The 270,308-nt window shown below is 47.6% G+C and overlaps 7 protein-coding genes and 1 pseudogene across 12 annotated transcripts; 3 read left to right on the top strand and 5 right to left on the bottom strand.

Annotated features, from left to right (window-relative positions):
- Positions 1–5,692: 5,692 nt before the first annotated feature.
- Positions 5,693–11,073, top strand: LOC128824889 (testis-specific serine/threonine-protein kinase 2-like). Its single transcript, XM_054006790.1, has one exon. The coding sequence runs from the start codon at positions 6,655–6,657 to the stop codon at positions 7,747–7,749; it is 1,095 nt and encodes a 364-aa protein (XP_053862765.1). The 5' UTR covers positions 5,693–6,654; the 3' UTR covers positions 7,750–11,073.
- Positions 11,074–11,219: 146 nt separating this feature from the next.
- On the bottom strand, positions 11,220–26,044 carry ESS2 (ess-2 splicing factor homolog). The gene is made up of 10 exons (XM_054006789.1): positions 25,714–26,044; positions 22,393–22,561; positions 20,603–20,698; positions 19,863–20,032; positions 18,326–18,443; positions 17,465–17,598; positions 17,244–17,346; positions 13,727–13,836; positions 12,715–12,830; positions 11,220–12,003 (listed from the first exon to the last, which is right to left on the bottom strand). The coding sequence occupies exons 1-10, from the start codon at positions 25,867–25,869 to the stop codon at positions 11,718–11,720; spliced, it is 1,458 nt and encodes a 485-aa protein (XP_053862764.1). The 5' UTR covers positions 25,870–26,044; the 3' UTR covers positions 11,220–11,717.
- Positions 26,045–28,970: 2,926 nt separating this feature from the next.
- On the bottom strand, positions 28,971–33,720 carry GSC2 (goosecoid homeobox 2). Its single transcript, XM_054006184.1, has 3 exons — positions 33,417–33,720; positions 29,754–30,001; positions 28,971–29,158 (listed from the first exon to the last, which is right to left on the bottom strand). The coding sequence occupies exons 1-3, from the start codon at positions 33,718–33,720 to the stop codon at positions 29,054–29,056; spliced, it is 657 nt and encodes a 218-aa protein (XP_053862159.1). The 3' UTR covers positions 28,971–29,053.
- A 12,613-nt stretch (positions 33,721–46,333) lies between these two features.
- On the top strand, positions 46,334–85,550 carry LOC128824746 (thyroid adenoma-associated protein homolog). Of its 4 annotated transcripts, none has more exons than XM_054006602.1 (31): positions 46,339–46,658; positions 48,641–48,818; positions 52,043–52,129; positions 53,080–53,107; positions 54,019–54,167; positions 54,433–54,555; positions 55,277–55,397; positions 55,928–56,076; positions 57,258–57,342; positions 57,808–57,944; positions 58,636–58,833; positions 60,024–60,735; positions 62,266–62,418; positions 63,934–64,043; positions 64,492–64,652; positions 65,739–66,007; positions 66,664–66,849; positions 67,757–67,905; positions 69,963–70,106; positions 71,094–71,198; positions 72,727–72,927; positions 74,437–74,587; positions 75,551–75,797; positions 76,194–76,430; positions 77,066–77,291; positions 77,789–77,995; positions 78,366–78,604; positions 79,534–79,716; positions 81,431–81,697; positions 83,168–83,373; positions 84,595–85,550. In XM_054006602.1, the coding sequence occupies exons 1-31, from the start codon at positions 46,534–46,536 to the stop codon at positions 84,864–84,866; spliced, it is 5,805 nt and encodes a 1,934-aa protein (XP_053862577.1). In that variant the 5' UTR covers positions 46,339–46,533; the 3' UTR covers positions 84,867–85,550. The 4 variants fall into 4 exon arrangements, with proteins under 4 accessions (XP_053862580.1, XP_053862577.1, XP_053862578.1 ...); XM_054006603.1 differs by having other exon boundaries at positions 46,340–46,658; positions 65,739–65,905; XM_054006604.1 differs by having other exon boundaries at positions 46,340–46,658; positions 62,314–62,418; positions 65,739–65,905.
- Positions 85,551–89,088: 3,538 nt separating this feature from the next.
- Positions 89,089–94,615, top strand: LOC128824699 (uncharacterized). Its single transcript, XM_054006506.1, has 3 exons — positions 89,089–89,322; positions 90,793–91,751; positions 94,340–94,615. The coding sequence occupies exons 2-3, from the start codon at positions 90,800–90,802 to the stop codon at positions 94,546–94,548; spliced, it is 1,161 nt and encodes a 386-aa protein (XP_053862481.1). The 5' UTR covers positions 89,089–89,322; positions 90,793–90,799; the 3' UTR covers positions 94,549–94,615.
- A 13,061-nt stretch (positions 94,616–107,676) lies between these two features.
- On the bottom strand, positions 107,677–144,157 carry LOC128824898 (somatomedin-B and thrombospondin type-1 domain-containing protein-like; annotated as a pseudogene).
- A 3,070-nt stretch (positions 144,158–147,227) lies between these two features.
- On the bottom strand, positions 147,228–189,679 carry SLC25A1 (solute carrier family 25 member 1). Its single transcript, XM_054006183.1, has 9 exons — positions 189,426–189,679; positions 159,233–159,340; positions 157,906–158,005; positions 156,012–156,150; positions 154,363–154,447; positions 153,584–153,688; positions 152,597–152,712; positions 151,504–151,577; positions 147,228–150,634 (listed from the first exon to the last, which is right to left on the bottom strand). The coding sequence occupies exons 1-9, from the start codon at positions 189,535–189,537 to the stop codon at positions 150,520–150,522; spliced, it is 954 nt and encodes a 317-aa protein (XP_053862158.1). The 5' UTR covers positions 189,538–189,679; the 3' UTR covers positions 147,228–150,519.
- Positions 189,680–204,231: 14,552 nt separating this feature from the next.
- On the bottom strand, positions 204,232–259,336 carry LOC128824628 (clathrin heavy chain 2). Of its 3 annotated transcripts, none has more exons than XM_054006335.1 (33): positions 259,128–259,336; positions 243,097–243,304; positions 237,274–237,539; positions 236,717–236,878; positions 235,456–235,569; positions 233,510–233,683; positions 232,151–232,348; positions 231,480–231,680; positions 231,181–231,333; positions 230,314–230,436; positions 229,293–229,430; positions 228,759–228,923; positions 227,533–227,713; positions 226,944–227,107; positions 225,883–226,008; positions 225,191–225,333; positions 223,178–223,412; positions 220,933–221,055; positions 219,439–219,584; positions 218,688–218,871; positions 217,906–218,098; positions 217,238–217,395; positions 216,905–217,069; positions 216,181–216,288; positions 215,608–215,775; positions 215,372–215,521; positions 214,723–214,854; positions 214,170–214,280; positions 213,173–213,343; positions 211,146–211,367; positions 209,554–209,574; positions 207,275–207,350; positions 204,232–205,664 (listed from the first exon to the last, which is right to left on the bottom strand). In XM_054006335.1, the coding sequence occupies exons 1-33, from the start codon at positions 259,167–259,169 to the stop codon at positions 205,549–205,551; spliced, it is 5,037 nt and encodes a 1,678-aa protein (XP_053862310.1). In that variant the 5' UTR covers positions 259,170–259,336; the 3' UTR covers positions 204,232–205,548. The 3 variants fall into 3 exon arrangements, with proteins under 3 accessions (XP_053862310.1, XP_053862309.1, XP_053862311.1); XM_054006334.1 differs by having other exon boundaries at positions 237,274–237,542; XM_054006336.1 differs by lacking the exon at positions 209,554–209,574 and having other exon boundaries at positions 237,274–237,542; positions 259,128–259,335.
- Positions 259,337–270,308: the final 10,972 nt, after the last annotated feature.

Consider the following 270,308-nt stretch of genomic DNA (forward strand, 5'->3'; position numbering starts at 1 on the left):
AGGAAGCACAGAGGGGTAAGAGAGATGTACACTCTACACTAGAGACACCATCACCTGTTTAGAGCTGTTGATAACTCAGAACTACAATAACAAAGCCCAGGAGATACACAGTCGTCACAGACCGCTGAATCAAACTAGAAAATAGGATGAGTGACTCCTTAAGCACCTATCTGCAATGTGTGGGGGGGGGGAAATTGTTTTCTGGGGGATGTCAATTTGGGAGACATAGGCTGGAGGGCTGCTTAAGGCAGAAGTAAATCATCATATATAATTTTAAAACACACAAGGTATTGTGCCCAACATGCGGTAACTGTTTTGGACCGCTTTATGACTGAGCAAGATGAATTAATCACGAAAAGAAGTTGTTGGTTGACTAGGAATGAGTGATCCTGACCTGATTACATTCAATACAGGCAAACAGAGGACAGTCCCAACCAGTAATAAATATATTTGGTGCTTCAAAATGGACAATTCCCAAATATGAGGAAAATTATGAGCAGAATTGATGGGGAGAAAAAAATTAGACTGAAAAACATGAATGAAAATGAACTTAAGAACATAAGAACAGTCATACTGGGTCATACCAAAGGTCCATCTAGTCCAGTATCCTGTCTTCCGACAGTGGCCAATGTCAGGTGCCCCAGAGGGAATGAACAGAATGGGTAATCATGAACAGGTCATCATGAACATCATAATAGCCATTGATGGACCTATCCTCCATGAACTTACCTTTTTTTAAACCCTCTTATAGTCTTGGCCTTCACAACATCCTCTGGCAAGGAGTTCCAGAGGATGAGTGTGCGTTGTGTGAAAAAATACTTCCTTTTGTTTGTTTTAAACCTATTAATTTCATTTGGTGACTCCTAGTTCTTGTGTTATGAGAAGGGGTAAATAACAGTTCCTTATTTACTTTCTCCACACCAGTCATGAGTTTATAGACCTCAATCATATCCCCCCTTAGTCATCTCTTTTCCAAGATGAAAAGTCCCAGTCTTATTAATCTCTCCTCATATGGCAGCTGTTCTATGCGCCTAATCATTTTTGTTGCCTTTTTCTGAACCTTTTCCAATTCTAATATATCTTTTTTGAAATGGGGCGACCGCCTCTGTACTCAGTATTCAAGATGTGGGTGTACCATAGTTCTACATGGAGGCAATATGATATTTTCTGTCTGATCTATCCTTTTCCAAATGATTCCCAACATTCTGTTCGCTTTTTTGACTGCTGCTGCACATTGAGTGGATGTTTTCAGAGAACTATCCACAATGACTCCAAGATCTCTCTCTTGAGTGGTAACAGTTAATTTAGACCCCATCATTTTATATGTAGAGTTGGGTTATGTTTTCCAATGTGCATTACTTTGCATTTATCAACACTGAATTTAATCTGCCATTTTGTTGCCCAGTCACCCAGTTTTGAGAGATCCTTTTGTAGCTCTTCACAGTCTGCTTTGGACTTAACTATCTTGAGTAGTTTTGTATCATCTGCAAATTCTGCCACCTCACTGTTTATCCCTTTTTCCAGATCATTTTTTAAGATGTTGATTAGGACTGTTCCCTTCCCCTGGGAGACCCCACTATTTACCTCTCGCTATTCTGAAAATTGACCATTTATTTTTACCTTTGTTTCCTATCTTTTAACCAGTTATCAATCCATGAGAGGACCTTCCCTCTGTGACAGCTTAATGGGGAGTTCTTTAAATAGGGTTTATTAGATGGCCAAAAAGCCACAATTCAACAATCAAGAAATGGGACAACTTTGGCTAAAAGCACATCCTTGTTCAGTGGCAAAGTGAAAGCAGCAATTAGAAATAAAAAAAGCAACATATAACAAATGGAAAAAAGGAGAAATAGCTATCACTATAAATCAGAAGTTATGAAGTGTAGAAAGACAGGGAGAAATCTACAGCTGGGGGCGGCGGGGCTAGAGACAGTAAGGTGTTCTTTAAGTAGATTAGGATCGGCCAGGACAGCAGCGGGTCTTCTGCCACTGCTAGGGCCCCAGGCTGGGACGCAGTGGAGTGGGAGGGCCTGCGTCCCCCCTGCCACCCAACTTGTGGGTGGCAGTCTCCCCCTCTCCCAGGCCTTTTGAGGCTTGGGGCCTACTATTGTTGCTCAGCCCTGACTGAGGGCCTGAGCTCCTAACTCAGCGTGTGTTGCCCTGCCCTGACCTAGGGCCCGGGCTTAATACTTTGTACTCGTTTGTTGCTCAGTCCTGACTGAGGGCCTGAGCTCCTGACGTAGCCGCCCTGAGCTGGGCCGGGCTTACCATGTTCTTCCGGTTACAGCAAGAGCTGCCAAGGGAGACCCCATGGGCCAGACGAATTTCCCAAGCTCACCAGTGTGTAGTGAGCCGGTGTGGCTCCCCGCCACCCCGGAGAGGGTCAAGCCCCGGCAAACTCTTATACACGGGTATATATTGAATTCCAGTCCACATGGTTTTATGGATAATAGGTCTCGTCAAACAAACCTGAGTTGATTCTTTCAGAAGATTACAAGTTTGGTTGATTCAGGCAACTGTGTACGTGTAATAGACTTGGGCTTTAATAAGGCATTTGACTTACTACCACACAGAATTCTGATTTAAAAAAATAGCATTAAACAATGAGCACACATTAAGGGGACTAAAAAGTGACTGACGGGTCTTTAATAGGGAATCATCAACAGATGGAGGGAGTTTGGAGTGGGATCCAGCAGAGGCCCAACATTAGTCAACATTTCATTAATGATCTGGAAGTCGATATAAAATCACTGTTGATCAGATTGGCAGATGCCACAAAGATTGGTGCAATGGCAAATAAAGATGAGGATAGGGCAGTCATACAGAGGGAAGTGGGCACCTTCCAACAAACGGCATTTTAATACAGCCAAATGCAAAGTTACGCATCCAGGAACAAAGAATGAAGGCCACATCCACAGAATGGAGGACTGTATCCTGGAAAGCAGCGACTCTGAGAAGGATTTAAGGAACACAGTGGACCAGCAATTCAACATGAGCTCTCAGGGGGAGACTGTGGCAAAAAGGGTTAGTGCAATCATTGGACAACTGTTTAGCGGCGCTTAGGATTTTCTGGGGGGCAGAGGGGGAGGAGTGGAGATGCGGGGCTGCCCTGCTCCTGCCCCCCCACCCAGCACTTCACACTTAGGACTTTCTGGGAGGGAGGGGCAGGAGCAGGGAAGCGCTGCGTCTCTGCTCCTCTCCCTCCCTCCCAGAAAGTCCTAAGCGCTGCCAAACAGCTCTTTGGCAGCGCTTAGGACTTTGGGGAGGGGGGGGCGGAAAGAGGGATGTGGCATGCTCTGGAGAGGAAGTGGAGCAGGGACAGGAAGAGGCGGGCCTGGAGAGGAGCGGGGACAGGAAGAGGCGGGCCTGGAACATTCCCGGCAAAATCCGAGCCTGTTCTCCAGGGAAGCTGCTGCTGCTGTGGCAAAGGTGCTTCCTAGCGTCCTTGCCTGCAGAGGGCTGTGCCTGTGTGGGGTAAGCCAGGGGCACTTCCCAACCACAGTACAGTACAGTACAATGCCTTTTGTCTGCCCCGAAAAAAATTCCTTGGAACCTAACTCCCCACATTTACATGAAATCTTATGGGACAATTGGATTCATTTAAGATTGTTTCACTTAAAGTTGCATTTTTCAGGAACATAACTACAACGTTAAGTGAGGAGTTACTGTACTGCACCCTGTGCCAGTGACCATATTTTTAAAAGGATTTTGAAAAATTGGGGAGGGTGCAGAAGAGAGCCATAAAAATTAGCTGAGGGTTGGAAAAAATGCCATACAGTGAGACACTCAAGAGCTCATTCTGGTTAGCGAAGTAAAAAGAAGATTAAGAGGTGATTTGATTTCAGAGAATAAGTACGTTCACATGAAGAACACGCCAGACACTAAAGGGTTCTTTGATCTAGCAGAGAAAGGCATAACAAAAACCCATGGCCAGAAGCTGAAGCCAGACAAATTCAAATTAGAAATAAGGCACAAATGTTTAACAGGGAGGGGGACTAAGCTCCGGAATGAATTACCAAAGAAGAGGTAGAGCCTTAATTTCTTGAGGTCTTCAAATGAAGACTGGATGCCCTCTGGAAGATACGCTTTAGCCACACATAAAAGTTATTGGGCTCAATAGAGAGGGAACTGGGTGAGATGTAACAGCGTCTGATATATTGAAGCCCAGACTAGATGATCTAAGGGTTTGGGCTGGCCTTAAAATGGATGAATCTCTATGAATTGTTAAACAGTTCATACATGAACACGACACCAACAAGTACTCATCTTGGACATTTCTAGTGATCTGAAGATATGTAATCTTAACCTTAAATAATATTCATAATCTTAACCTTTAGTGGCAGATTCACCAGTATACTCTGGCTGCTTTCTGCCACTCTGGAACAATGCAAAGCAACCAGTGTGTATGGGGCAGGTTAAACTGGGTTTACAGTTGCTCTGCATCTCCAGAGGAGCCCAAAGCAGTTGGAGTGTAGTGAGGAGTATGGCTTGGACTTTGTTTGAGCTATCCAGAATATTTTTTTCACATTTCATTCATATATTATACACTGCACGTACATTTCTAAGATATGAAACTGGAATTTTACTCTATATATCACGGACTCCTTCAAACAATAGAACTGTATCATGCACATTAGCTGTACAGAACAGCTGGTGGTTAGTTGAATGATCTTCTATGGCACAGTGGTTCCTTTTCAGAGCATTGTGAGCTGCCCAGTCTATATAATGACAATTAGACATAACACTTATTAATAACTTAGCTCAATTACAACTTCAGTTCTTCAACTGGAGCCTATGCAGGAGGTTTCAATACGTTTTTATGAGATGGACATTTTAAGAGTATGTTATTCTGTTAAGATCGTCCAGATGAAGAATGAGCTGATAAAGTACAACATTTCTTAAACAGACCATTTACTTGTAAATTCTCAGAAAAAAAAACGTATTCTGTCCAAAGAATAAGTGCTGTAATTTTGGGGCTATATTCTTCCTACATAAACTGGTTGAATCCCTGCTTTAAGGGCAAAACTCAACTTTAAGTTAAGTTTTAACCATAACCAGTGCCTCCATATATACACATATAAGTGTGTATGTTGTGTGAGACATATATAGGGCTTCTGATTTTTAGTTTTAACTGAAAAACACCCCCAATATAAAACAACAAAAAGCAGTGCTTATCCCCCAAAACACCAGAAATGGTTACTTGTACCCAAAGACTTGTCTACATGGAGCAGTAGAATGGACTTCTATGGTGTGATCTCTAGAAAACCCTAACATGTTGCATCTTACTTAGTCCATGTAGACCCTGCTGGTGTGCACTAAGGGTTCCCTAGTGCACTTCAAAATAGTACTGCAGTCATTAATATATTACTGTAATAAGTAAGGTATAAAATCGACATTATTCATTACAATACACACAAAGAGCCCCAATTTTTGGACAAAACTCAAATTGCTAAAAATAACCTCCCCAAAGTGAAATTAATAATCCCCCCCAAAAAGAAGCCCTAGATAAAAGGGTGTGGAAGCATGTACACACACACACACTTTAGCTTCTAGGGGAAAAATCTTCTTTTGTAATTGAAACATTCTGCTGTGGTGCTGGACACTCAGAACACACTTCTATTGAGCTCTGACATAAATGCCAGATATTGCAACTAATGCATCTAGTTCGGACTGTCCTCATGGAGTAAAATGCAAAAATAAACAGACACAACAAAAATGGCCATTGGTAAATTAGAGTCGATTATTAAAACTCCACATTTAAAAGCAGTGGTAGTAAGCAGAGTAAAGATTGTTTTGATTTATTAAATGTGAAAAGCGCAAAGCTTCAAGCCTTTGAATAATTACAATGTCTCCTGGCTGTGCTCTACTTATTCCAGAAGAGGTTTTAGAGTATTTTCTGAACAGGTGATTTTCCTTATTAGTTTTTATGCTACAGCAAATAGAATGTATTTTAGAAGCAATATTATAAGCATTTCCTTGTTCATTTTATCTCATGGAATAACATTTCTAAAACTAGACAAACAGATTTAAAAGAGAAAGCTGTTCCCTAATGTTGTGTGTGTATGCTGTTCTGTAGACTCCCTTTGTATTCATTTTACTTTCATAAGCCACACGAACAATTGAAACTAATTGAAACTAATCAATTCTCTTAGCCAAGCAATGATCAAAATACAGAATGGAGTAGCAGGCTAAGAAGCATATATAAATAATCAAAGCACAGGAATCAAATACTTTCCATAGCCAAAGAATGAAAAAAAAAAAAAAACACACACAAAAAACCCCACTTCAATTTTCCTCTTCTCCTCTTGTGAGAGTGAATGGAATAATCATTTTACCAGGATGTTACAGTACAAACAAGGTGATAGCTCTTGTGAATGATGTGCTGGAATGTTGCTTTGGTTCTTGGCTTCCAGTTGCTTTTCAGTAGGTCTGAAAAAAGGCATTTAACGTCAGTAACCCCTAGTAACAGCAGCTCTGCTTTGTGACATCATAGCCCCACATCATACATTAAACAATGCTGAAGATTCTACAGCATCCAACTCAAGAGAAGCAGGGCATCTCAGATGGCCACCATGGAATATATAACAACAGGCTTCTGGCATACGTGATGCACAGTCAACTTCAACTTATGCATCACTTGTTGCCTCTGGCACCATGGATGATGCTGCAGTCCTTAAAAAGAGAGGCTACATCGTGGGGGGAAATTTGGGAGAAGGGTCTTACGCTAAAGTGAAATCTGCCTACTCCGATCGACTGAAATTTGATGTAGCAGTAAAGATCATAGACCGGAAAAAAGCTCCTCGTGACTTCCTGGAAAGATTTCTCCCCAGGGAAATAGAGATTTTGGCCAAAGTGAATCACTGCTCCGTGGTCAAGACCTATGAGATTTTTGAGACATCTGATGGCAAAGTCTACATCGTGATGGAGCTGGGTACAAAAGGAGACTTACTGGAGTTCATCAAGAACAAAGGGGCTTTGGCTGAAGATGTAGCTCGCAAGATGTTTCGCCAGCTGTCTTCTGCCATCAAGTACTGCCACGATTTGGATATTGTTCACAGGGACTTGAAATGTGAGAACCTCCTTCTAGACAAAGACTTTAATATCAAACTGTCAGACTTTGGCTTTTCCAGACGACTGACTCGAGATGAAAATGGCAAAGTTATTCTCAGTAAAACCTTCTGTGGTTCTGCTGCGTATGCAGCCCCTGAAGTGTTACAGGGCATTCCCTATCAGCCTAAGATTTATGACATATGGAGTCTGGGTGTCATTTTGTATATAATGGTCTGTGGATCAATGCCATATGATGACTCAAACATTAGAAAAATGCTAAAGATTCAGAAAGAACACAGAGTGCACTTTCCCAAGTCTAAAAACTTGACAGTTGAATGCAAAGATCTTATTTACCGCATGCTGCAGCCAGATGTGGCTCGGAGGTTGCACGTAGATGAGATTTTAAATCATATTTGGATGCAGACTCCAAAATCCAGAGTTCCTTCAGCAACTTCATTTGTAAATGAGGGAGAGTGTTCTCGGAATCTTGGCAAGTTGAAGTCAGAGCACAAACAGGAAATAGAACCTGTGGGGGAATCTAAGCCAGATAGAGCAGATTACAAAACCGAGTCTAAAGCAGTGCCCAGATTGGAGGCAGTACCGGAAGCAGAGGATGCCGGTTCCGAGGAAGAGCAAGCAGAAGTTAATGACCTTACAGATGAAATGCAAAGAACAGCGATCACAAATGGCGATGACTAAAGAATAGCCACCTGCAAGAGTCGTTTGCATGGCTTCCGCGCAATTAATGAGTAAGACTATGAAGTTAGTTTTGAAAAACAAGAGCCCAGAACAGGAGAAAGTAAAGTCCATTCATAACAAGCAATTATTTTATAGCAATTCTATTAAATTTTCTTCTAACTTGGTAACCATGTTGCTGAATTGAAGGGTTAAATAAGGAGATAGATTTTCCAAGCCACCTAATAGATCTGTATGCCTCAGTGACATAAGGCCTATGGAGTACTGTCGAATGCTGAAAGAGCTGCGGTGAGTTAAGGTTTCTCATCACCATCTCATGCCCCTTTCACATCTGGGCATTAAGAGTGGCAGCTAGCCCTCTCCAAGCCAGTGCTGTTATGTGCATAGAAAAGAAATGATCACTGTTTCCTTTCATTGTCCAGTGCCGCAGTGGTGCTGGAGTTACTGGGTATGGCAATTTCTCACCTCACTAAGATTTACTAAATATTCAATGCAGCAGCATCACAACAGCAGGTTTGGCAATTTTTTGTCTCCGTTTTCTGATGCAAAGAAATGGATTTTGCTAAACCATGTCACAGTGTAAATGGAGCGCTGATATGCAATTTATTACAAGTGCTGATATGCTTACCCATAGGGAAAAGGCAAACTGCACGACTAAGACCCCTCGATTTGTCATATTCTAATAACAGGGAACTCTTATTGTTTAAAAACGCAGCAAAGGGGACGCCCTCCCCTTACAAACCATAACTCGGCCTGGAAACGTGCCTCCTGTTAGAAGTAATACCTGAGATTCCTGTAACTCTAGATTTGCCTCACTTCACCTTTGTAAATTTGACAGCAGTGTATCTAGCTAATCAATGTCTCCTGTTGTTTGTGAGAGACTCAGAGGCAGGTACTGGATTAATTCACAGAGGAGATGGAGCATTTTGAAATGTGATTGTAAAGCCATAAATTGGCTGGAGGGACTCAGGGGCAGCTGTAGAGTGTGAAACTACTTTGGATTCTTTTCTACCAGCTGCCCAACCTTCAAGTGACCGTGTCCCACTGAACTGTCCCATTTTATGAAACTTTCCAGTGTTACATTAACCATTTAGGAATAACCAGCCTTAACGTTCTTGGCAACCTGAGCAGGGAGGGAGATCCGGAACAATGTTAGCTTTTTCCTGGGCATTGCATGGGGCAAATCAGGTTCTGGTTAGCACCACGCCTGAAAGGTCAACTGCTGAGACCCCTTTCCACTAAGGAGAGATTGCAAGTAGCCCCAGTCAGGGTTACAAAAGCCACACTGGACATGGTGCTCACTGCCCTACTAGGAAATGACCATACCGCCCGCTCCCACTGGGACAGCTTTGAAACCACACCAATAAAAACTGAACTACTACTTGAGTTAACAGTAGTTTTTGCATATACTGTAAATAATTCCCTACAGTTCTACACCAATCCCTGCCCAGGGGATGCTATTACAAACATTCAGCCACCTTTGAGAAAAGCATAGCGATTGGTTAGAATACCTGAGGGAGCTAAATCTTTACTACAGTTTAGAAGCAGGGTTGGGGGAAAAGAGAGAAGTACCAGATCCCTACTAGCCCTCAGCAGCTACAAAAGTGATTGGGAGAGGGGCACAGCAGTGAGGTCCAGGTCTCACTCCCCCGACCCCCTCCCCCAGCACAGACCCTGCCTGGGGAGAAGGGGAGAGTCCTGGCAATTACTGTGAGCCGCACTCCATGGGCACTGGTTATAGGCTCTATCGATTCTCAGGTGCTAGGTGTCAAATCACCATGAAGCACCACAGCCCTCTAGCTACTGGAAGGGAGGAGTTTCCTCTTTTCCCTTTGCTGCAGCCTCCTGGTTGCTGTGAGCCACCGGGGGAGGTGTGTTTCCACTACTCCATATCCTCCTCCAGGCTGCTGAAGGAGCCAAGGAGAAGGAGGGATGAGAAGAGGTGTAGCTAGGGAACTTTCTAGGTCTTCCTTTCCCACCAATCACTCCAGCTTCCACTCCTGCTCCTCACAGCCTTCCCAAAACACCACCACCAGAGTGTTCCGAACAGCAGCAGCTGTGAAACTGACCCCCCGTCTTAATTTCATTCTGCTGCTGCAGGGCAGAGCTAGGGGCAGCACTGGCGCCATCTGCAGAGGGAGGAAGGTGAGGCATTGTTTGCATTTGGTAAGCTCTCTTCACAACAGCTCACCAGAAATATTTAGCAAGTGAAAGCTCATGTCTGCCAAAATTAACAGTTTATGCCCCTCTCCCTCACCAGAAAATGCTTCCATTCATTAAAGCAGATTTTTCTAACCCTGAATGGCAACATTAATAAAAATATTTTTCTGTAGCTTTTAGAAACATCTCCCACCCCTACTTTCACTCTCTCCTCAAGCAAACCGTGCTAATGCATCTGCTCAGCACTTGTTGCCGTGGTGGTTATCCTCTGTCAGCTTGACGCTTCTACTGCCAAGCAGAGCAAGGCAGAAAACGCAGCTCACTGAAGTGACTGACTGGGGATCAGAGACTTTCAAGCTTGTAAGGAAAGTTCTGCTTTTAAAGAGAGAGAGAGAGACACACACACACACACAGACTGGCCATTAACAACAAAAAATAGAATTTTTATACCTTGGAAAAGCCAAGTGATCTCGCCAATTCAACTACAGCCTGAGCCAATGGCCATTGAAGTCAATGAGAAGCTGACCACTGAAGTCAGTGGAAACTGGATCAGGACCATATGGAGCTGTGTTGTGGTTCCCTAAGCCACATCAGATGGTCAAGGTGGCAGCTCTATTTGCAATGATTATATTTGAGACACACAAAAAGACAGGGATGCATTCCTTGTAACCAGAGGCAGTGCGTAGCAATTTCCTAGTGCACAAGAAATTACAAAGGCTGCTGACTTTCCACTTTGACCCCCTCTACATTCTAAAAAAACAAGGCCTCTGCACTTGAAAGGTGATGCCACAGCAATAGTAAATCTCACTGTCCCAGGCTGGCCTCTCCCTCAGATGACTGCATTCAATGTCAGAGCTTTGTAAAATGCCTGTGTGCTTCAGACCAAACACTGATGACTTGTTTTTTCTGCTCAGATTCTAAGATTTCCGAAGTTCTTTATGACATCTACAACTTGCTGGGTATTTCAGATGCGCACTCACATCCCTATCTCCTGCTGTACTTCACTGCAGGGCAAAAATACTCGCCACGTTTCTGGACTCTATCGAGGAGGGCAGACTAATAGAAAATGTGTGCACTGAAGGCTGCTCCCCTGTGTCCTCAAAGGACTAATGCTCGCCATGGGGCCTGTTGGACACTGAAGAGTGCAGTTTAAATGGATGGAAAGTTAGAGAGGCTTTCTGGTATTTTGGCTCTTTTTATGTAGAACTGGGATTGGAAGAGGAAAGAATACGGAGACTTGCCTACATCTCTTCTTTACTCAGCAGAACAGCATTTCAGCGGAATGCAAGTCATAAGCAAGGAAGTTTCACACCTTGGTTCAGGCCTTAATACAAAGGCTCGCTACACTTTATAAATAGACACATCTGTACAGAAAGAGAGGCACTCAAATGCAGTCAGTAGGGTCAAGCTTTTTAAAAAACCGAGAAGAATTACAAAAAATATCCCAAACATTTCTGGCTATTTTCCAAAAGTCCACGCCCTTTTATGCTATTTCTGGAAGCGTCCTTGTCCCCTACCGATTCTGTGTAACACGTCCACATGGTACTAAGAGAAATTATACCACACTGGTAAATATTCTGCTTCCAAAACGCATGTCGCAGGCTGCTCCACTCTTGTTCTAGTAATGGCATGTCAAATGCGGGAACTATGCACTACTCAAGGGCAGAAATGGTCCCAAATCCAGCAACTGTTCGATCACATTCTAGCAGCTTTAAGCAAATGCCCCTGGCTCCTGGCAAAGTATACTGCCCTCAGCTTGCACAGAGCCCTGCACAGCCAATTATGCAGCCCCCTGCTGGTGAAGATGGTAGTTAGAAGAAATCAGATGCCTTTCGTCTTTTAGGGAGCTGCAGCAGGTTGTCTGTGATTGAAGCGGGATCTTGTGTTACTGGAGTCTCAGAGACAGTCCTAGGAGGTGGGGTGCTAGTGGGTGTGTGAGACCCTCCTGCTGGGGTCTTATATCCAGGGGTTCCTGGGTGTGCTGGAGAAGGGGTATAACTGGCTCGCAGGGCTTTGTCAGTGTATTTGCTCGCAGTCCTATTTACTAGTCGTTGCAACGCTGGTGACATAGCTGGACTCAGTCCTTTTGGAGTGAGGCTGCAATAGAAGCAGAGTAGTTTTAAAAAAAGCAAAAGGGCTTTTTAAATAAAAAGCGATGCTGTGTAGCAGAGTACACAGAGCACTGAATAGACACAGCACCTGCCAGGCCCTGCAAACTCTGACTCGCACACTCCCTTCTCCTTCCACTCCTGCATCACTTGGATCATTCAGAGCACAGCTCAGGACAGAACCTGGCCATTCTGCTCTCCTGGCAGCAATGCCTGAACTCTCCCCCCTCACTTGTGTGGTTAAACCTCAGCCCCGCTGTGTCTCTCTCTGATTAACAGCAGGAGCGCCTCATATGCGAGCAATGCTCCCTGGCCTTTTCTTTGGGTCCATTGAGTCCTCTCCGTCCCCACCACAAACAATCAAGGCCTGGAACTTCTCTGCCTTTTGTGATCAGTTGGGGCACTTACCCTCCTGGAGCAAGGGCAGTTTGGCCTGGGAGGAAAGTTCCCAAAGTAAATGCCTCTCCACCATACTGCCAACAGCCTTCTCCTAGAAACTGGGCTTATTCACATATAAAGTCTCTTCCCAGCTTGAGTGTATCCATTCTTGCATCTCAAAGCCCCTCCTTCTCCTGATCCTTGTACTCCTTCTCCTAACCCAAATGCCTTTCCTCTATGCATGCTGGTTTAACTCTCTTACTAGACAGCACTTGCTATTCTCCCCCACTGCCAGGGACAGTTTACTGTGGAGAAATCTCACTTGGCCAAGTTTTCCGTGACTCTTCTTAATGCTTCCTGTTTCTTTGCTCGGTTTTTAGCAGCCGCCTCATTGGCCATCTTGAGTCCTAACCGCTCTCTGCGCCCAGGCTCCAGGATCTGTAAATACACCAAACCAGGTAAGTCTCCAGGCTGCTAACCAGTCACATTCATAGCTGGAGTCCAACCCGTAAGGATCTACATTAAGGATGGGAGGGGAAGAGAACCCACTCTTGGCTTTGCTGCTATCTGGACAGCCAGAGGCAGTTAAAGATATAGCAGGATCTCCAAGCTGAAAATCCGTGTAACAAAAATGGTAAAACAGTAACTGCCTCCTTGGCTGAGCTGAACTCTGGCATTTCCTCCAGCTGTCTCCCCTGAACAAAATGTATCACCTCTGTTTTACCTTAGCTCTCATCCAAGCCCCAATCACTGCTAAGTTCCGTGAAAACCAACCAACTGCATTGCCCAGGTCTGACAAAACAGAGACAGAAAAGTTCCACTGCTGCTACCTCAGGAATCACATCCAAAGATCCTCACTGTCTCCAGGTAGGGAATGGGAGATGTCCTGCATCTAAGGTGAGATGCAACTAGTAGAGCCACACCACCTCCCCAAACCTCACTGGACTCAGATGTCTCAGCTGGTGGTGATGGGCCAGCAGGACGAAGCTGGAAGGAAGCCACCCAGCAGGGGAAGTTTGATTTAAGGCTCCCTATCTACTTATCGATCAAATCCCAAAAATGAGACACCCTCCTCTTCTCCAGACTCCTGGAGAACCCCAGAATATTCGACCCCCAACCTCAGGATGCCTGGGATGGACCATGAACACTAGGTAGCTCATGGCCAGGCATTTTATCCAGTTAAACTCTACCCATAGGACCTAGATAGCCAGTACCACAGCCAAATCATAACTCTTAAAATAATCAGTGTTAATCTATTAGTGACTCCTCCCCTACCCTGCCACCCCAGTCCATCCCCCCAAAAAATCTGAGTGATGAATTCTGACATGGAATACCTTAAAGGCCGGTCCAGGTGTCCTGTCCACATACGGCGTTTCTGACCCATCTACTCGTAATGGGGTGCTCTCGATCTCACCCCACGTCATAAGAGGAGAGTCATTGACACCTAGCAACAAGTTAAAAAGCGTCAGTCTGGAATGCAAGACATTTGTAGAGACTGCAACATGCAGAACGTCTGCCCTCTGCCCTAACACCGGGGCGGTCTTCTCCCCACAACAGTAAACAGAAGCTGGTTATGAAACAGCATAAATCACTGGTCACCCAATGGAACAGCCATTACTCCAGAGACAATCACACTCACTATAGGAAAGAGACACCATCCCTTTAACAATAGCTAGAGCTGCAGGGCAATTTCCCAGAGCCTGATCTGGTAGCTGACTTGTCAGGATAAACAACAGGATCTTCCACCGAGCTGATTTCTGTTGTAGAGAAGATTTACACCACGGAAAGGATCTGCCCTGAACATGCCAGCTGCAGGCTTTGCCAGGTGCTGGAAAGGACGCAAGGCTCCCCAGTCTTCAGTACGAATGATGAAAAATAAATGGTTGCAGGAAGGTCAGCATAAGATCAGTTAGCACGCAGTAAAAACAGAGCCCATTAGATTCTGATTAAGTACCAGAGAGGTCATTATACAGAATCCACGATACAGATCTATTCGAAGGGAGGGAGAGAAAGCGGTAGGGCTGAGGGAGACTGGGAGTGGGGATAATGGATTGCAAAATGAACAGGAGCTTGCAATGCACTATGGATCACAGAGACTCTGTTTGAATCAGAATGGCACAAAACCCCAGCGTGTTGTTACTGGATCTATCCTAGTACAGGGGCTGCCCTTTGGATGAGATGGTGAATCATTACCATTCTGAACTGGCCTCAGCCACTGACACACTGGCTCCAAAACAGTCCCTTCCTCCCCGTCACGCTCACAGATTTCCTTGGGTTTCTGACACCCTGCACTGGATGAAAAGAGACGGGACCAAACTCAAGCACCAATGGCAGAAAACAAAGGCTGATTCAGACAGAATGAAACAATGAATTCCTCAAAGCCTGGGCAGAGGCTAGAGAACTTCCTATCAGCCTCCACTGAGGCTGCTAAATCTCTCCTAAGGAGCTATCCAGATGGCAAACCACATCATTAATCCACCTACAACCTGCATTAGAGCCGGGCACCAAGTGCTCTGAAGAACTCTCTTACTTTGCTGAAAAGATCCCACACATTCAGGAAGGCTTCTCAACCAGCATGGATCCACTCTGCCTGCACCCATCAGCCCACCTGCATTCCCAGAGTTCAGGGCATTCACTCACCAAGAGGTTGTGGACACCCTAAAGGAGTCCCAACACAAGACTTGTGAATCTGACCCACACTGCTGCAGGCTTGTTCGTGACCCTCTTTCACAACAGTCCCGCTCCTGACCAAAACAGCCAGAGCTTCATCCAGAGACAGAATCTGCCCTTCCGCCTTCAAATACAAAGCAGTCCTACCAACACTGAAGAAACTCACCCTGGATGCTTCAGCCCTAGTCATCTTTCAGCCCGTGTCAAACCTCCCATTCCTGAGCAAGTTTACAAAGAAGCTAGCCAGAGACCAACGACTAGCTCATCTAACTGAGGTCAACGGTCTAGACCCAGCACAATCTGTCTTCACGCCAGGATACAAAACTGAAACTGCCTTTAGTGGCTCTGCTGGATGATCTCCTGCTGTCGCTGGCTAGAGGGCAGAGAGACTCCATTCTCCTCCTCCTGAACTTCTCTGCAGTGTTCAACACCGTTGACCATGAGATGCTATGATCTCACCTGAGAGGGGTGGCAGGAGTGCAAGGTAATGTGCTAAAATGGTCTCAGTCCTTCCTGGAGGAATGCACCCAAAGAGTAGTGAAGGGAAACTGCACCTCCACTACTAGACCCCTCACTTGTGGGTTCTACAAAGATCAATTCTCTCTCCAGGCCTTCTCAATATCGACATGCAGCCACTAGGTGAACTGCTCAATCGACATGGACTCAAGTGCCACTAACATGCAGAAGACTCACAGCTCTCCCTATCCTTCACATCACATGTCCACATCACTAGCACCACGACAGCCCAGTGCTTGGCTGAGATCAACTCATGGACGAAGAACAGCTGGCAGAACCTGAACAAAACACAGGTGATGCTGCTGGGCAGAGAAAGGGATTTTGAGGAGTTTGCAGCCACGGTGCAATCTCCTTTGATTGATGCAAAATTGGTCACGTCAGTCCACAGTCTAGGAAGACTCTTGGATTCCTCACTGACTCTGAACTCTCACATAGCAACAGCTGCGGGTAATGCTTTCTATCATCTCTAGTTGGTTAGGACACTCTGTACCATCCTGGCAGACGAAAACCCACCCTCAGTTATTCATGTCTTCATCACTGCTCGGCAGGACTACAGCAACGTGATATACCTGGGCATGAAACCGAAACTCCAGCTGGGACAAAACACTGCAGCACGTCTCCTCAGCAGCACAGGTTGCTGCAAGCACATCGCACCTGTCCTCCGCTCTCTACGCTGGCTTCCCATAGAATAGTCAATCAAGTTCAAGGTCTCAGACCATATCTTCAAACCGCACCATTGCCTGGGTCCAGCTGATCTAAAAGCCCGTCTAAAGCTCCAGGCCAAAGCCCATGGTGGCCAGCTTTGCTGCTCTGGCACAAGGGAACTCTGCACAACACGGGTAAAGCTTGTCGGTGCAGGAGACGGAGCCTTCTCCAGGGGTGGCCCAAGACTGTGGAATGAATTCCCTCCAGAGCCGAGGACTATCACAAACCTCCCCACTTTCCACTTCAAGTGCAAGGCGCATTCCTTTGACGTGCCTGCGCCAATATAAGCACTTAGCAACCAGTATATTATTTATTTAACCATTAAAAACTGAAGGGAAAAAAAAAAAAAAAAAAAAGACAAGACAAAAAGCCCTCCCAAAACATGACATTCCCCCACACACTTCTCCCTCTGGGAAGAGGGCGACAGAATAAACAACACGTGACAGATGTGCTTAATGCGCTACTGGAAGGCACTCAGCTCCTTTAGTGATGAGTACTGTATAAAAAAAAAAAATCTATATAGAATAGAACTGCTCGCGCGGGGAGAGAGGAGGGCAGTAAATGTCTGTGAAATGCTTTGAGATCCTTGGCTATGGGCACTAGAGGACAATCACCACCAGAAAGTTACAAGTGCCGTGCTCCCCTCAGAGTTCCCAGAAGCCTTTCCTAGGATGATTTAGTCCATTCAGCCTGAGTCCAGCGAAGCAGCATACAGCTCTCAGAGCCTCCCGAGCCCAGCATCGTTTTGGTCTTTGGACTGAGATTTAACAGAACACTAAGTTGGCATATTCTCTACCCCAGAGACCCGTTGGCTCAGCAGACATATAGAATGGAAGTCAAAGCTGCCTGATTAAAGAAGCATTGACTCCTAGGGTGGAGTGTATATCAAAAGGTCACTGGAACAGGTCAGCATTGCAAACTACTTTGCTTTTACATCAGAGCAAAACAGTCTCCTCTTACCAGGGGCAGGAGAGGGGGTGGCCACAAATCCATATCCATTCACTTTTGGAGACTCCTGGGGGATCAGCTCCTTCCCATCTGGCCCTACTTTGCCCTGTTTGTACTAGAACAGAAAAGTTGGCATCAATTAGGCGCATTCACCACGTTCAGTTCTCATAGCTCATGCACCTCTCCCAATTAAGGGTATTTCGGTCACAAGCGTGTCCTGTCTGTAAACCAACCTGGGCATTGAGGGCTGCTGCCTGCTGGAGCTGGGATTTGCTCACAGCTTGGCTGAATGGATCTCTCAGAAAGCGGGTGTTTCTATGGACAACTTCTCGAGGCTTCTTAAACACATCATCCTCATCGGGCACACCTGGAATGGCAAGCAAAGGCATCAAGGAAAGGGCTGAGGGCCCACTAACGGGCAGGCTGGCCTAAAGCCCCAAACAAACACACAATCTCAGTGGTCAGTACACAGTTCTGCAAGACGCAATGTACAGATGCAATTATATTTTGCCGTTTCCACCCATTTAAAATAAAGTTCACACTAATGCAGTTAGGTGTCCAACCTACCGCCTGAAAAACAAGGACAAATCAAGGCTATGTTAGAAAAGCAGGATACACACAAGAGTTCCCAAATTTCACATGAAGGCAATTTACCATGCATTCATAGCTGAAAAAGGCATCTAGGCCCAGCCAAGGGACCAGCAAACCCCACGTATACAGAGCTGAGTAGGACGGTAGGAGGAAAGAGGGGAACTGAAAGTGCTCATTAACAAGGCAAACCCAATAGGAAGGAGCTATGACTCCTGAAAACAAACACCCACTGCAGTGTGGGGAATGAGCGACAGGATGACAAATGGCAGCCGGGGCGAAACGACGCAGAAATGACGTGGGAAAGAATGAAACTGAGCAGATCCCCGCCTTGCAGAAGGAAAAGCTGCAAAGTGCAATCTTACCACAGTGACAGCAAGTCAGACACCCGAACAAGCGTTGGGGAAAGCAAAGCTGAAATGCAGGTGCTGTGTGGCATCCGCCCACCTGAACTAGTGCATGTTTCCAAATCTGCTGATGCCTCTGAAGGGGACAGTTTGCTTTACCTGCTGGGTAATACATCAGGGAATTCTGAGCCTTGTACTCCCAGGTCTCCACGCCAGCTTTCCCGCTCTCTAGTGCCTGCTGCTCTGCTGAGGGAAGCGCCAGATTCTCAAGTCGTCGCTGGAATCAAATTTAAAACAAAGCCTGAATTTCAGATTCTCATTTCAGACTGAAAAATCAGCTTGATAATTCATCTCCTTGTTGCTCGGCTTTTCATCTCTTACTTCTTCTGTCTTTCAGAAGAGAGCAGTTCAGAGATTGGATTTATTTGAAGAGACCAGATGCAACTGCTATACAGTATCAGAGGGGTAGCCGTGTTAGTCTGAATCTGTAAAAAGCAACAGAGGGTCCTGTGGCACCTTTGAGACTAACAGAAGTATTGGGAGCATAAACTTTCGTGGGTAAGAACCTCACTTCTTCTTGCATCTGAAGAAGTGAGGTTCTTACCCACGAAAGCTTATGCTCCCAATACTTCTGTTAGTCTCAAAGGTGCCACAGGACCCTCTGTTGCTTTTTAACTGCTATACAATAAGATATGAAGTTTAAAGGAAGAGGTACAAATATTAGCCCTGGAATGGCTTCTTGCATTTCTGTAATCGCTCTTCTGTACCCTAGGCTGACTCAATCACTGCGTTTTGAGAATGCTACTCTGGTGTCGGCCTTTTAACTTTGGTATCAGATATTTTGAGTGGACAGGATGTATATGGGGCTACAAAAAAAGTGCACATTATTTATTATAGAATCTTTGTAAACTTAAATTACACAAAGCTCTTTGAGATTAAATGCTGAGCGGTCCTCTAGAAATACTGACAGCAGAGCTCCCAGTAACAGCTTCCCTCTCCCCAAGTCCCATAAAACTTTATTAACTAGACAAGACACTTTTTCAGTGCTTCCTGTCATATTTAACACACTTCATATCAGCAACACAGAGGATTCTGAATGCCAATACTTGAAAAAGAACCGGAATCTGTCTGCCAAAGAATAAGGCATTGACAGATGAATACGAAGAACAGTTCAACAACTTGCTAAGGGATGTTGCCAAGAATTCTGACACTTGCACTTAGACAGTGCTTCACATTTTCAAAACTCTGTATAACATATATCCTCAACACCCCTGATGTATGTCAATATTCTCCCCAGGCTATAGATAGGAAAAACAGGAGCACAAAGGGGTTTAGTGAGTTGTCAAATGCTACAGCAAATTGGGGCAGAGCCAGGATTAAACTCTGGAGTTGCTAGCTCACTAGCTAGATCTCACTGCCTCACGCACACACAACTCAAAAGCAAGCAGTCAGTGTTGTGTTCTTGATGCATCAGTCTGAATAATTCAACAGTCACATCTCTAGAGACAAGGAACAATCACAATGGGTTCAAGTGGGACTCAACAATAGAAGGGAACTTAATACTCTCTCCTCTCCCTGTCAAAGGCAAGGGGAAAAACCAGAAATCATCTTTCTCCCTCATTTGGTTAAACAGAAGCCAGCCCATGTCCACAGTACTATGTTAGAAAAGCTCAGCTTTCAGGAGCCATTTCCCCACCTGGGCAAACTCCTCTTCTGCTTCGTACAGCCAAGAATGCCTGGCCTTTTCCTTCTCTTTGGCCACTTCCATGATCTGCTCAAATGAAGCATTATCTTCACTGGTGTGTTTTATTAAGAAGCTGTCCAGGCTGGGAAGAATATCCTTACTCTGTTCTTTCTCCACTTCTCCTAGAGAGATGAGGGAATAAGTCTGACGAAGGGGCTCACACTCCCCTTTCTGTAATGAGCAATGCCTGGTTATTAATCCCCCATGCAGGTATTTTCCCCCACTGGTCCACTTTTAACTTGAGCATTGATGAGGAATCTGTATCTAAAATGAAAGTACATATGAAATACAGAGTAGTAGTAGCATTGACTTGACTTACTGAAGGATCAGTGACACTTTTCAACACCCATCCCCTTTCGGATCATTCATTTATTCACATTAAAGGACAATTCAGACGTAGTTTGCTGCCAGATGACAAGTCCGTGTTCATACTTTCCTGTACATGAATAGCTGTGCTCTTACCATCTTGCTCACAGGCAGAAACCCTTTTCTTGGGAAGCAATGAAGCTCTCACATCAGAGACGGTTACTGATCCATGCAGACCCACATCCCACCCAACCTGTGATGGAGTTTCACTTAGAGCAGATATTAGACGGGGCCACTTTAGTGGAAGGTTAACACCCGATAACATGCACAGCAGTATTTACCCTCCTGCTGGAGAACCCAAATAAAGAGGATAGCCCCTTCCCTACCTTCCTCCACAGCTTTGAGCCCGATCTTGGGTTTGTTCAACAAGGAAGAGGTGCCTGGGTGCACTTCGGGTGTTTCAAATGTGGCTGGAGTAACATCTGCACCAGAGAAATAAATCCCAGCATGTTACACAAAACTGGGGAGCAGAACGTCATCATGTTACCCCTAGTGGATAAGCAAGAAGCTGCAGCCTCTTCGGGGGACCTGTCTGCCAGCTCTCATTAGTCTTAGGTGACCTAAAGATTGTGACTACGAGGGAGGAATTCTTTAACTAGAGTTAGGGAAGGGTTTAAAACGATTTCTGTGTAAATCGGTTCCAACCACTGATGAAGTTTCTGCTCAACTAGATAATTGGTCCTACTGCTGCTGGGCACCAATGGCAAGATTCCCATTTATTTGGGGGGGGGGGGGGGAGAAAGAGAGAAAGAGACTACATTCTAAGCATTCTTTATTTTATCTGAAACAATGACAAATAAAAGCAGGCAATGATTTGTGTTTCATGCCAGCCCTCACTCAGGGCAATGCCAGGGACTGCCAGTTGCAAACGGCAACACCAATACCACAGGGAGGGAACCCATTCAATGGTACACGTCCTCCACCACAAAGTCACAAGTTCCCACTAGTGCAGCAGCTGCCCCTTTGCGAGCAAACACCCCAACTCCATAGCAAGAAGTCAACCAGGGGCTGAGTTTTACTGTGGGGAAGCCTGTGAATTACCCAGCATGAGAGTTACAGGCCGACATGGGAAATAGCACCTAAAACCAGGCTGAAGGAGGGAGGGAGGGAAATTAACCCAAAAGGAGAAAGAAAAAAGAAAAAAGAAAAAACCCACACCCACACCCCCCTCACCCCCCACAAGCCCTGTAAATGGCATCCTCGCTTAATTGAAATGACAGGGACACAAACAGTTTTTGTGCAATGGATCTAAAATAAATAAACAAGTTGCACATGTATTCTGACCAGCACATATTTGTTGCCTATGAGCATCTTCACAGCAGCTTAGTGTGACTTGGTGTTTGCTGGCATACTTTGCGACTGCACATCCCTCAGTTCATTGCGTGCTGCTTCCTTGAGCGCTTACTGATGCTAAACAAGTTCTTACCTTAAAATGCTTTTAAAACGTTTTAAAGCTTGTACTAGGTTTATTTTTAAAAGCAATTCCTGATATAGAAGCCGGTATCAACCAGTACAGTGGAGGCCTACGACATGAATCTCTGATAATCAGGTCATCTATTTCCACTAGAGTGTGTTAATTAAGAGGATACCCCATTGTATTAAATAAAGCTTCATAGCAGGATTCAGAAGAGGGCTTGACATAGCAAGACTATCTGGAGTTACAATAGTAAGGATTAAAGAGACAGCCAAGAGTTTCCAAAGAAACGAAACACCTCACGTTTCAGAGCATAAGGTGACCTCTAAAAAATGGGAGTTAAGAAGTTTTCCAATGGGCCGTTTATTTTATAACCGCCCCTCTGCGTGGTTTCTTGTACCCTTCCTCTATAGCAGCTGATACCAGCTACTGTCAATACACCATTGTGTCATCCAGGCTGGTAACTCCCGTGCAATCACTACTTTTTCATAATTAGATCAGAAGGCAGCTACAAGGTTAAATTCTGTGCCTTAAATAAGTTGGGTTCCCAGTCACTCCACACCACAACAATGTACCCTGCTAGCATAAAACAGTCCATAAAAGTGAGAAAAAGACAGTAGCACTTCATAGCTTTTACTTTATGACACACAGCCACACTAATAGCCTGACCATGAAATCAGCCACTGAAGCGCCAGCCCTTACATGGTGCAGGTGACTCCCTGGACCATTTCCCCAATGAGGAGCCAAATTTGATAGCGATTTGTCTCATTTTCTCTAAGTCGCCACTTTCTTCAGCCTCCAAGTATTCCTTCTGAGCACGTAACTTCTCAACATCAGGAAAGAAATCCCTCTGAATAATTTTCTCCAAACTCTATAGTTTAAAAAAAAAAAAAAAAAAAAAAAAGAGAACAAACGATTCTAAGCATACCTGGCAAGCAAGAAAAAACAAGATCAGTTTGGGGAAGCTTTCTTGGAAGGGGATAAGGATTTAGGGTTCCATGAAAGGCCTTGATTGACTGCAATGCATGACTAATACTGAAGTCCTATTTATCCACAAGAGGTACCACAGATGCACAAACAATACCAGTGCTGGCTTCCCCGACACTGCCCCAGCAGCAGGCCCGACTATGATCTAGAGCAGTGGTTCCCAAACTTTATTTGCTGAGTCCCCCTGTGGAGATTCATGTTCCATGCATGCCCCCCTCTTTCTAAGGGGGACCAGGGGAGACAACACCCATGGGGGCCCATACTCACCTTGCAGCAGTTGGGCGGTCTTGGCTCCCAGGACCTGGCTCCCTCCCTGTCTCACTCCCACCCACAGGAGAAGCAAATGGGCTGCACTGAGGAGGCAGGGTCAGGGTGGAGCAGAAGGCTGCATTCCTTTAATCCTGTCTCTTCTGACCCCAGCCCTGTTTCCCCTGGGCAAGCTCTGTCCAGAAAGGGAAGTGGACAAGCACTGTGTCCTGGGACCACAGTCAGGAAGTGGCTCTGTCCAGCAAGAGTCAATACTTACGAGGTGCAGCCTTCAGCTCCCCGCTGGCCTCCCCAGCAGAGGAGGGTATCTGCCAGGTGATAGCTGAAGCAGTTGGCATGTGAGACAGGCAGGGAGTCTGGTCCCAGCATCTGAGACCACCCACACAGACCTCTCTCCGCCTCCCCTACCAGACAGAGCCCCTCCTGACTCCAGCCCTACAGTGCAGCCCCATCTGTTCCTCACACACCCCTGATAACCTCATCGCACACGTGTAGTGGGGTGCACAGTTGGGGAATCTCTGGTCTAGATGGATCAGCTCTAAGAGTGAGAGAGATTAATCACCATCACCCTTCAATCCTTGGCATCTTTGCTGAGTCCGCTTAAGGGTGCCAATTAGCGTTGAACATGAGGGTGGCATTGTGAAGCAGACGTCTGTTCACTAGGAAATGGATGGAACCCAACTCATTTAAAATAGGCCACTAACGATCTATCAGAGTGTATGTCTCTGCTGGGTATGTCTTTGCTGCAATCGAAGGCATGATCACAACGTGCTTTCATCTAGCTAGCACGGCTAAAAATAGCAGTAAAGATACAGTGACACGGAGTTTGGCCCTGGCTGGGCAAGCCCACCCAGAACCTCAGGTACGCGCTTGCCTTGCTAGCCCGAGCCAGGGTCCCTGCCGCCACATCTCCACTGCTGTACTAGCTAAACTAAAGCTAGTGCCTGTATGCCAATCTGCATTCACACCTACCCTTTGTTGCATCTTATCTGGCCCTGGCTAGTAGTGTAACAACCCAAGATGAAAAGGGCCACACACTGTTAACGATCCAACCTGACCCATTTGGCCCCCTCTGGCAGATTTTTCTGCCCTTTCGCAAAATGTTGTTACATATAGCACCTTTCATTTTGAAGGATCCCAAAATACTCTGCGAAAAACATTTATAAACATATACTGTACAGGTGTCACATTATACAGTGCTGAAACGCAGCCAGCTCTGGAGCAAAACCCAGCAACTGCAGAGCAGTGCACTTGCACTGTAATGTTACACTGCAATCTGGGACAGGAAACAAAGAATTATGGCCACTATAATTAAAAAGTATCAGAGGGGAGCTGTGTTAGTCTGTATCCACAAAAACAACGAGGAGTCCGGTGTAGGGTGACCAGATGTCCCGATTTTATAGGGATAGTCCCGATTTTTGGGTCTTTTTCTTATATAGGCTCCTAGTACTCCCCACCCACTGTCCTGATTTTCACATTTGCTGTCTGGTCATCCTAGTCCGGTGGCACCTTAAAGGGTGTCATAAGGAGGAGGGAGAAAATTTGTTCACTTTAGCCTCTAAGGATAGAACAAGAAGCAATGGGTTTAAACTGCAGCAAGGGAGGTCTAGGTTGGACATTAGGAAAAAGTTCCTAACTGTCAGGGTGGTTAAACACTGGAATAAATTGCCTAGGGAGGTTGTGGAATCTCCATCTCTGGAGATATTTAAGAGTAGGTTAGATAAATGTCTATCAGGGATGGTCTAGACAGTATTTGGTCCTACCATGCGGGCAGGGGACTGGACTCGATGACCTCTCGAGGTCCCTTCCAGTCCTAGAATCTATGAATTAACAGATTTATTTGGGCATAAGCTTTAGTGGGTAAAAAAAACCCCAAATAAATATGTTAGTCTATAAGGTGCCACCAGACTCCTCATTCTTTTTATAATTAAAAAGAGATTGGGGGAAAAAAATATTCCCCTTCATTTTTCCTCTTCGTTTATTGTGTATTAGACAGCACCTTGTACACCGTCAGTTTCCCCCTTCCCTGTGTGGTCAGTGTTTTCCCCAGCTGGTTGGATGGGTTCTCCACCCAGAAGCAGGGTTGATAACAGTTTTAAACACAGAACAGTGGGGCTGTATAGCCACCCACGTTGGTACAGACGGGTTGGGGTGGCTGGGGTGTCTGAAACCACTTTCCCCCTTGTTCTAACAATGTTCTGGGCAATGCTGAGTGGTCAGGGCCCCTTTTGGGGAGAGGCACAAAGTGTGGCTCCCTGGACCGTAGGTTTGAGCCACAGTGGGCGACCCGATCGGGGTAGGGGGGGCAGGGGAGATATCACTCGCTATGCCAGCCTGCCCCCCCACCCCCCATGAATAGCACAAGCTGGGGCTGCCTAGCAAGGAAAAGCAGGTAGGACCCAACTCCCACTGATCCTCGGACCCCATCTGCAGTGACCGACCACTCCCCCCTCCCCACCCCACCCCCAGACAGCCCCGGCCTCCCCCTCAGACAGCCCCCCCTTTGCCTCCCCCCCAGACAGGCCCCCTTTGCCTCCCCCCCAGACAGGCCCCCTTTGCCTCCCCCCCAGACAGGCCCCCTTTGCCTCCCCCCCAGACAGGCCCAGCCTGCCTCCTCAAACCCCCCCTCCACCCAGACAGCCCTGGCCTCCCTCCCAGACAGCCCCGGCCTCCCTCCCCACCCCCAGACAGCCCCGGCCTCCCCCTCAGACAGCCCCCCCCCCCTTAGCCTCCCCCCCAGACAGCCCCGGCCTCCCTCCCCCCGATCACCTCGATGTAGCTCTCCTCGTCCAGGATCCTCTTACGGCGCTTGGGGGGCTCCTGGGCCGCTTCCCGCAGCACAGCCACGGCGGCCCCGTCGGCCTGTAGGGGCACCAGCGCCAGGGGTGAGGCAGCGGCGGTGACGGGAGCCCCCGGCTCCTCCATGGCGCCAGGCCGAGGATCGCTGTCAGCCAGGACAAGGGGCGTCCGCGGTTTCTCAGGGCAGGAGCCGACACGGCCAGAATCGGGGAAGGGTGAGGGGGTGGCTTGACCCTTCCCAGCCACCGTCGCACCGCGCTGCTAGTCGGGACTTGTAGTTTTCTTTTAGCGCACTAGTCCCGCTTCCAGGCGCTAGCAGCGCCGCCGAGAGGAGCCTGGAAAGCCTAGCGCGGCGGGCTAACGGGAAACCACAGAGAGCGGCTAGAGCGTCCCAAAGGGAGAGCGCTCCCCCTGCCGGCAAGGAGGAAGAAGTGCGACTAAGGCGCATGCGCGTTGGGGAGGAGCGCCCGTGAGCAGGGGGCCGACGCTCCCTTGGCTTGACAGCAGCTCAGCGTTCCAGAGGGGACCTTGCCTTGGCTCTGGGTCACAGGGCAATGGGCGGGAGCGGGAGGCTTTATTTAAAGGCCTCCCGGAGACTGATACCAGACTAAGCACGATGCTGACTACAGTGATGCGCTGCCTGATTTGCAGAGTTGATTTATGGAGTCTATAGCTTCTCTACAGCGGGGCTGCAAATAGTAATCCTAGAATGCACTTATTTCTGAACACTAGAAAGCCCTTTACTGCAGTGACTGGCACACACCCGGGGGTTTCCGGCCAGAAACACACAATTGAAAGTAAACGTAACACAGTCCTATATTTATTTCTGTACTGTCCTTGTAAGTGTCAGATGGCAGGAACTACTGCACTGATGCTAAATACCCAGGCAGGGCAGAATTCAATTTGTACTTTTTTCATAATTTTGATGGAGAATTTCAATGTTTATTTTTAAACCTGTTCTCTATTTTTATCCATTTACGTTTCCACAGTTACACAAAATTATGGTTTTAGGCTATTTTATTGGGATCAATTTACATTTTCACAGCTGCAGGAAGTCTGAAGGGTCAAACAATCATTATTTATTGACAGAAGACACTGAGATATACAAAGTTAAAACTTTACAACCGTTAAAACACAAATTGTCCGCATCACATGTCAAAATATACAAAGTAAATATTTTTAAATTAAACTTAAATTCTCAGGCAGCATTTTCATTCACTTTATCCATCTGTAAATTTTGATTATTATCAATGGATATATTTTTTCATTGATTTGTATGTGTTTGGTGAAATTGACATTTACTGATAATCTAATCCTGCCAACCCTATATATATCTTTGAAAAGATAAATAATGCGTTAATGTTCAATTAGTGCTTTTCAGGTAGTTGGCTTGGGGAAAATGGTATTATTTGCCTGTATGCGTGTCCTATCCTAAAACAAGATTACAATTCCCAGCATTCAAACACTGGATATGTTATCCCCTAGCCGTGCCCCACACCCTGGCCAGCGCTCCCAACTTTCAGGGCTGCACTGTTCAGCTGCAGACCCCCAGTAGAGCACATTCTCCACCAGAATATAGATCACTCAGGATTAACTCAATACCCTGCCTTGTGTTGAAAATTCTACACTGGTGTGTGGCTCTTGGTGTCAGCCCTGCAGCACAGAAGGAAGGCAAAGGTGCTGTGGAAGTGCAAAGTGTTATTTACAGTGACAGAATCTTTGCGGACTTAAATTAGTAGCGTTACTACTTTTGTCAGGAGCATCGTGTTTGGCAGGCTTGATGCCAGGGCTCCAGTCCCAGTAACAGCTGTCTCCCCAGTACATTGATTTATGAATCTTTATTTTACTTGAAAAGAACTCCAGCAGCATTTACTGCATACACACACACACCCCATTCCCCACAATTATCATGGAGGGATCCAAGTCTGAAAATGAAAGGGAATCTGTCTGCAAGGAATAAAACATAGAATGGGGATGGAAATCAGGAACGATTCTTCAAAAGCTGGCTGGCCTTGTAGGACATGGCCAATTATCATCCTTAGAGAGACACGGTGGGTGAGGTAATATCTTGAGAGACAAGCTCTCGCCAACAGAAGTTGATCCAATAAAAGATATTACCTCACCCACCTTGTCTCTTTAATATCCTAGGACTGCCATGACTACAACACTGCAAACAGTTATCATCCTTAGCACTTACACAGCAGGTGGGGCACCACATAGACAGTTCTAGGGCTGAAACTTTCCTCTGTGTTGTTGTGAAGCCCAATGCACCACTCCAGACCCCAAAGCAAGGTCTTAGGGCGTGAGAACCAGAAAGTGAAACTGACGGATCTAGTTTAATTATCCAAGCTGAGTGAAACAAAACAAAAAAAGGAAACAACCAGCTTCTCTGGTGAAATACACCCTTCTAGCAGTAGAAACTCTAGTAGATACCCATAGCAGCAGGTGCTGCTTTTCCTCTGCAGTGCTACAGTTTAGTTTTCATTTCTCTTTTGCCATTTTGTTTGGGGTTGGCAACTGCTGTTGCCCCATTCTGGGCAACCCAACCCACACTGCAGGCAGAGCAGCTGCAGAGTGGTCCGTCATGGAAAGAGAAGATTGCTCAGTATACAAATGGCCTTGTCTGTACTAACAACCAACTGTACTACAGCCATGCGTTAGCACAGGTTAGTGGAAGATGTTAGTTTGAAAGTACTAATAGTACTTTGATGCCCCCTACTCTGTACATGAATGAATTTATTTTGAAGAATGCAAATAGAGCCTTTGTTAGTTTGTTTAAGGAATGAGTTGTGTAATTAATCAGTATCCACCTTGACCCCAAAATGCAACTGTAGACACCATCATGACACTGTAAAAACAATGTAAACCCCAGGCCATTATCCAGAATAGTCTCCGAATCTACTTTATAACAACAAAACAGGCACAGCGCTATCTGTACAGGAACAAAGACAAGTTGAGAGAAATCTTTCTCCATCATCCATACATGCATCTACAATACTAACATTGAACAAGCTCTATCCCCACCTTTGGCATTTGGCAACTTTTCAGCTTAAGCTTTTGAGGAACATGCCCTATGACTCGTTTGTTTTATTTGTCATGAGATGAACTTTTTTTGGATGAAAAAGGTAAGGACTTGAAAATACAGCACCTACCTTTACCTGCCCTTTACCTCATCGAATCAGAAGATTCCCTCACTGCTTTCCCTCTCCAGCCCCACTCCTCTTCCATCTGTCCCACCTTGCTGCAAAACCAGTGGATCAGGGCAACTGGTGCTTCTCACAATAGCCCTGTGAGACTTAGTGTCAGTCCCTTAGCAGTTCTCCTCCGAGGGTTTTTTGGTGCCTTGAAGGAGCAGAGCCGAAGCAGAAGCTCTTTTCTGATGCCTCCACTTGGCCCGTCGATTTTTAAACCAAACCTAGACATTTAATAAAAAAAATGCAACATTTATCTCTAGACTCCATGAAACGGCCCAGCCCTGAAAGCAATTGGCATTTACAACTTTGGATTTTACAGCAAGACGGGAAGTGCTAGGATTTGGCAGTACGTTCTACTCTGGTTATGAAGGCTGCTCCCGCACAGGTAACTCAGGACAAGAGCCACCTGAGGACTCCTGCCCTGGAGTTCATGTTCAGTTACTTTCAAGGTGGGCAGGTGAGACAGGAATCCCAATGGTAAACAAAAGTGTTCTGCAGAACATGAAAATGTTTGAAAGCAGGGCAGTGACTGCAGAGTTAAGCGGTGTGCGCGTGTGAGAGCGTGCGCAAGAGTGCCTGTGAGTGTGTCAGGCCATAAAAACAATGTGTGAGTGTTCTGCACACATCCATTGTGTACTGGCCTTATCCTATGGCTTACGGAATTTACAATGTGTTTTTTCAATTGCACTTTGAGGGGCTACATCTGCAGCCCCCTGAGGGGGCATAAAAACGGCTCCTGAACCAGATTCCTCTTTATTTTTTTTAGTGAACAGGGGCAAAAATTGTTTTGATCTCTGTAGTGTGGAAGAATCTCACCTCTACTCTCTCCTCCTTCAAGTGGATGCGGTTGGCCAGATGCTCTCTGGTGATGACATCTGGGTACTGGTTCTGGTTGAAAAGGGCCTCCAGGGCCTGTAGCTGATCTTCAGTGAAGATGGTCCGGTGCCGGCGGGTCCGCCTTTGGATCTGATGGAAGGTCTGCAGCTCATTCTGGCTCCCACGAAGATTCTTACATGCCCTGGCAGTGGGATGAATTAGCCTCATGGGCCAGGGGAACCTGGTGTCTAATAAAAGGAGAGTTAGAATTTACCAGTTTGATTACAGAACCAAAACAAACTAAGAAAGGCCTGTCCCCCTTCAATTCCACGTAGGCAGAAGTTGGGGCTGCTATGGACTATACTGCTATACTCAGACTCTGCTTGAGCTCCTCTGGGTGATTCATGATGAATCAGCATTGACTGGCTTTGGACAGAGCCACGTTCAGCCCCCTTGAATGAAATGAAAGCATGGCTGCCATGATGTGAGGCCTGGGGTAGGAGACAGCGATTGACTGGAATTCTCTAGGTTCCAGGAGAGGCATAGAGTTGAAGAGCAGAAGGGACCACCAGATCATTTAGTCTGACCTCCTGTATTTCACAGGCCACCAACACCTCCCAGCACCTGCACACTAAACCCAACCACTTGGAGGAAGGTATTCCAGCCCTCAGGATACTCGACGACTGTGTGCCACAGGCAGAGAACAGGAGGGACTGAGGTGCACCAGTGCCTGAGGCCTCTGCAATGGCAAGGAAATGAGATGCTCCCAGATGTCCTAGCAAGCAACCTGCACCCACAAGCTGCAGAGGAAAGTGAAAAACTCCCAATGCCCTCGCCAATCTGAACTGGGAGAAAATTCCTTCCCGAGCCCACATGTGACAATCAATTAGACCCTGAGCATGTGAGCAAGAACCAGCCAGCCGAGCACCTGAGAGACAGAATGCTTGGGGCCACCTCAGAGCCCTGGCCAGCCCCTTCCAGTGTCTCCTCTCCAGCTCTGGGACTGTCCCAGATGCTTCAGAGGAAGGAGACAAAAAGAAGAAAGAGGAAAAAGACAAAAAGGAAACGAGGGTTCCACTCGGGAAGGGTGAAGGAATTCTGGCTATGTTCTCCTGGTTTACTGCCCAGCTGCAGTATTGCCACCACAAGCATTAAAATGGCACGAGTCAGGCTCCTCAAAACCATGAGATTGGATTAAAAGCTACAAGATGGTTTAATACAATAAATCTGGGATTCTTTTTGTTTGTTTTGTGGTTTGTTAGCCTTCAGGATGCACTGGGACCACATTTTCAAGCTTTTCTCTGCAATCAGGGGGGCTAGAAACAAACTTTTCTTTTTCAAATGAAAGGGGAGATTTTCACTGAACCTCCTAATTTCAGGAGCTGGGGCTTTAAGAAAAACACCCGAAGTCATGAGAGTCAGCAGCTCTCCAGTAGGGTCCCAAGCTCCATTATAGCAGATCCACCCCTACCCTCGCCATCACACAACTCAAGGGAATATCCAAAAATCTTACAAGATTTAACGGGAAGTCTTTCTCTTTCCCACAGAATTCAGGAGGATTGTAGAGTGCTCGGAAGCAGCAGATATCTGCATCGATTAACTCTGCAGAACTCGAGTGGTATCAAAGGGGAAGGGGGAATTCCAGGAAGGGTCAGGAAAGAACACCTTCCAACCTGAGCTGGGTTTAACACTGCCACTATGGGTTCCCATTAGGACTCGGACAGCAATCTCAGCGCATACACCAGTGTCTGAGCGCTGCTGGTCGAAAGCAGGCAGCGGAGGCAGTTCCTGACCTGTTTTTCAGAGGTCTGCAGAAACTTCCCTGTGAGGCAGATGAAAAGGAAAGCAACAGGAGAAAAGGGAGCTAGCCCACAGAAAACAGTGACACTGTCAGCTTTGCTTCCCCACTGTGAAATGTTTCTGTGAAATGATGCCCTGCATCAGCTTCTATGGCTGATGCAGGGCAGTGCCTTCATTGCCAGGGGTTTCGGGTCTTTACCCCCAGAGAGCCTCATTGGAGTTTGTAAAGGCTAAGGGCCCCCTACTGCGAGGTACTGAGCACTCTCAGCTTTCACTGAGGTCACAGGGAGATGAGGGTGCTCAGAGCCCTTCAGCCAGCAGTTGAGATGTCACAGGATTGGGTCCATGGTCACAGAAGGGTAAAGGAAAGAGACATCAGACTGGACAGCCACTGTTTGCCTTTGTGGTCATGATGGATTGTGGGACTGGCTAGGTTACAGCAAGAATCCACAGGTGGCTTTGCGGTCCCTGGTAGGAAAAGACTGTGCCAAGTAATGCAGATTACACTAGCTTTTCACATCAGGACACTCATGTTGTGGTCTCAAGTGAAACGGCTTTGGTAGTCTCCATGCAATGGTCCATGGAGACTTCTCCGTAGCACAAACCAAACTCAGAATGTTATGTGAAATTCAGGGTAAGTTCTCCCATGCTCACATTCAAAGTAATGGCACGAAACTGACAGTCATGGAGAGTAATGAGGAAAAAATGCCTTTTCCTTTGGTCTGAGCTTGTATTTGCCATCAGGTCTGCAAGTCCCATTTTGGAAGATGCTTACCAGTAAAAACCAGTTTAAACCCAAATGTGGGAGACTTCATCATAACTACTTGTAACTAAGAAATCTCTGCATGTTCTTTTTTCTTTACTGTGCCAGGAATTATACAACAGCTGTTCCAGAACTAACTGATATAGAAATATAACTTTTTTTTACATATAATGAAACGAAAATGTTATCACTTAAGTCACTCCCATAATAATGAACCAAATCCTGCATACTTTACTGAAGATTTACTCACTGGCCCTTGCTTTTAGCCCAGTAAAGTGTTGAGTTCTTATACCATGCTCTTCATCTTCAAAGTGCTTTACAAATTATAACTAGTCATTTTAAAACAATGGTTACTCTGTAAAAATATAAACAATAAATTATTGCTAATAATCTAATGTCTTAAATGTATATAGCACCTTTTGTCCCAAAGCATTTGACACACTTAAACTGAGATACAAATTCCATACATGAACCACTTCATCCGCCCTGAAATGCAGCCATTCTTGGAGTGAACGACAGCAAATAGGTCCTGATTCGTCTAAGCACTTAAGCGTACTTAACTTTAAACACATGCTTAAACGCACATCAGTCCTGTACAAACCACAGGCTCAAGGAGCAATATCCAGCTATAGCAGCAATGTAGTTTGGCAGAATACAGTTACCTGAATTAGAACATCTCTACGGTTGCAACAAATGCCATAGGTTCATTGATGACTATCAGAATTCAGGGCCTTCCTTCTTTATCTTAGTGAGCAGCAGCCCGGTGCCACGTTTAAACAGTGTTGGGACGTTGATATAATACTGCCTCGGAAAGAAGTGTGCCAGCTACTGAATCACCTACCTTATATGTTGCAACACCCGCGCTGTTCCTTGGAGCCCTGCATCTGAGAACTGACCCTTCCCAACTTTGCTGAGGTTGAGGGCTAACAAAATCCCTGTGCATGATGACAGGGCTACAGGCCACAATGCAGCAATGTCACTATAGTCCCAGGTTTTGCTACTTTACAGTGTTGGTGCTCTCGTCAATGCCAGCTGCAATGCCCCCCGCCCCGCCACCTATGGGATCCACACAATGACTCATAAAACAGGAGAATACTTACCTAGCCAATTTGAAGAATCCTGCAGGGAACGGGTGCTTGCATGAGAACAGCAACAGCAGCTGCACCCAGCAGCTTCCAGTTCTTCTTCTTCCTCCTCCTCCTCCTGCAGAGAGCCAGCAGCGATGGCCTCCAGCCCACACAGCCCCTTGGGCTCACAGTCCAAGATCCCCTGGAGACAGAAGGGCACCAGAACTTGGGGACTTCTCTCTGTTGGGCTGGAGAGAATGTTCTCGATGGTGAACGAGCATTGCTTCTTGAGGCTTCTTCTGCTGAGTTCTGTGTCCAATGGGGCTTCTGAAGACATCCTGTTCCCGGAACTGTATTTGTGGCACTTGGCAGCTCACATTCAGCAGCTGAAAACAGTGGGGCTGGCTCTCTGGGAGAGACCAAACTGTGGCTCCCCAGTGAAAAGACGGCTGACACTTGGATGCTTTTTAAACCAGACCAGTGATGCCAGACAGAATTATTGTTTTGTCTTCTCCTGGGATTTTTATTTGATATATATACACATACATGCCTTTTTCCCCCCTTCTAAGCTAGCTGCTTTACAACTGAGGCCACCCTAAGTAAATATATATATATAATCCCTTTGGAAAGAAAACCGTAAACCCCCCTGCGAATAAAATAAATTCTAACTAATCTTGGCAGCTTTGTGAGGGGTTAGTGTGGATCTAAGATTTAGCTAATCCTACAGAAATGACTCCGGAAGGAAATCTGATTTCTCCATCTCGAGTGTAGATTTGAAGGTGGGTATGATCTCCATTGTGTTGGAGCCTCCGGTCCAAGGCAGGGGGAGAATAGCTGTTCTCCAGCCCAGAAATGGACCAGAGGATTAACTCCTTAAAAGAAGCAAATTATCCCTTTCTCTGGCCAAATGAAAGCTTGCCCATCAAAAGGGAACTGTCATATCATACAATATGAGCGAGGGAGGGGAGCTGAGCTGGGGGGGGAATCATTTTTAGCAGCAGTGCAGCCCTTTGCTAGGTGAGGACTCTCCGTGACTGCTGATTTATTTTCTGCTCAGACCACAGGGAAATTGTATTTTTCCCCACTGTCCAAGTAATAACAATACTACAGATACTTTGTATGTGTCTCATATGCTTCATAGGAGGATCTCTAAGCGCTTTATAAAAATTAATTAGGCTCACAACACTCCTGTGAGGTAGGCAAGTGGTATGTAAAGGGCTCAATCACCCACCATTGAGGTGCAGCCACATATGAGGTGGAACATGTCTGCTTTATCCCAGGGCATAGCCACACCACATTCGAGTTGAGAAGAAGTGAAGATGAATACTGAACTGCAGGGAGAATTTAGGGAGCTAGACACTCCAGTCACTCAAGTTGGGTCATGACACCAGAGTTAACATTCCATTCTTACAAAATCTGCCATGGAATCTTTAATGACCAGGATGTCGTCAGAGCCTTATGTCCAGTATTGTCAACCATGAGCATTCAAAAATCATGTCACAGTCCCCAAAATCATGAGATTTTACAAGTATTATGTTTTGGGTTCTTTTTTTATTTGCCTTCTTGTTTTTGAGCCGTTGGGGGGACGGTGTCACATTTTTAAGCTTTTCTCTGCAGCCTTGAGGGCTAGAAATTTTGCTTTATTAAATGAAAGCTGGGATTCTTACATGATAACTTGGCTCCAGGAACTGACGCTTTAAGAAAAATGTCAACTATCACAAGACTTGCAATACAATCATAAGAATCGGCAACAGTGTCTCATCTAAAAATAACACTGTCTGTAGCACTGTGCCTCCCAGACCATGCCAAGGCATTGGGTGAATAATAGCTAAGAGAGAAGAGTGCTACTTAATTAATTGTTTCTTGAAGGTCTCCCATCTAGGTACCATTGCAGCTTGCCCCATTTAGCTCATCAAAACTAATGGGATCAAGGCATAAGATATGGCCACAGACAATGAGCCACTCGTAGTTCTTTCCCAAAGTCTCGCTACTTTTATCAGTATCACCTGTTACACGTCAAGTGTTCTCTTTTCAGATGCTTCTGGCCCTACAGCTTGACACACGAGACCAGGGATGGGATCCTGCCTTCATTTGGCCTTTTCACATCCTGGAGTCTGTTGCAATTGGTCATGGATGGTGTCACTCTCTTCACACATCTGGAATTCGATTTGCTGCTCCATTCTGTCACATCAGCATTGGGGAGGGGATCCGGAGACTTAGTACTGTGTCAATGGTGTCAGATTAGGTCGACCCAGAGGGGTTAAGGCCCCTCTGTGGTGTGTGGTTAGCATGGGGCCTCATCACCAAACTAGGATGAGCCAAAGGGACTGGGGAACCTCAGTGTCATGTCAATGGTGCTGGAATCGTGGTACCAGATTAGGTCAACCCAGAGGTCAATTTAGTTACAGGACAGTGCTGGAACTGTTGCTGCACAGCAGATGAAGCAGATGACAGATAGAATGGTTTTATTCTGGTTTTGCTAATAGAAAACATGAATAAGCTGGAAGAGAGAGAGAGAGAGAGAGAAAAAGAGAGAGAGAAAGTTAAAGGTGCTTATCCAGTATAGGTACTTGATGTCATCAGGAGGACACCTCAGGTGGCCAGTCTGAAATCTGTCTTCTCTCATACAGATTTTTTTGGCTTTCAGGAAGTGAAGTGGTTAACAAAATCAGTCTCTTTTATCCAATTAGGAAGTTGTCCATTGGGCTGGTCACTTTCAAAAAGCTGATGTGGACCAATCAGGACGCAATTCATTCTTCTTACAAAAATCTGAAATGGCCCAACAGACAAGGCCGGCTCCAGGTACCAACTTGCCAAGCAGGTGCTTGGGGTGGCCACTCCGGAGAGGGGCGGCAGGTCCAACTATTCGGCGGCAATTCAGCGGACGGTCCCTCACTCCCGCTCGGAGTGAAGGACCTCCCGCCGAATTGTCGCCGCAGATCGCGATCGCAGCTTTTTTTTTTTTTTTTTTTTTTTTTTTTTGCGCCGCTTGGGGCGGCAAAAACCCTGGAGCCGGCCCTGCCAACAGAACATAAGTCACGATCCATAAGTCATCTTCTCACCATCCAACGAGAAAACAGGGAACCTCTTCAGATTTTTTATTTTATTGTAATTATTTTACTTCTAATTTTATGTATTTATTTATTTTTGGTAGTTGCTTACTATTCCTCAGTGTGTTTATCCCTGGAAAAATCCATAATCCTAAAGTGCAAAACATCTTGGCCACAGCAGTTTGCAGACATTTTTTAAGAGTGACACCACAGACCTTAAACCCTCTCAGATCAGGTTATGGTCAACAGCCTGTCTTCACAAGATGTTTTCCATGGTCATCTTCTGGGTGTTGTCCTTTGGTCAGCATTGCATATTTCTCTTTGCCTTTCAAGTTGCATTTTCTCTCAGCATTTTAAAGGGACAATTTACAAACGTCCGTTTTAAGGTTCACAAGGTCATGTATGCAAACCCCTTAACAATTCTTTGCAAAAGTCCACTTTAAATTCTTTTTGTTCATTATGCAGCAAAATAAAGTCACTTAAGAAATTGTTTTCTCCATCAGGATGAAACAGCTGTATAGATCTTCCACTTTCCGTTTTCTGAGTCAGTGATGCTAGTAGGATCCGTATATGAACTGTTGAGCTGTGTCTATGTAATTATACTAATCAAGCAGTTAGCCAGGCCTCTCTGATCATTAGCTCTATAACCAAGTTCCTGTGTAACTCATTACTTGGTTTCAGTGTCTCTTTATTACTGCCTTTTCCAGTACAGGTATATTTCACCTGACGTATAAAACAAATAAAAGTACACTTGATCACAAATATTCTCACTGCTTCATTCTCTCATTATTTCCTTCAAGTAAATATTAGCATAACCTCCTTTCTTCTCCTAACAGGACTCCCCATGGGAAAAATAGCACCTTGCACAAGGTTTGATTAACATTTTGATCAATTTCCTTTTACATACAACTTTGATCCACCAAAACAAAACTTGTATAAAGGCCAGTTCCTTATATTTTTTCAGGCAATGCTATATGATGTCTTCCTATTGAGTACCAATATTTCAGTTCACTGACTCAAAGCAAATTGGGTAAAGGAGAACTCCACATCTCAGATGTATTAAGAGTGGTTAATATGCTCTCTCCTGGCTGTCCTGAGACACATTTATGTGAAGGGCTGAAGAAATCCTCCCCTCACTCCTTAGATTCTCTTTTTCTCCTGTGTGGGGTGAATACATTTTCACTTACGAACACCTGAATTTCTGGGTAATTCTGTATAACAGTAATTCACATTTCTGGAGCCATATTTGTTAAAGTGCATTTACATGACTGGCATCAACTTTTCATTTTGAAATATTTTGAAGTCTCCTGAAGTGCAGGAAAGCGTTAGTGAGAGCAAGCAGCATATTGGTGCGGGGTCCATTCCTCCAGACGGAAAAGGCAGAGCAGAGCGCGCAGTACACAAACCGTTGAAAGGTGGCGCCAAATGCAGACGGAAGCACAGGGATCGCTGGAATGCGAAGCAATGCATCACAGGGCATTGGGACATGACCCAGGATGCCCCGCGACCCCCTCCGCCTTCCCACAACTCTTAGTGGCAGAAGAGGGAGAGATGCTCTGTGGGATAGCTGCCCAGAGTGTACTGCTCCGACGACTGTTGCAAGTGCTGCAAGTGTGAACACACAATTGAGCAGGCAGCTAACAGTGTGAACACACAATAGCGGTTCCCCTTTAGCGCTCTTTGAGCGGCGCTGTAACTGCCAGCACTGTAACTCTGCCAGTGTAGACGTACCCTCAGAGTGAGTTTGTACTGAATGGAGGGTTCTCCAGGAAAGAGAAGCCCACTAGCACTACCCTGGGAAATCTCTCCATGTTTGAGCCTCTTTGAGAGCCACTCCATCCACATACCTCTCTACTCTCTCTACTACCTGTCTGTCTCCTTTCTCTCATCTAGCACCGACTTTCTCTCTGAGTCTCCTCACTATCTTATCGCTGACAGAGTGAAAACCTTCTCCTCTTCCGCTCCTGATATCTGAGGAAGCCTCCCTATATCTTTCTGCCAATTGAGCCTCCCTTTCTTTTCAAATCTCACTAGAAAACACAGATCTTTTGTCTCAGGCATATAAGTATCTTTGCTCCTTTTCCTTTCTTTACCTCTTAATATCCTTCTCCCTCTGCTACTCTGTATTGGAATCATGTATTATAAGAACTCTGTTCTATAATTCTGTAAATATACTGGGATTGGAGTGAGGGGAGAATTTCATTGCTCCCTTCTGACTTGGTCGGGTTTGTAATCAACAGAAATGATCAGGGATATGGAACAGCTTCCCACTGAGGAGAGATTAAAAAGACAGGGACCGTCCAGCTTGGAAAAAGGACGACAAAGGGCAGATATGATAGAGCTCTAGAAAATCATGACTGATGTGGAGAAAGTGAATAGGGCAGTGTTATTTACCCCTTCACATAACACAAGAACCAGGGGTCACCCAATGAAATTAACAGGCAGCAGGTTTAAAATAAACATAAGGAAGTACTTCTTCACACAACACACAGTCAACCTGTGGAACTCATTGCCAGGGGATGTTGTGAAGGCCAAAACTATAACTGGATTCAAAAAAGAATTAGTTCAGTTCAGGTCCATCAATAGCTATTAGCCAAGATGGCCAAGGATGCAACCCCATGCTCTGGGTGTCCCTAAGCCTCTGACTTCTAGATGCTGGCACTGGACGACAGGTAGGGTGACCAGACAGCAAATGTGAAAAATCGGGACGGGGGTGGGGTGTAAGAGGAGCCTATATAAGAAAAAGACCCAAAAATCAGGACTGTCCCTATAAAATCAGGACATCTGGTCACCCTAACGACAGGGGATGGATCATTTGATAATTGCCCTGTTCTGTTCATTCCCTCTGAAGCACCTGGCACTGGCCACTGTCAAAAGACAAGATACTGGGCTAGATGGACCATTGGTCTGACCCAGTATGGCTGTTCTTATATTCTTACCTACTTTACACAGGATGCAAGGCAGTGGAGAATCAGGCCCACTATACGGGAGTTTATTTATTATTAGAAGTTCCCTTATACAAAACACTGAAGCATAGAACAAACATCAGGAGAATCTCGCCCAGATACTGCTCTCAGATGCACGGATGTCAATCCAGACTAAAGGCACTGAAATTGGTGTAAGTGTGAGCAGAATCTTCCCCTGTGTGGTTTTCGCTGTAATAATCATGCACCCTGAAACGGATTAATTCCTATTTCCCGTCTGTAACAAAGGGCTTCTTTCCCCAGCTTCCCCTTGCCATCCCTGCCTTTCCACCACACAGACACACGCATTTAGCCTATTAGTATCTCTGCTGATTGCTTTCTTTCATTCCCCCCATACCTTTCACTTCAGAAAATGGACTGGTAATACTTCTTTTATCAAAGAATTATGGGATTTAGCACGCAGATCTTACAAAGAGACTTTCGATAGCGGCTGGTAATCAAATCCCAATCGGCAGACACTTCTTTGCACCCTGTTACCGGCAGGGAATAAAAGGAAGGGATTATTGATGTTGTGTTTACTGAGCCTCTCCAGAGATAAGATCTCAGGGCTATTTCATAGGAGAAAAGAAAAGGAAAATAAAACAAGAAAAAAATAGACAAGGGGGAACAATGTAGATCTAGATAAAAAGAAAAGAAACGGGCTCTTATCGCTTTCTTATTGGTTAAGGAGATTCGAAAGCCATTATAGAGGATTAACAAAAAGGTTAATCTGCTTTAGCCGTTCATTTGTCAAAAGTGAATTTATAGGTTTTAAAAATCCCTCCTATGGGGAAACTAGAGAAAAATGCCCCCTTCCCTCCCCAGCCTTCTGTCAACAGCACAAGGGCTTTTGAGCCAGATTCACACAGCACGGACACCACCAGACCCTGGGCCTGATTCTGGCCTGCCTTGCACCTCGTGAAGCCATTTACACCTGTGGGAAGTGGACGTACAATGCCACCACTAGCACACCCGTGAGCAGAGAGTTCTGACTTGGTACTGTTCCTCCCCCACTTTGCACAGGTGTAGTAGCTACACAAGGTTCAGGGCAGTAGAGAATCAGGCACGTAGGGCCTGAGTCTCCACTCACTTATCCTGGGTTTACTCCGGGGTAACACCAGTGAAATTAGGGCACTTGCACTAGTATAAAACAGGTATCCGAGGGAGCTGATGTCTGCAGTTGTTGGAATTGTGCTTCCATGTTAATTTGTAAAGCAGGACAGTGGATACTGTATAACAAATGTAGCTGCAAGCTGCAGACTGGGATTTGTCTGTGGCCATCCCAGGAAGTAGCAGTCACTACCAGTTACAGCAAGATGCCATTTTCCACACAATCGTCCCAGTCGATCAGATTAAGAGCTGAGCTATCCCAACCAGCACCTACAGTCAATGGAACGACACCGATTTTCACCAGTGGTGGATCTGGCCCATTCTCTTTACCTGAATGTCAGCGGGAAAGCAGGCCAGCCAATGGAGTGAGGTCTTCAGCAGCTCACAAAGAGCACTGGTCCAGGAACTCCTGGATGACCTTCTAGGGCTCGAAGGTATCAGCTTCAAGGATCTTGTTTCCCAGAAAGCACGCTTGTTTTGTCAGGCTGGGGACTTGGCGAGCATAGGAATACTGCAGAGTTAAAAAGCACTTCTCAATGGGAGGAGAGGAGGGTCATTTGTCAGCATCCATCTAGGGAGGCAGGCTGATAGAGGCATCTAAAGAAATGGGCCTTTCAGGGAACAGTAAGTCTTAGGGGAAATGTGTCCAGTTTGCTGTATTGTTTTTAAGGCATATTTTCTCTGAAATGCTTGTGTTCTAAATAAATACTTTGCTTTAAGGAGGCCCGTCTGGTCACTGTATTAACCACTGGCATTGTTCTAGGAGGGGACAGAACCGCAGGGTGTGAGCCTAAGTCATACCTGCTGAGGTAATCACGGCTAGCACCATGGGACTGCAACCCCAGGCTCAGTCTGAGGGTGGAGAATTGCATGATTCCACCCAGAGCCAGGTGGTGGCCAAAGGCTTGAGATCTGGGAGGTGATGCACTTCATGAGACCAGGAGGGATCAGCGATGCCGTTCACCCAGGAACTGTGACAAGGACAGGATGGAGGCATGTGCCCGGCACGTCTACCACCGCCTGTGGGAACGCTGGAGGCTGGAAGGGGAGAGGAGGTAAGCTCTTGCCATGGAGAAGGAGATTTGTATATCACAACCTCCTGCAGCTGGGTCTTCATTGAGTGGGGGTTGACCGCACAGTGGGAAGAGTGGAAGGGGCCGGAGACAGAGGATCCACTGGTATCTGAGGAGGGTGCAGTCAGAGCCTTTTCCAGCAATGGAGGCATGATAGGTAAGACAACCCTGAGAGGAATGGGAGGTGCTCTGCTGCCTTCTCCAACAGCTGGACACAGACCCTATCTATTTGCTGTCCAGGAGCAGGAATTTCTTCCTCCTGGCTGCTATGGGGAAACCTTGCCTTCCCCTGTGCCTGAGACAGCACCTACAAAACTTTCCTGTTGGCTTTGCAATCTGTGGGAATAGGGGCCCCGCACTCAGAAGGGAAGGGAGAGCTTTGAAAAACATGACACACATCTCCCTGGTTCCGTGTCATTGATTACTGACCTTGTCTCTGTGAATGACACTTCCCTGCTAACTGCTCAGCCATCTTGGCACAGACCTCACCAATGTGTCAGCCAGGAGCAGAGATTTCGCTTGGCCTGCTCAACCATCTCAGCATGGATTGTGGTACCCTGGGACCCTAAAGATCATGGTGGGAACTTGCCCACCATCAATGTCACTATTGTGTTTCATTCTGTCCTCTCTGGAAGAATCTAAAGATCTTAAAAGTTCTCACATCACGGACTTTTCCAGGCCACATGGCAGATGTCCATCAACTTCTTGTGATGATCAATTAAGGTCTGGAACACCAATAATAGTACCCCGTCCTGTTAATGTATTTTTGTGCCTGACAGGGAGAACAGAATGGGAAAACTAGTTCCTTTAGTGACTCCACCGCCATATGGGAAACCCAACTATTTAAATACATTAGTGATCTCAGGAATATTGGCCACCTTGATCAGTAATCCCTGCAAAAGATCCTGCAGGTCCCACAACACCACCCGTTTTGATGGATTTCTCATCACCAAACTGGTTCCCAACTGAGCAGCAGAAATCTGAGGTGGCAGCTTCCATAGGCTTTTCCATGTTAAGGGGTATTGTCTGGATCTCGGCTTGGTGACTGTTGTCAATTACTATTCATTTTCTTATGGTGTGGTGTTGTGTGTGAGAGAAAGTGCAAGAGAGAAGGCACAGTATGGCATTACTCTCTACTTCTTGCATTTTGAGATGGGTATTATTTGCCCCAGGGCAGCCCTAGACTAGCTGTCAGCAACTGGCGCCCTAGACGAACCATGCAATCAGCGCCCCCTGCTCCCAAACCCCCAGGGCAGATCTAGGCTGAGGTTTTTGGTAAACTGGGAAATATTTTGTCCCTTTTTTTCTTTTAATGTTTTGTAAGCGTTTTTTTTAAACGGAGGCTTAATTATTCGGTTTGTCTGTCCATCCGTCCAACCAATGTTTCTGAGATCAGATAAAATAGAGACACGAAATTTTCAGAATAGATTTGTACATGACAGCTAGATGATATTTCAGACCAATTTCAAATAAAAATGCATTAAAAATGTTAATTATATTTTTTATTATTACAAATCCAAAATCATCCATTACACTATCCTGCTTTAACAGCCATAACCACAACATCCAATATAGAAACAAGAACACTCTTCAATGAACTTTAACCTGTATTTACAAAACACTCCAAATAAAAAACACTCTGTGCTCTTAAAACATGACTTTTCTTGCTTTAAGTTTTGAAAATTCAGTCACTAGTTCTTTTAGATCCAGTTTTCCAGCTATTTCATGCTCTATTGACATTGTGGCAAGTCCAACAAGTGTCTCTTGTACCATTGTTGAACGCAGATGTTTTTATCAATTTTAACTTGGAGAAGCTACGTTCCCCACTAGCTACGGAAACTGCCAAAGTTAAAAGAATGCATAGAGCTATACAAATGTTTGGAAAACTGTCTGTGAGTTTATTTTCACAAACAAACTTCAGTACTTCTTCAGGAGTGGAATGTTTCTTAAGTCTTCTTGAAAAAGCCTGAAGCTCACTACACAAATCTGTAGCATCAATGTCTTTTGAATTTTCATGAGTCAATGCCAACTCCAGTTTTATGCAAAATTCTCTTATCTGTTTTGCTATTTTCTTTTGCAAGCTGTGGATATCATATAGAAAGCCAAATACTGACTCTAGCTGCTGCATCTGTTGAAATCTTTCCTCAACCAAGTGAATAGCAGTACCAAGGACCGCAAAGTAGAAATTCACTTTGAACCTTTGTTTTGGGTTCTGAATGGGTGTGTCTTGTCCTTCATATGAAAACTGCTGTTTCTTTTGCCAAATGCAAACTGGCTCTGATTCAAATTCTGTCGGAAATCGATTTCTCCAGCAAGCTCGAGAGAATCTACCAGTGTTCTTTCGAACCCTTCATTACTTTTGAATTCCTCCAGAATATTTTTAGTTTGCTGCAGTTTTTGAATAGCAGAATGTATGTTCAGGTTCTTTTCCTGAAGCTGCTTACTAGTGAGGTTAATCTCGAAAAAGATATTATACTGCAAAAATGAGCGAAGTCACAAATTTAAACTTTGAAAGGCCATTTGCAAGAGCTTCTGCATTTGAACGTGCCATACTGCCAGATGATCCAGTAAAGGTAGTATCAGAAATTTCAATTAGGGCATCATAAATGTTTCCAAGTTCATAGCAAAGAGGCTTCAAAGCATCAATGCGACTCTCCCATCTTGTCTGACTAAGTGGTTTCACAGTTAGAGAATTCACATGGCGAGTCAGAATCTCCCAATGGTGTGTTGAGCCTGAGAAAAATACATAAACATGTTGCACCTGGTCAAAGAAACTGCTTGCCTCCAAACAGCATTATTGACAACCAAATTCAGAAAATGCGCACTGCAAGGAAAGAAAAAGGCCCTAGGATTGATTTCCATCATTCTCCTTTACCCTTCATATTACTCCCATTATCATAGCCTTGGCCACTTAAGTTTTCAACAGATAATGACATTGTTTCAAGGTCTTGTAGAAGAGTTTTAGTCATAAATGCTCCAGTCGTCTCCTTCATTGGTACGAAACCGAAAAAATGTTCCTTTATGAGCACTTCAACATTATCTTCATCTGCAGACTTTTCCATATCTACAAAACGAATGATCGTCATTTGTTCAACATGACTCACATCTGGTGTACAGTCCAGTATTATTGAAAAGTATTTTGCAGAATGGGCAGCTTCTACAATTTTCTTTTTAATGGCATTTGCTGCTCTTTCACCACTTCGCTGAGCTCTTGGTCCTTAAGAAAAAGGCTCACACTCGACATGCAATGAAAGCACAAACTCCCACAAACAACCCGCTGGGAAATATTTCTGGTGCCCGCACAATATTAAAAGCTTTGTGAAAGTATCTCAGCCTACAGGCTCCTCCCTACTGCAAAGCACCATAATTTTACCTGCACTGACTTATATCAGGATCCCTGTCTTTTTCCCATTAAGGGACTGTCTAGACTAGGATAAAATGTGTTTTTTTAAAAATCCATGTTAACCAACGTGCTTTAAAATCCTAGTCCGGATAGAGCAAGTTGTGTTTTCACATGTGTTAAAACCCCAAACCGGGTAAGTGGTGTTCATACACAGCTTGCCCCCCTCCACATTTTAAAGCCCATTAAGTAACATGTTTTTTTTCAATTCCCCTAATTCAGCGGTTGTCAATCATTTTTTCATTTGCGGACCCCTCAGAAATTTCAAATGGAGGTGCGGACCCCTTGGAAACCTGAGGCATAGTCCGTGGGCCCCCGGGGACCACAGGTTGAAAACCACTGCCCGAGTTCAGCCAGCCCCCCCCAACCACACAGCAGATGTCAGGGGAGCCCAGGAAGGAACAGGCATGACGGGGACCACGGCCGAGTAGTGCAAAGAGGAGCAGAAACGGGGTCCCAGCCGCGGAGCTGCGCCCACGGAATTCTCCAGCGGTGGCTGCAGCGGGTGGGAGCCGAGCCGAGCTGGGTGAGGGGTGCAGGCTCTGACCTGGGGCAGGGGGGGGGTGCAGACATGTGGGCTCTGGGAGGGAGTTAGCAACTCAGCACTTATATAAGAGAAAGGAGCTCAGTGATTTCATATAGACATAGAAACTGATAGAAGACACTTTTACATATTCAAAATGTGAGATGCGGCGTTTGAGGGAGGGAGTGTCTGTACAATAGTTCACCACATTCAGTCTCCCGGCTGGAGCAGTAACGTAGCCCCGCAACACTTGTATAGGATAGAGAGGAGCTGCGGTGTCTAAGCTTTGACGGTCTAAGAATTGGGCTGCCTGTGCTTTTAAGACCCCCAGCCCCAGGAACCCGCCCTCTGCGCCGGGTCTGACATGCAGCGTCCTGTGAGCAGAACGAAACCAGCCTCTGCACCCCCCACCCGCCAGATCTGCGAGCACATCCCCCGGGGTCACTGCTCCCCCCTCTCCCCCTCCCTAAACGGGGGTTTTGTCCCCGCACAGGGTCTGGCAGCGTCTCTTCCCCCCCCCCCTTAACCCCGGCTCCCACCCCCGATTTTCCGCCTTCAGCCCCTCTTCTCCCGCTACCTACATAGCTTGATCCCCCCGGCCAGTAAATTTCTGCCCCCTGCTCAGACCCTGACAGCCCCCGCTGCGATTCCCTCCCCCCGCCGCTTCTAAACCCCATCACACAGCGGACAGCAAGTGGCAAGTAGAAGTGAGGGCAGAGGCAACAGCGAAGGTTACTGGGCATGCGCAGTGCGGGTGAGCATGCGCAGTGCCCCCGGAGTCGGGCAATGGGAGCGGGAGCTGGTTGTGCGGACCCCTGGCGGCGCTAGATGGGGCTGGCGCGCCCGCAGGGTAGAGGCTCCCCGTGACGGCCGCAGCCAGGCGGCCCGGCCCAGGCTGCGCCCGACTCTATGGTGGCCGCCACAGCTGAGCGCGGCCCCGGCCCGGAGCTGCCAAGCCCACGTGCTGCGCTCGATCCCCGGGGCAGCCTGGCGCGCGTCCCGGCCGCCCTCCCCGGGCCGCTCCGTGAGCCATGGGCTCGGCGCAGGAGGCCCAGGCCTGCCTCGCCTTCTACCGGGGGCTCGGGCGGAGGGAGCCGCTGCACGATCTCTGCCGGGCCGTGCTCGCCTTCCTGGAGAAGCTGGAGCAGTTCGCAGGGTGAGTGCTGGGCGCCCCCTTCGGACCCCGGCCGGCCCCCGCTGCAGGCGGCCAGCTCCTGGGGGGACCCGTGGGGCAGTGAACCCCCTCCTGCCACGGGGGCCATTGGAGAGCATCTCCCCCGCATGGTGCTGGCGCTCCCGGGAGGTGGCCGGGGGCAGAAGCCGGGACGGGGCCTGCGCCCCTTGCCGGCGGTCCCGCCCTGGTCCCCCCCCCCGTCTCCGCTCTGCACCCGGGCGCCCTGCCCGCTCCCTTCTGTGCCCCCCAGCGCTTGGGCTTCTGCCCCGGTTGCACAGCGAAGGTGGGGCCGGGAGCTGTCCTGTCGCCGGGCAATGACCTGTGACAGTTGGGCCCCCGGTGACTGGTTCATGGCAGCTTAAAGAGACACCCAATTGAAAACCAAACTCATGTGATAAGAAGCTGGGGTGTTACCTGCTTTACTAACACAGCGTGGGTGAGTCTGTCTTGTCATTCAGCTTGTTGTCCCCTTTGACACGCTGTCCCCACTCCGTGCAGTGCTGGCAGTGGGGACCAGGAAGGGTCAGTGGAATCGGTCTCACTTTGGATTATAGTCGCTCTGGCTGTCAGGTTTCATTGCTCCCGTGTTTGGGCTGCACACTGAGCGGGCGTCTATTTCCTTGAGAAAAAGGGATTTCAGTGGATTGTTTTCATGGTGGGAAAGTTTCTACCAGGTTTAACTTCAAGGCCAAATGTAACTTCCCTTTAAGGATCAAAAGTGTTCGTTCTGTAACCATTCTTCAGGGTTAATTGTTTGTATTACTGTAGTGTCTGGGTAGCGGAGGCATGCCCCTGGACTCCCTTTTGCTAGGCACTGACAAACACAGAACAGAAAAAGGAGCTGCCAGTTCAACACGTCCCCTTGTTTTTAGTAGTTGGGTAAATGTGGGTTAAATACTAGTGTTCCTGAAAGTGAGGGCCTGGCTAGAGCTGAGCAGCGGGGGTGGGTGTTGTGCGAGGCTGAGTACAAAGTTCACTTCTCTTCTGACCTACAGCACCGTCAGGCTATTCCAGTTTTGGACTCTGCCACTGCGTTTCAATCCTGAGCGTCCGCACCCCCTGCATTTCTAGTCCTTGCCCCTTCTCACCACCACTGCCAGCACACCTCTGTACTGACTTGCTGGGCCCTAGCCTCTCGTTTGGACCCGCAGCCCCTTGTCTCCTCACTGCACAGACTTCCTGTCTGTGTGTGTGTGTGTGTGTGGGATGTGAACAGTCAGTCGTTAGTTTGAAACCAAATTCGTTGCATGTATTGTTTTAATCAGACATATACCCAGGCCAGGTCCTCAGAGGTGTAAAAAGTACCTGCACTAACCTGCTGTGTGACAGCTGAGACAGAGAGCTGGAAATGACAGTAATGCAAGGACTGAAAGCAAGTCAAGGAATATTCAGTGTGCAGGCAACTAAAAGGGACACATGGATGTCTTGGCTAAACTAGTTCTGTAGGGAGAGAGGGTAATTCTTTCAATCAGTTTTACTCCTCTTTCACTTTCCCTCTCTCCCACCTCCAACGAAGCATTGTTATCCCCGATTCTGACTGGCGAGTAGAGCCAGCAGCACCCAGCTAAAGTCCTGCATTTGGGCCATAGACACTGCCTTACGCAAAGCAAAACTATGCTAGTTTTCAGCCTGCAACTGCTCATTTCCACTGTGGTACGTTATCCTGTTTCAGATATTGACCTGTTTCTAACGCAGACTCCCAGCCTGCAAGTGGGTCCGCAGATTCCTGCTGAAATCAGTCTTGCTGTAGATCTAAACCGAGAGGTTTAAATGAATAAATATAATTGAAACATGCGCACTATACATACTATCGGGATGGGTGCTAAGCAAAAGCCAGGCAGTTTTCCCTGTCCCGCTCCGTGATTACTGACCGTAGCTGCAGTCTGAACTCTTTCCCTCTCTCAGTTGGAGGTGTTTGGAACAAGTCAGCGTTAACATGACAATCCCGTGTTTAATTTTTCCAGGGGTTCTGTGAAGAGGTGTAAAGATAAAAATCTGGAGGAGGCTCTTCTGCTCTTTCAGGAGCTGAGCAAGGGGTTATGGGAGCTAGACGATGCCGACGTGCTTCCCTTAGTGCGCTGCGTGCTTGCTTTCCAAATGGAGACGACCAGCAGTTCCAGCTCCTTCCATAAGCTCGAGCAGGTAAATCGTGTTACATAGCGGCCGCTCCATTCATCTGGGTGGGTCAGGCTGCAATGCTATGCCACGGTTCACTCTACAACAGTCATTTCCATTGTTTGCAGGGGCGTCTGCAAAATAATAAACCCTCAGTGCCTCTCCAGCACCTGTTATCCATGACTCAGAAGGGGTGGCCACACTGCAGACAGACACCCCGGGGCTAGCCCATGCAGCTGACTCAGGCTGGGCTGCTGGGCTGTTTAACTGCAGTGTAGAAGTTGGGGTTTAGGCTGCAGCCTGAGCTCTGGGACCCTCCTACCTTGCAGGATCCCAGAGCCTGGGCTCCAGCCCAAACGAGTACACCGCAATTAAACAGCCCGGGAGCCTGAGTCAGCTGGCATGGGCTAGCCATGGATTTTTAATTGGAGTATAGACGTAGCTGTAAAGTCAGGGATGCTCACAAGAGCGTGAGGTAGGCAGGGGTTATGATCCCCATTTTATAGCGGAGGAAACTGAACTATAGCAATGTTAAGTGACTTACCCAAGGTCCCACAGCAAGTCAGAGCTAGGAATAGACGCCTGGGCTCCTGCCACTCAGAACCGAGACTGAGACCTGCCTGGACCATTCACTTACGGGGTGATCTTGTGCCTTAGTCTACACAAAGAACCTTACTGCAAACTAGATGTTGAATCTTAACTGAGTTTCCCTGGGAGTAAAGGTTTCACCTTGTGCCTTCCTTCTAGGAAAACCAAGAATAAAAACTGAGGCTTGGCCCTTTGCTTAGCCACCTACACTTGACTTTTGTACCAGGGCTCTAGCAACATAGACCACATTGGCTCCTGGACACCTCTCTCCCCATTCACAACTGCACTGGGCACCCCACCTTCCCATTCACGACTGCGCAGACTACCCCGCCTTCTATTTGCAATCAAAGAGCATGCGGTGGCAACTCCTACAGCCGTTGCTATGTGGAAAGTGAATAGTAGGGAAAGTATTTCATTTGTTTTTAACTTAGTAATGTCATTTAATCACAGGTGATTGAGCTCAGTGCCTTAATTACCGGGTGAAATTCTCTGGCCTGTGTTACATAAGAGCTCAGCCTAGACAACCATCATGCCTGTCTGGCCTTCAAAATCTGTGAATTTAGCAGCTAGACATAAGGAGGAGAGCCAGCAAGTGGAGAATCACCGTTCTGTCCGGTCTCTTTCATTATGGAGACAAGGTGGGAGAGGTACACCTCTACCCTGATATAACGCGACCCGATATAACATGAATTCGGATATAACGCGGTAAAGCAGCGCTCCCGGGGGGTGGAGGGTGGGGCTGTGCATTCTGGCAGATCAAAGCAAGTTCGATATAACACGGTGTGGCAGAGCGCTGACCTTGTCCCCGCAGGTCCTGCACTTCTAGGCGGTATATGCTAGCCTCAGTGGCTCTCTGTGACCCTCCACGTAGCCCTTCTCTCTCTAGGGCCAGGTTACAGTCTACTGAGCCCTTTTCATCATAAGCCAGCAAGGAGGTTGGTGAGAGAACTGCCACAGTCTCTGTTGTCCCTAGGGCTTGTTTTAGAACCGTTTAGTCTCCTGTCCTGACAGGAGCCTGACTTCCCCTCCCAGGAGGTGTTCCTGGAGTGGTGGTGGGTTGGGGGGAACCCGGGCCTGCCCTCTACTCCGGGTTCCGGCCCAGGGACCCTAATGGTAGCAGCTGTTGGCACCCAACCTTTCACTGCCAGAGTTGCTACATTTCCCTGGGCCACTTCCCCACAGCTCTCCTGCTTCTCTCTTCTTCACCCTTACCTTAGGGCTCCCTTATCAATAACTTGAGGGTGTCTTCATTAACCAGTCCTTCAGCCGCACTTACTCTCCTCTGCCTGACTGGCGTGAGCCCTTTTTATAGTATCAGTGGGGCCTTAATTAGAGTCAGGTGGTCACATTAGCTTAATGGCCTCACCTGACTCTTTGCAGGTTAATTGGAGTCAGATGTTCTCATTAGCCTGGAGCAGCCCCTCCTCTGGTCAGTCAGGGAACAGAAAACTGTTAATCCAGTGGCCAGTATATCTGCCTTCTGCTATTCTGCTGTACCCAACTGGCCTGGGTCTATCACAGCGGTTTCACCTATAACTCAGTAAGATTTTTTGGCTCCCAAGGACAGCGTTGTATCGGGGTAGAGGTGTAATATCTTTTACTGGACCCACTTCGGATGGTGAAAGAGAGAAGCTTTTGAGCTGTACAGACCTCTTCTTCAGCTCTTTCATTATGTAAGAGAATAAATACATATTAAAAAAAAAAAAAAGGCAGAACAGAGGCTATGGCTACATGGCCCTGTAGTCTGGAGAGGCGAATTGCAGTGTGCACCATAGTGCGATGCTGGAAGTGCCCCCTGTGGATGCTGCGGACACAGACTAAAAGGTACCTGGTTCGCATTAACGTTGTCCTCTTTGAAGGACTTCAGTGTGCGCGCTGCAATGTGCCTATCCGTAGTCCAATCTGCAGGGCCGTGTAGACAAACCCAGAGAGTGGCCTGAACTAAAATCCCAGAGCCCAGTGCTCCTGAGCTCCGGGAAAGTTTAGAGCTCTAGCCAAATGTTGTAACTTGTGCCCTTGACTGAAAATAAACACTAAAGCGGATTTTAGCGATTTAATAGAAAAACCTGCTGACCTTAGACAGACTGTTAGCGTTAACTTTCCATATCTGGCACAGTGCTTGACCACATGAACGCGTTTATTAAATGGATTCTTTTTCTGAAATTCCTACCCTTTTTTTGTTGTGCATTTTTTAGACTTTCACAGCTAGTTTTAATCACACGTCATTTACTCAAGAGGCCGTACTTGTCTCTTTGGGAGAGGTCTGTTGTGTCTAAATCCTAATTCTGGGTTCAATAGCATATTATCTACCTAACTGAGAGCACACAGAGTATGTCTACACTGCAGCTGGGAGACAGCCAGGTAGACAGACTTGCACTAGCTAGCTCACTAAAAATATCAAGGTGGAGGCTGTGGCTCTGTTGGAGACTCGGGGTAGCCACCTGGTCTCAGGTCCAGGGCGTTAGGTGGCCCAGCCTGCTGCCAGAGCCACAATGTCCACACCGCTATTTTTAGCGAGCTCGCTCCAGCTGAGCTATCACGAGTCCATCCAGCTAGGCTGGGAGGCTCTCTGCCAGCTGCAGTGTAGACAGACCCATATTGGTCTGGGTATTTGTGCACGATCCTGGAACACCTGGACCATTCGAGGTTTCCTTTCCCCCCAGATTGTTACGAAGTTGTCGGAAGGTAAAGAATCCCTGGTTGCTGAGGAAGTGAATAAGTTAATGAGCAGCCTGACCGAGTCCAAACAGGTGAGAGGAACTCAGTTCTCTTTAGAGCAGCACAGAAGACAAAGGGAGGCCCTGATCCCGCATCAGGAGCCATCAGCTTGGACCCCTAGGCCTGTGCAGAGTCCTGTTGACGTCAGCGGGTCTGAGCTAGCAGATAGCATTGCAGGATTGGGGTCTTAGTGCAAAGGGCAGCATTGGATCTGGGGATGGCGATATGGCAGGAAAGGCCCAGTTCAGGCGGACTAGGACCCCTGTATTTACTCCCATAGTATTTTAAAGCTCCTGTACAATGAGACCGTGTTAGCACATTCCACGGTACCTGGCCTGGAGGTTCTTTTTGTTCCCTGTCCTAGGATTGCGGGTTCACCAGAACTTTGTGTGTAAATAAAAACAGCCTTTGGTACAGTCAGCCTCCTGCTCTTCTGGCTGGTGGTGTTTCAGCCCAGTGCTGGGTTGGTGGTCCCCTCGGTAGTGAACTGTAACATGGCAAGTCTTTGTGATCTGGACCACGCCAAAGAGAACTTGGCAGGAAGAAGAGGTAGATTCTAAAGAAGGAAGCTATTTACAAACAACCCCCTGTTCATCATCAGTGCAGGGGAGAAAGCACAGAGTCTGTGACGGTTCAAGGAGTTGACTGAAGTGTATTAGTTCCCTTAGGGGTGAGTATGTCAGCTCTGCTCCCGCAGAACACCCAGCTCCACTGGCCCGGGGCCGCAGAGACAAACGGAGGGTCTCAGCCCTGTCCCGCTGATCTGTCTGGTCCACTGGCTGTGCTGCCCTGGGTAGGGGAAACTGTGTGCTGTGGTTTGGGGGGAAGGCTTGATTCTAAGCTCAGCTGGCAGACGCTTTGCTCGGGTTCCAATTACCCCTCAGTCCTCTCCTAGCACACACGGCGTCCCTCTAGCTGCAATTCTGCAGCAGCTGTGCCCTCCATGAGTGTTAAACGTGCCTGCGTTTCCTTCTCCCTGCAGGTGCTGTCTCCAGGAGACCTCCAGACAGGTCAGTCTCAAAGACTCCCCTTGCCCCCTTTGAAAGCCGTGACACTAACCCACAGAACCACACGAATCCAAATGTCCACAATGGAGGCCTCGGTGGTTAATAAGAGACTGAGCTGAGACCATCCTGACGCTCATCATGAGCTGAGCTACCGATTCATGGGGCCCACCTCAGACGAGTCCCTGAATCTCTTTGTCCGCTACTCAGTCTGACTGGGGAACGAGATGAGCAGAAGTGTCACTGATGTCCTGGCCCTTCTCCCACGCCAAAAGCCAGGTGCTGTCTGTGGACTGAGCTTTTCTGGGCAAATCCCCAGCATGGTCAGGAGCAGGATCTGGGCGTGAAGACACGCACTCTGTGCAGCCTTCTGCAAGTCGTGTCACTTCAGTGCCTCAGTTTCTCCACACATACAGTAGGGAGCCTTATACTCGCCTCTCTCCCCAGGGTGGGGTGAATGAATTAGCGAACACGCAGTTGATGATGAAAAGTGGTATGAGCACTAGGAATCACCAGCTCCAGATCTCCATCCAAGAATGGAGAGATGAGACCCTTCGTTTGCTTTGTCCTTTCCCAGTCTCTTTTCATGAGTTAACAACACCGGCCGGGGAAGAGTCATCTGTGAATCTCCACTCGTGAGAGTTAGCAGGGATATTCATCCCTGCAGGGAGGGATTCAACTCAAACGTACGGCCTCAAAGCCTGGGACCCAAACCAACTGGCAGGGGGTTCCCCAGCCCTGCATAAGAGCAGGGCCCCCCTTTGGAGCGTGGGCGTCTGGATCAGTTTGTTTGATCATAACTCGCTGCAGCGTTCATGTAGATGCTGCTGGCCACCTCTTGAGGTGTTTAACCCAGCGTCTCGGGCTGCAGTGCCTGGCATCTGATGCACTGTGTGCCCCTCTCCCCCCATCCACAGTTTGCATGTTCATAGAGGAAAGCCGCCTAGGCCGACACCACTGGAGACTCAGCCTAGCCCCACTGCTGCTGCGTGTAGCTACCACGTTGAATTGGGTGCTGCAGGACCCAACGGCCAGGAGCGGGGAGTGGAGCTACATCACGGTCAAGGTAAGATCCACATCGCTTGGGGGTTATAGTCTCCTCTGGATGCCTGTAACATGCTGAAACTCCCACGAGCACTAGGGGAAGAGAAAAAACCCAAACATTCATTGGAATTTGGTGTCCTCCCCCGTAAGACAAGACGGCAGGACTTAGGGGTTGGAAGGAAAAGTTCCCCCTATGTTGGGGGGTGGGGGGAGGCGCATAGTCGAACTGTTAAGAAAAAGATCTAGCAGGTGACAGAGGGTTGCGCTTTATCCTTTTTCTTCCTCAGACCTGCCTGCAGCTTTTCCAGGCGATGTCAAAGGAAGTGTCGCCTCTGGTGTGGAGCGAAGCCGAGAACAGTGAAATCGTGCAGAGCATTTTGGGATCTCTGCTGCAAGTCGTCATGGAGCAGGTGATTATAGTCCAGGCAGCTACCCAACCATGGCCCAGATGAGACCGCAGCCAAGCTACTGCAGAGAGTTTGAGCCCACGTGAAGCCAGGCCAGCCTGGATCTGAGGGGAGAAGTTGTTCCTGGTTAGAGAAATAAGGATAATGCTTTACCTGTTCAAAGCACTTTCCAACATTATCTAATTTCACCTCTCAGCACTCCTGCCAGGGAGGCAAGTTTTATGATCCCCACTTTACAGTTTCCTCGGGGAAACTGAGGCAGAAAACATAAGGCCAACATTTTCAAATATAGGCACCTACACAAAAGTTGCCTGCTACGGAGAGGTGCTGAGTATTCACAGCTCCCATGTGATTAGTGGAGGGGGAACAATAACTGCACTAAAGTGAAGCCACGATAGAATGCAGTGATAGTGCCATGCTAGGTGACCGCTGCTGGTAATGGGTGTCTCCACCTTTTCCAGCTGGAGACGTACCCATGCGTACATCTGTACATGTGTAATACACGTGTTTCAGTATGTCCATGTACACTGCTGCGTAAGTGTGACTGCAGTGGGGCAGGGGGCGTTGTGATGAGAGGGATCCAGTCCACCCGATGTGCTGCAAAAGTGCAGCATACCCCCAGTGGCTTTGTAAGTGCCTTTTCTTTGCAGGGAGAGGGGAGGGCAGTAAGTGATGTTTAAATGGCTTTGTAAAGACAAGCTTTTTAAAAGGTGAGTTTCCTCAGACAGCTAACAAGGACGCCCGCCTGCTGGCCGGCACTGCCGTGAGCATGTTGGTGAACACTGCTGCTGAGCCAGAGAGAGGGGCCAGAGCCGTGCTGACTCTTTTCCAGCTAGTCGACCAAGGTGCGTGCTTGATCTTCAGTAACGATCCTTGTTAGCACTAGATCTCAAGGTGCTTTCCAAAGGTGGGGAAGTGACCTGCCCAAGGTGACGGAGTCAGTGGCTGAACGAGGAACAGATCACAATTCCCTAGAGGCCATTCTGCCTTCCCAGGTGAAGGAAGGGGAGGAAGTCTCCAGCAAAGCCTAGATATGGGGCTCTCGGACCATGGGGCAAGGCGGCACAGTAGGTTACATGCACTGACCTTTTATTTCTGCAGATTGAGCCCCTCCCACTCTGGAGCACGCAGTTTACACTGCATTTGGCGGGTTCAGCATGATTGGGAGGCTCTGCTCAGGGAAGGCCCTGTGTTGTCTGGGCCATATTTCTGCGCTGTCTGCTCACGCTGTGCCTGGCTCTGACCTGTGCTACAATTAATACTAATGGGTGTGAAGGACTAAAGTTAACCTGAGAAACAAAAGGCTGATTTGCGGTTTGAAAGTCAGTGTCTGGATAAGTCTTTGCTCTGTCCTCACTTGGTGATTTTTCCCTAGGGCCAGGAGAGCTGAGATTTGGAGAACTCAAGGTGGAGACGTCTGTCCTGAGTTCAGACGGCTTAGCGAGACTGGTGCTCACTAGGGGTTTATTAACTTGCTGCAAGAAGGAGATCCTGAGCTGCCGGCTGGACAGCTTCCCACCCCGGGTAGGAGAGCTCTAAGTTCGAACGAGATTCTGTTGGGGAATGCAGAGGACAAGCAAACTGGGCTTTGGGCAAAGGGTTTAGAAAAACCTTTCACCTGTTGCTGGGTGTTGGCTCAGCAAGTACTTGGGGTGGCTTTAGATACTGGGGGGGAGGTGCACGCTAATTCATTGCTGAGCAAGCCAGTTCCATTTACTTGGATCTAGCTGCACCAACCTGCACCAGCAGCGAGTTTAAGCCCTGACAGTTGGCAAAGGCCTTACACTCCCGCCAGGCATTGTGTTTAAATGTAGTTGTTGCCAGGGGGCCTTTGTTTCCCTGATCAGTATGGATAGATTTGTTTCCCCAGGAGAATCTTGGAAGTCAAGCTGTGCTGTGAGTAACCCCTTCAGTAGCGGATATAGGCATGAACACACCACGGGGGAATCAAGAGAAGAAGAATGCTAGAAGTCTGTTAGCAGCACCATGACTGTTGCTATTGCTGGTTCACCTGCTGTGGCCAGGGCCTTAGCTGGATGGAGGGGGAACATTCTGTGTAATTAATCAAGCCGCTGCTGCCATATCAGCTGTAAGAAGGCAAAGTTCAGTGGCTCAAGCGCCAAAGAGTAAAACTGCACGTGAACAGATCGGTGTTACTTGGTGTCATGGCAAAGAGCTTTGCAGGAGGAGTCCAAGAGAGAACTGAACCTGCCCAGCTAGGGGGCATGTGGGGAGACCTCCTTGGATTTCAGCGGAGCCCGCCCTGGCTAAAGGCTGTCTGACTCAGCGTATTTACATAGTGCCCATTGCTGTAGCAGCTCGGCCTGGCTCTGGTGATGAAAGCTTCCTCACTTGAGACCCCTGCAGCTCCCCAGCTGCCATGGGGGAGCAGGGGGACCCCCGCAGCTCTCCACCATCCCACAGCTGCCCAGCCCCTTCCCATTTCATCATGGATAGTTTTAGTAAAAGTCAGGGACAGGTCACAGGCTTCCTTGAATTTTTCGTTATTACCCATGACATATCCGTGACTTTTACTAAAACTATCCATGACAAAAATCTTAGCCTTAATTATGACCTAGCAGGTCCTCTTTGAAGTTCTGGTGTCTAGGAATCTCTTCTGTCAATCAGCAAGAAAAGCCCAACACCACAAATACAGTGGTAGCTCAGCTGACAGCTATTGCTTAACACTGGTGTATGCCCTGCAGGCTTGTCTCTTGCTGGACGTGCTGTTTCCAGCTGTCTGGGCTGTGAGCGAAGGGCAGAAGGATTATCATTACTACCGTTTCCAAGGTAATAAAGATCTGCCCCTCCACCCCGAATATACACCAAGAGGGTTTTAAAGGTTTGCCACCCACTGCAGCAGGAACCTCCAAACCCCCATAGCTTTTAGACATGCCGTATGGGAAGGGGAATTTCTAAGAGTGACTCAGCTGCTTGAGGAGATCTAGGGCACCTTGGGGTGGGGAGGGGAACCACCAGCAGTGATCTTTCCCTCAATTCTGAAATTAAAGCCCAATCAAATCCAGCCTGGGCCCCTTAGTACCATCGTGCTGTAACGCACACGCTTGCCTTAATCTTGCTTTGAGCCCCTGCTGCGTAAGGTACATTCACAGAGAAATCTCAGGGGAAATGGTGTTCAGAGAGGCAGGCGTTTGCCCACTACCTGGTTGCCCACTCCAGCTGGGAAGAGCTGTGGGAGGTTTTGCTGTTTTGCCTGCTGGAAGAACTCTATACTAGTCTGTTCTGTGCTTTCAGTTTTCTCCCTCTGGCTGCAACGTATCCTGGAGTGTCTGCCCGAGATCTGGAAAGTCAAGGAGAGCCGCATGCTGGCTGAGAACTCTGAACTGCTCCACAGACTGAGCCAGTTCATCTGGAACAATGCAGAAAGCCCGGTAACGCACCCAGCCCGGGGGGGCATAGCTCCTACAGGCCACACCCTCTTCCAGGGCAGCCAGAAATCTTCCCTTCTTTCCCCCTCATCATCCCAGTCTTTCACTTGAAGAGAAGTGCACAGTGCAGCCTGGCCGGATTTTAGTCTGTCCCTACCTCATTTCACATGCACTGGGAGCAGAATACACCGCATAGTAACTAAGCAGGGTTGCTAAGATACGACTGACCTTGCATTATAGGGCTGGGCGCATTGGCCTTGCCTTTTCCTCCTGGCTGACGCGACGTTCGGTCAGTGCTGGCGCTTTGCAAGGAGAGCCCAGCTGTCTTGCAGCTTGGCAGAGCCAGACTCCAACAGCCATGTTCCCACTGAACAGTCCCGTACTGAGCAAGCCATCTTGTCAGGTTCATCAAGACAGCCTTCCATTGGCAAATGCCATTAAGGAGCCCTAACGGGGACACCGTGGGGCCGATTTTACCAAGCCACATCAGGCTGTTGTGTTGGGTCCCCTGCCCCCATTGCTGGTGGCAAAAATGGGACTACTTAATATTGGTTATCATTTGCCACAGGACAGGCAATCCCTAGTGACAGATAAAGGAGGGTGGAGGATGTTATAAAGCCCCTCTAACAACTTCCGCCAGTGAGACATGATGGAGAATCTCTTCTTAGTTTGCGTTTCTTTTCTGGTTGTTCAGGTGGAAGGGGCGTCAGAGTTCATACATAGCTCCTTTCAACATCTCCTGGAGATCTACCGCCTGGAGTGCCATCGCTTCGAGGACCTGGAGAGACCCCTCTATGAACAGTTCCTGCAGAGAATCATCACAATGCCCTGGCAGGTCAAAGCCAGATATTTCCCCCTGTGCGCCATTCTCCCCTACGTGGGCACAGAGAAAGTAAGGAAACCTGGTGGGGACATGCAGTGTCCAAGACACTTACCGCGTGGGTGGGATGAGCGAGTGCTGCCCACAGAGGGACAGGTATTGCGCGTGCCAGGCACAGCTAAGAAAAGAATGGAGGGCGTGATTCAGATGCCAAAACATCCCACAAAGGGCTAGATGAAAACCAGACACCAGAACTTGTACTCGCCTGCGAGTCCTCAGTCACTGCTTGAAGAAAGGAGGGGCACATTGGTACACACAATGGGTTGAGAATCTGCATAGAGAGCTTGTGCTTGGATAACTTGGGTCTCCCTGCAGCCTCCATCAAAAAATCAGAAAGATAGATAGTGTGTGCACCTTGCACCCTAGGGGATGGGATGCAGGTCGCTCTGCCATGGGTCATAGGCCCTAGCCTGCTAATAGAGAATCTCTTCTGGCTCAAGTGGTAGCAGCCTGTGTTTTTGTTACTTCCCCTGTGGGACCTCGTATATCCAGCTCTCTTATGCATTGGCAGAAAAGAAATGGTTGGATCTCTGCCTAACTGTGGCCCCCATAGCCCCCAAGATCCACCACAAGGAGGTTCTCAAGGGCATGAGCCACTGCCCCTCCTACCAACCACCCTGCCTTTCTGGATGCCAAGACATGTCAATGCAGAGATCACAGCAGCATTTTCCTGCCCCATTGTGGTCTCACTAGAGATGGGGACAGAATATTTCGCTACGATTGTCTTTGGGTTACTGGGGGTCTTCTGTTTTGAACCCAGTACTGCTGTTAGGGTGTTCCCAGTCTCTCTGACCTGGTAACCGGGAGCCCCAGGTTAGCTCTTTAGCTGTTGTACAGAGAATAGCCAGCTCATGAAAGAGGACAGAAACAATACATCAAATGCAATAGGTAGCTTGGGAAAATTGGGGCTGGATCATGCAGCCTTTTACCACTGGGTCCCTGATTTGAATGCAGCCTTAGTCAAAAGCACTGATCACTGTGGTATCTCAGCATTGCTTAGTGTCACCAATGACCAGAAATTACCACCTGTGTTGGGATCCACCCCTCCTTGGTGGGGAAGGCAGCTGGTCCTCCACTATCATCATACAGCCTTTGTTTTAGCTACTAATAAGATGAGCAAGGCTTGTTTCCTTGGTGCGTTAGGAGAGTTCAGGGGCCGCCTGAAGCAAACAAGGACCGTAAAGTTATTTGGGGTTTTCTAGGTTCTGGATACCTACAAGGATCTTCCCCAGCACCTTCTGAACTGCCTTTCCACTAACCACCTGTGCCCAGCTGCATCAGACGTGTATAAAACCATTTTGCAACAGCAGCGCAAGCACTGGATTGCGGGAGAGGAACCTGCCACAGAGGAGGAGCTGGCTCAGAAGTGGGCACTGCACTGGCTGCCCACCCTGGCCAGTGCTTTGACTTCTCCCATCTCCTTCCTTCAGAGCAACGCTTCCAACTACCTTCTTGTCTGGACTTTGCGGCTCTTCCCCGCCTCTTACGCTTTGCTTGCTGAGAGCTGCAGTGGTGGGGACTCTGCCCACCTTCGGGCGTGGGTCGCCCTGCTGAACGGCCGCAAGATCATCACCGGGGCCTTGCCCCTGGATGGGGAGACTTTGGAAAGGCTCTGCTGCTGCTTGCACTCCAGGGAGGAGAACATTCGCCTAGCAGCTCTGGGTCTCCTGTGTTGTAGCCCCAGGACCAACCAGGCCTTGTCAGAGGTAGAGGTCCATCTACTGAAGGAGTTCTTGCCACTGAACCTGAACTGCGACTCGTCCTCCTTCCGGCAGCTGCTCCAGGCTGCAGTGAAGAAGGCTCTGGTCAGGCTGAGGGACAGCGCCCTCTCTCAGCTGCGAAGCAAGATGCAGAGCAAAGCTACTGAGCGCTCTGCCAGCACGGATCCAGAAGGAGCACTTGCACAAGCAGTAGGTGAGTGAGCCGTTCCTGACATCTCACTCCCATAGGCTCCCATCGCTGCTTAACTTTTCCTCTCTGCTCACCTCAGCGGCCTCCAGCATTCACACATAAAGCCGCCACCTGGCACTACCCTTTTGTGGCCCACTTGAGCGGGGATGCGCGTAGGGAGCTCTGGTGGGTCGTGCAACTGGGCCTGGACAGTGGGGGTGGGGCAACTTGGACCTTTAATGGAAGTTTTATTCTGCCTTCTGGCACCAGGCCTTGTGATTCCACCGCGATCTGCCAGGACTGCTCTCTTCCGAGCTCCAGTCCTGCTACCGCCGAGCCGACCAGCGGGCGTGTAACTCAGCGATACCAACTCTTGTGATTTGATCATGAATTTCAGAGTCTTTGGTGTTTTTTCTGAAAGCCTCAGCTCCTGGAGTCATGTGACTGAGACTCTCGGCTTTTATTTATTTTTTCTAGCCTCCCTGATTGTGAAGAAAAGCTGGGAAATGTGACCCCCTAAAGGCTCAGAAAGCAGATGGCAAATAAATTGATTGGGGGGAGGGAGATTATAATTTTGTTAATCTCATAAATGTGGGGGGCTTGACGCCTGATGTTAGAATGTTTGGCGCTGGTAGTACAGGTAATGAGGCTGGGCCAACATCAGTGGGTCAAACATTTGGGTTCAGTTGGGATAAACACCCTGAAATTTGGACGCTTCTCCACATGTCAAGAGTCTGAAAAACTGGAAAGCTTACAGAGGAGAGGCAGCGAGGCCTAGTGGGTTAATCCCAGACTTGAGAGACCTGGGTTTTATTCCTGGTTCTGCCATAGGCCTCATGAGCAAGTCACTTCATCGCTCCGTGCCTCAATTTCCCCATCTGTAAAAATGGGGAGAACAATACTGACCTTCCTGTGTAACACGCTTCGAGAAGTGCTATGTAAGAGAGAGGTGTTGGTCGTATTGCAACAGCCTGGGGCGATAGGACATTTTGGCATTCCTGGCCCAAAACCAAACTGTGTCTGAACATGTCCAGAAATAAAGTTCCTTTCTCCAAGTGGTCTAGGCTGGGGGGTACTTTCTCTGAACATAGCAAAACAGAGTGTGAACCAACGTGAAACTCATGAGTGGGTTTTCCATTACCCAGGCTGAGCAAAGAGTCACCCTTAAAAGCAAAAAGTGGATTTTCAAGTAAAAAAAATCCTCCGTGGAGTTAATCTGAAGCAGATAAACTGGCTAACGCGTATGTCGGTGCTTTCTGTGGGACAGAAATAAAAGCCACCAGCTGGGTGTCACAGGGCTGGCACAGCTGACAGCTTTTCCTTTAGCCGCAGTGGCAGGGGCCTGTGCTTTTGGAGCAGGTGGATCCAAGTCCTAGTCCCTCTGTTGTCACAAAGTACCAGTTGACCATTAGATGCTGAGAAGCCCCTCGGTAGCCATCCACTTTCCCACCTTATAGTCAATCTAGTGCACCCTCATGCTCCAAAGGGCTCGCCCTGCCCTCCCTCTGTGCACTGCTCACAAGTAACCAGAGGTGCTTTTTCCCCCCCATGCAGATTTTGTGGAGTGGCTGCTGCAGTTAAGCATTTCCTTTCTGACCCCAGGGTCAAACTACCAGAGGAAGAAGACTGCCCTGCTGCTCCTGGCTGCGGTGCTGGAGACCTGCACCGACACCTGGAGCCCCGCCAGGAAGAAGGGGCAGCCTCCACGTGGGTAACAGCCGGCCACCCCTGAACGGAATGAGTAGATTCCTCAGCCTGTCTGTTTCTGACCCCCGTCAGCAGGGTGGCCACATTTAAATGCCCTCGTGGAATGGCCTCTCCATGTCATGGGAGGTTGTAGTGATTTGGGGGCGTGTGTATCAAATCCAGAAAAATATCCTGCAGCCTTTTACAAACAAACTCCTTCTACGTGCTTTGGCCCTCAACTCTGGGGGCTGCTGATGAGCAGATGGGAGTCTAGGTCCCTGGAGGGATTCGGGTGGGGGGGGGGAAAAAAAATCAAGAGCCTCTGACATTTTATGAGGAATGTTGGGGACTCTGCATTGACCTGCCTATAATTAGGGCCCTACCAAATTCACTGTCTATTTTGGTCACTTTCACAGTCATAGGATTTTTAAAATCACGGGTTCCATGATTTCAGCTATTTAAATCTGAAATTTCACAGTGCTGTGATTGTTGGGGTCCTGACCCAAAAAGGAGTTGGGGGTGGGTCACAAGGTTATTGTAGGGGCGGGTGCGGTACTGCTACCCGTACTTCTGCACTGCGGCTGGCAGAGGCGTTGCCTTCAGAGCTGGGCAGCTGGAGAGCGGCGGCTGCTGGCCGGGAGCCCAGCTCTGAAGGCAGAGCCGCTGCCAGCAGCAGCGCAGAAGTAAGGATGGCAGCTATGGGATTGCCACCCTTACTTCTAGGCTGCTGCCTGCAGAGCTGGGCCCTTAGCAACTGCCACTCTCTGGCCACCCGGCTTTAAGGCAGCAGTGCAGAAGTAAGGACCATCCTATCCGTACTCTCTGCTGCTGGTGGGGCGCTGCCTTCAGCGCTGGACGCCTGGCCAACAGCTGCCGCTCTCCAGCCCCCCAACTCTGAAGGCAGCAGTGCAGAAGTAAGGGTGGCAATACCGCAACCTCCCTAAAATAATCTTGCGACACTCCTGCAACTCCCTTTAGGGTCAGGACCCCCAGTTTGAGAAACGCTGGTTTCCCCCGTGAAATCTGTATAGTGTAGGATAAAAGCACTCAAAAGACCAGATTTCATGGTCTGTGACGCGTTTTTCATAGCCGTGAATTTGCTAGGGCCCTACCTATGATAAGCTCCCATGTGTGTGAGATGACACAAGGCTCAGTGGAATGAAATCTTTACCCACCCAAGGGCTCATTTGATAGAAACTAGTTTGCAGCCCCCAGCCCAGTTAACTTTAACTTGCACAGCGCATTGTTGCAGCCATACACTGTGTAGCAGAAGCTGTGTTGGGTACTCTGCTGTCCCGCATTCCCTAGCACAGGGGAGCCCTTGAGGTCGGGGACAAAGGTTCTGTGGCAGCTGCATGACTCTGTACAGGATAAAAAGCCCTTCTTTCCCAGCACTGACCGCAGAGAATAAACCAGAGTCGTTATGAACTAGCAGGACCCGTTTTCCCTGCTGCTTGCCACCACCCTTTCGATTGAGCCCAGCCCTGACAACACTTGCTGCCTACATCTCACCGACCTGCCTTTCTGTCACCACAGAGAACATGGCGGCATTGTTGAGCTGGGCCAGGCAGAAGGGCTGCTGGGACTTTTTCTCTAGAAGCAACTTGTTGGCAGTGCTGAGCTGCTTGCAGGACAGTACGAATGAGGTAAGCAGCCCTCTGTCCCCAACACTGCCACAGCTCGATGTTGTGGACAGCTGGAATGAGTAACAGAAGCTGCGTGGCGTGAGCAGCAGGAGTGGCCCGTTTACCTGACCGGAAGCAGGGGACCCTATCAAGATTGGGCAGGGACAGCGCTGGGGAGGCTGTCCCCCTCTGTAAAGAGCCAGATCTGGCTGCCAGCTTTCCTGGCGCACGGTGCTGCTGGGAGCCTGTGTTCTTAGGCTCTGTCGGAACCCCTGTAGCCTCCCACCACCACGTCAGTACAGAATAGCCAAGTAAGAACGGGTGCCCCTTTTGCTTCCAAAATTAGAGGTCTGAATGGGCTCTGTTGGCTCTGGATTCCCAAGCATCCTGCTCCCCAAAGCCTCTCTGCTTCCTCACCTGTGTCCTGCCATAACCTTCCCCTCTCTCCACCCCCCTCCTCTCTTGGCAGGTCCGAGAGCTGGCATCAGAGCTGCTCATCCGCTACTTCCCACCGGTTTTCCCAGAACCCATTGCTGTGGCTCTGTTTGAGCGTGCCCAGGAGGCTGTGAGCAGCCCCAGAGTGCAGGAGGCAGAAGCCGGAGCGGTGCTGATGAAAACCATCCTCCAGAAGTACTGACTGGCTTGTCGCTCTCGTTTACTCTAGAAAGGACTTAGGGGACATGTGGGAAGGAGACCAGGAGAACCGGTAGTGTGTACATAATCCTGTCTGTCCACACACACGGCTCACCATGACTTGCTTAGCTGACTCCCGATTCCAACCAGTTTGATATCACTTACATAGCACTCAAATGTCTTTCCAGTTACTCTGATCTCAGACTCTGACAGGGCATCAACATCCACCCGCTTGTTTAATCCTCTGCCTCTGTGATCCCAGAGGACAGATCCTCATGCCAGATATTGTCTGAAGTATCTGTTTAACTGAACGGAAGCAGAGGATCCTATCGAGATTGGGCAGGGACAGCGCTGGGGACGCTAGCCTCCCACCACCACATCAGTACAGAATAGCAAAGTAACTATCCTTAGGGTTAGTCTGAAGTGGGGAGGTTTAGGTTGGATATTAGGAAAAACTTTTTCACTAGGAGGGTGGTGAAGCACTAGAATGGGTTACCTAGGGAGGTGGTGGAATCTCCTTCCTTAGAGGTTTTTAAGGTCAGGCCTGACAAAGCCCTGGCTGGGATGATTTAGTTGGGGATTGGTCCTGCTTTGAGCAGGGGGTTGGACTAGATGACCTCCTGAGGTCTCTTCCAGCCCTGATATTCTATGATTCTATGATTCCCATCTGAAATAGAACTACTTGATTTTGCTCTCTCAGCACTTCAGCATACCCCCCTCTCCCTGACCAAATAGATTTCTCCTGCTTCCTTTGGGAACAGTACTAACATCTGTCTTAGCATTAAGGATGTAGCATTAAAAAAAAACAAAAAACAAAAACAAGAAGTAGCTATGAAGGGAAACTATTAATATTTCTTACTATTCAGAGGGGTTATTTATAATTCACCTCAGCAGGACTGGAGGCCAGACAGCAGCGGCCCGTGATCTGAAGTAACCTTACAAAGTTTGAAGGCGATGGTGTGTTACAGTGTTAGGACACAAGGCCTCAAGCCCTCGGCAATGAGGATTGTCACTATGGCGATTAGGCGAGGGCTCCCTCTGAGCTTTGTCAATGGTGTTAGCATCTGCCTCCTTCTCCTCCAGGTCAGACGGCAGCACCTTGAAGAGACTATTCCCCAAGGGGAAAGCAGCACCAACTCTGCAGCACCGAGGCCTGTGCTTTGCTCAGTATCTTCTCCGCATGTTGCAAGCTCACTACGCCATGGCTTGTCAAGACCTGCTGCAGGCAGCGAGCACTAACCCAATGCATGGTGCGTCCTCTGGCATTGTGGGGAAGGAGACATCAGAGCCCCCATGCCCCTTCTCTCTCCTGCAGTCCTGTCAGACTACAGCTGTGTCATGTGATGGATCAGGTCTGTGATTCAGCAAATCATGCAGCCAGTGACTGGCCTGAGCACAGCACAACTAACTCCACTCCCAGATACGACAAAGAGATTCCCTGTGGCCTTGGACAAGTCGCTTCACCTCTCTGCCCATGTTCCCAGCTGGGCTTGGGGCAGCCCTAGCTATGTCACACAGGCCTAGTGAAGATTGGCGAGTGTTTTGAGACGTCCGTTGGAGATGAAACAAGCTGTGTATTTATGGGCTGGGGCAAAGGGGTCAAGCTTGCTGTGGAATGGAGAGCTGAGGTGTTGGCTACTTGTCCGTGGCGCTCTGGCTAAATTTCCAAGCGGCTATTGACTTTTCCCTGGCCTCAGATCCCCCACAGCACAATATTCTTTCCCCTCTTGTCCCAAACGTCAGCCCCGTTTCCGCACGCTGTTAAACAGCTCCTGTCGGAGTTATGTCTCTTATCTAGCTGGCACGCCACGTCTCCGGGAAGGGATCTTGACTTCATCCCTGGCCCTCTGTCAGTACTGTGCGGATATCATCTAGGGACAGCGGTTCTTTGCCACAGGCTGCCTCTAGGTCTCACTAAACTTCAGTGACCCAGCTCATTCGGGGGATTGTATGGGAAGGGAACATGCAAGTATCCGGCCCTGTGATAACTGGAGTGTTATCTGTGTAGGAGTGATGGCGGCGCTGCGGAGGTGTCTGCTCGAGGTACCGGAGGGGGCAGTCTCTATGCTGAAGGGAGAGCACGTGCAGAGCTGGCAGGAGCTCCTCAGCCATTTGGTGACCTTGCTGGGAGACATCAGCACCTTCCTCCTGGGGGTGCTCCAGAGCAGGCAGGGGCCCAACGCCAACCAGCCAGGTGAGGAAGGGTTCCCAGCCAGCCCACCCCACGGTGTCGGGCCCTTTCAACTACGCCTGCCTTAAGTGCCAAGAGCTCTTAAATTGTGGATTGCAGAGAGCCGGCTGGTCACAGGTGGTCTCATTTCCAGCTGCCTCTGCAGCCCTCCAGGCTCTTCTTTCCAAAGAGCCGGTCTGCTAAAGCCACCTGCTTCCTCTTGTTTCCACCGGACTGCCCCTAAAAGAGGCTGCTGCACCATAAAAGGAGGAAAGGGGACTGGAGTGGCCAAGGAGAGGAGGAATGCCCAGGGCAGGATGACACAAGGTAGGGGGCCCAGCAGGAGAAGGGGCTCAGGTAGCCAGACAACGGCTAGGGCAGCAAGGGTTAAGGCAACCCAGTGACAGTGGAGAAGGGGCCCAGGTGGCAGAGAAGAATGAGCAGGAGGAGAGAAGAGCAGACCAGGGGGTTGGGGAAAAGTGAAATAAAGGGCAGAAGGAGACAGCAATGGACTTTAAGAAGGAACACAGCACTTTAAAAACAACACAAACCTGAACACACAACTGCAGTTACAACAGGGATGTCGTACAGTCACAATGGGAAAGCAGGGAGGGCCCACAGGATCATGGTTTGGAAGGGTGGGGTCCACACCACATCCTCTCTGTAGCTACTGGCCATGCTATGGAAGTTTGAGACTCACACTCACACACTCTCTCTCTCTCTCCCTCCCCCCCACCCCCAATCAGAAGATCATGGATTTGATCCTTCGCTCAGACTTAAGCAAGACCTCAGGTGACCATCTACCTTTATAAGGCCATTTCCATTCTCCTTTCCTCTGGATTCCATACCCATAGCAGGCTCTGCTCTAACTCCCCGTCCATTACCTACGCTGTGGCTAAAATAAATCTGCCTTCTGCTTGTCTTTTTGCAGCTGCTGCCCCTTCATTTGCAGACATGGTAAATGCTATTGGTTCCCTTATCATGCTGGGGAAAGGCCTGGAGCAGCAGGATGGGGAGGACTCCATCTTGCTGTCCGAGGAGCACAACCTTATCCTGACCTGCTGCTGGGTCTCAGTGAAGGTAAGGAGCTTCCATAAGCGGCCTGAAGGGAGCTGAGACCCTGCCCGCAGAGTTCTGTCAGCAAGAGGCTTGGGACAGGGGAGGCAGCCAGGACAGGGGGACACCTTTGGTTTGGGACGCAGGGGAAGTATGCAAGATACATATTCCTCTCCTGCATCCTCTCTGTCACTCTAGCTGAGAAGTGCACTGCGTGAACTGGGTCCTCTGCCAAAGAAAACCCAAGCAACTAAGGTTTTTTTTTGTTTTTTTTTTTTTAAAGAATTCCCTTTACAGCTTGCCCTAACCCCAGTGCTGGAATTCCCCCTTTTCACACTCAGGGGGAACGAAAAGGGCCCTTTTCCCGGGCCTCAATCTGATTTCCTCTGTCAGATAAATAACAGGCCCAAACTCCTTTACCCCAGGGTTAAATACAAGCCAAGACAAACTCCCGGTTGGTGTGGACAGATCTGACTCACCTGGCTTCCTCACTATGGCGCGCTAGTAGTTACTGCCTCAATGTCATTGCTGCCTCCTCCTTTTAAATAGTTGACTGGTTTCCTGGGACCCTAATGGGCTCCAGCTGCTTCAGGTCCCGCCCCATTCCCCTCACCTCTCTGCACCAAACCCTGAGTCTTCCTGATTCAGCTCCTGTACTGCTAGGCCCAGGCACCAGCTGGGGAATGGATCCCTTCCTATATAGTCTTGCAATAGGATGGCTTTTTAAATGAGGGCAGTTCTTCCAAGCATTTCCTGCTGTTGGCTAGTAAGAGAGAGAGTACCATGGAGCCTTTGGAACAATGTGCCAGCTGTCTGTCTGGTGTCTCTATCACTAGAGGCTTCTGTGTAATTCTCTAGAATCTCTGGCCCAGATCCACAGTGCTGTTTAGGCACCTAACTCCCATTGACTTCACTGAAAGGGGGGAGCCTAAATACCTCCGATGATCTAGGCCTAGATGAAGATACTTAAACGAATGATAACTCTGCTGCTGAGTCGTATTGTCACAAGGAACACGGCAGGACAGAAGCTCTTGGCTGCAGCAGTACTGCCCCTGTTCCAGGAGAATTTTGCTCTTAGTGATGATTTGACTCGGTGGATCAGCCAATTCCTACACTGCTCACTGAGGGTTTTGAGTGCCAGACTCAGCTAGGAAATTATTTTTGCATGTTTGGAAAGGCAGGAGAGAGTTTTGCACCGTTCTGCGTTACACTTGGCTGCCAGAGCAGTAAAGAATTGTAAACAGCTTGAGGGAGCATTAATTAGAGCCATGTTTCTTAGCCACCTTGCTCTCCTCCTTCAAGGCCCTCCTGAACATTCACTTCTGCTAGCACCTTCTGCTACCTGTCCTCTCCTGCTTACTTGTGCCACGCCTCAGTGTTACAAAATCAGATGGTTTTGTTCTAGCCATCCCCCCACCTCCTTTATCTGTACATTGTTTAACTCAACTTCTCAAGGCAGGGACCTGGGCTTCTTACATTAGTCTGCAAAGCACTAGTCTTAGCTATTGCCCTTTAGAAATAATAAACGACAACCTGATTGATTTGCCTTGGCATTAAAATGCCTCCTAGAACTTGCCGGGTCCTTGCACGATAGAGACTTGCTGCTCTCTGCCTGTCTGGTTTGGGAAGCTCGTTGATTCCTGGGTACTCTCAAACATCAGTGATCAAGGTGATGGGATAATCAGGGACCTGCTCTTGCTCCTACTGAAATCAGTGGGAGTTTTTACCATTTCAATGGCAGCAGGCTCAAACCTGGGTTAGACTGATCCTTGCCGGAGACTGCATAGGTAAAAATTCCCCACCTTACTGAAGCATTGACTGGGGTGGGGCAGGAGTGAGGGGAGGGCAAAGCAAAAGACCAGCTGGAGGGGACTTTTCAGTTTGTGCCAGTGGAAACCAGGGCTGAGGCATGTCTGCCGGGCGCCATGTGCTCTCGGCAATTTAAAGCACCCTGGAACATAATGATGCTCTTAGCCAGCAATGCACCAAATCTCTCACTAGCGCCAAGGAGAAGAGGCCACGTCAATTCAGCGAGGTCGTGATCTCACGCCTAATTTGGTTTGTTTCTTTGGCCCCTGCAGGAAATAGGGCTGCTCTTGGGAGGCCTAGTGGAGAAGATTCTCCCTCTGGCACCACCGGCAGGGCCTGAGCCACTCCTGCCACTCACTGTGTTCAAGATGGCGGCTAGAGTGTTTCAGGAAGTGCTGCTGAAGTGCCGGCACTGGGTAAGAACAGCGTCCGGCCCGGATGGATAGGCTGTGCCACACCCTCCCTCCCATCTCAGGCCTGACAGGGGAGTCGCTCTCCCTTCTGAATGGCCCAGGGCTCATGTCACTGTCCCTTGGGGGCAGCAAGGTCTGTCGTTTAAGGGCCATTCGTCAGGTCCCTGGGTCAGATTCTGCTGTTACACCCCGTGACACTGGAACAACCCCACTGACTTTCATGGGGCTACTGGGGACTTACAGCAGCACAAAGGAAAGCTCCAGGTGGTCCATTACTCAGCAGGTGTTTTCCCTCCCGAATGTGGGTCCTCACCAGTACTTCTCCATTTAACCCTTACAAGGGCCAACTCCTGGCCAAGGAGACGGCAGGGCTCCATTTGGAGCCAGTCATTACTGCTTTGGACAGCGGCAATGACCACAGAACAGCGTCCGACATCCCCTCACTTCTTCTTCCTGACCTACCTTCCTTGTGTCCCAGCAGTGAACCTGGATCCCTTTGGGTGGATGCAACTGGCCATGCCACTGTTTCTTGGATAGCGCTGTGGGCTCTGTCACTCAGCCTCTGGGCTAGTGCAGGGGCTAGACAATGTGTGGTAACCCCAGTGTGGGTTTGATGTATCACGTGAGACAAGCGAGTGGCTCGACTGTCCCTTTTGAACCCACACAGTGGAGAGTGGAGGTTCATAATTAGCGTCACCCACAAAATCTACTTCTCTGCGCCACAAAAATCTTCCGTTTTAATGTTTTATCGTGTAGGCCAGGAGCTTTGGCTTAAGCATGGGACTATGAGTCAGGAGCTCCCGATTGCTAATCCTGGCGCTGACACTTAACTGCTGCAGCTTCGACCAAGTCATTACATTTATCTGCTTCTGCTTCCCCATCTGTGAAAAGAGGCGAGTGTCTCCCTCATGGGGCTGTGGTGGGGGTTGATTAGAGAGCAGATGGAAAGCCCTTTGAACCTGCAGAGCCCTGAGTCTTCTTCTGTCCTAGGGAGCAGTTGAAGGTTGCAGCATGGGATTCACCAAATTTTGCAGTGCTTTGCTGAACCATCCTCATGCAGAACTGCAGGCAGTGCCAAGAGCGATGCTGGCACAGGTATTGCAACCATTTCTTGCTCTAGGCACCGGGGGGAGAAGGTCATTCAGTTAAAGGTAACTGTTACTTATATTACAGAGGTACCCGAAGACCTCGGTCAGGATCAGGGCACCAGTACATGTTCAAACACAGGAGAAAACAGCCCCCTTCTGTAAGGGGATATGGACTAATTAACTTTAATCAATTCAGAGTTCTGATTGGCAAATCAGTTACCTCTGCCCCCTCACTCATGTATTGTTCTGAGCACATACCCATGTGTGTTGTTTTTAGAGAGGTTTAGAACAGTTGTAAATTTAAGGATCAAAGATCATCGCTGTATTCCCACAAATCCCTTGCTGGGGCCTTGTACACCCCAAAGGTCTGAGCATCCCTATCACTCCACTGAACCCCTCTTCCCAAACCAGCCGACAGCCGAGGACTAAGCAGAACGCCCCTTGGATCCTGCTCTCCCCTCTCGGCTGTTCAGTCCTCGTGTACCAACCCTGAACAGTAACTCCTCACTTAAGGTTGTAGTTTGTTCTTGAAAAATGCGACTTTAAGCGAAACAATGTTAAGCAAATCTAATTTCCCCATAAGAATTAATGTAATGCGGGGGGTTAGTTTCCAAGGAAATTTTTTTCACCAGACAAAAAGACTATATATATACATATACATATATATATATATACACATATACACACAGTATAAGTTTTAAACAAACAATTTAATACTGGTACACGGTGATGATGATTGTGAAGCTTGGTTGAGGTGGAGGAGTCAGAGGGTGGGATATTTCCCTTACTGCTAAATGATGAACTAGCAATTGGCTGAGCCCTCAAGGGTTAACTCTCTCGCTCTGCAAGGCAGCAGGAATGGAGGGAGAGATGTGCATTTCCCCTTTAAGTACACGCAGCTGCTGCAAGCTCCTGCTGTCCTGAGCCCTGGTGTGTCCCCCCTGCTCTATGGAAGATGGGGTAATCTGGGTGCAGGGGGGAGGGGGACACCCTGACATTAGCCCCCGTTTCTTCCCTCCCCCCCCCCCCCGCACAGCAAGCAGGAATCTCGGGGAGCAGCTCCAAGGCAGAGGGCAGGAGCAGCACATGACAGTGGGGGGGAGGGACAGCTGCAATTGCTAGCCTGCTGGGCAGCTGCTGCACAGGGAACTTAGGGGAGCGGGGAGCTGATGGCGGGGGTGTGGGGGCTGCCGGTCCACCCTGGTTCCAAGCCCTCACCAGCTAGCTGCAACGGCTACTCTTCCTGCAAGCAGTAGACAAAGCAGGCAGCTGCCAAATGAGGTTAGAAGGGAGCATTACACGACTTTGTTCCCTAATTGATTAGCAAGGTAACAACGTTAACCGGGACGACATTAAGTGAGGAGTTACTGTCTCACGCCCAGCACTAATTCTAGAACAAACATGGGCATTGGATGTTTACCAGCGGTGTGAGCGCAGGCCCGGGAGCTAGGAGCTCCTAAACTGCAATCCCAGTCTGACCACCGCAAGGTGTAATCTCAGCCACCTGCAGCTTCCTGGCTGGTTTTGTTTCTCAGGGTTTGGAATTGCTAAGTGGTCCCAGGAGCAGCTCCATTACCCGCAGGGCAGCCGGCTTCCCCATGCTCTTCCTGTGTATCGTCGGTGGGGAGGATCCCTCCAAGGCGCGCCCTCTGCTAGCACATTGCATCCAGACTTTACTGGCCTTGGCCAACACGCCTCTCCCGCAGAACTGGGACCAGACGCTGGACCTCCCTCAGGTAAGAGGCCTGAGCGCCGAGCAGTTCAGCTCCCACATGAGTGGATGATATTCAGCAGACGAGACCTGCCTCTTGGTTAGCCAGGCAGGCTGCCTCCTGAATCCCGGCCAGTGGTGCTGCTGAGTGAGCACCCTGCCCTCCGAACGCGGCTGGGGTCACCGTGCTGCCTGCAACACCGTCTCTCAGAGGAGACCAAACCCACAAGCAAACCACTTGTGCCCACTCCAGGAGTCCTGCTGGTTTTCACTATTGTAGAGCTGTTCGCCGCAGCGTCACACCCACTTGACTTCCCTGGCCGATCCAACTGAGGAAGACTGCTTTCTTTTCGCTGCCCCGAACGATTGCCTAGTGTTTGCTGTGTCCCCCCCTCCCAGAAATGACCCATGTGCATTCTGTGTAGTATGTCAAGCTCCTTTGCAATGAAAGCTGCTCTGAGTGGGAAATAACTGCAACACTTCTGGGGGGGGGGGGGGAGGTACCCAGGGCTGCAAGGCACCTCGCTACCACCTGCCCTTAGCGTGAGGAAGCCATATCTGAGAGGGGTTAGTTCAGAAACTCCACCAGCCATAGGCAACACAAGCACTCCCCCCCTCAGCCCACGCAGGCTTCATGGTCCCTCTCCACATAAGGAACAGGCACATGCAGCCCCTGAGCCCTCCAGGCTTCCCCCGGAAGAGTCCAGCCTGTATTCTACTGCACGCTCCCCGCAGTCACAGATCCACCACTCCCAAAGGCACAGTACACACCTCAGAACCACCGCTCCACTCAACTGACAGCACTTGGATTAGTGAAACCAAGTAAAAGTTTATTTAACAAAGACCAGAGATTTGAGAAGAAGCAGACAGAATTAATGGAAACAAATGGTTACATATAAAATAAAATCATAACATGCTTTCTAGAGCCTAAACTTAACAAGACATTCCCCTGTCTCATAAAGATCACTCACCCAAAGTCTCTCTTCTCATCAGTGCCAGACCAGCTGTGATCCTTCGTTCATACGACAAACCAGCTGGCAGTTTGACCCCTCAGTGAAGGATACCTGGGCATACCATTGTATGCCCAGATATAGTTCCAGCCATCCATTGTCATCACTTGTAAACAGGGAACTTCCTGCTGCTCGTTTTTTCCTGCAGAGAATCTCCCATGGAGATTTCACAATCTCTTGATTAGCACTGCGGTCAGTCTGTAAACAGAGAGCTGTTGTGAAGTATACAGTACTCAGTTTACATATAGCCAGACAGGTGGATAAGCAGCTCCCACCTGAAGAAAGAAAGAAAGAAAGAAAGAGAAAGAAACACACACACACACACACACACACCTTACATATTATCTGTACAAACACGTCAGTGATTATGACAATCAGCGTGACACAGGCTTTCACTAGAGACCTTACCAGACACCCTTTGATGACCGATTCTGTGGAGACCAGACCCAGGGCATTGCCTTCTGCCAGTGGGCACCAAGATGTCCCTGGCCACCACAGTGCTCTTTGTTGTGTGTTCTCTGCAGGTCTCCGCCTTGCACGTGCTGCAGACACTGGTGCGTGGCTCCGGCCTAGGAACGGCGCTGCTGCAGTATGTCACGCCTATGATGGCTCTGCTTCTGAAGGCACTAGGCTCGTCTAGCTGGGCCATGAGAAACGCAGCCATCCAGCTCTTCAGTGAGTAACAGCTGCTTATTCCTAGCAGTGCCGTGGGGTGCACACACGGGTGTCCTTCCATCAGTCAACCTCCATAGGAGCAAGGGCATTGCTCTGCTGAGTGCCCTCGGAATGGAACAGGAAGCAAGACGAGCACGTCAGAAGCGCTGCTGTGAACAGCGGTGGGGAGGAGGGAGGAGAGCGTGTTGTACGGTTTGCAAAACGTGTCCTCCAGTCGATGGGGAGTCTTAACAGGCTAATTCCTGTATCTGTTAGCGTCCCAGATTAGGCCAGCGCTGGGCTACTTCAGGAATGCTCAGCTTGCCAGGTCTGCTAGCCGCGTCCTTTGCTATTGAGGGTAGCTGTTCCCTAAAGGGTCTCAGAAGAATGTTTTATCCAGAATCCCACCCCCACAAAGCATTTTCCAAACTGCGCTCAAGGGATGGCCCCAAGCAAAACCCCAGGTCTGACCTTTGGGCCAGTCCCAGTCAGGATCTAAATTTTGACTTGTCTCCATCTCTCCCATTACACACAGCGTCAGTGAAATGCAGCCATCTCTGGGGTGGAGGGTGGCTCAGCATGAGAGCGAGTGGAGTGGGAGTGCTGGACAAGGGCCCGAGGCAAACCCCAGCAAACAGGCCACAGCATCTTTAATGCCCTGCAGAGCAGGGGGGGACCTACTTTTCTGAGTCTCTTTTGAGAGCGCCCCCCGTTGAGTAAATTGCATGGGACTCCATCTCCCTGCCTGGGAAGGTCGAATGACTGAGCCAGCTCTGCTAGGATTTGAGGCAGGGTCCAAGGAGAGACGTCAGGAAGTCTCCGTGCTCAAACCACTAATATGTTTCCTCTGCCCGAACACGGCTCTGGTGGACTTGCTGTTCATGCTGAAGCGCAGGGCAGCGTACATGGGGGTAGCTGGTTCATCCCTGCCATGTGCCAATGGCCGTGGTTCCTGATGCCCTTCCCCCACTTGTTGTCTTTCAGGCGCCCTCACAGCTCGGGTGCTGGGTCCGAAGCGGAGCCGGGACGATAGCTGCGCTCAGGACGGGGTGAGCCCTCAGGCGTTCTTCAGCCGCTACCCGCAGCTGAGGGAGATCCTGCTGGGAGAGCTGCACTCAGCTCTGGAGACGGCAGGAGAGCCGGAGGGAGGGAGGTTTCACCTCTGCCCCTCACTCCACGCCATCCTCACGCTCTTGGCAAAACTCCAACCCGGGGCAGATGGACTGAGCAGGTAGAGAAAATGGGGAGGAGGCCACCCCATGGGCAGGTGGCAGGGTGCAGGCTGGGGGTCCACACAGGGGCACTGCTACCTATGGCCTGCGTGAGGCTGACAGCCTCCCAGAGCCAACGGCATCCGCCACCTTCTGCAGCGGGGGAGGGTTCCTGCCCTCGTCTGAGTCACTCGCGTCCTGGCAGAGGATGGGCTGCGCGATGGCGGGACGCTGCAGTGGCACTGCTGGTCCTGAGGGCTCAGAGGCCCCGTGGAGCTGACGTGCAGAGCCGAGACATGCTCTCGAGCGGTCATGGTCCTTTTCTAGCCCTTTCCGTTCAGGTGTTTAGCAGGGACCTAGACCAGCAGCAGGATAATCTTTGCTTTGTTTCCCACTCTGCACTGCTCGCTCTGCAGCGTCTCCACTTGCTTCCTGGAGCCCTTGCTTCAGCTTGCAGGAAACCCCATCTACGCTGTGCGAGTCATGGCAGCCAAGGCCCTAGTCCCTGTTGTCCCTACAGCTGAATACGGGAAGATCCTGCTGCGACTGGGTGAGGACTTAGCTAAGCAAGGCGGTGTCCTATCCCACAACACGCTGCATGGGCGTCTGCTGCAGATACGGGCTCTGCTGGCTTACGCTGCAGACACGAACTGGTGAGTGGGTTTAAGTGCCGTTCCCTTACTCCCTTTCTGTTTTCACGGCAGCAAGGCATGATCTCAGATCCAAACTCCAAAGCCAGGGGTGTAATGTGAGCAGCCTGGCAAGGAATGTCGAGGCAAACGCTGAAATTAACCCAGGAACGTTGCTTCCCAGCTGAGTGGCAGAGCAGCGGCTCCATCACAGACTCACCAGCTGACTCGCAATCCTGCCTTTTGTTATCGAAAGGGCAAGAAATAAGGACTCTGCATGGAGCCCTGCTGGCTGCTTCATGGAGTGCTAGGGACAATGCAGAAGGACATACACTGACCTCATGTTCTGGTTGGTTGCAAGGGTGGGGGAAAAGGTTCCATCACACACCCTAGAAACAGGAGGAAAGAGCCCAATGATGCCGTCATAAGACAGGATACAGGGTGGTCTAATAACGACTGACCTTCCCAGCCTTTATCAATGCAGTACCCTGTCCCCTTCCAAGAAACAGAATTGTAATGCATGGCTCTGCAGAGGGAACTGGGCCAGCACCTTTCAAAGAGACAAGCTAACGCTCCTGCATCCAAGGTGGCTAGTAACAGCTAACCCATAACTATTGTTTCTAGTACCTCGTTAAGTAAACTCTGACGTTTCCTTTCAGTTTGTCACCATGTGCCATGCTGTCTGTGGCTCACCAGATGGAAGGCCAGTTCTGGTTGGTCACCCCTGCACAGCAGTGCCCTCTGATTCGCTCAGCCTACCTCCAAGTCATCTCCCTGTTGGCGGGGAGCTGCACCCAGGGTTTTGCGAAGCGTTTTCGAGAGGTTGTGAGCAGTGAACTGGACAGCCTCGGGCCAGCGCAGAAGGCAAGATCTTCCGAGCTCCAGGTATTTGCCTCTCCTGAGGATGTGTTCATTGTGGCTCACTGGGGCCTCAAACAGCTCAAGGAGAAGGAATATGCAGCAGGAAGATGCTACCAGTCAAGCTGCAGACACAATGGACCATTGTAAACTCTCTGCTGGGTCTGGAGGACAGGATAGGGAGGAGGAGCATTCATGCTCACAGTGGGATCCTTTGAGGCTTAACCAGCTGGTGTTTGTAAAGTGCTTGGAGCAGGAGAGGAATGCTCTCGGATTTAAAAAGTCTCTGGTGCTCTTACAAAAATGGTGAATGGCCTTTAACCTCGAGCATCTCTGCTGAAGGGGAAAATGTAGGTTAAATTTAGTTCTCCAGCTATTTCACTTTTATTCAATGTGCTAGCAGTGGGCATGTAGTGTCGGGCATTCATCCAAACCTGGCCCACATCAAGGGGATCTTGTCCCTGTCTGGAAAGCACAGCCTTTCCTGGAGCAGCATACAAGCAGCTGTTCTGGTTTTCTTGCAGGTGGGCTCCGCTGTGTTCCATCAAGTTATCACCCACTTCCTCTGCAAAGAGGCAGCAAGCCTGGCTGGGGCTGAGAGAGTTGGTGCCATTTGCTTGCTCCTCCAAGGGGCAGATGTTGATATACAATCAGCCATCCTGACGTGGGTGATTGAAGGGGAGGAAGAAAGAAGCAAGGACTTAGAGAAGAGTCTCCAGCTGACATTACTGGTAAGGCAAGGCTCCATAGAGATTTTAAATCAGAGCGAACGCTCAGGAGCTGTCCAGTCCTAACACCCCCACATTGTGAAACAGATCGTGCCTTTCTGAGCTCTCATTCGGATGAGCTGGGCTAGTTAGGTGTTCCCAGCAATCACTGTGCTGAGGCCATTCACTTCCCGTCTGCCTTTCCCCGCGCATCCTAATGGGAGTTTGAACCCAAGTCTCTAGAGGTGAGTGGCTAGAGCGTTTAATCCACCACACTTCCACAGCTGCAGTTTAGCTTTAGAAGTGTCATTGCTCTTCCCGAATTGAAAGGACTTTTTCCCCCAAGAGGGACAGTGATTCCTTATTTCTCTGGGACTTTCCCTTTCTTCATCAGGAGAACCTAAAATCAGTGCTACAACGTCGGAGGGACAAAGAGTTCTTGAAGTTATACCTGGAGGCTTTGGTGCATCTGTGCCGCAATCCTTCATCCCAGGCCCAGGATGTTTTCCATAAACTCTTGGGTCCTGCAGCAGCATGTGTGGATGTCCTGCTATCTATGGTGGAAACAGAGTCTCCTGGCCCAGACCTCCTCTTCCAGGCACTCTCCGTGATTAGCTTGCTCTTTGTCCTGGGGTAAGTAGAGTCTTATTCTCCTGTACCCTCCCTCGAATTCTCTGATGGGCCATAGATGTCAATAAGAGTTTAGCCCTGGGTTCACTGGGCACTGAGCCCTACAACAGAAGACACTTTTTTGGCATTGCCTATATAATATATTCAGGTTTGTGCTTCTGTCCTGGCTTTTTTCCTCTTGCTCTTACTTGGTTGGCATTGAATTTTATTGGAGGCATGTGCCTTCCACGATACCAATTTAACTGGCGCTGCATTCAAGCTCTGCCCTGCGTGGTAGGTCGTCGGATACCAATTTACTCCACTCCCCAAGAAAGCGAGGAGACAGATCACTTGCAGCTGAACAGGAGCTGTAGTTACATGCCTGCAGCGACACGTAGAAACGTAGGGGTACCAGTTACAGAGGTGTCGGTGCAGGAGATAATTGTCCAGTAGGCAGGGTACAGCATAAACAATGCTGTGTGTCCAAGGAGCTCTGGGGCAGGTACCACGCTAAATACTGGCAGCTAGAGTAATCCTTTTGTGCCTGGTGTAGCATTTGAACTCAAGTGGCCCTGCTTCTCGCGACTCCCAGACCCTGTGCTTGAACAGATGGAGAATAGGATCCAGTCTCTGTGAGAGGGACAGAACCAGAGGTGCTACTGCTTCTCCCCCGTGTTCTGCAGAGACCCATGACCCTTCGCTGCAGGCCCTGATATACTTTAGTGCATCTTGATTTCGTTTTTGCATTGGACATCAACAAACGCGCCAATGTCAAAGGATTCATGGCAGCTTCACTAGTCTGGTGCAGTGACATGGGTCTGGCTTATTGGTACAGAACCTCCCTGAAAAGGGAGAATTCTGTGTTGGGGCAGTCAGCTGAGTGCCGGTGTCTGATGGAGCCAGAAGGAATGACCTGACTTTGACATTCTTCTCTCTCACTCATCCTGTGACAGTTCCAAGCTTCGGGATTATCCCCTGCTTGAGCGATGGTGTGTGATGCTGGAAAGATGCAGCAAATCCATTTCTTCAGAGGTGCTGAGACTGGCGGCAGCAAGGTCTCTCAAGCTGGCAGGAGCGGACGTGGTTCAGAGTGCCTTGGAAGCCTCCTGCCCATCCCTGCTGTCGGTGGCTGTGCGGTACGTAGCTGACACTTAAGTTGAGGCCAGAAGGGACCCAGCAGATCATCTCGTCAGACCTCTCACACCTCGTATCACAGGCCACCACCACCACCACCACCTCCTGCACACTGATCCCAACCACTGAAATGAGACCAAAGTATTCCAGCCCTCAGGGGACTAGAGTATTATGTGCCACAGGCAGAGAGTAGGAGGGGCTGCAGTGCACCAGTGCCTGAGGCTCCCCCAACAGCAGGAAATGATTCAATGAGATACACCCACGTAATCCTGGTAACTGACCCGCACCCAGCCGCTGCAGAAGAAGGTGAAAACTCTGCCAACCCAGAACACACCAGAAATGGGCCTCAGGGCTGCTGAGCCTTAACCCCTACCAGCATAAGCGACCCCATCATACACTCACACTAAAAAAATGGATCCATCTCTCTATTGAAACTAATTGTTTGCCCCCACAACACCTATGGGAAGGCTGTGCCAGAACCTCATCCCTCTGATGGTTAGAAACCTTCTTCTAATTTCCAGCCTGAATTTGTTCATGGCCAGTTTATATCCATTTGTTCTTGTGCCAACATTGTCCTGTAGCTTAAATAGCTCTTCACCCTCCCTGCTATTTACCCCCTCATGTATGTGGGGGTAAATATCATCCATCCTTATTCTCTTGTTGTTGATATAACTAAAAAACCTTGTATTATTTATTTTTAATTTCCTGGCAAGAGCTAATTCAGCTTGACTTGGAGCAATACTTGTGGCATGAAAGTCAGGTTTTCGTGATGGTCATTGACAATACACATTACCAGTACTGCTCCAGCATCCAAAATCCCAGTTTCTGGCCCTAAAGGTTAATAACTTGCCTATTTAATCGAAGGCTTGCACTAGGAAAACCGCATTGAAGAATATTAAAGGGGACATTGCCAAGTTACAAGTCACATTTTTAAAAACAAGATGCTGTTACCTGTGCTGCTGCTAACACCTGAAAGCCTCGGCTCCTTTTCGCTACAAGTACTGTTTATTTACTCTCTGCATTTCACTCCGCCTGGACAATGAAAATGAACTCGTCAGTTTCATTTTCTGGCCCTCATGCAGGATAACTCAGCTCTGCAATATTCCAGTTGCAGACACAACATAGGAATATTGAAATTTAGACAAAAGATGTGTAAGTTGGAGTTTAAATAAAAATACCGGAAACGTTTCTGTTGACCTAAGGGTTTGTAAAACAATATTTTAAAAAAAAAATGTAAATGTTGGGTCCAACTCTCCCCAACAGTATCCTCATGAAAATCCTCAATATAATATTGGATGGGGCACTTTGCACTGATGAACAGAGACAGGCTGACTGTGACAAGGTTATGGAGTACTTGAGGATATTGCATGTCACTTTACAAAAGAGAAGAAAGGATCTTTGTTAAACATTACCAGGATATAGCTAGTTTCCATCTGACCATTATGCTGGTATATTTCCCCCTTTCCCCTAGCCTCCATCTATTAGCTTTGTCTCTTTCAACTGTAAGCTCATGGGGACAGGGCCTTTCATGTATGTAACACCTGACACATTGCAAGCACTACCAGAAACAAGTAGTGATGATATTGACCATCCAAGTTTCCTGTTAGTTACAACCTGTGTAAGATTATCCCCTGGCATTGCAGTTGGACAGCTTAGAAATGCTCCGGATAGCACCATATGCTACTAAAATGAAGTCTGCTTTCTTTTTCCACTCAGTGTGATGGACATGGGCATTTACCTGCTACAAGATGAGGATCAGGAAGTACGGCGTGAAGCCTCTGTCTTCGCCAGCCTTGTTCAGCACGTGTCGGGAGCGCGGCCTAAAGACAGTTGTGTCTTCATCCAGGGTAACAGAGGGCTGGTGTGCCTGCTGCATGTCCTGCTGGAAAAGTTCTGGGGCTGCCAAGAAACCTTTGAGTTTTTGCTACGGCACCTCCCCACACTGGATCTCAGCAACATCTTGACAGAACTGGAGGCCAACAAGTGAGCAGCTAAGATTCTAAAGTGGCGTTAAGGAGACATACACCAGAAACATTTCAGTACCCATCTTCAGCTGTGGCCAAGGGGAGGGCACACTGCAACTCCCGAAGGGATACAAAGATTGCTTTGAGGCTCCCACATCCCACTTTGCACTGGTCCAATATCCCAGTGTATATTAGAGCCGCTGCCTGGCAATAGCCCCAAGGGGCCAGGAGGAGAGCTAGGGATTGTTGTGGCGTAGGAAGATCAGGCCACTCCTAGTTTTCTCCCGGCCGTGTCCTCCCAACACTAGCTGCAGACACTAGAAATGGCTTAAGAGTGTCGCTGGCTGTTTCATGCCACAGGAGTACACCAATACACTAGAGAGATCCCGCCATGGCTGGTTATGCCAGCAGCGTATTGCAAAGCAGCCACAGTGCAGACTAGGATTGGGAAACCTGTCTTCAGGAACAAAGGCAAATCACAAGAATTCGGTTGCCTCTTAGGAGGGAGCCCAAGTGACCAGCTCGTAAAGAGACAGCTCAGACTTGCAAGCAGTGATCGCCGTGTGCCGGCAAAGGGCAAGGAGGGGATGCTCCGTCTCCTCGTAGGAGTGAAAAGAGCAAATGCAGCCTGGCTTTGTCTCTGCTTCTGGAGGAAGCCGCTCCAGGTGGTATTCCAGAATAAAAGCCATAGGGACGACTTGTTTTTATAAGGGCAGATTAAAAACTAGGCCCTGCAAAGAAATGATCTGTTTAGGGGGTTCTTTGGTTTTGTTTTTTAAATAAAAATGTCCAGACTGGATGCAAGTGAGGCTGAAAATAGAGGGCAGGGCCTAGTGAGTTCTGTCTCCATCTCTGCCACAGTCTCACTGTGCCACCTGGGGCAGGTAACTTAGTCCACCTACATTTGAAAATCCTGGCCTAAACTTAAGCATCTAAATCTCTATTCAAGCACCTAAATAAGTGGCCTGATTTTTTATTTATTTATTTTGGAGGTTCTGAGCACCCAGAGCTCCTACTTCACTGGTGGTTGCGTGTGCGCAGCACCTCTCAAAATCAGGCCACTTACGTAGGTGCCTTGCTTTAGGCACTCAAGTTTGAAAACCAGGCCTTTAATCTCTCTGCTGCTCCCTCTGTACAGTGGAGATGACACTTCAGTCTCTCCCAGGGGAGTTGTGTGGATTAAGGAGTTAATGGGGGTTCAGTGCTGTAAAACTGCTATATAGATGGGAAACATTATTGTTGCCAGCATCCCAAGGGAACTGTCCCCCACAGAGGGAGGCCTTGGGCCTTTCAATCTGTAAACACCAAATATGTGAAATCCCATCCTTTCTAGTCACCAATACAGAAAGTCCCGGTTGCTCATGTAACACCCATTACTGTGCTATCGCAGCTGGTACATAGCGTGACATCGTGCAGAGGTGTTTGGAGGAGCAGATTAGTGAATGAGACAAAACGTGGGATTTATCGTTTGACTTGGCTTCCCTTTCAGAGCCGTCAGTCTGTATAAAGAGGACGAACCCAATGTTTTTGCAGAGCCAGCTGTCTTATCCCGGCTGCTCCTCCCCTTCCTCCTTCAGCTGCTGGACAGGGTGCCCGCCTCTACTCAGCTTTGTGACTTCGCTCAACGCTGGCTGAAAGCCACCGGACCCAGCATCTTACACAACCTGCAGCACTGCAAGCACTGGTGGAGCCAAGGTACGTAGCTGCACTGGCATCGCATCTAATCCCTTCCCAGTGTCGGCCTTAAAACCAAAGCAAAGCTGGTTGCATATATGACACTTGTTTATAAAGCACAGATTTGTTTATATGTAGGACCTGCACTAATTGCCGATCTCTTTAACTAACTATGTGGTGCTAGAATAATTGCTTTAAATAAAGTAAAGTGGAAGAAGCAGCACATTACTTCCTGCCATATTGCAACTTCAAAGCTACGTTAAACTTGGGGTTTAAGTGACTTCATAGTATTCTTTACATTTTTTCAATGTTGTTCTCAGTCAGGTTAATACAATTCACCTGGACTCTAGCCCACGATCCACATGCAGAGAAACCTGCTACGTCTAGGTTTCTTGTTCCAATGTTTCCCCCCCACAAACCAGCCTCCCTTCAAACAGCACCGAGACTGGGATGAACAAAACCGAGTGCAAAGGAAAAGCCAGGGAACACCCACTATGTTCCATAATTGTCCCTTTGCAGGGTCTGTGCCATTGACTGACAACCCCAACTTGTTTTCTGTATCTTGGCCAAATACACCACACAGTTCAACCAGCTCCTAGTAGCGCATCACAAATAGCGCTTAGAGGTGAAACTGGAGAATGAGAAACAGCTTGGAGGTTTTGGATAACTGGAAATTGCCTCCAGAAACCCCCTGCTGTTACCTGCATAATAAACTATTTGCCCTTGGCAAGGGAAACTGCAGTAGAGTCTCTGTACTAGAGCTGTCAAGCTGGGCAGGGGCTGGCCGTGCTCCATGCAGCCAAGGTAAGCTGAGGCAAACGCCCAGTGGAGCTGCCTGGCATTTGTGTAAATGAAGAAAACTAAATAACAAACAGCTTAGCACAAGCCCGTGTCTGGGCCATGTGTGGACAGGCCAAGTCAGGTGTTCTTGGAATTCACCTGTGCCAGGAACAGAAAAAAGCCAGCAGTCCCGGGTGGGTATTCATGGCTCTGCACCCTCATGCTGCTGCTGGGAGGGCATGTCAAGGCGGCATTGGTTTTTCAGTGACAGCTCAACTCCTGCTGCAGCAGCGTGGTGCTTTATCTGCACTCTGGCGTACATGGGAATTTGGCTCATGGAGAGGATGGGACAGTGAACAGGAATATTTGCCCTCTCGTCTGTCTCTCTAAATTACTTTTGAATGCCACTGATATCCGATACACACCCTAACCCTATTAATGCCTTGTTCTGCTCCCTTTTAGAGGCCATTGCACCTTTGCATATGAAAGCTCTGGGGTGTGCAAAGGTGCATGCTGCTGTCACAGCGCTACTGGTGAAGGCTACACTTCTGGCCCACGCGCTGGATGGCCTGGAAAGGACCCACCTCGGTGCTTCAGAGATCCACTGCACTTCCCAGGAGCTGAGAAGTGACCTTGTGCTGGTCCAGGAACTGCTGGCCCAGCATGGAATGGCCCCCACCTTCAGTTTAGACTATGGGATCACAGATACAAGGTTCTCAGTAAGGGCTGTCTGATCATGCCGGGTGGCAGAACTGTGTTGTACTGAGTTACCATGAGCCATTAGCCAAGGGGCAGAGTGTGCTCTCTTCACACTGTGCTTTGGATGTCTGTTCCGAGACACTGCTGGATCTCTGTGCTCACCTTCCTGATTTCTCCTCTGCTGGGAGCCATCCAGAACTGGTAGGTTATTGATGTAACTCAGGTGCTCCCCATTCACCAGCCAGGAAAGGGAGGTGGTACATTGTCCTACTACCCGGGATCCAGGCCCCTTTCCCCCTCAGGTTAGCTTGGTTCCTCAGACTTATTTTATCAACCACACATTCTCTGGATCAGGCCAGGAGGTGACAGCTTCCAGTTCTTCATTCAGAGGCAGCTTTACAAATTACATTACCACCACCATAAAATACCAGTGATGGGCTAAGACCATGTTTCTGCTCCTCTCTACCTGAAAGGCATGGGCTCCTTGGTATGCCCAATATTCTCAGGTCAAGTCAGCCTTCCCTGTAATGAGGAGGGTTGGATGCACTACTCCCCGAAGGACCAGAGAGAACACGGCTCGAAGGAGGTCACATCTCAAACTCCGATCCCCCTGCTCTTATTTCACTGTTTTTTATCCATGTTTGTGGCTTCTGTTATAAGGAGCCAATAAACATGCTTTTGGCTGAATAAAGTGTCGCTTTGACTTTATCACTAATAAAGAGTCCTAATTGGGTGTTGCTATTACTCAGTGCTATAAAGCAATCTGGGTGTCTGTATTTTCCATTTGAAAAGCCTTTCAATCAGTTAGCAAATGCCCTCTGATTCCTCAAATGTTAGTCTCTGACTCTCAAAGCTTAGTTGCTGCTTCACTTATGGTCTAACTCTAGTCCAAACTGCTGGTGCAACAACACTCCCATACCAACAGAGCCTTCATCTTGTCTCTGTTGAGCACGTGCCTCACTGATTCAGCCTCTGTCCCAGAGTTCCTGTCCTCAGAGTACAGAAGGGACCCTTCACATGTCACTCTCCAGTATGATGTAGTCAGAGGGTGGGGAATATGCACAGGAGCTGATCCCATCTGAGAGCAGATCACACACACAAAGTCAGGGCTGCCATAACTTTCCTTCGCTTCCCTCTTTGTAGGAACTAAAGTCCAGGCTGACTGACTGTCTATCACCAATACTTCAATGAAACATCTAAAGCCTCGTTAGGGAAGTGAACTCAGCTGTGCTAATCGCTCCTACAGGACTTAAAATACACAAAGCAACGGCCAGGGCAGAAAAGTGTTATTTTCAAAATGTTTTGGAAATAACGTTTTTAAAGCCTGACATTCAGATTAAGAGCCTGACATTTTAGTTTTAGGCCATTTCAAATGAGAATTAAGATACAGAACTCAAAGGCACCTTCTGGGCCATCGAGTCCAGTCTCCTGCTGTCACAGGTAACCCCATCGCTTCACTTCCCAACTCCTTTACCTGTTTATAAAGGGTCCAATGTGCCCACGATTCCATTCATAAAATACAAGCCCAGTCATAAACTGATCAAGCCCCATCTTAAAACTAGTTAGATTGTTTGCCCCCTCCCCCACGCCTATTGGGAGGCTACTCCAGAACCTCGCACCTCTGATGGTTAGAAACCTTTGTCTCGTTGCCAGCCTAAGTTTATTCATGGCCAGCTTATACCCATTTGTTCTTGTGCCAGCATTGCTCTCTACCTTAAATAGCTCTTCACTGTCCCTTGTGTTTACCCTCCTCATGTATTTATTCCTGAAATTCAATGTTGATAAATGCAAAGTAATGCACGTTGGAAAACATAATCCCAACTATACATATAAAATGATGGGGTCTAAATTAGCTGTTACCACTCAAGAAAGCGATCTTGGAGTCATTGTGGATAGTTCTCTGAAAACATCCACTCAATGTGCAGAGGCAGTCAAAAAAGCTAACAGAATGTTGGGAATCATTACGAAAGGGATAGATAAGACAGAAAATATCATATTGCCTCTATATAAATCCATGATACGCCCACATCTTGAATACTGAGTGCAGATGTGGTTGCCCCATCTCAAAAAAATATATATTGGAATTGGAAAAGGTTCAGAAAAGGGCAACAAAAATGATTAGGGGTATGAAACAGCTGCCATATGAGGAAAGATTAATAAGACTGGGACTTTTCAGCTTGGAAAAGAGATGACTAAGGGGGGATATAATTGAGGTCTATAAAATCATGACTGGTGAGGAGAAAGTAAATAAGGAAGTGTTATTTACTCATCATAACACAAGAACTAGGGGTCACCAAATGAAATTAATAGGCGGCAGATTTAAAACAAATTATTTTTTCACATAACTCACAGTCAACCTGTGGAACTCCTCGCCAGAGGATGTTGTGAAGGCCAAGACTATAACAGGGTTCAAAAAAGAAGTAGATAAATTCATGGAGGATAGGTGCATCAATGGCTATTAGCCAGGATGGGCAGGGATGGTGTCCCTAGCCTCTGCCAGAAGCTGGGAATGGGCCACAGGGGATGGTTCACTTGATGATTCCCTGTTCTGTTCATTCCCTCTAGAGCACCTGGTATTGGCCATTTTCAGAAGACAGAATACTGGGCTAGATGGATCTTTGGTCTGACCAGTATGGATGTTCTTATAGGGAGCAATCATATCCCCTTTCAGCATTCACTTTCCTACGCTGAACAAAACAAGCTCTTTTAGTCTCCTCACCGACATTCAGCTCTCCAGTCCCCTGATCTTTCTAGTGGCCCTTCTCTGCACCTGCTCCAGTTTGAATTCAGCTTCCCTGAACATGGGTGATCAGAATTATGCATAGTATTCCAGGTGAGGTCTTTCCAGTGCCTGGCACAATGGCATTAATACATCCTCTCTCTTCTGGAAATACCTCACTTGCTACACATTATGACCACATGTGCCATTTTTATGCCCAGAGCAGTGGCGTAGCCAGGATAGGACATTTGGGTGGGCCCCAACTTCAGGTGGGTGGGCAATGACAGGGGGGCTGGAAGGCAGGAGGGATCGGTGAGCCCGCCCGCCCTCCCTCCTCCAGCCGGCCTTGGGGGCAATGGATGCTCTGACCAGGGACCCTGAGGGCCCTAGCACGCACCCAGCTCTGGGAGGAGATGCCGCTCTCCAGCGCACAAGGCACCCCTCCCCATCCCACTGCCTCACACCGGGCCCGGCTCCCAGAGGCAGCAGGCCTACCTTTTTTGAGGATCTCCTCTGCCACCGCCACTCGCCCGCCCTCCTCCCAGTTGCAGATTAGCCACTGGGCCAACAGGGCCATGCCCAGGGGCCTCAGCCAATTGAGGGGCCCTGGAAAAATGGGCGCCCCCACCTGCTCCACTCCAGCTGGGAAGCGGGGCTGGGGTGCAGGGGCTTGCACATAGGCAGAGTGGGACAAGTCCCCACACCCCAACCCTGCTGCCTGGGTGGAGTGGGGCAGAGCTAAGCCGGAGTTGGGCCTGGATGCTAAGTGGGTGGGCCCTGGCCCACAGTACATTTAATGGCTCATAGTCAACCTGTAATGAACCAACACACCCAGGTCTTTCTCCTTCTGTTGTTTCCGACTGATGAGCCCCCATCTTGTAGCAGAAATTCTTACCCGCCCCTGTGTGCACGGCCCGACCTCACACTTTGTACCATTAAATTTCATCCCACGTCTATCGCTCCAGTCCTCTAGGTCATCCGAGTCTTCCTGTAGAATATTCTGATCATCCTCTGCAGTGGCGACGCTGCCCAGCTCTGTGTGGTCAGCAAAGTTCATTAGCACACACCTATTTTTTGCACCAAAGTCATGACTGAAAATATTAAATATTGGTCCCAGGCCAATCCCTGAAAGGCTGGAACACTTGCAGGAGTTCCCCCTGCCTTCATCATCTCTGCTCCATCACAGGTACAGCCCCCCTCCCCACCCCATTAACCACTGACTGGCATGTGCCTGGGCTCTGACACCCCCCCCAGCTCCCTTCCTGCTGCTCGTGCGGCTCCCCGATTTCCCTGCCCCAGCTCCTGCCGCATTAAGGGCTGGCCCCAGCACCCCACCTGCTGCCGTCAGGCCAGACCCGCCTCATCCCCAGGAAACACGGCCCCTGGGCGTGGGGAGCGGGGCAGAGGAGCAGTGAGCGGCCCGGGAGGAAAGACCCGGCCGGGGAAGGGGAGCCGGCCGGCGGCAGCGGGCTGCTGGGCGAGGAAAGCAGCGAGCCCCCAAGCCGGGGCCGGGGCCGGGGCCGGTCACTGCCCCTCCGGCTGGGCAGGGGGCTAAGGCCGCGCTCGGGCTGGGCGGCGGCACCGGGAGCGAGCCCCAGCGACGGGGCAGGGCCCGGCCGGGATCCCGGAGCCAGGCCGGGGCGTGGCCACGGCGCCCCCGCGTGTCACGGGATACGTGGCAACCCCCCGCTTCCTGCCGAGCTGGGCCCGGGGCAGTCGCCGCCTCCCCCGGCTCCCGCTTCCGGCCGCCGGCATGCGAGCGCCGCAGGCAGGTAGGTGCCGCCCCGCGGCCGGGCCGGGCCCCGCGGGCTCGCCCCAGCCCAGCCGCCCGCCGCGCAATGGGCCTGCGCTGCGCCCCATCTTCAGAGGTGCGGGGCCACCCCAGCGCGGGGACCGCCCCCAGCGCGCGCTGCCCCGCAGTTCGTTAGCCGGCGGAACTCACCCCCACTGGATACTGGTGCGGGAAAGAGCTGAGTAGGGGGCCAGCACAGTTAGGGGTTTAGACCAGCAATAAAAGCATCTGGAGTTTCAGGCACCAGGAGAAGAAAAATAAGGGGGCTAAATGCTGGTGCTTCGGGGCATCAGCCAGGCACTAGGAATTAAGGATTAGGCAGAAATTTCCCCTATCAGGGGGTTATTGCGTAATTGTGCATTTGAGGGATGCTTTTACACCTTCTTCTGCAGCATCGGTGCTGGCCCCTGGCACAGAGACGGGATGCTGGGCTAGATGAACCATATGTCAGGCAGTGTCCTTGCAGGTCAAAGTTCCCAGCATTGCGGTGATGACCCTCCTGTCTCTCTCTCTCTCTCTGCCATGGGTGCCTTTGAAGGCCTGATCCCTGCCTCAAGGAGCATATGCTACAAATCTGACAAAACAATAGAGAGCTGCCGGCCCTGCAGAGCTGGCTGGATGCAGCTTGTAATTCTCCAGCTCAAAGTAACAGGTGGCACTTTCAGTACAAAGGTCCGGCCTTCGGGGACAGCTGATGCCCATGTGAGCTACTGCTTGTTGACCCCAGCAAGCTGTAGTCCTTGTGGGCTATACTTCCACGGAGAACGGGATTGGGAGTCCGGAGTCCAGGGTTCTAGTCCTCGGCTTGCTCTGTGACAGACCAGTTGCTTCACCTTCCTTTGCCTCAGTTTCCCTGCATTTAATGTGGTAATTAATGATATTTACCTTCCTTCATAAAGCCCTGTGAGATTCTATGTGGTTATATAGGGTAGCTGCTTAATAGGAAGGATTTTGTGCTTTTAAGATGCAGACTCCATGGTGGGCCTTGCTGGATGAAGCTGCTGTGTTGCAGGCTGGGATCGGTGCTCCGCCAGGCCTCACTTTGGCATTAAAGGCCAGTGTGGCTACAGGCAGCTCAGTTGGACGCAGATCCTGTGCACCTCTCAGGCTGGGGCAGTTTGTCAGTGAGGCCCTTGGTTAGGCAAAGTTCAGCCACTGCTGATTGTGAGGCGCCCAACTGGATCTGTGGCTAAGGCCAGATTATCTAATCGTAGGGTAATCTTATTTACGTGCTTAAATCACCTGACCTTAAAGCTGCAGAGGGTCCTATGGGTATTGATGGTTGAAACATAATTATCAACCAATTGATTGCTCCCAAAAACCCCAAACTTGGATGGAGTCACGATCCACCTTGTACAATATCCTCTTCTACCACCTGGGCTCAGTACTACGGTTAAGTGGGATCTCATGGTAAATAGTGCCATAATGGTGACTTGTAATTGAATCGCAGGGGCAACATGACCACAGCCAAGCCAAAAAGACTCAAGTTTTCCGAAGAAGAGAAGTTCCTCATCCTTGAAGAATTCAGCCTGCGCAAGGACATCCTGATCCCCAAGAGCGGGCGCTACAGGAACACGATGGACCGTCAGCGAGCGTGGGAAGAGATCACTGCTGCCGTCAACTCCCTCAGCCCGCTCGTGCAGCGCACGCCTGACGAGATCCGCAAGAAGTGGCATAACATGGTCATTGACGCCCGCAAGGAGCTGACCACGGTGAAACACCCCTTGTTGAGGCAGCGGCCCCAGGAGAGGCTCTTCCACAACATCTTTGCTCTCTTCAATAAGACAGGGCCGGAGCTGGCAGAACCATTGCTTCTGGGCCCTGGGTTCAGAACGAAGCCGTCCAGCGGCCCAGCTGGAACCGCAGTGCCTCTCTGCGCAGCGGAGGGGATGCGGGAGTCTTCGTCAGACTTATTCCTCCACAGCCAGAATGATGGGCTTCAGCTGAGCCAGGGGAACAAACTGCTCTGCAAAACGGAAGTCCTTTTGGACGCAGACAAAGAAATGGCACCAGGGACTGGCTGTCCAGGAAAGAGCTTCATCCGTGCGCCAGGGGACCCGCAGCCCAGCGATTTGTGCTTGGGTGGATCTCAAGAGAGTGTGGAAAAGAGACTGTTGGGCCCCAGTAAGGATCCTCCGCTGACTTGTGCGCCTGTAGCTGAGACACGCCCTGTGCCAATTCCCAGGACTACCTCGCCACCAAGCCATGGACCTGAGGTGCCTGCTCCTGGCAGGACTCCGGTGCCTCTGAATTGCTCCCCAGACTTTGCATTGGCCTATAAGATCAAGTGCCCTTTGAGCCCTGTATTCGAATGGCCTTGCCTAGGGGTCATCTCAAGCCCAGTCACACAAAGCAGCAGGACTGACAGCCCCAGCTCCGAAGGCATCCACACAGCAATGGATGATAATGGTGAGACAGCCATGCCCGCTAGCCAGGCCACACAGTGCCCGGCTCCTCCTCCTCCTTCCCAGCAGTATTTTAATTGGTCCGTGAAAGGAAGAGGCTATTAGTTACTAGCAGCAGCCTGGCAAACAGGCCCGATCCTGCCTCCCGTTACACCACATATAGCTGTAGATGCTACGTGCAGTTCAGCAGAGCTACTCTGGATACTTACCCGTGTCACCAAGAGCAGAACTCAGCCTATTCTGAGCAGAAGCCATGTGAGCTCTGCCAGTATCTCTCAGCCCTGACCAGTCACTGTCCTGCTCCTGGCTGGAGTACAAGTTTCCATCAGTGACAGGTCACCTGGTGGGTGGGAAGAGGCACCAATCTCATTTCACGTGTGAGCTGAGCCAGGATTTGTACTTGGTCTGACCCTGGTGATAGAGCTGCCTGTGCCGCTTTGCCCTCTGTTATGGAGTGTCATTAATAGGCACCAGCCCTTTCTAAGCAGGCCATGGTTGCCATGAGAGGAGCACGTTGCTATCAAGTGACCATTTAGAATAGATTTTAAGCTGCCCAGAATTCCCAAGAATGGACCTTTCCTCCCAGCCCCTTGCCAAGTGCTTGGCCAAACACGTCTCCCCTGAGAATGGCTCTGAGTCAGTGAGCAGTGCCCCCAGGGGTGTGTTTGTGTCTCCAGTCCATCAGGGAGCATTTTTCCTACTACCACTATTAAGATGCCTTTGCAGAAATACAGCCCTGTTCTCCCCTGCTGTGATAACAGTCAAGTGACAAATACTATTTCCATCCCAGGGCCCAGGGTTGTAAACAGCTTAGAACAGGGGTTCTCAAACTTCATTGCGCTGCAACCCCCTTCTGACAACAAAAATTACTACACGACCCCAGGAGGAGGGAGTGAAGTCTGAGCCCACACGAGCTAAACACCCCAGATGGGAGGGCCAAAGCCCAAGCCCCATCGGCCCAGGCCGGGGGGAGGGGAAAGCAAAGCCCAAGCCAAAGGGCTTCAGCCCCAGGCTGAGGTCCTGTAACCTGAACCACACTGCCCAGGGCTGAAGCTCTTGGGCTTTGGCGCCGGGCAGTGGGGCTCGGGTTTCGACCCCAGCACGTCTAAGCCAGCCCTGGCGACCCCGGCCCACATTGGAGTCCTGACCCACAGTTTGAGAACCGCTGGCTTAGAACCATCTTGGTTCCTTACTATTGTAGCTAGAGACTAAATGCGGGTCAGCTGGAACAGATCAAATCCAGTGAGAAGGGACACCTTGCTTTTAAGCAGTGGTTCTCAAACTTTTGTATTGGTGACCCCTTTCACACAGCAAGTCTCTGAGTACAATCCCCCCTTACAAATTAAAAACACATTTTTTTAATATTTAATGCTATTATAAATGCTGGAGGTGAAGCAGGGTTTGGGGCTGGAGGCTGATAGCTCACGACCCCCCACATCATAACCTTACAACCCCCTGAGGGGTCACGACCTTCAGTTTGAGACCTGCTGCTTTTAAGAGAGTAGATGTACAATTTGAGGCTGGGGAGAAGTTCCCTGTGTCTGTTTTTAGTGTTGCTAAACTGCCCTGAAGCTCCGGATCATGCGTAGAATCGTGCCACAGATCTGCCCTGTATTCCCACTCATTCTCCACTGAATCACATTTCACCCCACTCTGCTGTCTGTGTGACCATGCTCCTTCCTAAGCCAGAATGCATTGGACATTGGCGTTAAGGTATCACTCGCTCCCTTCAGCCCACTGCAGTGAGGGCGTCTCCAGCTCTGCTTCTGTCCAGCTTGCCAACCAGGCTGCTTAGAACTTCAGCACAAGTTGGCGGTGGCCTGCCCCAGCCAGTGTTAACAACCTCCGCATGGCACTATGGTTAAACCTGACAGAAGGGGCAAGGCTTACCCCCCTGGGAAGGGCAGCTGCAGATCTCCTATTGCCATTAAGACAGCCCCACCCTCCACCTTAAGTATGCTCGGGCAGCTTGAAAGAACCTTCATCTGCTCTCGGAGCAGGGTCGCACCCTGAGTACACGAGCCCATGCTGACTTTGCTTGCGGTTCATCCGCCTGGGATTGCATGGGAGGCTGTCCCATGGCCTGGCTCACTGGCAGCACTCAGTGAAATTAGACAGCTTTAAATGCCCGTTTGTAGCATCAGGCACTACAGGCCTCACCACTATTTGATGCTTGGCACGACTAGTGGTTCTAGGACATCAGAGCTACCACACATCTCATGTCTAGGTAAATTATGTGGGTAACAGGAGAGGAGTATCAAGGTGGGGGGCGGGAGGAAAAGAGGCCAGAGGTAACCAGGGAAAGACGAGAGAAGATAGGAGAGAGAGACACAGCGGTGTTAGATCAGAAAGGGCATCTCTGTAGAGCTGCTTCCTGTAGCCTGGACGAGCTTTCCTGGATGCAGACAGAGCAGCATTAGGTCCTGGCAGAACGGGGGCATGACCCTTATTTTGAGGAGGTTGGATCCTGCTGTTAGTGGCGGGTGGGACGTTGCCCCACGGGGGCTGGGATCTGGGATGAACCGCCGTTTCTGTATTCTCTTGACTCCGTTTGCTTTAACCATTTGGGGGGTTGTTGTTTGGTTTGTTCAGCAAGCGCATCTGTGACCGAAGATTCGCTGCCCAGCCAGAGGGGTTGTGTCGGGCCAGCCAAGGAGCTTTGGGAGAAGCACAGCCGGCTGCACACCGAGATCCTGGAGCTGCAGAAAGAGACCTTGCAGCTGCAGAAGGAAAAGATCGTGCTGGAGAAAGAGAAACTCTTACTGGAAATTGTCAAACTGCGGCGAGAACTGGACACGTGACCAGCTGCCGGGGAATGATCTGCCCCTCCACAGTCTGTGGAGCTCAGAGCCCAGTTCAGACCCGAGTTCCCTGTTCCCTGGAGCTTCATGTGCTTGAGTGAAAAAAGAATTGAGCAGGAGAGGACAGAGCTGGTGCTGAACCTCACAGACGTGAATGGCAGGGACTCTGTTTCCTGTGCAGAAAAGATGAGAGAAATCACTCCACTGATGCTCTTAACCTGCAGTGAGAGCCACACCCAGGACATCGGGGGGCACCCGTTGTGGCTTTGGTGGCACAGCGTAAAACTCGCATAGGTTTGGAAGAGCCACAGCACCAAGGAAATAACTCTGCGTGGGCCTACGGGGGGCCCCTCCCTCAGCAGGGTTCCAGAGCAGTCCATGGGCCGGGCCGTATCTGTGTATGGAACAGCAGCACAGAGCGTCACCCCAGGCTTCACCTGCTACATCGCGCGTTGCAGAGAAGACTGAACATGTAGCCGCGCCATTGCTTCCTGCCCCTGCGGGGCCTTCCCCCTTTAGCCACTAAGCCACGAGCAGGGAATTTAAACCAGTATCTTCTTTTTTCCACCTTGATATAAACTCACTAAGTCGAGAAGCAGCATAGCAGCTCACTCCCTTTCCAAGCCAGGATCCAGCCCTGTACTACAGTGTAAGGAGCTACGGGGCAAAGCCAAAGGGTCTTTCCCAGGGCAAACTCCTGGTGAAGAGCGCGGGAGTTTTACCTGAGTAAGAACTTAGGGTTTGGCCTTTAATGATTAAGTATTAAGTTAAAATAAACAAGTGAGCCCAGCCAGACTCGTTCCCTGCTGGCATTGCCTGGTTTTCTGCTCTCCTCTCATTGCCAGAGGCAACAAGAACCAGAGCGCACACAGGGGTCTGCTTGCTTTGACCTCCCCTTCTGAGGATTGTCTATCTCATGCCTAAGCTGGATAGTCTCTCCCAAATACCTTTAGGGGGCACACCTACTCCTAGCCACTTCCTCGTCCTGTCCAGCCAGGCCACCGTTCAGGAACGGCCTTGTTTGTATACGACTTTCTTAAGTGTTAATTTTAGTGCTTGGGAAAGTGCCTTGCTATTGACCCTGGCTAGAGCCAGACAAGATCCCAGCAGACACTACAAGCTCCCACACAACTCGGCCAAAGAATCTCCAGTGTGACCTGGATCAGCCTTGCCATGACAGTCCTGGTCCATCACTTCTGCTAGTCCCAAATCATGTGGTGGTTTTGGGATGCAAGCAAAAGCCCACAGAGAACTAGGTCAGAGTGATTAGATTGATCAGAGATGACCTCTTTTCAGCTGGGAACTGAGGCATCCAGAAGTGGAAGGTCACTGCACTAGTTTACTGCAAGCATCATCTTCCTGCATTACCATCTTATCTCCAGCCCTCTCTTTGGTGGGGATCCTTGCGTGGGGAGGAAGTGAGGCTCCTGGGGAACTCCTCCCTCCCATGGTACAGAACCATTCCCAGATGCCCACCTGCTGACGTATTCCGAGGGCTGCCTGAGTCAAGACCTCAGGATTTGGCTGGAGGAGCAGTGCAGCCAGCATGTTCCACCCTGGGAGAGGAAATTAGGAGTGAGCATTGTGTTGGTTGGATGAACCCAGAGCAGCGTTGATGGGGGTTGCTCTGATGCAGCTCTTGCCCAAGGGAGTGGTGGGGGGAGTATTTTAAATGCTGGGGATGGATAAGGTTCCATTGAGTTTGGTTGCATTCTGCTCCCTGGACATTCAGAAGCCTGATGACTCCTGTCGCATTTGAGGGTTTTAGCAAACTCAGCTAGTGCTCTGACGAGCAGCTGTACCAGTCACTGGCGTGGATGCCAAGCCAAATAAACTTGAGCTCTTCAGAAAGAAAAAGCCTGTGAGCTGTCTGGTGTGGGTTAGGTCAGGTTATTGCCCATCACTGTGTGAAACAAAGCAGGACATTACAAAGCTGAGGTGGTATCTGGGAGCCAGAAGGTGGTGACACCTGTCAGATTGCAGCACACTAGCTTGTCTTGTGGGGACAAGTATAACAAGCGTACAGACTGGCTGTCTCTCTTGGGGGAACGTGGGTGTCCATAGGAAACGTAATACATTTGAAAGGTAACCGAATGCTTCAGGTGGCATTCAGATGGGCATCTTCTGCTCACAGGAAATAACCCGGTTTGAAGGGGTAGCTGCCGCTTGATTTCACTTCCCTTGTCTTACCCATGAACCCCAATGAAATGATTGCCGTGACAAGCAAAACAGTATCCTGGGGTTCCATGCCTAGTCCTCTGCCAGTGACTCCCACTCGTAATTGCCAAATTAACCTTGATCCTGCAGCCAAGCTGGGCTCTTTCCTTCGTAGGCATCATCCCTAGTGACCCTGACCCCAGTGTACAACGGAGACGGCATGGCTCAGGGTTACATTCGGCAGCTTGAAATACTAAAGTGGTTGAACTAAATAAGTTTGAAAATTGGCGACTTCTTACATGGCACAAGTGAGGACCAGGCATTTCCTAGCTGGAAGTTAGGATCCTGATGGGTGCTCTCTGAGCGCTAACACAGGAACCTTGAGCAAGCCAGCTAACCTCAGCATCTCCATTTCCTCACCTGCAAACTGAGGCTAATAGGTACTCACTAAAGAAAGGATTTGAAATCATACTTCACTGTCAGGTTTCAGAGTAGCAGCCGTGTTAGTCTGTATCCGCAAAAAGAACAGGAGTACTTGTGACACCTTAGAGACTAACAAATTTATTAGAGCATAAGCTTTCGTGGACTACAGCCCACTTCTTCGGATGCATATAGAGTGAAACATATATTGAGGAGATATATATACACACATGCAGAGAGCATGAACAGGTGGGAGTTGTCTTACCAACTCTGAGAGGCCAATTAAGTAAGAGAAAAAAACTTTTGAAGTGATAATCAAGATAGCCCAGTACAGACAGTTTGAGTTGGTAAGACAACTCCCACCTGTTCATGCTCTCTGCATGTGTGTATATATATCTCCTCAATATATGTTTCACTCTATATGCATCCGAAGAAGTGGGCTGTAGTCCACGAAAGCTTATGCTCTAATAAATTTGTTAGTCTCTAAGGTGTCACAAGTACTCCTGTTCTTTTTACTTCACTGCTGAGATCCACAGAAGTATTATTTTCCTAAGTCAGACTTGCACTGAGGATCTCCTCCAGTGTTAGCATCCCCAAGCAAAAGACCAACTGCACAAAGCAAATTCATTTTGCGATACTCTAAACATTTTTTAGTTTCATGTAGTATAGTTGTGGAAACTAGGGGTGACAGAGCATGTATCTCCTTTGCCCTGCTGAGGGCACTAGATGTCACTGCCAGGCTGTTTTTGAAGGCATCGTTTGATGGCAATACAGCACTAGTGGGAGAGAGCAGAAGAAGCAGAGCAGCGGTTCTCCACAGATCTGTAGGTGGCAATATTGATGCATGGTTTATGAATCCATCCTTTTGGCACCACGGACAGTCTCCAGCTGTTTGCTCTAATCTTCATGCACAAATGGACAACACCCATTCCCCCTGAGGCACTGCCTTAAATATTTGGGAGGAAAGGGCTCCACTGACAAACTACTACAAATGATAGAACTAGATTCATTAAAATACCAGTCCATGTCCCCTTGGAATTCAGAGGCCCAGCTGGTCAGTGAATTAGGGATTTCATAGGCACCACAGACCTTTCATGCCTGCCTCAGTTCACACAAACATCAGACCCTCTCCGCCCCGTCCATTACATGCCTGGAGTTCCACTTTTATTTCTGCTGTACATGCTTAAAGCAGCGGCTGTGGATGCCTTTTTATGCAGGTTCATGAAATGGATCCCATGTCACTTCACACCTTTGTCCTTGTCACTATGTCTGTGGCCCGCTCAGCTGCCAGCGTTGCATGTTTGCTTCTGGGAAGGCAGAGCATGGAGTCCAGGGTTAAGCACTAGGTGCAGTCCTCTGCAGTGAGTGGGAGGGATTCTCAAGCACGCTGCTCCTCTTGCAATGTGTAAGGTACCAAGGGATGAGGGGTAGAGAAGGGAACATGAGGATCAATGCACTGAAGAACACAGTTCCGGTCAGGCTAATGTGCTTAGCGACCTGCTCCCTCGTGGGCCTTACTCTGAGTTCTTAGCAGGACTCTCTGCATAAGCAGCACTCCCATGAATCTACCTTCACTCCCTTAGCATGACTTAGGCAATGCAGACAGCCATGCCTGTTCTCTAGAGTCTGGTAAGAACCAGCCGGGCATAGTTAAGGGTCTGTGGGGAGCCTACAAGTGCCAACCAAACAGCTGTACTTCCTGCCTGATCAAACCCTGCTGACTCTGTAAGTTTCCTCTCTTTGATGGGCCCTGTGGGTACCTAATGTGAGCTGCCTGTTTGGGAAGACAGACCTGTCTGGGGAGAGGGTTCGATTGGCTGCTGGTGGGGGTGGGGGTGAGGGTGAGGGTGAATGCCCCTCCAAGTTCTTAGCACTTGCTCAAAGCTCCATAGGCCAAGGAGCTGGGGGGGTCATGGCCTGACCACTTTTAAGCAGTGATCCCATACTAACGTATGGTGCTGCCCGAGCAGTCTGGCGCGTACAGGCGGAGGGACAGCCAGGCCAAATTTCAGAGCGTGGTGATGTGATCTCATACATGAGGTCACACCACCAAGCCAAGTTGGCCTGGCCACTCCTCTACACCGAGAAGTGGCTGGGCCAAATGGTGCTGTGACCGAGCACACAGGGATTCTCTTTCTGTACGGCAGGGGAGCCTGGTGAGAACTCTACTCCTGTCCTGGCAGCACCAGCTCACGTGCTGTGTGGGTAGGAGAGAGGGAGGCTCCCTGGCCAAGGAAGACCCAGGAGCCCTGGGGGGAGCAGGGAATGAGTGAGGACAGGAATGGGGTGCCTGCTGTCCAGGAGTAAAGGGACTGGAGTTTGCTTCCCCCTCCCCTGAAATACCGGTTCAGAATCTGGATCTGACCATCCCCGGAGTTCAGATCAGCCCATAGTACACAGAGGGCTCAGCCAGAACCTTTGGAGCCAGATTTGCTTTCTTACGAATTTTCCACCATTCAGGGCTTTTGGCTCAGAGCCGCATTTACTCATGTCTGTGCTGAGCAAGGGGCAATGGCCGTGCAAAGCACTCCTTGCGTATGCCACCAGGGCATCGTGAAAAACACGCCAGCTCTTTGCTAGCAGCGATCAGCCTGTATGTGAACAGCCCTCAGAGCTGAGCCATATTGTCCACTCACCAAACAGCTGGGACCAGTCAGACTTACTAAGCCAGCCCAGAACTGGGGGAGGTAAATGAGCATTCAAAGCCTCTGGCCTAGTTAATTCACAGCCCAATCCTGGCACAGGTTATTCATACCAAAGAAATGCTTTAGACTTCCTCTGAGGACAAACAGAATGAGTGCAGCAGACAGGAGGGAAAGAAACTCTCCTGCACAAGTTCTCTCTCTAAGGTAGATTACCTTTGACAAGTGATTGATAGAACCCATCCTGCTGCATTTCTAGGTCAGCTTTTCAAAGCAGAAATTACTCGCTTGGTTTTAGGCAGTTGTTACAAGACAAGATGACCCGGACAGCCTGCTTTGGACCTGCTCTTTTAGCCAGCCCGTGCTAGTGGAGGGGAACAATCAATTTACGCTACACGGTGTGGGTGTGTAAACAGGTGTGCTACAGTCATCCTGGGTGTAAGTCGGGGGTGGGGTGTCAATGGCACTGCAGCCGGGCTGCGTTTAGCCCAGTGGGGTTTGGGCAAGGAAAAGCATTTAGGAAAAATGAAAGGATCTTAGTAGGAATTTTGGCACCTCCAGGGAGATGCTTTGTCAGTAGCACAAGGCAGCTGGGAGAAAACACCACATTCTTAGCAAACTCACAGCAGGCGCTAAGGAGACTTACCAGCTCAGAAAGGCAGCGCCCAGTGCAAAATGGCTCCAGTAGGGCTGCAGCTGCTTGGCTCTGCCCTATTTAAAGGGCCAGCCATTGAAAGGCCTGCTGGGAAAGGGGGCAAGCCTAGAGTGGAGAGAGGAAGTAGGGGACAGGCTGCCCCAAAGGGAGGGGCTCGAGGTTGCTATGGCAGAGCTTGTACATCCTAGCAGCGATGGTGTTAAGTCACAAGCACTTCCCAGCCAAACATCAATGGTTTAAGCCCTGAGCGGGAGAACAAGGATTTTCTGACTTGGAGTAGCCGGCTGCAGGGACCCCGACGGACGCAGGCTGCAGCAAGTGCAAGCATGTGACCTAGGCCTGTTATGTAGGCGTCTCTTTAAGGCCTGATTCTGTGCGGTCCTAAGCCCCTCAGGTTAAGCCAATAGGAACTGAGTGCCCTTGGTGAACGGGTTGGGCCCACTCCTGCTAGCCCCAGTCCGTGAGTCTCAGGCTCCTCGTACACGTCAGACTCCCGGTCACGGAGAAGCCTTGCTCCAGCCCGGTGGAGGCCCGGTTGCTTTAGCAGCCTGTGGAGTTCACGGCACTGCTCATCAAACAGGGTCATTCACTGAGACAGGGGCAGCCCCGGGCAGGGAGCGAGCTGCCATTTGTAAATGCTAGCGAGGTGCTGGGCTAAGTCTGGCTTGAGTGTCACTAAACCCCTCTCTTAAAGGCCCTGTATCCCTTCTCAGCCTGCCACCTGGGAGGGGTCTGTGCCGTAGCTAATGCCCTCCCCCCGGGTCCGTAGCACAGCCAAAGCATTGGGGCGGGATCGTTTCGCAGCCACACAACGTGGGTGCTGGTTACTCTCTCGGGTGCTTCCCCTGTGCGGGCTGCAGCAAGCCCTGGGGATGAGATGGTCCTTTGGGGTAGAGTCACTGTCAGCTCCTGGTTGCTCTGCTCCCTGGTGGGCCCAGCCTCCCCATGCATTATCTGGGGTGAGTTAAGTGCCGAAAGAAGGGATTCTCAGAAGCCAGCGAAGCGAGGGTACGTCTGCACAGCCCTGGGAGGTGTGATTGCAGCAGGCATAGCCCTCCCCAAGCCAGCCTGCACCAACCTAGCTTGAGTAACCCCAGCAGTGCAGCACGGGCTCGGCGCTCACGTCTACTCAGGGTCCTGGGCGGGGTTGGTCGCGGAAGACGCTGCGAGCCCACACTGCCACAGATACGCTGCTAATGTCACTTGAGCTAGCAGTGATCGAGCGGGATCAAAGCTAGCTCAGGGGCTGCACTCACACACCCGTCACAGCGTTGGGGGGAGCCACCTACGTTAGGCAGTAGGACATGCTGCAGCGAGGGGCAGGGCTTAAACCCAGCTCCTCCAAGCTGGACGGATGGGCTAGAAGGAGGCACCTATCTCTGCTTTTTTTCTCAACTGCGTACCCGCTCCTGGAACGAGGCGCCTAAGCCAGGGGCACCCTGTTTCAGGGAAAATAGGAGCCACACACGTCCGCCCCATCATAGCCAATAGCCCAGCACATGCAGCTGGGATTCAAACCACTGCTCTGCCTGATTTGGAGCAGGGACTAGAAGCCATGTCCCTAAGCAGCAGGCAAGTGGCTACTCTCTCAAACTCTCCTGTGGGAGCTGGACGTTGTATAATTAGTTAGATATTTATTGAGCCAGAGGCTAGGGCATTCCCCTTGAGCATGGGAAGTCAGGCTCAAGACCTCCTCCAAAGTGCAGAGTGGAGATTCAAACCTGGAGCTTTTACAGCCCCAGGGCGAACTCTAATCCTTACAGGCAACACTCACCCCCCCCGCTCTATCTTCCCAGCCTGCTTGTGCTCGGCTGTCTGGTGCCGGTTAGCCATGCTCTGAGGGACCATCATGTACTGGGGATGCCGAGCTGGTTGGGGGCTTTATGTGCTATTGCAGTACCAGCGACAGTTACGGAGCTGGACCAAATGACAGGACAGGCGGTTGCTTCTATCTCCAAGCTCTGTGATTCTGGGGAACCTGAGGTGCAGAAAGGTGGAAGCCAACGTTTTCAAACTTAAATACGCACCCCTCGGCACAAAAATTCACGTAGAGCAAGGGTCTGATTTTTGCATTTGGATGGAAGGGCCTACAGCTGTGCACCCACAGCTGAAAACGTTGGCCGTAGCACTCTGGCTTTCTGGAACCACTGTGTTTGAATAATGTTACTCTTAACGAACTGAGCTGTGTTCACAGGCCCGGCTGTGTTGACATTTTCATTTTTGTCTGGGAACAGGGCAGTGTTTAAACGGTCTGGAATGCTGGCTTGGCCAGGGGGTGGGACTGGGAGGGGGCCGCAGGGCTAGAAGCCAAGCTCCAGCCTGTGTAACTGTTCTGTAAGAGGGATGTTGGGAGTATTTCATCGCCTCCTCTCCCACCAGGTTTGGTGAGCCCTCGTCTCCGTCACACGGCCCGCTTCTGAGGGAACTGCTTTTGGTTGGGGAGCAAATATTTCCTGCTGGAGCCAGAAGCAAAAACCTGCCCTGCTCCCTGGCAGCATCAATCTGCATCTCACTGTGACGTCTCGCCTGACATGGCAACTTTGCGCAAGCACCTATGCGCCCCTGTGCAAAGCTACCATCCCGGGTGAGAGAACCACTGATGGGGGAAACCCTAAAAGGGACGGCAGCTGGGACTAGGTCTGCATTTGGACCTCACACGATCACCTATCCCCAACAAACGTCACATTCCTGGTCCGTCCCTAGGAGGGGCCTTCGCTGCCTGGAAATCAAACACGCTTTTCCAATGCGGCTTCCTTTTGCCAAGGTCTCCCTCCACACTAGGCCTCTCTCGGACATCCCCCTCCCTCACTGTTCCTCTGTTAGGAGTCATCTCTCTCTTTCTCCCTTCCGCAGTGCCCTCTGCCACCCATCTCTCCCTCTCTGACATCCCCCCGGGTCTGAGCTGGGTGGAGCTGCGGTACACAAGGGCCTAACCCAGCTCTCTCCTATGGCTAAGTATAGGGGCCAGCTGTATGACAATGGTCCTGAGAACTGGCCTGCCCCTGCCCCTCAGTGCTGCTAATCCCAGCCATCGCTGCTGTCAGGGCCAATCAGACACCGAGCCAAAGACTAGGGTGATCGTCTGTCCCGTTTTGGCCAGGACTGTCCCTTTTTTAAGGCTCAGTTGGCAAGAGCAAACAGGATAAATGCACAGTTTTGCCTAAAAAGTGGGGTGTGACCCCTAGCAGGGCCTGGAGGAACATATGGGGGGGGGGGGAAAAGAGAAGAGGGGACAAGCGGCAACGCCAGCCCTGTGCGGGAGGGAGGACGTGGGAGAGTAGCTTGGGCTAGGCCAAGCCAGCCCAGCCCAGGCAGTAGCAGGGGGCCCTCGGGCTGACCCCGCAGGGGCAGGCAATGGGGAGGGGGCTTATGCTGGTCTCACACATGGGGGAGATGGGGGGTCTTGGGCCAGCCCTACGGGCAGGAAGCAGGGAGGGGTAGGAGACAAAGCAATGGTGAAGGTTAAGCTGGGTTCAAGGAGTGCTGCTGACATCCCTTTCTCCCATGGGCCATTTCAGGGCAACAAAGCATTGTGCTGAGCTGGCCAAAGCAGGTGGGCTCCACCTATTGTTTGAGTGGCACAGAGTTGGGAGAGCAGGGCGCTCTGGGCAGTCATTGCACAGATACCTCTGGGGGCAGGTGGTTTTCTTACTGCACATGCAGTCGGAAGGAGCAGGACTACAACTCAGAGCTCCCTGGGCCCTGGAAAAGGAGGTTTCTGACAGGGGGAAACAGCTTGAGAGCTTTCACCACCCAGGCTCTTGCAGAAAGAAGAGTCAGTATGTTTCTTCCCCCCCCTTTCCTGAAGGCCTAGGACTGTGCTTCTCGGGGGCTGCAGAAGCAGACTAACTTTTTGGCTTAGACTTTAACCCCCCTGTACAGGAGCAGAGCCCCTAAACAGCATAGCCGGAGGGCTGTGCTCTGGGCTCAGACGGGAGCAGCGTCTCTTCTTGCCCCAAGGGAGCACTAGAGAGGTACAGCCTGCTACACCATGCATGATCCCAGGATCAAAGTCATCCAACAGAATAGTCACATTAGGACTGTCTGGACGCCAGTATGGATGAAAAAAAGAGATTGGATTACAAGAGAACGTTGCTCAGAAAGAGCTGTAACGGGTCTGGGCAGTAATTGGTTCCACACACTTTGATCGTACTGGAGGGTAAATCCATTTGGGGATGAAGTAATACACAGATTAAATGTGCTTTGGAAACTGCCATCCCCTAATGACTCATTTTCTGATACTCGGAGATTTTCAAGACCTTGACAACCTGAATGGACTGTATAAAAATGCCCTTTTAAGAGCAACAGCTGTTGCAAAAAAGATAATGCTACATAATGGAGCTTGATTGTCACGGATGGGTGCCAAGGCAAAGCAAACAGGCCAATTTAGAAAAACATTTGTGATAAGCCAGGAGTTATGTACATCCTGTCTAAATACATAACACTGCCATCATGGCAATATTACCTAGAAAAGGTGTAACACAGATATATTTATGGCAAAGCATTTGTGTTGTCCGTATGTAAAACGTGCACCTCTCACCTCCATCCTTCCCCTTTAAAGAAGAAATTAAAGTGAGGGGTGAGGGATGTTTAACCAATGTTGCATTTAAGGTGGTGGTGTGGGGGTGGGTTATATTACACACTTCAGTTACAGTACTTCAATTATAATGTAACAAACATACCTTGTATCTATCTCCACTCCCTTTGAAATCATCATCTCAAAGCAACATCAGAGAAATACAATGCATTATTGAAAGGTATCACTGTCACTTGGTGATCTAGGGGGTAAGTGTCATTCAAATTAGATTAATCAAAACCTTATGGGTGTTCAGTTTAATTCAGGCAGAAACCATTACTAGAGGCAATTTATTGGACAAGGCAGACCTATGCTCTGCTCTAACGGTAGAACGCTGTGGAATAAATGAGGTTACAGATTGAGTGGATTACTTACATTTTAGAAACAAGTCAAGAACTTGTGAGGAACCAGCTAAGTGACTAGTTAGATGGTCTCTAAGAAAACCACATAATGGAATAGTTGGGTCATGGGAGTAAACTGCCATTTGCCTTACATCCAACGTTAACCTGAATTCACACACTATTTTCCTAACTCGGAGCCCTCTAGGATCTGTACCATCTTCACTCATATGATCCATCTTTATCCTAGAAAGAAAAAGGGATTATAATGGTCAAGAATATTAATCTTGTGAAATGTATCCAACCATGAACCTTAGGTTTTTTACTGTCTTTATTCAAAGTAACTCAAGTACATGTTTTTTGTACAACAGCGGGCCTGGCATAGGATATGGCTGTGGATACATGAAGTGATAAGGTTCAGAACAATTACTACAATATTAAAAACTGGAAAAAGCCATGCTCGTTTCACTCCAGAATTGTGTTCATTTAAAAAGACATGGGAACAACACTATGAATTCCAAATGCCAATTCTCTGGTACATACAGAGATGGTGACACGCTCTTGTGCTATATGGATCTCGGTGGAGCTTAGAGCAACAGGAAAAGCCAGTAGAAGAACAAGGAGTCTATTGGTCAGTGCTTAAAAAAATATGATATTTGGTAGAGATTATTTATAAGGCAGGAGGTTGGATCATAATCTTCCCTTTGGCCTGAACATCTATAGCTGGTGATTTCAAAGGAGCTAAGTGAGTTAGGAGCCCAACTCCCACTGAAAGTCAAGAGGAGACTGGTGTCTAATGCCCTTAGGCCCCATTGGAAAAAAATTCTGCCTATGAATAACATCCATGAAGGCTCAGTTTCTGTCATGTCAGGGCACGGAGGTGGGGGAAAGCGGCTTGACAGTTGGACCATATGACTGAGCTCCCATGAAGGACCCATGAAGGAGCTGACTGGCAGGTTGGAGCACGTACATATGTGCTGTCTAGGTGGGTTTGTTTTGTTTTACCTGAGATTTGAACCTGACTTCATAAGAATGGATTTGACCAGCATACACAACTCCATTAGAAAAAGGAGAACATGGCCCCTGAATTGGACACGGACAATATGACAGAGGAGGATATAGGAGCCACCAACTCAAATGGACCAGAAGATGCTGAAGAGATAACATCAGTGGACAGACAAAGGTAACATTGCCATCAGATAACGGTCTCACTGCCACATAAATAGCAAGGCAAAGCCAAGGCACACATTGTTAACGCGGGAACCACTGATCCTTGCATAATATTCCCCTGCAATAGTGTGATTTCTGTTACACCAAAAAACCAGTGGAGATCTGGTCATTTTATCGGATGTGGAATGGATGCAGTGAAGGGACAGCAAAGGAGTAGACACAGGGCCTGTTCCAAAGCCTTGATAATGACTTCAGTAAGCACAGGGTGGGCCCTGTAGAGTCCAATCCTGTGATATTATAAGTTACGGGTGCTCAGCAGCACACAGAATCAGGTCCTTATTGTGCTCCTCAGTCAAGCCAGAGGTTGTAAAAGGCCAACTGGGTTTCTATGGATAAACTAAGGTGCAGCTAACAAATTTGTTTAATAAATGAATTCTCTCTGAATAACGGTCAGTCTTCCGGCTTTTCAGATTGTCTGGCCTCTTTCCAACTGGGAGATGTTTTATTTTTCAATTAATAATTTATTTTAAATGTAATTTGCAAAAAGCCACCTTTGGTCTTAAGTTCTTTCGGAAGGAGCAAGCACAGCATGTCCTGGGGAATAACGGTGCCATGGGAGAAGCCCACAGAATGGAGGGAACCACGTCAGGAAGAGGCCCAAGGAAGCACGGTGTCGAAGGGGGAAGTCACCTGTGGTCTGACCTGGGAGAGTAGCCCCAGGATTCTGTATGTCATCATGTAATCACATACAACCTAGGAACCAAAAATATCCTAGACTGTTTTTCCAGACATTAAGCCAAGGCAGTTGTCAGTTGTAGTTATTCCAAAGTCCCCAGGGCTCTGGGACATGATGATCCACCATCAAAAGAGCAGCAACTGGAATACTCTATTAACCATTTTCCTCTTGCTTTTAAAGTCCTCCGATTAGGGGGTGGCGATTCCAAGGGCTTCAGAAAACTCAAGACCAAAGTGCACTTAGGGCTAACCTTATTCAATAAATAGAAAGCTTGAAGGTCCTAAACCGTGTGATACTGTCAGCTGAAAAATGGGGTGCAAGCAGGGGTGTGGCTGAGATATTTTACTGGGAGATAGAGAGCACGAGAGAGCTCATATATATTTAGATATATTATATCACTCATGTTAAAGCATTACAAATAAGTAGAGAAAAAAAAAAAAAAAAAAAAAAAAAAAACCTCTTTTGCTATTTTCTGGACTTTTTCCAAGACAGAAGTGCAGATTTGTCACTGCCTTTACTCTGATCTTGAGGAGATTAAATGACATGTAATACACCATCCTGTTTGAATCACTCAAGTATCAAGAGAAAAGCAACACAATCAACTTTAAAAGCTCAGAAGTACAGAGAAGAAAAGTTGCATCTTTTAAGACTTTGGCCAATCTTAAAACATTCTTATTTCTTTCACACATTCCTCTCAAAAAAGTCGAAGGACTCTGGGTTTTTTTTTTGAAACAGTTTCACAGTTAACTGGGACATCATTTCCCAGGTCATCCCAAAGAACCATGACATCACTTCCTCGCTCAGATTTGGCCTCATTCCAATGTTCGTCCATCATTAACTTTGGTGCTGGGGTTCTAGCAAATTTCTTCTCTTTTTTTAAAAAAATGTTTTTTTAAATAGGGTTATTGCAATTTTCTTCTTTTCTTTTGTTGTTAAAATCTGCAAAATAATGGGACACAGAGAAAGAGTGGTCTTCCATTCTAGCTGCAGTGCTGGAGGTAGGTAGCAAGGTTTCAGGAATATAAAGTTCAAAAGAACAAAGACAGTCTTGTGCTTTCAAACAACACATAGGTATGTGGCCAAAAATATAAATTTCATAGGAAGTGAGAGTTTCTAATGAAACTGATACGAGGTAAAAAGTGTAGCAAGGACTTCATTCAGAGGAGGTCTACTCTTCACTTCTTCTGCCTGTTTTCTAGTGATAGCCAGAAAAGGCTGGGTCATCAGCTTCAATCGGTCACTCTCCCCTTCTCCTGGAAAGTTCATGACCCAGGTTGACAGAAGGTTACACAAAGATGAGCGACAGCGGAGGACACATACAGTTCTCATGCCGAGACTCCTGGATCCACGAGCCCTGGCACCCAGCGATGGAGGTGGCAGTCCAGAATGTCCTGAAATTGAAAGCACAGCCCAGGAGCAGGACTGGGTTAAATCTTCCATCTCGCAGAATCCACCACAGCTCCATGAGCAAGGGTGGCCCGTAAGTGGAGCTCCCAGCATTGCCAACCCCAGGTGTTCGAAAATCATGAGCCAGCCCCCCCCCCACCTCCACCCCACCTCCACAAAAAATCACTGGCTTAAAAATATTAATAAGTTTACAGTTCTTTTTATTTGCCTTCTGATTTTCGAGCACGTCACATTTTCAAGCTTTTCTCTGCAAAAATGAAGGTCAGAAGCGTATTTTTCTGGGTGAAAGCCAAGGGTCTCGTGTGATCACATGACTCCAGGTTTTGAGGAAACCACCAGATAGCATAAAACTCATAATTAAACCACTAGAACTGGCAACACTGATTCCCACACAGCACAACACGGGCCAGAACAGCCGCTGGGATTCCAGCTATCGAAACCCTGGGGCGCTGAGCGACATAGACAGGCTCCAGGGGGCACAAGCTGCATTCAGCCCTACTTGGCCGGGGCAGCGCTGTCTCAGTTCTGTGTAGGGAAGGGAAGTCAAAAAGGGAAGGTCTATGAAGACTCTCCCACCCCATGCCCTGGGCTGTTGAGAGCAGCACTGTTCTCGCATACTGCTCAGTCTAGGTCATTGTTCCCCTCTTCAAATGCCCCATTGGCTCCCTGCTGCTCTCTAGGTCCAGCTTAGCTTCTTGTCCTAGTCTCCCAGGTCCTGTATAGCTTTGCCCTGCCTCCAGAGGATCCCTCCTCACTTCACAAGCCTTCCCTCTGCCTATGGATCCCGCCTCCTGCCAGCGGCCCGTCCTTTGTACGTGGCTCGGGCACACACCGCTGGAAACGTAGCCCTGGCAGGAGAAGCTGGGGCATGCAGGGAGCACATGCCACCCCTTTGCCAGGACAATGCAGCTGGCCACTCTGCAAGGAGTCTAACACTGCCCAAACCCAGTGGGCAGGACTGGGGCAGGCACAGGACACAGGGGATGTGTCTGCTCGCTCTCCCCGAAGATGGTTTGCGATTCTGGCACCAGGCTTGGGGGCTTCCCAGCCAGATACAAAAAGTGGGGCAGGAAATAAACCAAATAAGGACAAAATCCTTCCTCAGCAACACTGACAGTCCCTTGGGCTAAGCTGGCTGGGTAACAGCCCTGATCATCACTCCTCAGCCACTTACCTAGCTCCCTCCAGCCCATCCCCCTCGCATCGGGCCCCGCTGGCCACAGCATCCGGCCGGCACTCCACGCAGACCCGCCTCTCTCTCATCAGCTGGCTGCTCCACAAGTGCAGGCGGCAGGCGGCTCCCACCTGCTTCAGGCGGAAGTAGACACAGTAACTGGAAAGGGAGAGGGAGAGAATTAGCCAGGATGCCAACCCCCCTCTGCAATGGGTTTCTGCTCCCGCAGGGGCAGGGGGTGGCCTGTGGTGAGAAGAGAGGCTTGCATTTGCTGGGGAAATGCTCTATTTGCCTAGAGATAGGCCCAGTGCACACTTTCCTAGCACTAGCTGACCTCCCTGAAATCCCCAGACTTTAAACCACCAGCTGCTTGAATAACCCGACCAGGATCAGTACTCCATGAGCACAGACTCCAAGAGGCACTCACACAAATCCTCCACTAGCAACGGCTTGATGCTAAAAGCAACCTGGTAGCAGCCTTGCCACTGAATGAGAAATCCCGAGGCAGGATGGTCACCCAAATCCTGCCGCCACCTCTGAACCTCACCACGTCCCTGCCAAAGGATCTCCAGTTCAACCCTAGAAGAATCACACCTGCCCGCCTCTCCCATTGCTAAGGGGAGTGGATCCTAGCTGCTGCCCGAGCGAAGACAACTGGATTCTAGAGAGGTTCTGCCCTGGGGTTGTATCTGGCATGAGCTTCCCCAGTCAGACATCCCACAGTCATGCCTAGGATGCTGAATTACCATAAGGAGATGCCGAAATTGCCAGCTCCCCTCTGCTGGCGATGAGATGGCACTGCAATGGGGCACGGCCAACTCATTGCTGCTTTCAGTGCCATGCGGGAGGAGGGGTGGCCAGGTACAGCCACCCCCAGAACAGCTGACCAGTTGCTCTAAACTTGTGCCCCGGGCCAAAGCAACCCTTGAAGTGGGGAAACATAAATGTTGCCTAAAGCCCCTACAAGGCCAAGTTTCCTTATGTAATGTGTCTAGAGAGATGCCCTCGTTTAGCTACTGTCTCTATAAGTAACTGCTTCAGCAGAGAGCTGCTTAGGGGCAGGTGGTTGAGGGGGACAACTATTAGAGATTCATCCCTCCCCGTGGGATTCATAATCCAAGGCCTCTTATTTGGGAGGGGCGGGTTCTACCTGCAGCCTGCCCCCTTCAGACTCCTCATCCACACAGCTCGCTCCAGCTGCTGCCTTTGGAGATGCAGTTTGGGGTTTGTCTTTACTGCACGTCTCATAACTCCCAAGCAAGGTTCAGAGTGGGAACGTGCCCCTTCAGGCTGGGCAGACACCGGATTCCTGGTTTGATTTGGTTTGAGGGAGGGAAAGGGGAGTATAGGCCAGTCTTTGCCCCAGGAGAATGGTCTCAGCGGGCCAAGGAGGGGACGACAAAGGTTCTGTTCAGGGGACGAGACAGAGCCCGCATGGGACCTGGCTGCTGCTCATCCCTCATTCCCCAATGGCGTGTCAAGGCAGAAGTCTGATCCCCTGCCCTGGGTAGGCAGCGGGATGAGTTTTGCTCCTGATGCTATCATGGCGGTCAATAATGCTGAGCATTGTCCAGAGAAGGTTCCAGGCAGGAAGAGAGATAGGTCAGCCTCCCAGCGCACTCCACGTGGCAAGGGAAACAGGGGCCACTGTTCCCAAGACACACACTGCGTTGTGCCTGGGTGTTTGTCTCCGAGGGTACGTTGACACAGCCGCTGTAGTGTGAACACGTACCACGGCAACGGGAGGGATTCTTCCATCCCTGTAGTAAATCCACCTCCCCGAGAAGGAGTAGTTCAGTTGATGGAATCATTCTTCCATCGGCCGAGCGGTCGGGTTAATTACAATCGCACAGGGCGTGAACTTTTTCACAGCCTCAAGTGATGTAGTTAAGCCAACCTAGTTGTCCAGTGTTGACCAGCCCAGGATAAATGGTGAGAGATGGATGGGAGAACTGGACATGCCCAAACAGTAGAGGGGTTTCTGTACAAGGCCGGACACCAAAGCCGGAGGAGGAGCATGGAGATCAGGCCTGAGGAGCGCAGACGAGCTGATGCTGAACAGGAGACTCAGGGCGCCCTTGCAGTCAGGACTACACGGGTAGATGCTGCCAGGACAAGCCATAGAACATGGGCAGGATGGGCTGAAAATCAGATGGCTTCTTTTCACACCAGTCCCAGAGATGGAGCCAGCGAGGGAAGAAGGCAGCATGCAATCTGGGCGGTCCCTCTGCCCAAGAAACTGGGTATACGTGCTGGTGACAGCAGGGAGCCAATGGGTTATGAATCCCAAATGTACCCCAGGTATTTTAAATGTAGCAGATGAAAAATGCTCCCAGCTGGCCACCTCCCCTCCCCACCTACCTGGCCCAGCAGCCATTTGCAGAAAGAACAGGCTGCCTGCTGCAGGGCCACAGGGAAGAGGCAACCTAGCATGCAGGAGAGTTAGGAGCACTGGCTGTGAGGTTGGCCAGCCCCACTGACTTTCCCACTCCCCCTGCAAACAGGAAATCATAAGAACATAAGAAAGGCCGTACCGGGTCAGACCAAAGGTCCATCTAGCCCAGTATCCGGTCTACCGACAGTGGCCAATGCCAGGTGCCCCAGAGGGAGTGAACCTAACAGGCAATGATCAAGTGATCTCTCTCCTGCCATCCATCTCCATCCTCTGTCAGACAGAGGCTAGGGACACCATTCCTTACCCATCCTGGCTAATAGCCATTAATGGACTTAACCACCATGAATTTATCCAGTTCTCTTTTAAACTCTGTTATAGTCCTAGCCTTCACAACCTCCTCAGGTAAGGAGTTCCACAAGTTGACTGTGCTCTGCGTGACTGCATCCCAGTCGCCCCAGAGGAGCGGGAGACACATTCTGATCAGCAGGGCCTCCCTCAACCAGTCAGGTGACCCCACCGCCACGCTGCACAGCAAAAGGAACCTCCACAACATGCTCTTGTCCAGACGGGCCCCTGCTGCGGATTTCGCCTTCCCCGGAAGGACGATGACCCCAGGTAGAGACAAGCTAGAAGCTGCTCCAGGTGCCCCTTGCAGGCTGGCTCCCTGGCACTGCCAGTGTGGAGGAGGGGGGGAAGAAGGGATGCAGGCAGAGAGGCCACACACTTCAAAGCAAAGCTGCCTGCACCGCTGGGGAGATCAGGGCCCGTGCTTTCCCAAAGGCAGGGGGAGGGGAAGCTCTGATCTGAAGCAATTCCCTTAAGTCAGCCAGTGCATTCTGGTTGCTTTACAGCTGTCAGCTTGCCAAGCCTCCTCCACCTCCTCCAAGGGGCCTTCAGGGTTTTGTCCCGCCCCCCCCCCCCCCCCCTTCTGTTTGAAGAGGTGATTAAGGCTCAAATAAACTCAGCTGCTGGGAATGGCCAGGAAAGGAACATAAGGCAGACAAGCAACTGCAGCCAGTCGAGGGGCAGAACGATGGCAAACATTTCTGACATCTCTCTCCGCGCAGAGTGGAAGCCCAGGCACCCATGTGCACAGAGCTGCTGGATTGGTGTGTGTCAGCACCCAGAGTGTTCTCCCTGCACACCCTCCCTTCACAGCACACCAGCTGCCACGGCTGCAAAGAAAGTGCCATGAGATTCTGCAGGTAAAAATAACGGAGACGTGCACACCTGCGAGGAGGTGCAAGCGACAGCTGCCGTTGCCTAGGCCTGGCTGGAACAGGAAAGCAGCCGCCGTGCCCTGCGCGGATTCCCACTTTCTGCTCCACTTGAAGGTTTCAAACACTCATCCAAGGGAATTTCAGGAAGGAGACAGTACAGCAACGCAGCTCCCATGGCGGGGACGGGGCCATGGAGGACAGCAAGGTGGTTTTCCACTGCATGAGGGTTGGGAAACTGCTCCCCCAAAATGATCGTTTTGAATGCAACCATCTTCCCCCAGATTTCACAGGAGCTTTGTTGTGAGGGTGTTTTTGCACATTTAAACCACTTCTGACATCCATCAAAATGCAAACGTCTCTGTTCTCTTGGGCTTGGACGCGTGGCTCTCAGAGTGACCTGTGGGGTGCGAACAATTCCATTCTGGGAGCTCCCGCTGGGGTGAAACCAAAGAGAAACAGAACACCTTTAAGAAGTATTGAAACGGCAACTGCTCCAGTGAGCGATAAGGTAGCACAGATTGGGTGCGACAACCGCTGCAGCCATTATGCGACAGGAGCGGAGGCCAAGGGTGAAGGTGCAGAGGGTTCTGCTGTATTCCAGCCCCGTTGCTCCAAGCTACAGCTTTGATTGCATCCCTTAATTAGCCCAAAGGCGCTACTTGGCACGGAGCTGTGAGAACTCGGCAGCCAGACAGTCAGTGGAACAGCAGCAGGAGGCCCTAGCATTACCACACCGGGCTCTGGGGCTACTATGCCGCTCCAAGAAATGCCCCAACTCCCTTCCAAGCCATACCCCAGCCACTACCACACTTCCCCCTTACCAACTCCTAAACCCTTCCTTGCGGCTGGAGCAGGCAGCCACTCATAAGGCCTCTATGTCCCCTCCTTATGGGCCGGCTTCCTAGGACAGCACACAAGAACGTGTGCTGATGGCCACTCCGGGTACGTCTGCATGCAGCTGGGAGCGCGCTTCCCAGCCCAGGTAGACACACGCTAGCTCGGCTCGAGCTATAGCTGGGAGGAGCATGGGCAAGCAGGGACTCGGATTAGCTGCCTGAATACATGCCAAGGGGGTTGTATTTGGACAGCTAGACCAAGTCACTGGCCACGCTTCCACTGGCTACGCTACTCACTAGCTGGACCACAGCTAGTGCGTCTGCCCAGCCACGCTGGGAAGCATGCTCCCAGGACCAGGGAGTGGGTCAGCCCTCGTGGTAATAACCGCAGTAAAGACACAGCTCTGCCCACCTATTCTTCCTCGTATTGGTCTCACGCTTTCCTCCATTTCCATACTTCTGACCAAGATGCGCTGGAGTTTGTGGCTGGAGAGCTGGGGGCTTGTTCTAACCTTCAGGAGGAGGCTGGAAGAAGACCTGGCCATGAGAGTAAAAAGGGGGTGGACCAGGGCTGCTTAGCATGGGAAAGAAGAGGCCGGACAGGATGAAAAAAAAGCAGAGATGGGGATTTGAGTGCCCAGGATTGAGGGGCGAACGACTCTAAACAGCCTGATACACAAAGGTCATGTGTTTCTCGTTTCAGGCTGGCTGCCTCCTCCGTAGGTGCAGACCCGCCCCACTCCCCACACCCAGCAGCCCGCAGGATGCAGAGGCGGCAGGACGCACTTCTGTTTTCATTCCCTCATCCACACAGCCATTTCCTCCTCCAAGCAGCACTAAAACCCTACCGAGCACCTCGCCAATCGGATCTGTGCAAGCTGTGCTGAGCCCCGCCTCATGTAATGATCCCAGCCCTCTGCCCCTCGCTCTGCACAAACCCAACTCGCCCGAGCACAGCGCTGCTTGTGACAAGGGGATTTACAGCCCGGGGGCTAGTTAATCAGCTACCCTGTGGCTTATCAGTTACAAGGGGGGAGGCTTACAGCTAACTAGGAAAATCCTAGACAGATAAAATAAAAGAGAGATGAAAAAGCCCATTAAAATAATCTGGCCCATCTCGCTTCCAATTTAAGATACAGTCCCCCAAGACAGAGCACATCAGACATTCCTGAAAACACCATCCTGGCCACCATGGATGTAGAAGCACTTTATACCAATATTCCACATGAGGATGGACTACAAGCTGTCAGGAACAGTATCCCTGATGAGGCCACAGCAAGCCTGGTGGCTGAGCTTTGTGACTTTGTCCTCACCCACAACCACTTCAGATTTGGGGACAACTTATACCTTCAAGTCAGTGGCACTGCTATGGGTACCCGCATGGCCCCACAGTATGCCAACATTTTTATGGCTGACTTAGAACAACGCTTCCTCAGCTCTCGTCCCCTAGTGCCCCTCCTCTACTTGCGCTACATTGATGACATCTTCATCATATGGACCCACGGAAAGGAGGCCCTTGAAGAATTCCACCTGGACTTCAACAATTTCCACCCCACCATCAACCTCAGCCTGGACCAGTCCACACAAGAGATCCACTTCCTGGACACTACAGTACAAATAAGTGATGGTCACATAAACACCACCCTATACCGGAAACCTACTGACCGCTATACGTACCTACATGCCTCCAGCTTCCATCCAAGACACATCATACGATCCATTGTCTACAGCCAAGCCCTAAGATACAACCGAATTTGCTCCAACCCCTCAGACAGAGACAAACACCTACAAGATCTTTATCAAGCATTCGTAAAACTACAATACCCACCTGGGGAAGTGAGGAAACAGATTGACAGAGCAAGACGGGTACCCAGAAATCACCTACTACAGGACAGGCCCAACAAGGACAATAACAGAACACCACTGGCCATCACATACAGCCCCCAGCTAAAACCTCTCCAGCGCATTATCCACGACCTACAACCTATCCTGGAAAATGATCCCTCACTCTCACAGACCTTGGGAGGCAGGCCAGTCCTTGCTTACAGACAACCCCCCAACCTGAAGCAAATACTCACCAGCAACTACACACCACACCACAGAAACACCAACCCAGGAACCTATCCCTGTAGCAAACCTCGTTGCCTACTCTGTCCCCATATCTACTCTGGCAACAGCATCAGAGGACCCAACCACATCAGCCACACCATCAGGGGCTCATTCACCTGCACATCCACTAATGTCATATATGCCATCATGTGCCAGCAATGCCCCTCTGCCATGTACATTGGCCAAACCGGACAGTCCCTCCGCAAAAGAATAAATGGACACAAATCGGACATCAGGAATGGTAACATACACAAGCCAGTAAGTGAACACTTCAATCTCCCTGGTCATTCTATCACAGATTTAAAAGTCACTGTCATTGAACAAAAAAACTTCAGAAACAGACTTCAAAGAGAAACAGCAGAACTAAAATTCATTTGCAAATTCAACACCATTAATCTGGGCTTGAATAGGGATTGGGAGTGGCTGGCTCACTACAGAAGCAGCTTTTCCTCTCCTGGAATTGACACCTCCTCATCTATTATTGGGAGTGGACTACATCCACCCTGATTGAATTGGCCTTGTCAACACTGGTTCGCCACTTGTGAAGTAACTCCCTGCTCTCCATGTGTCTGTATATAATGCCTGCATCTGTAGCTTTCACTCTATGCATCCGAAGAAGTGAGGTTTTTACTCACGAAAGCTTATGCCCAAATAAATCTGTTAGTCTTTAAGGTGCCACCAGACTCTTTGTTGTTTTTGTAGATACAGACTAACACGGCTACCCCCTGATACTTGACAACATGCAAGGCACTAAATTTAGCCGTATGGAGTGGAAATCCATCAACCTCAACAAAAAACTTGCACAGATACAGACAGACATCATCTTCCTCTCCAAATGCAAACAGATGGACATCATACCAAAAGGACTGAAGGTAAAAAATCCATTGCAATCAACATACTACACTGAGTATGGTGAGAGACTGTGCCACACACTCTCAAAGAAACTGAGGAACCACCTGATCAGCATCCTGTACAGCAGACAGGAGAAGATCAAGAATGAGCTCTCAGAACTGGAGACTCTCATACAATACCAGCCTTCTACACAAACTTCAACGTGGCTGGACTTTACAAAAATGAGACAAGCCATTTACAATGCACATTTCACTTCTCTACAGTGGAAAAAGGACTGTAAGCTATCTAAACTAATACCTGCTACTGGGGGCTATAACAATGGTACCCTCAACTCATCTAACAACATTGTCAATCTTTCCAACCACACACTTAGCCCAGCAGAAGAGTCTGTCCTATCTCGGGGACTCTCTTTCTGTCCCACCATCCCCACGAACATGATACAGTTCTGCGGTGATTTGGAAGCCTACTTTCGTCGTCTCCGACTCAAGGAATATTTTCAACGCACCACTGAACAGTGCACTGACCCACAGGAACCTTCCTACCAACACTACAAGAAGAGGAACTCTGCGTGGACTCCTCCTGATGGTCGAAATGACAGACTGGACCTCTACATAGAGTGTTTCCGCAGACGTGCACAGGCTGAAATTGTGGACAAACAACATCACTTGTCCCATAACCTCAGCCATACAGAACGCAATGCCATCCACAGCCTCAGAAACAACTCTGACATTATCATCAAAGGGGCTGACAAAGGAGGTGCTGTAGTCATAATGAACAGGTCAGATTATGAACAGGAGGCTGCCAGGCAACTCTCCAAGACCACATTCTACAGGCCACTATCCTCTGATCCTACTGAGGAATACCAAAAGAAACTACACCATCTGCTCAAGAAACTCCCAGCTACAGTACGGGAACAAATCTACATGGACACACCCCCAGAACCCCGACCAGGGGTATTCTATCTGCTACCCAAGATCCATAAACCCGGAAACCCTGGACGCCCCATCATCTCAGGCATTGGTACTCTGACAGCAGGATTATCTGGCTATTTGGACACTCTCCTCAGACCCTATGCTACCAGCACTCCCAGCTATCTTCGAGACACCACCGACTTCCTGAGGAAACTACAGTGCATTGACGTTCTTCCTGAAAACACCATCCTGGCCACCATGGATGTAGAAGCACTTTATACCAATATTCCACATGAGGATGGACTACAAGCTGTCAGGAACAGTATCCCTGATGAGGCCACAGCAAGCCTGGTGGCTGAGCTTTGTGACTTTGTCCTCACCCACAACCACTTCAGATTTGGGGACAACTTATACCTTCAAGTCAGTGGCACTGCTATGGGTACCCGCATGGCCCCACAGTATGCCAACATTTTTATGGCTGACTTAGAACAACGCTTCCTCAGCTCTCGTCCCCTAATGCCCCTCCTCTACTTGCGCTACATTGATGACATCTTCATCATATGGACCCACGGAAAGGAGGCCCTTGAAGAATTCCACCTGGACTTCAACAATTTCCACCCCACCATCAACCTCAGCCTGGACCAGTCCACACAAGAGATCCACTTCCTGGACACTACAGTACAAATAAGTGATGGTCACATAAACACCACCCTATACCGGAAACCTACTGACCGCTATACGTACCTACATGCCTCCAGCTTCCATCCAAGACACATCATACGATCCATTGTCTACAGCCAAGCCCTAAGATACAACCGAATTTGCTCCAACCCCTCAGACAGAGACAAACACCTACAAGATCTTTATCAAGCATTCGTAAAACTACAATACCCACCTGGGGAAGTGAGGAAACAGATTGACAGAGCAAGACGGGTACCCAGAAATCACCTACTACAGGACAGGCCCAACAAGGACAATAACAGAACACCACTGGCCATCACATACAGCCCCCAGCTAAAACCTCTCCAGCGCATTATCCACGACCTACAACCTATCCTGGAAAATGATCCCTCACTCTCACAGACCTTGGGAGGCAGGCCAGTCCTTGCTTACAGACAACCCCCCAACCTGAAGCAAATACTCACCAGCAACTACACACCACACCACAGAAACACCAACCCAGGAACCTATCCCTGTAGCAAACCTCGTTGCCTACTCTGTCCCCATATCTACTCTGGCAACAGCATCAGAGGACCCAACCACATCAGCCACACCATCAGGGGCTCATTCACCTGCACATCCACTAATGTCATATATGCCATCATGTGCCAGCAATGCCCCTCTGCCATGTACATTGGCCAAACCGGACAGTCCCTCCGCAAAAGAATAAATGGACACAAATCGGACATCAGGAATGGTAACATACACAAGCCAGTAAGTGAACACTTCAATCTCCCTGGTCATTCTATCACAGATTTAAAAGTCACTGTCATTGAACAAAAAAACTTCAGAAACAGACTTCAAAGAGAAACAGCAGAACTAAAATTCATTTGCAAATTCAACACCATTAATCTGGGCTTGAATAGGGATTGGGAGTGGCTGGCTCACTACAGAAGCAGCTTTTCCTCTCCTGGAATTGACACCTCCTCATCTATTATTGGGAGTGGACTACATCCACCCTGATTGAATTGGCCTTGTCAACACTGGTTCGCCACTTGTGAAGTAACTCCCTGCTCTCCATGTGTCTGTATATAATGCCTGCATCTGTAGCTTTCACTCTATGCATCCGAAGAAGTGAGGTTTTTACTCACGAAAGCTTATGCCCAAATAAATCTGTTAGTCTTTAAGGTGCCACCAGACTCTTTGTTGTTTTTGTAGATACAGACTAACACGGCTACCCCCTGATATCAGACAAACTGACTACACCAGCTCTAAAGAGGAACTCAATCCTTTTGCTTAAAGGGATTCACCTGCAAATCCATCAGGATGCATCTGTCAATAGTTGAGCAGTTTGAAACCACTCTCTGGGACAGATGTTCAACTGGCATAAGTCAGCATAGCTTGACTGAAGCAAGACCAATTGACACCAGCTGGCAATCTGGGCTGGTGCCCCCCCCCCCCTGTATTCTCTGTGGAGATGGAGCACGAAGTCACTCCTTGAGCCAGTCTGCACTGGAGCTGGTTTGAATGCAGGGGTCCCAGGGCCCGCCTCGCCCCCGCACCCCAGAAGTCAGGTCTATGCTGTTTGTGACACTCCGCTCTAGCCCCAAGATTGTTTTCCATAGGTCATGGCATGCTCAACATGGACACGCTCAGAAGCCAGCATGCAAATGATGCATTTCAGACCCACCTTGTGTAACGTGGTCCCCAAGGCAGCGGTTCAGCGTTTCCTAATTAACAGCAGATGTGCTTTTGGGAACAAACATTGGTAACAATGATTTTTCATCAGTGTGATGGGTTTGTGACTGTACTTCTCACCCACGCCTTTAAGAGGCTTTCAGAAGGGGCATTTGCAGCTCACATCCTGCGACTGCACTAGATGGCTGCCTACATCTACTGGCCAACACCACTGAGAATGTCGAGATACAAATAAGTCTCACTTGTTAAATAGTTTTTTCCCCTATGTGTGTGATCTCTGTACTTCTGGAAGTAAAGGAGGATCGCGTTAATCAGAACCAAGCATAAGCCCCGATCCTGCAATCTGTTCCATGCGGGCGGAACAAAGCAACATCACGTACTAGCTGGCTTCTCCCACACGACTCCGCCCAGGTCCTTCCCCCCAGATGTGACACCCGCTACTACAGTTCTCTCCTCTCCCTGCCAGTCCGCTGCAGTTTGCAGATGAGCAAATCATACAGAGCAAATAAATTAACCGGACAAATTTAATCCCTTCTCCTCCTGGAACACTTACAAGCAGGTCACGGTCTAGTCGAGATCCGAAATGACTTGCACATCTTGTTTTAGTTCTCTGGATCGACCGTGAACACTCCTCTGTGACTGGTCACTATTTGCTCTTTCGTTTCGATTGGTCAGCCAGATCACATGGCACAGTTTCCATGCGTGGACTGAAGGGGCGACTACCAGTGCAAATTCTAGCATTTGCGTATTTAAAGCGCGGTTTCCGGATAGACTCGCCTCGAAGCCCGGTAGCAGCACCGTGCACTCAATGCCATGGCTGATGGGATTGCGTGATCACCGGAAATGCCCACAAGGACACGTGGGGGAGTCACGGGCTCGCCTGCTTCCAAACACGGGTGGTTCCAGATATGCTGGCAATTCTACAGATTTATCAGAAGTGCCACAAGCTACTGTCAGAATTTAACACCCCCCAGGAGAACCTGCAAGGTAGCTGTGGCAGCAAGACTAGAGGTGAGGGGCAAGCAAGCTTGGTAGGGACTGTGCGGAAAGTCCCTAGCAGCCCGTGGTACGGCAGAGCCCCAGCGAGGCCGAAGGGACAGGGCTTTCTTCAGTGCTGGAACGGGATTCCTGAGACGACAGCACAGAGCCCCTCAGAGAAGAGTCTCCCTGTTGAGTTAGCAGCACAGGCTGCAGCAGCTGCCAGGGGGCTGGGTGAGGAGAAGCCGAGCTGAAGAGCAACACTCGATGGGGAGCGGGGTCTTGTCCAGCCTCATTCTTAACTCGACTTGGCTCTCCCAGCGTCTGCCTTTCCACCCCTCGCTGCTGGGCTGCTGGCAATCAGAACACAACTGAAAATTAACCTACACTAGGAAACATCCCTGGAGGGCCAGTCCCGCCCTGGCAGGGAAAGGGACTTGATGCCCAACACGTCTTTCCACCGCTCTCAGAGAACTCCTGTGAGCTGATTTCTTTAGCCAGGAGGCAAGTCTGCCTTTTGCCCTTCCATGGCCCAATATTACCCTTGCCCTAGAACCAGATCAAAGGAGAGTCCAGGGAGCTACGAGGGTCACAGCCCAACGGGCCTGGGGGTGCCTTGGTGCAGGAACACGTCTGGACTCCCAACAAGCTGCACAAGTTCTCCTGAGCGTGCAGCGTCCTATACCCAGCACACACTAATCCACAGGCCTTCAAAGGAGGAACAATTCAGGTCACCAGGAGATGGCCACAAAGCCAGTCCTCCCGCTCCTGGGGTCCCAAGCCAGGACACAGCACAGTCATACCATACATGGGGCAGCTGGCACCACCCACTTGGGTGCCATGGGAGGGGTGGGACCCTCAGGCCAACCCTGGCTGGCCGCCAATGTTTCTGCAGCAAGGGCACCCCATGAAGAAATGTCTAAGAGCGAACAGAAAGTACTTATCTTCCCCTGGCTGTGAGCTTCTTCCAGCGCAGCTGCCCCAACGCCTGTGAATGGGCCTGTATGGGGTCCCTGCATTGGGATAAACCTTGGTGGGGTTGAGTCTATCACCTTCAAACAGAGTCTGCTTCAGGCCCATCTCTCCTGAGACCTAAACACTCACGAACTTCGGGGAGGTTCAGATCCAGAACTGGCCCCTTTCTACATACCAGGCTGATCCCAAACTCTGGCTATGAACACCCCGAACCTTTGGCTGGTTCACATTCTAGATCCAGACCTGGAGACGTGGGCCTGTCTCTAATGAACAAACAATTGCAGCTGAGTTTTGCAGGGTGTTTCATGCAAAAACACTTCCTGATGCATCACAAAAAAGAGCCCAGTGGCAGATGAGGCCTCAGATCTTCTCCCGCCTGCTAAGAAACTTCCCCAATCATCCCACAGGAGCTCCCCATTCCCACTCAGCCGTTCTCCCCCTCCCCCATAAAAACCTTCCCAATTCTTTCCAGCTTTCCTCCTACCCTGACCAGCCGTTCCCCCATTTCAGAATCCCAGATCTGTCTCCTGGGCTGGCACCAGAGAGAACTTCCCTGGCAGAGGGCAGGATGCCTCGCTAGAGCTCTACAACAGAGGGGGCCGAGAACACAGTCATTGGACCGGAGGAGATTTGTAAATAAGAAGGGTTTTTGTTCCATGTGCTGTTTCCAGCCCTGGGGGCTCAGCGCCATTCAAAAAGGACCCGCTAGTTTACTTTTATTCATTCATTCCAGACAGCCTCTTCTCTCCTGACCAAGGAAGAAAGGGGACCGGAGCAGGGCCCCAGCTACGAATAGCTCTGTCAGGAGTATAATCTGAGCTCTGCTGGGCTGTTGTTATAACTGGGCTTTTCTTAGGTCCCCAGCGAGGCAGTGTGAACTGACCACAGTACTGGGAGCCAGGGACACGAGGTTTCTGCTCCCAGCTCAGACGCTGTCTCCCGTTGAGTCTTGGTGAACTCGCTTAGCAGTGCCTCGGTTTCCCGATCTGGATGAGGATAACAGGGGCTGGGAGGATTAACTAACATTTGTGCAGTGCTTTGCAGACGTGAACGTCGCAGAATTAAAAGCACAACGTACTATTATTAACCCCCCTGGCTGAACCCTCAATGCCAGCAAAATGTCTCTGTGTTAATAAGAACTCTTATCTAGCACCCTACACAGGAGCATCTTTAGCCCGATTTTCCAAGTGGGGAACTCGGGCAGAGAGCAGAAGTGACTCGAAGGTCACACAGCAGACCAGTGGCAGAGCTGAGGGTAGGACACAGATCTCCTGAGCCCTAATCTGTAGATCTTGCCCCTAGGCCCCGGCACCTTCCTATTATTAATGGAGAGCACAAAACAGAACAAGTTATGCCACGAGCAGCGTCTCTGGAAAGGAGCTGAGGAGCTCCCAGGAGGAGGATGCCAAGGGCATACACATACGGCAGCCGCCCCGGTATGGAAGGGAGCTGGACGGTTCTCCCAAAGGTTCTGAAGGGAAGAACAAAGGCTTTAGAAGCACATGCCTGTGGTCAATGCCTGTCTTCAGGGATCCAGGATGTAGATAGGTTAGATGAGCTGTCCTAGCCCTGCTACATAGAATCTCAGAAATGTAGGGTGGAAGGGACCTTGAGAGGTCAGCTAGTCCATGGCCCTCTGCTGAGGCATGACCAAAGAAACATAGATCATCCCCTCCAGGTGTTGGTCTAACCTGTTCTGAAAAACCTCCAGCGTCAGGGAGTCCACAACCTCCTTAGGTAACCTGCTCCAGTATGGATGTTTTTCCTAACATCCAACCTAAATCTCCTTTGCTGCAGATTAAGCTCATTACTGCTTGTCCTACCCGACGTGGCTATGAAGAGCAAACGATCCCACTCCCCTTTATAAACAGCCTTTACATATCTGAAGACTTATCAGTCTGAAGACTTCACTCTGCTTTTCTCAAGACTAAACATTCCCCAGGGTTTGTAACCTCCCCTCGTAGATCAGGATTATTTTTGTTGCTCTGCTCTGGATTCTCAGTAGAAACAGGGATGAAGGTTTGAGCAATCTCCATCACCAACATACCTAAAGTTAGGCTTCCACAGTCATCTTTAGCTGCTTAAATACGTGGCCTAGTTTTCAGAGATACGAAGACTTTTGACTCTCATGGACTTCCCTGGAGGCTGTTGGGAGTTCAGAGCCTTTGACAAACAGGCTACTAACGGAGCTGTGCAAGGCCCCAATTTAGCAAAGCAGTTAAGTACATGGCACCGAAATAGAAAGGACTTTGGCACGTGCTGAGGTGCACCATTGGACTGGGGCCCAAATATGAATCTAGGAGCCTCACTTGAGGCACGGAGAAGGAGAAAGAATCGCCCCTCTTCTCCAACCTGGCTGTGTGCAATGTCTCTGAAGACACCCCTCAGCAGAGAGCGCCGTCCCTTTTAACAGCAGAATTCATGCAGATCTAGTTCCCTCCCCAAACTCGGCCCAGGTAATGACCATGCTGGAATCACAGACATTAGACACCTATTAGCTCATCTGTCCATCTCTCAGGGGCAGATGCAGGATTGGTGCTTATGACACATTTAGCAGCGCTTGTCCAAGAAGAGCCAAGATACAATGCTGATTTCCCTGCAGAGTATTTGGGGAGGACTTCAGGATTGGTCACTGTCTTCTCCTCGCCATACAGGAGGGCGGCGTTTATTCTGCAGTTCTTACTTAAGAGTCAGGCTGAGCCAGGTCAGCAGCGCTTGTCACAGAAAGAATCACCCTGAGAAGGGGACAGTGTGCTCCGTGATGTGCCTCACCTACCTTGGCTGCTTCTCCTTCGCCAGCACGTGAGGTCTTCTCCAGGGGTCCTTAAAGTCCCTTTTAAAGGAATCTGGCAAAATCTTAGCCACCTCTGTCAAAAGAGCACAGGGGGTGCGGAGAGGAGGGATGCAGAAGGTTAGACAACAATGCCTGGCAGAGGGGTTCAATCACAGAGACAGAGCTAAGAGGGCACAGAAAGCGAATTATTAGGAGCATGGCCTGCTTGGTGCCTGCTCCCAGGCTCTGGGAAAGTGGGGGACCCAGACCAGCAGGGAAGGGAATAATGTCCATTGCAATTAAGGATATTAATGTGAATATGGGGCATGATTCAAAGCTCACTCATGTAATGGGAGTCTTTCCACAGACTTCCTTGACTGAATTTAGATCAGGCCCATTTTTGTTACTGTTACCAACTTACACTGTATGGCAAATCTCAAAGCGGCCAAGTATCATTAACCCCATTCTACAGATGGGGAAACTGAGGCACATGGAGAATTCAAGTCTGGCCCAATGTCACACAGCTAGTCAGTGGCAGAGTCAGGGTTTGAACCCATCTCTCCTGACTCCAACACCCCACTAATTCACATGCCACAGCCCTAGTTTAAAGACAAATTCTCAACAGACCAGCCAAAAGGAACTGGTCTCAAAGATGGGAATTCCAAACAGAGGGGGGGAAATGGATGCTGTTCAAACATGTATCCATTTACCCCTGGTGTATTTGGCATGGTGCTGAAGCAAAGGCTGGATGGTCTCCAACAGAGGTCACCTTTGCCACATTCCTGCACGTGGGATATCAGGATTACTCCCATGTCAATATACGGCAATACGAAACAAACACAGGATCACCGTGGATACAACAGAGCCTCTGCGTACCTGCAGCTGGAGGTGCAGGCTCTCAGCTTTGTGCCCACAGACGAACTGGGGTAGAAAACATGAATGCAAAATTTGCAGATGCACTAGTGTTTGGCCCGATTTGGGCCAGTTTAGCCTAGAATCTTAATCTTTAAATGTGACCCACAAATTCTTTAGAGAAAGTGAAATCTGGAAAGAGACAAAGGGAGGGACTGTAGAAGGTTTTAATAACAATCAGGATTTTCTTGCTGAAATCGGGTGTTATCTTGAGAGGAACAATAGTCCAGTGGCTAGAGCACTAGCATAGGACTCGGGAGACACAGGGTCGAGTCCCCCCTCCACAGGCTCTCCGTGTGACCCGGAGCAGAGGCAAGGCACTTAGGCTAGGTCTACACTACCCGCCTGAATCGGCGGGTAGAAATCGACCTCTCGGGGATCGATTTATCGCGTCCCGTCAGGACGCAACAATCGATCCCCGAATCGACGCTCTTACTCCACCAGCGGAGGTGGGAGTAAGCGCCGTCGACGGGAAGCCGCAGAGGTCGATTTTGCCGCCGTCCCTACAGTGGGGTAAGTCGGCTGCAATACGTCGAATTCAGCTACGCTAGTCGTGTAGCTGAATTTGCGTATCTTAAATCGACACCCCCCCCCCCCGTAGTGAAGGCCTGCCCTTAGTCTCTGCCTCCATTCCCCATCCCTAACAGCACAGCCCTGCCTCCCAGGGGGATTGTGAGGATAGGTACATTAAAGCTGTGAGATGCTCAGCTGTGGACCATAAAAGTACATACAGTAAGACATCTTCAGCTTTTTAAAGTGCAACACAGGAAAACTATCCACACAGAGCGAGTTTCTCATGATAGTTTAACTTCATTCTCACTGTGGGTAGCAACGTGTCATGAGAACCTGACGACACCATGTAGGGCTTTATACCTCAGTTACCTGTCTACGCTACAATTGCTGCGCTAGTCAGGGAACCTGGTTACTGCACAGTTTCAATTAGAAGTGTAGAGGGAAGCTGTCTATAGTGGAGGCAGTTTTGCCTAGTGGATAGAGCACTGGAACTCAGGCAAACTAGGCTATATTCCCCATTATGCCACTGACCTTCTTGGTGACCAGAGGCAAGTCACTCCACCGCTCTGTGCCTCAGTTTCTCCATCTATAAAATGGGGATAATGTACTGACCTCCTTTGTAAAGTACTTTGAGACCTACTGACGCAAAGTGCTATAGAAGAGCTAGACATTATTAATTACTACTAACGTCTTTTTAATCCAGTTAGAAGGAACACAATTAAGGGTCCATCCACACTGCAAATTGGAACAACTGTAACCATATTGGGGAACTAATCTGCTGTGTAGTTGTTGTCATCAAGTGTCATGACTGACCTGTAATTCAGAGGGTAGGTGAGCCATAGCCTATGGTTTTCCAGTTCTGTTTTAACCCAAGTTTGCCACGTGCAATGGCCAGGCAAGCTGCGTTTAACCTGGTGCTAACAGAGACCATTTTTTGCCACATGTTAAAAACAGCGCCCTCTTGCAGCTAAAACGCTTTGCGGTCCCTTCATCTTCCAGCTCCATCGCAGGGACTGTGCTGGGATCGCACAGGGCAAAGCAGCTCCCGTCACATCTGAGCTGTGCTAAACATCACAATGGGTCGTGGGAGCGTTTGTACACGTGCAGACGGGCGCAGAGACCTTGCCCCACACGCTTCGCTTTACCTTTAGCCGTATCACAGGCTGGGTTCTCCCCAAAGCACCCTCTCCGCTGCTTGAGGTCCGGACAGGGGGTCCCTCCATTTCGGGGTGGGACAGCGACTTGCCGAGTCCGGTCTTGGCTACCGACCCCACACAGGGAGCTGCACTCGCTCCAAGGGCCCCAGGGCCGCACCACGCAGTGGATGGCTGCTAGATAACGAGATAAAAAGGCGGGGAGGCAGGGGGAGGGGACAGAGAATGAGAGACAGATGGAGGGAACAAAAGTGAGAGGTGTGAAATAGGAACAGATTGAACCAGAGAAAGAGAATGAGCGACAGGAAGAGAACACGAGAGGGGGAATAAAGGAGTGTGTGAAAGAGGAACAAAGAGGGAGGACGAGACTAGAGATCAGTAGGGCAATAAAAGCGGACACCAAACATTTCCCATCCCCGGTCCAACAGAGAGGGAGAGCCCGACCTTCTTAGCAGCAGCCTTGATGACCAGCTCATTTCTGAGTCAGACAGCAGCATACAGAGACAGAGCAACGAAAACCCTGCGGATTTAGAGGAGGCCAAACAGACCAGGAACCCAGTCGATCAATAAAGCCTCCTGTCTCCATTGGCAAAACATTCTAACTTTCCTGCCTTCTGACTCACTGCATCCATCTCTTTGCATCTCTCCCACTCCCTCTGACTGTTCCCACCACGCTCGGCCCTCCTGCCTAGACTTCCCATCGGGTCCCACATGGCAGGTAACCTTTGCCAGGAGAGCCCGCCTCTGTAGCGCACCCAGCTGTGTGAAATGGAAACTCAGGAAATGTTCACCTCTTAGCGGGGCCTTGCAGGGCAGCTCAATCCCAGGGCTTGTCAGTTCACGCTATTCAGCGGGCGGGCATGTGACCTGCCAGCAGTACCAAGGGTGGCAGGTGACGGCAGGAGAACCAGAAATCCTGAGATAGTCACACACAATGCAGCAAGGCCCAGGGGGCAGTCAGCAGTAAATACAAGGTCTACTCCCAGATGGGAATGGATGTACTATATCTACACAGCCCCTACAGCACAGGAGCCTCCTAAAATTCAGATCTATCATGCAATTGGGAGGAGGGAAAAGGTTTAAAATACAGTGCTACCAGCTCTCATGATTTTACCCTCAAGTCTCATATCTGGGGCTTTTCTGAAAGCCCCAGCACCTGGAGTCCTGTGATCACATGAGAATAGCAACTTTCCTTTTTAAATTTCTTTTTTTTTTTTTTTTTTTTAAATGAGACACAACATCTAATCCTCATGGCTGCGAAGAAAAGCTTGAAAATGTGACCCTGGCAGGATACAATGCCAGAAGGCAAATAAAAAGAACCCAAAAGCTGTTATTTCTAATAATCTCATGGGAGGGGGGCAGGAGGGCTGACTCATGGCTTTGAATGCTTGGGGTTAGTGACACTGATTTTAGGAAGAGAGAATAGGCCTAACTCAGCACTGCATTACTCTAGTTTTCCCTGTGAATGCAGCTGAAATATACTGGTGTAAAACTATGGTGGTGAATCAAGTCCTATATTTGTTGTTGTTTATTGCATTAAAAACTGCGCCAGATTCTCTATGGGCATAAGTGGGCACAGCGCCATGCTCCGCTGATTCCAGTTCAGTTGTGCCCATTTACCCTAGCAAAGAATTGGTCTCCCAACACTGAATTAAGCAGGTGTGGTGCATTTGGGTGGTTCCAGACAACATGCAGCATGAAACTGGTATGCAGCAGATGAACAATAGACAAACTAGGGTTCATGTTATTAAATGCATCTCATGCAAACTGTCAAACACTCATGATAGTGCTGAAGCAGACATTCAATGACAACTGTATCATCTCAAATGTTAATGAGGATGAGGTCTCAAACGATAATTGAATGAAATGCTAGTTACAACATTAAGCATTGCAGAAGAGATGGAATGGTTATGGGTAGGCCTCCAAGAGTTCTGTGGTTCAGTCAATCTCTTGTGTAAGAAAACAGTCAGGCACACAGAATATTGCAAAAAGTAATCTGGATGTATGTACAAATGTGACAACAAACAGGTAACTCAAGTCACCCAGATTCCCTCTGATTGTAACAAGATGCAAGGAGACCAGAACATATCCCCAATCCAGAAGTACTAGTTCATATTAACTCTAATCCTAGAGATTCATCCATTCGTGCCAAACCAAGATAAAGGCAGGTGCATACAGCCCATAATCAGACGTTAGGAAAATATCCTTATTAAAGGGCAAGAATCCACCCTCTCTCTCCCACTCTCTGTCCTTTCCCTGACATTTTCAGCCTGTTTGCTGAAGCCTTGAACTGTAATTTTGAAACATGCTCTCCCAGAGTCAGCTCTCTGTTTAATACTCAATGATGCTCCTTTTAAGCCATTAATAGCAAATAGCAATCTCACTTGTAAAACACTTCCAACAGTCTGAGACTTGGTCTTTATTCGGCTCGCTTGGACATGGGAATTACTTGTGCCTACTCATGAAGTCTTGAATCTCAATTCCAACTAACCAGCAATTAACTGCAAATTAAAAAAAAAAAAAAAAAGCCACCACACACACAAGTGAGTTTAAACCTTTAAAAACCCTTTAAGATGAAAGAGCCATTTGTCTGACCTTTGAACCTTGTCAATCAAAACCATAAGTTAACAATTAAAGAATTGTTACCCCTCTGATAATTAAAGAATGGCTTTCTAAGACCATCTGATTCTATATCAGGTTAGCACGAGTATCAAGGCTGGTGATATCATGTTAGCAAGGGTGTATTTCTAATATACACACACACATATTAGGGACTTGCATCTGCAAGAGGATGGTTAGATACATAAATGTCCCTTTGCAATTATAAACACTCAACTTGCACCCACTTTCCATGAGAACTGTGCACTCTAATTGGGCATCCAATTTCACATACATCTTCACACATGCAGTTGTATGCACGCATTTGTCCAAGTCAGGCCCTACCAATGCAACTTCATTAAATGATTATTATCAAACATTTATACCGTGGGAGTGTCTAGAGGCCAAAGCGGTCAGAGTTGCATCGTGCTAGGTGCTGTACAAACATATAAAATGACAGTCCTGAGCAAACGTGGATGTTACTTTGGTTCCTCTGGAGCCTTGAGATGGATAGGCGCAAAAACACCCATTAGGTGAACTTTGTAATGGGAGTAGCAACCCCCACCACCACCACCACCTTGATTTGGTATCACTTCACTTATCAAAACAGGTGGCCCCCAATGGCAAATAAAAGCCCAGGTGCTTAGATACCTGACTTATCCGCAGGTTAAAGGGGTTCCTAACAACCTTTACAGCTTGGACAGAAATTGGAGGAGAACAATTTAACATATGGTCTCTACCAGTAACAAGAGAGGGCTCTTAGGAATTGACTTGTGGTGAACGGCCTATGCTGCTGCTTAGAGAGGGCACGGTGTCCTACGGGGAGCAGTGGTGGAGCCAGCCCGCGGGGGTGGAGCGGGAGAATGGGACATGATGGTGCCACCTTCAATTATACCCACTGGCCTGCCAATTTTACACATTACCATACCTGTGTATTATCACCAAACACACACACAGTAGTGCAGCAACTATTCACTGGGTGCCTCCTCCTCCACCCCCACTGAGATGGCACCAGCCACCTGCCCTGCACCACAACTCTAATCCTGGCCTGGCGCAGAGGGGAGGCCCCCGGGGGGGAGCGGAAGGGGGGAGAAGAGAGAAGGTTGGAGAATGAGTCTGCCCCACACCTGGAAGCAGCAGCAGCTCCTGTCCTGCAGGGCCGAGTCCGGCTCCCCACTCCGGGCATTGCAAGCTGGTGCATGGGGTCGCAGTACCATTCAGGTTTGGCCAGGATGGATGGAGGGGTGGCTGAGCCAAACTTGAGTGAGTGGCATTACAACATGACCACGCCACCTGACCCCACGTGTCATGTCACAATGCCCAGAGCAGGGAGCCAGGCCCTGACATCGCTTGGCTGTTTTAACTGCTGAAAAACCACCTCTCCTGGCTTCATTTCCAACTGGCTCTCTTTGGGAGCCTTTCCCTTCCAAAAGGAAAGGGGATGCACTCACACTGGGGCCTGCAATGGAATTACTGTATTGTGTTCCAGTCGGACCTACAGACCCCAGGACCGGGTTGGGCCAGTCAACCCTACCCACTCACCCAGCAACAGAACCCATTCCTGATTCTTCTCAAATGCGGAGATGCAGAGGAAGAGTTGCAGAGTCAGAGAGAGAGAGAGAGAGAGTGTCCAACACCCTAGGAGCTCCTTGCTGACTTGCTCCAAGCAGGGCTGGCGTCATGGTGACCGGAGAACTTGCTACTTCCCCCAGCACATTGATCAGAGACTCTCCAGCTCCTCCTCCAAAGGAGGGGTCCACCACAAACAAACTTCCTTTCAAAGGGATGCTGTGGACTTAGACCCCCATCTTGCAATGGGATTCTCTAGCATCTTAAGCCTGTACGGTGCCCCAATGACTTCACTGGGGGTCCATGCAAGCAGAGGGGTCTCTCCTGAGACGGGAGGCCCCCGGCTTCAGGAGCGTTTCCAGGAGCTCTCCCTCTCCGCCAAGGGGACGGTTTCCCTGAAACCAGCGGAGCCCAAGCTCAGCGGCTCACAGCTGAACTCGCCAAACCTTTTGACAGCGAATCTGTTTCTAACCCAACAAGGTGCGGTTACATTGTTCACAGTTTCCCGACCCTTTTATTCTTGGGCAGAGGCCACGGCTCTGTAATCCAGCTGAGTTGTGACTGGGCTAATCTCCGGGGAGAATAGGGAGGGCTTATTGGCACTGTTTTCTCCCATGAGCACGGTGACTGACATGCCCGGCATGGGCACTTGCTCTGCCCCCGAACAGCTTTGCATGCGTGTGGGGGGGGGGCTCCCCTTTGCAGTGGGGGGAGGGGGAGTTGTGCATCACCGCAAAACGCTGCATTAACCCTTCACCTCTGCAGGCCTCTGCTTAAATCCCCCAGACTGACGGGCCCAGCCTCCAGGCAGATCATATTCCCTGCCCAAGGCCTTTCACAGTTCTGGTCTCTGCTCAGCAGACCAATGGGACTGCGACAGAAGAGGGACCACTGCAGGGCACGAATGAGGTGCGAGACGCCCACCAACCAACCATATTTATTCCATCACACCTGCCCACGCCGGGTCAGATCACACGCCTGGCGCACCAGCCATCACACAGGGTCGCTCTGAAACACCCACAGCGCCAGGACCAGCTGGGCTTCACCGCTGTTCCCTCTGCTCCCATTCTGGTGCAACCAAGGAGCAGAGAAGGACTTGGCTGACAGCGTAAGTGCCTTGGGGGGTATAAAGGGAAGAAATCAGCAGCGGCTCTTTACTTCCAGTGGGGGGGGATGAACTAAAGTCTCCCCTCCACCCCGACACTTCTATCCAGCGAACCACAAATGTAGCTTCCCTCACAGGAACTCAGCCCGCAAATCCTTCCCGCCATCACCCAGACTTGGACACACTGGTCAAAACACTGAGGATCATACAGCTCCTGTGGGCTTCATTGGGGGCCAGAGGGAGGGAATCACACCCCATCTTTCTAATATTTACCCCCCTTGTTAATATCTATACCCCCCTCAGAATACAGGTGGCATAGGAATGGACACAGTCTGTGTTTGCACCTAGCTTGATGCATTTGGAATCAGAAGCAACTGTAGCAAACTACTCGCCATAGTTCCCCTTCACGCCGAGCGCATTTCTGCCTTCCTTCCCACTCTTCCCCTTGGGGGCGGAGGGGAGAGACAGCGTTTGCCCAGACTGCCTGTTCCACACTTGACAACGTCCGTGTCACCATAGGACCCATGTGGGAGAACCGTGCTGCTATCCCACTGAATGCCATTCACCAGCTCTGCAGAGGCCACGGATGGGCTGGGGAGGGGAGAAGCAGACGGGGGTGGGGGGGTCTTGGGAAAGAAGGCAGATTGTGGGGAGGAGGATTTCCACAGTTGAGTGGGGCAGGCTGGAATATCAGGTTTCAGTAGAGGGACCCAAAAGTAGCAGGCAACGTTGGTGGGGGATTATTCTGAACCCTGGATATCCAGAGGCATTCCACACTGCATGAAAGGTGAACTCCCTTGAGTAGCTCTTCAATATGGGGCCAAGCCTATACCTCACTGCTACCCATTGCCTCAGTCTTGATCTCACACACACAGACCCAGAGGGGAGCGGCTAGCGGAAGTGCCCTTGACTTATTTTAGCTACGGGCCCTACCATCATCTGTGCCTTTGTCACTCCAGGCAACCCCACATCTGATTGTGAGGTCACATCCACCACCACTCTCCAGAGATTCCAACTCCCAGCCCGGCCACCCGGAGAAGTTGCAGCACCTGCCTGCTGCAGCCCTTTATGTGGCCATGGGAGTGGAGTGCCCAAGGAGGAGAAGCAGCACTCATACCGTTCATCATAAACCTGCAGATTGCAACCAGGAGCTTCTGGCTTTGAACTCTCTGGAACATCCTGGGCCTTTTTGTGGTGCCCAGACCTGACTTATTCCCAGCATTTGTTATCCCATTGTGGATCAGCTGCCTTCCATGCCAACCAAACAGCACCAGGCTGTCCCCTCGTGGGAAGCGCATGGCTGACTGCCACAAAGCACAGCATGAAGGACACACTAGGGTTCAAATGCTCATGGCCCAAGAAGGCAGCAATGTGGATGTGGCCAGGGTGGGGTTTTTAAAACTTGCTTGGAACATGAAACATGTGAGTCGGCTGGAGCCCTCGTCCTGGGGCTGTCAGCCTCCTGGTCAATCTGTCGCGTTGGAACATGTAACTGGTGGCTCCTTAGACATTCCCCAACCAAAGGGCCTGCCTGCCTCCAGCAGACCTACTATCTTTGGTCCCACCCAAGCTAACTGCAAAGTGAGCTCAGGCTCTTTATACAGCTGTGAAACATGAAGAGAGAGAATAAGCATCAAGAGCGAGTCATGTCACAGAGGGAGGAACAAACAGAAAGAGAACTTCTAATTGCTGGCAGCTCTTCAGACCTGCAGCACAAGTTTCACTCCGTGTTTGTTCTCATTTCCACATTGGGGAGAGGAGGGTCTCCCTCCCCAGCAGCTGGCACATTGCAGACATCAGTTCTTGCCTACAGGCACTGCTCCAGGACAAGAAATCCTCGCTCAGCTCTCGCTAAGCAAGGGGGCTTGGGAGAAAGGAAGGGGTAGGGAACGTTCTCATTGCAGTCATTTTTCTCTTGTTCACTGATGCTAGAACTTTCCACTTCCTAGTTCATTCTTCAGTTAAGCTAGGGAGATTGAAGCAAGTGTCCTGACGTTCATGCACCATGGAGTAGCGTGCCAGTGTGTCTGCACCGCCAAGAAAGATCTGCAGGAGCCCGTCTCAGAGCTTGGGTCAACTGATTTGGGCTTGCACTATGGGGCTAAACAGAACAGTGTAGACTCAGGCTAGAGCCTGGGCTCCGAAACCCAGCGAGGGGGGAAGTTCTCAGACCCCAGGCTCCAGTTTATTTTGTCAGATGGAAGGACGGGGGGGAGTATTCAGTAGAGCAATGTTTTGATGAATGGAATTCAATGTGGTTTGCTGCAGAATTAAAAACAGAACTCCAAACACAACGTCACCTCTGAGTTTAAGAAAACAATACATCTCTAATCCCCAAATAAAACTTTTCATTTGGTAAACTGTTTAGATTTAGAACTATTTGCCTATAAATATTTACATTTAATAATTGGGCCACACTATTTGCAGCACATACACCCAACTTCATCCTTTCCTCCGGTTTGTTTTTTTAACCCTTTTGAATACTTCCTGATGCTCTGAAATGTATTCGGAGACCAGTTTTTGTTTTCTTCCCATTTTCATGGGTCAGATCTTTAACCCGTTATCCACTAACAGCTTGAAATGTGTACTTGGTGGGACTGAGATTCAGATGTGCACGCACTTTCTTTATTGTGTGTATCTTCTAGATTAATACACAGCCTTACTTCAACAGACTAATGTATTGTCGTAATACATAGATCTCATGCAATGGATTGTATTTTCCTAATAAAAACAAAGTTATTTGTTATATATTTAAATGATACAAAAGGTGGAAATCAGGGGGGAAACAAAACAACAACAACAACAACACACGAGTACTACTTTTTGTAATACCCAGGATTTTTTCAGTAAAAATCAGTTTAAACTGAAAACGAAGGGGCTCAGGGATATTCCAAAGAGCAAAGTAAAAATCATGCATGGGAAGAATTGCTCCTAGTCATTACACATGCAAATGCAGAACCGTGCACTAGCAACTCCATATAGAAAGTGACTGAAGAACCCGTCCAGTACGTCAAAGGCAAAAAGGTAAAGACGAGGTGCCAATTTAGTGGATTTCAATGTACACCTCTACCCCGATAGAACGCGACCCGATATAACACGAATTCGGATATAACGCGGTAACGCAGTGCTCTGGGGGTGGGGGGAAGCTGCGCACTCCGGTGGATCAAAGCACGTTTGATAGAACACAGTTTCACCTATAACGTGGTAAGATTTTTTGGCTCCCGAGGACAGCGTTATATCGAAGTAGAGGTGTACTCTGCGTAATCCATTATGAATCCCCACAGCATTAGGAGCGGTGTCCTCTCTGTAAACTCCAGGGCTCTGGGAGACCTATGAAAATAAACATCTGCGTATGGGTGCAGCCAAACCCTCAACATCTGGACTCTAGACCTGTGCCAACAACAACAAGTTGCTGTCATTTAAGGAAAGGTCACTCACAGAGACCAAACAACAAGCATTCCACGCACCGAAAAGCCCCAGCAAGCAGCTGTCTTGGTTTGGCAAAGACGACATTATGGTTTCATGCGGGAACCGTCCTACCCAAATGACGTCCGGCACTGCTAAAGAGATGAGGAACAAAGAAAGGAGGATCAGGCCAAAGGAACTGGATGGAGCTGTTCTGGATGTATACTGTCAGAGTAGGAACACAATCCTCCTGTAACAGGTGCTACCCATGGCTACAGGCTACCACTGGGCATGTTAGCCAACCTGGGACACAGCACCCAAAATGAAGACAACTTGCTGGATGGAGTAAACTTGTGCTGGTCAATATCCTCCAAGTGCCTGGGGGCTTCAGATTAGACCGGATAAAGACAAGACCAAAATGTGTGAACGGCCTTGACAGGTTCTCCCATCCCTGCCTTCTGCAGGGCTGCCGGCCCCTTCTTCTGAGGCAGCTGGTCAGTGACTGGACACTGGGCTGGGTGGGTGGCTGGTCTGCTCCAATCTGGCAAGTCCCACGTTCCTGTTCGCTTCAGATAAACCCCCAGAAGTTTGGTGCTTCTCCCAATCTCTGTAGTGTCCTGACAAAAGGCTCTCTTGGAAGATTTCCAGGACTTCATTGTCCTGATCAAGAGTCTCAGAGTCCCGGGTTTTCTGGCCAAAAGCAGGAAGACCAGAGGCAGCCACAGAAATTGTTGGGGGGGGGGGGGGGGGAAGAGGAATGAGAGAGAGAGAGAGAGATGTACAAACCCCAGCATTGCTAGGAAACAGCAGATGAGGTATCCATAGGGATCAATGGTAGATGGGCCAAGCTAGCCCAGCCCACTGGCTCTGTGGGAACAGGGCAGCACTCTATGGCCTAGCTGACTGTTCTCCTGTCCGGCCCAGAAAGGAAACAAAGCAGATGAGAATTTCAGGGTATTTCGGAACTCCCTGCTGCCTTTGTTCACATGTGACAACCTGTGGCATGTGCCTTGGCTAACTGGCTCAGAGATGGTGCCCTGTCATTTCAAAGCTAGGAGCGGTCTCCCTGCATTTCAGCCTCCTGCACAGGACCCATTGTCTCGCTCTCCTGAGGTCACCCTACGCTGGCACAAACTCACAGGAGAGGGTTCGACGGACTTAACTTCTACACAGAAGGGAAAGAAATAGAAATAAAGGGGACGCGCAAAGCGATTTAGCAAACGCCAAGGAAATGCTCCCCCAGACGGCCCCTCTTCAGTTCCTCCCTCTTGCTCCCCTTTTGTTTTTCCCTAGTCTCTCTTTTAGAGCCTCTTCCCTGCGTCTCTTTCCCTTTCTCTGCGTCACTAGGATGGGAGCATCACTGTGCTCAATGCAAGGGGAGAATGCTACAGCAGTGGCCAAGGTGCATCCCGACTTCCTCCAGCAGCGACTCGGCTAGACAAGGAGCACCCGCCGGCCTCCCGCTAGCCCCACTGGCTCTTCGCTTTGCTGGCTCAGCAAGGCTGGGAAGGTATCAGGAGTGGCTGGCTGTGGCCCTGTCACAGGATCTCCCATCACCAAGTCCCTGGGCGACGAGCGGTGACATGCACGGCCCCCTCCACAGGCCTATTGGTGCTTTTCCTACTCTCCACACCCGCTCTCCGTGCAGTGCGCCCTCCGCCAGCCGGTCACAGACACTGGGCAATTCTGCTCTTAATCACGCGGGTGTCAAGAACAATGGATTCTCCTGAAGCTTGTGCCTCAGCCACACCCAGCTTCCTCATCCAACTGCCCTTCAGCAGACACCACCGGGAGTGACAGCTGGCAGCTAGCAAGGCCTTGACACCCGCAACGGAGCTCCAAAAGGGCCCAGATCACCCAGACACCCACAGCAAAGCCTCAATTGACCTACAACAGCAGAGCCCTTATCCCCATGAGACGACAACACCACAGCCCCGGGACACAAACTCTACATGGTGCTGAGGCAACAAGAGGCAAGAGATAGATTTTTTTAAATAGCCTCAAATGCACCTTGGGCATTGCTGCCTATTTGGCTCTAAGAGAGTCTCATTCAGACCAAGGAAAACCAGCAGATTCCAAGTTAAGCCTGGAAGGCTGTGCTGACATTCCAGTTTTAACACACACCATTAGCTCCCTTTCCTTCCCCTAAGCCACACACCGTGCGTTAATCCCACTGTCCTCACAGCTAGGCTGCTCACAAGACGTGCAACTCTGAGCATACGGTTCACTTGGTACTAGTAGCTATGCGGTCATACAGGTGTGTGAAACCAGGCCCAGAGCTGCAGTCCTGTATGGGACAGACACAGGAAGGCAGGACACAGTTCATATTATTGCAGGAATCCGGAAGGATAGCTCAGTGGTTTGAGCATTGGCCTGCTAAACCCAAGGTTGTGAGTTCAGCCCTTGAGAGGGCCATTTAGGGAACTGGGGCAAAAATCAGTACTTGGTCCTGCTAGTGAAGGCAGGGACCTGGACTCTATGACCTTTCGGGGACCCTTCCCGCTCTCTGAGATAGATACACATTCTCTACACGGGAATGGACTGCCCCTCCCCATTTGCTGGATTGCAGACAGGGCTGTTTGAGAGCGGGAGTGGGAAATGAAACAAGGGACTCTTCTCCAATGTGGTGCTGTCTCCCACCAGTCCAGGGCACTGCTGTGTGAAGACTCTGGCTGCATTACAGAACTGCTGGGTTTTAAGAGGACGTGGTCTCATCTCCTTCATTCAAATGACAGGCAGGAGGGTCCAGTGGTTGGGGTGCTAGCCAGGGACTCTGGAGACATGGAGGATTCTGCCACAGACTTGCAGTGTGACCCCGGGCAAGTCACTTCATCTCTTGGGGTCACATTTTCAAAAGCACCTCAATTACTAAGTCCAGTTTTCAAAAGTGGTCACTCAGTCACTTCTGCAAGTTTTACCCTATGTGCCTCTGTAACCTGGAGATAATAGCACTTCCTACCTCACCCAGCAAGGGGAGGATAAACCGACAGTGCAGATCGTGGTGGCCATGCAAATACTTTACACAGATTCAGGTACCCCAACACTACAATGCACATGCATGCTCATCATATGTGTTACACCTATGTGACATCTATGCTAGAATGGGAATGTTCGCACCTACCACCAAAGAGTGGCTGGCAGGTGCAGGCTACTCTGCTCATTCCAGGACTTCAAAAAAACCAAAACTAAGAGTCTCTCCTGCTCTTTGGTTACAACACCAAGAAAGCCATTGGCCAGTTCAGCCATTGAAAAAGTCACAGAGAAAGTCTATTGTTGGCAAGTCTCTGACAAGAGAAAATAGCTTGAACTTCAGCCCCAGATAGATCTTTTCAAACCCCCATCAATAGCCTCCCCCTGCAGTTCAGTTTAGGATCCCACTGTGCTTAATTCAATGAACACAACAAGTTCCCACACCCCCATTCATTCATTCTCTTTCCTCCTCCTCCCCTCTCTTTTCCTCACACAGTCTCACTGATCTCCACTCTGCTCTCACGCCAGTGTGATGCCGTTGACTCTGATGGAGAATTAGGCCTGGTTTACACCAGCGTGTGAGAAGAATCAGAGCGACTCTCTTCCTCTAACACATCTACAAGGACAGAGCGGCCGCCCAGGCCGTCACCTTCCTGGGGCTGGGTCCTGCTGCCCTTACTCCTGTGAGCAAACCAACGGGACACTACTTACATGAGAAAGGGCAGCAGGTCACACCCCCGGCTATGCCAGCACGTATCAAACAGGTTTAGGGATAAGGCTCTGGTGCCTGGAATCCAGGGCGTTGCTATTTAACCATGATCTTGGCAGCCTTCAGACTGGGGAAACGGGACCGAGACTTTCTCTCTCCCCAGCCCAAATCCCTCTCAAGCCTCCTGGACACTGTGCAACATTGTCACCTGTGCTCAGGGTCCATCCGTCCTCAGGCCAACAGAACAGTGCCATCAAATGCAGCCAGAACCATCAAGGAGTGCCTCTCACTCTGCCCATAGGGAACAGAACCTCAGCCCCAGAGAGACACCCCAACAGAGCTGGGGATGAGGGGTTTGGGGCATGGGAGGGGCTCTGGGCTGGCACAGGGGGGTCAGGGTGCAGGAGGGGGTCAGGGTGCAGGCTCTGAGGTGGGGATGGGGATGAGAGGTTTGGGGTGGAGGGGACTCCGGGTTTGGGGAGGCTCAGGGCTGGGGATTGGGGTGCGGGGTTACCTCGGGCAGCTCCAGGTCAGCGGCGCAGTGCGGGTGCTAAGGCACGCTTCCTGCCTGCCTGGCACCGCGGACCACTCTGCACCCTGGAAGCGGCCAGCAGTAAGTCTGGCTCCTAGGTGGAGACGTGCGCAAGCAGCTCCATGCCGCTCTCACCCACAGGCACCGCCCCCCTCAGCTTCCATTGGCCAATTCCCAGCCACTGGGAGTGCAGAGCTGGTGCTTGGGGTGGGGGCAGTGCACAGAGCCCTGTGGGGCCCCCCCCTCCCACCTAGGAGCCGGATCTGCTGCAGGCCGCTTCTGGGGCACAGCACGGTGTCAGGTAGGGACTAGCCTGTCTTAGCCGGGCAGCACCACCAACGGGACTTTTAACAGCCCAGTCAGCGGTGCTGACCAGAGCCGCCGCGACCCAGTGCCTTCCAATCCACGACCCAGTACTGGGTCGTCACAACCACTGCACTAGCACACATTTCCTTTTGCATGCTTCCTACCCATAGCCTCAGATGTCCCCTCTCACCTCGGCTCACTGCTGAACCTGACCCAGCTCCACTGGGGCAAACTTTGCCTTAGAGAACGCAATTAAAATACCATTGTGAATCTATAGCTTCTGCCTCGGAGTTTAGGACCCCGAGGTCACTGGAACTAGCTTGCAGTGAAGCCCAGTTAACAGCATGATTACATGTGACATAAGGTCACACAATTTAATACTACTAAGGTACAAGGCTTTGATGAGCACCCATCTACTTCACAGACTGTAATTCTTCATGGCAAATATTTGGTTTAATATTTACTATATGAAGTTAGATACAACACACTGACTGTAAATAACTTATTATGCTAGACGATAGCGAACAATACCGTTTTAGAGACCCCTTGACCATAGTATTAAATTTTATACAACTGGAGTTACTACAAAACTGTAATTCATGTCCTGCGTGATTCACAGAACCCAATGCACTGAACACCAGCAGGACGTGCAAAAAGAACCTTAGGAGAATTTCACTGAGTTTTTTTAAACTCTTGATTATGAAGATTAAAATCCAAGGGAAAAACAAACAAAGTGCGACATCACCTAACTGAGACTAGGTTACTCTTGCTGAGATGTTTGAAATAAACAAAACAAAAAAAGAGCAGCACATGGTATAACAACAACGACTACAGGCGAAATCTCGATTCCTTCACTCATGCTGCAACATAGTAACTATTTACATCTACCTACATAGCAACAAATAGTACCTTGCACCACTAGCGTAACTGACATCAACAGGCCCATTAGCAAAGTAAGGTGTATTTTGAGTAGTAAGGGGATAAAATTCAAGCTATAAATGCATTTCCACTTTTTCCATTTTAAAACTGGATTCTTTTAATATTTCAGTTTAAAAACACAGTAGATACTGAACAGATTAATTCTGCTTTAAACACACTATCCAGTCCTGGATCCAACCAATGGCCCATCCAATATCCTGTCCTCGACTGGTGCCAGCACCAGATTCTTCAGTGGAAGAAATCCCATGATGAAATAAGCCACACAGTCCAAGGCAGAGAGCAGTTGGTGCAAGGGGATATTCCGGTGACCCCACTGTGATGAAACCAGAACCAGAGGAGTTTGAATGCAGCCTTGGGCCTGGGAGAGCACTGCTGTATGTGCCACGAATGTCTCTCCGGACCGTCACCCCCAACAGAACCAAGACCCCAGAACTTTCAATGGCCCCCTGCCTTTCCTAACAGGCAGATTCTTCACCTGAAAAGCCTGCTGGCCTGTATCCACCACACCTCCTGCCTTGGGCCAGGCCACACCTCCCACCAGCGCCCAGGTACAGACTGTCACCACCAGGGGCACAAGACCAGTCCTTAACTCCCTCTGAAAGCTGGGCCCCGTGTTCACACCTACTACTGTCCCCGTCGGTTCTCCTCCGCAGAGCCCAAGAGACATTGCCAGGCTCGTCTTTGCCTTGGGGGGGCCGCAGACACCAAGCCGCTGCCAGGTGACCCCCCCGGCCCTAGGCAGGAAGAAGAGAGGAAAAGCCCAGCACAGAATCAGGGGTACAGCCGGCCCCGGCTCCACTGGGAGCGGAGCTACCGACTTCAGCCGGCAGCAGCATCGGCCCACAGGAAGCAGAAGCCCGGCAGAAACAGCTGGCAAAAAAGTGCTGGGAAGCCCCATTGAAAAACCAGCCTCCTTAGCCCCCCAGCAATACGCACAGCGCGGTGCTGCTAACGGGGCTGGCAGCCCAGCCCGGCTGAATCCGAACTAGCCCTTCCAGGGACCGGCCTCGCAGCTCACCAATGCGGAGCTGTTGCCCCCCCCGGCTCCGACGGAGTCACTCCAGATGGAGCGGCGGGGCCCGTCCTAGCCCGGCACTCACCCGCTCGCTGGCACACGCCCGGGTAATCCTCGCAGCAGTCGCCCGTCTTCTCGCAGTAAGTGTCGCAGTAGCAGGGGGCCTGGGACCCGCTGAGGTCGGCGCAGGCGTTATTCCGCCCGGGGCAGCAGCGGGGGCTCCCCCGCCGGCCGCAGCCCGCCTCTGCCCCTCGCAGGTGCCCGGCCGCCAGGAGCCAGCCCCAGCAGAGCAGCCAGCAGCCCGGACTAGCGCCCGCTCCTCCCATGCTCGCCGCCCGCTTAGCGCTGCCCCGGAGCCCGCTCGCCGACCACTCCCAGCCGCCGCATGCTGGCCCGGCCCGGCGCAGCCCGCTGGGGGGACAAGCCCGGCTCCTCATGGACTGTCCTTTATAGGAGCAGCGAGATCCCCCGGGCTGCACACGCCCAGTGGCCGGACATGAGGGAAAACACTTTCTCTCCGTTCCACCTACTTTCTCCCCACAAGCCCAGTGCGAAGGTTGCTCCCGGGTCTTAAAGCCAGCACGCGACCCCCCCTTGCACAGATCTGCTTTGGCAGGAGCTCACCTCTGAGCCAGGGAGCAAAGCAATTCATAAAAAAGGAAGAAGTCATTCAGTGGCTAAGGCCGGGTCGGCACTAAAACAGGTCAGCCCAGCTCCATGGCTGAGGGAGTGAAAAATCCACTGAATGCCTGGTGTAGACAGCACTTGGTCAACAGAGGAATTCTTCCCTCTATCTAGTTACTGCCTCATGGGGAGGTGGATTTCCTACATCCCGGGGAGAACCTCTCCCATCACTGTGGAAGTATCTACACTGAAGCATTACAGGTGCAGCGTTTCAAGTGTAGAGGTCACATGAGAATAAACAACTTTGGCCCAAACTTTCAAAGCTAGGTGCCTAAAATAATAAATTCCTCAATCCATAGGTCCCTGAATAAAGTGGCCCAGTTTTCCCAGGTGTTGAGCATTTGCACCCCTCCTTGGCTTCAAGCGGATTTGGAGGGCTGAGCACTTCAGAAAATCAAGCCACTTTCATTTAGGTGCCTAAATATGGAGTTAGGAGCCCATTGTTTGACACCCAAGCTTGACTGTTTTGGCCTGTAAGGATGCTTTGCTCACATTGTTTTATGGAAAATAGGACAATGCGATGATAAAGGTGGATGATAACGGTAACTGCAGGGATGTCATGTACACTTTTGTAAGGTGTTTGATTTAATACCGCTTGCTATTCTGATTAAAAAATTACTACTCATGCACTATCAATCAGGCACCCATGCAATGGATTAAGACCTGGCTAACTGACTGATCTCAAAAAGTAGTCGTCAGTGGGGAACCATCATTGAATGGGGGTGTTTCTAATAGGGTTCCTCAGGGACTGGTACTAGGCCCACCCCTATTCAACGTCTTAATCAATGACCTGGAAGTAAATATAAAATCACTGCAAATAACATTTGTGGCTGATACACGTTATCAGAATGGTAAAAAATGAGGACAGGCAGTTATACAAAGCAATCTGGGTCCCTTGGTAAGCCAGCCCCATTCAGCCAAAATGTGTTTTAATACAGGCAAATGTGAAGTTCTAGATCTAGGAACAAGGAATGGCTGGCCATACTTACAGAATAGGGGATTGTATCCTGGAAGGCAGCGAATAGGAAGGTCTGAATTATTCCATCCTGTAGAGAGCAGTGGTGCAAGTAAACAAGAGAGCAAAGAGCCCAACTGCACAGAAACCTCTTACCAGTAACATGGTGACTGACAGGAGACAGTTGTTCAGAGGCTAAAGTACTGGACTGGAAGTCAGGAGATGTCAGTTTTAATCTCTGCTTTGCTCGTGCTGTGGACATGGCCTTGAGGGGGTCTCTGCCTCAGCATGCTCACCTATAAAATGGATCCAGCAATCACTCACCTGGCAAGGGTGTTGGGAGGTTTAATTGCTGTTTGTAAAGCATTGCCAGCCCTAACCTAAGAAGCACTCCAGCCCAGCAACAGACTGTTATAACACACATCCCTTTTCTAGAACATGAACTGTTTCTTCTAAACGCCCTGAGCCACATATAGTCCTGGTGTCAAGGGACTGAGTTCTACTCATGTCAGAAGAGTTGATCTTGCTTGTCCCACGGCCGAATCTGGCCTCGTGTGTCAATTTCACAACTTGGACACCAGTACAACTCTACTGGCTGACTCCTGCCTGACGCAGACGTGAGAGGGGAAGCAGGCTCCCTAAACTACAAGGAGGACTGTTCCTGTTCTGACAGGTGCTGAATGCCGATTAGGAGCCTAGAAGCATCTCTTCTAATTGGAGCCATGACGATGGCGCTGAGGTGACTGTGCAGGGCAGTGGCAGAATGAGGCCTTCTTCTCAATACTGCAGGCCAGGTTTTGGGGCACGCAGCAATACTCATGGCCTGGACACGTGTTTCAGACAATCTCAGACAGAATATTGTGTGAAGATGGGAAGAAGAGTTCCAACTAGAACAATGACGGGAGCTTTTCAGTGCGGCTCTTGCCCTCTTGCTAGAAGTACAAGGAGGAGTGAGGGTATAGGCCAGGAGATGGCTGGCTCCCTTGAGCCTTTCCCCTTTGCTGGGACAGTCAGAGAAGCCCCTCAAGGGCCATTCACCGTTGAGAAGCGCTCTGTGCAAGGGGCAAAGCCTGGCTCAGGGGCATTAAGGAACAGCGAGAAGTTACTTGTGTGTTGCAATGGGGATGGGGTCAGGCTCTGTACCTATATGTTCCTGCTGTTCAGAGGGCAAGTTTCAGCTCTCAGACCCTTACATGGTTTCCTAACTGCAAGCCTGGGAGTTGAGTCAGGGCGCTCCTGCTGCTATTAAACCCTAGCAGAACAAAGATAGCTTAGGGTGATTTAGGGACCAGCCCCAGACCTGAGATGCTTAGTGAGGTGGTGTCTGGTACTGGTACATGCATCTCTGCTCAGGGTGGCCTCGCTGCAGCTGAAAGTCCTGCGAGGCCCATTCAGCAGTTTCCTTAGTCGTATTGTTTCCACTGTGAGAGCACTGCCCAGGATTTCAAATGCAGCCTGGGCCAGTTCCCAGCTGTACCCAAAGCAAAGGCAGAAACCAAGTTCAGCTGTGAGAAAGGCTAGGTGCTTTGAACCCCATGACAGTTCCCCCTGTGAAGCTTGATTTGCAGACAATTTAAAACAGGCTCCTTGGTTGGCTGCTTAACAGGTTGCAGAGAGAAGGCCAGCATTGTACAACCAAAGAAAGCACACACTATCCTGCCGACTTGTATCGCTCAACACAAGGCCGCTCAGGTACCTGACAAGCCAAGGCGCTCTACTCCCTTTGGCCAATAGGGAGCCCAAGCCTGAAACTACAGAGATCAGGCAGGATTTCAAAGCTACAAAGAACTTAGGCAGTTCCCTGGATAACAGAACCCCTGTATATTTGGAGTACATGGGGCTGCAGTAGTGATAAAAATTGTCCTGCAGAGTCTTTATTGGAGGTGATGCACTAAGATAGAAAGAACCCAGCTTTACTTTCAGATCCCCAGGGGAGTTTGCAGGGCTGGCAGTTTTGGGGAAAAAAAAACAAACACATTTGTAAACAAAACAAATTCCCTGCCCCCCTCCCCTCCACGTCCATTTGTATACACTTGGCAGAGCAGAGCTTCCCTGGACTTCACCCTGTTTTACCTTACAAAGATTTGTACCCACGCCAAAACTCTATGAACCGGTACACTGGAACATTTCAGACTGTGGCTCTTCGAGATGCACACAGCAGCAGAGAGACGGCTGTGTCTCTCCCGCAAACTTCTGGGGGGGATTTGCATCTCTTGGAAGAACAGGCAACTGCAGTAAGCATCACATTCACCACCGTGCCTTTGTTCATTTCATGCCGCATCCCTGCTCTGCTCCAGATGCCAAAGGCATTAGCCCTTCGGTTAGCTAACTGGTACCGTGTCTAGTGATTCCCTAGATAAAAGTGAGTGCTCACCAGTACAGCAGATGGCTGCAGCATGGAACTCCGATCAGCACACCCGACTCCTTAGTCAGCACATTTCCCACTCCATCAGGGTGTGCTCATTAAGAGAATTCCTTTGAATTCTGAACTTTGATACTACACATACTCCATTCTTGAAATTAACCAGCGCTTCGATGCCATGTGATTCAGAGGCATCCATGACAAAAAAGCAGATACACAGACACACCAGAAAAAAAAAAAAAAAGAAGGGAGAGAGACACACACACATCCAGCTTGAAGCAGGTTTCAGTTTATTACATAATCTCTGAATGCAGTAAAACCTGAGAAAGCAGCAGGGGCTGACACAACATGTGTAGAAGACACAGCCTTGCAGAGAGCAGAGCACACAAACTCTGCCAAGGCAGAGACCACACAGTGCACACACTCCTATGCAGAGCTTTCTTCTGGCTCTGGCACCCACCCCGAGGGATGGGTGTCGGGCAATGGCCTGCACCCATAAAATGTCACTCCAGGTAGAGAGTCTGCCCTCGAGCATGTGACTAAAGGAAACAGTGGCTCCCACCTCCCGAGCCCAGAGGCAGCAGTTCTCGGCCGTGCACTAGGCAGCTGTCTGGTAGTATCTCTTTCTAGCCCAAAGGCAGCTTTGGGAGGGAGCAGCTCCTCTGAAGCCTGAAGAAGCCAAACAACGAGAAGCAACACAGGAAATAATTCCTTGGTCCTGGCAGAGACGACCCGAACTAGTCTCAGGTAGGAAGAGCCTTTCCCAAATGTCCCCCTCTTCCACTCAGCACCCACCCACCCCCACCCTCCGATTTTCATTGGATTGGATTTAGGGCACAATCTTTGCTCCCATCATTGAAGTCAGCAGGCATGAAGAACCCAGCTTGGCTTTCAGATCCCCTCACTAGCAGCACCACAGTCAAGGGATCTACTCATCCAAGCAAGGATTTTACAGGATCAGCACCTTGGACATTTCTATTGAGCCCATGAAACAGTCCAGTTTAGTTTTCAGTCATTCAGAATCTCATTCTTAATGTGCTACGGGAGCATCTGAGAAGAGTCAGGGCCTAGACAGGCCATCAAATCTCATTCCCTTATCAGCACAGCGCTGAGGCAATGGACTGAATTGGACGGTAAACACAAAACAGGGGGGCAGGAAGAGTTCCCAGCCTTTTCGGAACCTAGTGGTGACCAGTGCAATCCCAGGGTAAGTACCCTGGAATTCGGAGGGGAGACACTTGGCAAAGGAGACTGCAGCATACATGGGCTAACGTGTCAAATGATCTGCAGCCAGTGTAACAGAACACATCATCATTCCCATGTCGCTGCAGTGTAGCTAGCTGCATTGGCAAAATGCATTCACCAGTGAGTTGGGGCCTGGCCCCCCCCCGAATCCCTTTGCTCATCCAGAACGCAAGGGTGGGGAGCTCTCAGTGGCTGAAGGGATGTGAGCAAAAGGCTTAAATTGCAACAGACCCAGGGCTGCCTTTGACCCACACAGAGCAATGGAGACTTTGTTAACAGGCAACTTTGGTTTATTGTCGGGGTGCTCGCCAGAGCGCCCCCATTTGGCCTTGAAAATGGCAAGAGTCACTCCAGCCTGCAGCTGCAAGCGCAACATTAACACGTTTTACTCAAGTCAGCTTGAAAAGAAACCTTTGGACTCTAAAATATTAGCAGGAACAAAAACGAAGCATCTGGCTCGGCTGCCAGCGTGGTAACCGCTGCCTAGGCAGCCTGGTACAATAGGGACTGCAGATGCTGCCAGGAATATGATCGTAAATGCAATATTATAGGCATCAGGGTGTGAGCACACACGCCATGTAAGGGTTGATTTCAGAATTGAACCAGGATCTGTAAAGCCAGCAGTGGGTTCTAAAGCGAGGCTCTTATTTTATTCAAGTTGCAAATGCAAAGAAACCTCAATGGCTTGCGAGCAGAGAGCCGGAAAGTGACTCTTCCCTGTGCTTTCCTTCTTCGCCTGCGCATACGAGAGTGTTAAGGCTGCATTTGTCACTGACAGTACAAACAGACAAACCCCTGCATAACGATTGTAGACAGACACACGATTTTGGCACAAATCTGCACTGGAACCATTATAAGTTCTTGGCACTGGGCAAGGACAGGGTCACTGTCCCCCCAGGGGATACAGTACAAGTGTTAATAACGAAGTGTGAAGTTCATTTAGCCTAGCTAGGTACTTGCCTGGCTCTCAGCACTGGAATATCGAGCGGAGGGGGTGAGGGTGGTGAGGCAGAGTGGAAGAGGCAGTTTAATCAGAGAAGGTCAAGTGGCAGGCGAGCACTTCACCTTTCTCACTCTCATCTCACATGTAAACAAGGTGCCTCTCTGTCAGAGGGGTGAGGAACCTGGTCATTCTAGGCAGGAATTTCATGCCCTGGGAATGAGTTTCCTCAGCGAGGAAAATGAAAATGAAGGCACCACCGCGCAGTGCAGGGTCTCTACCACACCAGCTGCCGCACCGCCAGGAGCCTGTGCGAGAGGCTGGGATGGTAGAGGACATGTTCTGGGCACTGGGTCCCTTGCAGATTCCATAGCAAAGCCCCCCAGTGCTCCCAGGTGGTGGTACAGGGTGGATTTCCTCTCTTCCAGTGGAGATGGCTGGGCAGGCAAAGCTCCCACAGGAAGGCGCACGTGCAGAGCCACCAGTCTGGATCACACTATCTGACTCACGGAGGCAGGGACATTGCCTGCCCCAGAGGGCCTCCACTCAGCTTTCTGGCTTAAACAAGAGGCTAAAGGGCCAGTGTGGGTCACGCAGCTCACTTCACGAGCAATCCTCTTTGGCCCTAGTGACTCCCACTGGAAAATGCTGTGACTGAGGCACTTGGCAGCTCTGGTAAGGGCAGCTGGAGCTCCCCCACAACCAGGGGTTCCCCCGCTAGCGACTCCTGCTTCTCGAGACTGGGTCTGGACTAGCCATGCATGGCTCGCAGCCAGGGGTCCCACACCATTCCCTAGAGCGCCTCCTACAAGTAGAGGATGGGACTGGAGTAGCAGTGAGCTCCCCATAGCTAGGGACATCACACCACTGCAATCGCTCCCCTGCAGCCAGCACTCCAGCGCATCCTGCTGGGAGAGGCAGGAGATGGCAGTGAGCTCAGTGGAAACCTTTGGTAGCTTGGCTCTGTTTTCTCAAAGGCAAAAGGAAACGTGGACTGAATTCTAATCTGGCTGGAGAATCGTGGCCTCTCTTCTCACTTTTGGGCACTGACCTATTCCCCCGCCCCCTCCGCCCCCAGGCTGGCAGAGCTGGCCTTTGCCAAGTTTGCAGATGGTGGGGGGAGGGGAATCTATCATTTTAGCACATGATCAATAATTTAAACTACTCCACAGTTCGTTCCTATAAATAAAGGTGGTCAGGGTTTGATACGAGCCCGACTGGCTGAGCACAGGGCTAGCTCCCTTGCTTTCACACAAGTGGGGGACTTGAACCTTGGCACCGCTCCTGGTGAAATGTCCATATGATTCTTCCCGGGTTGGTCATCTTTCTCCAGCTGTTGCCTCGCGGTGGTGAAGGAGACGGTGCTGCTGCCCGGCTCAGTCGGTTTTCCACACCTTGTTGAGGACCTTGACCACTTCGTCGTAGATGACAAAGACGATGGCCACATCCAGACAGACCCGGCCCAGGCGAGGCACAGTGCCCTTGTAAAACCTGCCAGGAGAGGAGAGGTGAGGGGTAAGCAGAGAGCCCCATGCAGGCCTGGGCAAGGTACAGCTTGGCGAGGCGTGGGAGCAGGCCTAGCCCACCCGCTCCCAGCGATCTCTGGCCAAGCAGGCAGCCTGGTGGAAAGTGGTGCCAAGGTCCTGCAACCACACTTTGTGAGAATCATCCTGCTCTCCAGCTCAGCCTCCCGCCCCCCTCCACCTTCACACTCAACATGAGCGGGGACCAGCCCAGTCCGCTGGAATGAAAGGGGTTTGGGGAAGGGCTGCTTCCCGCCCAGCAAACCCCACCCAGAGACCCCAACTTTTTAAGATTCCCAGTCAGGGCTTTCTGGCCAACTGCCCCACTCCTGTCACAGGATCCGCTCCCCACACCACCCACTTCTTCAGATTCCAGGCCAGCTCCTTGCGGGGTGGGTCACCGTTGGCTTCCCTGATTTTACGTAGCTGAGGCTCTAGGCCTGTGCTTCTGTGGCATGTGTAGAGAGGCGAATAAAATCCATACAAGTCTCTCTCCCCTCCTTCTTCTGTGTGTCTCCGCTCCTCCTTCACAGCCAGGGCTCACTGCTACTCCTACCATTCACCAGGCCCTTGCCTTTCCCATCTTATCCCCTATGCCTTAGGGACAGGCTCCCTCTTCTCGTGTGCCAGTGACCTGCTCCCCGTTCTGCAAATCCCACTGTAGGGTGCCTTTCAACCATGACGGTGACAGATCCCTTTGCCTCCTATGGCACTATTCCCCGTTTCACCATACGTGTCTGAACTGCTTCGCCAGCACTCGGCTGCAGGGATTGTCTCTGTTTCTCTACATTCACCCAGCCCTGAGCACCCTGCATGGAAATGAGATGCCAGACTCACGCAATGGGCCCTTCATATTTCATGATTTGGTAGGCGCAGTCCCAGGTGCTCTTGTACTTGTGCGCTTCAAGCCCCTAGAGGAAGCAGAGAGAAGGGTCAGAGACCTGTAATGGTGGGATCGATGCCTCAGTTCCCAGCACAGCTCCCACAAGCCATGGAGCCGTCCTGGGAGATTCTGGAAAGGCTTTGGAGGGCAGGGGGGCTTCTGTTTGCACAGCCGGAGCGGTCACAGCAGTGACCTCCATCCTCGCCAGCCTGGTTGTGCAGGAGCCTGGCCCCGAGGAGGGCCGCGTGGAGCTTAGACGGGGTCTAACCCAAATAGCAATGGCCATGCCTATGCCCCACTGCAGGCGTTTTTGGGTGGATGCAAGGTGTGTTGAGACGGGCTACGGCAGTGATGCTCAGACTGAGGCTTGCAAGCCGCAGGTGGCTCTTGGCAGCCCATGTTATTAAAACACTGTGATTTAATTATTAGCCAATTTATTAACCAATCAGGATGCTTTTACTATGTGATTAACCAATCGCAGCTGACAAAACAATAATACGTGGTCAGTCACTTTGCTGGGAGAATAATATACAGCTGGTAAACGAAGCAATGAATTCACACGACTGTGGCTCTTTCGGGCAACGCTGATTTGGCTCCTGAACCACTGAGGTCTGAGCATCACTGGGCTACAGGACCACCAGGAGAGGAACACGCCAAATTCCTCTAGCACAGGGGAGCCCTGGGTCTGGTCTGCCTAGGAGCGAATCGCTGGCCATTAATTCAGGTCCCCAGAGGGCAGCGTGACCACAGCCACAGAGCACAGCATGGCTAGTGTGGGCACACTGCTGCCCAGGGCCTCGCTCTCCCATCGGGCCAGGCACCCCAGCTGTCGTTCTCTAGGGCAGACTGCTCCCCACCAAGGTCCTGTCTCAGATCCAGCTCCTGCTCCTCCAGCGGGAGGGCGCCGTAGGGCACGTAGCCATGTCCCCATTTCGGCGCTTGGCCCAGCGGCTATGGTCTGGACGAGAGCAGTAGACATGGAGCACCTAGAGGCGAATTAAGGGGGTCTCAGCAGAAGCCCAGGAGCCACACGACTACATGCTGTACCTGCATTCTGGTTTTCACCACATCCAGGGGGGTGTTGCCAAAGACGCTAGCCGCTCCGGCAATGGCCCCAAATACCCCGGTGACGAGGGGGTTTATGACCTTGTTGGGATCATCCCCTGGGAAGAAGGAGAGCGACACAAAGGGGGCAGGAGGAGGGGAAAAGGGTGGAGAGAGACAAGGCCAGAGCTCATGAGCCCCAAGAGGTGGGAGCACGCAGAGACATCACTGAGTGACGCTGCACAGGCCCCGACAGGCAGGGGGCACAATGAGGGGCGGTGAAAGGAACGGGGGCCCTGCAAGTGGGAGCCCCCAGTGCAGCTGGAGAAGAGGGAGAGGGGCCAAGGGGGTCAGAGATGCTCTCTCTCTCCCCAGGTGTGCGCAGTGAGCAGAGGGGCCTGGCTGCCTGTTTGCCGCCAAGAGTCATTTGGGGAGATTTTAAAGCAAACAAGAGCCCTCAGACCCCACAGGTGGTAAGGCAGGGAACGCACACCCAGGGCTAGCAGTGCGTGGGTGGGAAAGCGCCCCCTGCTGGCTTAGTTCTGAACAAACTGTCAAAAGGGGCCCAGGCCCAGTGTGCGTGGGCAGGGGTAGGGGCGTTGAGTGTGCACAGGAAAAGGAGATACGTGTATACTGCAGCAGACAGGTGCGAGCAGGGGCAGAGTGAACAGATCCCATTAGAGTCCCCACTTACTCGCCGTCTGCATCCCCCTGGGCTTTTAACGCAGGCTTCCCTTCGCCCCAGCTCTGCCCTGCCCCGGGCCCTTCCTCCATCTTGTCAAAGTGACCCCACAAGAAACTGGTGGTGGGCGCGTTTCACTCCGAGGGAGGCGCGGGAGCTCAGCGGAGGCTGGAGAAGCCAGAGCCTGCCCTGGCTGCAGCAGGTCACCGTGCTGTGTGGCTCTCCGCCTGCAGCGCCCCCTGGAAGAGGCAGGGCCCGGAGTGGAGACGTGGGGGTGAGGCAGCGGGAGGGAGGCAGAGCGCGGATACCTTTGTACCAGTTCCTGAGCGCTGTCATGACGAAGAAGCGAATGGCCTGGTTTGATCCTTGTTTGAGGACAGTAGCGGTTAAACCCTGGTAGGTTCCCTTCAGACCTGCGGCAGGGAGAAGGGGCAGCGTTCGAGAAGGGGAAGCAGCAGGACACTGGTCTCCCCAGGAACACCACCGACCCCAGGCCTTCTTGTGGCCCACAACACCACTTCCCCTTTCCCCCATTCATACACCCACCCCGGCGGGGCCCACAGCACAGAGCTCAGCTCTTCCTCACACCCCACCCACTTGGCCCTGCCGTCAGAATGGCCGAATGGGCTAAGGCGCTGCGTTCAGGTCACAGTATCCTCTGGAGGCATGGGTTCGAATCCCACCTCTGACCAACTCTCTTAATAGGGGGGAAGAGAGACATTTCCTCTCATTGGCAGTGGGGTGAGGCCGGCTCTCCATGGCTTTGGTGGCCTGTCAAAAAGCTAGACCCACCTATCGTTTGGCCTCCCCTGCCCTCCCATGGACATGCTGACAGGGCCGCACTGCTTTCCCCTGGCTGGGCTGGGAGAGGAAAGGCGCTCGGGCCTGGGAAGCAAGTCCCCCAAGAACCAGACTGCCTGAGGGATGAGCAGACAGTTGGAAGCCAGTGTTTTTCGAGGCCCTACAGTGCTGGCTGCCTTGGCAGCTCACAGACCAGTCTGCCACTCTGGTGGGAGGAGAGAGTTCACAACCCAGCCCCCAGTGCCAGCGTTGCGGGGCCTTGCACGCTGCACACCAGGGCCCTCACCCTGCTCGCGGATGATCTCCCGCACGCCGTGGAAGAAGCCGCGGTACTTCGGTTTGGGGGAGCACTGGTCATGGATAAACTTCACCTGGGGCGGACAGAAGGTTAGGACTTGTTAATCCCAATCTGCATGTGAAGAGACCCCCCATCCCTCAAGCTATAGGAGCCCAAACATCCCAGTCAGATGCCTGGCAGCCGGGCTCTGCTCAGGGATTCAGCAGCAAGGGTCTTTGCTAATCTGGGGCAGCACCATACTGATGGCATTCCAGAGCGGAATGAAACCCCTCTCCGACATTTACCTGCAACTGCGTAAGAGTTTGCTAATGCACTCCACATGCAGTCAGAAAGGGAAGGGACCCATGCAGCCTAGGGAATCAGCCTAGGGATCAGTCTAGGACAAAAGGACTGCAGCTAGGTCTGGAATACTTGAAACACACAAGGGTCGGCACCTGGAAGGGGAGAGTCTGGAAGTCCCAGGATGGGAAGAAGGGTAGCTATTGCTAGCTCAGGCCAGCAGTGCATCCTCCCCAATGCTTAACCTATTGCTCACCCGTGAGAGCATATAACATGTCAGTAAATAACAGTCCCTTCACCCTTATCGGGCAGCTTTCATCCAAGGATCTCTAAGCACTTTGCAAAGGAGGGTCCATCTATTTATCCCCACTTTGCAGATGGGAGCTTTGAGGAGCAGAGAGGTGAAGGGACGTGCCTGGGGTCACATAGCACATCAGTGGCAGAGCTGGGGACAGACTGCTGAGTCCCAGTCCTGCTGCTCACAGCTCTCAGCCTCTTCTCAGGATTACGCCGGAGAGAGTCATGCAAGCAGAGGCCAGTTTTCCAGCCCAGTCCCTGGCTCTCATGTTACACAGTATAGGAAGCGTTTGTATCCAGATATCACTGAGAAGGGCACATTTTACTGAGAACTGAACAGGATTTCCAGGCAATGCATCATTTTTGAATCTGGGCCTGGGAGTTACAAAGCAAGGAGAAAAGAAAACCCTGAGTCTAACACGGGGAGAAAGAGCAGAGATAGCGAAATGGCCTCGTGGCGTGGGGCAGCCTGGCAAGGAATTAGAAGCAACAATGATGCAAAATGCCTTTTGCTGCTATGGAGCCTTGGCTAGGTATTTCATGCAGTGTGCTGCATTTACTTCTGCCAGCAAGTGTATTGGTGTGGCTAAGCGGATATTTCATTGCATTGATACCCAGAATCTGTCAGGGTCAGGCCACAAAGGTTGGCCTTGGAGAGAAGAACCGCCATTCACTGCAGGCCCCAGGAAAATCAGATCCTGTCTGAGCTCTTGCTAACATTTCCCATCAACAGGAGAGACTAGAGGGAACGCCCACACACAGACTTTCTCTGCACCTCTGACCGTTCACCACTAGTGGGCACCTGAAGCCCATGGACATTTCCTCTGGGCAGGAGCACCAATGCACAGAATAGCTCCCTGTGTGACGCCAGGCGGGGAGCAGAGCAGAGGCTCTGCTGGGTTAATACCCTGCTCCAACAAGCAGGCTAGCTCTGGGGCCGACAGCAGGAGGCGCTCACAGGGCAATGGTGCTCCCTGCTTGGCTTCCGCTGTCCCCTCTGAAGTCGTCATCTCTGGTCTCCCCCTATACTCAGACCAGGGATCAGAGGGCCTGTGCTGTACCTTTATGGTCTCCATGGGACACACCACCACCACGGCCTCGGCCACCCCGGCTCCCAAGCCGCACAGCAGCCCGCGCTTGCTGTCCAGGTTGCCCTTCTCGTCTCTCATGTGGTTGCTGAGGAACTCGAACATGCCGAACCTGGCCGGGGACAAAGGCAGCCAATGCAAACCCCACTGGCCTGGGCAGACACAGCTGCTGGGCACAGGGATGGGGCCAGGGCTAGCCAGCTTCTAGTGCAGCTGGGCCAACCAGCTTGGCTGGAAGCTCCCACCGTGCCCCGGGGGCATCTCGCTATGGAGCCACGGGTCTGGCCTTTGGATTGCCTCCGGGGGGAGCGGAGAGAACAGACCAGGGATGCCGGGGGCTGATATTCTGTGCCTCCCAGAGGCTGGTTAGGGGGCTGCATAACCCAGAGTAGACTAGCTGCACTCCCTCCTGCCACACCACCGCTGCAGAGGCTGAGGTTGTTCTGTCTGTAAGGCAGAGAGCCAGGGACCCCCAGGAGGGGGAAGGTGCCTTAGGAGCCCTCTGAATAGGACTCGCTCTTCTTTCCCCTTGCCTGGGCGCAAGGCCACTGCAGGAAGTGACTCCCTGGCCGAGCCCCTCCGTAGCTCCTTGGCTCCAAACACCCAGCCGCTCTACGCCCATCTCGTGGCTCCCACTGGGCGAAGCACAGATGCCCACACACTATTCTCCTGGCAAGGCAGGCACCTGCAAACATCGTAAGCCAGAAAGCCCAGGGGAAGGGGGGTGGCAGTGCACCCGACCCCCCCATCCGAGCAGGCTGGGACTGCTGACAGCTATTAGCTATTGGTTCTTCGTTGGCAGCGGGTAGAGAGAAGGCAGCAGAGCAGTTCCTGCAAAGCTGCTCTTGCTGGCCCTGCCGGCCCAGCCATCCTGCTCGTCTCTGAGTCACGCCCTCACGCTCCAGAGAAGAGTGAAGCTGATCTGCCAGAACGCCACCGCCCTGACCCGCCTGGGCTGGTGCTGAGGGTGGGGACCGAACTGCTCAGAAATCACACGCTTTCCCCTGCAGCATCTCCTCCCTGGGAAGGCTGCGACTGCAGCAGCCAGGGCCAGCAACGTCTCCCCACTCCCTACAGTGCCTGCTGCTGGGAAAGGCTCAGCCTGGAGGAGCTGGGAGCTTCCCAAAGAGCACACTGCTGGCAGTGCCTTGGGGGAGCTCCCCACAGCAAGGCCTGCTGGCAGACAGGGCGATCCCTGGAGCCAGCCCTCCGGCAGCCTCCACTCAGGCTAGTCCTGCTAAGAGCAGGATGGTTTTCTCAATCCATCCCAAAGGGAACGGCCATCCAGGGAGGCAATCCCACCCCTGCCAGGGAACTGGGCACGCTGTCCAGTAACGATTGGCCAGACCCACCTTGACTGAGACAGTCTGCGGATAGATCCCAAACTACCCTGAGTCATTCCCTCCCCTCCCCGCAGCAGGACCGAGCTGCCTCAGCACATCTCCAAACACGAGGCCACCTCCGGACACAGGCAAGCTCCATGGCAGGCAGCCCTCAGGAAGGGTCACTCAGGGCTCCTGCAGACAGACAGACCCTGCACTGTGCTCCTTTGCAGGAGGCACGTCCATGGCCCTCCGGCCTGCTAGCCTGGGGCCCTCACCAGCCTATCCCCACGTGCCTGGCTTTTAGGGCAGGGCTGTTCTGCGGAGAGGCTGTGCGAAACGGACCCCCGGCCTGAGACTCCCTCAGCAGCAAGATGGGGAGAAGGGGCCACTCCAAGGGACTCCTACGGGGTTTCTCATCTGCTTGTTTGGGGGCCTGGTGGATGTCAAGGAGAGCAGGAGGATCACCTGGGCTCAGATTGTAGCAACTGCAAGTCACAAACGCCTCAGGGGCAAGGCTGGAAGTCACAGCCGGAGCGCCTTACCTCACGGCAGCCTTTGGGATGGAGCCATACACCAGTGAGCTGAGGCCTCGATAGAGCCCCTTCACTCCATGGCCCTGGACAGTCTGCTTCACGCAGTCCGCTGGGGAGAAGGCATGGAAAGAGGGGTTTAGCCAGCCCCACAAGCCAGCACGGCATCACCTTCCACCATTCAGGCTCTCCCTGGGCCACGCACTCCCTGCTGTCCTTGGGTAACAGCCAGAGCGCTCAGGGCAGGGTAGGCGAGTGCCAGGATGGAACAACTCAGGTAACGCAGTAACCAACGCCAGGCTGCAAACGCACCATCGGAGAGAACACCGTCCCTGTCCGAGTGGACGTGTTCGTCTCGTCGCTAAAGCCAAGGAGGCCAGGACCCCAACGCTGCTGCAGTTAATGGATTTCCCCTCCAGCATGCTGCAGCTGTGGAACGTGAAGTCCTGATTCATGTCCCGCCCCCCGCTGGTGAAGTTCAAGTCACATGCAGCAGGTGTCTGACTACATGACTCAGGCTCCCTAGCTAGAACTGGGCAATGCCAAGCCCTTTGCAGAGCTGATCCAGGATGGGAGAATGGCACAGGGCACTGTTCAGCCCTGGACTCAGCAAGTCAGAAGCCATGTGGCTGCAGATCCTCAGGACCCGGTTCCAAGCCAGCTGGGTTCTCTCTCACCCCAGTGACTGTTGCCCTCCAGCCTGGCCCCAGCTGACAGCGTAAGCAGCAGAGTGCAGCGGTGATACGGTACAGCACGCCGCAATGCAGCCTGTGCATAAGTAGAAGGTTATGATCCTGCCAGTGAGGGATGCCTGCCAGTCGTTCCAGGCTGGAATGAGGCAGTCATCCCTGGAACTCCTCCAGCCTGGGCACCCAACCAGGCTACCGCCAACAGGGCTCTAACGCACATGCCGTCTCCCTCAGTGACAACAGGTGTGCTGCACTGCGCAACTGGCCAGGTCTGTTAGAGGGGAGCGCTCATCTAACTGCGATGCCTCAGCTTCTAGGGACTGGTGGGGGCAGGACGTCAGACCCGATGGCCCAGCGCGCTGAGCCACCCTCTGTACCCTGAAATGGCTTCTCCCCCCTTTCCCTACTCCCCCCCCCCCCTTGTGGGACAGGAAGGAGGCAGGCCCTCAAGTTCCAAGGGAGGGTCCTTCTGTGAGGGGCACCTGAAGACCCAGCTCACTCCCACTCCACCCACCGGTGCCAGTCTCTGCCTAGCATCTCAGCCCACTACTGGCTGCAGCGGCTCCAATAGCCCCTGACAATCGCCAGTCCCCTTGTTTGATCCCTACTCCAGTCTCTCTGTGCCCACGGCTGCCAGGCTCTGGGCTTACCGATGCCTTTGTACCGGGGCGGGTTAGCTTTCTCATCCAGCTGTAGCTGAGTCTTCACATACTCCGTAGGGAATGTAATGCAGATCTCAATGCCACCGGCAATACCACCTGGGGAGAACAAGGAGGGGGAGATAGAACCGGGAACTGCACAGCATCTCAGTAGCAACTCCCTGATGCCTGTTTCTAACTGCCCAAGCCCCACCTTTCAGCACTTGGAGCCAGAGTCGGGAGTGGAGTCACCTCCCAGGTAGGCACTTGGGTAAGGGCCAGATTTGCAGAAGTGCTCAGCAACTCATGAGCTCTTTTGAGCAGCTCGTCACTTATTTTGGTGCCTACATGGGAGCACGTTTGAACAATTGCTCCTTTGAAAATCTGGCCCTCGATGCTTTCAGCAGAGCAAGTGAGACATATTCTGCCCTCCTCTTCTGCGTGGTCTGGTTAGACAGGGCAGGGGCTGGCCCTTACTGTGTGTTTGTACAACGCCGGGGGCCATGGGACCCTGGTCTCACTTGGGGCCCCTTGCTGCTACTCTCATATAATAATAATAATTTTGCCGGCAGAGGAGCATTTAATGCAGGACTTAAATTCAGCCAGAGCGGTCCTGAGCAGAGCTCCAGTAAATATTTTCCAACCTGCAGCAGCCCTGGTGTGCTCCGCAGGGCTGAAGCCCTGAACCCCGAGGCTCCGGGAAATACTCAGGGAGAATTTAAGCCCTGATTTAATGCCATCATTTCATAGCACCAGACGAGCTTTCAGTGCAGACCACAGACAGTTCAGGCAGGGGACAGGCGTGCACAGATACAGACTAAAGGCCTGAATTACGATCTGGGAACCAGGAACTCCCAAATTCTGGCCCCAGCTCTGGCCACAGAGGCAGTCAGTGCCAAAGGCACGTCATGTAATCGTGCTCTGCCTCCCCGCCCCCCCACAGCCTGCAAGATGGGAATAATGGTAATTATCTGCCTCATGGTGTTAGCATGAAAATTCACTAAATGTCAATAAAGTACTTTAAAGATACAGTGCTGGGTATGCAGTAACTGCAGCAGAGAGACACCTGTCCCCCCTCCTCCAACGCTCCCCACATTCCTGCCAAAGCCCTGTCCCAACTGCTCCCTTTCACCCCCCCCCACTTAGAACAGCCTCTCCTTTCACCCCAAGAACCCTCTGCTCCTCCAGCAGACACGCGTGTGACACAATCCAGCTGTAAAGCACACATCCTGCTCTATGCTTGCACCAGCCTGTGCCTTCAGATTGTGAAATCCTCAGGCCAAGGATCTGTTTGCGCAGCACAGCTCACCAGGTATACAGCACTGTGTGCTTACCGCACTCCCTGTGTCAGGAGTTTCTATCCATACGTGGAGACACAAACCAGCACCAGGAAATTCTGGTCACTGTCTGATCCCCAGGCCAGTAGCTATAGTAGGTGGGCAAGTAAAAACTGCTTTGTGTTTTAATCGGTATGGTGAGGCTGGGCAAGCAGATTTAGTGTCTGGTCTGGTCCATTTCCATAGCAATTTCACAAGGCTCACAGACACCAGCATCACCCGGGGTTACACACTAAGTTAGAAGCAGCACAGAACTGCTTGGATTTTTCCCACCTGGTTCCTATTACAGTAGTTTAAAGTTAAACCCCCGCGTCTCTAGCACCCCAGTGCCCAAGCCTGAAGGGACATGGCCAAGGATATAGATTAGATGATCTAAAGGTCCCTGGTGGCCTTAGTCTGACCTCCCGTGTAACACGGGCACAGCTCTTCACCCAGTTACCCGTGCACTGTGCCCAGTGACTAAGGCAAAGCTTCCAGAAAGGCATCCAGACTTGATCTGCCGTCATGGAGAATCCACCACTTCCAGGGGTAATCCCATGCCTCACTGTTAAAAACTGGGCCCTAATTTCTAATGGGAATTTGTCTGGCTGCAGCTTCCAGCCACTGGGTCTTGTTCTGCCTTTGTCCCCTTTAGTGCCTGGAGTTAATAGGTTAACAGCCCCTAAGCCAGCACTCCCCGCTAAAGGCAGCAAGTTAATGATAAAATCTCCCCCCCTCCTTGGTTCTAAGAGGAGGCAGCCCTGCTTTAAAGAGAGCTACCTGAGCAAGGCCCCCGCTCCCAGAAGCTCACAGGCACAGAGCTGCCTGCACAACTAGCTCTAGGGATTTTCTTGCCCTAAGCAAACATCCATCCCTGTCGGTCTGCAGTGACACCCCCCCCACCAAAAGGGCTACTGAGCATTCCCCTGCCTTAGGAAGTCAGCCTGGGAATGCCGAGATTCCACAGGTGCACAATAAATGCTCCATGGGAAAAAACTGCCACATCTGTTGTAATATAGACACTGAAGCCAGGAAGTCCAAAGTGCTAATTCCAGCTCTGGTACGGACCCGTTGGGTGGCCAATGTTCTTATTTGTGTCTCTGACGGTGATGCTCAGAGGTTCCACCCATTGTGCTAGGCCCTGTACAAACACAGGGAGACCCAGTGCCTGCTCTGAAGAGCTTGCAATCTATATAGACAAGACAGACAGACAAAGGGTAGAAGAAGAAATAGAGACAGGAAGTGAAGGGGCCCACACTGGGTTGCACAAGGTCAGCCACCGAACCAGGGACAGAACCCGGGTCTCTTGATTCCCAGTTTGGTGCCCTATCCACAAGGCCACACTGCCTCTTCTACCCAGTCACATCCTTTTCTGTGCCTCAGTTTCTCTATATGTGCGAAGAGGATAGTATCTTAATCTGAGTGTCCCGTGAGGTAGGTAGCTAGTGGCTGCAATACTCCTGTTTAGTTGGAAAGCAACAAATCATTACTGCTAACTGCCAAATAATTGCAGAATGACTAACCAGGACAAGAACAAGAGAAGCACCATGCCAGAAAAAAATGAAACAAGAGGGGCGCAGAGAGCTCTCCTCTGAACGCGTCATCGCTGCAGTAAAGCCCTGAATGCTGGCCAGCCCTTACTCCAGCCCATTGCGGGGGGTGGGCAGGGGGGTTAAGAGAACAGGAAAGAGGCCAGATTGTCCTGCTCAGAGCCCTACCTAGAATTCTCACCATACTCAACACAATGGGGCCCACGTGACCGTGAAATCCTTATGGCAATCACAAGCCATGCTGGGACAGGCCAGTCTGCTCTCAGATACCACGCCAACCCGCACAGCCTGGTACTCCATAAACGTGAAGAGCGCGTAACGGTTTCACAAAACAACTGAAGTCCAGGCAGCAATTTCCACACCAACTGCGGCTCAGGCTGGGCTGAGGGAGTCACATGCAGAACTCCAGGATTAACTGATAAATAGCGGGGGAGGAATTAGACAAAGGGGAAGGGTGTTCGCAGCTCAGATCTGCAAGGAGATAGAGTGAGTGAGGCGGAAGGATACAAAGGGAAGCTGGTAGTGTAAACGCAAAGAACAAGAAGAGGAGAACAGACAAAATGTCAAGTACCAGGGGGTAGCCGTGTTAGTCTGTATCTACAAAAACAACAAGGAGTCTGGTGGCACCTTAAAGACTAACAGATTTATTTGGGTATAAGCTTTCGTGGGTAAAAACCTCACTTCAGATGCATCTGAAGTGAGGTTTTTACCCACGAAAGCTTATGCCCAGACAAAATGTCACATTCATCAGGGATGAGCTAGTATGATTACTCAAAACAGCTTCCACTTGGAAAAGCCCTTTTCACCTTTTAAACACCACCACAAAGATTAAAACACCCCAAGGATGGTGTTGAAGATCCCAGATGCCAATAGAATATTAGCAGCGACTTCAAAACAAAGCCACAGTTTCACACAGGCATCTGACTGTCCTGTCTACAGTGATCTCTCAGCTCTTCGTGTTTACACCATTCCCACTCCAATCTTTAGCTTGTGCATACCTTACGGTGCAGACTGGGTATTCCTTGTACCACAGGCTCCCAACACAGGGGTCACAACCCCGCTTCCCTTCCTAGACTGCAAGGTGTTGAGAACTCATGCTGGCCAATCACAGAGTGCCCTGCACACCCTGTCTAGCTATAGAAATGATCAAACACCACAGCCCCCGCCAACTGCTAGAGGGCCAAGGCTGCCTATGGATCGCCTGTGCACCTCTCACTGAAGTCAGTGGCAGGTGTCAGTATGTGACAGAGGGCAGGATTTGGAGAAGTGCAGCTCCCTGCTGCTACGTTTTTAGCATCAGAGAGAACAGCAACAGGAACCTAGCTGGCACTCGGGTTTGGCAGCCAAGTGCTGTAACTGACAGGCAGCTACTCAGTGCCAGAACGTCCGTGTAATTGTAAATAAGCCTGCAGAGACATTCTGGGATGAGCTGGTGTCGAGAGCAGTGGGAAGTTAGTGTGCTTTTATTAGAGTCGTTTGAAAAAGAGCAACAGAGGGTCCTGTGGCACCTTTAAGGCTAACAGAAGTATTGGGAGCATAAGTTTTCGTGGGTAAGAACCTCACTTCTTCAGATGCAAGCAAAGAAGTGAGGTTCTTACCCACGAAAGCTTATGCTCCCAATACTTCTGTTAGCCTTAAAGGTGCCACAGGACCCTCTGTTGCTTTTTACAGATTCAGACGAACACGGCTACCCCTCTGATGTTTGAAAAAGAGTTTCCCTTTCAAGAAATTCCAGACTTCGGTGTGACGAGTCCCTGGCATCCAAGCAGCTTGCGACAGGCGTATTTGGGGCCAAGATGCGTTTTCCACAGACCCCCAAACTTTTCTCAAGAGTCAGCAGATCCAGTTCCTTGGCACCACACCCGTATTTGCACAGGCTGATTTCAGTAGGGCGAAGTAGGATAAAGTGTCAGATTTGACCCTGAATTCACTGGATGCTGGTGCTTTGTGTTGCAATCGGAACAGCTCTTTTAGTACTGAGGGATATTAAAATAGCTATGAAATGGCTGAAGAAACACCCCAGAGTAGCAGGGGGGGAAAAGGATGAGAAGAAGAAGGAACCCTTTCAGAACTGCCCATGGGCAGCAGCAGAAGTATAAAAAGCATCCGCAGTTCCTGCCCTGTAATAGTGATTCTCCAACAAACAACCTTAAGAACGAGACTGCCTCGAGACACAAGGACTCCTGTAGCTGGCTAAGCGACTGCATGTTTCGCATTCCGACCGCGCCATTTCCCTCCAGCTACATTCAAAAGGCAGCCCAAGAAGTCTGCGCAGAACCGAGCCTGCACCCACATGCACTCCCTGCCTCTCTCTAGTTTGGTTCTTTTCAAAAGGCCTGGTCTAGACTTAAAATGTAGATCGACGTAGCTATGTCGTTTGGGGTGAAAATAATCCACATCCTAGCTACGGCAAACTAACCCACAGTGTGGACACAGCTACTTAAATGGAAGAATGCTTCCATTGACCTAGCTACTGCTGCTTGGGGAGATAGATCACCTACAGGAACAGAAAAACTCTTTCCATTGTCATCGGAAGTGCCCACGCTAAGGCCGCTACGCAGCGTAGCTACAGCACTATGGCTGTGCCACTGTACTCCCCATAGCATAGACAGGCAAGGAGCAGAACTCGTCTCCCAACTCCCTTAGCACTGAATTAGAGATCCCTAGTCACATTCCAGCTGTGAAATTAACGCAACCAGACCGATCACTCGTGATGCACTTCAACCCAGACTGGGCAAATTGGCCTTCATAGAGTAAAAGGAACTGGCCCTACCCATAACCCTGTTAGCCTGACCCAGCCTTGTTGCCCTCTCCGGTAGCCCTAAGCTTATATGCAGTTCTGGCAAGAGTTAGGTTAAATCTGTGGTGTCTGAGCTAATGTTTTGTGTGCCTCCAAGTTGCGGCTTCTGAATTTACTCAGGATCTGGAAGTGCTGATCAGACCAAGCCAGGCTGTTCTCGCTGGATTTCTGGCCCCGGTAGAAATGAGCAGTGCACAAGAGGATAGTAGAAAGCCTGTTCCCATGAGATCCCCAATCCTGGAGGTCAAAGGAGCCAAACGTTTGAGCGAAGCCTACCAAGCTTGGATCTGAGCTTTCCCAGAGCTCAGGAGGTCTCTAGCATGGTTTGGCTCCAGGGTTTTGGTTTGGCCTAGTGGTGAAGTCTGGATCCACATGAGAATTTTCCTAGTGTTCGGGACATTTGCATCAGGTGCATTTCTGACTGTGGTTCAGTTATAACACTCTCCTGGAACGCAGACACTCGGTATGTGGGGTTTATGGGCTGTAGGAAGTGTAACTCAGATCAAACAAAGGAGCAGTGGGCTACAATCAGTGAGCAGAGAAATGGATGCTAACAAGTGCCCAACCTAAAAGCCCCATTTCCGTCAAAGGCTTGTGCACACTATTGCCTTTTGAGAGATGAGACACTGGATCGTGCCTTATTGAAACTGCAGTCTCCTGTGCCTGTGATCAATGAAAGGGTCAGTGTCAGCCCTTGGTTTCTACCAGCATTGGAGGCACATACTGACCATATGAGCTTCATCTCCTGCCACTCTGTGTCCCGCCCAGTTCAGATTCCTTCCCTGGAGGAGGAGGAGGAGAAACCTTCAAGAGCATTATGGAGCCCTGCAGCTGTGGCCCCTAGCGACGCTCACGCTAGCAAGAGTGCTTGGGACCAGTACTAGGACAAGTCAAACACTCAGATCTTTCAGCCCTGGGGATCCATGGGGATTGTCTCCATCATGTGGGCGCGTGTTAACCCTGCCTGGCTCACACCCCTGCCCCAGCCAGTGGTGCATGCACCGTTCAGGTGGAGAGCAGGCCTGCTCCTGGACTCCTCCCCTGATCTTTGACTAGTGTCACAAGACTCAAAGAAGGGCCCAAATTCAAGCTTACAGAGTCCAGTGATTTTCATGGGGCTGCCCCAGAGATGGGCGTGGTCTCAGGTGCCCATTCTCCTCCCCAGACACCGGAGGTGATGTGAGGTTTGTGGCAGTGGAGGAGGCTGGGATACACCTACACAGCTCATTCTCACAGCCTCTCCCTCCCCACTGTCAGGGAAGAAGAAGGAACCTAACCCCCCTTAGTGGCCTGGCCAGCTCCCTTTCCATGCTGCTCTCATTCACAGAGAACAGCTACTCAGCATGACTTAGCAGAGAGGTCCTCTGCCTGTCATTGGCTCACAGACAACACCCCATGAAGGGAACACGATCTGCCGTGGCTGCAGCGTCAGCAGGGATGTGGAACAGCTCATAATGGACAGAGCTATGAATGGCCCAGAGGGAGAACAAAGAGAAACTTTTACCATGAGAGCCGTCCCACTTGGAGATTACATTCCGCTCTGCAACAAGAATAAGGAACTTGAGGTTCTGCCTGTGCTTCCTCTGCTGACTTGGAGAGGCAAATTCAAGGCAGACACCCAGTACTAACAGGAAATCTAAAGAAACTGCAGGGGGAGGGGAGGCGGGGTGGGTGTTACAGGGTTCAGCAGGCACCCACCACTGCTTGAAGTCACTGCCTATAGCAGGGCAGCAACTCTGAGCCTTTTGGGGCCACTGTAGCAGACAGTGCCCCGAGTCTGCCATTTGGACATGTGCTTGGTTTGCTCCAAGACGGGCGTTTAGAGCAGGCCAAGCTCTATAACAAGACAACAATATCTAGCTCGGATACAACGCTTGTCATCTTTAGATCTCAAAGCACTTTACAAAGGAGGTCAGGATCATTATCCCCATTTCACAGCTGGGGAAACAGGCACGGAGCAGTGCTATGATTTGTGCAAGTTCACCCCACAAGCCAGTAGCAGAGTTGGGAGTAGACCCAAGTCTTCTGTCCCGTGTTCTAGCCAGTAGGCCACACACTAGGCCTTCCCTAGGACAGAGTCTGGACCGCTGAGCCCGGAACATGTGCACTGCACTGGGGCCCAGCACACAGACTCCCCATCAGAGTCAGGGAAGGGAAGCACCAATACTGGAATTGTGGTTCCCAACCAGCGGCGCATAGAGAGCGCAGTGCTTGAAGGGTTCAGTATTCCATGTGCAGCGCAATTCCTCCATCCGTCTGGCCATCACTGCATATTTCATAGGCCTCCTTCCCCTAGACTGTAGTTCTAAATTAGAGACAACTTTTGAAAATTCAGCCCCAACCTCACCAGCGTTGCAGTTACTGCCTCCCTCACTGACAGGCTTAACCTCTTCAGCTTTTCCCACTCTGGTGACATCTGGTGTTTTTCTTAATGCCCCAGCTCCTGGAGGCATGGGATTACGGGAGAAGCAGCTCAGCTTTTTTTATTATTATTATTAATTATTATTATTATTAAAAGAAGATGTAGATTTCTAGCCCTCACAATCCCAAAAGGTTCAAAGCCCAGAAGGCAGATAAAATCCCTGAAGGACTACTTTAAAATCTTGGAGGTCTTTGTTTTTTTAAAAGTCAATTTCATGGTGTCTGAGACCATGACTCATGATTTTGGGGTGCTCTGGGCTGGCAAACTGCCCGTTCACACTAGCAAAGCACTTCAAACCTCAGAAGGAAGTTGCTCTGTCAATGTATTTGTATTACTCAGGATATTCCCCACGAGCGGTCAACAATCTTCTATTCATTGAACTTTTTGAAACTTTGCACTTTTAGAGAGGTAAGGGATTGACTCTGTGTACACAAATTTGCAGAGGGACAATAGAGTTGAGGTCTGTTATTTCTCACCTCTATTTATTTATTTTAAAACATTTTTGCTGTTAACAAGCATGTTACCTCTGGAGACACAAATACACAGTTTGAGAACGGTAAAACTAAGCATCTCTGATGGTATCTTCTAGACTGAGCACTGAGACACATTGGGTAGATAGAAAGATTAACCTAAATAATCTATACAGAAGCCTGTGGAACCCCATAAGATTGGGTCCCTAATCCATGAACTATTGGAACTTAAGAAAAGTTTTGCACATAAACATTACATGAATATATTGTCTCATACCATAGAATTAGAATTTATAATCCCTATTCCATGACGAGATATCTTTGCGCTATAATGTATATCTTTAGATAGAATGCTTTTTGAGGAAAAAAGCTTTTTATATAAAAAAAACAATTTAAATTAAAAAAAAAGCAGCATTGATTTTCAGAGGAAGTGTCGGGAGCAGGGTGGATAATGAGCCGCGGCTTGTCCAGTAGAACAACTTCAGCAAGGAAGGGCAGAGAGAGAGAGTCATGCTTAGCCCAACATTTAATACTTCCCTTCACAGCCTACCCTTCCAAGGTCTCCTGGACTTGCAGCACACCCCCCAACTGCCCTTTCATTCAGGGGTCCCTCCACATCCCCATCCCCACAACAGTCATCCCCCAACCCAACCCCACAACCCCAAATCATCACAGCCTTAACTCAATGGAGCTCTGCCAGTCTCAGAGCAATACTACCAACCCCAAACATTCAAAAACCAGGAGTCAGCCCCTGAAAAATTCTGAGCTTTTTAAAAATAATTTGGGAGGGACCTTCTGATTTTGGGCCTCTTGTGCTCATCTTTCCATGCCCCTCTCTGCAATTATGAGAGCTAGAAACACATTTATTTTGAATGGAAAGGGGAGACTCTCAGGGAGTTATCACATGACTCCAGGAGGTGGAGCTCTCAGAAAAATCAAATGTCATGGGGTTCTTGACTTGGCAATACCCGCAAGAGCCCTAAGTGTACGCCAAATCTCAGTTCCTACACACTGTGCTGTCACTTAGTCTGTTATGTAGCCAAAGATAACAGAGCTTAAAGCAGGTTACCTTGTCTTGTAGCTCTTCCACACTAGAGTAACTAGAACAAGGGGGCTGGCCCCCTCCCAGAGATACTGACAGTCACACCTTCCTGCAGGCTCAGACTCGCCACCTTCTTAATTACTGGCGAAACTGGTTTCATGCTCACACCCTCAAAGCACAAGCTTCTTTTCCACTCAGCCAAGAGGAAAACGGCAGGCAGCTGCCTTTCGAACAGTGGGAGGAATGCAGCACAGCTACCCCCTGGAGAACTAGTCTCACACGGTCTCTTCCCACGGCCAGGCAAAACCTGCGCTAGGAAGTGCAGCTGCTCCGGAAGTCAGAACAGCCAGATCCTCCACTGGATCTCATCTGCAAGGGGAGAAGCTGGCTAGTGTGGTTTAACATGGACCACAGCCACCCAGAACCTCCCTTGATGAAGCAGGACAGGTATCCAGAAAAGTGTTGGTACCATTCGGAACCTGTGCAGAGCTGCTTAGACCTTCAGCTGTTAAGTGGGGTTCCCATGATCATCATCCCCAGTGTCTATTCATGCACGCTGCCCATTCTGCCCACTCTTTTGTGCCCCGGCTGGATGGCAGATCAGTGCAACCCACACGGTCTTCCCACTTGCCCCTGTTGCCGGACCACCCCATCCCGGATGTGTACCCTGCAGAGCTGCCGGTCTCTACTGCATTTGGCCCATTGCATCTATTATTTTATTAGAAAGTCATGGGGACACATTCCTTGGACAGCACAATGGGACCAGCCCACAGACTCCTCCCCAGTGTAACTCCACTCACGTTACTCTGGGGATGAATTGGGCACAGGCAGCGTTAAAAATACCCTAGCAACCTGCCAGGTTTAAGCCTGTAATCCTACAGCCTTGCAAACCATGCTCCTTTCTCCCAGGGCTGCTGTTTGCAGACACCGCCGCTGACTTCACAAACACACACTGGTTTGCCTGACAGGGCCAGAAAAAGGCTTCTTTTCATCTTCCTCTGGGAAGTCCATGGAAAGTGCCCCAGGAACTCCTGCCTTGAGCTGTGGCAACACTGCTGCAGCAAGTCCCCCACCTAGCCGTGCTGACGAGGAGGCTTCCTAACCCTATAAAGAGACAAGTGGGTGAGGTGACAGCTTTTACTGGACCAACTTCTGTTGAGGAGAGACAAGCTTTTGAGCTTACACAGAGCTCGTCTTGTGGTGCAATCGAAGAGATTGCCTCTCCCACCTTGTCCCTCTGCCATCCTGGGACCAACGCAGCTACAACAGCACTGCATAGCCCTGCAAATCACATTGCTGGAGAACTCTGCTCCAACTGCAAGAGGCTGCAACAGACACAGAGGCGGCTTGTTTTCCTTCAATCCCCCGTCCATCCACGTCCAGCATGGTGCAACTACAAAGCGTGCTGAGGAGCAGAAGGCCACCTGGCTTGTAGGATTGCTTCATCCACTATGGCTTTACAGTCACGGGAACACATACTCGTAGTTACCCAGTGCCTTTCACCCAACGTACTCCAAGCACATCAGGATTCCTATTTACACATGGGGCACCAAAGTGATGTCTCTTATCCACGGTCACCTAGCGAGGTAGTGGAAGAGCCAGGAATTGATCCCCAACTCTCTGGCTGCCCAGTGCCACACCTCATCCACTAGGCTCTGCTGCCTCTCGGGGAAGGCACTGATTCCCACTCCCAGATGTCCACGGTCTGAGGATCCAAACACTTGGGTCACGAGACCCAGCAGCACGGTCACTGCACCCAACAAAGCGGTTTGCACTGTCATGCAAAGAGCCTTGGCTTTCAATAGATTGGGTCAGGGCCAGCTCTAACTGGTCCCTGGTAAGTAGCTCCCACTGCAAGGAAGAGAACAGCAGAGTCCGTCCTACAGATGCTGATTAGCTTACTGGCCAACAAGGAGAGAAGCTAATGGAGTTTCACTGCTCCATGCACAGACTGACTGTGCTTCACATCCCACCCTATACTGGCAACAATGCAACTCTGCACAGCTAAAGTCACCTTCCCAGCCAAAGTCACTCTCCAACCCTCCCCATGAGCCAATGATTTCGTCTTGTACATTTTAAGAGCTGTGAGTCATCAGTTCCCAGACACTCAGCTGTCGCGATTCCTTCTGAGCTGCCGGAGCGACATTAAAATGCCAAGCCAGAGGAGGAGAGCACTGTGGCCTGACCGAGCTGGCAAGAGGAGCAGGCTTTTTGAGGCTTGCAAGACAGGTGCGTTTTGCCAGTTCCTTGCTGGATTGTCAGCATTTCCAGCCAGCCTCTGGCACCATCAGGAAGGGAATGACACTTGCTACAGAACTTCTTACATCAAACTCTACTATGGAGTAAAGATTGAGGTCTTAACTCTGAAGAGAACAAAGCATGTGGGCTAGATTCTGGTTTCAAGCAACAGAGGGTCCTGTGGCACCTTTGAGACTAACAGAAGTATTGGGAGCATAAGCTTTCGTGGGTAAGAACCTCACTCCTTCAGATGCAAGAAGTGCGGTTCTTACCCACGAAAGCTTATGCTCCCAATACTTCTGTTAGTCTCAAAGGTGCCACAGGACCCTCTGTTGCTTTTTACAGATTCAGACTAACACGGCTACCCCTCTGATTCTGGTTTCAGTTACACCAGTGTAAATCCGAGAGAGACAACCTGGAGTCAATGCAGTTACTCTGGATTTACACTGATGTAACAGAGCAGAACTTAGCCCCATGCCCGGCAAGTCTCCAGCAAGTAGCAGAAACCCCCTTATTAAGCCGAGAGAGTCTCTCGGATTTGGGGGATGCACCCAACATTTCTCAGTATCAAGCCCATGCTATTAGGATGGGACTCTCGACAGCCAGGGGGGCTCACCCCAGCCCGTGGCTCCTTCTGCTCCCAGCACCGGGCAAACTAAGGGCTGATGTTAACATCTGGGCAGATCAGACACTCTGCTTTCTTTCAATGAAAGCAGCAAGAGAATAAGCAAATGGGGCAATTACTGATCTGGTTCCTCTCAGCCTTCTGTGACCCCCTTAAAGACAACACCAATACCCCTAGCCACAGTGCATGTTCTTGCACCCACGTTTCACTATATTTCAGCCCGCTGCAGCCAAGAGACAAAAAGCACGATAAAGCAGAATACAGGAAAGTATTACAGGCAGCAGGAAAACCTCCATTTAACAGGGATTTGAGACTAGAAGCCACGGATGGAATCCAGAGGGCCACGGTGAAACAGCCGGAAGTGAACGGCTCAGCTAATTGCAGGCCTGCTCTGTAGGGGCCGAACAGGCTGGGAAGAGGAGGAGGGACGAGAGCGCTCAGTGGGTGAAAAGCTGCTTCTCCCCTCAGGCAGCAGGTTGCAGAGCTTCATCCGCCCCCATCAATTCAGCCCCATTGCTTCCCTCAGCCCCACCCATGTGGGAAAACTGCCTGCAAAATACTGCACCTGAAACCACCACTGAACACAAGCCAGTCTCTGTACACTAGGGTGACCAGACAGCAAATGTGAAAAATCAGGATGGGGGGGGGGGGGTAATAGGAGCCCATATAAGAAAAAGACCCCAAAATCGGGACTGTCCCTATAAAAATCGGGACATCTGGTCACCCTACTGTACACACAGGCCGGCCATCCAGTCCCAACCCCAGCCTGGGGATCCAGTGCTGGGAGAGCCCCCTACCCCCTCCCCGCCACACACACAGTCCCTGCACGGGCCAGCGATCCAGTGATGGGAGAGCTCTCCCACCCGCATCCCATGCTGTGGCCAGGTTCTCGGTTGCTGCTTGGATTGGCAATCCAGTAACGCTGGTGCCCGCTGTGTGGGACACAGGGAGCCAAAGGCCTGTGGACTGTTCTGCCCATGGCCCTGCATCTCTGGATGGTCACAGCTCTTCCCTCCGCAGCAGCACTCTCTGGATCCCTGTGCAATAGCTGAAGTGAAGAGGGGTCTGGGCAAGTCCCATCCCCTTGGTGTGTCTCCGTGTGCCCACCCACAGACGAGGGCAACACCTCCCTCCCCAGAGTCACTATCCACCAGGCACTCTGGAAATGGAGAGCGTTACGCACGTGCTGAGTCCCACCCCGACCTCCAGGAATGGGCCTAGCCCAGCAGCTCAGCCGTGTCTAAGTGACCAGGGCTCCTACACACTGAAGAGATACAAATGACAACCACTGCCAAGGCCGCCAGCCCCAGTTGAGCTCCGGAGGCCTGACAGGTGAAGGGCACAGCTGTGTGTACTGGGACCAGGCTACCGCCCAGCATCCCTGGACTACCACCCACCCCCCTCAGGGTCAGAGCTCAGCGGCTGGGCCAGGGCCAGGGGGCCCTTGGAGCCCTGCATCCCTTTCTGCTGGCATCATCCCACCAAACACTGGCCCCTCACTTCACTACCCAACCCCCCTCCACTGTTTACAGAGGCCTGAGGAGAACCACCAGGGGATGAGCTGAAATATCAAGGCCGAGCTGCCGGCTCCCAGCTCCTCCTCCAGCTCCGTCCGGCTGAGCAGCAGCTGCTGACTTGGCACTTCCCAGAGCTGATCTGAAAAACAAACCGAGCCCCAGAGGGAAACCAGCACCGAGGTCAAAGCAACCAAACCCACAGAGGCAGAGCCCCTATGGATACTGTACCGCAACAGCCCATGCTCAGAGCTTCCTAGGGCCCCTTTTGAGCCCTACCCGCCAAACTGTGCCAGCATCGACTGGGATCCAGGAGGGCTGCCCAGCACGTCTGCCCTACCCCTGTGGGCTGGGATTGTTTTTCTGACAAACCACGCTGCGAATCACTCCACCGAGCATGGAGCCTGGACACGGGCCACTGCCCTGCAATGGCAGCAGGCAACTCTGGCTGACAGGAGCCGGCTGCGGCAGTCTAGTGCGCTGTATATATGTGTGCCCCCGTGCCAGCCTGCACAAAGCCGGTGAACCACTATTTAGGCATCCCTGCCCCTTTAAGATGAAGCATAGAGGTTAATAACAGGGAACTTCGCTCTCTCGCTCACTCACGCAAAGCCACTCCTCACCTCCATGGCCACAAAGGTCCCCCCCCCCCGATGAGAGGAACTGCTGCACATGGGTTGGGCTGGACACCAGGTGGTGGTTGGGAGTGGGGCACCGTCAGGTTAGGGTTTCCAGGCCTAACACCCAAAGGGTGGAGCCTTATTTGGGGTACACAGGGCTCCTTCATCCATGACCACCAGAGGGAGTTTGAGAGTTTAACAGGATTCCCAGACGCACTAGCCATTTCGATGGCTAGCGAGATCATCCACAATTACATTGGCCAGGATAAAGACCCAGTGATATAAACCCATGTGCTCCCTGTAAAAATCCACCTGCTAACTCACAGGGGGGTGGGGAGGAGAGGGGTGGACGGGTAAGGAAGAAATTACTACTACGAGCAGGTTACTCCAGAATTGTCCTTTACTGGGATTCTAAACACCTTCCTCTGGAACATCTGGTACCGACGGCTGCCTGTGGGAGAAAGGACGTCAGCCCCATTGGCCCAGGGGTGTGATCAAATATGGCAAATCCCAAGTGCCTTGGTGCAGTTCTGTAGCCACTCCCCACACAGGGAGGAGGAGGCCATCTAAGTACTCAGGCTGGGGACTGGCCTGAGGATTTTCCCAGGGGCACAAGTGGGCCACACTACAGAGAAAAAGGCGACATCTGGAGAATGCACAGGAAGGTGGTGGGTGGAGGGGAAGTGTCAGACCTTCTTTACTGCAGGTGGAAATAGGGAGGGAAATGGGGGAGCTGAAGCGGGTTATGCATACCCATGCCCAGCAGCTCTGAATGCCGTGCCCTACCCTGTGTATACTACAGGGGTAAGCAGAGAGGTGACTCTTACTGCTGTGGCCAAGTACTGGATTGACAGCCCTGCAGTCTGGGTTGCTATCTACTATCCAGAACAGATACCGCATGGGCAGCTGCAATGCAAACTTCCCCCAGAGAGCCATCCTCAAACCTCCCCCTTATCTATGGAGCACAGACAACACACCCAGTGCTGGCTAGCACATGGCGTGCCAAAGAGATGATCAGGGCTAACTCAGGACATGGCGGGTGGGGGACTGCTAAAAACACCAGTCCACTAGGAACTGGACCAAGGCCACCAGCTTATTTCACAGAGTCCACTATACAGCCACCATGTGGTAATGAATGAGTCACTACTGCCCTTGGCTGGATTCAAACTGTCGAGCAAGATGCAAAAGGCTCCATATTCCATTAACAGTCACCCACTGGGATAAGCCATTCTGATACCCAATGTTAGTTGCAGGTGGTTTTATTCTCGTCTAGCTACAGCACATGGGATCTGAAACTCCTACAGAGCAACAGGTGTCCAAGTGCCACGTTGTCTTAGTGGGCCATCAGAGCCAGATTGCTGCTTCACAATCAACCCCACGCTGCTATGGAAGTGCAAAGCAGTAAGCAATCATTGTGCTCACTTTTAGAATACGGAAGGAGGAGACAATTCAGCCGTGTGGTTGTTCCAGGGATGCAAACTCCTCCCTTGTGGTTTCAGTCATCTCTGGAACGGCTTGGTGAAATGAGAGAGTCTCACATATAAACTTACTGCTTATCTGACACTCTTATTATGGATGGTTGTATGTACCAGGTACACATGGAAGCCTTTTATAGGCATACACCCGCATGGGCAATATATGTGGGGGATGATGCCAGGGAGGCCTTTTGCTTCTTAGCACAGCCCCTTTGCTCTGTCTGAACTGGCTGAGGCTCCCCTCCCCAAGGCCTGTCTGGTCAGGGAGGTTTGCTTAGCAGTGTTTGGTTTTCACTGGCTGATTTAGCACTGAATCCTGGATCCTAGCAGGTGGGGAGAGCAGATCTACAGCCTTAGAAGTGGCTCTTGAGTTCCAGGGAACAGTTCCCCCTGAATGACTAGCAGCGCGACAGAGGACGATGGGAAGAGGGGACATGTATCTGGGAGGCAGTAATCATGCTGTGGTACAGACACCACCATTTTCTCTCATGCTCCTGTCCTTAGAGTCCGATGTATTAATTGGGAAGGCTAAAAATAAGGTAACGATTTATAATGCTCTTTACAGTGCCCTCCCCACCATGGCCTCATCCCCTTCAGCATGCGGCGCTTTATTCATGCAGGACAATTAATTCTATGTGCATGAAGCGCCCCAATGCCTACAACAGCCTGTAGGCTAAGCACCGGCTTATTTCCAGACCTCCCTCTCCCTTGGGCTGCCAATGGCCAGTGAGGTTGCAGAGGGCTCTGTAACCTGTTTACCAGGACTTTAACCCCTAGAGCCAGTTCTTGCAACACTGCAGAACAGCAGCAGTCAACTCTTCTCTAATTACTTGGGAGTTGAAAGAGCTAGCGAGAGGGAGGGAGGGTGAGCAGCTTGGACTCTGCACCAAGGCTCTCAATCATTAGCTGGATACCCCCGAGCCAAAGGAGAGAAAGATCACGCCCTTCAGTGAAGGTCACAGCTCACCCATTCTGGCAAGCACCAGTCAGAAGCAGGGACAGTTGTCGCCCTTTGTCTCTGGCAATCGAAGGGATTCCTGCTCCCCCAGTTGGCCAAGCGATGACATCTCCCAGTTCAAGGCCATGGGTAGGAGGGGAGCGGGCACCAGCAGAAGGATCATTTGCAGCATGTCTCTAGTTAGCATGCGAACTCCTTGACTGAAAGGGTCAGTGAACAAGCCCCCATGGCCACCATGGAACTAGAGCTTGCTGGGAAAAGTAGGGTCCTCTCTCTCCCCAGGAAAATTTAGAATTGTTGTTGACAAACCCAAAAGTGGGTTTAATTTCTCTATGGGCCGAAATATCGAGACAACCGTTCTATGACAAGTCTTCAGACAAAGCTCTGCCAACGTGCTAGAAACGTCAGGACAGTGGAGTTTTTGCCAGGGTTAGAGCTTTAATCCAGCTGTGACTCATGTAACACACATGGCAGTGCATGCACACACAGTAGGTTTCCCATTTGTTTTTAATTAGTGATTTTAATGTGCCCAACACTGTGGCCTCTGGGCACATGAAGGAAATTAAGAATGAGCAACTTGTTAAACTGCCTGCTTGAGACTTCACCACCACTAGCCCCCCCACCAGGCCTGTCCCAGTCCATGAGAACCTCCCTAATGATGCTCCACAGAGAAAACCTTTGTTTGACCCAGGCTGGGGCAAGACAAGCTGAGGTCCTATGCACAGAAGTGTGTGACATGCAGTGACATCTTCTACTCATGGGATTCCCAAGTCAGGGGCCCTTACAGCAGACACTGAACCTAGCAGTTAACGCAACATTGCCTTGTGGGCCGACAGACAAACCAAACCATCCGTACAGTTGGCGTCATGCTTCTTTCTTACGTCTAGCTATGGAGAGGTTGAGCACTCATGAATGAAATACACCGCTAGCAGTGAGACACTAGTATGAGTGTTTTGAGTTCTAGACGTGGTTTGCAATCACATCAGCTAATCACAGGGCTCTGTGTGGAACAGACAACTATGCCCCTTGGGAAAGTGCAGATAGGACGACTCTCTGCTGTTACCACAATCCTCTGGGCCATCTCGTTCCACACACATTCTCTCCTCCTTGGGGATCAGCAAGTTCCCCTCAAAGTCCATTCAGGCAAGGTGATTTGCAGGACAGGTCAGAGATCAGCTGAAAAACCAAGGTAGCAACTCTAGACTTCAGGCTGTAAGGCTTAAAGCAGAGGTGGGCAAACTACAGCCCACGGGCCACATCCAGCCCACGGGACCACCCTGCCCAGCCCTTGAGCTCCTGGCCAGGGAGGCTAGCCCCTGGCCCCTCCCCTGCTGTCACCTCTCACCCGCAGCCATGCCACTGCGCGGGCAGCGCTCTGGGCGGAGCAGAGTGGCAGCGTGTCTAGCTCCGGCCAGGTGGCGTGGCTGCCAGACATGCTGCTCTGAGTGGCATGGTAAGGGGGCCGGGGGGGGGATTGGATAAGGGGCAGAGAGTGGTTGGATGGGCAGAGGTTCGGGAAGGGGCGGTCAGGGGACGGGGAATTGGGGGTGGGGGTTGGATAGGCTTGGCATCCCAGGGGGCCTGTCAGGGGACTAGGAACAGGGGGGTTAGATAGGGGGTGGGGTCCTGGGGGTGGTTAGGGGCGGGGGGTCCCAGGAGGGGGCAATTAGGGGACAAGGAGAAGGGGGGGTGGATGGGCTGGAGGTTTTGAGGGGGATAGTCAGGGAGTGGGGGCCAGGCTGTTTGGGGAGGCACAGCCTTCCCTACCCAACCCTCCATACAGTTTTGCAACCCCAGTGTGGCCTTCAGACCAAAAAGTTTGCCCACCCCTGGTTTAGAGTGTAAACTGTCTAATTTTGACACACACACACACACACACTCTGGCTTTTCACACAAGAGGATTTTTTTTTTTTTTTTTTTTTTTTTTTTTAAAAGCTTTGAGATCAAACTAGGAAACTAACATTGGGCCATTCCCTGAAAATGAATGGGGGGGGGCCTTAAAGACAGGAAGGATTGTATCCATGTAGCGATGGCATCCATTCCCTGAAAAACAGATTGCCAAGCGAATAAGATGTAGCTAGTGCTTAGGGGAGGGAAATAACTTACTACCGTACCACAGCCTCCCTCAGCAAAGCGTCCATCCTGTTCGCTGTGTCATGATTAGGTGGAACATTTTGTATTTAATAGCAAGCAAGGATGGCGCTGCGTGTTACATTTCATCACTTTCACCAGTGGTAAACAGCACTACGAACACAGCCACACACACAAAACCATATAGTTGGGACAGCAACATCCTCATACTCTGTAGGTGGGGAATACACAGAACTGCAAATATTTGACTTCACTATTCTGCACACTATGTTGTCAGACTGGTAAATAGCCCTGTGTAAACAGAGCTGTCGATAACACTACGGAACGGGATGGAGTAATTTGTCCCTAACTTCACTGGAATCATTCTGTTGCCTCAGCTCTCCGCCATTTCCCAACTTCCTCCTGTACAAACTTTAACGAAAAAATAATCAGCTGAGAATGTACGTCATTTTATAGACTTCACTGGCAAGAAAAGGGATAAACACTAAACTGAACAGCCACGTAAAATCTAAAGCCCTCAAAGGCCTGATTTGCTGAAGCTTTTGTTGTTTATAAAAACAACAGAAAGGAGAGGACTTCCATTCTCCGCAGCTCCTCAGGATCCGTCTACACTGGCACTTTCCTCGTTAAAACTTTTGTTGCTCTGGAGTGTAAATCCCACCCACCCACCCTGAAAGCAAAAGTCTTGACGAAAAGCGTCTGTGTGGACAGTGCTTCGCCGGCGGAACACACACTCTGGGCGATGAAGCTACTGCCCCTTGTTGGAAATGGTTTTATCATGTTGCCAGGAGTGCTCTCACCCAGCAATAAAGAGCGGCCACACAGCGCACCTTACAATGGTGCGGTTGCAGCGGCACGGCCGTGCCATTGTAAGGTGCACAGCGTAGACATAGCCTCAGTAAGAGGAAGAACAGCACAGACTTAGTAAGACAGGGATGACTTGTTCAAAGGACAAGTTTCAGAGTAACAGCCGTGTTAGTCTGTATCCGCAAAAAGAAGAACAGGAGTACTTGTGGCACCTTCGAGACTAACAAATTTATTAGAGCATAAGCTTTCGTGGACTACAGCCCACTTCTTCGGATGCATATAGAATGGAACATATAATGAGGAGATATATATACACACATACAGAGAGCATAAACAGGTGGGAGTTGTCTTACCAACTCTGAGAGGCCAATTAATTAAGAGAAAAAAAACTTTTGAAGTGATAATCAAGCTAGCCGAGTACAGACAGTGTGATAAGAAGTGTGAGAGTACTTACAAGGGGAGATAGAGTCAACGTTTGTAATGGCTCAGCCATTCCCAGTCCTTATTCAAACCGGAGTTGATTGTGTCTAGTTTGCATATCAATTCTAGCTCTGCAGTCTCTCTTTGGAGTCTGTTTTTGAAGTTTTTCTGTTGTAATATAGCCACCCGCAGGTCTGTCACTGAATGACCAGACAGGTTAAAGTGTTCTCCCACTGGTTTTTGAGTATTTTGATTCCTGATGTCAGATTTGTGTCCATTAATTCTTTTGCGTAGAGACTGTCCGGTTTGGCCAATGTACATGGCAGAGGGGCATTGCTGGCACATGATGGCATATATCACATTGGTAGATGTGCAGGTGAACGAGCCCCTGATGGTATGGCTGATGTGATTAGGTCCTATGATGATGTCACTTGAATAGATATGTGGACAGAGTTGGCATCGGGGTTTGTTACAAGGATAGGTTCCTGGGTTAGTGGTTTTGTTCAGTGATGTGTGGTTGCTGGTGAGTATTTGCTTTAGGTTGGGGGGTTGTCTGTAAGCGACAGTTTAGGTTCAAGCCTGGAGGATCTGAGTGGTTCCCTCCGTGTGTTCTTTAAGCCAGAGCAGTAGGAGAGAGAGTGAGCCGAGGGCCCCGTTTATTTTATACGAGTGAGTGAGCTGCAGCGCTGATGCAAGCTGCCAGGTGGACAGCTGTGCGGCTCTTTACAGAGCATGGGCCTCAGCAGGGCAAGCTTCCTCCCCACCGCCCTGCCAATGTGCCTCACTGACCTGGTGGGCACCATCTTTAAAGGCCAGAGGGCAGTTCAGTCTCCATGGCCCACTCTGTCCTGGACTGACCACCAGGAAAGGCATTGTATTAACGTGGCCAGTTTTGTGATGCTCACACACGCGCACCGGGAGCCAGACTGAACCACCATGAATTTACTAAGTGCACAGGAAGAGGTTAACACTGTTAGTAAGAATGACCCAGAAACTGGATTTAATAAAAGCACTGAAAGGGTTGAGTAAGACTTTGCAGGAGATATTCTTTGTTCACCCAGCAGCAGCTAATGAAAGGTACCGAATCCCAGCATCTGTAAGCAAACAGCTAATGATATACCTTGAATTTATACAGTGGCATTTGGCCATGAACTGATCTACTAACTATCCAGGCATCCGTTCACTCATCACCACAATGCAATTTACCAGGCAAGACTGCTTTAGCTGGCGTTTCCTGCAAAGCACAGCTCGGAGAGTCAGTGCAGAAAGAGAATACAATATTACCTAGAGCCTCGGCTAATTCTCTCATGCAGAGCCAGCAGCTCTGATGCGTCCTTCATTTTAAACGGGTTTTCCAGTTGTTTCCAACAAGCAACTCTCTCCAAGCTCCTTGCTTTTATGTCCTGGACAGAGAGCAACTCTGGAAGCTAAAGATCAAGGGAGTCCAACGGCTGGGTCTTGGGCTTCGCTAATAGCTGGCATGCAGTGGTAGAAGAGAGGCTCCAAAATGAACTCCAGCTGACAGGATGAGCCCAAGCTACACTGCACTGTAAATCCAGGGTCACTATTCTCCAGGCAGAGGTGAGAATTATACCATTTACATTCACAATGCCAAGCCTTTCTGAGGGAAGGGGGGGGGGGGAGGGGGAGAGAGAGAGAGGCTTGTAACATCACTCAACTGTCAGCTAGAGGTACTGATTAACTCAAGGAAGAGCGATGGCTTGTTCCAGATGCTTACATAAACACAGAGAGAAGTGCCCTGCGGAATACAAATCCAAGCATCCATAGGGAGTATAAACTACATCACAATAACGACCTTTAAAGGGTTGGTTCCAAGCCCCACCCAGCCTCCCCTTCTTCACAACACACAGACACACCTGAATCAATATGGAACTGAAGCACCAGGAAGTTAGGTTGGGTGCAGCTAAGCAGCCAGTTGCAGCTTCCCATCCTGGGAATTTTCTGCCTGCGCAATCCACAGCATAGTTTGGAGCAACCTCAAGGCTGCTCCAAGCTACACTAGCTAGTTATGGCCTTTAAGGCCCAGCCCATCAGCCAGGGATCATCAAAACTCAGTAGCCAAGCCCCTTTCTCCTGGCCACATCCATAAACAATGGAAAGGGGTCTGAAAGTGGAGGCTGCTACACCAGTTGGGGACTCCCGCATGCTAAGGGAATCCCCAGCCAAGCAGAGACCCTGGCCTTACAGCCACCTGATGTCAATCACAAGTGTGGGGGAGAATCTGGCCTGATTAGATTTGCTCATAAAATACTGTTCCTTCCCCTGCCCTCCGCAGTCCCTCAGCGCCTCGCCCACCTCCTTCCCCACAACTCAACACTGAGCTTCTCAGGAAATGCAATTTAAAGCCACCCCCAGAACTGCACAGCTGAGGAGTAGCCCGTGCCTTTCCCTAGCCGTGATTTGGTGCTAGTGACTCTCCCACGTGGGGTGGGCGGGGCCATTTTAAGCAGGGTGTTGCCAGTTATTGTTGTATAGTGTTGAACAGCACGAATGAGCCCAGAAACGACTGATGGCGCATGTCGTACAAAGCCTGGCTTGGACTCTGGCAGCTGGAATGGCTGGGACTCCGTTTCCCCACCTGTAACCTGGGGATAAGGCTCCCTTTCCTCGCACACATGTTGTGCGGATCCTGAGCAGGACGTTCACAGTGCCCTACAGACATGCAGAGAACTACCTCAACCTCCACTGAGCGCCACAGGGTCTCACGCCATCCCCCAGCACACAGAGAGGAGTCCCATACGCTAGCCGAGCGCTGGGAAACCTACTCTAGAAACGCAGCTAGCCGTATGTTTTACTGCTCTAAGGTGGGACGTGCCTCCATGCCCAGCAGAGACAGGGCTTTCTGAAGGGAATGATTTGGGAATCTTAGTGACGGGCAGGACACTTAATTACCTTTTTATACTAAAAGACAACAAAGCGGTGTGAGAGCTCAGCAGCCCATGACTCCCTGTGCATTACTGTTCATCCCAGGCAAAGGGAATGTGCTTCACCAATGAGAGGCCCTGAGCTGGAGCCCCTTCCTCCTCCCGCAGTAGAGGTGTCCCCAGTGTTGTTCAGAGGGGGCCTGTCCATACACATCACTAGAGAGGAGATTTCAATCTCCCAGCGGAGTTTAGCATTGGTGAGAAATACCAGTCTGAGAGTCTCAAACACAAAAGAGGATAAATGAGAACCTAAGGCAGCATCCAGGAGAACATCCTCAGCAACGTGCCTCTCTCCAGACCTGGGATGATCACTTCTAGGGCTCATGCTCCCTGGCACATCCAGTCTTTGCCCTCTCTGCTGAGATGGCCTGCAAGGGAGCCAGTTAGTACCCAAAGATCAAAGGCAACTGGTAACATCTGCAAGTGGGTAAGCAAAACCAACCCAAAAGGTGCCCTCAAAGGCGGTTTGAGAACAGCAAGTAAAATATCACATTGCACCGGACCCGGTATAGGGCAGGAAAGCCTCCCCGAGGAGCCTCCACTGCCGGGAGTGAAGCTGACAAAGGCACCTGTCGGCTCTAGAACCAGACAAAGGCCAGAACTATTCTGCACAAAAGAAGAACCCCATGTGGCCAGACGTCCCATCAACTGGGGCCGGCTTCAGCGTCAGCTAGAAGCAACGGGCAAGCGATATGGGACATGGAGCCTGAAGGAGTAGATTGTTTCCTTAAAAAGGAGTATCATTTTAGCTGACCGTCATATCAGGTGCCTGGATTTTTCTCTCACACACACACACACACACACACACACACACACACACACTCTCTCTCTCCCCCTGGGACCCCAGCCATCTGTGCATCAGCAGCCATGCTCCCCTTCATTTCCAGCCCAATTTCTTCAATTAAGCCTCAAGCCAGTGACGTGTGAAAAGCGGTTCCAGGGGGTGGAAAAAAAAAAAAAAAAAAAAAAAAAAAAAACAACCGAGGGATGCTACTGAGTGAATCCAGCAGGAGGAAGAGGTTAGTTCTAAAGAGTGAACCCTCTGCTTAGGCACAAATACCCCCACAATCCACAGTGAGGGGGGGAAGGAATTGGGACAAAGGATGAGAGAGAAGTGGGAGCTGGCTAAAAAAAAAAATCACACCATTTAAATTTAAAAAAGATATTGCTTGAGAGCATGTTGGGAATCTCTTTACAATTCACAGCAGGCGCTGAGATACTGTGGCGATAGGGCCCTTGGATACTAGGTTCCTTGGGAGTGAAGCACTCAGAGGAGACGATGGGGAGTGACTGTTCTACAGCACAGTGGCACTGAACTCCCAGCCAGAGAAGCCAGTCCGAGATCTCGTTCTCATCAGTACTGGTCTGATGGCAGATCGGTGTTATAATTCTTCATTGTGCGAGGACTATAAGGAGCGAGCGGATAGGGAGAGCTACACTTTCTTCAGGCAGTACTAGAAGCCCCAATCCTTGGGACATGAACAAAGCCCTAGTGAATAGGGACTTGCCCTGCATTGGCAGAGAGGCCTGGGCTATCCAGCTTGTGCGCTGGTATAACGATGTTGGTCAAAGGGGGGTTGTACGGTTTGAACTATACCTTCCGAATGATAACAAGGTCTAAGTAGGTCTCTTCCCATCTTTAACACCCTCAATTTAAAGGGGTTTGAGGGTCTGGAATGCAATGAGGTAGTTGATCGGTACCTGATCAGTTGACAAACCCTGTAACTATCAGCTAGCACCTTTAATCTAATAGGCATACATGGGTCTCCTTGTGTTCCCTGTCTAAAGGAACGGATGACTCGGCGCTGGCAGGAACAGAGCAGTTAGTACCAGGCACCATCCTGACGGATCAGCTTATTTAACGCAATTATGTCCAGGAATAGGCTGGCCAGCGCTGCCTGTACATTACAGGGCATTTTAATTTACTGCATGTGAGGAAGGGGCCAGCATTTCAACAGGGCCTTTCTTTCATCTCATTTGCTTCACGATCAGGAAACTGGGAGCTCCTCCAGACCAAGCAATATATAACTTAGGGCTATGTTACAGAGACCTACCCCTGACCTAGGCTGGAAGCCAGTCAAGACAGGGACCACCCCCCCCCCCCCATACCTGTAAAGTTCTGTGCACACCTATACCAGGTAATTCCTGCTTTCCTGCGGACTCAGGAACCACGACACCTTGATAGACAATGGAAAGCCACTGATTCCCCAGTGATCAGTGAGCTCCCAAGGAGCCAGGGAATGGCAAAGGCCTTTGGCAGGGGCACATTCAATGTGCCATGCAACCTTTCATAATCTTTGGACTGATTGTGGAAGACCCACAGGCTTCCCCAGCCTGACTCATAACCCTACAACCGTTTCACCCAAGCCTGGAGCTTTGCAGTCTGAGCACAGCCGAAGAGCTGCGTGCACAGCCACTCCCAATGAAGCCGGATGTGGCTATCCGGGGGCAGGAGATAAGTCGGCCCACCGTGTATGGCACAGTTACTTTTCACAAGAACAAGCTGGTGGGATCCGCTTCCCTCTTCCCCAAAGGTTGGATTAAGGTCCATTTTTAAAAGACAAGACAAACCAAACCATGATACGCACACAAGAACTGGCAGAGCAGACCAGAGACCTACTCCAGCAGTAGGGACCAGTGCCAGAAGCTTCAAAGGAAGATTCAATAAACCGAACAATGGACAGTGATGGAACAGCCTGCCAGTGAGACAGAAATGTCTTCCAATCCCCGGCGTATGCCCTGATACATATGGGTTTATGACCCAGACAAAATGTGTAACTGTGGATATCACCACCAGTCCTTCTGCAGATAACCTGGGGTGAACAGTTTAGTCACAAGCTTTTGGACTATCCAGTTAATTTGAGGCCCCAGCTCCTTGTCACACCTCACAAAGAAGGCTCCCTTTGTACTGCAGGAGCTGCATACATTTCATGCAGCTCGAGTATTGATTTCGAGTCAACCTTGCAACTTCTCCAGTGGTTTTTCTTTTTGACAGGCCCATGCAAGCATCAGAGAGTGTGACATTAACTAATGCATCTCAACTGACAGCAAAGCCAGAGGTCACAGATGGCAAACAGAACTTGACTGGCAGCAGGCAACGGCTCCAGCAGCCATGCAGGAAGAGCAATAGACAGGTAAGGCTCCCTCTGAGGTCTCTGTTAAGCTAAGCCAGCGCTTCGCTGTCAGACCCCAAGGAAAGGTGGACAGTCGACTGGAAGAACAAAGAGGTGGACGTGATCATGGAGGAAGGGAATTAGCTGGGAAACACAAAAGCTCTAACGATGCAGATCACATCAAAATGGCTATATTTCATTAAAGAGGAAAGACTTCCATCTCCATTCTAGGAATTTCCCTGTTGTTGGGCAGAGGAAACGTGAGATAATGTGCCACTGCAAGTGAGTTCTACGAGCCTTCCCTTGGCTGGGCTCCCACTTTTTAACAGATACAATGGGCCAAGTTTATCCCTGGAGTAGCTCCACTGAGGTCAGTGGAGTTAAACTAGAGAGACTTTGATCCAAAAACAAGCTGATCTGTGGAAGTAATTTCATCCCACAAGAGATGAGGGGCAGCTGCGGAGCTGTTGTGAGAACCCAAAAGCTGTTCCATCACACCAGGGAGCAATAAGGCAACAGAGTAGGAATGAGCTATGAGGAGAACAACAGTGTTAATCTGTTCCCCGACCCTCCTTTTCACCCTCAATGTGATAAGCTCCGTGCACTCCTCATCAGAGGGTTTGGTCCCTTTTTTCCTGCAAATAAATTAATTTCTAATCACTGATACACTCTGCTAAGTTTGTTCTTGTAGATGAAATAATTCTAGCAAACCCATCCAAAGCCGGTATGTGTTTGCCTGTATATTACCGGAACAGAGATCACTAACATTGTGATATCAAAGTCACAGTTCATAGTCAAGACCTTACAGCTAAAGTACTTGGAAACATAGGTCAGTATCGTCGACTTATAATGGTCCATGGGGAGTGGGCATCTGATTGCCCCAGTTAGGTGCAAAGTAAACTAAGAATCCCTGCCCAACACCCCTGCTGCTGCTGGACCACCAACGTGTCCATGCAACGGGTTTAAATGGAACATCCCCGTGGATGGAATGTCTGGCTGTTGGTTACATCCAGCCATACAGAGCTAGCACACTTCCTGGATGTACCTGTTGCATCCTGGAATTCAAAATGAAAGAGAAATCAGAATGTCTCTCTTCGGCTCATTATCACCACACAGGTTTGAAGGGAACATGGCATCAGTAGATTACATTGGGGAAGGAGGAGACAGATTGTTAACATGCCACCCCACCTACACACCTTTCGGGGGGGGGGGGGGGAGGGGAAGAGGGGCACAGAGTAATGCGCTGATCGTTCATTTGCCTGGGGCTGTGTAGCTACTCACTTGAAACTGAACATCCACCTCTCCAAGACACTGAGTGCCAAACTCAGCTCGGGTATAATCACGCATAATTCCCGTTCAAAGGGAGCTACATAGCTTCCACCAAGAACTCCTTTCCCGTATTCTCTGTCACCAAGAGATCCCCCAGAGGCACGGAGGAATGAAAAACAGGAGCGCTCCCATTTCCTCTAAAGGCAGCAACGCTGTGTAAGGCAGAGATGGATCAAGGAGGGCATGGAAAGAACCAGCTTGGGGGTTGAATCTAGGCAGCACTTTCAGGCTCTGGAGTCACATTTCTGTGGTCACTACTTCAGTGGGGAGAGCCCCACTCCTGTTCCATTTCAGTATGTTTACACGTCCTTGCATCCGATTATCGGCAGATTGTGAATTTAGATAATCAGTGAGGAAAACTCTGTACTTGGAACATAGGCACTGACTGCGTGGGTGCTCCGGGGCTCAAGCACCCATGGAAAACATAGTGGGTGCTCAGCACCCAGGAGCCAGAGCTTGAGTATGGAATGTGATGAGGGAGTTTGTTTATAAACAGAGGCAGGCTGATTAAGATAACAAGTTAAATTAAATTAAGGCTTGTTAGATGATCCTGAAAGCATTGCCAGGCACTCCAGTTAAAAGATAGGAAACAAATGATAGGAATAAATGGTCCATTTTCAAAATGAAGAGAGGTAAATAGTGATGTCCCCCAGGGGCTTGTATTGGACCAGTGCTGTTCAACCTATTCATAAATGATCTGCAAAAAGGGGTGAACAGTGAGGTGGCAACATTTGCAGAGGATACAAAATTACTCAGTATTTTGCAGTCAGCTTTGGACTTAATGTTACAAAGGGATCTCACAAAACTGGGTGATTTGGCAACAAAATGGCAGATGAAATTCAATGTTAAATGCAAAGTAATGCACATGGCAAAATATAATCCAACTATATATACAAAATGATGGTGCCTAAATTAGCTGTTTCCCCATCAAGAAAGAGATCTTGGAGTCATTTGCAGTACTGTTTCCAGAGTACTGCAAATTTATAAGAATCCTTCTCACGATGCCTGTATCATCCTGAACTCATTCTCAAGCTTCAGAAGATTTAAAAGTGATCTCCTGTCACCAATGGGACAGATGCAACTGAATAACCAAACTGTCCTTAATGTCCATCAAAACAATACCAGGGAACTAAATGTAAATAAGATTGCTGACAGTTTCATCCAGAAAGCTACAGTTCGGCATAATGTCTTTCAACAGGGACGTTAGTGAAGACAGCTTGTAGGTGATTGCAATGATTTTAATGTAGTGTAATTCATGATGATGTAATTATGTAGTTCACAACAATTTAATCATTATTAAAATAGTAACGATACCAATGACAGACACATTCAATAACTAGAATATGAAAGAAGTGTATAAATAGGTTGAAAATAGCCTTCCCCCCAAACTGGCAGAGTGCCCCCTCCCTCCCCAAACACATACACACACACACACACACCCCTCTTCAAAAGCATCCACCAGCAAAAACAAAAGTCAGCACCTATGACTTGGAAACTGAAAGGGCCTGCAGCGTATCAAATATACACATTCATGATTGCACAGACACCAGGAGTTGAGTGAAGAGCACTGCAGTGACCCTTTCTGCCCCCCAGGGGCAGTGCTAAACCTCAAGATAAATAGGCCATAGTGTGACAGATCCCCCAAAGGGGTAAACAGGGAGCTCTCTTGCCTGGTGAGGAAATCCCAAACTAAAGTCTGGCTCAGCCCAGATCCAAGCCATAATCTAGAACCAGGACAGAGTCTTGCAATTCAGCATAGGAAGGTCCCACAGCAGCCAAGATGCCACAGTCAATCCCAGGGTGTGCTCACAGCTATGGGTGATGTTTGGCCCAGACCCGCCCCTCAGCTCTGTACCCAGATCTCCCCTCACCCCCGGGTAGAAAAGCGATCACCACTCACACTGCCCTGAGTCCCCGGGAAATTTGAAAGGACCGAGCAGGACATGCCAGGAAGGGGCCGGGTACTTCTCAAAGCAGGGCTGCAAGTTGCAATTGCATCAGACAGTGACACAGCTGCCGAAACTCAGGCACCAGCCCTGCAAACAGCCCGCAACATAACGAGCGGGGAGCACGGCCATGGAAACCCGACACTGCCCGGGAGGGAGGGAGGGATGCCCAGCGCCTTGCGAACAGCCGAGTGCCGCTATCAGACACGGAGCCGCCCGCACACACAGGGGGACAAAGTTCAGGGCACGCACTCTGCACGGACTCTTTCAAGCAGCCCAGGAGACCTGCCAGCAGCACGGAGACCTCGGGGTGCCGAGCCAGACAACTCGCGGGGCTGGGCGACTGGCCCCGCCAGGGCAGCAGCAAAGGGAATTCCGGGGGGCAGGGGAGGTTGTTGTCCCATCAGTTGCACCCACGCGAGGCGCGGCCCCCACCCCAGGGTGCAGCGAGCACTTGGCCGGGGCGGAACCCGGGGCACGGCGGCTCCCGGGCAAGCTACGGGCAGCCCCCGCCCAGCACTCACCTGCCAGGATCGCCTTGCCGGGGTGGGTGAGCTTCGCCCTGCCGGCCGGGGCCGCGGCAGCCAGGCGGCGGGGGCTGGGGAAGGGGCTGGTGAACGCGGGGCGGGCGGACATGACTGCGGCGGGAGAGGCCGGCGGACTGGCCCCGTTTAAGCGGTGCGGGGCTGGACTCGGGGCGGGTCCCCGGGCAGGGGGCGGGCAGCAGGGCACGTCGCCCCCCGCGGACGCCCGGGCTGGCTACGCGCTGGAGCGGCTGTCGGCAGCCGGTCCCCGCCCGCAGCAGGGGTGGGGCCGGCGGCGTCACATCCTCGGGAACACGCGGGGCGGGGCGGGCCCGGGCAGCCCGCGGGGGCGGGACTCAGGCTGCAGCTCCGCCGCCGGCTCCTCGCCCGCGGGGAGAAAGTGGGGGGCAGGGAGCCAACGGGGGAGCCAGGCGGCTGCTGTTCGGGGGGGGCTCTGAAATCCTTCCCTCAGGGGCTCGGCTCTGCCCCGGTGCAGCCTCAGCTCCAGCAGCCCAGGGGCTCCCCTCACTCAACCAGCCCCAGGGCTCAAGCAGTTTTTTACTTTCATAACTGACAGGTTTCAGAGTAGCAGCCCTGTTAGTCTGTATCCGCGAAAAGAACAGGAGTACTTAGAGACTAAGGTGCCACACGTACTCCTGTTCTTTTTTCATAACTGAGGAAGCCAGCCCAGGGGAGCCGGGGTCAGGAACGGCCCGGCCCAGCCCAGGGGAGCCGGGACTCAGCAAGCCCTGGCCCAAATTAAGCCCTGGCCTTACTGCAGCGGCTTGGCTCAGCACCTGCTGCTTCCCAACTGTGGAATCACATGTGGGGGGGAGGCGGGGATGAAACCCTGAAACCACAATCGCTGCCCTCGGGGGAAGAAGCCATGAGCCCGGTAGCATCCGTGCTCTAACGGGAGGGTATCGTGGCCTAGTAGATCGAACCCAGGGTCCTAGGATTTAAGAAGCCCTGTGGTCTGCTCCTTAGCAAGTCCCTTTATCCCCCCCATTTCTCCAGCTATGAAATGTGGAGAATGATAGCAACTTTCACTGTAAATAATTATTAGAAATAGACACCTAGGGCAGGCTGATCCAGGCGTTTGCAACTTTATTAAGATGCCATCTGCCAAGGACAGTAGATGAGACAGCGTTTTGAGGGGTCTGGCTACGGGGTCAGGGCACTGTTGCATGAAGTTGGTTGGTAATAGAGAGGCAGGTGTCTTATCTATAATTGATTTATATTGCAACTTTCATCCTAAAGGACATGGTTTAAGTTAAGCACGCCTGTAAGTAGCTGTAGGATTAGGACATTAGAGATTATGTACAGCTGCCTTGTACACACATACCCCGCCTCTGCCAGGGAGTGGGTCATCTTCCTCTCTTCACTTTTTCTACCAGTATGTTGTTATCTTAATTTATGGAAGTTTGAGAGCAGTTTAATTCCAGCTCAGGGTTGTTATTAAGCCACTCAACTTAGCTCATGGGGTTTAATGTCAGCACTAGAGCTCCTTGATGAAAACTGCACTGAGTTATATTTGTCCATAAATTATACAAAAGAGGCACCTGCAAGCATCCAGGCATTCATATTTTATTTTTTTAAGTCATTTGTTTTTCTGACTGCTGCCTGTAAACAACCTCCTAGAAGCTTAAAAATTAAGTCCTGGTCCCTAGTGAATGTTCCTGCCTGGCTGTTGGACACAGGCTGGTTTGTTAGTGCTGGCAGTGACTGATTGAAGAAAAGCATCTCAGCATTTTTTATTACAGCTGTTTCCAAGGCCATAAAAAACACCACCACCACCACCACCACCCCATTTGTACCCCTCTCAACCTTCACAAGCTGTAAAATGATGATTTCTAAACAGGAAGCTCCCTTCCCCCCAACAAACTATGAAAAAGTCAACGTCATACACTGTGAACCTAATATGAGGTGGTCTTAACAGGCTATATATACACACACAGCCCTCAGTGAGTCACTAGGGCCTGGCTAAAAAGAACTCTCCCAAGACCCAAAATTATGGGGCTGAGTCTTTTACCAAGAACTAGATTTGAGTCAGCTGTTAGTGCTGCATGGGTAGAAGGGCTTTTCCTCAGGTAAGACAGACATAAGCCCTGACCGGCTAACTCAGTATTAAAGAACACACTAGTATAGTAAGAGACTATTCAGATTTTCACATCAGCCACTAAATGGCTCTCCCAGTAGGGTACATTTTTGGCCCTTGTTACTTTAGCTGAACTTGAAGTGGTGGCTTAGATATCTATATCCTCACCCTAAGTTCCCTTCACCAACTTGTCCTCCTTTATCTGTATTTTAAACACAAGGCAATTAGTAGAAATAGTGGTTACTATGTGAATATATTGAGAGTAGAGTAAAGTCCTATTTATTCTGGAACAGAGTGTTCTACCCCAGGGGGTTATATCGGTACCATTACAGCAGTGCAATTATTCAGCCCAAAGGACATAGGATGTAACGGTCAGTGTTCTTATATAGTCAAGCCTCAAGTGAACATTAAGGGCCAGGCTCTATGTTCATCTTTGATTCAGATACTTTATATTAGCCTCAGCCACCACTTGCAGGCAGTCAATGCCTGGCCTTAGGTTCTCAAATCTATAGCCATGGCACAATGAGGCTCCCTGCTCAGAACTCATGGGACTTGCAATACTTTTACTGTTAAGTTTCAGAGTAACAGCCGTGTTAGTCTGTATCCGCAAAAAGAAGAACAGGAGTACTTGTGGCACCTTAGAGACTAACAAATTTATTAGAGCATAAGCTTTCGTGGACTACAGCCCACTTCTTCGGATGCATATAGAATGGAACATATAATCATGATTATATGTTCCATTCTATATGCATCCGAAGAAGTGGGCTGTAGTCCACGAAAGCTTATGCTCTAATAAATTTGTTAGTCTCTAAGGTGCCACAAGTACTCCTGTTCTTCTTTTTACTGTTAAGGGATTGTATTGAATTTCAGATGCATCATCAATGAGTGTGGGTTGTGCTGTTTCAGTCTCAGAGATGGACTGCATCACGGCTAGGAGAAACGGGCTCTTCGCTCCTCACATCCAGCTGGGCGGAGTAGTTTGGTTCTATGCAGCCAGGGGTGCAGTGCAGATGGTCTCCGTGCCTGTTCAGTGTGCAAGTTCCCGCAGTAATGGCTGTCAACTGTTCATTGGATTTCAATCCAAATCCCATACTGAGTCCGCTTTTTACTTTGTCTGACTCCACTGTCAGGCCCCATCCTCTCTCATTAATATCCAGTCCGTTACAGGCTCTCTTGGCATACCCTAGTCGCAGCACTCGTAGCAAGCATATATTCCAAAATCCTGATGATTGGTAATATTATTACTTACCTTAACATGAATCTGGAACTGTAAGCTAAAGTGGTTTCCTGAGTGCCTCATTGTGTCTCACCAGTGCCCTGGCACAAAGCTGAAGGATGACCTATAGCTTTCAAAATAGCTGTGTTTTTTGCACCAGCATCCATCTTGGCCTCCTCTCTCCTTTGAGCTCATCCCTCCATCCCCTTTTCTGAATCATTACATTCAATCCACAGCAGCTTCTTGGAAAATGAGATGAACTACTATAGGTGAAATACAGAAGTTGTTTACTTGTAGAAGAGGTATTACCGGTGGCTTCACAGCATGGTTAAAACATCATATTGATATAGTGTATAATATACCATAAATGCAGTATGCATAGGTAGGTGCGGGCAGAGTAACAGAGTACAAAGGCCAAGATTCAGAGGAACTAATTAAGCTGGAAAGCTTGGAACAGGTTGTAATTTTAATGAGAAAGGAGGTTAGGAGTCAGAGACCAGACCGGAAGAGCTGTAAGGACTGGCAGCAAAAGAGCATTTATGGCATGGGAGGCCAGGCACAGACAGAAGCAGCAGTGGAAATATGCAGCTCACATCTCATGCCCACTCATGGTCCAAACCTTTCATCCCTATATAGGAAGCTAGACACCCAGAACCCAAATCTTCCGTTTTCCTACTAACCCCACTGACCCAGCAGAGGCAGGAACGATGCTATGCCATTTGTTTGCTGAGATTGTTAAGTTATTATTCAGCTCGCTTTGCTTTATCTATCGTCCACAGGTGCCAACTTTCCTTGGTGCTGGTGGGTGCTCGCGCCACCCTGGCTCCATCCCCTCCCTGCCCCTATTGGAGTCCTTCCCAAACCCCTGCCTCTTCCCTGAGCGTGCCACGTCCCCCCCCCCCCCCCCAATTTGCTGTGCGAAACAGCTGTTTCACGGCGCAAGCAGTGGGAGGGAGGGGGAGAAGCAGGACACAGCGGTGCACTCAGGGGAGGAGGTGGAGGGGCAGGTTGGGATGCTGCTGGTGGGTGTAGAACACTCACCAATTTTTCCCTGTGGTGTTCCAGCCCCAGAGCACCCACGGAGTCAGCGCCTATGCCATTGTGCACTGCTGAGCATCTTCCACCCTGACCCCCCCCAATCCAGATCATCTGAGTTTACAGGAGCTACATGAAAGGTGCCACAAGCACCACTCAAGCCATTCTCTGGGTTCTCTCCAGCTTGGATCTGCTAGAAGAGCGGGATGACTAACCATCAGTCCTTTTCCTCCCACCTACCTGACCTATAGGAAGGAAGGAATGTAGGCACGGTCATAGATTTGGGGCAGCTGTTTAGAACTCCCGTTAACAGCATTGTTTGGATGGCAGAAAACAAAGCTTGTAAACTGTCTGAAAACAACAAGAGATTTAAACTTGTGATGGATCTCCGCAGCTCTGCTTGCTTCTCATGCCACTACTGTATGTTGTGTCTGCAAATGCTATAACATGCCTATTGCTATTGTAGGTGAGGTCACTTGCTTTACCCAGTCCTCAGTACACACCAACTCTTCATTAAGCAATATAGTGGCTTTTTTAGGTCCTAATTCATCAAGTCCATTAAGCAATGTGCATGATCTCAAATTTATTCAGTAAAGTACTTAAGTGCACTCTTAATCTAACGTACATACTTAAATCCCATTTACCTCACTGAGATATAAGCAGGTGCTTAACTTTTAAAGATGTGATGAACTCCTTCCCTGTTCAGCAAAGTAATGAAGCACAAGCACAGATTAGAAGTTGTTACACAAGTTGCCCTCCAAGAAATCATTATACCCATCACCAGAAAGAGACCAGAGAGAAAGAGTACTCTGTAGAGAACAGCTGACCTTTGTACTAGTGGCTGGAGAATGAGATGTTTAAAATCCATGGGTGGTTTTTACATGCAAGTTTCTGCTGCCAGCTGAAGCCTACAAGAGTATTACCCTGGGCTAGTACATGGGCCAAAGATAAAAAGAAGAGTTAACTTTAAGAGGTAGAATTTTAAGTCTTGTCTCTTATTTTTGTCAGTCCAACAATTTTTATGGAAGCAAACTATCTGGCAAAACCAGTGTCCATTTCCATTACTGATGGCGGGTTCTTGCCTCTGCTGTCATGGAAACAAATGCCCGATTACCATATTTGTGACAGTACTAGAATAAAACTTTAACTGTTCCCTTCGTTTTTGTCCCCTCGATTCCAGGGGTTAATAAAGCTACTGGGAACCAAAAGGGCAGCAGGATATCAGACAGAGGGAGGACTCGGATCTCGAGGACTGAGTGGGAACTGAAAACTGCAAGGGCTGGTTGACAAGCATTGGCTACAGACCCAAAAACACCTCAAGTCTGGGGCCATTCAGATGGAAAGATATTTTTCCACTCCTACTCTTACCCTATAAAAATCTTTACAAAATAAAATGATCATGTTATTTGATAAACTGACAACGTGTCTGGGTTCTGATTAGACACACAATGAAGACAATCCTAACCCTGAAGAATTTACAATCTAAAGATGGTCCCAAAACACAGGATGCAGTGACTCCAAGCAATGAGTGAACGGGGATTATTAATATTACTGCTGACACCTCCAGCGGGCACTGAACATTGTTTTCAGTTAGAAACGTAGTAAGTCCAATGGTGTGGTTTTACCAGAAATCTTTAGATGGTTGAAGTATTGCACCAAAAGCATGCCAATCACCTTATCACACACCTACACACACTATAGCACAGCTACTTTAATTATATAGCAATCTGAAAAGTGTGAAGCACTACCTGAATAGTAGAATTGGTCAAGATACGCTACCCAGAAATTTACCATTACAAGCTCCTCCAACCTGCTACAAAAATACACCAGTTTATTCTGTGATGAGGAGGTAGTGAGCTAGATTTCCTTTCTCCAGCAGTGAAGGTTCACCAGTATTCCAACAGGTTCCTTACATCAAGTCTGTAGTGTGCTACGCATGATCATGCAGACTGAAGATGAAGAGATGTCATGTTAGGGCTTTTGAGGCAGAGCATGCAGTCAGCTTTAGATGTTTCCTGGAACCAGTAGGATTCTGAGGACACTATTCTACAGTGTCTCACAGGGCCCCAGTCTGAGCAGCATTTGCAAACAAGAGTCCATTGTGAGGCAACATTAATTCTGAAAGGATTTCCCTTCCCCCACTAGGTGGTATGTTGTGGCCCTCTGGGGCTTGTAACCTTCAAGTGGGGGTAGAACTCAGCTTCTGATCCAAAGGCACAGGCCCCCTAGCAACAGAGCTAGAATAAAGGTCTTACCATCTTTACGCAAGCCTGACTCTCCATCCAGGAGAAGACAACTGTGACATGTGCTCGATAGGACATTACAAGTTATCACCACTCCACCATAGCATGGTAAGAGCATTCTCCATGGCATGATCTATGTTGTTGCTTTAAAAAAGGCAAATAAAAAAAGTTGAAGTTGACAAACCCAGGATTGAACTTACCCTAAATGTATCCATTTGACTCAGAAGAGGGGGGAGGTAGGAAGGGGAATTTCTTGCAAAAACAACAGCATTCCAAAAGATTAAAAACCCTCAAGTTCTCAGATAGGCAACCCTCCCACATACTCCCCCAATTCAGAATCTTGGATTTCTCTTCAATCATACATTGTAATGCTTCAGAACCTTGCCACTGGGGTAACGTACATGCCAGAGGCTCTGCTAGTCCTTTCTGGGTGCCCTTTTTCCACAAAGGTTACAAACACTGCCTTAGGATAAGAGATTTTAAATCTTTAAGAGTCCACAAAACATTTCTCAGCTGGGTCAATGAAACACTACAGGAGAAGGTTTGATAGATAAAACTTAGAATTTAAAAATGGAATGGGAACATTTCTAGTGGTATAAGGCTTTTGGAAAAAGGTACTATATTTTACAAAACTAATTCTAGGTCAACTGGTTTAAGCATCTCTTTAAGAGCAGGGTAGGCCATGAATGCATGCAAACCTGATTTTCAGGAATTCCAAGTACCAACAACACCAAAAGAAATCAATGCTTCTTTATACCTTGGGGCGGGGCGGGGCAGGGCAGAGCAACGGATACAGTGCCTTTAAATTGCCCAAATTAAGTTAAGGAAGCTTTCTTCTGCTCGATTCCTTGCAATTGCCCAATACTTCAGAGGTCTTTGTTCTTAAAAGTGAAGTGTTCAGTACTTTAAAATGGGTCAGAACATCTCATTCCAGCTGTAATCTCACTGAGATTTTGGTACAGTTTTTCTAACTCCTCAATTTCATTAATTCTCTTGGGCACAAAGAGATTATCTTCCACCAGCCCTGATCAAAAGCTAAACACAGGATGCAGCATTGATCTGTTCGCACTGGACTGATAACCGATCCGTTCAGTTTAAAGAACAAGCTCCTAAGGCTATGTCTACATCATGAGCTAGGGGTGTGATTCCTGAGCTCTAAGGCAAGTATAGATAACTGTAACTGCAGTCGTGCGGGCAGCAGCAGCGTGGCTTAGCTGTGCTAAGTACAAACACTCCTGAAATGAGAAAATATGTACTCAGTCCAGCTAAGCTGTGCCACCACTGTGACTGAAAATGCTATCACGACTACACCAATAGGTTACACCACCATTTATACTTGTGCTAGCTTTCCTTGAGCTACTGCAGGTATGAGCGTGAGCTGGGCAAATCACACCCTTAGTTCATAGCATAGACGTAGCCTCACACTCATACAGGTAGGAGTTCAAATCAGATTTTACTGTTGTACTGGTCTGCATTTCATATTTGGGGAAAGGATATGCCAGGAGACAGTCATGCTCCTACTTGTGGCCTTTTTTGCAAAATTTAGCCCTTTCCACCTTCCTCTTCCTCCCTTGGGGAAAAAAAGTTAAAATATCCACTTTAGGCTCCAAATTCAAGTTTGTTAAAAAAGCAAGGTTTTACAGACATTAGGGCAAAGGAAATGTTTCCATGTTTTGGCTGTTTATAAAAAATCCAATTAAAACTTTTGTTTGGATTTAAACATTCCCAATGCAGAGTTTGCAACCCAAAACACCTCACCTATGTGCTAGTGTGAGAATGATAGTGAAACGGACTAGAAACAGAAGTGAAACTAAATGGCTGTTTCTTCACCCATTTTGAATTTAATTATCAGAACTTTTAAAAAGAACAGCTAAGATGTTTAAAAAAAAAAAAAAAAAAAAAAAAAAGAGTCCTGAACTTGTTAAGTGTAAGCTGACACAGTCCCCCTTAATTCATTATACATGCATGGCATCTTTTCCCCAGGATCCCAGACAAATATCATTTTCAATCCATCTCTGCGAGGTATTTTGGGGAAGGATCCTCATCACATCCATCTTCAGTAATGACCCCAAGCCAAAGTCACGCAGTAGCTCTTCTGTGATGAGCTGGCAGCTAGCTATGTTAGGCAGGATTATAGGGAATACCATGAAAGCATCATGTACACTTAGGCCGTGGCTTCACTCAGAACTCCAAAGCGCTGCCGCGGGAGCGCTCCCTCGGCAGTGTTTTGAAGTGCGAGTGTGGTCGCGGCTCAAGAGCTGGGAAGAGAGCTCTCCCAGCGCTGCAGGTACTCCACCTCCACGAGGGGATTAGTTTTTTTTCACATCCCTGAGCGAGAAAGTTGCAGAGCTGTAAAGCGTCAGTGTAGCCATAGCCTTAGGAGTCCTATGTTCTTATATTATGGCTTTGAGCTTTGTTGTATGGCTGAATCTGCAGATGTCGTATGGCCCCTTAGAATGCTGGTAGTTAGGTGGGTGCTACACAAATGGCTGATGTGACATATTGTATTGTCAAGTTCATCAGGTCATACACATGTGACTTCCCATCAGTCTTCGGAGCTAATTTTGTGTCCAGAAAGGAGAGCCATAGTACAGCTCCTTACACACACACCTCCCCAAACATGAAGTCTGCTTTCACATTCAGGACACACAATGAAGCACATAGAGAGGCTGTCTGGGCTGACAAAGCAGTTACATGCCTTTTCTTTGTGCGGACTTCAGCACTCAAGTTAGGTCATCTTGCTATGAACAACCTTTTTACCACCACCACAGATTCCTCCCAGGGGCAACTCTGCCAATTTTAATGAAGACTCTTGTGCTATTTGGTATTTTTCTTGAAGCTGCAGGAATCTTTTAGTTAGATGACAGAGGGGTAGCCGTGTTAGTCTGCATCAGCAAAAACAAGAAGTGGTCATTGGGGCACCTTAGAGACTAACATTTATTTGGGCATAAGCTTTCATGGGCTAAAACCCACTTCATCAGTTTTAGCCCATGAAAGCTTCTGCCCAAATAAATAAATAAGAATCTTATTAAATGAAAGGCAAGAGCCTCATCTAAGCCTCTTGGTGGAGGAAAGTTTGAGGAAAAACAAAGTCAAACCCTACAAGGCTCAAAAATCAGGAGCCACAGAGAAACCAGAGTGCATTTGTTTTCAAAATCTCATGATTTTTAAGCTAATCTCAGTTTTCTGGGGCCTGACCCGTGATTTTTGACTGTTTGCACCTGGCAATACTATTAATACTTAGCTTCAAAAAAGCACAACTCCTGCCTGCTTCATTCAAATATTTAACAGGCTCCAACACTAAAGTTCAGGGTAGGAATGTTCCTGTCTAGAAGAGTTTAAATCTTGCTTGTACGTTCATTGAGGCAGGATCCATGTGTCTGCCTCATGAGCACACAGCACATTGTGAGCACTGACCGACACTTACAAATAAGACCACTAGCTCTCGTCCATTGTACTTAACCGTTTTCTTAAAGGCTGAAAGTTGCTGCAGGGTAAGGTACAACAGAAAGAGACAGTAGGTAGAATGACCATTATGCTAGAATGATGCCCCTGCAGCTTACAATAGCAAGTACAAAGCACTCAATGTTACACAATTTAAAGATATATTCCAGTGCTATAAAGAATACTCCCATTATTCCCACACAGCCCCTCTCATATATAGTGCACAGCATTTTATTACAGGTTCAAAATGCCCTAAAACTCCACTCCCTGTGGGAACTAATGGGATTCAAGCAAGCATTCTCCTGGGGTGTGTTTTAGGGGGAGCACACAAGCATGTTTAGACTGGGAGCAAAGAGATGAGCCAAGCTATATATAGCAGAATATTGAGATTACAACAACATAGTAGCAAATGCTATAAATGAGATAGGCATTCCATTGCCTAACAGTTTCCACTGTAACCTTCAGAACAGATAGTTGTATGTGACCTGCTGCAAGCAGGTCGAAAACCTCCAAGATCCAGTTGTTTTCTAACTTGTCATTTTGGGTCAGATAGCCTTTTCAATGCAACTTGGACTCACTGAAGCACTCTGTTTTAGGAATGTGGTTTTAGCGTTCCTAACACTCAGTCAGATATGGTCAGACATAAGGGTTAGCTATGTAGTAATTTTAGTTTTCCTAACTGGCTTTACTCAGCTCCCTCATTTATAAAGAGAGACAGACAATTTAAAATTGTCTACACCATATAAATAAGTAGCAGAGGACATAAGAAATGGTAAACAACTCTTTCCTATTTTTTTTTCCCCTTTTCAATACAAATATAGGTCAAGGATTTGTCAAGCTGTGACATACCTTACAAAATGCCTGTTGCCAATTTGCTAGGAAAGGACAGCAAGCTGTCTTTGGTAGGGTTATTTGCACAGACAAAGTTGCATATTGGGCTAAATACCAGCTGTTTGTGTGTTAGAACTGCAGTGGTTAAAGATGACATTTTATAAAGAATATATTAAACAGATTGAAATGAACTCTGGTACCCGGGGGTAATTACTTCCATTTTATTCCATGTGCACTTGGAACACTGCCATAACAATATCACAAAATCAACCAGATCTTGCCTGGCTGGAGCTCTTCAGTATGTACATTCTGCATTCCCCACTAGAAATGGGACTGAAGCACTTTAGGGCATTACGGCAGGGCTTCTGCATGACTGCAGTAAGTAAGGCAGAACAGCTCCTGAAATCAAGTTTTTCTTTATAGCCAAGAAAATGGAGCTTACTGTTGAAATATGGTCTTCCTGAGTTTTCTGGCTTAGCCCATGGGTTTGATGCCAGAGCAGAGCGCTGGGTCTTAGAAAAGCCAGCCGTAAGGAGCAACTTTGTTTCTGTGCAAGAGGCATCCTTCTACCTTCTCTCTACTTCCACAAGTAACAGAGCATCAGTTTGTGACCTTCTGGGAACCAGTCAGTCAACCAACCTCCATGGGAGGGAGCAAAGGATAGTGATGGTAGCTTCTATGCAAGTAGATGCCCAGCTAGCCCACCCCAACACAGGCCAGGATTTCTATCAAAAGCACAAGGAACAGTACACATCTTTGCACCAGCACAGGTCTCTTACAGACTTGAGAGTTAAGCCATCTATTTCTATCTAGCCTGGTGAGTCACAACAGCCAAGTTGCAATGCTTGCAGGATCCCCAATACCTTGGGCTAGGCTTTCCCTGCTGAGTGGGAGTAGAGAGGGTTTAATATTTTCCCACAGCATGTTAAGTAGAGAGGGAAACAAAGATCCCATGTGGACTGATGTATAGCCAAGGCTAATTGCAAAGAAAGAAGCCCATTCTCCGACGGTGAACGGACAAGGTGACAGACATATGAGCGTCCTCTATTATGCATAATTTTCTCATATCCTTCCTGAAACAGCCTCCTCCCCCACCCCCCCATGACTTATTACTTTAATGTGAATGGATATTCCCCTACAGCAGTAACTGCTGATGTGCCGCTTTAGTTACATGAAGTGGGTGAAGAGTCTTGGGCAACAAAGATTGTTATCCTGTTAGAAGAGCAGAGAACTTCACACCCTCCTTTGCTGGAACATTATACATCACAGCAGTTTTGGTGCAATTGTTGTAAAAGACACATGGGAGCTAGTCATTACTTCCTCAGTAGGAGCACTCTTCCCCAGTACAAGTTAAGCAAGGCTGGGAACAAGATGACTTACTGGCTTAGTTTCCACTTTCCTACCCACAAATAAGCTTGATTTTAAGACTAAAGCATGTGATCAGTTTGATTTTCTGTAGTGTAGCCTCTTTAGGGCTTATGCGGGGGGGGGGGGGTCGTCTATTCTATTGGAAAATGTATGTGTGACACTTAAAACAGATTAAACAAAAGACTTTACTATTACCTTTGCAGACTGATTTTTCCTGCCATTTAGAAATCTGCATTTTTATTGCAGAGGAGTTTGAGGAGCAGGTAGTGAAACAGTAACCTTATAGCATGCAGGGTTGTCACATTTACACTGAAAGTACAATTATAGTGGCTGGATTTGAAGAGTAACCCATTCTATATCAACTACCTTCCAACAGCAGCAATAGATTGTCAGTCTTATGCTGAGAAGTAGTGCATCTCTGGGGCCATACTAGAAACAGGACATTTTGGTCCCTCCTCCTATGCCTAAACACCTGTTGGTAATTTAAAAGCAAGTACTTGCCAGAACTGCATTTAAGAAATTACAAATAATCCCTTTCCTTTCCATCTACAGACCCTTTCAATTGAGGTTCTCTGGTTTAGGTGCTTGCACTGCAAATTTTCACTAGAGCAGCATGTTAGGAGCTTTATTCCCTGCAATTGTTTCAGCTCCTTAAAGTATCATAGCTCTTGCTGGAGAAAGCCTAATTTGGATCTTGGCAGGTATCCAAAAACAAATTTTTATAGTTTTAAGTCTTTGTTACTAGTTTAGAATCTTACAGGTTTTTGGCACTTGTTTAAAAGCAGAATTCTTCTTTGCATCTCCCTTCCCCTATGAACTACATTAGTTACCTACATTTCATCTGATATTTATGCCATAGTAAATTAACAGGAACTGTCCCAACCAACGCACAGTATGATTATAGCAACTAACTACAGTTTGTTTTCAAGCCTTCTTTCCTTCCTCCCACTGCTTAAGTAAGGTCACAAGCCATGACATCCTACAAGCAGCAATGGTCAATCAATCAACCTACCATATGAACCAGGGGTCCCACTCTAAAGCCTTTCTTCACACAAGTAATCCTGATGAAGTCAGTATCATTGCTCTCCTGAGCTAGCCAAGTCACATATGGAACAGGTCTGATGGGACAGCTACAGAAGACATCTTTATATCGTAGTAGTGCATTTCCTTCTATGGGATATCTGATTTTCTTTTAAAAGAGATTTTAGTTTTAGGATTCAGTGTTTGTGATTGCTTTCACTAAAAAGTGAGATCAAATTTGTTCACCACCCTAGATTTGGTCTAGTAACAGCTGATAGCAAGATTGCTATACTTCCATATCTGTTAAAAGGATACTAGCTTAAACTAAAAAGGAATGTAAGAATTATTAGCTTTCATTTAGGATCAATAACTGACAGATGGTTTCCTATCAGGAGAACACTTTGGTTGTGTAGGAGAAGCTGAGCCTCCATCTGCAGTAGTATGAAGTGTAACACATGCTTCTAGAAGAGTGTATCCAAGTTAACATCTGTTCTAATAGTTTCCTCTTCATGTTCATTAGAGGACAGGTCTCGTGGGAGTATATGGGAAATATTTATGTAGAGTTCCTGATGAACAACTGAAGAAAGGTTTAAAAAAGCCTACGGCATTTTCCTGTAGGTGGGATATACAAGTTAGAGCAGCAGTTGCACAACAGCAGAGTGCTAGAATAGATTAAGTGGGTGGGGAGGAGGGGACACGGGGAAGAAAGACCTATAGTACTCTTACCAGTGAGGTTGTGAATTTGAGCTTGCCTATACCATTAGGTATCTTAAATGGCCCTTTAGCAGAAGTGCTGCTATTGATGGTTTGAATGCTTAAAGCCAACTGCCTTCAGCCTTCCCACATATGGCTGGCAGTTGCACATGCATGTGTAGGGTCTTCCTACTCCAACATGCTCCTGGTTTGAAGGAGGCAGTGGTGTGTATTGTGTTCTGTTCTTGAATACTAGAGCTCCAAGATGCACTGAATGACTTACAGCAGAGGATGTTCTGCTAGTTCTTTTGGTAGCTTCCAGTAGTTGAGTTTCTCCTTCTCTTAGTTCTGCTTAGTTTACATGGGAAAGACCCATGAAAGACTGCATCACAGTATTAAGCTAGGCTGCCTCTTACAGTACAACTGAAGTACAGTAAAGGACACAAGTCTAGGCTGGGCACTTCTTGAAGCCTGTGACTAAGTTTGTTCCCAAGATGAGAATGGACAAACAAATGCATCTAAAATTTGTATAGCAGAAAGACCGGACAAATAAGAAGTTTAGGGCACTGTGTTCATAACATAAAAGTTAGTGTCACATGGGGCTTGCAAGACACTCTGCAAGGGGTGGAAGAACTGTCAGATACTTGTATTTTCCTCATTCACCCCTCAGCACATCTACAGTAGGAAGGTACAGTATTCTTAGTCCAAAGTGCTCTGGACCTACTACAGTGCAGGCAATGTAGAGGGGAGGGCAGTGATCAAATGCCTAGTCTAGCTTTGACGGTTGCTAGTTTGGTACCATCACTGTTGGTAGATACAACTCCCCCGCCAAAAAATATCAAGACTACAACCACTGTGTACACCAGTTTTACATTTATAATTGGACTTTTATAATATTCATGATTAGCACAAAGTTCATAACCATAAATTATACATTGTTATCTAATTTCAGTACATAAAACGTTAATGATATATGTATTTGAAGAGTGGCACAAAGTAATACAGCCCTGTTGGCATTCTCAAAGAAAAGAGTGTGCGGTGGATGCGCCATTTATACTACTACAGCACAGCAAAACCAAGAGTTGCCGACCCTGTCAGATCAGATGACACTGCCTCTAGTTGCCAGTCAGGGTCAGGAATTTGAGTCAGCCCAACATGGTGGAGCAGAAAACCTTGACTCCAGCATCAGAGTTAATAAAGGTGCAAAACCAGGATTATATCCCTCTCCACTACCTCAAGTATTTCAGCAATATATCCCTCCCTGATCCTGACACTGCACTCTGAATCACTGTTACCTTAGCATATGCTCATAGTACTTTGGCAGCCCACACACACATTCCTGCTGCGTTCAACTTGGCATACACATAGCTGAGATTTCCTTTTGTACCATTTAATGTCAATGAGTAACATGCTCTCCCCTCTTGTTAAACAAAAAAAGCATCTGGGAAGTTTGCTCGCTCTCTGGTAGGATCAGATTTAATTACTGGAAGAGAATAAGTCTCAAACCTACTCCATAAGTACACAACAGGCTCAATCTGCCCCCCACCCCCCCCAAATAACTTTCTGCAAAAAATTTCCCCAATATTCCTCCAACAATTTGCAGAGTACTTTAAGAAATATTTGAAAGCCCATTCTCCTTTTTGCATACAATGTTGCAAATAAAATGGGGGTAGTCAGATTTAAGCAAACTTCTAACAGTCCACCAGTAAGAAGATGCTGAACTCAATTCTGAACATCCATGCTACCTACTTAGTAGCTTCAGCTACAGTACTTTAAAGCTTTAACGACTTGGTGCCAGGTGATTCCCCAGCACAACCACTGCCGGCAATGGGTTTGCAGCAAGGAATATGCACTCCCTCTTCCCCCTGGCCTCAAGCAGTTATTGCTATATTCTGAGTTTTAGATAAATAGTGCCTCAACTTCAGTCAAGAGTCTTGCAACATAATTAACAAAAGCTGCCTTTGAGGTTGAAATGTAACCGGACAATAGCAATAAATAATGGTAACAGGTATCCTCTGGAAATCTCCTCACTGAGTGGGACAGCAAGTATTCAACCAACCGAGGGGTCATCTGTGCCTTTAGGACCATTGTAAACTTCTCCAAGAAGTTAGCGGGACAGGAAGGGAGGAAAAAAAAAACAAAACCAAAAACAGACTGTAGATCTGTCAAAGCTAGTTACATATTGAAACCATAAACAGGCGGCTGGGTGAATCCTGGAGCTGTGTATCCATACTGGAAGTTGGCCTGGGGAGGTACTGCACTGGGGCCTGCTGTTAACATTAGCTGCTGGCCTGGAAAGGGAAGAAGGAATTTGTTTAAACAAAGCTTTGCAAATGCCTGAAATAGTGATGAGGTGGTGTTAAACTGCCAGCATTTAGAAAGGCTATCTAGCTGGTTAACAAGCATGTTTATATTAAAATACAAACGATGGGAGAACCTAAACTACACCTTTCAGTCCACCTCCTTCGCTGAGGAGAGAGGATAGCCTGTTTTGTTCACATCATTGTATCTAGCTTTTGCTGCCAGACAGATTTAAGAGCAATTCACAGTATCGAGAGCTGGGTGAAGCCCACTCTCCCCCCCCACCCCCCAAAAAAAAAAACCAAACAAAAAACCTTAATGACACCAAAACATTTCATGAATATGTCCATTTGTTCATTTAGAAAAACCCTACAAGAATTCCAAAAAACCCCAAAAGTGTTTTGTTTCAACATTTCAGAAGGAAATGTTGAAAAATGGAAAACCAAAAGTTTCAAAATTTGCTTTTTAAAATAAAATTAAAATGTTTATTCTGATTTTGAGCATTTTTAAAGCATCTTCTTTTGGGTCAAAGTGTTAGACCGGAGAAGAGTTTTGGGTTTTTGAAATTGCCAATGTAATGAAAAATCCATTATCTGCCCACCTCTGACAGGACAAGGTGAGATAGAAAGTGTGGGTGAAAAAAAAAAAATAGTATTCATTGAGCTTGAGACAGCTACATAGCCTCCCAATAAAACAGATTAATATTGATTCCTTGAAACAATTGATATGGTTAGGATTCATGCATGGTCAACATTTTGACCAAAGCAATACAAGCTATTGAATTTTCAGCAGCTTGTGTACATGTAATAAGTCTACAGATTGCAAATGCATCTTATGAACACCAATAGCACACATGCCTCATGCAGACAATCAACTCAGGGATAACCTTTCCATTGGAGAGTGGACCAGAGTCATGTATTTCTCTGCCTCAGAGCTGCTACAAGATGTGCTAGTGAGCAGCATCTGCCTGGTCACAAAAATCTATGAAGCAGCCTTCTGTAGAGTCCATTGTGAAAGAGACCTTCCATTTACCTGCTCAACACAAGGTCTTTCTAGGACAGGTCATTAAAAAAATAAAATAAAAATCCACTCACTGATTGATTTGTTAAGTGGAAAGGCAGACTTCCAATCTTTAAAAGGTAGCAAGGTATCAGACAGGAAGTACAAGGAGGAATGGGTTTCTCCTGGAAATCCAGAAGAGACTCTGGTAACCCAAAAGCTCCTTCTCCTCCCTTCCCCCACCACTGAAAGACTTGGGATTTAGGATTTGTCTAAGCAAGTGGTACAGTAAAGGAGGAATAAGCCAAGTTTGATTGTTTCAGCTAAAGACTGCTATTCATTCAAATGTTTAAAATTTAAGTGTTGCACAAAACTTTCAAGCATATTAATAAGTATAACCAGCTATACTTATCTGGGATAAGAGCCCCAAGTAGTTATCGCTAGCTGGGAGAAGACAAACTGCTTCACTGACTAGAGGTGGAGGATATCCATACTATAGTCACTTTCCTGTGGCCTATTTAAAGCCCAACATGGTGAGCCCTAACTGATAAGATTATCTTGCTAGAAATAAATAAAAAAATACACCAAGTCTTTCACCTACCAAATACTATTGGAGTGGGTTCAGCTACTTGTTCCTCTTCTTTCCTTAGGCTTTCAGAAGCATCAAGTTTATCCACCTATGTTATAAAGTGAACAGGAGAAGTGTATGAAGGCCTTGCCTAAGAGTCATGTCCTCTTGATGGTATGTCTCATACCAAATGCTTCAAGTATTTAAGTGTTGCCCTTGCAAGTCTGATTTTGAAGCCATAGAACATACTTGTGTGTTCCAAGTTGTCCAAAACCCAAAAGGAGAGGGGAGACTAATTCTGAAATAAGCATCAATTTTTGCTTAGCTGGATACAAAGAGATCCACTACCTGAAGTGTAATACTTGCACTTGCTCTCCATCCATTGGGAACATTATGTCCTGCAACACAAGCTGCCAATTTCCATTTCAGAGCTTCAGGGTCAAGTCTGCATGAAGAACTGTTTGGCAGACAGCTACTACCTAACCACATCTTCAATAAGAAATTCTGAAAACACATGCCTACAGTATGTTTGACTTTGGAAACCATACATACCAGACAGCATGAAACATGGTTTGATTAATAATCAATGTAAAGTGAATAGATCTAAAACAGCAAATAGTAAGCTCTGTTCACTCGTACTGGCACACCAGATAAGGTCAGCTAACTTTTAGTAATAGGCTACAGAGCCAGTACTATAGGTATATTGCTTTAAAATATTTTCACTTTAATTTAGAGGTAGTAAGTTTATTTTCTACTAGATAGTAATGCAAGCTCCTGGGACTTCAACGGGAAGACAGTTTGAGGAGATCCTATAGGGGGAATTAGCTGAAGCTAAGGGCATAGCTCAAAAATTGTTTATTTTGCTCTATACACACCTAGTTCAGTCTGATATCTTAGGCCTGGTCTACACTTGGGGGGGGGGAGGGAGGGGAAGAGACTGCCACTGCTCCCCCGTCGACTCCGCTTCCGCCTCTTGCTGCAGTGGAGTATACGAGGAGTCGATGGCAGAGTGATCAGGGATCGATTTATTGCGTCTACACTAGATGTGATAAATTGGTCCCTGATAGATCGATCACTACCTGCTAATCTGGTGGATAGTGTAGTGTAGTCGCATCCTTAGACAGCCACTACTTATCACCACAATACAACTGCTAGCACTAAAATCCCTAGCTATGAATTAAATGGTCTGGTCAGTTAGCACCCATGCCCCCCCAAAATTTGATACCTACTGAAGTATCACACCTTCAAAGTTTCCAACTCTCTGGACTGAAAAAGGACCTTTGTTAAATAAGATAGAGGCTTACAACTTTAGTAAAGTCCATAGCGTAACTAACATCTATCCAAAAATAGGGGATACTACTCCCTCTAGAGGGAAGCAGCAACAGTGTTCAGCCCACATGACAGGAAGTACAGAACATATCAAATTTAAGTAAAGGAAGCCCATTTTCAAATTCCACAGACTAAATTAGTTTCACTGCACATCAGACTCATCATGCATATTTCACTTTAGGAAAAATAATTATAGTATTTAGTAGATAATTGTCACCTGTAAATCCAGCCAGCAGTTTAAAGTTAGTATCTCAGCCTCATTTTTTATTTGAGAAATCCACTGCCCCACTCTTTTATATGCAAGTGGCTTAGACTTAGATTTATTTGAAGCTACAGAATTTCAGCACAATACAGAAGATTCTACATACAAGATCAGTCCAAAGCAGTTTGAGCATTCAGACAAGAGTGTCTGCTGGGAAGCTTTATCTTGCCAAGTCAGGGGCCATCACTTCTCCAAAGAGGTCATACTACTTTGTACGTAAGCTACTAGACTTGTTTACATGTAGACTGTGGGTAAGACAGAACACTTGGGAATATCAGTTATCTAGAGATTTCCTCCCTCTTCACAACTGATCCTGCGACCTTGTGGTTTACTATGCTGCAAGGTTCTGATAATGGGCTATCTGCTACAAAAAAAAAAAAGAATACGTAGTACATCAGACAGGAGTTAAGGATGATGGACTCAAGGCAAAAAATGCAGTTATTTCTTTTTTGAATCATTAGCCCAAATGCTTGTTAACAGTGTTCTTCAGTTAATAGTTTTCCCCAGCTGAAAGTGAGCTAAGTCTGGCTGGATTCTCAAGTTGCGTGTAAGAAGCTGTCTTTCTACAGCATTAGAAGTTAATAGGAAACAGAGTTAGACAAAAAGCTAGATTATGCTGCTCTTCTGGCGGAAACTACAGCTAGGTTCTAGTAACAGAATCCTAGGAGATATATATTAAGGGACACAAATGAACACAAAGTTTAAAATCAGAGACTGTCACCTTATTAAACAGCCCATCAACCTGCAAGAAAGTTCAGAAGGGAATACTTATCAAGTGACTATTCAAAAAACAAATCTGAAGCAAAAAACCATATCTAAACATTGGGACAATAAAGGCAAGAGTATTTAGTGCTAAGAAAATCATTTGGTCACTATTTTACAGTGCACAAGTTATGTCTAATCATGTACATTACAGCTTACTTAGACTTGCAGACCGCTAATTATTTTGGCAGATTACTTGGTAATTAAACAGCATATGCAGATTTACCATGTATAACCTGCTATGGTTTAAGACATGCCATTTACATGATAAATGCAACTCCTCCACCAGTACATAGTATTTGCCATGTACTTAAATCATGAATTTCTATGCGTGGACAGTATTTGCATATTTGTGCACGGTAAAGTAAATAGTTACCCATGTTAAGGAGGTAGAAAAGTGACTTCCACCTTGTTGTGACTGATCTGGAGGCATGCATCTCCTCTGCATCTACAGGAAAGTAGCACTTTTCTTCTAGCTTTACATTTGTGATAAGTCAGTTTTGTTTGATGCTGTGGGATTTAGCAGCTCCAGATTTGCAGACAGATGGTTAAAACGACTATGGGCAAGATCCCCCCCACAGCTTGTGTAAGTCAGCATAGCTCTAGTGAAGTGGTGCAACTATGAGTTACATCAGCTGAGAATCTTACCCTAAGGAGATGACACGAATGCAACTTCAGGCTTTAACAGTAGCTCCTTCCCCCTCCTGACATTGGTCACACAAACATGACCTGAACTACTGAATGTCTCAGTAAATACTGATGCTACAATTTCAGCAAAACGCAGAAAGCTTAAAAGATTAGCAATGAAACATTTAAAATAGGAATCCACTGTGTATATATTAGCCTGACAAAGGTTCTGTAGTCCCATAGGTCTACAACTATGAGTCTACGCATATGTATTCCCATAGCTGCTGATGTGGGAAGCTTCAGAAGGCTAGCTGCTTCACAAAGTACTACCCCCCCCCGCCCCCATTCCCATGAAGAGAGCTAGTTATGTCTCAGGCAAGATGACTGTGGCCTCCTAAAATTAAATTGGTAAAAGGCAGAGGAATGGTAAGAGACATCACATCTTGAAAGCTCATGGGCCCAAGTTTTAGAGAAAAAAGTAGTTTATGTATAAACTGGAAGGCAAAAAGCATGACAGTTACCTAAGGAGTCAAATGGTTAGAGTACCATAGAGAAATAGACCACCCTTGTATTTAAGAAAGCAGCATGCACAGTATTAGCCTTTTGCTTGGAGTCTAGATTCACCAGTTCCCAGAAGAACAGATACCAGCTAGAGAAACAGTTCAGTCTTTTCATCAATTAACAGTTATAGCCTCTAAGCATCAGGTTTAATTGTGATTGGTTCATTGTTATGTACTATGTAGCATGTTCACTGAGGTGTGCTGAAGTTTATGTACCTCCACCTCAAACTGGTATTTCTGGAACAGAGGTTCAGTATCTCAACAATCCATGAGCACGGTCTTACCTAGCTCAGTTTGGACAATGCTAAACATGTGCAAGACTCTAGTACAAAGTAGCGAGTCTTTCAACAGAAGCAATACTCACTTTGGTAAGGTACTCCCTCATCACCTGGATGAAATAAGGCATTGCAAAGTCCATGATGTTATGCCTCCATGCCAGCTCAAGGACCACATCTGGGTGCAGCAAGTCATAGCATGCAAAGAGAGATGCTGCAAAACACTCCTGTTTGCCTTCCTCCAGGAACCACTGGAGCAGTTTCTCTGCCAGTTCTGCATCTTTGGACTCCGCAGCATACTGCATGGCATCCTACAAGTGAAATGCCATATACTTTAAGAGTTACCACCCGGCCCCTTCAAACTATTTATTTTTCCCCCCCTTAGTGAATTCTGCAGACAGGTTTCCCCCAAGTGAGGTAGTCTGGCTGATCCTAAGGCAGGAGAACACCAAATGCTGCAAAGCCAAATGTAATTGGTTTCCAAGTGGGTATTTTTAAATTGAGGCCACTGGTTCCATGCACTAGTGGTCATAACGCCGGCAGTAATTATCTATCATCAACTTATGTCAGTTAAACTAAAGCAGTGGCTCAACTTTTCCAGACTACTGTACTCCTTTCAGGAGGCTATTTTGTGAAACATGAGGGTATGCAAGACTTCACTTAAGTACTTGCTTACAAAACAACCAAACACACCCACCCACAAATACACAAGTGTCACAGCACACTATTACTGAAAAATTGCTCACTTTCATTTTTATCATAAAAATGATTTGAATATATATTGAACTTATTTTTTGGGGTATAGTATATAGAGCAGCATAAACAAGTCATTTTCTGTATGAAGTTTTAGTTTGTACTGACTTGTCTAGTGCTTTTTATGTAGCCTGTTGCAAAAAGAGGCAAAAATATCTGCATACTCCCAGGGTTACATGTATCCCTGGTTGAGAACCACTGAACTAAAGCATTTACAGGAGAAGCCAAGAATGGACAGCACAGCTTCTGCATGTATTCCATGACTATACAAAAGCATTAGAGTGTCATGGAGAGATCCTATTCTACCTAGAATAGGATCATAGAATTCGCTTATAGATTAGCTAAAGAGTTATTGTCTATCAGTATCCATTTTAAAATCAGATTTGGTTTGTCAACTTGACCTTTCAGTTAATGGGATTTATAACAATAAAATACCAGTTGCTGGCATTAAAGGAAGCCAGTCAGATGAGATTAAGAGAGACTTCCTCCAAGAACTACAAATGAAGTCTCTGTCCAAAACAGATGGTGTTTGGGTGCGAGTAAAAGTGTTTTAAAAAAAGCAGTAAGCCTCAGTTTCTAGCATCTCACTGCAGCCCCTGTACTGACGTTTTAAAATAGGGATGACTCCAATATGCAAAATCACTAATATCAGTGAGTCTTCAACACAAAATCAGAAGTGCCTTAAGCTAGTCTATAATTAGAGTTGATAGGTTTACAGGGTCTTCAAGTGCCTCCTTCTAGAATGTTTTGCCCCAAAGAAGTTGGCAAAGGCGTAACCATTAGTTCCACCTTTGGTTCAAGTATCAGAAGACAAAGCTGTCTCATACACAAGTCTGAACACAAACTAGGGTTTTTTGCTTAAGATATATTATATATAGTGCTTGTGTTGTACCTCCACTGAGTATATAGCTATCCACGTCACATACTGTTTTGCACTTAAGTTTTAATGGAGGCTAGAGCCTCAGTAATGGCACATTGATTCGGCTGCATCAGGGCTCCACATCTTAAGTATGATACAATGCACCTTCAATTTTTTTTTTTTTTTTTTTTTTTTTTTTAAAAAAACCACAGAAAGTGAGACCTACTCCTGCCAAGTGAGCATCCTAATTAGCACTAGTTTGTTATAAGACAACCTATTGGGGGGGAGGGAAGGGAGGAGAGAAGATACATGTGAAAAGGAATTTACTTTTAATGTCATTGTCTTAGATTAGTTCTAATCCTAAATTTAGAGCAGGTTTTGTGAAGGCAGGTGCAATCCATGCTGCAGTGACAGCGCAGAAAGCTCACTGCAGCTTGTTTTGGAGATATCTTAGAATTGCCTCTTCCATACCATTAAAAAAGGAAAAGTTCAATGTTAACTGACCTTGTAGAGACGATCCTTCTTGCAGAGCTCCACACTCTGTTTCCAACGATTATTACCTTTGTACAAGTAGGCTGCAATACGCCTAAATTCAATCAATTCATGTTTCTCCAAGCGCTGAGCTAGTGTGATGTTATCAAAGTTATCATATGCATCAATAGATGCTCTCAAGCCCTATTTAGAGAAAAATTCTGTTAGCTATCAGAACAGCAAGTAAGTTTCTAAACGCCACTGGAGAAACAAGGCTCTAGAGAAGTATGGCTAGCATGAATTAATTTTGGTTTTGGAGGCTGCCAGTTCTAGGTTACTGCAGTATGGACTTGGCTGCTTTCTAGCTGCTCTGATTAGAAAATTCAGAAGAGAGGTGTTTGCTCCAAAGAAGCCAGTCCCCCAACTTAAAGCCATGATGCTGACTTTGCCTATAGAGGAATTGCTGACGTACAGAAACATTGATATAAGTGCTAAGTGTCCCATTAGCAGTGGACAAGTTATGCAAACTTGAAGTAACTGGTCTGTTTGCCTCCCTAGTCCACTTAAAACAGAAGCCTGCAACCTCTTACATACAAGGCATTTTATTTTTAAAGAGATCCCCATACAGCGGCACATATAGCGTGCCAAGATATAACGACTCTGTATTCTAATACAGGCTAGAGAAATAACTTTAGAAGGAATCTGCTATTTATGTGCGGGGTGCTTTAGGGTATTTCTACCTATCACTACTTTATCCTGACCTTTGAAATCTTTGGTCATAGCTGCTATTCCTCCAGAAGAGGTAGACATATCCCCACCCCACCCTACCTTTACATTCCACCCAATACTTTTCAGTCAATTTGAGACCAAGTGAATAATTCTTACAATGCATGAAGCATGGCTGATTAACAAATAGCAGGCATGTGAAGTGAAGGGAGAGTGCATTTGCACACCAGTGTGCAAATGCAAGTGTGTCTGCTCTACTCAGATGCTGTAGGCCTGCTGTAACTCAACTGTATGGGAGACTCACCTGATAATCCTCCTCCTCTGTCAGGAGATTGTTTAGAGCCTCATTGACTCCTTTGTTGTTGTGGTTCTGGACTGAACGCAGGTAAGGCTTAACTAGAGGCAGTTGATTAACCTGGAAGCAAAACAGCAGTAAGGACATGTTAGATTAAGAGTACTGCTTTGAAGGAAATTACTCTAGAGAAGCAGGCTCTCCAGTTTAGTACTAGAGACTTATTTTTAAGCCAGCCCAAGAAAGTCTATTATAGCTGCCAGCAACTCAGATATTTAGGAAAAAATTATCCTTTAATTGCTGGCATGAAAGAGCTAGACAGTCAGGATTTAAGTTTACAGAAGTATTTGGACCTATTTCCCATCACCATATGCTGGGACTGTGGAACAGCCCTATTCCAAGTGATTTGATGAGCACTAGCAGCATGCTTGCTACTGCGAGAGGCAGAGATCTTCTAGACCCCAAAGGCTTCATCTCAGAGGGCAAGGACAAGAATGCACTAAAAAATCCTTAGGAACAGAGTTTATAAATGGATCAGGTATAGACACTAAAGACTATAGCTCACCTTTGAGAAAAAGCTGACTGTCCTGGTATGATCCAGCCGTGGAGATAATACCAGCAGAAGATCATTGATCAACAGAGGTTTGTAGTCCAAATAGAACTGCAGGGCTTTGTAATACAGCTCCACATTGGCCACCTGGATAAAGGAAACACTAATTAGATCAAAGGCTGCCTCTGCATCTGCAAGTTTAACTATGTTGCAGGGAAAGTGAAGTAGAATACCAGATTAAAAAAATAAAAAAAAAAGTGTCAACTCTGCCAAAGTCTAGATGTCAGATATCCGAGTGCTGGCCATGTACACAGCTGCAATTTGAAATTAAACTTCTCACTTAGATGGCTAGCACTGTCAGCTTCCTGCTCTGCCTGATTCCAGGAATCTATACAAGATTCAGATCCCAACCTGACTGTACAAAACATTTTACTAGCACAGCTACAGCCTTGAGTTAAGAGGGCGGGGGGGGGGGGGGGAGGGAGGGGAAAGGAGAGAGAAGAGAGTTCAGCAGCTTCCTGTTTATTATTTCAGGAGTTTGTTGAACAGGTACTTGAACCTTGTAGCTGTAAGATTAAAGCTCTATCACTTCAATTTTTGCTTTGTAGTAAAAATTTTCCACAAACAGCTACCTGGGACCAGTAATTAGATCACAGCTATTTACCTTAGCAATTATGTCTTTGAACTGCCCTTCTTTCCAGGCATCAGTGGGATGGTTCATCATTGTAATTATTGCATTGTCATACTCTTCATACTTGTCATAAAGGAAGACCAGTTCTCCCCAGAGGTGAGCTTGTTCTGCAGCTCTGAGCACCTAGGGATAGGAAAAGGATATTAGGAGTTGCATGTTGCTCAACACTTACACAGCTAGGCAACAGTTTAATGCAGCAAGATACCTACCTTTGGAATGTTGACTCTGGACCAGAAGAGCTCCAGATGTTCCCTCATCTTCTGAGGTTTGAATTTGGAGTACAAGATAGCCAGTTCTGTGAACATTCCCATGTGAGCACGCTCCAGGCCCAAAGCAGCTTCCAAGAGGGCAATCAGTTCTTCAAAGTAGCCACGATCCTAAGATGAAGATGGCCAAGGTTACTGATTGAAAAGAGATGATGTTCAAAGTTCCCTTTGCAGCATAGTAGGGAAAAACAGTGATTTGAAGTTTCAAGTCTGAGACAGGGGTTTCAAGGTTGAGGTTTCTGAGAAGTACTGGCCCTTTTACTTACTCCATTGCACAGTGAAGATGGGTCTCCAGTTTAAACACAGCTCCTTGTTTAAAATGAGCTTGTTTCACTAGTGGTTTAAAAAAAAAAAAATCCTCAAAGGGATGTGTTAAAGTTCCAGGAACGCCAACTGTTACCATGGCACTGAAGGGTAGCGTAGTTGCTGCCATCTCAGATTTTAAGGATCACTATTAACAAATCCTGCAAACAGGGAGCAGCCAATTATTCCCTTAGACCATTAAAACAATCTAACCTGATAATAGCTAATCAGCTCTTCAAGTTCATCTGCATGGATTACTATGTGCAAGCCGCATATCTGTGCAAGGCGGAACTCCTTTCCATCCACACAGGCAAAGCACACCTGTAACAAAAGAACATTTTAGTCAAACTGATGTTAGACACCCAGACTAGTACACCACACATTACCCAAAATGAATTGGATAACTGCAAGGCTAAAAAAGTTCCTTCTATACATTAGATTGAAGACACTACCAGATGTAGGACAAATAATCAAGGCGCTTGGAAGTATAGACTGGAAGCAGTATCCTCATGCTCCATTAGGAGTAAGACTTATCTCATTTAAGACAAAGGTTCTAAAACAGCCATTGAGGCTTTGACTTCCAAAGTGTAGACCATATCTTGTATATATTACTCTTGTGAAACCTCATCTCTTATTCATGACTGCATAACATAGCAACTAAGAAATTGCTCATATGGAAGAATACTATTAAGGAAGCATGTTTGTGTATCTGGATATGATCTAGTAGCTGGAAGCATGGCAAGCCAGCATTACATGGCCAGCAAGTGCTCTGAAGACTAGTAGTCCAGATTTGTTTAGGAATAAGAGACCATTTCAAGCTAATATGAATCTGACACCTGGGAGAAGGAGCACATTATTTTCTATAAGCAGCACCACATACGAAAAGGGATTCTACAGACTGGGTTGACAGTGTTAAAGATGAGGCAAGATGAACTACCTCCTTCCAGGTCCTGGTGCTGTTGGCTTTGCGGCCACTGTCTACTGCTGCCTGGTACTCTCCAAGATGCACCAAGGTAGATGCCAGGCGGGCGAAGTTAGATACATTGTTGTAGAGCAGCTTTGCTGCATCATACATTCCCTCCTCATAGCAGCGATCTCCAACCTAGAGAGAAAACCAGGATAAACGGAGTTGGACTGATGGGGGCAGGAAAGGATAATGAGCAAACTTTGAAAGCTTGTCCTGTTTTCTTTGAGAGTGTCAGGAAATTTCTGACCTGATAAGGCTATTTGTAAAGGCCTTCCTATTTTATTAGGAACATAAAAGACATACCTGCTGAATGTGGGCATTGTTAGGGCCACTCACAAACTCTTCCAGCTCTGAGAGGCGGTTGGTTTTTGCCAAAGCAAAGATAAGTTCCGTCTCTACATAGGACTCTCTGGCCTTTTTTCTGGCCATTTGCAAGAATTTAACCAGATCCTCCCAGTTACCTTAAATAAACAGAAGAAAAACAAAAAAGTTTCCTATTCCACTCCTTTCATTCTGAATTATTTCCCATTGTCTAAACTATGTTCAAGAGAACAGTCAGTTAATGAGCTGCTCTACAGAAACTGACACACTGAAGAGCCATACTGCCCAGCTGGGACTAGCTGACCCCACATCCAAACAAAATGCGCTAGGTACCATTCCTTGAGTGATCAACTCTTAACATCCATACATCTCTTCTGGATCATGATTACTCAAGAATGAGTTGTGTGCTGTTAGTATTTATAGTTCTAATTTTATGTAGAGATTTGAGAATTTAAGTCAGTGAAAGCACTTTAAAATGGATCCCATGCTGAAACACTGGAACTGAAGACTTCATATATTAGTCATTGCAGACACTAATCAGTATTGTTATATATATTCACTTTGAACTCCTTTGTTAATCTGGCTCAGTCTTCTTGTGTTCTCATTAACAAGACATGCTTAACTACAGAACGGATGAGGACTTAGCTTACTGTTTCTACTAGCTGCTTGAACAACTTCCATGTAAGCAGAGGGATCATCAGCCTTGATATAGGAATCAATGGCTTCCTTCACCAAGTCCTTCTGGAGCTGTGCTCTAGCCAGTTGGCTCCATACAGCTGGTTCATTACATCTCTCTGCAAATTCATAGGCACGGTCCAGGTTGCCAATGTGCTCTATCAGCACCTATGATATTAAAGGTAACATTTTTTCAAGTGTGACATTCTAGTCCTTTAATCTTCAAATGCCTAGAGCTCTTCCCCATACCAGAGGAAGAGCAGCAAAAGTACCCCATAGTGATATGAAAGCATGCAACCACATATTCTGGATTTAAAGCAGCCCTTTCAAACTCATCTATAAATGGTTGTGTTTCAGGGTGGGAATGTCTTCCTCTTACTAAGAGGAACAATCTCCTGGGGGCAAAAAGGCAACATTGACAGGTGTTAATTTAACTCATGTAAACTCCCAAGAGATTGGTGTCTGAATTACTTCATTTGGATGCTGAACAAATATGTTACCTACATTCAGATTCAGGATTTGTCTTCCCTTCTGCCCCATTCCCAACTTTCAAGTGCTTGAAAAGAAGCTTTTTCCACAGAATATTTATAACATTGTATTGGTGGTAGGCTGACTAGTTTTATCTACATGTACAGTATGACTTTTCTAGAAAAAAGTCAACCGGCCACCCTTGAGTTATTTACCTGTTTTTTCTACCTGTTCCTATGAACTGTACACCCTTAGGAAGCATGAGCTGGTAGCCATGACTGCATCTCACCTGTATTGCAGAAGTATTAACATCAAATTTCCTGAAGATAGCAAAGGCTTCTTCATATAGCTCATTACTGATGGCTATGTTGGCAATATCTGGGGCATCATAGTTATCCAGACGATTGATATACTCCATTACACGAGTGCGGTCAGCTTTAATGGCAGTCAGGATCAGAAGATTCTGCAGGTTCCTGTAAATGGGATAAGCAGGACAAAAATGGTCTATAAAAGAGGAGGTATTAGGTGCTACCCACTATTTGACCTAAAAATGCCACCATCAGGCAGTGAAGTCCAAAATTAAGGTTTTAAAATGAGTTTTATAGAAGTCTAGTAGATTCGATGGCTTTAGACAGTCTCCTGAAATAGCAAACTGACTAGCCCATTTTTATAGCCAAAATGGAGAGAAGTACAAGATTTAGTTACTTGTTACACTATCAATTCCCTTTCTAATAAAAGGAGTCAGCATTCCTTTGTATTAATACACTGTCTGCACTACTTCTGTTGTATTCAAAAGTTAAAGTCAAAATTAAAATCCTTGAATACCACCATTTAATCACTTCAGTGGCTGCTCACCTTCTCTAGTACACATCACCGAATGCTGCTAGATCAAATTTTGCGTAGCTAAAAAGAGGATATCCATTTAAAGACTGTATAGAGTGCAGAGCAGTCAGGTATTTCAGAAGTTTAGGGGACAACCTAAAACATCACAAAACACTTCTACTTTTCTTCCAACAGAAGGGGTATCACCTTCCACCTACCTATGCTCGCTGAACACAGAGTTGTCCAAGACTATCTTCTCAAGAAGCTCAATTAGTTCATTGGGCAGATCAGCAGTCATGAAAGCTTTCACAGTAACAGAAACCTCTTCAGGATCCTGCGTTTCAGATAAGGCTGTCTGGACAACCTAATTTTGAAAACATTTGGAAGAAGCAGTTGAAAGGGCTTTTCCTAGTCTTAATTTAGATTCATAAACAAGGGGTTATCAGCCCACTGAGGTAGGACACACATTAAATCACGAACCTCACAAACATCAAGCTGAACAAACACTGCAACTTCTTGTTAGAGGATTCTGGCTACCAAAGATTCTTTTCAATCTGTCATGTAGATGGCTTTGAAATATTGATTCACCAGTATTAGTGTGTGATACTGGGCATTTCACATCCATTTAATAAATCATACCACTGCACTAGCCTTACAGTATGAGCAGGCTCCCTTAGTTTTAACTATCCCAGATAAGATTCAATTACTTTTACAGATAGCATTGCATTGAAGAGACCAGACAAGTGCTAGTTATACTGGCCCCTGTCCATGATGAAACAATCTGGACACTATAGAATACGGTGGGCAAAATATGGCCCGCCTAACATTTGTCTGGTCCAGAGATAGCAGCCAAAGTCCTGTGGCACAGCGAGGTGCTCCTGGCTGGCATGTCTCTGCGCACCCCTGGTAGGGGGGCAGGGGGACCACACAGGGGAAGAGGGGGAAGGCAGCTCCATGTGCTGTCCATCCCCAGCACTGTTCTCACTATGGGGGTGGTGCTTGCAGTTGCAGGCAGCACATGGAGACCCGCTGTCCCCCTCCCCACAAGGGGTATGTAGAGATGTGCTATGGTGCCAGCAGCCAGCTGCTTCTGGGAGTGGTGTGGGGCAATGATGGGGGAGAAGAGTCTCGATGCAAGATATGCAACTTCAGCTACAGGAATAGCGTAGCTGAAGTCAGCGCATCTTATTTTGCCTTACCTCCTGTCCTTACAGCGTGGGATCGACGACCGCGGCTCCCCCGTCGACTCCACTACCGCCGCTCACCCTGGTGGAGTTCTGGAGTCGACGGGAGCGCGTTCGGGGATCGATATATTGTGTCTGGATGTACCCCTTGTCTACCTGGGAGCGCTTCTGATCTTCCAGCTGTTCAAGCAGCCCACTCATTCCACAAGCATTCCAGGAGGGAGGGGGAAAGCCACTTCACAGGTATTCAAGGGGGAGCGGGAGAGGTGTAACACCTTTTGAACATACAGGTTCTACAGAGCACACAGATCACTGCTGCTCCCACAACAGCCCCGCCACCCAGCAAAAGTTATTGCCCACCCCTCGGATAGAAGATAAAATTAAAGTAAACTGAAGTAGAGGGACTGATAGGGTTGGCACAAGTATTGGGGGGGTGTGCGAGCAAGGGATTCTGGAGTCATTCTGAAGTCATAAGACACTGGATAACAGCTTTCATTTCTATTTGTAGAACCAGTTACTTTACTGTACCTGATCAATGAGCTGTCGCCTGAATGGACTGTTTTCCTCAAGGACATTTGCCCAAAGTTCTGGATCCTTTCTGCGTACCAAATAGCGAGCCTCACTCTTGAACAAGGAGTTCTCATTGCATACCTGAAAAAAAGAGAAAGCCATGAACACATATATAGTTAAGGGAACACTTACAATGTGATCCCACCCAACACAAGTTTGGCTTTTTGACATTAATAATGAGCCATGCTCAACGGACAATAGTTTCTGAATAGAACTAGTTGTTGGCCATCACTAAGTGCCACACAGGCGCAAGTTTGGCTTCTTACCTAGCCTCTAATCTAAAAGGCTCTCAGCAGACAGGATCTCGTGCAAAGTTACATGCTTTTCTTGCTTTTGCCCAATAGAAATGTTATGACAACTTCTCATGGTAATATTTCTACTGCTGTCAGAAGCCATGAACTACACAGGCTTCTGACAAATTTCAGATCTAGAAGGGGATTCATTTTGGAGTGGAGAAAATTTAGGTCAGTTTTATTTTATCTGAAGCCTTCACTCAGCTTCATTGTCAAGCTGCACCAGAATGTTTCTATTTTGTAAAATCTTTTGAATTTCACAGAATGTTTCCACAACTATAAGCTTCTAAGTAACTGTTTGAGGGCTACAGTTTTACCTAATGGAAACATTGTGCAGAAGCTTATCAATGATACAGCAGAGGAAGTAAATTCTCACAATGGCTTTGTATTTTCCTACTGATTCTAATTGCACAGTTTGAATCTTGTGACTCAATGTAACCTGGTTACATTTTATCAGCACCAGCTTCAATGGACAGCAAAGGTAGGTTTTGTTTTCCAAGCCATTTTAATAGGAGCCTAGAGTCCAATCCTTCCTTCCATTACTGAATAAGTAGGCTGGGTACCAAGGTTAGCACTTCCTGACTTTATGGAGTGCCTATAACACCAACTGTTATAATTAAAATGGTTCTGGGACTGAAGGCTGACCAGAGCTGGTCTCAAATCATGTAAGTGCAGATAGGAGGGGAGGTTGCCAGGCTCTTTCAAGAGGATATGTGCACAGTAGGTAAAGGTTACATTTAATTTCTATGCAGTTCTCACAGCAGTGAGCTGCACAGGTAACAGGTGGCCAAATTAAGATTCCCAGTTCACCCTAGGAAAGGGTCTATGCCCAGAGGAGAACCTTTGGGGTTTTTCTTTTTTTGGTAGGGGGAGGGAGGAAGAGATCAGTTTCTGTAGTAGAAAATTTGGCTGTTGGAAGACAAAAAGCCCTTTGCAGAGCACCTTGGTTAGGAGAAAGCAAGTGTACCACAGAATTCACAACCCAAGAAGGGAGCATGGAACAATCCAAGAAGGGAGCATGGAATAGTCACAATCCATACCTGTCCACTTTCAAGAGCTGAACCCGGAAAACTGTTTCTAAATAAAAACTTCTGAGTAAACTACTCGATTCAGATATTGAATTAATCTATTAAGACCACCACTTTTGTGGCTATATTCTCCCTTCCACACTTTAAGACAGCATGTAAAAACTGGACTCAACTGCTACACAGTGGACACAGCCAAGCCTTTCATGCTGAATCATTAAATTGGTGCACACCTATAGGAAGGTTAATCCCTTAAGGAACCCCACCACATTCCAGCAGGCAGCGATTCCAGGCTGGGACAGGTTATGGAAGTGTGCACTAGAGGGTGCTCCATATGCTGATACTACTCAGCTGTTTCCACCACAGACTTGGCTTGTGCACTGGAGCAAGTGATCAACTGTTGATGAAGTTGAGTTTGTTGAGGCTTATGTTGACCAGTTGGCAGAAGCAATGGGAAGAGCTGACAAGGGATACATAGTAGAGGGAGTCCATTCCCATTTGGGACTCTGGAAACCAAGACAATCTATCCAAGACTACTAACACTAGAATGAAATGTGTTCAGGGGCCTTTTTCCAATTGCACCTGGTACCTTCTTTTTACTGTGGACCCTAAGACTACTGTAAGTTTTTATTTAGGGCTATTTAAACAGAAATGCCACCTCAGCTGTTCCATAACTTAAACGTTACATAGCCCAAATCTTGCTAGCTTCAATGGGATTTTAAGTTAAGGCATGTAGGACTTGGCCAGTGTTAGAAAGACTCATGGTTAAAAATCTAATCAGAACGTTGGTTACACTATTATTGACATTTGAAAACCCACCACCACTCAAACCTCTTAATATTAGACTACAGCAGATTTGTAAATACAAAAGCAAGTTTTGCTAACCTTGATGAGTTCAAGGTCACACTGCCCCCTCTCATAAGCAACACAGGCCAAATGAGGGTCCCTTTTTTCACAGTATTTGCCTACAACACAGCTGTCATAGTATGGGTTCTCCCGGAGAAACCGCTCAGGATTATTGTTACTGTCAATGTAGATTTTAGCCAGAGCATTGTGGGTGGCAGGTTCTTCACAGCCTTCATGAATTCTAGATTCCAGCCATGGCAGCAGCAACTTAAGCCTTTTGGGGAAAATAAAGTTTGTTAAGTTTGCAGACCAAATGTGCTACTAAATATTTCAATTCGATTCCTTAACTTGAGAGGAGTGCCAGCAAACTTTAAGGTCAAGGTTATTCCCCAGAAAGGCTGTGGTCCCAGTATATTGGTCTCCTGGATCAAATCATTCTAACCTTGACTGATCTACAAAATAACCCATTTAAGGTTTAAAATGCCCCTAAGCTTTTCATTAAGGGGCATACAGACAGACTATTTGGAGTTTCTCTAATCCTTTTAAAGGAAAAAAATCTTGATAGGAAGGACAGAGGGGAGAGACTGGAAGAAACCTAGTCATAGGTCAAATAAAGATAGTGCTTCTGGAGCCATAGGTGCCTCAAGAATGCTTGTTTAGAGTAAAACCTAACTGATGAAAGCAGTTTCAGTGTACAGGTGATTGGTGCACAGTAAGTCCCTCAGAGGAGAGTTCACTTCAAAAATACTGTACTCCTTTAACAAGTTGAGAGTAGGGCATATGGAACATGCTATACATCAACTGGGAAACTGCTGCAAAGTGTAATGTTAAAGCGGCTGTACTGGGAGAGGACAGAGTCAGAAAAGGATTGATAACTCAGGACGCAGCAAGGGTAGATGAACACAAGTACATCAGAATAGTTTAAACCCAAAGTTTAAAATAGGGGAAGCTAGAGCAAAAACTTGGTGGTAGGAGAAAAAAAAATTAAACACAGTAGGAAAAGAGCTTTAGTAACTGACTTTTGGGTTTATGACTACTGTAACCTTCTGCTTAGGTTAAGGACAGAATTAACCAGACCACAGATATTTTCAGTAGGGTAAGATAGGAGCAAAATGAACTTTGCAAGTGTTAAGAATGGCAAGGTTTATTAGGAGAGAAGAGAGTCATTTATGCTTTAAGTTTAAATGATATAGTGAAAGGATACTTCATGGATTCCATACTTCTAGTATTGTAGAAATAGTTTGTGGAAGTTTTCAGAACAAGATGTTTTGGCAAATTCTTGGTTGTGATTAGGATTTGAGCCTAGTGGACACTTATTTTTATAGCTAGTGCACCCTGTATGATTAGTTTCCTGGTCCCACTACTTACAGGAAAAAAAATGCAGCAAAAACCAAGTTCTTCAGCTGACAGACAATGCTCTGCGATGGCTTTTTAGGCTTTCCTGTTAAAAAGATTTATTTCTTTTCTTCCCTGAATTTGAGGAAGTGGGAGAGAGGAACCATATTGTCTCAACATTTGCAATATCTTGCCCCTTCTTCATTCCTGTTCTACTAAGCTAGTCAAAGTCATTGTGTGTTTTTACACATACATTCCCGATTGCTACATGTATACTTCCCTACAATTAGCTATTTGTTCTAGTCAAGCACTGTGTCAAAACTCAAGTCTAGACATGGGGTTGTTTCTTTTCTCCCATTACACAAGGCTGAGTGATCTTCCTGATCCCATATTCATGAATGGGACAAGAAAAGTGAGCTATTCAGATTTGAAGACTGCCATATATGGTCTGAATTATCAATGAATGCGATACTGTGACACCCTCTTACATGCTGTACTCATGTGTCTGAAACTCCACATGCAGAATTCCTTTGCTTACTCAAGAGAACTGCCCCACATTAGTTAGCATTAATTCCTTTCATGATTTTTACTTCGATCTTTCAAAATGGGATTGACTTAGAGCAACGGATGCAACTCTGGTATACCAAGGGGGAAACCTTTTACTGGAGCAAAATGGAATGACTGTTTATACCAAGTACCTTTATATTCTATTTTTACCTATTTCTTTTTTCCACTTCAGCCACCAGCTCATCAGTTGAGAACTGGCCTCGAACCACCATGATCAAGTTCTTAATAACATCTTCAGAACAATCCACATCAAGAAGCCCTCCAATCACTGCTGGTATACGGCTTGGATTCACCTAGAATAAACCACCATAAGAATGGTTTCTGGACTATGCCATAACTGGAGGGATTTTTAAAAAACCAATTCTTTAATGTTTAGAAATGTAGGAAACAGGACTACCTTAGTTGTCTGATGTGTTCTTAAGTGAGACTTAGCAAGTACAAGTTAATCCATCACTAAATTGGTGTCAACCAGCAATATTCTACAAAGCTCACCAAAAGACTAGTCTTACTTACCTGAGACTGACCCCTTCTCCCCCCCAATATCTAATCAGGAACATACTTTAGTGACAATCTTCCCCAGCCTAAGTGCTGGGGAAACAGCATTCCTTGGTTTCATATATCAGAGTGATCAATAAGCATAAATTGCTATAGCAATATGTGAGAATTAGGTAACACTGTTGAATTCTTGGTGTTTCATTCTGCTCTACTAGCCAATAAGAAGTTTTTAAGTCTTATGGGGCTGAACCACTTCTGAACCACAGAGCCTCAGGTAAACCAAAGCTCCCACTATACAGGCTGGACCCTTTCTCAGAGTTTATTCTTTAGAAGAGATTGTATTTTACCTTCTGAACATAGATCTCTATGTACTTCTGCAGGTTGTTGCGGTATAAGTAGAGAACCAGGTCATGAACAAAGTCAAATCTATCACAAACAATGATCAGAGGAAGCTGGTCTGTGAGCTTGGCCTCCTGTATGTTTGGGGGGAGGGAAATGGAAAGGAGTTGAAAAGGAAGAACAAAAACATAAGTCACTATCTTTACAAATTATGCAGGGATGTGAGTAGAGAGCCTTAACTGTTTTCCTAATTTAGGACCAGCAAAAGGCTACCATTCAGAAAAATGCTGACTCTAAATTGACTGCAGTCTGATCCTTTGATACAATTAAAGAGCCCATCATAGACAGCCAAATGAGGTGCATTTCTACTTTAAAGGGCAAGGTTTTTTTGGTTTTTAAAGTAAAGTAGTTACTAGTAAATCCTGGATGCACTTAGATATCTACCTTTAGAGGTCTTGGCTGAGAGTGGATGCTCAGCACTTTGAGAGTCAGGCCCCTTAAAAGGAGTCTCAAGTTGGACACCCAGAATCACTTAAAACAGGGTTAAGAATCTGGAAGCCAAAAGTTAAAGCAAGAAAGAACATGCACCTGGGCCAAGCTGCATAATGTCACTTTTCCCCCCACTCTTATAGAATGGCCAGTAAAAAGCCTGATTTGATTAATAAGGTGAGTCAGTGGAAGTAAGTTCCCCCTGAAACTTGGGCAAGCATAACACAACAAACATCCTTGAGTTCTGCTAAAAAGGATCTGGGGGTTAAAGCAGATCACAAATTGAATATGAGCTACCTTGATGCAATTGCAAAAAAACCACAAACGCCATTCTTGGGTGTAATGACAGGAGAGCGGCATGTAAGACATGGAGAGAGTTGTCCTGCTATACTTGGCACTGGTGAAGCCTGGGCTGGAAGATCGTGCCCAAAATTGGACAGTGAACTTTAGGAAAGGTGGACAAATCCAAGAACATCCAGGGGCAAGCAAAAATATAGTCAGGAGGTCTAGAAGATCTGGACTTCTGAGGAAAGTTTACTTTTCTACTATTACTATTCTAGCCAACAGTCAGGAAAATTACCTTGAGAAAATTCTTCACTCGTTCAGGGTTATAGCAGTTACTTTCACGGCAGATCCTTTCTACCTCCTTAATTTGACCCGTCTTGCAGGCTGCCTGGATATATTTGAAGTGGACATCTGGATCCTGGCTGAAGTTCACAATAGAACCCAGGAAATAAAACAATCCTAGAAAGAAGCAGAAGTTACCTATTTATAGCTATGAACATTTAGAGTTCAACTCATCACCTAGATAAGGAGTTGTATGCTTTGATAATTTAGTCTGAATAAGGAAGAAAGCCACTGATAAGTGGTGAGACAGGACAGGTGAATTTAAATAGTCCCACAATAGTCTCAAAGGAAAGCTGCCAACAGGAATACTCAGACTGTCAGCTACGCATATGGTTGCCTTCCTCCACCCACATATGTACATCTCCAGGAGAGCATCATAACAACTAGGTGTCTTCTGCAAAACAGTTGCAAGCACCAGACTACAGTAAACCTAATGCTTGGTTCAAACTGAAAGACTGAGTACTAGTAAGCCAGTCAACTCTCCTTCCATCTCAAAGCAGATTGAAAGCAAGTACCTTCCTCAGAACATAAGGGCACCTCACCTTCATAACTTTTAAAAGATTCAAAAAGCTCCACGAGAGACTGGGTGCCAAGCTGCTCATGGTATTTAGAAGCTACTTGCACACAGAGCTGTAGGTTTTGTCGGATGTTGGCCGATAGCATAGCACGCAGACATTCCACAGAGTCCTCAACTGACAGAGAGCCAAAGAAGTTTACAAGCCACTAAGAACAAAAGTTAAAATGGTTTTAGAAGTTGTATACACCTCGCTGAACAGCAGCAGGGGAAGTAGTAATTATATTCTGCATGGTTGGCAGGTGGAAACATATGTACTTGTCTCAGATGTGCCACAGGAGGGAGTGTGTACTTGGAAGAATTCGGGAATGACAATAGTGCTGTTTAACCCTCCTAAAAATTAAGGATAGCAACAAGGACTCTGCTACACATGACCTCATAGTTCATTAAGTCAAATATTCTGTTTTGAACACCCATGTGATTTTGTTGTGGGCAAGAATTCGTTTCACCAGGTAGGCGTTTTTGCTGCCAAGATATTGATTTCAGGTTTAGAATGGCTACTGGCAATTTAGACTGAGTTTGAATGATTAAAATTTTCCTCAAGTTAATTACAGATGTATGGCTGAACACCTACTGGCCAGTCACTGAAGCTTCTCATTTGAGCTCGTCTAGGGCAGTGACTCCCAACCTTTCCAGACTACTGTGCCCCTTTCAGGAGTCTGATTTGTCTTGCACACCCCAAGTTTCACCTCACTTAAAAGCTACTTGCTTAACACCTCCCCCCACCCCCAAAATCAGACAAAAAATATATAGAAGTGTCACAGCACACTATTACTGAAAAATTGCTTACCTTCTCATTTTTACCATATTATAATAAATCATTTGGAATGTAACTATTGTACTTACATTTCAGTGTATAGCATATTGAGCAGTATAAACAAGCCATTGTCTGTATGAAATTTTAGTTTGTACTGACATTGCTATTGCTTTTTGTGTAGGCTGTTGTAATACTAGGCAAATATCTAGATGAGTTGCTGTACCCTGTGGAAGACCTCTGTATCTCCAGGGATACATGTACCCCTGGTTGAGAACCATGGGTCTAAGGGATTTCGTTACATGTGCTTGCAATGTTTAATGTATTACTTTAAGCTTTCCTGCTGAAAAGGGAATTAGTTTATGGATAGGTAAGTGACAGCAGGAGAAATTTAGTTACATTTAACCCACAAAGTAAAAATCAGCTGAAACTAGTCTTACCTCAGGGTTTAAGAGGTGAGTGTGAACTACAGCTCGCTTTATATCATAGAGATCAGTGTAGTGCTCCAATGCTCTCTGTAGCAAGCCTGCCTTTTCACATAACTGGGCAATATGAGCACGATCATAGAGTGTAAACATCTGGTTTCCAAGGATGGCATCTGCAACCTAAGAGGATATAATTTGTTGTTGAACTTTAAGCTTCCAGTTTCCATCCACAATCAAGATGTAATGTTATCATGCAAGGAAACTACATAAAAGGAGAGTTTCCGGGAAACAGATCACATAGAGTAACCATTAAAGTCAGTTACACCGCACTTCTACAGATGTTCATTCTAAAATATCACTTTACAACACCCTTACAATAGGTATCTGCACATCCACCCTTTCACTCTCCACAGTAATGCTTTGTTTCAACTGTGCCTGTAGCTGGAGACTGCTACCATCAAAAGCATTGTTTTCTAAATGGCTGGAGTTCTTGAAAAAAACAAGCAAATTTTTAGAAGGGGTGAAGGAGACTAGATTGAGGAATCTTACCTGTGGTGCATGAATCAGATTCATTTCCAACAGACGTGTCTGAAGGTGTCCTTCAGCAGGGCGATTATTCTTCAAAGCATCCAACAAGAAGGAAGTGCACTGCTGAATGAGACTGTTCTCCATGAATACATCTACGATCTGAAGTGGACAGTAATCAAATCAGTCATTCACCCACATAAGTTCTTATACAATTTTGAGTATAAGTCAGGAGTATTGCAGCTGATCCTCAAAAGAGCCATCTCACAACATATGCAGCACCTCTATGTAAACAACTAGTTAAGTTATGTTAAAGCTTCCAGCATTGTACTACAGTGTTTCTACTTACACTTTACCTTTTGAGAGTGTTCTCAAACTGACTTCCCTTAAAATGTTTTTATTCACTGTATCAGGGAGAGTTCAGACTTGTACTTTTAGTGTCTGAATTTGATGACAGAGGTCATTTTGGCTGATGTGTCAAACAAGTATTTGGTAACCAGTAAGTGAAGCAAGTTTGACAGATTTATGTACAAGTTATAGTATTCTACTTCATAAGTAGAAGACTATTTCCCCAAAGAAAAAAGGATTTCAATATCAAGTGCCCATTTGTTTTACAATAAAAACCTCAAAAAGCTACAATCTAGATCAGTCTCTGGGGACTAGTTTACCTACTGAATGGAAGTCTTCCCCCCCTTCTCCCCCACAATTAGGGCTAACAGCAGCAGCCTTCTTGACTCTGAAGCTTGGCAATCTCCATCAATCAGCATAACAAAACTTGCAATGTAGGAGGTGCTGTTCTCCTTGTGAAAGCCAAGAAGATCTGCAGAACTCTAACTTCAGAATTGGCTGGAGATTAACAGCATGCCAGATTACAGGAAGTATTACTAGAAATACTGTATGGCCATAGGCCAGCCCAATCAAGCTAATTCAAATACTAGGAGTATAGCAAAGTTCACTGGATTGGACTTTATTTTACAAACATCATTAGTTTCAGCTGGGACTACGTGTCCATTAAACTAAGTCCTTACCAGTTGCAAGTTTTTACCTGGTTAATATTAGCCAGGGGCTCCTCATCCTGCACCAACATCTGAGAGAACTGTAGTCCCTGTTCTGGGCTGACTCTCATCACGCTTCTCAACAAGAAGATCCAGTCTGGCGTATATCCAACCTAGAACAATTACACAATTTTAACAGTTAAAGCTCCCTGGAAATGCTTAGAAATTTACAAGATTTTGCTCCCAAGTTCATACTGTAGTACAGTGACGCCTGCTGCAGACATGTTTATTCCCAGCACAATGCAACCTACTCACACAAGACTATCCCATCCCAAGCTGTGAAAATAGTGAGTTTAAAGTTTCCACATACACTGATAATTAAGATATAACAGTGTAGACTAGCCTTATGTTTCCAGTTGGGGAAGACACAGATGCTCAGTCTCTACACTTGAAGACTAGTTTGTGGGGAATGCTTTAGACCAACTGCTGTCCAAAGTTTAAGGTGGGGAGACAAAGAACAAGTTACTGTATTTGTGACCACACAAATGAAACTGCAGATCTTATCTATCAAGTTCAGTCTCCATTATATGGCTGGTCTAAGACCATGTTCACCAGTGTTCCAAAATTGAGAGTTTTGTGACTTCAGATTCTTTGTGGGCTAAGCGGATGCTTCGTCCTGCCACGGGACAGAACTGCATCATGGTTCATTTAGAAAGGAGTGTCATGACATGAAAAATTGAGCAAGGCAGCTCTCAACTGATTATCAGTTTTACAGACTCTGGAATGTTTAAGGCCTTGTCTTATCTCATGGAAGATACCCAGAGTATGTACAGCTTAGAGTATTGCACACAGATGTGTACTGGGAGTCTAGCAGTAGAGGTATTACACAGTCTTACACCTTTAACAAAAACATTTACCTTTTTGGCATAGAGCACTATTTTCTGGAATTGACCAGTTTCTGCAAAGCACTGAATGACTTTGTTTGGCACATTAGCACGAAGGTAAACACTGAGTGCAAGGGTTGGATCAGCTGTCTTCACCAGGTCTCCTAGTTCCTCAGAGCACTCCAGCTGAAAGCAGAAGTAGCATTTGATCAGGCAGAACAGAGAAGAGACAGATAGTTGGTTCATCTCCACTAAGTACATAAACATGTGCCAGTAGACTGCTATAAGAGACACACTGCTGCATTAAGTTTAACCAAAAAACATTTGCCTACCTTATCTTCCTTCAGCCATTTCTCCAGGAGCTGCTTGCGCCCTTGTTGCAGGACAGGACGGCAGAGTTCTAAAGATTCAAATTTGTTAAGTTGTCCTTGATCAAGCAAGATACCAAAGTACTGCAGCAAGGGAGAGGCCTGCCCGGGCTGGGCTGGTACACTCTGGAACTTCCTGATAGTATCACTGGTACGCAGGATTCCCTGAAAGATACCGGGAAGGGGAAGAGACCCAAGATTTAAAAAAAAGGTTTCAGTTACATCCATTTGAATAATTCTTGCCTTTTTTGGTACCTAAACTATTTGCGTAGTAGCCAACTCAAAACATGCCGATGTGTTGGGTATTTTTAATTTGCAATCAGTTCTTTGATCCAACAACAAGAGCAGCTTTTAATTGTGCTCTTCTCTGTATACTATGCCCAACCTAGAATGTAGCTGTTAGTGAAAAGCTATTCCTCTTCTGTAGGGTCCACAACAAGCTAGATTCTTCAACCAGAAACATCTTTACTAGTTTACTCTTTGTACATCAAGTTTAACTCAAAGATAATTTGGTTAAGATAAAGACATTTGACTGAAAGTGCAGTAACTGCCAAGTGGCAGAGTTAGTTGTGTATTTAGGATGTTAGAATAAGCATCACCTTAAATCTTTAGTCTTCATCTTTGAAAGCACTCACCTTTGGTGCAGATGCTGCCACTTTAGCAGCTTCTGCATAGCTTCCTTGTGCAAAGAGTGTATTGAACTTTCTGGCAAACAGTTCCTCAGCCCCAGCCAGGTTACTGCGGATAGCCATACGCAGACCCAGGTCTGGATTCTGGAGAACGTTAGTAGCATAGTTCACAATGTTATCTTCTTCAACACAAACTGAAAGCACCTGGAAAGGATAAAAAAAGCCTTAACAGGAGCATCCTGCTGAAAACAGCAGCTCAAAGTAATAGAGCAAAGGAATTAAGAGTCCAAGAAGCTCATCAGTAAACGTAGATAAAGCTATAGTTCCTCTATTGCTGTTGTTTTGGGTCTTAGAACTCAGCTTGTCAGTCTACCCATTGTCTAAAAGTGCAACCTATAACTGAGGGCAATTTCACCACATTGTTTCTTCCTACTATTCTAAAGTTTTGTATGCCTTTTAAGGCTATACAAGCTCTTTGAGGAAAGGGCCATCTGTTATGTTTGTACAGTGCCCTTCACAATTGGGCCAAGGCCTCTAGTATTACACACTGCAGTAGGTAATGCTAATCTGAAGTTTGCTGAGTGTGTAATGGCTCACTTTGAGGTATGCATTGCTGGCATACCTTAATATATCCAATAATCAGCAACATTATAGGTGGCAAATAAGTGTTAAAACCGTTTCAGGTGCTAGATTTCCACTAAGATTTAATTAAGAAAAGTTTTACATCATAAGTCTGGAGATGCATGTTCTCTAAGCAGCCATTCAGTGGCACACCTTTTGCACATTAAAAGGAACTTTTCCATTCCAAGTACATGCTAGTGTTGCAAGTTGGCATGCTGAGTGTCTTGGATTGTGGTAACGATTTTCTACATGGTCTAAATACAGTCAAGTCACAGCACGTTTCCTTGCCATTTCCCATCAGACTAAAAGGAGAGAAAGGCTGAGAAGTTATTGTCAAACCACTGCAAGAAAATATGTGGCCAGATACAGGGAAGCCAGGTATTGCATTCACTAAACAACAATGAACAAACCATGACAACCTTGAGCTGTCTGCCATATGCACGATAGTTGTCTTGTAAAACAATTTTGCTCAAAACTGGGAGAGCAGTTTACCCAAGTTCAGTAAGGAGTTGTGGGAACAGAATGTTCTTCTGTGTGTTCCTCCTTACACTACAAAACATTACTGCACACTTTTTCCTGTACAGCTGTGGCAGTGTAAATCAAAGGTCTGAGATCTTGTTATCTAAAGTAGTATGGTACTCTTGATTAGATAGTGGTACTGACTGTGCCTTTAGCTGTCCTGTGCAAAAGTCACTAAGGTATTCCTATACGCAGAGGCTCAAGAGTAGACAGGACTAAATTTACCTGTCCTTTTTTATTCACACCAATAATGCCAGAGGAAGGTTCATGAGGAGCAGTTACAAAGATTGTGTCCGCACTAATACGGTTCATGTAAATACACACTCCAGATTCCAAGTCATACATGTGAATGTATCCATACTTCGTAATCAGGTAGATAACGCCATGCTTAGTTCCAATCTGCCAAAAGGGAAAGACAATTAGGAACATTTGAATATAGTTTAAGTGAACTGTCAAAATACAAGCTACTAGAAACTTAAGGCAGTGTTGTGTAGCAGGAGAATATTCTCACTACATGGTTTAGTTGGCAAAAGGTGAAGATGCAGCTGTAAGCTCTCAGGTTGCAAGGAAGGAGTGTAACAATCCTGTTGGTCACTTACAGAGCTGTAATTCTATACTAGTGGCAGGCAGAAGACAAGACATTGGTCTCCAGGGTAGAAGTTAAGATATCCCATGCATGGCTAAGCTAGGATGTTGATTATACAAGCTAGAATATCTGCATTAAGAGCTTCAGTTAACATGAAAACTAGTGCTACAATCCCGTTCTTTTCTAGGAAGGCCAGCCAGATTGACTTCTCTAGCTATTCCAGTCAACTAACCTAAAAATGTCAAATGTAGTTGTAAAATTATGCAAGTCTCACTTTGAGCCATGTCAAGTAGTGGTGTTGAGAGATGGCTTTATGACTGAAAGCCTCAACTGGAAGTAGTCACCAGTATACAACTGCTTATGAAATTTTTTAATCCACTGATACTATTAGGTCAAGAGGCAGCTGTCTATTGTTACCCAAGATCAGTCTCAAAATTGCTCACTATAGCTAGTCATCTGAAATTAAACAAGTATCTTCTGCTAAAATTGGACTACTATGCTAGCTAGCAATTTCACATCCATGACAGCCAAAGATGTTATTTTAGCACTTTTGCCTCTGAACATATGTCATTTTCCACTATACTTTGCAAATCTGGTCAAAAGATGACTGACTCCCCTTATGCAAGTTCTCAAATCATGATGGGGGAGACATGATGCGATCAAGGAGAAAGTCTGTCAGAGCCAGAATTAGGTTTCTGCAGTTCTTATTCCCAGCTCTATCCCCAAATCACAAAACTACAGCTCATTTCAGCAGACTTTAATAGTATGTTTGTATTTGGACAGATAGGAGAATTTCTGAAATAGAATGCTCATGTGTAACAGCAACTTGAGTTTTTGTATCCAGTGAGGTGCTTTTTATTGCTAGTTCAATTTTTACAGAAGTGGGTTGGAAGCAGTTTTGGAGTACTAAATTTGAGAAGTATCACCTATATGGGGTGGTCCTCCCCGTGCTACACTTCAGATCTCTACCTTTAGAGTGAGCTATGCTTCCAGCATTGGTTGTGTTATGGAAGAATAAAATCCATGGCTGATTTGACAGCAACATCTATGAAGCAATGGTGAAGTCACTCTTTACAGGGAAGGCTCTGACTGATACTATTTAAAGTGAGGTTTATGGATTCCTAAAGGACTCAGTTCATAAAATGGAGAATTAGATTTTCCACACAGACTGAAATTTTAGCCAAAAAAATCTTTATCATCAAGAGTGTTTGGTCAAAGTCAGTTCTCATTTTGGTCCAGTTCTCTTGTTTTTAGGAGACTGTTTTGGCTTTCAAATGCCCCAAACTTTGAATTCCCCATGAAAAAAAGTGTTGGTATTTTTTTAATCAGCTGTCTCTATGTGCAAGTCTAAATAAAAAGTAGATATCACCACTGAAAACATGGCCTGAAGTGAATGCATCTTCTTGGACGAGGAATAAGAACAGAGGACACTTATTCTAGGATTCTATTCAGAGATGTGCCATATACATATTACATCCACATATCCTCCACCACAGAGGCATGTGAAATGCTATTATACATGCCTATGTTGGCCAGTTCATGAGCAGCTTTACATGGGTTTAGTGTGCACTCTTGTATACCTTACCTGCATTGCCACAGGGAAGTCTGTCTGAGCCTCAGGAGGGAAAAACACATCAACAGCTTTCTTTACAAAGGGCTGGTTTCCAGTAGCAGGTTGACCTACTTCTATTATATGCAGCTGGGAAGAAGGAATTGCATGTCACCAAGACAAAGTTTGTAAGCAAAATCCTGCTAAGAAACAAGTTGATCCTCTATCCAACCAATGCTTCCCAAACAAGCTACAAACCAGGCAATTAGCTATTTCAACACCTTTTATGCAACTTACCCATGAAGCTTTTCAGCCAATATTCATGATTCTAGAACTTGAGATGTCCAAGATGCTTGTTTTAATAAAAAAAACTTAAAGCGGGAGAGAACCTCTGTGCTTTTGATAAAAAGCATTTCTCACTTTCCAAATCATTAGTCATAAAGCACTGCCCAGACACATTAAAAAAAGTGCCAGCCTTGTTCTAAGACACCATCGCTGCCATCTCTTGGATTAGGCAGTTTCAGATGTACTCAATCTTGAACAGTTCAATATAAGAGCAAAAGGTTTGCCATGGACAAGTTGTCAAGATTTTAGTCCAAAAAAATTGTGTTTGGTCTTTCCAGGGATGTTGCATCTTGTAAGAAGCTATTGAAATATTATTCAGCCCATTAAACTCAAGTAGTTATTCTCCACACTACAGGGCAGCTTAGCAAGTGTGGCACTTTGTATTTTGTGATCTTTTAGAACGTTTGATCAAAACTCCATCAACTTTAAAAATTTAAGACACAAAAATCTAACTTCTTCCGAGTCAATACTTGAGACTCAGTTAGGCTTTAACTTTTCAACAAGGCTGCTATATTATAATTGCCATCAATTTAAGGCCTACAAGAGGCAGAGTGAGCTTGTTCAGCTGAGAACCATGATACAAGATGTGAGAGCTTTATTCAGATTGAGAGTCAAGGCACCTTTAGACTCAGGTATTTCATGGCCTTCAATATTTACATTAGTTTTATGAAGTTCCTTAAAAAAAGGCAGAAGATTACTTCACAGTAAAACAAAGCCTTGACTGAACAAACAGCACCCACTTTTTTACAGCCACCATTCCTCAAAAACAAGGGGTCAACTTTGTTTAATTTAATCAGTGCAACCCTACTGAAGTCAACTGCATTAAATTAACAATTAGAAGTATTTAACAACTGGTCTTAATTTGTAAAGCTTCTAGTGGTAACTGAAAGATTTAAGGTTACTGATCATTTACATTAGCTTGAAAGTAGTCAGTATGGTTTATAAATTTTACCTTGCCTCCTGCAGGGCTCCGTACAGCAAAACAGAAGAGCGTGGAAGGCTTGGAGTTTCCTTCAATTTTGAATTCTGCAAAGGCTGCTGCATGACCCTCTATAGGTTGGGAAACCTTCCTATCAACTGAGTACAACTGCATTGCACCAACCACACGATTTTGCTAATGATATGGGCGGGGGAGAGAGGGGAAGAGGGAGAAGGAGAAGTCAGCTTAAATTTTTTTCTAAGTACTTAAGAGTTGCATATGCATCAAGAGCATAGGAATTGAACCACTAACACTTTCAGAACAGAAGCAAAAACAAAATTTTTTTACTATGCTGTACATCCTTCTGAAAGGAAAGGCTAGAAAACATTCTTCTGGAAAAAGGTCTCCCACCTACTGCAGAACACTCTTGAAATAAGGTTTAACAAAACTTAAACAGGAGGAACTACAGTCAGTATGAAATGAAAACAAGTGCTTGTTCCAATTTTGACCTATTTTCCTGCACAGTTCTCAGATTTATACCTGTATTCATAATGCACTTTTCCTGTATACTATTCTGAAGAGTCCCTTACCTGGGCTGAAATTCCTATTAGGAGTAGCCATTTTTGGTGTTCATCTGTCCTGTAGTTGATGATTTGGCAGCCTGCAAGACTAGCATGCCTGTCAAACATCTTTTGGGGCTGAGATTCTCCCTCCATGCTCCAATGAAAGACTGCTGTCTCTGTCACCAAGGCAACTGTGTTTACCGATATCCACTTCCAGAAGATCACTTCTTCTGCCATAGTATGGGCTTTCATTTTACTTTTCATCTCAATGTTAAAGATCTGAAGTGTCTTCCCTGCTGGTGTGGGAGATACAAAAGAATCACAGACCTCTGGACATTAAATTATACTCAGCCCTATAATTTGCATGTATTGGGAGGCATGTTTAGCTGCAAACAGCTAGTTTTCCAGTTTAAACATTCCAATAAAGAGTAGAATAAAGATAGGGCAAAACTATGGCAACTTAACAGAATGTCTTCAGCTACAGCTTAGGCCATTTCAATGATCTTGTAACAGATGCTGCACCACACAGATGTAACATTAATTTCTGCACAGGCAATGAACACTTTATGGCAACATGTTTTAAATACAAGTTTCCTCTTTACTGGGTCCTAGAGAAGTGAGTCAATGGAGACAGACAAGTCCTGACTTATGAAGTAAGACTGGGCTGATCCGATAACACTTTACAGCAAGTCACAAGTAACTGCCTCATCAAGATTAAACTATAGCCAAGTGCCTACAGCTACACAGATACGAAGTTACACCCCTTTGTGTGCATATTTCCTTTTGAGTGTGGTATAATAATCAGTGAGCAAGTAGCACTGGCATATCAAGCTGACTATCTTGATAAGTGGTTCAATAGTGAAGTTAGAGATCAAAGATATAGGTCATACTTCATAATCTCTAGTGAAAGTATGTACAGTATTCCAATCAGCATGCCTCTGCTTATTTTGGCATTTATTAGCTCACATTTGGAAAGTTCAAAGTTTACAGTAGTGTCAGAACCTAACATCTGCTTCAAAGGAATCTTACTTTAAGACAAGTGAGGCAGGCCCTCCATGTGCCATTTAAATGGTCTAATTAAATATACCCAGTTCCTCCAACTTGTATACTACACTAGTGTCTGCCCATATTCCCACTTTAAAGGAAAAGTTACAGGTTCCGTAGTCACTTACATTGTCCCTTGTTTATGGAGCAGATCTGGCTCTGTAAAAGTATCTGTGTTTGTAAGGGCATGTCTACTCATACCTCTGGAGCAATTGATCACTCCAGGGGTTGATTTATCACGTCTAGGGAAGATGCGATAAATTGACCACCGAGCACTTCTCCCATCAACTCCAGTACTCCACTTGAGTGGGAAGCATAGGTGAAATCAGCAGTCGACCTACCACAGTGAAGACATTGTGGTAAGTATGTTATTCACATAGCTGAAGTTGTGTAACTTAGATTGATCCCCCACAGTGTAGACCAGGTCTTAGAAAGCACAATAGTTGGATGGGCTGCAATTAGCAGTTTAGAGTGCAAATATTTTAGCTTCCACCAAGCAAGAACAAACAAACAAACAAAAAAAACCATTGCCAGTTTAGGGTTCAAGATTTCCAGGGATGAATCTACCATGCTAAATAGATGGGGAGGGGCTTAGATTTTTATGAAAATGCCTTGCTACCTTCCATGCAGAAGCCCTGTAAGCTTAGTTTTAACTTCATTCCTTTCATCCAAGAGAAGCCAGATGAGAATTAATTTCACATTGTTTTAATTCTTAATGGCCTAGCCTGACTTGCAGTGGTTAGATATGATTATGGAGCTGCAAACGGATTCCCATTCCAATAAGAGGGTTAGTAATATTTAACTAGGATATTAGCTAGTAGGCAGCAATTAAACAGTAATTTAAATAGAGATTTTCCTTTTATATGTGGGGTGGGAAAAGTGTAAACTGCAGCCTGGAGCCAAGACAGCATTGTTTAAGATATGACTATTGCATGAATGTGGGTCTCTCAGGAACAGAATACCAGATAAACTGTAACTGCTAGTTCCTGGATAGTCCTAATAACTGGTTGAGTTAGTTATTTTTCCCGAAAAGGGTAAAGTGGGTTTCCCTTTAATGAAGCAGAAACTCAGACGATTCCAGAAGACACATTACCCAAATGGCAGCTTATAAATTGACAAAGCACCCCTAACCATCTTCTTTCAAACAAGGCATTACCCAGAAAGACTCGCCCTAACTTTACACTATAAAGCTTAAAGATTTGTTTCAAAGTCTTCTGCATAGCTACATACTAAAAGCCCTACACATGACACTAAGACAGAGTTAGCATAAGTCACTATATCACTGAAGGTATCAGACGCCATATGATTACAGAGACTTCAAGAAGCAGAACACTGCTACATTATCTTCTGTCTATGTAGGTTAGAGACCTCCTCTGGCAGAAGCTGCTAAGTGATTATGAAAGCATCCTACTCTCACCAGCCTCCTTTGGAAACTTTAGTTTCACATTTAGGAGGGCTACAGAGATTTATGAATTGCTATAGCCTCAAATGAAGATATTAGCAGGATTAAGGCAAGCTAATTTTGATCAGAGTGTCTTTATGTATCATGTATATAAAGGAAGGACACCCAGACTGTCTTCTGGGCTTTTAAGTTTCCAGCTCAAGTCATCCTGGCATCACTATTTCAGAATGGAGGATCTGGATCAGCTATGCCTAAAGTGCATATTTAATGTCTACATCTAGAAGCAATTCTAACTACTGTGCTCTAACATTTGAAAAAGTACTTGTTTTAGAAGTGCAGAATACTCAGCTAAATGATCCCTGATCTAATGGACAAAATGAGCAGTGGCAATCATGGTATATCTTAAAATGAAAGAAAACTATACTCTAGGTCTGAATTTTACAGACCCTAATCACTGGGTAACAGACTTGTTTAGGAGAGCCTTCCTCTTCTTATATCCAGCACTGCATTCAGGGGCAAGTTGTAGTATGGTGTTATAGTTTTCATCTAATTATCCAAGTAACATTTATTGGAATGGTTAACGTTCTGCTTTAAGGAGTTAGGACAGAGGCAAGTGTCAAGATTTTTGCTCTTCTACCCCAATATCCCATTAGCTTACTTGGGCAAGACTTGCAACAGATAGTATCCTCAAAAGGATTAGGCCCAAACTCAAATTTTAAACATTAAGTGACTTAAAAAAACCCACCGGCATTCAGTTGCCCTGTCAATGCAAGTCTGAATTTCCTCAGTCTACTTATAAGAAAAGTCCTCTCTACTAGAGAGAGAAGAATGTACGTTTCTGTAAGACCAGAGCATGAAATTGCATTTTTACATTCCCATGATTAATGTATGGAAATGCGGTCTGAAAAAACTGCATTCCCTACTTGTTTTGTGCTTTTGTGGTACAGAACATAGCAAGAGAAAGAAATACATGGATACAAAGACAAAAAAAGTGTCATACTTAGAACACTAGGGGAATGCTACATGCAATCCAGAAATGCAATTTTTATGCATTTATACCACACCCCATAATAGTTGCTAATTTTAGAAATATTTCATTTCCCATTGGAGATTGAGATTGTACATTCTGTTGCTCATAATTTGAGCATTAGTGAGCAATTCAGTCATGGTGCATACTTTTATAAAAAAGGTACAGTATGTAACAGCTTAGACTGCTGTCTTCACAATCCATCAGCAGGGAAAGTTTGACTTGCTCTACCCTTTAGTCAGGGAGCAAAGTATTAAATGCTAGAGAAAGTCTGATCTAGTCTACATTTTTGGGAAACTGGATTTTTATGAAAGAAAGTCATATTGTTGTAATTCCATAGTTTATGTACCATAGTCCAAAGATAGCTAAGCAAGTGACAGTATCCCTGGTCTTTAAACACCCCTTGCCCCCCGCCCCCTTTCACCCACATCCATTCTGGAGATACTGTATCTCCCGTGTCACCCCACAGGTTTGTGGGACCTTGACAAACATTTTTATTTAGTACTCTGACATCACACATTGTCTAATGACATCTCTCGGAAGACTACATTAGCTCATTCACACTGCAGTAGCAGGACAATATTGCCTTTGATCAAGTCGAATGTTGGTAAAAATAAATCTAGGTTGTTAGAAGCTGGATGACACTAAACCCATTTTATAGTTAGTAGGTTAGTTTCAGATCAGGGCAGGCTAACAGTTTTCCATTTAAGTGCTGGATGAAGTTTTACTAGTACACAGGATGCACTTTCCTTGCCAACAGGTTGCTTTACAGGGGTCCAAGACTAGGATTAAGGAGAGTGGATGCCAATCAATCAATGTGGTACCGAACCTCAGGGGAATACCAATTAAGAGATTAAGTGTATTGTTCAGCACCTCTGCCCACCTCTCATACATGGAGGCTGTTCACAGTAGTCTGAAGGAAATGCATGCAACAGCTGAGATACAATTTGAGTTGGAATCAAAACATTGACTGTTTATTTGCTTTAAAAAACAGCCTTGACCTCAAGTCTAGGCTGGTAGAAAACAGAGAACCTATTCCAGTTTTCAAAACTAGATTTTAGACAGATTTCTTGGACCCCTAGATAATATCACCATGACTTTTCAGACTAAATAGCACACTTAGGCAGAAATGACTGGCACACAAGACGTCATGCTAGCAAAGGTCTCTCATAAAAGTATTGCGACTCAGTTTTGTCTATCAACCGTACTATAATTGCATATATTAATATTGTCTTTAGTTGGTACAGTCAATAGTCAAAGCAACCAAATGGTCAATGGCACATCAATAAAAGGGAGAAGGTTTTCTTCCCTCTGCAGTTACTAAGTTGAGGATTCAAATTCCCAATTAGCTGTAAAGTAAAAAAGGATAGCAAATGGCGATTGGTAAATATTTCAGTACTTTTTATGAGATTAGACCATTTTGTACCACTAAAACATGAAATGTCAGGACAAGTTAACTCACCATCTGTTTAAGACAAGAATGCAGGAAGAAAAGTACACAGTCAGTAACAGAGTGAAGCATTTAATTTCAAAGATTAAACAACTAGCTTGCAAGTTATTCTGCTTTTCTGAAAGGCTGGGAAGTCTTTATTCCATGGTGCTCCAGTAGCTCATGAAGTGGTACCCAGAAAGCCAAAAGCAACTTAACTAGCTTAAAATTAATCACAAAAACCCCTTTTCCAAGTGTTTATTATATATTCTGCATTCAAAAGTTTTAGCACCAGAGACAAATTTCCACTTTAAGTCTGTGACTTCTGCCAACTTTTAAGTATAAAAAGTCTATTTAGAGAAGTATTTCAGCTTACAATAAGCTACTGGCTGTCCTTATCTGATTTTAAGATTAACATCTTTCCAGATACTTAAAAATGTATCTGGTATTTTGAGGTTAAGGACATTAATACACATTTAGACTTAGATTACATTTTAAAAAGCTATACAGTGGCCTTCATTCTCACATCTGTTACCCTGCAACAGCAGTCTGATGTGTTCTCTATACATATTCTGCAAAGTTCACTCAGCATGCTGGTCTTGGCACTTAAGTCTTTGAAAAGACCTTTTCAGCAAATTTGTTTAAGTAGGAGAGTCCAAAGTTTATGGACTCTCCATATCCAATGCCCTCCCAGTTTCAGGATGGAATGCAGTCATACATTTCTACAGGGGTTTGGCTTACTACCACTCTGTGTACGCAAGCTTAGCTCAACCTCTTAAATCCAAGACAGAGTGGATACTATAACCAAGACCATACAGTCAAAAAACTTATGAGAAACTCAAGTCCTGCATAAAACTAAGGTTCACTACAGACTCAGAACTGCCTTTTGGCTGAATGTTGCCATGTTTGGTTGTATGTTAGATATTACTGAAAACAGCATCAACTCACCTTTCAGAGCAATGACTTTAGAAGCAGGATTCATGATGGCACTTTCTGCAGAAATTGGACGTCTGATGGGTGTAGTTGGATCACTCATATCAATTATCACGACCTGTGCTTGTTCCCCTACTTTCTCTCTGATGCAAATGAATTTATCAGATTCCATTGTTAGGGTGCTGAATCCAATGTTCGCTGGGTTAATTCCCAGGTTTTGGAGCTAAACAAAAGAGAAAGTTGTTTATGCTTCAACAAATACTTGTTTAATAAATTGATGGCTTGTATAATCTTCTCTGGAAGCAAGGCATTTCTCCTTACTCAAAGAATCTGAATGCAAGCACAAACTAAACAAATAGAACACTGGATATAGCAGGTTGAAGAGCATCCCCATTAGAAAGTGTGCTTTTGTTAGTCTTCCACAGGGAAAAGACTGATCAACCACCACTTCAAACGGATTTTTTAAAATGAGTAGTCTAAATGTCACTGTTTTTGCTATTTTGATTTTTCCATCCCAATTTGAGATAAAAAGATTGAGATGTTGGAATTTCCTGAGAGAGAGAGACATTGTTTTATGAACAGTTCTATTGGATAATATGAACCAAGGCACCAGATGCTTGGTAGTAATAGCTCAGTATTTTTAATTGGACTATGATTGTGCAATAAATTGTCAGTGTACCATGTCTGACATTCTCCAATACAATACTCAGACACACTGCTTCCTTCCCTAGACCTGAAGAGCTCTGTTTAACTCAAAAGCTTGTAATTCCACCAACAGAAGTTGGCCCAATAAAAGATCTCTACCTACCTTGTCTCATTCTCTGATAGGTATAGAATTCGTGTGTTTTTTTTTTTTTTTTTTTTTTTTTTTAAGTAAGTCCAAAACAGAGCAATTACAACAAAAGAACAGAAGCAGCTAGACTGGGTGTCAAGTTGCCTGGTCTTAGTTCAGGATTTAGAAAGTGGGATAAAATGCTAGTTAAGATGATGCAGTCTCACCTATAAGCTCTAGGCATTAAAGAAGGATACAGCCTATTTAATGGAGAGCTTCTACTAGCAGCTTGATAACAGAGCTAGGAGTGCAATAATCTTGAGTACAGAAGGTCCATCCTTGACTAGATTTTGGTGACTAGCCTGTATCAAGGAAGTAATATTAGTATGGAGACTAAAGTTCCTACTAGCAGAGAGCTGTCATGTAGCTTTAGAGTCTTTTCCTGGAATACTATATTTGGTACTAGGCTCCTTGTTACCAGAAGGACAAATATGAAAGTGCTGAGAAGAGCAACAGAACTTAATTGGAGAGAGACTTTTCTAAATAAGCAAAGGAGAGGATACAAATTACTGAATATTTAAAGTGGAAGTTTAGAGTGGTAAAGATACAAGGTAGTACAAGAACAGGATTGAGCCAAAGGGAAGTTTCAACTGGAGTTAAAGATCACTCAAATTTCCCCCCCCCCCCCCCATCACTGAATAATTTAAAGGAATTAGAAGCCTCAGCACTTCTATTTCAACCTAGACTGAAGAATGCACTTGGAACTGCACTGTACCTGGGCAAAACTGAATCACTGTCAATCAATGGACTGTGTGTCTGGGGCAAGACATGTGCGCCTCAGGAAAATCCCAGTCTAAGGCCTGGTCTACACTTGGGGGGGGGGAACTGATCTAAGTTACGCAACTTCAGCTGCATTATTCATGTAGCTGAAGTTGACACACTTAGACCCACTCACTGCAGTGAAGCCACCGTGGTGAGTCAACTACTGATGCTCCCCTGTTGACTCCTATACTCCACCACCGTGAGAGGTGCAGGCAGAGTCGACAGGAGAGCGTGTGGGGGGTGGTGGTGGTGTGTCGATTTATCGCGTCTGTCTAGACACGATAAATCGGCCCCCGCTGGATCACTTGCTGCACGCCGGGTGGTGTAGACATACCCTAAGTCTGAAGAAAGGAACACTTGCTCACTCCTGCTGCCCCCTTCCCATTCATTTTTAGGCAAGTATTAGCACTAAAAAGCTTATAGCCAGGCTCTAAAGTTAAGTTGCCAGACACAGGTAACAACTGTTTGGGTCACTGAAATTCAGCTATGCCCAGCTCTGGTTTAGTTTGAGAACATCCATAAAAACCTCCACTGGGGAAGAATCAAATCCAGAAAAGCAATAACTACAGTCATTCTGGTCAGTTACTTGATTACTACATACAAATTCATTGCCATGCTACTTAGTCTCATATCACTCAAGTACATAACTTAAGATCTTCTGTGATCTCTAGATAGGTTATCTATCTTCTACTTAAACAGTTGAACCTAGGTGATTGCTTGGTTAAAGAAATTCCAGTTTCAGTGGTTGTCCTAGCAGAGCAGAAAGCACCACCTAGAATTAATGTTTATCAGTCATGGTGGAAAGGAGCCATTTCGATACTATATTTAATATTCCTTTTACGGTTCTCAGTCTAATGACTGGTTACTATAAACTTGAAACATCTCCTGTAGATTTTAGCCCTTTAGGGTTAGTTTAGAATTTGCTTCCTTCTACTGTTTTCTACTTCAGAGCCCATCTTTTTGGGACAGGTAGCCTTAAGCAAATTCTAATTTTTATGAATATGTAAATAGTCAGATACAGAGCCAAATGCTTCCAAGTATAGCAAACTGCAAGTCTCACTATCTCAACTAGTAGCTTCACTTATGGACTTTTTGAATCTTATTGCTAATCTCTTAAAAGCGTCAATTAAACTAATAGGATTCCCTTTCTGACTGAATGAGATTGACACTAACACCCCATTCTGATTGTACTAGAAGTGAATAAAAACTGCCCTAGAACCAAAACACCAGGGATATCACAACTGACATTCCAATCCATTCCAGCAGTGCTTTTAAGGTGAGACTAAAATCACCAAGGCAATGAACAGGTCATACTGTTGGTGTCATGTATACGCTATTAAATATGTTTTGATCTGGTTGATCAGAGCTGGCTACAACTGAAGTGAGACTCACTAAACCATACATTAGGTATATAACTGATAACATATTACATTTGTTGTTGGTGGTCCAGTACTCTTCCCTGAGGCATCTTTAGAGATCTCAGCTATCACTTCTGTACTCCCAATTATTAAATTGTTACTAATGCAATGCTGAAACGCACTGCTGTAATTCTGGGCTAGTCCTGACAGACCCATGTTTGCTTCGAAAGACTGAAAATGTAAAACAGAAAGCCAACAGGTGTGAAGACATCTGGGAAGTCATTGAGACAAAAATGCACTAGTGGCAATTCAAGGGAGGACCCTCCCACATCCCACGCTGTACATGAAAGCATAGTATCTAAATATGCCCAGGTAACAAACTAACATGTGCACTGTTGGTCATTCATTCAAAAAGGTGTTCATGCCGTGTTTAAGCACTGGCAGCCTCTTCACTATGGTGTTTTGGAAGTGAAGAGCTGTAAAAGAAGAGACTTTAATGCATACGTAAATTGTATGCTAAAGTCAGATTTCAGGATTCTGAATTATGAGTTTTGATAAGAGTTCTAACTGTGTATGCAGTCAGTATATTTTGCCAAGTATAAGACTGCCATTTACAATCAGCCCCCAGTGTAATATGCCAAGGCCATTTGCTACCTGTAGTAGAGATTTATAGCATTAACTATCTGAATTTTATATTTCCAATTCACATAATACTTCAAAGGGTTATTGTAAGAAGTGGTATTTGAAGTACATGGAGTGTAAAGTATTACCACCCTTTAATAAGCAGTGAAGTTACATAGCTTGCCTAAGGCCACAAGGGCAGGGATTAGGACTCAGGAGTTCCAAGTCAGAGCATGTGACTAGGAGCGGGACTGAGCTCCTCTAGTGTATAGAGAGTGGGAAGGAAAGAATCATTTGTCATTCTACATAAATATCCAGTTAAGCATGTCCCTCATTTATAGTTTAGCCATCATATAGATTATGAAACTGACTATTTGTGCATACAGAGAATCTCCAAGACACACATGCTTATTTGGAAGTAATAGTGTATATTCTCTTGGGCATTTTACCTCAAGCCTCCATATTTAGCCAACCAGAAGGGTTTAGGCCAAGTCAGGTGCCAACTTTAAAAAGAATGGGGGTGGGGGGAGGAACCTGTTTTGCTTGGACTTCATTTATCATTTCTATAATGTTCACTGTAGCAGTAAACCAGCACTGAACTTCATGTCCCCTATAATCCCCCTCTTCCCAGTCTCTTGATATTTGCTTTGCATCCTGTGAAATTACTGTTCACTTGTGAAGAATGGTATATAAGTGATTTCTCCACTGCTCCCTCCTCCCCTGCCACTTTGATATTTTATCCTCTACATAGGATTAGATTATCCTGCAGACTCCCATGGAACCTGCAATGCTGAGTCATTGTGGTATACCTTCCTTAAAATTTCACCAACACATAGTTGTCCAACTTATTGATAATATTTTACAGTGCTTGGGAATCCCATTGAGGTTTTAGAACTTAAATATAAATGTTTACTCTTCTCAAAGAGGCTGGGAGGACCTTATCTGGTATTTTGTCCATTTTAGATCTACCTCTTTATATACTTACTACCTAGCTACAAGGAACAGTCTCTTGGGACCTGCATCCCCTTTACAGTAGAGATAGCAGTGAACTACTGCTAGATCTGTCCCTTCTTTACCCAGGATATTCTACTTCCTCGGTATTTTAGCAATCCAGTTTTCATTTTAGTCTTATCAAGAATCTTGTTGAGAGACTATTCAATTAGAAGTAGAGCAAAAAAAAAAAAACCAAACAAAAAATGCTATTTACCCCACTTATACTCTAAAAGAGGGTAAGAGTCCCTCCTGACTTATTACTCTTACTCTTTCCTTTAGAATATCACCCTCCTCCCTGATTAGACTTCAGTGATGTCATGTATATAGCTTATCAGTCACTCATTAGTATTGTTTCAGATATAGGATAAAGACTCCTGAAGACTTTACTTACTTTTTCAAAGTCAGCTTTCTGACATCCAGGTTTTGCCCCCGCAGTATCACTTTTCATTTGAAACTCAGAGATGTGTTCTCCCCTGTTCCATGTGCAGGTGTCCCATTATTTCAATACACCTCTACCCTGATATAGAGGGACCCAATATAACATGAATTTGGATACAACGCGGTAAAGCAGCGCTCTGGGGCGAGGGGGGGGCGGGGCTGTGCGCTCCGGCAGATCAAAGCAAGTTTGATACAATGCGTTTTCTCCTATAACGCAGTAAGATTTTTTGGCTCCCGAGAACAATGTTATATGGGGGTAGAGGTCTAGTTTCATGGTCAGAATAACTGATGCTCACTCTCTGCTATTAGGTTGCTCGGGACTATCCAAGTCAACTTTCCCATTCTATAAAGCCTTGTTTAGTTGAGCTATAAAGTCAAGTTATTCTGCACCCAACTCTAGAAACAGTTTTCAGAAGTTTGTTTCACCTTCCGCCGTTGTGTTCCCCCCCCCACCCCCCACCAATTGATCAAGACAGTTAAAAACCCCAGGAAATCAAAACTTTGGCAAACCTTCTTAATGCTAAAGAGCCTTATAGTGACCCTGATGGTCAGTCTATCATTTCAAGCACAACATAAATAAAGTTGTCTAAGCTAGAACTTTTTCCAACAGTTCTCATTTGAATGCCCTTCCATATATTTTATCTTGCTTTAGCTGCCCAAGGGAGTCTAAACCATTCTTCTCCAAGGATTACATTTAGGAACGTAAGCCTCATGTCCCCAACCCACCTATAAGAAGAACTGTGGAAGTAATCTTCCATTATCCAAGGCAGAGTGGAAAGCTGTTTCTTTAGGTATGCTAGACAGCTTTCAAAGTATTTTCTAGAGTATGACCTTGGTACTTCTACAGCCTTTTCCTCCTTCATCCAGTGTGGTGTATGAGGCTAATGGGGCAGCTGCAACTTCCCAACACCTGCAATACTACAGTAGAACATCAGTTACAAACTGACAGGTCAACCACACCCTCATTTGGTACTGGAAATATGCAATCAGACAGCAGAGAAAAAAAGCAAGCACAATACTGTGTTAAACAAAATACTAAAAAAGGGAAAGCTTAAAAAATTGGACAAGGTAAGGAAACTTGGTGTTTGTTTCATTTAAATTAAAGTGGTTATATGCAGCATTTTTCTTCTGTATAATAAAGCTCTGAAATGCTACTATGTAAATTTTCAATCAACTTTTGAAAGAACAAACAGAATCTTTTGTTCAGTGTTAAACCTCCATTCCTGAGGTGGTAGTTACAGTAGAACCTCAGAGTTATTAAGAGCAGATACAAAAAGCTTAGAGCAGAGACAATGTTCTGTTAGGACTCTTCACTAGCATATCTTCTCCCCCGCCCCCCCGACCACATGTTGTTCTCTAGCTAGCTAAATTATATCCCATGGGAAGAACAGCTATCTCAAAGTAACTCACCAAAAGCTACCTGTCATAACTGACCCTATGTGCTGTCCACAATGCCAACTGAACAGTTAAAATTTGTATGCAATATGCAGAGTCTAAATAGTTATTTTTAGAACACTAGCATTTTAATGTTGCCGCCTTCAGAGCTGGATAAGTTTGATAGAGAAGCCAACAAGGACTTACAGTTCAGAGAGCTATCAAAACTACCATTCTGTTCTACATTTCTATTCCCAGGTCTTGTCTTCACAGAGGAAAAAAGTCTAACCTAAAAAGGTGTGACTTTAAGCCAATATAATTGGGATAATCTCTAAAGGCCCTTATTTCAGTACAAAAAGGGTTTGGGTTTAAACTACACTAAAAAATAATTACTGTACTAGAATGTGCGTTTACACAGGGATTATACAGTATCGTTAACCTGATGAACTGTCCCCCACATAGAAACCCTTTACCCCCTTTGTTTATACTATTTGTCGGCTCCTCTGTCAGAATAACCTCACAAATTTGCAGTTCAGTTTTCTAAGATCTTGTGGTGATGGCGGTGGTGGCAAGTGCCTCCAGTGGTGAATACTGTACAAGTTGCAGTTAATAAGCAATTCCTTTTTTGGATTTGTACAGAAGAGTTTAGCCTTTGCAGTTCACCTTTACCTGCCACCTGAAGTAAATCTGGAGGGATAAGATAAAGCATGGATTAAACAATTAGTACATTAAATAAGAGGCAAGATAGCACAGTAGGCTCATTTGGCTCCTGAGAGATAGTGAAGTACATTGGTCTCATTGTAGCCTATGAGCAAGTATCAGCAAATCAAGTCTGCAATTGCACATAATTGACCCAAATGGGAATGGCCGGAGATTTGAGGTATTTAATATTAGGACTTTAATACATTGTTATGAATAGGAAGTCTTGACAGCAGTCCTAACATATCCTACTTTAATATTAGGATTAGCCTTCAGTGAACACCAAAGCCCACTGAATAAAGAGAACTAGATTATGTTTATATGTCACATCTTTACAAGCTGATATATTAAAGTACATCAATATCTGTTTTTGAGCATTCACCTCTGGAAAAAAAAGTAGACACATTAGCATTACTAATTGCTCGTTTGAATGCAGAATTTTGCTACACTGAAGCACAGGTCAACTTGCCACAAAGAGTTACACTTGTGTGCTATTTCCTGAAGTTGCCTTTATCCTTTTGGATAGTATTCTGGTAGAAATTTAGTAGTGAAACTTCTATATGAAGTTTTGTTTTTGGAGTGATGACAATGACCTCGTAACAAATTTGTTACGAGACAAATACACAAAAGTTATGATTGGTATAATCTTCTCAATTCTGAAATTAGAAGAGCTTCCACATCTATTCAAGTTGGGAGGAAACTCCTAACCTGAGGCCATTTTGCAGAAGGCAAAGGACTTATGTTTTTATAGGCTTGAGAATATTTGAGCAGCCTTTATATAGTGCCAACAGGCCCAATGCAAGCCAGCCTACATCATTCTGCCACTGGCTCCAATCCACTATATATTCAATCCTAAACCTCTTCTGTAAGATGACTAGTCTATAGAAATGCAACACTTGTTATAAGTTGATGCAAGAACTTCTACCTGCTAGTACAAAGTTTGCTACTTTACTTCACTCGGGTCAAGTGGGATGTTTTGCCACATAATGTCACAAGAAGCAAGGGTAAGCTTTATTCAGCAAAGCCCAGTTCTTCCATGGGACACCCAAATCTAATTCTCTAAATATTGTTTTGATCTACTAGCAAATCTTATTTCACCAGCAAACAAACTCAGATGTAAATTTCAGGGATACTGAAGTCATTAGAACAGAACTGTTTCTCTGATTAACAAAGCATGTTTTTTTTGCAGGAGTTCTTGCAGGACAGAATTATTATTCTAGATAACACTAGGATTATTCTCCATAGTTTTCTTTTAGAAGGGCAAAATTCAGCAGCTTCAGAAGTGATATATAGTCAACATGCAACAAGCTTTGAGATCAGCCCATGTTTGAGTCAGTTACATTCTAGAGCTTTTTAAATGTAAGCCTTCCATCCCCATCCCCAGCATATATACAGAGTATCTTTTACAGTGTAGCTCTCAGGTTGATCATAGCATTTTTAGTTTCAGGTGAAGTCAGTGAGGTAATGGTCATCAGAACATGTTTAGCTGCTACATATAAGGAACACAGCTTCCTATTTTGTAGAAAAGCACACTGATATAGACAAGAAAAGGCTGATTATATATATATATATATATATCAGTCAAATAGTGGCAGTTTGTGCATCTAAGTTACAAAGTTAGCTCCCCTCCCCTTGAGGGTGATTTGCACTACTCCACCTGGTAAGCTTCCTCTAACACTTCCTCCCCAATGACAATTCCATTTACAAAATATGGTACAAGTCATGCCATCTATATGCTACCACCTAAGGTGGTATGCATTTAAAAAAAGTCACAGAACTGACATGGCTAAAAGGCACCACTTGGTAGACTTCATAAATGCTATAAAGTAATCCAGACTCTAGACTAGACTCTTAATGGTCCATCTTGCCAATTGGGAACCAAGTTACCTGGGGTTTTGAGTCAAATTCTGGGTTAAGTCTATATCCTGCACTAAGTTTCTGTAGACAACTATTTGGTCTTAGAATGTAATATAGTTACAGGTGAATGCCTAGAGTTTCATTGAGAAATTATGCAGTTTATTTTGTGTAGTGAGATGTGTCAGGTTTGAAGACTCACCTGCTAAGTTATATTAATTCAGCTTTTTCCTGCTTCTTACAGTGACGGCCCTGGAAGTTGTTTTTGTATGATCTGAGTACCTTTAGTCAATATTACTTCCCCTCTATTATGCTAGAACAGGATGAACAGTTTAATAGCAAATCACATTTATCCAAAAAAAAAATCTGTCATAACCTAACTTCATGTAAGACATGTATTTCTATCATGCTGTGTCGTGTTATTTAGCTATGAAGTGTAGAGACAAGGAAAAACTCCATCTGTTGGGTCTATTCTTGCTTAATTTGATGTATGTAAAATGTTTGAGCTAAACTAGCCAGTATAAGCTAACAAAAAAAAAAAAACAAAAATAAGAATTAGTTCCTAAAAGCAACAAGGTTACACTGGAGTGCTTGACTATGCTTTTTCCATCCTTATCTGTTTAAGGAGTCTCAGCATGGTGTCAAGTTTACCCAATACCTAGTTAATATTGCATCTGACTTGCAGAACACATGTAATTTCAGTCCTAGGTCACTATGTGCTCTGCCAAACATTACTTTTAATAGTCATTGGGTTTGATAATGTGGATGGAAGTCCCTTATTGGCAAAGTTGAGACCAACCACACAATAGCACCACATGTAGATCAGATTAGTCTGTTACCTAGAGACAAAAATGCAAGTGTGTTAGGTCCCAAAAGGAAAGTCTTGCGAACTTGTGGGTTACTTGGAGGCCTACGCATGTGCCATGAACTATTTAATTCTACTTCCACACCTTTTGCACTACACTTTAATGTGAGGGGTGCATGTTGTTACAGAGTCAGGCGAAGGCACAGTACATGTGCCTTCTTTTGTAATTAGTATTCAAAAAAACCTTCAGTCCTTATTGACAAATCCATTTTTGTTAATTTCATTCCATTATAAAGCTATTGTATGCCATAGAACCAAAGCAGTTAGTATGAAGTGCAGAAAAATTACTGGATATTACTTCCTATTCTGTTGGCTCATCCTAATCAGGTCAGTTTATTTCCCCAAAGGATGTTTAAATCTAAATTAATGATAGTTTCTTGGGGCAAGTATTAATCCTACCAGTAATAGTCAGCTAAATCTGAACGTCTACAGCCTTAAAATTTTTATAGTCAGGTTATTGCCAAATGGTCTACTTGAGTGGAGGGTCAGAAAACAACAGTGTGGTGCAGTGGTGATAATAAGGGCCAACAAGCATTTCAATTATAGCCTTTAGATACGGTGAAGGGGTATGAAGTGACCAGTTTAGTTCATCAGGCTGCACTCTGTATACTTGCTTATTTCCTCCTCCCACTAAATAGTGGAGTTTTAGGTGAGATTGGTCCAAGAAATTTTGACTATAGTAAAGTATCTCCTCTGCAGGCATAACTTACAGTATGGCAATTCAAGATTCTAAAACCCTTAAGTATTTGGACAATGGTGGGAGCTAGCTCTAAACAGCAGTTCTACAGACCTGTACACACTGTAAATGTTCAGTACTGTTTGCATACAATAGGAGAACAATTACAATAGAAGCGCAAGTCCATCCCCACCCTCTTGCCTCAAAAAAAAAAAAAAGAAGCTATATAGAACTGTCGGACTCCATCATGCTGTGCTCTGACAGCTTAAGGCAACAGCCCTACGAACCATCACCAAAATAGATAAGAATGCTGCCTCTTGATTTCTGAATCAAATCTCTGTACACTTATCATTGCTCAGTGTTAAGTGACAATTGCATAGGAGAGGAGACTGGGTTTTGGTTACAATTCAATGCTTATGTCAGAAAACTGAATCAGTTTACATGTTTAGTAGAAAGATAAGTTATCTTTATTATGCTTCATACTTTTCTATCCACTACAGAACAAGTCACTCACAGCAATCATGACCTCTTGGACAGCTCAAAGTGCTTAAGATCAGAAGTATGAAAGTCAGAACTACATTTACTAAAATTTAGGATACAGTAACATTTAGTTAAGTTGTCATGTTTCCAAGAAACATGGATTTACAACTTGCAAATATTCTATGAATACTTTCCTCAGAGGTCAAATATTTAGCTGCAGTAGATCCATGAAAGCCTTGCTCAGTCTAGTGCCGCTACTGTTCATCTTGAGTCACAGGCCTGTTGCAAAACTCTGACAGTAATTCCTGCAGAGAGGCTCAGGTCAGACAATATAATTGTAATTTTTAGCCTATTTGTTTAGAAAAGTGTGCAGGCATGTTGGTGTACTATTCTGCTTTATAATGAGAACAGGGGAACTTCAGAATCTTATAATGGTATGTGTCAAGATCCTCCAGTGTAAGAGTCCCAAAAAGCTCGTGTATAAGATTAGGTTCAGTTCTCTAGTAGAAAAAGATTCGTTACTAGCCAATAGGTTGACAGATCTAAAGTTAAACTTAAGCTACTATCCACGCCTTCCTTAGCAGACACTCAGCCTGCCAAGCCAATTTGTGGCAGCCCCATCACCTAAATACAGAGCTCTCAGACCACCATCAAATCTGCTCAAGGGCAGTTGTCAGTGTGATCTTTGACCACACTTACATGTGGGAGCCTCTCACTGGCCTCAGGTGTGAAGGCCTGCTGCACATTGACCCTGCCCTCTTCAAAACTGAAGGGTCCACGAGTAGCAGGGCAAATCAAAGATGGGTATATGCATGGTTGGGTCAGCTATAAAAGAGGTTTCTGACACCAGATGCAAACCATTCTTCATGACATCTATATCGCAGAGAGCTGGGTAGGGCAAGAGTGCTCTTGGGTGATCAAAGAGGTCTGTATAGTGGTAGGCTTGGGGCCTGATCTCCTCAACCATTCTGGCTGTAGCAGCCTCACAACAGATGTACGGAGGAGTGATGCTGCTTAACACAGGGAGCCATGTACTGGTGTGGGTTGAATCATCCCAGTTACAATGCACATGGTTAAGAACAGTTGTGTGCCAAACAACTTGACATGTGATAATGAAGCCAGAACGGAGCATAGTATTCTGCTGCAGAGTAACAGAGGGCTAAACCAGATGATCATGGGAGCAAACTCTGAAGTACTACTGATTTGATTAGAAGGTTGTTATGAGACAACCTTTGCCAGTTTTCACTATTCACTAAAATGGCTTTACATTGAAAACAAGTTTATAGGATGATCAGTTAATTTGTTCAGACAGTTAACTCCTTGAAACAGAGCTCAAGTCTTTTTTACTGCACTGATCATACCATTAATTCACTAAATATTGATTATTTTCCTTCATTGCATTCACTCCCTCATGATTCTGTGTCAGTTTATACTACATTGTGGGAACTACACTTGTGAACTATAGATATCTTTCACATTTAGTTTGCATTGTGTTGGTAGTTCAGCATTCACATAGGGTTTTAGACCAATGTAGGCTGTCAAGCAATATTAACTATTGTCTGAATGATCACTAGAATCCTCCATTAGATTGCTTTAGGTGCATCATATACATATATGAGATACATCTGGGTAATGGGATACAGAACCTCCTGCTGTCAACCAAAGAGGTCACACAGCAGATTATTATTGTGTCAATGGCATTTTGGCATCTTCAGAGGCCTGTTTGGGCAGTAGGATATCTATGTGACAACTAAGATTTGAGTGTTCAATGCAGGAGTGATGACAACTTACATGGAGCAGAAACATGGCAAGTTAACAGCTCAGAAGAGGAAATCAAACTGTTCTCAGCGTCAAAAGTTAGAGAAATCCGATAAGTTTGATTTCATCACAAGTGAGAAGATACTTCGACAATCCAACAAGTTGCAGTTTTACACCAGTTGAGAATAAGAATCACAATAGTGAAGTCATGTCTAATGTGCAGAAGGTGGTAGATATGCCTTTATAGAAAGTTTAATAGACCTAAAGTTGAAGAAAGCAGTTCAGGAGGCAGATCACAAATGAGGTTGGAAAATGTTATTTTGAGGAATTTAAGAAGCCTTCCCCACCGATTCTTGAAGAAAGATGACTTGCAAGGTACTGTTTGATATGGAAGTCCATTCAAGACACCACCATGACTACATCATAACCACTTGAATCTGCTGCTGCATATGTTCAAAAGTCTAGTAGGTCTTCTCGTCAGCCTTTCTCCCCCACCCTCCTAAGGCAGCAGGCATATTGTTGAATTATTTTTGACTTGGTCCATTTACCCATTTCTAGATGCATACAATTCCCTTTTCAATGTTTTTAACTTTGATTACCTAGTTTACACCATCTCTTACAGCTGGTAATATTTCAAGTTTCCCTAGAGAGCTTTTCACCTATATTTCATCACTATTCAAGAAAAATTGTTTTCTTTAAGCAGGATTACTATTATATAGATGAACTCCATACAGTATTAGAAATGCACTGAGGCAAGTTAAAGCTATGTTTTGCTAACATTAAGTATGGTTTAGTCATCTTTTAGAATTACTCATGCCTGAAGCGTAACATTAATCATTTAAATGGCCAAGTGTAAGAAGTCAGAAACATCTAGCAATAATGCAAAGTAAAATGTATAATTACAGATAGTGTTTTTTTTATGATAGGCTGGAAGAAAGTTCAGTACTATACAACAACCCTTTACAATTAAAAAAATTCAATAAGCTAACAAAATAGTATTTTACACCATGTCATAATATCCACTGCCACAAGTCTTTCACACATTTTGTTTTGGCATTAGGGGACAGTTAATGAATTGACTAGCCCCCCTCACTTTTCTCCAGAATTTGTAAATTTATGCATGTTCAGGAGCAAACTTGGCAAAAGGATTTTAATCCAGTTTTGAGTGCAGTTAACAAAATAGGAGCAGAGGCTTCATTTTCTCCAATGAAATTGACCCTTTTAATAGCCAATTTTACTTCAAATATTTAAAATGCTACTCAGTAAGCTTTGACTTTCAAATTAACACCTCTCTAACAACCACTTCCCCTTTATAAACCATATATGAAGTTACACCTACAATGCACTTCAAAGTTTAAATGGTTGATTATTCAGAAACAATTTAGTATTGTTTGCACTCAATCCTGTCCCCACAGCAACAATTGGTTATCTAAAAAGGGCTGGCAATAACAGAAAGGGAGCCAGAGTCAGACAGGAAGGAGAGGTAATTTGAGACAAGTGTGCTTGCACAAATTTTAAACACTCTCCTCCTGAACTAAAAAAAAAAAGTAAGCCATTCAGGAGGACCTTCTAGCTTAGCTTGCTCAAATAGTTAAGTAACAGCAGACAAGATGCTACATATAGAGGCACGCTTATAAGTATCCCTAATTTAGGGAAAGTCATGTTTAATCATAATTTTTGTCCATACCAGCTAGTTCCCACTTCCTGCCTCAGTATTATGTTCAAGTGTTCATGAACACAAACCATGAGGAGCCGGTTGGGATAGAAAGGGTTTGCTCCCCTATTGTTAAGCAAGAAGGAAAAGAGATAGCCTCTAAATGAAGTTTGTCAGTTTCTGACCCATCCTTCCCATTTTAAACAATAAACAGCATCTCAAAAGAAGGCACAATATTAATAGTAAATAGAGTTTCTAAAGCTCAGTAGTGGAAAACAAAATGCAAGTTTCAACACAAGTAGACAGGGGGAGTGGCATATAATAGAGTCAAAAAAATGCTGTAGAGAACATTTAAAGTCAATAAACCTGCACTGTGACAGACAACTGACATTTTGAAATGGATGCTAATTTGACAGAGACAGTGCAAAGACAAGAGCACTTGCCAAGTCCATTTCCTGTTCTCTCATTCATTTAGTGAATTCATTTAATTCCTGCCTTGAACTGCCTGTTCAGAAGCAGCTATTTCCCCTCACTTTTAGTTTACAAACACCATCCTCCCTAATCACCAATTCATAGAAAAATATGTTAGTCTATACATCGCTGCTGTAGCTTGTTTCCATCATTCAAGCACATTTGCCCTGTTATATTCATGGATATTTTCCAATGCTGCCATTATTCCTTACAGAGGAAAAAGAAAATAGCTACAGATCATGTTTAGGGAGGGTTTTAGTGTTCTTTGTAGGAAGGTGGGCAGCTTTCAAGTCCAGATTTTTTTTTTGCTCCTTATCTTGCAAAATCCCTCCCAATTTGCAGCACAGGCTGCAAGGTCCCCCAGGAATCTCTGCAATCTGGAGACTGATGGGCATTTATGCAACACAGCAGCGTAAAATTAGGGAGCTCACCTAAACTAAAGCTCCTGCCCACAGCCCCAGAGACAAATAATGCCAATCCCTGTTCCTCATACACTCCGTTGCTGGAGTAAAGCCGACAAGCAGCTCTGAGACCTCCCCCTTCAGCCCTAAAAAGAGAGTCACTCAGGCAGGGAGTGACTCTGCACAAATAGCACAGGCTGTAACAAAAACAGAGATAGCAATGAATGAGGGGCCAGTTCCAGACCCCGCACCTTAAGCTGACTTGATTCCCACTCCCCACAAGCGAGCTTCAACCCAAGCCCTCCCCTGCATTAGTCTAAAGCAGGGATATTTGTGCAACGACGTGGGAAAGTCAAGCCAAGAGGCAGGAACAATCTGTGTGTATCCTCCACATGGTCCCGCCTGCAGAGGGGGAGCCCGAGGGAATGGCAGAAAGGCCACCCCACGCACACCCCAACAGCTACCGGCCCCTCCACGGGGGGGGGGGTCTCCGCTCCCCATTCCCCCCCCGCTACACTGGCCCCTCCACGGGGGGGTCTCCGCTCCCCATTTCCCCCCCCCGCTACACTAGCCTCTCCACGGGAGGGGGGGGTCTCCGCTCCCCCCTCCACTGGCCCTCCATGGGGGGTCTCCGCTCTCCATGCCCCCCCCAGACAGATCTACGCCCCGATACAGGCTTCCCACAGCCCTGACCCCCGAGAGCAGCCTCGGCCGCCGCCCCACCTCTCCGGCCCGCAGCCCCCACCCCAGGCGCCGGGCAGAGGAAGCTCGAGCACTCCCAACCCAAGCCCCGCAGGCCCCGCCGCTCACCTGGAAGTGCTCCTGGAAGCGAATGGGCAGGATCTGGGCCATGGCTGCGCGCAGCCCGTGCAGGGTGCCCAGGGCAGAGCGCAGGACCCGGCCGCGGCAGGCTGAGGGGCAGGCGCCGCTGTACCCCGCACGCACACAGGCAGGGAGGAGACGGGGGGTGGCGCAGGCGCAGAACGGCGCTCAAGGATCTTGTCCCCAGCCCCCTCAGCTCCTTTTCTGACTCAGACCTCGGGCCCACTCACCCTGTTCGGAATCACTCCGCTCCTCAGCCTGCCGGGGTCTCCAAACAAATAGTCCCTTCACTAGCCTCACCCCTCCGCCACCTTTCTCCCTCCATCTCCCATTCCCACTGGAGGGGGGAGAAGGCATCACCGCGTTCATAACGGGACTGTGGAGGGGCTTCATCCTCTAAAGAGATGCACAGCCCAGAAGAGAGACAGAGTCGGTTGACAAGACCTAGGTATCCTTCCGCAAGAGCCTGGGTCCGGTCCTGCCCCAAGGTGTCACGTGATTTGACCCCCACCCCCTCATCCTCCACCTAGCTGGTCCAGGATCCCTGCAGTGGGGCCAGGCTCAGGGATGCTGCCCAGGGCAGAGCTCTCACTCCAGCAGAGCTGCCAAGGCTTTCTCGTTTGGGGGGTAGAGAGGCTCCCTTCTTTTCCATTAATATCGATTGCCTCTATGGTAGGGCACAGATAGCATTTGCCTTTATTGTAAGACGTATTGTATTTTCAGAAGCTGCCCCTCTCCCTGTCCCACTCCATCCCTATGTATTTCATGGAGACCTTTAAAATCTTACTGGCGCCGTTCTCTTTAAATCTCCCTTATTGTCAAAGCTGATCTGTCAGCAGCAGCAAGAGGGTTTCCCTTGTGATTTAATACTAAGGCAGTTAATTTCACACACACACACACACACACACACTGCCAAAAAGGAAGGAAAAGCTTGGGGTTGGCAAAACGCGCCCCCATCCCGATCATATTCTACAGAGTGGGTGATCAAATTGTTCATAAGCAGAATTCCCTCCGCTACCCCATCAATCTTTCTCGTAATATCTACATCCTGTGCATTACAAAGGCCAGAACAAAAATCCCTGCCAGCAAACTGTTAATTTCTACCAGCCCCTATTTTTTTCAGAATTCAAGCAAATAGCTTGTTTTTCAAAGATACTAACCCCAACTCTGATTGAAGTCAATGTGTACTAATGGCACTTAATGTCTGTGAAAATCATGCCAAAAACTGGGTGTATCCCATTTAGTGTGGCACAGTGTTCCCTTTTTGTGGTGGCTAGGCCACAGACCATGTTTTATGAGCTTGGCACAGCGTTAGCTAACAGAGCTAGTAGTGGCTTTGGCTATTTAAAGTAGAGGTTGAGTCATAGTTGGAATCCCTGGTAACCCCAACCTATCTTGGGGCAGAGTAATTACATTGGTAACATGCTATGTCAAATGATGCTGCATTAAAAATGTGGCTCAGTAGTTTTATGGCTAATTATTATTTATGTTAAGCACTGGGTGCATAAGCATTTCCTTTTTCTTTCCCTCTCTCCCTCAGTTGGTGAATTATCATTATTGGGTAGAGAGGTGAATAATAACATTGATAGTTGTAGTATTCATGCTCAACTGCAATAATCTATTATGCTTTGGGATGAAAGCTGATCACTTAAGGATTCTAAACTGATGCAGTTAAACAGGTCCAAAAACTGTGTGTAGACAAATCCACATGCAGGACATAGTCTATTGATTCACATAAATCATATATTTCTGCTTGTATCTGTCTGACCACCTCACGCACATTCAAACTGATGATCGTGATTGCCAAAATCTAAGGGCTGGTGCTCCCACCTCTGTTCCCTACATGGCAATTTTGGAGGGTACCCACTCCTGTCCCCTAAATTTGAAACTAGCGAGCTCTGGTAAACAATAATTTCTTTTAATAGGAATTATTTAGTTCACTAAAGTGGCACAGTCATGGCTGCTGCATGATCAGCAAGTTTAATTTCTTTTGGACTCCCTGATTGTCAGGGCCGGCTCCAGGCACCAGGCAACCAAGCACATGCTTGGGGCGGCACCTGGTAAGGGGCAGCCAATCTTGGGGTGGCGGGGGGCAGCGTGGCGCGGCATTCCACGGGGGGGGGGCACTCTGGCAGTGCGACGCTCGGCGGGGGGCACTCCAGCAGTGTGGCGCATGGCGCTTGGTGGGGGGGGGGGGGCGGCGTGGGCGCGGCGCTCGGGGGGGGGGGGTTCCGGCAGCACAGCGCTCGGCAGGGGGGTGGGCTCCAGTGGCGTGGCGCGAGGCGGGGGGGGCAGCGCTCGGGGGGGGTTTCCGGCGGCGTGGCGCTCGGCGGAGGAGGGGGGCTTAGCGGGGCGGCGCTTTTTTTGCTGCTTGGGGCAGCAAAAAAGTTAGAGCCGGCCCTGCTGATTGTACAGTAAAGCTTAATGGAATCAAGGGGCCTATGATTTATCATTTACAGAGAACAATATTTGAAATCTTCAGGGTTGGAATCATGGGCTTGCAAAATCAGCCATTTTACAAATAGAGTAGGGACTTGACTCATTTTAAATGTTACATTTTAAAGAAATTAGTAACAAAGACAAACTTGATGAAATTTGTCTTTGGGAGCTTTATAAATACGCTCCAAAATGCAAACAAGTCTAAAATATGCATTAATGTAATTTCTTCTAGAGTCTACTTTTAAAACTGCATACTATACCCAACCCTGATTATGGTGCTCTGACTCCTAAGGACTGATATAAGGAATGTAAATCAGGGGTTCCAAAATTCGGGGAAGCTCAAAGTTTTGGCAGGATACAGAATCTCAAGCTTTACAGGCAGAAATAACTTTATTAGCAAAGATTACAAATAAGCAAATATTTACATGTTTAATGACAAAGACTCTTAAAATAAATGGGCTCTTTTAGTCTCTTTCTGCGCTCCAATCCAGCTTCCTAAATCCAGCAATTACCTAATGCCCAATACCGATAGACTCTACCAATTAGCCAAGTCATCCTGATTCCAGTATTCCATTATTTTTCTTGTTAAATGGACACCACTCAAAACATGGTGCTCAGTGTTTAATAGTCAAGAGAAAAACCATCTTTCTTCATGTGGCCTCTGTTGCACATCTCCCTGTGAATCTATTGCCCTTCCTACTGTGTTACTGCTTTGTTGGGGGTACTTAATAGTCTAAGCATCTGATTTTTTATTTACATAGACACTCTAGCTACAGGGATTTGATCCTTGACAGAATTGACCCAGCTCTTCTTCCTTCCAGGTAGAACTGTTTGAAAGTTTCTAAAATTTTAACAAAATTAAACAAAAAATAATCTTGACTTTTTGTGAAATTTTCCTAAATTTTTCAACTTCCTGGACTTTTCTCAGGTAGATACCTTGAGTTCCACACAGTCTACTGTATATGGGCATTTCAGATGAGACTTTGCAAATTGAGGTCCGGTCTGCTCTTTGTGGACATTCGAGATCCTATGCTACTTTTTAAAAGGGTAAGGATTTACCCTGGTGTCTCTGGCTAGAATTTCCTGTCCTCCCAGCCCCTGTGCATTATGCTGTTGTGATGGTGGTCTGCCTAGTGCCCTTCCTCTCCGGAGATGGTGGCATTTCAGAGATGGGGACAGCTTGTGTGTATGTAATTTGGGATCCTTTAGGAGAAAGGCATTATTGGCATGATCCAAAGTGTATTGAAATTTGTGGGAGACTTTCCATTTACTACAATACAATGCAATGGGCAGGGCCGGCTCTAGGATTTTTGCCGCCCCAAGCAAAATAAATTTTGGCCGCCCCCCCTGATTTTTTCGTACCCCACCCCCCGGCCCTGCCTCAACTCCGCCCCTTCCCCAAATCCCCAGCCCTGCCTCCTCCCCCCAGGCTCTCAAGCCTAGGAGGGAGGGGGAGAAGCGGCGCGCGCGCCGCGGCCACTCAGAGTCTCCCCGTCCCTCCCAGGCTCTCAAGCCTGCTGCGAGCGGTGGCAGCAGCGGAGGTGAGCTAGGGCGGCTGGGGCACATTTTTAGGGGCGGCAGGGGCGGCATTCTGGCGCCGGCCATGCCGCCCCTAAAAATGTGCCGCCCCAAGCACCAGCTTGTTTTGCTGGTGCCTAGAGCCGGTCCTGGCAATGGGGTAGCCTTGCCTATCATTCACCAAACTGCTTCCCCCCGCAGTTTTGGGACATTTGCTCTCCTCTGGATGCTGCTTGTTCTTTGGCCTGTAGGGTGCCAATCTTTCACAGCTCTTAGAAGAACAGCATTTATGCCTTGGAAGAGCTTTTATTTAAATGGAGAAGCTAATAGCACTACAAAACTCCTCACCGTCCTTCCCAACAAAATCAGCCATTTAAGTCTCTCTTCAGAAGATTCATATACCCCTTTAAAGCGCTCCTTCTTGAGTCCCCACTTTACCACAACTCTTCAGGGTCGCTTTGTAGCTAGAAACTGTTTAATTTGCAGATCTCTAGTCCCCTTTGCTCGTTTGATGACAAATATAGCACTCATAAGTGTCCTGGGTAGTGTGTATGATTGCCAGTGCCTTCTACTGGACAGAATGTTAGACTTCCTTGAGCGTGAAGTCCTAATACTGACTCAAGTGGTAGGAAACTACACTTCAGAAGGTGAGGATCCTACATACTCTCTCTGCTTATGAACACAAAGTTCTAGGAACAGTGAGGACTACTGAATCTTTGGTGGCTGTGGATCTGTTTCCATTCACATGATAACTGATCTTTTGTAGTCGATATGATTGTCAGGATTTTAACAAACAGAAACGTCAAAATCTCAGGAAAGTAAAGTGTGCCAGTGCTTCATGGTACGCACATGTTATGATATAGCAAGACTCAATAACATCATAATAGTGCCAAAGTTCCTGTTCTAGCACATGCAAGAAACATGACGCCCTGTCCCACGTAAAGAGGTCCACCATTGCTTTCAGGATCCAGTTCAAAATTGCTTTGCTTGTTCTTAAAATCACCTCCCTCTCCACAAAGACTTATTTCCAGCCTATGTCCGAGACTTGGGAGTCCTCCCCTTTTCTTCCGCTTGTCTAGCATTTGCCTCTTCTCTCTCCTTCTCCAGAAAGTCATTACTGCTGGTTCAAGACCTTTCTCCTCTATCTCCTACTATCTAGAAACTTCTTGCCTATTTTTTCCCTTATTGGCTCTCTAATTAATTGCAAACCTCCACTGGAAACTTATTTTTCTCCCTTGCTTCTAATTCTCCTCTGCTCTTATTTGTTACTATTACTGAATGCTATAATTTTGTCTTACCCTTGAAGGCAGTAATACTCAAGCCATGGCTCTGGAGACCTGTAAGGGATTTCAGGAGCCTGTGAGGGTCTCTTCTGAGGTTTCTAGAAAGCATTGTGCACAATCCTGACAACTAACTGTTAGTTTAATGCTCTAAAAACAATTTGGAAATTAAAGATACTTTGATAGGATAAAAGCAGACATGCATTCTCTCTCTCTCTCTGTCATACATACACACACACACACATATATATGTTTAAGGAAATAAATTACAAACAAACACATGCTAGTGTGTTCGCTCTTTATGTTTAATTCCAAGCATAATAAATTGGTACAGCTCACTTTATGAATTGATACTATTACATTTTTTCAGGTGCACTCCTTCTCAGTCAGACAAAGCTCCAGCTCAAAAATGTTCATAACTATCACTGTCCTATTTGACAAACTTTCATGGCATTTAAAGTCTAAGCAAATAGCCATATCTCTCGAGCCAGTCACAAAGCAGGCAGCAGCTATGCAAGCATCCCCCACAGAGCTGGCTCCATGATGGTATGTAATTCACTCATGACTTGCAAGCAATATCCCTGACTTTTCTCCCAGAAGCGTTACCACTTAATGAACACATCTTCATCCTGCTTTGTACAATGCACTGACATGCAGGCTCTCTGTAGTATTTGCACTATAGTTTGGTAATTTGTCACTAGACACTAAACTACTTACATTCTCGAGGGCTTGCAGTACAGATCCTGAATTACTTGCATGACTGTGTATTAGGCTGCTGAAATTGCAGCTTCTGTGTCCTGGCCTTATAAAACAGAGGTCTACTGAACAGTGATGCAAAACAGAGTGAAGGGCATGCATGGGAGTCAATGTCTGTGTTCAAAATCACAACAGATGGGTCATGGCCGCTCACTACGTCAATCGTTTTAGAAACTGGATTCCTCCAGAGTGTTTGCTGTGGCAACCCATCCCTCAAAAGGATAGCTGTTAAACCTGCCCTTTGAAAATATAACTAATGAAAAAATATGAACTAACTAATATATCTCAAACATGCCTCTCTAGCTAATTCTTCTAGATCTAGAATGACAGAATGCCAGCTACAGTTATAATAGACTAGGTGAAGAGCCAGCAAAACACTGAGCCGTTAAATACAGCTCAGGAAAAAAAGGGGAAGTGTGCCTTGAAGGAGTCAGTTTTCTACCATAGATAAATAGATGATTTGTGAAATAATATATATTAGGAGTTCGGCTCATGGGAGCATGGGTGTGGCTGGTGTTTGCTAACAGGATGTTGGAATCAGAGGTTCTGGACAGGGCTGTGGCTGCACACAGACGCTCGGGGAGTGAATTACATGCCAGCAGGCTGTTTGTGAGCAATTTAGGGGAGAGCTGCAAACAGCAAGGCATCGTAAGGCACCCCGCCTTGCAGGGCAGGTGGTGACAGCACCTCACTGATCTGTATTGCACCCTGGAAGGTCACAAGTACATCTTCTAGCTTCCATTATAAGATACATAGAAAATTGTGATGGGTAAAAAAATCTGGGCGACATTTTGCCATGTCTCCAAACAGGAAGGAACCCTCCAAGCTAATGGGAAGAAACAAGACCTCACCATAAGTGGAGTCCACATTTCTTTTCCCTTTCTCCAACATCATTTGTGGAATAGCATTTAGTGTCACTTCTCACTAAACCTCCTCCATACCATGCATCTTAATGAAACACACTGTCTCGCTATAGTACGGAATCTCTTTTCTAGAACTTAGCTCCGAGCTGGGATTCTCAAGACAAGTATCCCTCATGCAGATTATTCTCAAGGAGGCTCAGCAGTTAGGAAACTGTTAGTGAGTTTTGATTTTGAAGAAGTTTCAAGCCAAACTGCCAAGCAAGAATAAAATCGAGTTAAGCACAGATGTGTGATGAACCTCCCCACACAGGCCTGGCCTATGCACTCTTTAAAAAAGTGCCCCACTGATTCTCACACCAGTGATAGAGATACAATGGACAAGGCATAAGTGTTTTAGCTACTGTGCATCTAGAGCTGCTTTGAGCACATATAGATGACAGTGATTAAAATGTCTGTGCCCCATCACTACTAGTGATTTCAGTATTAACAACATTGCTGGTAGCAGTGGCACAAAAAGGAAAAAAAAAAAAAATTTAGTGCAGACACAGCCTAACCAAGATATCGGGGCAATTTGCTACAGAAGTCTCTTTAAAAATATTTTTCCCTTCTAAAAGTGTTCTTGGCAGTTCCTGCTTTTTGAAGAAATCACAAAAGGTATCATTCTGTGACATCAGACATGCAAGAAGTCTTACTGCAAACTTCAGTATTTGGGATGTTTCAGAATGGGCAGGACTTCAGCAAGCGAGGATGTGCAATGCTAATTTCAGAAAGGGGAAAATATTTTGAAAAGGCTAGTTAAAACATTTATTTGATGAATACCCTCCAAAGCCTGGTGAATGGAGCTGTACAGAAATCTGTACTTACCTCAGTCTTCATTTTTGCTTTGTAGTTCACCTTTAAGGATGTGGTCTGGCTGTTGCATGAGCTAGCTCATCCTTACTTTTCCAACTCTCCCACTCAAGATGTCCAGGTAGGTGGTTACAAGGCCAGGGTTTCATGCTTATTTCCACTCTCCCTCATGGAAGATGGATCTGAGAATTATTTGTTTCAAAATATTTGCAGGGTATAAAACAAGAAATAGTATTTTTCAATTCACCTAATACAAGTACTATAGTGCAATCTCTATCATTAAAGTTGAATTTACAAATGTAGAATTCTGTTAAAAAAACCTGCATTCAAAAATAACACAATGTAAAACTTTAGAGCCTCCAAGTCCACTCAGTCCTACTCCTCGTTAAGCCAATTGCTCAGACAAACAAGTTTGTTTACATTTGCAGGAGATAATGCTGCCCACTTCTTGTTTACAATGTCACTTGAAAGTGAGAACAGGCGTTCACATGGCTCTGTTGTAGCCAGCGTTACAAGATATTTGCGTGCCAAATGCACTAAAGATTCATATGTCCTTTCATGGTTCAACCACCATTCCAGAGGACATTCATCCATGCTGCTCATGGGTTCTGCTAGATAACAATCCAAAGCAGTGCGGACCAATGCATGTTCATTTTCATCATCTGAGTCAGATGCCACCCAGTAGAAGGTTTTTCTTTTTTGGTGGTTCGGGTTCTGTAGTTTCTGTATTGAAGTGTTGCTCTTAAGACTTCTGAAAGCATGCTCCACACCTCATCCCTCTGATTTTAGAAGGCTAATCAGATTCTTAAACCTTGGGACGAGTGCCATAGCTATCTTTAGAAATCTCACATTGGTACCTTCTTTGCGTTTTGTCAGATCTGCAGTGAAAGTGTTCTTAAAAACAAAACACGTGCTGGGTCATCATCCGAGACCGCTATAACATGAAATATATTGTAGAATGCAGGTAAAACAGAGCAGGAGACATACAATTCTCTCCCAAAAAGTTCACAAATTTAATTAACGCATTTTTTTTTAAACAAGAATCATCAGCATGGAAGCATGTGTCTAGAATGGTGGCAGAAACATGAAGGTGCATACAAATATTTAGCATATCTGGCATGTAAATACCTTGCAATGCTGGCTACAAAAGTGCCAGGCGAACGCCTGTTCTCACTTTCAGGTGACACTGGAAATAATAAGCAGACAGCATTATGTCTGTAAATGTAAACAAACTTGTTAGTCTTAGGCTAGGTCTACACTGGGAGGGGGATCGACCTAAGATACACAATGTCAGCTACCCATCTTAGGTCGATTTACTGGCCATGAGAATGATGGTGAGTCGATCGCTGCTGCTCTCCCGTCGACTCCGCTTCTGCCTCTCGCTGCGGTGGAGTTCTGGAGTCGACAGCAGAGCGATCGGGGATTGATCACGTACCCTTAGTGATTGGCTGAATGAGAAGTAGTACTGAGTGGATTTGTAGGCTCTGAAGTTTTACATTATTTTGTTTTCAAGTTCAGTTATGTAACCAAAAAAAAATAAAAATCTACATTTGTAAGTTGCACTTTCACGATAAAGAGATTTCACCTCATACAAGTACTGTAGTGCAATGAGAAATGCTATGTCTTTTATCATTTTTAGAGTGCAAATATTAGTAATAAAAAATAATATAAAGTGAGCACTGGACACTTTGTATTCTGTGTTGTAATTGAAATCAATATATTTGAAAATGTAGAAAAACATCCAAAAATATTTAATAAATTTCAATTGGTATTCTATTGCTTAACAGTGCAATTAAAACTGCGATTAATTGCAATTAATTTTTTTAAACTGCAATTAATTTTTTGGTGTTAATTTTGAGAGTTAACTGCAATTAATCGACAGCCCCAAAGATTTTATGTAGGTCCTCTGGTGAAGCGGCTTGCAGCTGAGCCACCATCTGGCAGCACTGAGCAGTACCGCACTCAAGAGGAAAAGGAACAAGGGGAGAAAATGTTCTTGAGTCCTACTTTGACCTTTCAGAATTCCATCTGTTCTTTTGTGACCATTCACACATCACTCTCTGATTCAACAATGTCCTAATGTGAGCATATGAAAAAACCCTGCATCAAGTGAAATTGTGTAGCCAGTGTCAGAAATGAATCTGCTCCTTTTTGTATCAGCCTCTGCCTATTTTCATTTTATGAAGGCTGAAATTTAACTGTTAGTAGTAAACAATTCTTCCTATTCTAATAGCCTCAGTCCTGAAACTGATTTTTGGTTGCCTTTGAAGAGGAGAAGGGGTGCGTGAAAGGAGGAAATTAATTTTGACATGAATAGTTATTTTTAAAATAAATTATTTTCATGGGTCCTCCCAAAGATGCCTCAATAACATCCAGATCTTCTTCTAGCAACCCTGAACATGAATGGCCCAGCTTAAGATGTGGCTCCTGACAGTTTGACTGCTACTTTTAGTTACTACATACTGGTAAGCCTTGATTAGGTGATGAAGTGAGCAAAGCCTGGGCTGTGATTGACCATACTCATTCACAAAGAGAAAGAATATAGGTAGAGTTACCATATTTTAATTTAAAAAAAGGAGGACAGTCCACGGGGCCCCGGCCCCGCCCCAACTTCGCCCCTTCCCGCCCCAGCCCCTCCCCAACTCTGCCCCTTCCCCGCCCCTTCCCCAAAGTCCCTGCCCCAACTCTGCCCCCTCCCCTGAACGCTCCGCCCCCCTGCTCCTCCCCCTCCCCTGCTTCCCGCGAATCAAATGTTCGCAGGAAGCCTGAAACAGGGAGGTAGCAGGTAAGCTGGGGCTGGGGCGGGGCGCGGCCCAGTCCGGCACCCCCGGCTGAGCGGCTCCCTCCGGCAGCCAGCCAGCCCAGGCCAAGAGGCTCTGGCCCCAGCGTCTCCCGCCCGGCTCAGCTCGGGGCCTGGGGCGCCAGCCCTGGTTCCGGCCGAGCGGCTCCGGCCCAAGCGGCTCCAGCCCGGACCCAAGCCCCACGGCCCCTCCCTCCCTTTTTTCCCGGACACGTCCGGCTTTTTGGGATTTTCTCCCAGATGGGGATTTGAGGCCCAAAAAGCCGGACATGTCTGGGAAAATCTGGAGGTATGGTAACCCTAAATATAGGTAATTTTCTGGGAATTGGGGAGGGGAAGTTTATTGCGCTTTAAAAAAAATAAATAAATGGAGAGCTTTTTATCTCACAGAGCTGGAAGGGACCCTGAAAGGTCATCAAGTCCAGCCCCCTGCCTTCACTAGTGGGACCAAGTACTAATTTTGCCCCAGATCCCTAAGTGGCCCCCTCAAGGATTGAACTCACAACCCTGGGTTTAAGCAGGCCAATGCTCAAACCACTGAGCTATCCCTCCAACCCCATTACACCCTTGGATTAAAACAGGGATGGCCAAATACAGCCCACAGACTTATAACAGAGCCTGAGTTTATCCGTGTATTACAAATGAGGGTGGTCAGGCAAGGTTA

The sequence above is a fragment of the Malaclemys terrapin genome, chromosome 16, assembly GCF_027887155.1.
Source record: "Malaclemys terrapin pileata isolate rMalTer1 chromosome 16, rMalTer1.hap1, whole genome shotgun sequence".
In the NCBI taxonomy this organism is placed as follows: Eukaryota; Metazoa; Chordata; order Testudines; family Emydidae; genus Malaclemys; species Malaclemys terrapin.

What these genes read in the sequence shown, in the direction of transcription:
- LOC128824889 (XM_054006790.1), top strand. Translation starts at nt 6,655, where the DNA reads ATGGATGATGCTGCAGTCCTTAAAAAGAGAGGCTACATCGTGGGGGGA.
- ESS2 (XM_054006789.1), bottom strand. Translation starts at nt 25,869, where the DNA reads ATGGAGGAGCCGGGGGCTCCCGTCACCGCCGCTGCCTCACCCCTGGCG. An exon ending in ACGAGGAGAGCTACATCGAG is followed by an intron (nt 22,562 to 25,713) that starts GTGATCGGGGGG and finishes TTTAAACTATAG; the next exon opens with AGTTTGGAGAAAATTATTCA. An exon ending in CACCCCCTCTCCTGCCCCTG is followed by an intron (nt 13,837 to 17,243) that starts GTAAGAGGAGAC and finishes ACTTGTTGCTAG; the next exon opens with GTGTCAATGACTCTCCTCTT.
- GSC2 (XM_054006184.1), bottom strand. Translation starts at nt 33,720, where the DNA reads ATGTCTTCAGAAGCCCCATTGGACACAGAACTCAGCAGAAGAAGCCTC. An exon ending in GGATTCTTCAAATTGGCTAG is followed by an intron (nt 30,002 to 33,416) that starts GTAAGTATTCTC and finishes TCCTTTTATTAG; the next exon opens with ACACCAGGTTCCCCTGGCCC. An exon ending in TGAAGGAGGAGAGAGTAGAG is followed by an intron (nt 29,159 to 29,753) that starts GTGAGATTCTTC and finishes TTAAATGTCTAG; the next exon opens with GTTTGGTTTAAAAATCGACG.
- LOC128824746 (XM_054006602.1), top strand. Translation starts at nt 46,534, where the DNA reads ATGGGCTCGGCGCAGGAGGCCCAGGCCTGCCTCGCCTTCTACCGGGGG. An exon ending in GCCTGACCGAGTCCAAACAG is followed by an intron (nt 52,130 to 53,079) that starts GTGAGAGGAACT and finishes TTCTCCCTGCAG; the next exon opens with GTGCTGTCTCCAGGAGACCT. An exon ending in AGCTTGCTCTTTGTCCTGGG is followed by an intron (nt 78,605 to 79,533) that starts GTAAGTAGAGTC and finishes ATCCTGTGACAG; the next exon opens with TTCCAAGCTTCGGGATTATC.
- LOC128824699 (XM_054006506.1), top strand. Translation starts at nt 90,800, where the DNA reads ATGACCACAGCCAAGCCAAAAAGACTCAAGTTTTCCGAAGAAGAGAAG. An exon ending in CACAGCAATGGATGATAATG is followed by an intron (nt 91,752 to 94,339) that starts GTGAGACAGCCA and finishes TGGTTTGTTCAG; the next exon opens with CAAGCGCATCTGTGACCGAA.
- SLC25A1 (XM_054006183.1), bottom strand. Translation starts at nt 189,537, where the DNA reads ATGTCCGCCCGCCCCGCGTTCACCAGCCCCTTCCCCAGCCCCCGCCGC. An exon ending in GCCCCGGTACAAAGGCATCG is followed by an intron (nt 158,006 to 159,232) that starts GTAAGCCCAGAG and finishes CCTTCTCCCCAG; the next exon opens with CGGACTGCGTGAAGCAGACT. An exon ending in ATCCCAAAGGCTGCCGTGAG is followed by an intron (nt 156,151 to 157,905) that starts GTAAGGCGCTCC and finishes GTCCCCGGCCAG; the next exon opens with GTTCGGCATGTTCGAGTTCC.
- LOC128824628 (XM_054006334.1), bottom strand. Translation starts at nt 259,169, where the DNA reads ATGGCCCAGATCCTGCCCATTCGCTTCCAGGAGCACTTCCAG. An exon ending in ACAATGCCCACATTCAGCAG is followed by an intron (nt 217,070 to 217,237) that starts GTATGTCTTTTA and finishes TTTTCTCTCTAG; the next exon opens with GTTGGAGATCGCTGCTATGA. An exon ending in AGCTGATTAGCTATTATCAG is followed by an intron (nt 215,776 to 216,180) that starts GTTAGATTGTTT and finishes TCTTCATCTTAG; the next exon opens with GATCGTGGCTACTTTGAAGA.